The sequence below is a fragment of the Protopterus annectens genome, chromosome 6.part0 (assembly GCF_019279795.1).
Source record: "Protopterus annectens isolate FY-2018-M chromosome 6.part0, PAN1.0, whole genome shotgun sequence".
Classification (NCBI taxonomy): domain Eukaryota; kingdom Metazoa; phylum Chordata; order Ceratodontiformes; family Protopteridae; genus Protopterus; species Protopterus annectens.
Window position 1 is genome coordinate 162,755,558 of NC_056737.1, and position 288,358 is coordinate 163,043,915.

A 288,358-nucleotide genomic window follows, 5' to 3' on the forward strand; every position below is an offset into this window, starting at 1 on the left:
AGTGATCAATTAACAAGTACAACCATAAAAGTTTGAGGAGAACCACTAAGTACTGCTACTGAGACTACATTGTTGGGTGAAAGCATACAATGACAGCACAAAGTGACAGGCTAAGTCTGTTTTTGAGGGGATGGTAACTGATGATGTCAGGATAAGCAACTAAATGAGTACAGTTAAAAGACTACTGTAATAAAAACTCTGTTTAATGATTGTGCCTTTATGGCTTTTCCCGGTTAGGGGTCGCCACAATGGAACTCCGGTCCGCTAATGATTGGCAGTTGATTTTTACGTACCGGCTTGCCAGGCCTGATGCACAACCTTCAACGAAGGTACGCCCATTCACACATGTCTCCACGCAGAAGACGCTCTAGCTGAGAATCGAACCGGACAGCGTCTTACTGTGAGGCAAATAGTGATTTTATTTCAGCAGACTTTTAGTATAATCAAAAGACTGACACTGGCAAGGATTGTAATCAAAGAAATCCTGCAGTAATGGACAGGAAACTATATACTAACATACAAAGCTATACAAAGGTTTTGTCATTTAGAACAGCGAGCAATGGTTTGAATTTAGAAGGGTTTACTGAGAGTATACAATTCAGATTGTCAGTTGAACAGCATGTTGCCAATAATTAGATGATAGCTGTTAGTTAATCACGTTGGAGTATGTTAAGTGCCTTCAAATAAAGTTCCAGCAAGACCCAGCGTACACAGAATTGTAGAGAGCAAGATTATCAATACAAAAATAAGTTGACCAAGCTGGAATAACTGCAATTCAAAAAGTGATCAAAGTGATTTTGAATTTAACCTAAAAGAACTTATTTTATTTATTTTGCTTTTGTTGACTGGATTTAGTCAAAAAACCCTTTTCAGCGGAGTCCTGTGGAGAAAAGGTCCAACATATTATAAACATTTTAAAACAGGCATTCAGTAATATACACAAACAGATATTAAATAATAATCATTAACAATTATACATACACTTGCTAATTATATTACATTCATATGAAATCAGATGCAACTATTACGGTATAAAACATATTTATGCATTAGTAGATGTGGAACATTGAACATCTGAAGAGGTGTATTAGTGGGTTTGCCAGAAGATAACAGATCATGATTAGTGCTTAGAAATTTAAAGAAATGGAAGTAAGACAAGAAACTAAGTAGGGCAGAAAATTTTAATATTGTAGTTAAGAAGTGGGGTGTAAAGTAGGTTCAGAGGCAATTATATATATATGTCTATCATAAGGTTTACATTAGAAGTACAGAGCTGGGGGGTGAGTGGGGTCACAAAACAACATATACAGCTGGGAGATACTAGTAAAACTATTCAGGACCGGTTGTGGGGCATAAGATTCTGAATGAAGAGAAACTGATGATATGGCAAGCTGAAGATAACAGTGACGTTTATCCTGGAGATGTACAGGTGCAGAGACACTACCTGATAAGTGAAGCTTTAGTCCTGTTTTAAATGAGCTTGCATTCTGAACAGATTTCAGTGGCAGTATGATGTGGTTTCATAGACAATCTACACTACTTGAATACAAACAGTCACCTGTAGTGTTTCATGACTAGGTTATAGTGATTTTTCTGTAGAGCATGAATTTCTGTTGGGAGACTAATGCTTTATGTTGTTAAGATCTGAGTAATTTTCTGGCTTACAGAGAAGTCTGTGGATTGCAGTTAGCCGAGAAAGAGCTGTGTGATATAGTAGTTCTAATCAGTTTAATTCCCTGAGGGCCAGGCAGGGGTGTGTTCTATTGTTATAGTTTACTGCAAATTTGGCTATTTTATTAGAACACCGCTCAACTTTGGACAGTTGTGAGACTTGAAGGTTAGTGAAGATAGCAGCAGCATAGAGGACTGATGGTAGTAAGAAAGTAGAAGCTATATGTTTCTGGCTATATCTGTGAGGTAGTTTTTACTCTGGATAATGTATCTAGACTTTGATGAATTAGTTAACTATGGGTGAGATTGAATTTCAACTACTCATCTGTCATGACACCCAGTAATTTTGTGAGGTTTACTTGTTCTATCATGATGCTGTTGGCAGAGACGACAGTCAGTATTGTTATGATAAAGATGTGCTTGGAATGAAGAGCAGTAATTTATTTTTTTAGGGTTTAGAAGTAGTCGTGAATTGTTTAGCCACATTTCAGGTTCACATATGTAAAAAGGACTGTTGTGTAAGGTCTTGGAGTTTAGACAGAGATTTAGCAGAGGAGAATAGGGCTGAGACATCAGAGTATTGAACTAGGGTAGCATTTTTTGTGGCGGTGTAGAGGTCTGATGAATATGTTGAAAAGTATGAGGCCTAGTATAAGTCGTTGTGAGACACCAATACTTACTGGAAAGAATGTGAAGAAAAAAAATTTCCATTTCACTGCTTGTGTTCTAAGAGGTCGCTCTGGAACCACTCCATTGAAGAATTGGTAAGTTCTAAAGATGAGAGTTCATTTTAGAGTTTCTGATGGGAGACCATTGCCTGATTATGACCAAATGGAGTCCTAGACAGGGTAATTGATCAGAGGCCCCTAGACCCCCCCTCCCCGCAGTCATTCCAGTGTCCCATTACTTGGCTATTTCTCTCCAGTTACCATAAACACTGTTCAAACCTGTCAGTGTGCATATTATTTTCTTCACTTCTACAATGATTACAGATAGTAGGATTTAATTTAAAACTTTTATTTCAAATATTATAAATACATTTAGACATTTGCTAAACCAAATAATACAGTCTCACAATAAAAACAGACTTGGCATTAACAGTAAACTTCTCTGCCCTTGATACTCACATTTATTGAAACAGCATTGAAACCCACATTCAAAGAAAATGCATCTGGCCAGTGGTTGATTAAGTTTACCTTTGGGTTGTTTTCAAACCATAGGCCCCTTGCACACTTTTAGGACCATGCACACATGCATGTGTTTTTTGATTAATCTTCCTGATTGTATTAAATAATTAGTTATACAATACTGCACCACTTCTTAGAGTGTATTTTAAATTTGCATTTTTGAACATTTTTTCCAGTAAGTAATGGAACAAAACATATGAACCTATAAAGACAAAACTGCCCATTTTAGAGCATTTCAACCATAAAAGAACCCTCAACCTTTTGCCATTAAAATCCACCAATATCAGTCAATATGATAAATGAAGAAAACACGTGGACCACCACTCCGAAGACCATATAAAACCATTTAATCAGATAAAACAGGAGCAGAACAAAAGAATTAAAAGGATACTTACTCTTATAGATTATGTGAATAAAGAAGACAGAGAAACACTTGAAAATGGATTAGACACAGAAAAAGCCTTTGATTCCCTCAACTGGGAATATCTATTTAAAACTTTAGCATTATCTGAATTTCCTCCTCCCTTCATCTTATTACTAAAAAACATATATATTAATAACTTAGCCTACATTAAATTAGGTCCTTTCACCTCAGAATCTATCCATATAACAAAAGGTACTAAACAAGGATGCCCCCTTTCTCCTATTCTATGTGCTTTGGCTATAGAAATACTTGCAGAAATAATACACAATAATCCAAGAATAAAAGGAATAGAAGTCTATTACCAGTACATATCTAAAATAATGCTTTTTGCTGATGATATTTTATTAACCCTATCAAACTCCAGAGAGTCATTAGGATAGCTCAAAGAAGTAATGGAGAAATTTTATAATATTTCAGGTCTACACTTTAATAGATCAAAATCAAAATTTCTATTTTTAAATAAGAAAAAAGAACTACAAGTTACAAATAAATCCATCATAGGAAAACAAGAACTTACACTAAATTATTTAGGAATAGTGTTATGAAAAAATATAAACGAAACAATATTAATAAATTATTAAAACATTATTGAAACAATAAAAATATATATAGAAAAGTGTAACAAAATTATATTAACTTTTAAAGACAGATTGAATTAATAAACATGGTCTTATTGCCAAAAATACTATATGTAGCATTAGCAATACAGTTAATTCCTGAAAGATGCATTCTTAAAGAAATAAACTCATGTTTAATAAAATTTTTATGGTATTCCAAAAATAATAGAGTTGCTCTAACTCATCACATTAGACCATGGAAACAAGGAGGATTGAACTTCCCAGAAATAGAAACATATATAAAAGTATCTGTGCTTAAAACTACAATAGGCTGGATAAACCCAAATTATTTTGCCAACTGGAAAGAATTAACGGCTATATTAACAAATTAATTTAATCTGTTAAAAAAAAATTTAATCATAGACAAATCAAACAAACCCTGGTACATACTATGCATAAGTATACAATATAATATAACAAAACTTTCTAAAACAACACTGATTAATCATTACATCAATTCCTTTAGGAAACTTATCAATGCAAACATAGATCTAAAACTTTGGTTTGACCTTTTAACCCCATTTACCATCACTAAGGACTTTCCTCACAAAATATATAGGGAAACAATAATCTCCTGGGAATAAAATGGATTCTTATGCTGGTTTCAATGTGTAAATAAATTAAATATTTTAGATATACATATGATAAAAACTGCTTACAATATTCCAACACAGGACTGGTTAACCTTACAAAGCATTCTAATGTACACTCAAGATTTATGCAGATTAATTAATAATTTCTCATTTAAAGATATTCCAAATCTAATAAGTTTTCTGTATGAATTTATATATATATATATATAATAGTTGTGAAAAGAAAAATCCCATTTCAAATATATATAAAGAGTTAATAACATATAAAACAATTCGCAAACCATCAAACTGGCAGTTCTTAACAAAAGGTCAGTCATTGCAGTTAACAGAAGAAATTAAAACTAACATCTTACTATCAGTTAATTACACCTATGACACATAGTACTGGAAAATATTTAACTGGAAATACTTACATAGAGAATTTTTAACACCAGATAGAATTAAAAAGATCAGTACTACTACAAATGTTTTTTGCTGGAGGTGTAAAAAGTCAAATAAAGCAGACTGGATTCATATTTTTTATGAATGTAATAAAATTAAATCATATTGGAATGGAATCAATCATTTTTTACAAGCTTTATTTAATGAATCATTTACCTTAACTAAAGCACTGATAATTCTAAATGTAAATGAAAGTCCCTACCTGAATAAGACAAATATGTATTTGTTATGGACAATACTTGCTATATCTAGGAAATGTGTAACCAGAAGGTGGAATTCAAATACACCCCCGACCTTGGAAGAATTCTACACTTTACTGCAGACAACTGCATTGATGGAAATAAAGATCAAAGAACTATGAATCGATCCCAGGCCATTGGTAAATAATCCTTGGAAGAAAGTTATATCTTTGTTGGACACTCTGCAGTAATCAAAATTGTATCTCTGATAACTGATCTGTTAATTCAGTATTTAATAACATACAGTGTATATAACTGAAAGTCAGGCTATTGTAAATATTGCATATAGTTGTTTAAAATGATATTTAAAAATATTATGTAAATGTTATTTTAACTGAAAATAAAAAAAAAATATTTAAGAAAAAAAAGTCAAAATTCTCTGTATCAAACTGTTCCACTGTATTTCTGGGCGATCTGGATAAGGTATCAGCCAGATAAAGAGGTTTGCCTTTTGTATAGACCATTTTGAAGTTGTACTTTTGCAATTTGAGCAATATTCTTTGTAGACTTGCTGGAGCTGAATGCATAGGCTTCTTTAGAAAAGTAACTAGAGGTTGGTGATCAGTTTCAATCTGAATAACTCTACCATAAATATAATCATGAAACTTGGAACATGCAAATACTATTGCCAAAAGTTCTTTCTCAATCTGAGCATACTGCATCTTAGTTTGGGTAGGTGTTCTAGACACATAAGCTACTGTTCTGCCTTCCTGAAGAATAGCTGCGCCAAGACCAAAATTTGAAGCATCACAGGAAAGAGTGACTGGTTTATTGACATCATAATATCTTAATGTAGGTGGGGTGGCAATTTTCTGCTTAAGGTCTTCTAATGCTTTCTGGTGCTATTCTAACCAAGACAATGTAACATTTTTGCATGTTAGCTCTCTTAAAGGTGCTGTCAACTCACTGAAGTCTGGTATAAACTTGCCTAAATAGTTTACCATGCCAAGGAAACGCTGTAGAGCTTGAATATTATCTGGCACTGACATCTCAAGAATAGGTGCTTGCTTAGATGGGTCTGGTCTTAAGCCAGTGCTGGTAAATAAATGACCTACATATGCAACTTCTGGTAGCCTGAATTTGCACTTTAGAGGATTGAGCTTTAAGTTCACTTCATGTGCTCTATCTAGAACTCTCTTAAGGTTTCTGTCATGCTCTGCTTCATCACTGCCTCCAACCAATAAATCATCTACAATTATGGCAAAGGATAACCTGAAAAAATTTGCTACATTCCACGCTGAAAGACTTCACTTGCAGAATTTATTCCAAATGGCATCATCAGGAATCTATATCTGCCAAACGGGGTACTAAAAGTGGTCAATAATGAGGATTTGCGATCAAGCATCACTTGCCAAAATGAACTTTTTGCATCTAAGACAGAAAAAACAGTGGCATTTGGTATTAGGGCTGCAACCTCTTCAACTGTACGCATTGTACGATGCAGTCTCTTTAATGCTTTGTTCAAATCTTTGGGTCAATACATATTCTGATTTCATCTGAGCCTTTCTTGTGGGCTGCTACCATGGATGACATCCATTCAGATGGTTCTGCGACTGGACAAATTACACCTTGCTGCTTCATTTCATCCAACTGACTTTTGACTTTATCTTGCATAGCTATTGGAGCTTTTCTCACTGGTCTGATTACTGCCTCGCACTTAATCATCTGACCCTTCCTATAGATTCCATTGTTATTACGTTCGAAAATGTTCTTCAAGTTAGGGCCCTTCTTGAAAACACACACAGGTTTTTCTCCTAAGATCTAAAAAAATTCTCTGTGACTACTCAACAAATTCCAATTCTTACACAGAATATCTTTAATAGTGTATGCGTCATTTGAGAAGACAGTTGAAAAACCCGTGTGGTAATTAGTTACTTCAGAACCAGAGGAATGGTGCCCCCTATATATTTCCTGGTTATGGACAATTGTTTGGTTATTCACAACAGTGTCCGTGACTGTTTCAGTTATGTTCAACCCAGTCAAATCGGGATGGTCAGTATTAGGGGTGCCCAAAATTGGTGCAAAATACCCACATTGTCTTTCCTCACTAACCTCCTTCATGATGTTGTCAATTAAATTGAGGGGATAACCTCTTCTCAAGAACATTTCCTTCAAGTTAAGGCATTCTCTAGTGAAACCTATCCAAGTTGTCACCATTCGTGCTGCACGCACAAATTGCCCCTTAATAACTGCACGTTTCTGAGTGAATGGGTGGCAGCTGTCGAAATGCAGAAAACTATTGGAATAGGTTTCTTTTCTGAAAATTTCAGCCACAAATCTCTGTTGTTCCAGATCTTTCTTTAACAGAACATCAAGATGAAATTTCACATGCATTAACACTATATGTGAACCTCAAAAAGGAGGTTGAGTTGTTAATATAGTTAATGAATTCAACAATTTGGTCTCTAGGGCCTTCCCATAAAATAAACATGTCATCCAAATACCTCATGTAAGTATGACAGAATCTGAAATATGTTGATTGTTTCAAACTACGTTTTTCCCATTCCAACATGACGATATTGGCTTACAGCCCCCCACATGCTGAACCCATAGCAACCCCTTGTGTCTGTAAATAATACTGATTGTCGAACAAGATAAAGTTGCTTCTCAGCACCATATCCAAAATCTGTTCGTACATATTGATTTTGCCCTGGGGTATTCCCTTAGAAAACAAATAATCTCAAAACCATTCCTCCCCGATGGAATGTGGGATGACAGAATATAAATCTACTACATCAATTGTAATAAATAAAAAGTCGGACCTAAAACAAGTGTTATTGATTTTCCTTAAGAAGTCCCAGGAATCAATACATAAGTGGGGTTCATCCAAAAGTAACTTCTTCAGTTCGGTATGCAGAAATTTGGCTAAGGGGTGCGTGATTGATCCCCGGGCATCAACAATGAGATGCATGAGTGGTTGTTGAATGTTTTTATGGAGTTTCGGCAAAACAAAAATTGTGGGTGTAATTGGAAATTCCATTGTCAGATAGTGTAGTTCGTGGATTGAAATGAGACCATCAATAAATAAGTCCTGGATGTACCCCCTTATTCTATTGTATGTGCCATTTAACTCATTTAAGGAACTTTCACAGTAAGTATCTGTCTCCAAGATAGATTTCATTTTGTTGATATAGTCATCAGTTCTCATAATGACAACCCCACCCCCTTTATCTGGTTTCATTATTCTGATGCCATATAGTTGTTTTAAACAATTAAGCTCATCTCTCTCTTCTTTAGTTAAATTACTACAGAAACTATTGTTTCTAAACCTGTTACCCAGATTTCTAATATCGAGTTCACAAACTCTCTCAAAGAATGCTAAAATAGGAGGGGCGGGGGGATTGTAAGAACTGGATACCTTGAGTGGTTGACATACCTGTTCTACCCCTTGAAACAAAACCTGTGAATTCAATTTCCTCACATAAAGTTTTAAATCAACCAGTGTATTCACAGTGTTTAAGTATTGACTAGGAACAAACATAAAACCTTTTGCCAAGAGGTCACAAGTAGTTACATTCAAGGAAATGTCAGTATAATCAATTTATTTATTTATTTATTTTTATTTTACATTTGTTGACCGGGATAGTCCAACTGGATGCATGTCCATTTTCAGCGGAGGCCCGGGGAGAAAAGCTCCAAGGGTAAGCAGATACAGCATTATATAATACCAGCATTACATATTACAAACAGACTATTTACAGAGATTACATAAGTAAACAAGTTAAACAAGTTCCACAGGTTAGAGTTAATCCTGAGCGTAAATCAGGATTAAATTAAATTACACAGTAAACTGGTTAACAGATTTTTACACATTCTAGAGAAAAAAGTTGATCCGTTCGGGTCAAATGTTAGAAGCACAGAAACAAAACCCAAACAGGTCCTTCCACACTGTAGCTGAAATCAGCAAAATAAATCCAACCGGTTAAAAACAAAACAGGTTTAATATAACAATAAAGACTAGTTGAGCGCTTTCACTCGCAACAAACAGCGAGCTTCATCAGAACAATTGAATTCAAAGCTTTGCATACATTTATAATTAAAAATGGCGCCAAAAAGCATTGCTTAAAAGAGGTCACTATTAAAGCAGTATTATACATTTTTGTAAAACAGTTTCTAAAGAGAAATAAAACACTGCTATGTGGATACCTACTGTATAATGTAATCAATATGCTCAAATATAACTTAATATACAGTTGTTCATCTTATTGCATATGAATGTTAAACTTTAATAATATTATTAAAAATTCTGTAATATGCTAAAAATCTTGTCAAGTGACATATTTAAAAATGATAAGCATATCATTAGTGTGAGTGATTTAAACTGCATAAAGCACCCTGCTATAGGTCCAAAGTTATTTAGTTATGAATTCATTCATTTAACATCAATAATGGTTTTATGTCATTTAAACCTGGTGGAAAGGTAGCATCAGTAAACACCTGCCAATACAGTTCTCTGTAGGCTAAATAATTGTTTGTGTTGCCACCTCTCGGATTGTTCTTGATTGTTTCAATGATGGAAAATTTGAATGTGTGCTCTCTCCCTTTGTCAATAATGTGCCTAGCTAAGGCATTTTTGTTGTCTCTCCTTTTTATACAGTATGCATGGGAGTAAATTCTTTGTTTGAAAAACCTCTCGGTTTTACCGATATAAAAAGCAGGACAGACCGTGCATAAGGCAATGTATACCAGCATCTTTGATTTGCAATTCCCTTTAGATGTAAAAATTTTCGACCTATTAAGGTTCCTTAGTTGAATATGTCCATTTTCATTAATGAAACTGCACTGGTTACAAGCCCACTTGCTGGTGTGTGTGTTAAGCTCAGTCTGTCCATGTTTAGGTAATTCTAATAAACATTTAAGATTCCTTCCCATTTTGTTTACAAATATTGGTCTGCTACCAACTTTCTCCAAAATTTCATTTTGACATGTTAAGATATGCCAATTCCTAATAATAATGTCTTTGATAATGTTACTAAATGGGCCGAATTCAGTAATACATGCCTTTTTGTATATTTGAGTGACTCCCCTTGTTGTTTCGTTGGGAACTGACTCAGGTCCCAAGGGGGAAACATTTATTCCCAATAGTGAGGTGTATCTACTCTCCCTTAGTTCAATGATATAACTCGAAATGTCATTCATTAAATCTATGGCATAGCCTCTTTCACGAAATAAGGAAGTAATAAATTCAATCTCCTTAAGCATATCAGTGTGTTCTGACGTCATACGCATGGCCCTAATGCATTGACCTTTGTAAATATTACATTTCAACTTTCTAGGATGATAACTGTAAAAATCTATGTAAGAATTGGAAAAAGTGTTTTTCCTGTAAAGGTTTGATTTCAACCTACCATGGTCTACAGAAATCAAAGTGTCCAAATATGGGACCCCTTGATTGTTATGGACTTCAGTAAATTTTCGTATTTCCATATTCGCCAACCTGGTCATGCTAGACTGGGAGGACAATTACATTTTTAACAGCACACACTTCCAGTCCATTTACTACTATTCTAGATTTCTGGATGACATTTATATTATGTGGAATGGTGATGATAGGTCTTTTTGCGAATTTTTTACATACATAAATTCTACTTGTGAGTATTTAAAATTTACTGAAGTCCATAACAATCAAGGGGTCCCATATTTGGACACTTTGATTTCTGTAGACCATGGTAGGTTGAAATCAAACCTTTACAGGAAAAACACTTTTTCCAATTCTTACATAGATTTTTACAGTTATCATCCTAGAAAGTTGAAATGTAATATTTACAAAGGTCAATGCATTAGGGCCATGCGTATGACGTCAGAACACACTGATATGCTTAAGGAGATTGAATTTATTACTTCCTTATTTCGTGAAAGAGGCTATGCCATAGATTTAATGAATGACATTTCGAGTTATATCATTGAACTAAGGGAGAGTAGATACACCTCACTATTGGGAATAAATGTTTCCCCCTTGGGACCTGAGTCAGTTCCCAACGAAACAACAAGGGGAGTCACTCAAATATACAAAAAGGCTTGTATTATTGAATTCGGCCCATTTAGTAACATTATCAAAGACATTATTATTAGGAATTGGCATATCTTAACATGTCAAAATGAAATTTTGGAGAAAGTTGGTAGCAGACCAATATTTGTAAACAAAATGGGAAGGAATCTTAAATGTTTATTAGAATTACCTAAACATGGACAGACTGAGCTTAACACACACACCAGCAAGTGCGGGGCTTGTAACCAGTGCAGTTTCATTAATGAAAATGGACATATTCAACTAAGGAACCTTAATAGGTCGAAAATTTTTACATCTAAAGGGAATTGCAAATCAAAGATGCTGGTATACATTGCCTTATGCACGGTCTGTCCTGCTTTTTATATCGGTAAAACCGAGAGGTTTTTCAAACAAAGAATTTACTCCCATGCATACTGTATAAAAAGGAGAGACAACAAAAATGCCTTAGCTAGGCACATTATTGACAAAGGGACAGAGCACACATTCAAATTTTCCATCATTGAAACAATCAAGAACAATCCGAGAGGTGGCAACACAAACAATTATTTAGCCTACAGAGAACTGTATTGGCAGGTGTTTACTGATGCTACCTTTCCACCAGGTTTAAATGATTATTTGTCCATAAAACCATTATTGATGTTAAATGAATGAATTCATAACTAAATAACTTTGGACCTATAGCAGGGTGCTTTATGCAGTTTAAATCACTCACACTAATGATATGCTTATCATTTTTAAATATGTCACTTGACAAGATTTTTAGCATATTACAGAATTTTTAATAATATTATTAAAGTTTAACATTCATATGCAATAAGATGAACAACTGTATATTAAGTTATATTTGAGCATATTGATTACATTATACAGTAGGTATCCACATAGCAGTGTTTTATTTCTCTTTAGAAACTGTTTTACAAAAATGTATAATACTGCTTTAATAGTGACCTCTTTTAAGCATTGCTTTTTGGCGCCATTTTTAATTATAAATGTATGCAAAGCTTTGAATTCAATTGTTCTGATGAAGCTCGCTGTTTGTTGCGAGTGAAAGCGCTCAACTAGTCTTTATTGTTATATTAAACCTGTTTTGTTTTTAACCGGTTGGATTTATTTTGCTGATTTCAGCTACAGTGTGGAAGGACCTGTTTGGGTTTTGTTTCTGTGCTTCACACATTCTAGAGAGAGTTAGCCAGGCTTGATACATTGACATAGCCAGTTAAGTGACAAATGTTGTTTGAGTCTAGTTTTAAATTGACCTAAGGTGGAAAGTAAGGTAATATCAGCTGGAAGTGAGTTCCAGGATCTACTTACAGAGTTTGCAAATAGAGAGTCACCGGCTGTGTTATTAATTTTGCTAGTCTGAATTAGTAGTTTGTTAGAGGATCGAAGCAGTCTAGGATTGTTATAGGGAGTGATAATATTTTTAAGTGCAGGAGTATTGTCCGGATTATAGAGGATTTTATAGGCCATAATCAGTTGGTTATACTGGATTAGGCTGGGTAGTTCAAGCCACCCAAGCTGATTTAGAGTGATGCAATGATGTGTCCTAAAAGGCAGCCCAGTGGCAAACCTGGCAATGTGGTTGTAACAAATTGAGAGTTTGTTAAGGACAGTCTTGTTTAAATTCGAGAGTAGAGGGGATGCATACAAAAGGGTTGAAAGAAGGTGAGAGCGAGCTATGACAATTTTAGCTGGAGGGGTTAGAAAGGCTTTTATTCTGTAAAGTGACCCTAGTTTTTTATTGATGGTTATGATAGTTTGGTTAACATGTAGGTCGAATTTTAGATTATTATCTATGATGACACCTAATAGTTTTGTAGAGGGGTCAGGGGAGATTATTGTGCCATCATTTGAATTTATGGAAAAGGTGAAAGCGGTAGACCTACGTGTTGGTGAAAATAACAGCATTTTAGTTTTTTGGGGATTTATGATCAGACAACGTTCAGAAAGTCAGTTTTCTATTGTATTAAAGGTGGTCTGGGTAGCTGACCATAACTCTATTGGAGATGTGGCCGAGCAAGTCAGAGTACAGTCATCAGCATATTGGATACAGCTGACTTTTGGGATGACAGTATAAAGGTCGTTAATGAAGATGAAGAACAGCAAGGGCCCTAGTAGAGAGCCTTGTGGTACTCCAAGGGTGTTAGGTAGAAGGTTAGAGAGTTTGTTCTGCCAGAGGACAGCCTGCTGTCGACCATTCAGGTAGGATTAAAACCATTGAAGGGCTCTAGTATCGAGACAGAATGTTTGCAGGGCGTGGATTAAAAGTTGGTGATCAACCATATCGAATGCCTTGGAAAGATCCAAGAAGTGGGCTGAGGATATATAATTATTGTTGCGATTATGGTTTATGGTGTTGGTAAAGGCTAGGAGGGCTGAAGTAGTGCTGTGATGAGGATGGAAGCCATGCTGAGTGTCTGCCATAAGGTGATTCTGGATTAGGTGGTGCATGAGTTGTCTATGAATACATTTTTCCATAATCTTTGCAAGTGGAGAGAGTATAGCTATTGGCCTATAATTGGAGAATTCAGTAGAGCTGCCTCCTTTGTGAAGTGGGATCACATAGGATATTTTCCAGATGGTGGGAATTTTAGCTTCTACTATGGTTCGATTGATTAGTATTGAGACAGGGTAAGCAATAGCATCAGCTGATTTTTGTAGGTATTCGGCAGGGAGATGATCAGCAGAAAGTGTAGTGGGTTTTAATTTTTTGATCAAGGTACGGATAAGTGAAGTGGTGACTGGTTGGAAGCTGAATGCGAGTAGGTTTCTAAGGGTGCTACTTTCAGGACCAGGGGAGCTAGGAGGTAGTTGGCTAGCTAGGGCTTGAATTGTCTCAGTAAAGAAACGGTTAAAACTGTCAGAAACATCTTCCGGGATTTTATCAATAGTAGCAGCAGGGATTGGGGTTGAAGTTTGTCCAGGATGTAGTAGATTATTTAAACCTGCCCAAAACTTCTGAGGGTTATTTTGATTTACTGTCTGTAAATTACAGTAGTATTGTTTTTTGTCTTGTAAAATGGATTTTTTAGTTTCGTTCCTGGATTGCCTGTATTTAATGTGATCTTGGGGGTCTTTAGAAGAACGCCATAAAGCCCATGCTTTGTTTCTAAGGGTAATTTTGAGTTTAGACTCTTTAGAAAGCCATGGCGCAGTTTTTGCCTTTGTTCTCTTTGAACAAACATGTGCATGCAAATCAAGGATCTCAAGGAATTTGTTGTTAAAGTATGCTACTGCTTCCTCTAAGGGGAGGTGTTTTAGAATAGACCAGTTACATGAGTTTACTTCTTGTTGGAATTTTGCAGGGTCAAAGTTTATATTATTTCTAACCTTTCTGAGTAAGGGTTGTTGGGAATGAATGGCTTTGTGCTTAATTACATATGTGAGAAGGTGATCGCTTACGGCATCAGGGAGGGTACCAGAGGTGTACAGTTGGGGGTGACTATTTATGAGTACCCAGTCAAGTATGCTTTCTTTTTATTTGGGTTTACCTATCCTGGTAGGGGTGGATATGATTTGTGTAAATGCATGCAGGTTAATATGGGTGGTTGGGGATTCTGAGGAACAGGTGCCCCAGTCTATGTTAAAGTCTCCAAGTAGTAGGGTTTTTTGGGGGCAGTGACATAATAGCCAGTGCAGGATATCTTCAAGTGTAGATATATTGTTACCTGGGGGAATGTACATACAGATGATATTAATGCATTTATTTGTATTAAGTTGCAATATGGTGGCAAGAATCTCCGAGTTATTAATCTGAGGTGGTTGTATTACATCTATGGTGACATTCAACTCAGATTTATAGAGTACAACTACCTCACCCCCCTTCCTCAAAGCACGATCCAGCCTGTGTATGTTGTACCCAGGTGGTAACACTTCATTGTCTGTAGTGTTAGGTTTTAACCAGGTTTCAGAAAAACAGAGAATCTCAGGGGGAGTGGACATCCAGAAGTGCATGCAATTCATGTACCTTGTTATTAATGCTTCTAATACTGAGATGACAGGCTAGGAGAGAGTTAGTTGGCCTATTAATTGCAGGTTTGTAGCTTAGACTGCAAGTAGAGGGGGTATGTGTATCTGAAGTGGGTGGGCCAGGGTTGGGGTGAATATCACCACCAAGTATTAGGTTAAGTCTACACTTGGTGATGAACATCAGGAATTTGTTTATTAGTTTGTGGTAGTGTTTAGATCTAGTGCTAATGTGCCTGGGGTTGAGATGTTGATAGATTGAACAAGATGTTGGATAGGACCTGGTACTGTAAGTATGGTTGAAGGTGGGAGGATTTACAGCTGGGGTGATAGTATGGCCTTTCGGGACCTAAAATCCCATGAGAAACTGGTTTTCATACAAGGTAAGGAGGTATGGTGCAAACAAGAGGGGTAGTAAAGAGGAGTATATCATTATCTGTGATTCAGCTAGTGAGTTAAGGAACTGTTTCTGTGATGCCACACCAGAAGACAGAGTGGTGAAGTAAAGATACTGGAAGGGGGATGGGAGAATGCCAGATGAAAGCTAACAGGTGCTATTAAAATGTAGGTAGAAGAATGGGGGTGGGAGGAATTATACCAGATGAAAGCAGATAGGATCTAGAAAGTGGGGGAGTGGCTATAGTACTATAAATTTAGAGGTACTGGGGGTGGGAGGGAATTGGGGGCAGGGAGGGGAGCGAAGAGAGCCTGAGCGTAGCAAAGGAGAACATAGCGGGGCTACTGCAGTTTACAAGGTTTCCTAAGGTGTCCTAAAGCTATAAGGTAAGTATTATAGTTCTTAATGTAAGAGTCAGTTTACTTAAGTTACAGGGGAAGGAGGCAAGCACTCAAATAGAAAAAAAGAGCCCTATGGCTGACCAAAATGGTGACCTGCTTAATTGCACAGTAAGTGAAAGCTTAACAAATGCTTTTTGTGTGCTACCTACTCTGCTTAAATGCTGAGAGAAAGTGATTTTGTTATGTTGACCAATTGCAGTCCTGTAGACTCCATTTTGTAGGAAACTGTAGAGTTCAACTAGGAAAAGAGAAAAGCAGAGATTCTAGGGTAAGCATGAAGGCAACAACAGGCAGTTATTTTATAACAATACATTCAGAAAGGTTCAATCACGCACCCCTTTCATTTCGACCAAATGTACTTCGACTAAAAGCAATAGGCCCATATATATATATATGGGATCCGTACTGATCCCCGAATGAAATTTTCACCGAATCACTAATGGCCGGGCATACTTACGCGAAAGTGCTTTTCACCAAAAAAGCACTTTTGCGTAAGTATGCCTGTTGCAGAGGTTGTACTACAGTGCGGATAAGGGAAAATTCCCTTTTCCCCACTGTAGTGTGATCTCGGAGTGAGAATATTAAAGTAGGGGGGGTGGGGGGCACAGCCTCCCCACATAGGGGGTGCAGGGGGGCTTACCCCCCTGTAAAAATATGAATTTAATTTTTTTTGTTTTGTTTAACACACTTTAGCAAAAGCGCTTTTTCGATGAAAGTGCTTTTGTTAAAGTGTGTTCGGTGATAGTGGATTCGGACTGTTGAATTTTCGTTCAACAGTCCTAGATCCATACATATATATATATATATATATATATATATATATATATATATATATATATATTGAACGGCAGCTAAAATTGGTTCTACCAAAGGCCATTTCTGTTTTGAAGGATACACAGCATTTTTTATCCACATTATATGAACATCTAACATTGTATGACCATTGGGGATCCAAGCTGATGGTAACAATGGATGTTCAGAATTTGTTCACTGTGATCCCTAATAGCTATGGAATACAAGCAATTACACACATTTTATTGGAACACAGTGAGTTCAGCAATTAGAAGACTGATTTAAGTTGTACTCTTTTGAGATTAGTGCTGGAGAACAATGTATTCTGCTTTGAAGAACAGATATACTGACAGTGATGGGGAGTAGCTATGGGCACTCCCTGTGCTAACAGCTATGCTAACATTGTATTATCTCAATGGGAGGCCCAAGCTGCCCTCAATAATAATCCTTTCAGTTCCCTAGTGCTTTTTGAGATTTGTCGATATTTATTTTATATGGGGAGGTAGTCTGATTATGTTAAGTACTTGGAAGGTACTACAGATTTTTTCAGGTTCACCACCCATACATCTTTTAATAAAGTAGATTTTTTTGGATGTGACGATTGAAATGAATGAGAATGGAACCAATAATATAATGACACACCAAAAAGAATGCAGGAAGAATAAAATCCTGCATTGGTCAAGTATGCATCCCAAACATATTTATAATAATATAATCAAAGGGCAAATGCTACATAACTCCAGGATGTATACCAGAGAAAGAGATTATTTTGAAACTAATGAAAGGTTAGCCAAACAACTACAAGCCAGAGGTTATAGCAACAAAGAATTTAAGTACAACAGTCTGTAGCACAGCTGAGAACTGCAAGGGGTAGACCCTTTTACTCTGATACAGCTTCATAATAGTTGGTCCAGCATGAAATCAGTAATCATGAGAGTAATGAAAGAGTGTTATTAACTTACTCAAGTAACATCAATTATGTCAATAACATTATTAGAGATAATTGGAAAATTCTGACTAGTGATGAAACCACAAGGAGAATTGTAACTGACAAACCTCGGTTTATTTATAGGAATGGAAAAAAATTGAAACAATTATTATGTGATAAATCCAGTATGGAACTGGAGATGAAGACCAATAAGAAGGGTACATATCCTTATAGACTGTGCACTATGTGCAAATATATTTGCAGGGAACAGTCCTTTAAGCATCCAGTGAACAACGGACGTTACACTCTTCACGGTTATGCTGACTGCAGAACCAAAAATGTGATGTATATAGCATGCTGCAAAGACTGTGACTCATTTTATATAGGGAAGACTAATAGACATTTTAAAAAATGAATTTCTAAGCACATGAGTGATATGAAATCAAAAGATAAGAATAATCCCTTGGTACTACATATAAGTGTTAATGAGAAACATTCATTTCACTTTATGGTTATACAAGTTATGCATATCAACAACAGAGGGGGTGACATTGTTAATTTGACTGAGTTAGCTGAGATGAAATGGACTGGAGAGTTACAGGCAGACAAGCCTCTGGGTCTCAGTTCTTATGTGTCCCTGAGACCGGCCCTGAAGAAATGATGTGTTGTGAATTTTTTGTGTTGTATGTTTGGACTACACTTATACACATCTTATGAATAATTATTTTGTAATGGAGCTTATCATGGTGGATTTGTATATATGAACTGCGTTCCATCTCTTTCCTTCTTGTCCTCCCCCCCTTTATTTTGGAGTTATACACAAACTTTTGATGGCTCATGGGGTTTTGATATTCAGTCCACTTTCCATACATGGTTTCTTATTTCTGCCTTTAACTTTGTTAATTAGAGATAGATTTTGTCTTCCTATGTCTATTTACCACCTATTCTGACAGATTGGTTTGCTGACATTTAGTTTGCCAAAGAGGAGCTTTGTATGTTTATCTTTGATGAATTTTAGTTTTACTTTTTCCATTGGTTTCTTGATGTAGGAACCTGGGTATATGCTTACCCGTAATGTTTTTTTCTCATATAAGCAATGTGATTAGCTTATTGCTTTAATCATTTACAACTGCTGAGTCATAAATTTTAAATGATGCGCTTTCATGCACTGATTTTGGTACATTCTTGAGAGTCTTTTCTCAGGTTGTTAATAAGTTTATTTATTCTTTAATAGAGGTTTATGTAAAATTTTTGATGTTATTTTTTTCTTGCTCACATTTTATAAGGAAGCTGCTTGTTATTGGTCCATTTTTTCTCTATATGTAAGGTGTTTGGTCCAGAGTCATTCATATTTACTTGCTCCTTAGTTTGGTTTTTCAATATGCTAAGCAAATTATACATTCTCCAACAGAGGCTTTTATTGAACTTTTTATGTTGCTTTTGTTGGTTTTATAATAATTGATTTAATAAAGAAATAGCTTGCTATTGGTCTAATCCCCATTCTAGATAAGATGATTGGTCTAGAGCCAATCTTAGTTACCTATTGTCACAGTTCTCCTTTAAGTTGAGCTGGCGTCATTAATTTCAGAATTTTACCATCAGGATTTTTAAGGAGACTTTATATGGTAATATGTTTTTATTTGCTTTTTTTTCTTTATAAGTCCTGTGATTGGTCAAGAGATGACTACTCTGGTTTATTTTGAAAGGCTATCATTAAAGCGAACCATGACAGATAATGAGTTTTAGGTTATTTATTTATACCCTGGTTTTCCGGAAGGCTTGGTTATCGGATAATTTCCTGTTTTGATTTATTAATTGTCCTCGCACTATAGAGACTACTAGTACTATATTTTCACACTGACATTTCTTTTGAATGTTGATAAATTTTAGTAGGTGTTTGTCAGCTTGATAGACAATTTGTTTTTCAAATGAATCTGTAAGCGATCTACGTTTTTATAATATTATGGGCCCGCAATACACTACGGGCTTTTCAGGAAATTTTTTGCTGTTTTTCCACTGGTTATTTGATCTCTAATCACTTAGTGATTGGTTTTTAAGAGTTCCAGCCACACTTCATCAAAGCTTATGTATAAGCATTATATTAATGCTACGGATGTAGTTTTAACTATATATTATGGAGTGTTTTTTTTTTTATTATTTTGGATCTAATGACCTAATGATTTTAATGATGCGGACCCATCAAGAATGTATTCTGACTACCGTAGTTGCTGCAGATTTGTATTATTCAGGATATATGTTTATGGTTGACTCTCTGCTATTGGCTGTTTGTCCAGGCTTAGTTTCGTGATGGTTCTTAATTATTTTAACCATCTATTACTAAGGCACACATATATATATATATATATATATATATATATATATATATATATATATTTGAATATATTTGATATTATTGTCTATACTAACGGTGGTGGTGCTGCGGTAGCCTTGTCACCTCACAGTAAGATGCTATCCGGTTCGATTCTCAGCTAGAGCGTCTTCTGTGTGGAGACATGTGTGAATGGGCGTACCTTCGTTGAAGGTTGTGCGTCAGGGCTGGTAACTCGGCACTTAAAAATCAACTACCAATCATTAGCGGATCGGAGTTCCGCTGTGGTGACCCCTAACCAGGAAAAGCCGAAAGACACAAACAAAGAAACAAATCGTCTATACTAACAAAGCTGTTATAATGTTGATTTCAGAATGTGGAATGGTAAGGGTCTAATGGATCTTACAAATGCTGACATAGCAAGGATGTATTTTACATCATTTAAAACAAATTATTTCAGTGCAGTTACTTTCAGGAAACATAAATATGGACTTTTTTGTTTTAACAATATAATACAACGTTTTATCTTTTTATAGAGTTAAATATTAATTCACACAATGAATCTGCTTATTTTATTGACCCAGATCAGTTATGTTTATTTCTGACCTTTGAGAGAAGCAATTCATGCAATGTCGTTTTAATCTATATGGTTGATTAACCTTTATGTTTCACCAATAGCATAAAAGGAATGTTATGCACAATATGATTGGTTCAAGGTAAGTAAGTTTTGATTGGGGGAGCTTCTAAACTGTATTATGCATTTACTGATTACAGTTACTTATTTAAATCTGTGACAAATGTGTGGCTTTTCATTGGTAGGCTGTATTTTTATCTTTTTTGTGACTGGTTAAGGCACATTTAAAAGTTTTTCAGCTATTGTTGTATAGAGAATCAGAGAAATCCACTGATTAAACTCATGTTATGCTTAGAGCTGTGGTGATCATTCTTGGGAGATATATATATATATATATAAATATATATATATATATATATATAGATATACATATATAAAGGAAAAACTAGTAGTACAGGAACAATATCAGCATAGGAATTACTAAAGTAAACTGTTGTCATAACTTCTAATGTTAAGACTCTTGTCAAAGATCAGTTTGCTTTCTTGTTAAAAATAAAAAAAACATGATTCAAGCTGGTACTGCTTGGTTAAACCACAGTTTATTAAGTAGAAACAAGAGATGAATGCTTTTGCCCTTGTCAGAGCTTCATCAAATATAAGTAACCAGTAATATATTCATTTCTATTTTCCATATAAAAAGTCATGTATATTACACTGAAGCCATTAATCCAAGAGCACTTTAACAGATCACATTCAATGACAGTGATTGCATTTTATGTGATTGCTGCTGTTTACTCCTTAGCTGTGTAAGTAGAAAGTCACTTTTATTTCTCAGCACACCCCAGACATGCTAGCAGTCACAGAATTCTGGGTCAAAAAAGTCCCCCAACTCCCAACGATGTCTAAACCCCTACAAGTATGTCAATGATGTCAGACCAGGAAAATGATCAGGCGTAGGACCTCTAACTTTTTATAGAAATAACGTAAATCCAAAAGTCATAGCTCAATGAAACTCCTCCTCAAATTTTCAACTCACAAAGGCAAACCACTACTCATCACTACAGCTTATCTACTACCCCCTGTTTCCCTAAGTAAATTCAGATCACTTATACTAACATCTGTAATAACTTTCCCAAAAGGAATAACATAATCATTATAGGTGACTTCCATCTTAATTATCTTTGTGCCCTCTTTCATATGACATGGGCACATTCTTAGCAGACCTAGGTCTCCAACTCATAAAAAAAAAAAACTAACCTCAGGTCCTCCACACTAGACCTGATTATTGCAAAGATACCAAACACCATCTCCAGCATAAACATTCTGCCACCATCATGAAGAGACCCTTGCCCAATCACCTTTACAACTGTCAGCCATCCCATAAAACTACCACCAATATTAAAAGCCTTCAGAAACCAGAGCAGCACAAACACAGACAATCTCAAAACCATTCTTATAGCCCGCAAATGGAACCATACAGTCTCCTTACGTGACAGCAGCTGTAAACCTGTCCAACTTTCTACTCCAGATGTACTACATATTCTTCCCACTTATCCACAGGCTTTATAAACCCACCAAACTGAATGGATATCCACTGAACTCAAATATCTTTTAACTATAAGAGATGAAGCATGGCAAAAATAGAAACACCTGATAACAACACCTCCTTTATAGCCTTGCATAACCTAGCCAAGAAGTCCATCAGAAGGCACCACATAACTATCCAAAGAAACAAACCACCCTCTTACATTTCCCAAATACTTTTGGAAAAAGATTAACCTACTACAGGAAGAAAATTCCTCATGATACCCTCTCTGCAAACATGATTCAATGTGGTACAAAAAACTTTCTCCATAAGACTTAACGAATTCCCATCAATAAATTCATGATCATGCATCACTCACCCCACCACCATTCATCCCTGTCTTCCACTTCAAATGCATATGTCTCAAAGAAATCTATGTTCTACTTGAAAATATTTCCACTGACACCTCTCCTGGATCTGACAAAATAAACACCCTGGTTCATATATCACTGCAAAGAGCATCTATGTCTTCCCCTCACCCACATACATAATCTATGTCTCACGCAAAACATCATGCCACAGATTTGGAAAACTGCTCTAATTAAATTCCTCCCAAAGCAAACCAAACCATCCCGAAAGATACCTCTCATTTCTATACAATATTCATCCTCCCAATTCTGGGCAAATTTCTTGAAAAGTTACTCTACATCCAACTCTCCCTCTGTATTCAGCAGCACCACCTGCACACCTACAAACAGCATACATTTGGGCCTAGACAAAGTATTACGACAACACTTTGGTCTTTAACTGATGACATCCTGCTAAACTCTTGATAGCGGCCTCCTTAAGGGTGCCCTATTTAAAGACCTGACACAGGCATTTGACCTCAATGACCACTATCTTCACCAAAACAAACTAATTAAAATTGTTATCGTTCCAGACATAACTCCCTGGTTTAAAAACTTCCTCAGCGACAGACACTTCAGAGTTATAATAGGATCCTCCCAATCAGAATCTGCACTTACTACCAAAGATGTACCACAATAATCCATTCTTACCCACTCCACTCCTCCATATTCATTACTATACTCATTAAGTACTAACGTAGTACTAATGTGGTAGTTTATACTACTGATTAGGCACATCAAAATATGAACTGTTCAAACTGACATTAAATTAATCCTCAGATACTAACTATAAGTAAAAGAGTTACAATGGAAGCAAAAGTAAAAATCTAAAGAATAACCTAAACTACATATGAATGTCAAAATATGTAATTAACATCTAGTACTAAAGTTAAAAAATGAAAATTAAACTCACATACAGACATGAAATACTACAGATATATTTAACAAAAATACTGTTGTGTTTTAGTAAAAAAAAGTTACTATGGTCCAGTTTCATTAACTTGAGAATGCTCTTAAAGGAGCATATCCAATTGAGTACAGGCTTCCATTACATTGTAAGTCAAATCTTCCATTCAAGTCTCTGACCCCTACTTTCATACACACATACATCTTTACACATTTTTTTTCTTTTAGCTTGTCTTACTACTAACCCCAAGGGCAATTTGCTCACTTCTTTTTTCTCAAATACTTCCTACACTCACACACAGTTTCTAAGTCCTCACTGCTCTCTGGCCTTAGCAGCAAAGTTCTTTTTTGGATTCTGATAACCACCATGCTTCCCTTCTCCCATCACAACATTTCACACTGAGTTTAGTCTCACTTCTGTCTATTTTATAACATACTATAGTAATATAACAAAAATGCAGGACTAGATGCTTACATTGTTACTTGACATAAGCACACTGATCAACAGCCAGATACACAGTGACTTTGTACGTATTTAGATATGCAGTAAACAACACCAATCACAATGAAAATACAAACTGTGTATGTGTGCAAGGGATCTATGGTTTGAAAATAGCCCAAAGGTAAACCTAATCTGCCACTAGCCAGATGCATTTTCCTTGAATGTGGGTTTCAAAGCTCAAGGGCAGAAAAGCTTACTGTTCATGCTAATCCTGGCTGTTTTCATTCTGAAACTGTACTGTTTTATTTAGCAAACTGCTATCAGTGTTTGTACTATAAAATTTGAAATAAAACTACTACATTAAATCCAAATATCTATAATCACTACAGAAGTAAAGAAGGAAATATTACGCATTCTGACAGGTCTGAACAGTGTTTATGGCAAATGAGGATCAAACCTCTCAACCTCTTAGTGGAAGAAATCTGGATGAAGCCCAACATAATGGAGGGACAAAGGCCCCAAAATAGAGACAGCTTTTAAATATTGTCTTTAGAAAATTAGGACGTTGCTAGAGTAACAGGGTTTGTTTTAGCATACATTTTCTGAAGGATTTGAAGTCTGAAACTCAAACGTATGTCATTATTTAGTGACTTTAATCCTCAGATCATCCCAGTAATTTGCCAGTAAAATACACATTTTAGAAGGAAATGACCAAAATATGAGCCAAAAATCTGGACAGTTGAGAGGTATGAATAGCCAGGTAATGGAACACTGGAGTGGCTATGGGGGAGGGAGGGCTGTTGTGGGGGAGCCCCAATATATTATCCTGCCTAGGGCCCTATCTGACCATGATCCGGCTCTGTACACACACACACACACACACACACACACACACACACACACACACACACACACACACACACAGACACATACATACATCATATGCATGTAGGTATGTGTATACATGCATATATATTTATATATGGGTTCCATACACTAGATCGAATTTTCACTAATTCGAAATAGTGCATGGAATGCTCACTGCAGCGAAAGTGTACTTACGTGAAGTTCAGTACAGCGAACGGGTGTTGTACTGAACTTCCGTGCAGTACTCACGGACCTTAGGGTTAGGGCACGGGTCATAATAAGGGGATAGCCTGAAGGGCTATCCCCTTACTATGACCCGTGCCTAACCTTAAGGTCCATGACGACTGCAGTGCAGTGAAGGACATAGCAATATATACTGTACTTTTTTAGCTATTATTCTTTCTCAACATTTAATTGTAACTTCATTAGTAACTGCACTAAGTCTAGTCAAATATTTTGGATTTTTTTATACTTTATAAATGTGTGACCACTTAAAGTTTTTTTTTTCTTTACAGTGAATGTATTTGCATTTTAAATATGTACTTCTGTAGATGTGAACTTTATTTGAACTGTTTGGAGCTTTTCTCCTGGGCCTCTACTGAAAATGGACATATATCCAGCTAGACTAGCCCGGTCAACAAATGTAAAATAAAAATAAAAATAAAAATAAATAAATGTCCTCCACTATAGTGCTTTACTAACTATCCCCTTACCCTAACCCGTGCCCTAACCCTAAGGTCCTTGACTATCGCACCATAGTGGAGGACATAGCTTGTTTTTTATGTCCTCCACTGTGCTGCGGTGTTTTCGGTGAAGTGCACTTATGCAAAAGTTCACTTTTTAAAGTGAACTTTCGCAGAAGTGAGGCTTCCTATTACAAGTTCGAAGCAGTGAACTTTCATTCTTGTAATAGGAATCCATACATACATACATATATATATATATATATATATATATATATATATATATATATATATATACACACACACACACACACACACACACACACACACACACACACACACACACACACACACACACACACACACACACACTCATACGGTCACACACACACAAACACATAGCATCTCTCTCTCTTTCTGCTTATCTACCATATATTCACTCACATCTGCCTCCTCATGGAAATGGAAAATAAGCACAGCTGGAATACATAATGAATAGGGTAAAGGCTGCTGCTTTCAACATACATCACTGTACTGGTAAGAACCAAGAAACTGGATGCTAAGAGTACATCACAGAATAAACATCCAGTTTCTGACTATATTTGCACTTCTTCTTTTGGCTTTTCCCAGTTAGGGGTCGCCACAGAGGATCACCTGTCCGCTCGTGATTGGCAATGGAGTTTTACGGTGTCGAGTTGCCAGCCCGGCACCCAACCTTCCACTGAAGGCACACACACTCACACCTAGGGCCAATTTGGAGTGTCCAATCCACCTACAGCATGTCTTTGGGATGTGGGAGGAAACCGGAGCATCCAGAGGAAACCCACGCGACCACAGGGAGGACATGCAAACTCCGCACAGAAGGCACCCCAGCCGAGGATCGAACCGGAGAACCTCTTGCTGTGAGGCGACAATGCTAACCACTGCACCACCGTGGCCGCCCTTCTGACTATATTTGTACTGTGCCACAGGAATTAAACAAGTTATCTTGGAGCGCTTAGGAAATCTAGAATGCATTTCACCAAAGACATAAATCAGTGAAATGTTCTTCTGGCTAGTTGTCTTAACGTACACTAAAAAACTACTAGTAGTAACTTCTGTTCGAGGGGGTTAGTGAATTGAAAAATGTGTGAAATTTGAAAACTGAACAAATTATAATAGGGATTAAACCTGACTAATACATCTATTGTTCCAGCAGCAAGTGCAACACTTAATGGATGGGAGCAGATAGCACAGAATATTCTGCATGCTTCCACTTTTTTCAAAGCAGTACTTAGCCTTTAAAAGGAAGTAATATCTGAGCTTCATGATTGCTAAGATGTGATTAAGTTCTTTAAAGATCCTTTTCTTAAAAAACAGACTTGCCATCTGGTTCTTTGACAGCACAACAGACTACAAAAGGCAATTACGAATGCTGTGACCCATATAATGCTGTCTTACAATTACTAGCTGAGTCATTAAGACCTAAGCAGGCGAACACAGATCCCATTCACTGAAACAGATACCAAGTCACTAGCCAAACAGTTAAATTTTCCATTAGGCTGTTAAGATTTTTTTTTTCAGACTCCGTTTGCATGTAGTAGACACATGATGCTCGATTAATATAAATTAAGCAAACAGAAAAATAATGCAGGATCTTTTTATTGTTCACTTAATAGTCTTGCTGGTTAGGCTTTGTTAAAGTAAAGTGAGCTCCAAGGCCCAAAGAAACAAAGTCCTGGGATCCTGATGACCCAGGACCGTAGCAACCTAAATGCTGGAGGAACTAGTCAGGGAGGGTAGGGTCAATAGATGATGTTGATGCAATCATAACAAGGTAGGGTTGGGGTGGGGGATTGTTGCAAAGACTAATGCACTGCTGAGTCCTAGAAATGGATACAACAACATACAGGGAAGCGTTAAGGTCAGCAGCACAGACAGGTTGTCAAGGAATGTGTACTGCAGTAGCTGGGTTCACATATGTATGGGAGCATATACAGGCAAGGCAGTCCAGCAATGCAGCTCCCGCTTTAGCAGCATGTGTGAAACACTGCTATGCAGTGACCATATGGGAACCTAGACAGAAAAACTCTGACTGCCTGGATAATGGTTCCAGAAGAAACAGGAAGCTGATGATCAGCAGATGCAGTGAAAGAAATGATTAAAAAAGGATTTGTAAAGGGCAATTTTAATCCCAAAATTTAAAGTGAAGGGATATGGTAAATAAGCTGCAGTGTATCAATTTCATTTTACAGTGAAGAAAATAGACTATATTTAACAATACTATGGAAACGACAACCATAGCCAATTAGATACACAGTGTGGAAAGTAAAAAAAAGAAAAGGAATGCTACATTCAAGTTCACTTGCACAGGAGAAAATCACATAAATGTATGAAATACCTAATACAAAAAGGAGAGGTGCACATGTAAAGTATGAAAACTTATCATCTAGAAATACTAGTCTTTGTTGTTAGTTTCTGTACAAACGACACAGCACACTACGCAAGGGCAGTACAACATCGCTGGAGTGAAAGCATACTGTCCAGACCTGACAGAGTGCACTGCAAGTCTATCTGTCACTCACAATGCAGACAAAAACAGACTGCAAATTGATAAAAGTAAAGAGCCATTGTCCAAACACATGACTCTGATCCAAGAGACCCAGGTATAAGTCGGAGGTTCATGCACTGGAAGAGAGGTGGAGATAGCCCTTGCTGTTGTCAAAGAGCTGTAACGCAAGCAAACAAAAGAAAAAGGGAAAGCAAAATACATCATCTTCAGTGGATGTGTGAATGCAAAAGCATATGTAAGACGTGCACAGATATCGCTATATGCCATGAGCAGGAAATGGGGGGTAAAAAGTTGGAAAAATGGGAAAATTCTGCACTACCCATCAGGGTAATGACATACCTGGACAAACCAAATCATCTTCACCTTGCCATATAAAATGAAGAGCGGCACAAAACAAAGCAGATGGTGAACATTAGAAAAGCACCAAAAACAAATGTCAAAAAAATCATATTACTGATCATGACAGTGAGGAAAACTTAAGGAGTCATCACTTAAAACAGATACCAAGGTATGGTCTGTAATGGCATGCAACACCTTATACTGTCATCACCTAAATGCATACTGAAATACATAACATATTATGACATCACCTCAATATATGCTACAGCTCGTGGTATCTTATTGTACCACCACCTAAACACATTTTGTGGTGATATACCATAGTAATTGAAACTGTGCTGTCACTACCTACCTACATTCTGGAGTGGACAACCCTTTACTATAGGTCAGAGGAAGCGCCATCTGCTGTGTCACCACCTACATATATTTTCTGGTGACATCATTATAGTACACCAACTACACACATTTTTGGCAAAATCACTGTAAGAGTAAGTGACATCTTAATGTGTCACCATCTACATGCATTTTATGGTGACATCACCTTACTAAAGCCATCTTGTTATGCCACTACCTACATACTTGTGTTTATAATGCTTTATACTATTGTTGTTAATGCTTATGGTACCATCACGTAACTGCATGCTGTAGAATACCTTACAGTGTCACCACATAAATTCATACCAATACTGGTAAACATCTACATACATGCCAATATTTATAATTACTTGTGGTGTCCTCAGTTAACTATGCACTGGTATATGTTATATCTTACTCAATACATTATTATGGTCAAGTTCCAGGAGAAAAACACTGGTAACTGCAGAGTGACAAGCAGTTTCACTGGTTTAGTAGCTTGTGTACTGATCTTTTTTTTTCTTTGTACTGACCATTCATGTTAAAATGATCAGAGGAATGTGGACTGTATTACTTCACTATGCAATTTGGTTAATATTACAATTTTAGGTCTTGACAAATTAAACCAAGGGCAAGACTCTTCTAGCTAATCCTTCAGTTATCTAGATAAATAACAACAATTTCTTGGCAACTGTTCCATGATCAGTACCAGAATTTCTTCACTCTGTTAGATAGCTTTTTCCACTCACTGTAAATAACAAACAGCTACTGACATTTTGTATTTGATGATGCTGTTGCCTAGGCTTATCAATGTTCTACAAACTACAGCAAGGTGTACCATGCTGGTTTAGAAGACAGGGAAATACTACATTCTCTTCTACATACCTACTGGCTTCTGTTTTTATTTATTTATTTTTTTCTCCTTTTCTGTACTTATATTGTGCAAAGAGTGCACAATAGTTTTATGCCCACCTGATTTTGCACTGGGGACATGCTTCCTAAATCAACAGATGAAGTCTAAGGTCCCAATCCAATTGTCTGAAAATCAACAGCTTAGCTTAGGTAATGATGTTGTTAATTAAAGCTACATTTCCTACATATATATTTCCTATGTATATATTTACATAAACTGTTATACTATTGTGAGACCAGCTATGTTATATGGGTTGGAGATGGTGGCACTGGCGAAAATACAGGAGTCAGAGCTGGAGGTGGCAGAGTTAAAGACGTTAAGATTTGCATTGGGTGTGACAAGGATGGACAGGATTAGAAATGAGTATATTGTACATTAGAGGGTCAGCTCAGGTTGGACAGTTTGGAGACAAAGCCAGGGAGGTGAGATTGTATTGGTTTGGACATGTGCTCAGGAGGGATGCTGGGTATATTGGGAGAAAGATGCTAAGGATTGAGCTGCCAGGTAAGAGGAAAAGAGAAAGGCCTAAGATAAGGTTCATGGATATGGTGACAGAGGACATGCAGGCAGTTAACGTAACACAACAAGATGCAGAGGACAGGAAGAAATGAAAACAGATGAACTACTGTGGCCAGGGTTGCCAGATTTGTAAAGTGACAGGTAGGGACCAAGAAAAAGGACCTTCACACTAAGTGAAGACCAAAAAAAAGAGCTTTTAATGCAGAACATCAGGCAGTTCCGCATTAAACAGAAGTAACTCCATTTTGCGATTTTTGATTGGCCCATATGCTGGTATAAGAGCCAATCAAACAACTTCACAGCAGAGCCTCTTCTATTCAATGTGAAACATCAGGCAGTTCCACATTAAACAGAAGTTGCTCCACTTTGAAATTTTTGATTGGCTTGTACATCAGCATATGGGCCAATAACCCCCTCCCCCCCAAAAAAAAACAAAGCGGAGGCTGTTTCGCCGGGATTTTAACCGATAGTGCGGGAATTGGGATTGGGCTGCTGATCCCGGGACAGTACCACTCAAATAGGGACGACTGGCAACCCTGGCTGTGGTGATCACTAATGGAAGTAGCCAAAAGAAAAAGAAGATGTACTGTTGTGAAAACTGTCCTTATAGATCATCAAGTCCATCTCCTACATTTAAATTTAATAAAGGCAAACAGTATAGCTGATAATGTAAGCCATATAGCAATTTCAGATAACTTCTTCTTCTTCTTCTTTCAGCTTTTCCAGGTTAGGGGTCGCCACAGTGGATCATCTGTTTCTATTTCTTCCTGTCCTCTGCATCTTGCTCTGTCACACCAACCACCTGCATGTCCTCTCTAACCACATCCATAAACCTTATCTTAGGCTTTCCTCTTTTCCTCTTACCTGGCAGCTTCATCTTTAGCATCCTTTTCCCAATATACCCAGCATCCCTCTTCAGCACATGTACAAACCAATGCAATCTCGCCTCTCTGGCTTTGTCTCCAAACTGTCCAACCTGGGCTGATCCTCTAATATACTTATTCCTAATCCTGTCTACCCTCGTCACACCCAGTGCAAATTTTAACATCTTTAACTCTGCCACATCCAGCTCTGACTCCTGCCTTTTTATCAATGCCACTGTCTCCAACCCATATAACATAGCTGGTCTCACTACCCTTTTGTAGACCTTCCCTTTCATTTTTACTAGTACTCGTCTGTCACAAATCACTCCAGACACTCTTCTCCACCCACTCCACCTGGCCTGTACGCTCTTCTTCACAACTCTTCCACACTCGCCATTACTCTGAACTGTTGACCACAAGTACTTAAACTCATCCACCTTCACTAACTCTACTCCCTGCATCCTCACCATTCTTCTATCCTCCCTTTCATTCACACACATATATTCTGTCTTAGTCCGGCTGACCTTCATTCCTCTCCTCTCTAGAGCATATCTCCACCTCTCCAGGGTCTCCTCAACCTGTTCCTTACTCTCACTACATATCACAATGTCATCTGCAGACATCATAGTCCATGGGGACTCCTGTCTGATCTCGTCTGTCAACCTGTCCACCACCAGTGCAAATAAGAAAGGGCTCAGAGCTGATCCTTGATGTAATCCCACCTCCATCTTAAACGCATCTGTCACTCCCACTGCAGATCTCACCACTGTCACACTACCCTTGTACATATCCTGTACCACTCTTACATACTTCTCTGCCACTCCCGACTTTCTCATACAATATCACAACTCCTCTCTAGGCACCCTGTCATATGCTTTCTCTAAGTCCACAAAGACACAATGCAACTCCTTCTGACCTTCTCTGTACTTCAACACTCTCAGAGCAAACATCACATCTGTAGTGCTCTTTCCTGGCATGAAACCATCCTGCTGATCACTAATCATCACCTCCCTTCTTAGCCTAGCTTCCACTACTCTTTCCCATAATTTCAAGCTGTGACTATCAGTTTTGTCCCTCTGTAGTTACTACAGCTCTGCACATCACCCTTATTCTTAAAAATCAGTACCAAAACACTTTTTCTCCACTCCTCAGGCATACTCTCACTTTCCAAGATTTCATTAAACAATCTGGTTAAAAATTCCACTGCCATTTCTCCTAAACACCTTCAAGCTTCCACAGGTATGTCATCTGGACCAACAGCCTTTCCATTCTTCATCCTCTTCATAGTTATCCTTACTTCCGCCTTGCTAATCCATTGCACTTCCTGATTCACTATCCCCACATCATCCAGCCTTCTCTCTCTCTCTCTCATTCCGTTCATTCATCATCCCCTCAAAGTACTCCTTCCAACTCTTCAACACATTCAATTTCAGATAACTTTTAGTTATGTACTCACCATAACTTCAGATGTTTGGGATCCATCTCGCCTACATTCTGACTGATGGGTTCGGAGCCGATCCTCGGCTCCGACTCGGCACGCTTATGCCAAAGAACGAAGTCTCTTATTGGCTGAGCTTACTATATCCCAGGATGCACCACTACCAGTCCCCCAGATCTAGTTTGTCCGCATACATGCACACACGCATGCACTGCTTATATAACATTGGCAGATGATACAAGATAAATAGTAGAACTCAAACCGTTCAATCTCTTCTGATCTCCAAGGCAGGGGGAAGGAGGGTGGGTATTAGGAATGTAGGCGAGATGGATCCCAAACATCTGAAGTTATGGTGAGTACATAACTAAAAGATGTTATGTGATCCTATCTCGCCTACATTCTGACTGATGGGACAGTGTCCCTAGCACCTAAATCCTGGGTGGCTCACTGGAAAACACTCCTGAGTACCGTGGAACCAAATGATGCTCGCCCTTTAGATGCCACATCCAATTTATAGTGGGAAATGAAAGTGTGCGGGTTGGACCAAGTAGCCGCAGCACAAATCTCAGAAATAGCGAGCTTGGAATGGAATGCAATAGAGGTAGCCATAGCTCTAGTAGAGTGAGCTTTGACAGAAGTTGTAAGTTGTTTATTTGAAGAGGAATAAGCCTGAGTTATGCAATCTCTGATCCATTTGGCAATAGTAGCTTTAGTGATGGTTTTACCCAGTTTATTATCTGAAAAGGACACAAACAATTGATCTGTTTTTCAAATTTGTTGAGTCCTATCTAGATAGAAGCGCAATTGCCTGTGAACATCCAATGTATGGAAGGTGTATTCCGCTTTGTTTGAAAATTTTGGAAAGAAAACTGGTAGCTCTAAAGACTGTTGGAGACAGAGATTGGAACAAACTTTTGGGACAAAAGATGGATTAGGCCTAAGTGATACTCTATCCTTGTGAAAAATCAAGTACGGTGGTTTGATAGATAGGGCTTGAAGTTCTGAAACTCTTCTTGCAGAGGTAATTGCAATTAAGAAGGCAGTTTTCCAAGACAGATATTTCAAATCACATGTAGCAGCCGGTTCAAAGGGGGAAGATGTTAAGGCACGAAGTACCAAATCAAGATCCCACAGAGGCGCAGGATGGAAAACTGGGGGTCTTAAAAGCACAGCACCTTTCATGAAAGTTTTACATAATCTGCTGCTCATCAACGGTGGGTCTATGGAATCGTGAAATTTGGAGATAGCTGCTAGTTGGACTTTAATAGTAGAGACTGAAGATCCTTGATTAAACAAGGATGTTAAAAATTTCAAGACCTCTGGTATCAGGGCAGTAATAGGGTCTAAGCCTCTGAGTTGAGCCCAGATAGCAAACCTCTTCCACTTACTGTGATACAATTTCTTAGTGGTGGGTTTGTGGGCTGAAGATAAAATGTGAATAACTTCCGGGTCCAAGGTGTGATTTCTGACTAAAGTCGGAAGAGGAGGAGCCAAGCTGTTAATTTCAAAGTGTGAAGGGACTGGTGCTGTTGTCCCGACTGATGAACCAGAAGGTCCGGAACTAGATCCAAGAACCAAGGACCGTCCAGGGTATATTTCTGTAGGTAGGGGAACCATACCTGACGAGGCCAGTACGGGGCAATTAGAATCATTGTGGACCCCAATTGGGAAGCTTTCTGGATGACTTTGGGGAGGAGTGGAACCGGAGGGAAAGCATAAAGCAGTCCTGTTGGCCAAGGTTGGACTAGAGCATCTGTAGCTGTCTCCCCTTGACGCGGGGTCAAGGAAAAGAACCTTTTGCACATCGTGTTTCGTGGTGTTGCAAACAGGTCGCAGCACGGAGTGCCCCACCTTGTGAAAATCTGAGCTGCTACTGTTTCGTTCAGAGACCACTCGTGAGGAGAGAGAATAGTCCTGCTCAGTCTGTCTGCTAATACATTGGATTTTCCTGGAATGTGGGTCGCTACCAGGAAGCGCTTGGTAGCCACTGCCCATTCCCACACCCTCATGGCCTCTCTGCAAAGGGGGTAAGATCTGGTCCCTCCCTGTTTGTTTAGATACCAGACCACCGACATGTCTGTGTGGATGGCGATAATGCCTTGAGGGAGAAACTTGTGGAGGGCTTGTAGGGACAGAAGTACAGCCCTCATTTCCAACACAATGATATGGAGAAATGTTTCGTTTGGAAGCGAAGAACCTTGAACTGACCTGCCCAGACAATGCCCCCCCCACCCCGTCTGGGAGGCATCCGTTGTCAAGGTGGCCACCGGAGGGGGTATAACAAAGGGTCTTCCCTGATTCAGATTGGATGGCAGAAGCCACCAGCGGAGGTCCCGTTTGCACGTTTCTGTAATCAGTATGTGATGATTGAGGGGGAGATCCTGAAAAGACCATTGTGTCGATAATAGCCACTGGAGAATCCTCATATGCAACCTTGCCAGAAGAACTAGGAGAACCGTGGCAGACATTGAACCTAAAAGTTGCAGGACCATCCTGGCTGGGGCTTTGGATCTTAGAAGCAGGGCTCGGACTTGATCTTGTAATGTTTGTATCCTTTCGGTAGGAAGGAAGATTCGCATTAATTTTGAGTCTATCTCTGCTCCTATGAATCTTATGTGCTGAGAAGGCAGCAAGACAGACTTTGACCAGTTGAATGTAATTCCCAGGGAAGCACCCAGGGAGATGGTGGCTTGTAGGTTCTCTAGTAGTAGATGCCTGGTGGTGGCAGTCAGGAGCCAGTCGTCCAGATAGGGAAACACTTGGAATCCGAGACTCCTCAGGTGAGCAGTCACTACTGCCAAACACTTGGTGAACACCCTGGGGGCTGTGGTGAGACCAAAGGGCAGTGCACAAAATTGGAAATGACTGTCTCCCAGGCTGAAGCGCAGATACCTCCTGGACGCCTGATGTATCGGTATGTGATAATAGGCGTCCTTGAGATCTATGGAGCACATCCAAACATCTTTCTCCAACAATGGGAGAATGGATTGTAAAGTGACCATTCGGAATTTGGACTTCATGACGGACTGGTTTAGTTTGCTGAGATCCAAAATGGGTCTCAGGTCCCCTGTCTTTTTTGGCACTAAAAAGAACCTTGAGTAATTTCCGGATCCGATCTGGTCTGTGGGGACCGGTTGGATGACTCCTTTTTCTAGCAGCTTTGAAGCTTCTACGGCTGCAATTTCCCTTTGACTGGGTGGTGGGTCCGGGATTTTTTTGGACGGTGGGGGTGGGCGTGTGAAGGGAATGGTGTAACCTCCGGCAATAATCCGAAGCACCCAGCTGTCCTGAGTAATAGACTCCCAGGCTTTTAGGTGCTTGGAAAAACTGCACCCAACTGGCTCCGGAGCAGCACAGCTGGGCAATCCCTCATGGAGTGTGGGAGGCTGAAGAGCCACGAAAGGACTCGCGGTCTCCAGTGTTGCGGGGGCCTCTGCCGCCTCTGGGACGGCGTCTCCCAGAAAAATTTCCCCCTCCTCTGCCTCTGGAAGGGGAATCTTCCTGCTGTTGAGGAAAGAATTTCTGTGATTTGCGGAACCACATCTTCCCTCCTCTTTTAGCCTTGGGATAAGGCCGAAAGGGAGTGGAAAATCGTGCTCCTACAGCAGATAAAGTCTTTCCCTCCTGCTCACAGCGGGTAAGAGTGTCTTTTACCTTGGGTCCAAACAAAGAGGACCCATCAAAGGGAGCGTCGGCAAAGGAAGACTTGAAGGCCTCCGCGAAATGACACAACGGAGCCAGGCTTGTCTTCAGAGCCACGCCTGTGCCTGCCGCTCTGCCCGCCCCTTCGGCCGCATATGAAATGAGCCTCATGGACGAGTTAGAAATCGAGGTAAGGGTAGCCAACTGAGAGCTAACCGACTGGGCTAGCTGCTCAGGTAGGTTACCTGAGAGGAGTCTGAGAGCTCCTTGACCAGATCCCTCTGTAGTCTGGTGAAATGTGCCAAATAATTCAGGGACCTCAGAGTAAAGGCCGCTGAACTCAGGGTGCGCTTCCGTGCGGTCCATGCTCCTAGACTCCTTATTAGGAGGATGGACGGACGTTAAAGCCTCTGCCACGTCCTGCTGGGTAGCAGATGCCACCACCACGGCATCTACAGCCACTGCTTTCGTTAAGAACTCCTTCTCGGGTGGGGCAGACAAAAATTTGTTAGGGCGAGAAGGCACTGGTTCCACAGTATCTGGATGTTCCCACGCCCTCCGACAAACCAAATCTAGGAGCTCGTCGAAGGGCGGAGACACCCAGGAGGCGGAGGGCTGAGCCCCGAAGGCCTTGAGGAACACCGACTCATCAGCGGAGGGGGGTTTGGAATTCCAGCCGCCTCGTTGCTTGAGGATCTCTAGAATGTCTGCAAATGAGACATCATCCGAGGACGACTTTGGGGACCCCTCCGCATCATCAAGATCAGTGTCCGATGTAAGAGACTCATCGGGGGAGTCTACATGCTTCCTCTTGCACGATCTCTTCCTTGGGGGCTCTTCCGAAGACAACTCCGAAGGACCCTCAGGAGGAGGGGAACCCCCAGTGGGGGTAACCTCAGGCCCCGGGGCTCCGCTGCCTAGAGCCAGGGGAACTGCCAAAGACCCAGTCTCCATGCCCAGGGAAGGTGCCGGTAAAGCCGTAGAGATGGCCAAAGAAGATTTGGCCAAGGCACTCCTCATAGCTCTGAAGGCCGGACCCCCAGAATCCTGGGAGGGTCCAGTCTCCGGAGCCATGATAGCAGACGGAAGTCCCGCGGCCGAAGCACCGAGAGGGAGGCTTGGAACCGACTGCATTGGTCCCGAAACGTCACCCCCGGGCCCGGACGAAGAAGTCCGTGTGCTAAACTCCGACCCGAAGGCTGGGGTTGGAGTAAGGGTCGGAGCTGACCCTAGGATCTCCACTGGCTCCATCAGCACCTGCTCCGACGGAGCCGAAGCGGTCGGAGGAGGAATGGCAAGGGAATGGGCTATCGGCTCCGAAGCCAATTGGGTCGGAGCCGAAACTAATTTCTGAAAGACTGGGGACTGGAAAAGTCTTTGGAGTACCCTGTCTATGTCCGAATCTGACATCCTTGATGACCTGGAAGAGACCGAACGGGTCCGAGTAGGCCTCTCCAACGGCTCCAAGGGACTAGGGGACCGGCTCCGAATCGACTCGATAATTATCGGCGCCGAAGGAGTGTCCAAACCAATTTCCATCGGTGCGAAGAGGGCTTCGCGCCGAGGAGGAAGTGTCTGGCGGACAACCTTCATCGGCTCCAAGATCAGTGGAGCCGATGAAGGTGACCCGCCTCTCGAGGCCCCAGCCGTCGACTCCGAACCCAGAGGAGTCGAGGCTGGAGGCATCGAGGCAGACCATTCCGCCCGCGGCTCCGAAGTCCGTGGAGCCGAAGGAGAAGCCTGCCTATGTCTTTTGGCGGTTGGTTCCGACGGGCTGGTCGGAGCCGACACCCTTTTCTTCTTTGCAGGAGAAGGAGAGGAAGCTAATGCCTCTTCAAATGAGGGTTTAATAAGGCCTTTTAAAATAAGTTTATTTTTCCTCTCTTGGAGGACCCTCGAGGAAAACGCGTGGCACACGCTACAGGACTCCTGCAAATGTTTGGCGCCCAAACAGTACACACAGAGAGAATGGTCATCTGTTACTGACATTTTGAAACTGCACTTAGTGCACTTCTTAAAACCTGAAGGCCTAGGAGCCTGTGACATTATGGCAACCAATCTAGTGAACAGCAAAAACAAAACACACTATCACAGAAAAAATTCTTTTTTTTTTTTTTTTTTTTAAACCAAAGACTGTCACAATAGAAAAATAACTAAAAGGATCCAAGAACCCTAAAATAAAACGGGACTTGAATGACAACTGACTGACAGGGGAAGGCCCTTCAACTCAAAGGGGACCTCTAGTCAGAAAATACGCAATCACCACACAAAACTTTTACAAAAAAAGTTCACTCATACACAAAAACACAAGATAGCTGTTAAAACAGCTTTTTATTGAAATTTTAGGAAATCCCTGACAGGAAAGTAAGTGAAAAAAACACTACTTAGCTCAGCCAAGCTCGAGACCACGTCTTTGCTTGTTAGCGGCAAACGAGATCTGGGGGACTGGTAGTGGTGCATCCTGGGATATAGTAAGCTCAGCCAATAAGAGACTTCGTTCTTTGGCATAAGCGTGCCGAGTCGGAGCCGAGGATCGGCTCCGAACCCATCAGTCAGAATGTAGGCGAGATAGGATCACATAACATCTACAAGACTGCTTTCTGAGCTGCAGAAAGTTGCATGCTACAAGCTCAAACTTCTGTTCTGTGAGGGAGCAATCAATGCAATGAGCATTAGTTTATATTTGTTTCTGGTGCTGGCCAATACACTGGAAATTCACTGTACCATGCATGCTATATTATGAAGTATCATTTACATTACTTAGTGCTTTTTCTCATGTGCAATTCCAGGCTGTCATAGGTTGCACTTTGCACATGTGCATATAGACTGGCTACTGCTGCAGCTAACTGGAGGCGGCTTTGCTAGCCTTCTGTTTCCCATGCCCAACTGCCCTTAGTGCTCCAAAACATAAGCTTTCTTTAACTAATCCCTACTATGCATAGTATGCCTACTTCTTACAGTTATCAATATTCTAAAACCTGTAAATAAACACCTGCACATCAATAATAATGTCTCGCAATAATTGCATATCTGCTTCTCTCAGATATTATACCATCATTCAAAACCCAGAGCATATGCAAATCTTTATTACATATCCATGTTTCAGAGTGCTGTCACACAGCAGAATATACCTCTTGGCATACAGCCTGCACAGTTAACTACACAATCATTTGTATTTTTGTTACATTTTTGATATATATGGATTCAGATGAGGGAATGTTTTTATTTATTTATTTATTTACATTTGTTGGTGTCTGACTGGATGTAGGTCCATTTTCAGCGGAGGCCCAGGGAGAAAAGCTCCACAGTTAAAATAAACAAACAGACAGTAGTTACATTGCATTACATAGTGATTAACAATTTGATTAACATAGCAATTAATTACAAACATATTTACAGATGAAAAACATAGTACATCAGTAGACAACCAGAATCTTTATCTGCGAAGTACATAACAGACATTAATAAATGTTATAATAAGAAGTTCCTGCTGTATAATAAGTACTAGGCTTATGAGCATCTGAGCTTGCTATAATCAAGATAGTTAGTGGGGAGGAAAGAAAGGTAGTGGTTGGATGGGGTGGGTGATATTAGAGTGGGAGTTGCAAGGGCATAGCCAGCATGTTTTTAGGTGTGCTGTTAGCAAAGTTTTGAAGTGGGTGCATGATGGTAGGGAGGTAATTGTGGGTGGGAGGGAGTTCCATAATTTGGCTATGGCACAAGAGAATAGTGCTTCACCAGCAGAATTATTGGCTTTAGTGATCTGCAAGTGATTTTTGTTGCTGGATCTTAGTGGTCTTGTGGTGCGATAGGGTTGGAGTAGATTCTGAAGGGATGGGACATTTAGTGGATGGTTTACTAGTTTGTGGGCGAGTGAGAGTTAGAAGCTTGAAATTGCACACACACACACACACACACACACACACACACACACACACACACACACACACACACACACACACACACACACACACACACGAGTGAATGTTAGAAGATCGAGCACAGAAACTTGAAAACACAAAAGCTTGAATGGAATGAAACATATGAAGCATACACCGCACCTATTTTTTGCAAGGTGGGCAACTTCCCATACTCCCCTCATACCCCTGCTAATTATATATATCAATTCTGAGACTGCACCACAGTGGGGAAAGGAACAAATCCCCAGTCCTGCACAATGAAGACCGATTCCATTCAAGTTTCTGAGGTTTTTTGAGTTTCCAGGCTTGATCTTTTAATGTTAGTTTATCTAAGCATTTGATGTATTGATAGGAACCCATAACTTTATATAAATATGTAAATATATATATATATATATTTTATATATATATATATATATATATATATATATATATATATATATATATATATACATACACACAGAGAGGGGGAGAAATATATAGATATAAATATATATATATATATATGTGTGTGTGTGTGTGTGTGTGCAATTTCAAGCTGCAGACAATCCAACACCACTACAAAAAAGGTGCCACAAAAACATACTTCTTTATGCAATTCAACTCACTATGTGTCACAGCTTCTCTCACCAACAACCATATTCAACTTAAGTTTACTCTATCAAAATAAACAGGCTACTTTCCTTACACTACTGTCGGTAACTACCACAATATTAAAGTATCTTCACATTGTTGACATGGTTGGCATAGTGGTTAAGGTCTTTGCTTCCCACATATCCAGCAAACAGTTTGATCCTCACCTCAGTCCAACGCCTGTGTAGAGTTCATCTCACCTCCCATTAAAAAAAAAAAACACACACACACCATGAGCGCTTCTGCCTCAAAATCATACAGAACTTACTGGAGTCATAAACAGTAGCACAGACTCAGACTGACCATCAAATGTGATGCACAGTGTTCTCTAGAAAGGAAGACATGGGATGATGTGATCATGTTGACTAATGTTGCCAAAAATGGAAATGGATATTTACCAGTGATAAATGGGTTTAGGACCCAGCCTAGTCCGACCTACACTATGGACCTATGGGATGCTAATGGTGGGAGAAGTATGTGCCTCTACTGGCCAGTGTGTGCTAGTCATTGCCTGGGTTACCTGGAATAGCTCAGGTGAGTGAAAGCTGGGCATAATACCAACCAACAAACCTGCAATACTTGAATGAATGACTATTACACTGAATACAAGTTTATTTCAAGATGCATCTTGGAAGCGGATGACATGATAGTAAGGAGGAAACTGGACATCCTGTGTATCTAGCAGACAGGGTAAAAGGGCAATTCAACAAATTTGCTTGGGATCCAGAGTCTACTAATCAGAGGAAGGATAGACTGTAAATAGTACAGGAATTATGGTGAGGAAGAGTCTTCTAAAGACAGTGAGGGATGTCATTAAAATTAGTGATAGACTCAACGCAATCAGACTCCAGTGTATGGCAAGGTGGTATTCATAACCTCAGTATATGCCCCACAGCAAAGCTGTGATAGCAAGAAAAAGAATGCATTCATGCAGTAGTTGCAGGACCTACTAGATAAAGCAGGACTACATGAGTTAGTCTTAATAACAGGGAACGTGAATACCCTTTCTGGGATAGACAGAGTGGAATATGAGGAAAACCTGGGGACTACATGATGTGCCAATAAAAATAAAGAAGGAGTGGACGTTCTTAACTTCTGTCTCGCAAAACATTTGATGGAGCTCAACCTATGGTTCAACAAGAGAGTCAGTTACAAGATGAAATACAACAGTGCCCAACATGTAACTCAGGTAGACTTCCTCCTGTTAAGGAAAGGGCACTGGGGTAGAATCAAAAATTGCTATGTCATCCCCAGTGAAACAGTTAACTAACAGCATAAACTACTGCTGATCAGAATTAGCTGCAAGCAGTGGTCAGAGAAGGCTCTAAGATCAACAGAGAAAAGTTTGAAGACCAGGAAGTTGACTTGAGTGAGAGCAAAATAGTTTAAGAAAATACCCAAGGCATTAACAGCATAGGAAGAAGAAAAAATAGGTGGCGTTGAAAATGTCAGCATCAGAAAAACAACTTGAGCAAAGACTATAGAACAGATATGCGTTAAAGCCAGGTTTGGAAATAAGGTACATATGGAAACCTGGTCACGGGATGTAAAAGTCCTGGAAGTTATCATAAGAAGTAAGGAGTGCAGGAAAAAAGTGGGAATTAGAAAAGACAGACCAGGCCAAGAAGGAAAACTGATTGACTAACAATGATGCTAAAACAGCAGTCACAATATCAAAGAACAAGGCATCAGAGACATTCTACCAGCTTCTGGAAAGTGACTCAGCAGATGGCACAAAGAAACTACCAGATTGCAAGGTGAAGACAGAAAGAAAATAACATAATCTTCAGACACCATTCATAAGATATGCCAACAACAAGAGTTCTTTTAGCAGCTTCTGAATGATGAAAACATCACAACAGCTGTACTTTCTCATATACAGCCTGCGATGAAAGAGAATGAAGACCCACCTACAAGAAATAAGAACAGCCCTAATGAAAATGGAGTAGACTTCTTTGAAATGGTCACCGAAGCCGTAGATGAGGGTAAGGTGGTTCACACAGCCTATCTAGATCTCGCCAAGGCTTTCAACACCATCACCCACTCTGGACTTATAGATAAACTCACTAAACTAGGTATAAATCCCTATGTCACAAGATGGGTTGCCAACTGGCTCACTGACAGAACCCACACTGTGAAAGTAGCAAACTCCAAATCTGACTTCAGACCAGTGACAAGTGGAGTACCACAGGGTTCAGTCCTGGGTCCTCTACTGTTTGGTATCTACTTCTCAAAAGTACAGGCTAACACAGAAGGTCTTTGGCTAACAAAGTTTGCAGATGACTGCAAAGTAGGAGCCATAATCGAAACTCCTAATGATGTAGACATCCTACAAAAGGGCCTCACTGAGACAGATGCCTGGTGTCAAAGCCATGGCCTCAATCTCAATGCCAAAAAGTGCATTTTCATCCCTTTTGGTAAAAACTCTGTACCCATGAACTACCACATAGGCGGCAATCTACTTAACACCGAAAGTGTGATAAGAGACCTTGGGACACAGGTGGACAGTAGTCTCTCCTTTGATAATCACATCGTCACAGTAGTCAGGAAATCCTTCTACATGACACACCTCATTACAAAAGGTTGCTCATCCAAGAAAAAAGAGGTTATTGTTCCCCTCTACTCATCACTCATTAGACCCATTATAGAGTACAAAGCCCCTTTTGGTATGTACCTCACAAGACATCTACAACAACAACTAGAAAGGCCACAGGAATACCTCACAAAGAGGATTACTGGCCTCAAACAGATGCCCTACATAGACCGTCTAAAAAAACTCCAGCTTTACTCTGTCGCATATCACCTACACAGAGGCAATCTCTGTCTAACATACAAAGCAATGTCAAACCCAGAGCTGTTGGACATGCTCCACTTTAAGAAATCCCAATCCCTCCGAGCTACACGCTCTAGGGACCTAAACCTTGTTGCCACAATAAACAGAACAAACTGGAGGGATAGATTCCCGTCCTAGAGACTTCCCATACTCTGGAACAAACTACCTATCTATATCAAATAAAGCTCCTCATTAGCACTCATCAAGAACAATCTTGATGATTGTATGGGAGATTGGAAATTCACCCCGAGATCACTTCTGTGGCTCTGCTCGACAGGGGCACAGGAAAATAATTTTCTTAGGTGGCGAAAGCCAGGGTACCTTTTTGGCTAGGCTTACATAGGCCCCAGGGCCAATAGCCTAGTACCTACCTATGAACCTATGAAGCTATGAAAAGTAGCAGACTTAGATGAGGTCACAGTAGATATGATAAAGAGGGTCTATATTGAAAGCACGAAAGCTCTGAAGAGCGAATAGATATACATTGACACATAAAGAGCGATGTATTAAAATAGCGAAACACGTATTTAGCGAAAAAGAAACACTGAATATGTTTATTTAGCCAACAGCACGATCCGTGTGTGCTTTAAATAACTAAAGAAAAGTAAAACAACACTGTTTTGATGGGATTCATAGCTGCCCAAACACAGTCTTAGTAACATCTAATGTAGCCATGTGGGGATAAGGAAATATATCCTTTTCCCCACTGTAGTGCAAACTCAGAGTTGGCATATTTAAGTGTGGGGGGGCAGCCCCGCACATGGGCGTGCAGGGAGGCTTGCCCCCCTGAAAAACTGTCTTTAGTTAATTACAGCACACCCGGATCACGCTGTTAGCTAAATATATATGTTCAGTATTTTCATTTTCGGTAAATACGTGTTTCGCTATTTTTATACATCGTTCTTTATGTGTCGATGTATATGTATTCGCTGATGAGAGGTTTCATGTTTATAATACAGACCCGATAAAGATGTTGGGTGAATTAGGGATACATGGCTTTTGAGGATATTCACAAAAATATGGAGAGAAATGCATATCCCAGATGACTGGTGAATTAGCATTCTAATGCGGAAGTATAACATCAAAGGGGGCATTCACAACTGTGGCCAGTATAGAGGTATCAAACTCATGTCATACTGTATAAATACTGAGGGGGAGGAGGATGACTGAAACATACACAGAAAGTAAGATGGAAGACAAGTACTATAGATACAGATCAGGATGCAGCTCAATTGACCTTATGTTTGCAGTGAGACAAACAGTGGAAAAAGAGCTGGAAATGAAGAAAGAGTACAACTGGACATGCCTTCACTCAGAAAAAGCAGATGAAAGGGTTACAAGAAAAATGTTCTGCAATGGTTCGCACTCCCAGTAGCATTGGTAGAACTCGTATGAATTATGCATAAGGATCCAGTGACACAAATATGAACAGTGTTCACATTCAGAGAAGGGCTCCTAGTGGAAGTAGGAGGGGTGGCATCATGGTTCAGCTTTAAGCCCACTGCTGTTCATAGTGGTGAGGGACTGTTATTAGCAAACATGTTGGACGGGACAGATCAATAAATCTGCTGTATGCAGCTGATGTGGCATTACAAGCAGACTCTGAAAGAAACAACAGCAAATGATGGGAGAAGAATGTAAAACTGAAGGCAGACAGGATAAAACTGAGTACAGTCAAGACAACTGTCATGCCAGCAAATGGAAATCATAAGAAGCTAAAAATGTACATAGAAAGGAACGCAGCAGAACAGGTTAACAGAGTCAACTATTTTAGAGGGTTGGCTGAGGAGAAGGGAAGGGAAGTCTACATAAGTAGGTCACAGCTAGAATTAGAGGGAATGCAGCCAGCTGGCACAGAATGTCCGGGGAAGTGCATGAGAGAAGAATATCAAAGAATCTAAAAAGAAAGGTGCACAAAACAGTGGCACAAACCAGTAATTCTGTATGGTATATAAACCTGGTCAGTGAAGGCACAGCAACTAAAAAAGCTAGAGGTGATGAAGACTAAAGTACAGTTGTGTAAGTTGAACTTAGCATAACAGTAGATGTTCAAAAGATTACTGCTGCAGTAGCCTTAGCTATATGGGTTATAACCTGCCAAGGATATAACAGCTGGCCAGTTTAAGGGCACCTTCCATATGCCCAAATTGTAAAGCAGTTGAGTTGACTAAAAGACAAGTTTGGGCCTGAAGTCCTACAGACCTTCCCTGCCAGCACAGGGAGAGAGAGAGAGAGAGAGAGAGAGAGAGAGAGAGAGAGAGAGAGAGAGACAAAGAGAGAGAGACTGAGCCCTGAAAGAACAATGCTACGAAAAAAAAAATTCAATGTCCCCACCCTAGCATAAAACACAACAAAAAAGGGGGGATATGGAGAAGCGAAGCAGCAGCTACTGCTGCAGTGATCATTCAAACATCTACAGTTATGGTAAGTTTAACTTACAAAACTGTACTATGGTCATAATATTGATCACTGCTGCAGTAGCCTTAGCTATATGATTAGATTACTATAGCTAATTACATCTGGACGTGGGAAGGAGAAGAATCCAGGAACCCCTGGAGAATGGTCTTAGCAAATCTTGAGCTGGACTCAGAGAAAGATTCAAGCTTATAGTGATTTGTAAAAGTATGTACAAAGGACCAATTAGCAGCTTCTAGAATACTTCTACAATCTAAACTTTTCCTTTCCAAAAAAATGCAGATGAAGTCATGGCCCTTTTACAGTGGGCCTTGACCCTGCCTGGAATAAATCTGTTAGGGTGAGTATAACAAAAGGAATAGCCTTAGAGAACCATTTAGAAATAGTCTGTTTTGACACACAGGTTGTCCATTTGTCTTAACCTTCACAAGAAATAAACAACTGATCCAAAAATCTGAAAGATTTAGTTCTGTCAAGGCAGTACCCGAGTTGTCTGTGTCCATCCACGATACAGAGTATCCTTTCTCCCTCATTTTAGGTTCAGTAAAGAAAATGGGGAGATGGACAGTTTGGCTTAAAAGTAAACTTGGATATCACTTTAGACATAAAAGTATTAGTTCTCAAAGAAACCCTGTTTCTATGGAAAATGTGATAGGGTTGACTCACCATAAGAGCTTGCAACTTGGATACCCTTCTGGCAGAGACAGAGCAATCAGTAAAAATATTTTGTATGTTAAGAACCTCAAATCAGCCAGATTATTATTTACTGACATTTGTCCACTGGGTAAGGTACCCATTATCAGTGGTGGCCCGGGGAGAAAAGCTCCACACAAATTACATTAAAACATACAAGTTAGTTCAAATGTACTAATTCTATGTAAGAACAATTTTAAGATTTTTAACTACACTGTCTTGTATATTACTGACACTCATTTTCAGTTATTTGAAAGGGGATTCACATTTGCCCCTGCTATGCATTTGAATTTAGTGGTGAGTTTACTGGATCTTAAAATGTTCACTCATAAAATTAATCTGCCTCTGTTGCTAAACATGAAACAAGTGAAGGTATGGGTGGGCTAAAAAGTAAAAGTACATATAACCCCCTTTGAATCCTATTCTCTCATTATTTGATAAACAATGCAAATTATGTCTCAGAGAGGATGATTAAGAGTCATGTTCTAGACACTTTTATAATTTAACCAAAGAACACTCGTTGTTACATGATCTTGCATCTGATAAATCAACCAGGGTCATGAAACCAGACAAAGGGGGTGGAGTGGTTATTATGTTACGAAGAGACTATGTGGCCCACATGTTTGATCTCTTAAACAATCAATCGAATTATGTTAAAATTTCACCAAATTAAATGAATGTTTTTTTAATGCAAGTCTGACTTCTGGCTCGAGGACCTTCTTATGGAAGAAAGAATTAATACGAGTTTATACCAGTTCTTAAAGGTGGAAAAATCCAGATTATCCACCATCTTTGGTATACCCAAGGTGCATAGGAGTATTAAGCATCCCTCTTTGCATCCTGTTGTGGTGGCCCATGGCTGCAAGGCTGAAATGTTAGTTAAGTTTATTGACTGGAGACTAAATGGTGCCTTGGGGAAGTGCAATCACATATTAAGAGACTCCTGGTACTTTTTGGAGATATGAGGGGTAATGATTTTTTTGAAGATGGGATCTTTGTTACTATAGATATACAGGATTTAGTTCCAGTTATTCCACATTCTCCGCGGTGGTGCAGCGGTAGCGTTGTTGCCTCACAGCAAGAGGTTCTCCCGTATGATTCTCGGCTTGGGATGGGAGTGCCTTCTGTGTGGAGTCTGTATGTCCTCCCTGCAGTCGAGTGGACATTCGAAAGACATGCGTTGAATGGGCGTGCCTTCGTTGAAGGTTGGGCATCGGGCTGGCAACTCGACACCATAAGAAAAAAAACAACTGCCAATCATTAGCGGACCGGAGTTCCGCTGTGGCGACCCCTAACTGGGAAAAGCCGAAAGACAAACAAGTTTCAGTTATTCCACACCAAACGGGGTTAGTTTCGTTTGAGGAAATGCTGTATGAAATTGGAATTGGCTCCAACACTGAAACGTGCATGGTTAAAGATGCAATGTAATTGGTCCTAACACAAATTATTTTTTCGGAGAGGGTGAGTTCTATAATCAAGTCACCAGTACTGAATTGGGGGCTGATTGTACCCTCATTTATGCTAATGTTGTCCTGTTATATTGGGAACTTAAAGTTTTGTTTAAATCTAAGTTTGCTGCCTTTTGGGATCTTTATCTCTGATTTCTGGATGACATTTTTATTTACTGATAAGGTCCAATCTCGACCTTCGACAAGGCAGTAAAATTTATAAATGCTAGTACTGAGTTTCTGAAATTCACCTACAAAAAGTCTTGTGCATCAGTTGACTTCTTGGATATTATATTATATATAAAAAATGTTGCTAAAAATAGTTTTTCCTCCAAAATTTATACAAAAAAGTATATAACAAACAGTTATTTACTTTTTCAGAGTAGTCATCCAATAAAGCTAAAGAGAAGCATGGTTAAAAGACAAATGGTCCACGTCTCTAGATTAGGTTCTGAAAGTGAGATCTTCATCGAGGAGATTGGATATTTAAAAGGCTGTTTGTTGAGAGGTGAACCTCCAAAATTTGGACCAAACTGGTATTTAAGTTGGTAAAGGATGGGATGACCAGTTCACCCTAATCCTTAAGTGGAGAACAGACCAACCACATGTAATTTGGGTCCATCTAATTTTGTTATTAAACATTCCAATGGGGTCAGTATGATGGAATGAGTGACTGAAAAATACAGGTAAAGTCTGCCCATTATACACAGCACAAGCAATCTTGAAGGTTAGGTAGCATCACAGTTCCCTAAACAAGCAAAACATTGGACCTTAAGCAGTGTAACTGGCACCACTGCACAAATTTAGGCCATAAGTACTACAAAAGGAATATGAATAGTACCAGTGCAGATACAAATCCATCCCAGGTGTAGATAATGAAAACCAAATCCCAGCAGCCAGCAGAGACAAAAGTTGTGAAAGAACCAAGTTCTCAAAGCTTCGCAAAAGTTAAAAAATACAGTTTATTCCAACATGAATACGTAAGCGCTTTCACAGTTCCAAAAGATCACTTCATCAGACTGTTACAATGTATCAAAGCAAACCTAATTACATTTTTTTAAAATACATGACATAACATGCAGTGCTACTCATACCTTAAACTGACATTTCCCTTTACGGATCACTCATATAAACAAAACAATATAAAGAATCATATAGAAACAGTCATTGATTTACACATGACTACTATAAAATAAAAATAGCAATGTGAACAATAAGAATAAAATAGCATAGAAGCTAAATGACATATGCTAAGCAAGCACATTGGCTACTGATTGCAAAATCTATAATAATATCAACCAGTACGGAATCTATACAAATATAAATATAAATATGAAACACATTAGCTGCTCAATAAACTGCACAGTTGATGAAATATGGATAAAGGTTATTAATAAAACTATATTAAAGACATATGTTAAACAAAGCCCTAGTGCCTTAACCTCCGTGCCTTCAGCACTGATTTGAAGGGTACATTATCATTAAGACCCATGGTCTGATGTGCACCCAACCTCAATAACCATTCCAATTCAGCTTCCTCCGTACGGTTTATTAAATCGCCTCCACGTACATCATCATGTATAACATGTAAAACCTGAAATAAAAAAGTATGGGTTGTGTCTGTCTGTAGAATATGTTTAGCCAAAGCACTATATTCATGGCCTTTGCGACTACAGTACAGGTGATCCCTAATTCTTTCTTTGAGGCTTCTATTGGTTTTTCTCACGTAGAACTTAAAACATCTACAACAATGGGCCAAATAGACAACATTTCTAGTAGAGCAATTCACACTGGCCTTAATGCTCCATAAGTGATGTGTTTCAGGGTGCAGAAAATATCTCGACTCATCAATATATTGGCAATAATTGCAATTATTGCATTTGGATGTACCATCCATCCTTATAAAATATGGAACCCTTGCTCTCTGGGAGCACAGTCTCTGTTTCAAGTTGCTCATATTACTATATACAAATATTGGACCTCTTCCCATTAATTCCGAAAATGTATTATCCGTCTCAAAAATATACCAATTGGCTGTGATAATGTTTCTCACCTCATCTACACCTTTAGCATATGGAAGCACTATGGGTGGACATATATATTGGTCCACGTATCCTTGTCATAGATTTGTTCTCAGCATAGTAGGGTCTACCTCTCCCTTCCCTCTCACTGTGGACCTTACAACAGGCCACTTCTAGTTCTGTTTCATTGCAGCCTCTGGAACTAAATTCAGCTTTAAGTTCTTGCAAGCTCCTATCTAAATGATCGTCCTCACTAGTTAACCTTAAAACTCTAAGTGCCTGTCCAGTGACAATATTGCCAAAAATATGGTCAGGATGCATATTATCCCTGTGTAAATAGGAAGATCTATAACATTTCTTCCTGTGCATACAGGTGCTGATACGACCTGCCACCTTCCTGATGTTTACATCAAGATAATCAATCTCTTGTGGCGAACATGTCATGGAAAATTTTAATAATGTACTACTTTATTTAAATGTTTCACAGTCTCCTCCAGACCTTCCTTGTCACCTTTCCATGCAATAAACAAATCATCGATGAAATGTCAATAGATAATGACATTTTCATTCCATTTACCTAAGACATTCAAGTGCTCCCATTCAGACATGACCAGGTTCGCATAAGAACTGGCACAACTTGTGCCCATCGCAACACCTGATCTCTGCCAATAGCAATCACCTTGAAACAAAAAATATTGTGCTCCAGTACCATTTCAAGTAGCATGCACAGTAAATCACAAATCTCATTAGTAAACAAGCCACTTCTATGCATAGCTGTTTTCGCAGTGGCAATGCCTGCTTCATTGGGAATACAGGTAAATAGTGACATTACATCTAGTGTGACAAGGTAGTCAATGCAGAAGTGTTACTAAAGTGAGATATAAATCCTTCGAAAATTGTTCAGTGTCTTTTAGAGTAACCTCACTTAATGCTAACACTTTTTAAGCTGTTTATCCAAAAATATGGACATGGCCTCCATAAGCCAGCCACCTCCTGCTACTATTGGCCTAAATTCAGGTTCTGAGGGGTTCTTATGTATTTTGGGCAGGCCACTAATATTAGGCACCACCGGGGACTCAATTAAGAAATAGTCCAAAAGGTTCTTGTCTAGTACACCCAGTCTATAACATTCTATGAGACAATTATCAATTTCATGCTTCATAGCATCAACAATACTGATGTCAGTTTAGTATAAACATTAATATCAGATAGCATAGCCATCATTTTACTAACATAGTACTCAGAGTCAAGTATAAAAATGGGGACCCCTTTATCTGCGGGTCGAATGGTTATGGAGTGATTCATGGCCAGTTGATCCAATGCCTTCCATTCCTCCCTGGTTACTTTCATTCATATAGGACTTTTTGATACATTGTTGAAGTTGTTTATCACATACCGCCAAAAACACATTAAATGCTGGTGGAAAAATCGGTTTATAAACACTAGGTTTCAGAAAAACCACGGAGTCATTAGTAGCATTATCAATTGTTGTATCAGAGTTCTTAAACAGGCCTTGTAAGGCTAAATTGCGCAAAAAGAGATGTACGTTTATCATACAACTCACTTGTTCAACCCGCACAGCAGGAATGAAGGACAGACCCTTTGTCAATACTGAACATTCATCCTTTGTCAACCTGTACTAGAAAATTTTTAGTTGATCAGTACCAACAGGATTTTCCGGAGCTCCCACTTCCATTTCGAATGGGGAGGAGGAATTCATTTGGTCAAGACGAACTGAAGGGCCAGAAGCAAAAAGATCCACCAACTGGCCAGCACAACTGTTCCCTGAAGAAGATGTGGGGGCTGGAGTCCATGACTTAGTGTGGAACATCTCCCAGTACAGGTTGACAAAGGATGAATGTTCAGTATTGTCGAAGGATCTGTCTTTTTGCGCAATTTAGCCTTACAAGGCCTGTTTAAGAACTCTGATATGACAATTGATAATGCTACTAATGACTCTATGGTTTTTCGGAAACCTAGTGTTTATTTATACATTGATTGTTCCACCAGCATTTAATGTGTTTTTGGCGGTATGTGATAAACAACTTCAACAATGTATCAAAAAGTCCTATATGAATGAAAGTAACAATCTAACCAGGGAGGAATGGAAGGCATTGGATCAACTGGCCATGAATCCCTCCATAACTATTCGACCTGCACATAAAGGGGGCCCCATTGTTATACTTGATTCTGAGTTCTATGTTAACAAAATGATGGCTATGCTATCTGATATTAATGTTTATACTAAACTGACATCGGTATTGTTGATGCTATGAAGCATGAAATTGATAATTGTCTCATAGAATGTTATAGACTGGGTGTACTAAACAAGAACCTTTTGGACTATTTTATAATTGAGTCCCCAGTGGTGCCTAATATTAGTGGCCTGCCCAAAATACATAACAACCCCTCAGAACCTGAATTTAGGACAATACTAGCAGGAGGAGGTGGCTGATGTGTCCGCGGTGGTACAGCGGTTGCATTGTTGCCTCACAGCAAGAGGTTCTCCTGTTCGATTCTCGGCTGGGGTGCCTTTTGTGTGGAGTCTGCATGTCCTCCCCGCGGTCGAGTGGCCTCCGAAAGACATGCGTGAATGGGCGTGCCTTCGCTGAAGGCTGGGCATCAGGCTGGCAAGTCGGCACCATAAAAATCGACTGCCAATCATTAGCAGACCGGAGTTCTGCTGTGGCGACTCCTAACTGGGAAAAGCTGAAAAGACAAACAGTTGCAGGAGGTGGCTGGCTTACGGAGGCCATGTCCATATTTTTGGATAAACAGCTTAAAAAAGTGTTAGCGTTAAGTGAGGCTACTCTAAAAGACACTGAACATTTTTTGACAGATTTATACCTCAACTTTAATAACACTTCTGCAAATGATATTGACTACCTTGTCACACTAGATGTAATGTCACTCTTTACCTGTATTCCCAATGAAGCAGGCATTGCCATGGTGAAAACAGCTATGCATAGAAGTGACTTGTTTACTAATGAATTTTGTGATTTACTGTGCATGCTACTTGAAATGGTACTGGAGCACAGTATTTTTTTATTTCAAGGTGATTGCTATTGGCAGAGATCAGGTGTTGCGAAGGGCACAAGTTGTGCCAATTCTTATGCGAACCTGGTCATGTCTGAATGGCAGCACTTGAATGTCTTAGGTAAATGGAATGAAAATATCATTATCTATCGATGTTTCGCCGATGATTTGTTTATTGCATGGAAAGGGAACAAGTACAAATATGACTCTGTCATTGTTCATGTTGGTGTGAATGACCTGAAACATACCTGGACCCTGGACTATATGAAAAGAGACATGGAAGAGCTCTCTGATCATGTAGCCCAGGCAGGTATGACCCTAACCCTGAGTAGCATCCTGCCCTCACCAAGAATGATACCGCATTATAAAGAAAAAATGATAAATTTCAACAATTGGCTAAGCTTCTGATGTCATTCAAAGGGGATCCAGTGTCTGTCAGCCTGGGACGACATGCTCGACATGCCTCATTGCTTCGCAAAAGATGGCTTGCACCTGCCACTTCTAGGCTTTCGAATACTAGCCAAGGCTCTTGCTGCCCCCACAGTTCCTTTTTTAGGCAAGGCTCAAAAGTCAAACCCACCTCCGTAAACAGCACAAATAAAAACATGAGGGTTATGCTGCTCAATGCCAGGAGTTTAAATCTCAAAATGCATGTGCTCGAAGCACTCCTCAGTATGGAGAACGTCGACATCTGTGCAGTAAATGAAACCTGATTCAAAGCTCCACAGAGCACCCCAGCACTACTGGGCTACAACTCATACCACACATTTCGGCCACAGAACATGGACCGAAACACAAAAGGAGGGGGTGTATCCATATTCATCAAGGATACCTACACCTCCAGGTTAGTGGCGCAGCATGATACCTCCGAGATCATCCATGTGCAACTAACATCAGGCAAATCTTCAATGCAAATTGTGGCCTGCTACAGATCACCCTCCATGACCCAGGACCATCACTCCGCCTGTCTGGAGACACTGGAAAACATGAAGGTCCTACCGAACACCCTGATATTGGGCAATTTCAATTACCCTACCCTTAACTGGGAAAACTGCTCAAGTACAAACTCCCAGGTCCAGCGTTTCCTGGAATTTATCAATTCAAATGACCTGGATCAGCTGGTAAACTCCCCTACCAGAGGTGAAAACATATTGGACCTAGTCATCACCAACATGGGCGACAGGTGTTCCACACCAGTGGTCAACCCATCACTGGTTAGATCAGACCATAAACCAATCACTCTGGATGTCCACACCCCACCACCACCCCCAACTAAGGAAACCACAGTAAAAAACTATTCTAAAGCAAACTTCACCTAATTTAAGACAGAGGTGGCAAGTTTCACAGCCCCCACGCTAAAGGATAACGCTGGCCAAGATGCAGAAACCTTTACAAATGCACTCTATGAGCACCTACAAGGATGCATGGATCGTGCCATCCCTAGCAAAACCAAGACTCACTCCTCTAAGAGAAGGAAACCAGTCTGGTGGACCCTTGCCATAAACAGGCTACACAACAGAAGGAGGAAACTAGTTCAGAAAAAAAAGCAAATCCCAAGAAGGAAAGACATCCCTGATCAGTATCAGTAAGAAACTAAGGTCTGTCATAAAATCCTCCAAGGCTAACTTCAGAAAGAAAAATAGCCAAGGATTCGAAAGATAACCACAAAGCCTTCTTTAGCTATGTCAAGAATCTAAGTGGCAACTCACAGATATGCTCTGAGCTAATGCAAAATAGCACAAAATATACTGAACCCAATGATATTGCCAACATCATGGCAGATAGATTCAGTGCAAACTTCACCCCCCTCTCACCCCCAAAAGGGCCCACAACAATACCGGAAAAGTGTAGTGTCCCGGAAATCACAGATGCACAGGTGAAAACAGCCCTTTCAAAAGCCAAAAGCACAGCATCAGTGGGGCCAGTTGATGTCCCAGGCTGTGTCTTGCAAGAACTACAGAATGAACTAACCCCCCACCTAAACACACTGTTCAACCTCAGCCTCTCCATAGGCTACGTGCCCATAGAATGACACACAGCAATGGTTATTCCGCTCCACAAAGGAGGGGCCACAACTGACCCTGGTAACTATCGCCCCATAAGCCTGACTAGCCTGGTCTGCAAGGCTATGGAGCGCATCATCATGGAACTCATTAACAAAGACATTGGGAACCTCCAAACACTTGACCCAACCCAGTTCGGCTTTGTTAAGGGCAGATCATGCCTACTAAACCTGGTTGACTTCTTCGAGACAGTCACCAAGGCCATACATGAGGGGAAGGTAGTTCACACAGCCTACCTTGACCTCGCCAAGGCTTTTGACACCATTCCCCACTCAAGAATTATAGAAACACTGTCCAGCCTAAAATAAACCCATACCTCACGAGATGGGTTGCCAACTGGCTTACAGACAGAACTCACACAGTAAGAATAGCGGGCTCCAGGTCTGACTCTAAACCAGTCACAAGTGGTGTCCCACAAAGCTCGGTCCTGGGACCCCTACTGTTCGGCATATACTTCTCAGAAGTACAGGCAAACACAGGAGGACTATGGCTAACCAAGTTCACCGATGACTGCAAACTGGGAGCCATAACTGACTCACTGGCTGACACAGACATTCTCCAAAAGAGCCTTACTGAGACGAACACCTGGTGTCAAAGTCATGGTTTCAAGCTAAATGCCAAAAAATGCATAGTCATCCCGTTTGGGAAAAACAAAACACCCATGAATTACCACATAGGTGACAGCCCCCTTAATACAGAAGAGGTAATAAGAGATCTGGGGACCCAGGTAGATAGTAATCTCTCCTTTGACAATCATATTGCCAAAGTAGTTAGGAAATCCTTCTATGTGGCCCATCTAATTAGTAAAGGGTTCACATCTAGAAATAAAGAGGTTATAGTGCCCCCCTACTTGTCACTCATCAGACCCATCATAGAGTACAATGCCCCATTTGAGATGTACCTCACAAGACACTTCCAACAGCTGCAAAGAGCACAAAAGCACCTCACCAAGAGGATTACTGGTCTCAAATATATGTCCTATGCAGCCCGACTGGAAAAACTCCAGCTGTACTCAGTGGCATGTCGCTTACTCAGAGGTGATCTCTGCCTGACTTACAAAGCCATGTCCAACTCAGAATTGATGGACATGCTCCACCTAAAGAAATCCAAGTAACTGCGAGCCACTTGCTCTAGTGAGCTAAACCTCACCACAACAATAAATAGAACATGCTGGAGGGATAGATTCCTGTCACAGAGACTCTCCATGCTTTGGAACACAATTTATAACTACATTAGGCAGTGCCCCTCACTAACACTCTCCAAGAGAAACCTTGAGGAGTGGATGGGTAACAGAAAATAAAAATAAAAGACTGTTATTTTAAGCAACCAGTCACAAACAGGAAATTTCAGTTCTATTGTAATGCTAATTGTAATACTACGAAATTAGTGTATCTTGCTACTTGTACGCTATGCCAGGCGTTTTACGTTGGAAAGACTACACGAAGGCTCAAAGATCGCATTATAGAGCATAGATCAGAGATAAACAGGCAGATACAAACCAATGCTTTATATAAGCATATACAGGAATTCAACACACATAGTTTTAGATTTAGATGTATTGATACAATACAAGTGGGTACGAGGTGGGGTGATGTAAACAACCTTCTAGAACTAAGGGAGTTAGAATGGATAATTAGGTTGCAAGCTGACACTACCCCTGGATTAAATAATGCTACCAGCATAAAACCTGTATTAGTAAAGCGGCAAATGAATAGTTTATAATAAGCCAGGTTAGTATTATTATAGTTTTATGATGAAAGAATAATAATCAGGTTTTCATGTAAACTATGATGTTTTAAAATTGTTACATTTTTTATAAAGAAGTATATGAGATGCTTTTGAATTTTTAATAGATTTTTTATATATATTTCTCATTGGTTGGTTTGGTCATGTGATTTTAATTGTTTCCTCTATTTAAATGTGAAGAAATGTAGAATTTTATATGCTGATGAAGGGTTGAGAGCCCGAAAGCTTCATTAAAAGTCTAAGCGTTTCTGAGACTACTGTGTGTTTTTGATAACAGAAAATACACCCATGGGATCACTTCATTGGCTCTTCTTGACAGAGGTTCAGTTAATTAATCAATGGGGCGGTGAAAGCTGACACACTCTGGCTAGACTTATAAATGCCCTCGGGCAGATAGCCTAGTACCTACCTATGAACCTATGAACCTATGAACACGGAAGGCCTGGAGGAGACTGAGACATTTAAATAACAGAAGTACATTCTTAAAACTTTCCATGACATGTTCGCCACAAGAGATTGATTATCTTGATGTAAACATCAGGAAGGTGGCAGGTCGTATCAGCACCAGTATGCACAGGAAGAAATATTATAGATCGTCCTATTTACAAAGGGATAGTGTGCATCCCAACCATATTTTTGGCAATATTGTTACTGGACAGGTACTTAGAGTTTTAAGGTTAACTAGTGAGGACGATACCTTAAATAGGAGCTTGCAAGAACGTAAAGCTGAATTTAGTTCCAGGGGCTGCAATGAAACAGAACTAGAAGTGGCCTGTCATAAGGTCCGCAGTGAGAGGGAAGGGAGAGGTACTATGCTGAGAACAAATCTACAACAAGGACACATGTGGACCAATATATATGTCCACCCATAGTGCTTCCATTTGCTAAAGGTGTAGATGAGGTGAGAAAAATTATCACAGCCAATTGGCATATTTTAGAGACGGATAATAGGTTTTCGGAATTATTAGGAAGAGGTCCAAGATTTGTATATAGTAATATGAGGAACTTGAAACACAGACTGTGCTCCCAGAGAGTAAGGGTTCCATATTCTATAAGGATGGATGGTACATCCAAATGCAATAATTGCAATTATTACCAATATATTGATGAGTCGAGATATTTTTGGCACCCTGAAACACATCACTTATGAAGCATTAAGGCCAGTGTGAATTGCTCTACTAGAAATGTTGTCTATTTGGCCCATTGTTGTAGATGTTTTAAGTTCTACTTGGGAAAAACCAATAGAATCCTCAAAGAAAGAATTAGGGATCACCTGTACTGTATTCGCAAAGGCCATGAATATAGTGCTTTGGCTAAACATATTCTACAGACAGACACAACCTATACTTTTTTATTTCAGGTTTTACATGTTATACATGATGATGTACGTGGAGGCGATTTAATAAACCGTATGGAGGTAGCTGAATTGGAATGGTTATTGAGGTTGGGTGCACATCAGACCATGGGTCTTAATGATAATGTACCCCTCAAATCAGTGCTGAAGGCATGGAGATTAAGGCACTAGGGCTTTGTTTAACATATGTCTTTAATATAGATTTATTAATAACCTTTATCCATATTTCATCAACTGTGCGGTTTATTGAGCAGCTAATGCGTTTCATATTTATATTTATATTTATATTTGTATAGATTCCATACTGGTTGATATTATTATATATTTTGCAATCAGTAGCCAATGTGCTTGCTTAGCATATGTCATTTAGCTTCTATGCTATTTTATTCTTATTGTTCACATTGCTATTTTTATTTTATAGTAGTCATGTATGAATCAACGACTGTTTCTATATGATTCTTTATACTGTTTTGTTTATATGTGTGATCCGTAAAGGAATATGTCACTTTAAGGTATGAGTAGCAGTGAATGTCATGTGATGCATTTTAAAAAATTAAATAGGTTTGCTTTGCTACATTGTAACAGTCTGATGAAGCGGTCTTTTGGAACCGTGAAAGCGCTTACGTATTCATGTTGGAATAAATTGTATTTTGTAACTTTTGCGAAGCTTTGAGAACTTGGTTCTTTCACAACATTTGTCTCTGCTGGCTGCTGGGACTTGGTTTTCATTACCAATGCAGATACACTGACCTTAAGCAGGATAAGCAGTTGCACTGCATGAAAAGTACAAGTAGTAACAGTTCTCAAAATATCATTTTATGCTTCCCCCAGGGCTTTGTCCATTGGCTCTACTACTAATATCCTACTGGCCCATTCATTCCAGGGCTGTGGCAGCTGTGCTGGGCAAGAACCCTATGGCCAGTGAAATCCTGTACCATTTATTTGGTAATAACCAAAAAATACACAGACCGGTTTCGGCCGGATCAGTACACAGCCTTCATCAGTGTAAAGTAAAAATAGACTGTAGAACAAACCAAAATATATACAACCATCTGCAGTGTTATTGGTGGATTCAAAATTGCTCATTCAGACCTGGTGGGAACATACCACCCAATTTGACAATCCATTTTTTCTCTTTTGTGTTTAAGATAGAATGCCATCCTGTCTTATTGCTCATATTTCCTCTGATAATATCTATAATCATGAAAGAAAAATTGGCAGAACGATGTATTAGGTGATGTTTGTATAGTGCATTATTAATTCTTTTATGTTTAATGTTACTAATGTGTTCAGATATTCTCATCCTCATGGGCCTGGAAGATTTTTGCTTATTTGCTCACGCATGGACTATATGGATTTATATCTGTATCAGGGCTTGTTTTACAACGGCATGTGGAACGGGACATTTTGAACAAACCAAGTTCATTGGCACAGGTACTGTTCTTTTTTTACATTACGCATCCGACGGAGGCTTTATACAATTGGATCCGGTCTTTTTCTTAATTATACAACAAAGACCACTCGTGTGTGAGACCAACAGACAATACGGCCTAGAACCATCGAGGACAAATTATTTGTTTAATAATTTTATACTATTTTAGTCTGTTCTGCAGTTCTGCAGTTTTTCTTGTACATTTAAGTGCTTTACTTACTCATTTATTAATGACAAGTTTTGGTCACTTATTTGAGTATTTATTACAATTGTTTGGTCATTTGACTCACAAGATCTTGTCTTGACATATAATACTATACAGGGGTATTAATAACCTATATGGTTTTATGGTTCATAAGGGACAGTAACAATAGTTAAATAGTCTATAATCAGTGATCAATCATTTGTTTAACAAAACTTATATTATTGGACTTTTATGTACATCTAAAAGTGTCCGGTTTTGTTTATTTATTTGTTTGATGATTCACTATACATGATTTGTTGGTTTATTGCAATCCTTGTTTTGGAATATAATATTATACAGTGGGATGCAACAACTCTAAAAAATATGTGGTATTGCTTTCAGGGATTTATATCAATGGACATGAATAGATGAGAATTTCTAGCCAATGGCTTTCTTCTCTTGGTCAAGTTTTCAATATTTGGAGATATTTTTTCCTCATGTCTTTTTCTCATTGTACCTGAAGCTATTTTATTTACAATTTTCTACTTTTTTTGTGCTTAAATTATTAAACTAATAATTATTATTTTTCATCATATAACATAATTTTTTTCATTGTCACCATTTATATCTCAAGTGGATATCACATCTTTGAGGTTAGGGTTCATTTTTTGTGTGAGTCATATTATATACATATTTTTTTATCCTTTCATGGAGGCCTACACTTTAGGTTCTAGTTAATTGGCAGGATTATTAGCTCCCCTTTTTTTCATATCATATTTGGCCCATTTCTGATATATTTCCAATTGTCCTTTATGGGGTTGTTGTGATTCAGCAGACATTATTTTTGATCGGCTATCCTGATTGTTTAAAATAACCCCAAGCATTGATAGCTTGTTTATTAGACTTTATTATATAGTCAGGTTCTGGCCCTGCTGTTGTATTGGGTCCCACATTACCATCTTCAGTGTATAAAATAGCGTCATTTTTTTTATTGTTCTGAGGGTTTTTTAATTCCCTTTTTATGAGATTGGGACACAGCTCTTATTTAGGCTGTTTCTGAGGCTGTCATTGTCCCTTTCATTGGTATTCTTTTGGTTCTGACGTAGTTTTTAACTATTATTGTCAGTTCATTAATAATCAACATGGACATTTCAACATTGTTGTCCAAATGGTCTAATGACAGGGAGGACCTTAGGCCTTTCGGCCTTGGTTCGGTTGAAATGGGCAATTCAATTAATTCTGTTGAACTAGATTCTGCAGCACAATGTATCTCTTCTTTTGAACAATTAAATAAACATTTGCGTATACTTAGATCCAACATATGGCACTCAAAATTATTCAAAGCCTATATGGCTAAGGGAATCACCCCTAGAGGCCTTAGGATACGCATTCAACCTCATGTTGGTGTTGCTGATCAGGAGTTGACTGACCAGTGGACCTCAATACAACAGCAGGCCACCATGTCCTTTGTTGAGGCTCTGTCGAATTTTCACGACAGGGTCATTGACTTTGAAATTGTAATTATTACTAAGCTGGCCAATGACATTAAATGTTTTGAAGGTGACACATTATATGCATCTCAATTACAAAAAGTGGCTGCTGACTTGAACAACCTTGAGGAGCAATTACGTACCAGAAAAATCAAAAAATTTCAGAGGGATGAAAGGGATTATTTAAATGCTAACCCTTTTGCCATTAATACCAAACAAGTTAGATTTACATCCACCCCCACTAGGACCAACAAAAGGAAGAGACCACGTTCAATTCTGAAAAAATCAGGTACTTTCTCAGGGTCTTCTACTGATGATGTTTCATCAGGTATGGATAGTGAACCACAGTCAGTCTTAGGATCACCGACCCCTAAAAGAACACCTAATAGTATCCCTTTAGGTCCACATACAAGCGGGGAGGAAGGAAACACAGAAAATATAAACAGCATACAAGGCCTTTTGAAAATGGCCATGAAGAAATAACTGTGAATAATAATGTCCTGAACTTGTCTAATCATGTGTTAACACCTATTCAACTATCTGTCTTAAATAAAGGTCTCTCTTTTGTACCCAGCTTTTTGGTTTCTGAAGAAATTCAAGCTCAAGATGTGATATGTTTTTGTAGAAACTTAAATCTTAAACTGTTTTTTGGTGATTCAGCAAATCAGAACTGTGACAAATTTGTTTATCATAAATCTTCTTTCAATCCACCAATGCACCCATCAGTACATCAGTTTCAAAGTAACATACTCAAAGATCTACACTTCTCCAAGTTTGATACGTTTGAAACGTAATAACATTTCTCATGAGGAGAGGGTTGCCATCTCAGAACTTCAAAACAATAAGGACATTGTTATTATCACTGCAGACAAGGGGGGTGCTGTTGTCATTCTCAATTGGTGTGACTATGATCAAGAAGCTCAACGTCAGCTGTCAGATGACAGACATTATACATTTATGAGAAACAACCCTATTTCTGTTTTCCAGAAAAAAATTGAAGAATTTATTTTTCAGGCTAGGGATGAGTGCATCATCACCAATCATACTGCTCAACAACTTTTGGTACATGACTCTGCCACACAATACATCTATTTTTTGCCCAAGGTTCACAAGGATCTTTCCAAGCCGCCTGGCAGACCCATTGTCTCTGGACGTGGTTATATTTCTGAACCACTTTCCATATTTCTCAATCAACATCTCAAACCCCTTCTAGGTTCTATACGCTCCAGACTACATGATACCACAAATTTTTTGCAAATCATTTCTGATAGTCAGCTTGAAGAGGATTGGCTGATGTGTACCCTTGATGTTTGTGCTTTATATACAAATATCCCTCACCAGGCAGGTTTAGAAGCTTTGGCCTATTGGCTAGATAAGGCTGGTTTATACCAACCACGCTTTAATTCCTTTTTGGTGGAATTAGCTAGACTTGTCCTTACCAGCAATGTCTTCTTTTACCAAAACAAGTGTTATTGGCAAACCAAGGGTACTGCTATGGGGGCTTCATTTGCCCCCATTTATGCTGACCTTTTCATGGCTTACGTTGAAAATAACATCATATATGATTCCAACAACAACATTTATCTTGAATACATGGGCATCTGGAGACGTTACCTAGATGACTGTTGGTTAGTATGGAAAGGTGACATTTGCGGTTTGCACCAGTTTATCAACTACTTAAACAATAATACCTGGGGTTTAGAATTTACTGTTCATTATGACAGACATTCTATCACTTTTCTTGATGTTCTTATTACCAAACTCCCTGATTATACTTTAGGCACTGAAGTATACAGGAAACATCCTGAATATAATACAATACTACATGCTTCAAGTTTCCATCCTCCACATGTTGTCCGGAATATCCCCGAATCTCAATTTATTCGTATTAAACGGATTTGTTCTAATGAATCCACTTTTCAAACACATAGTAATGATCTCACCAATAGATTCAGATCCAGGGGGTATGGCATGGGATATGTCTCCAGTGCCAGGAATTTGGTCAGTTCATCAGATAGACAAGATTTTTTGAGTTATCAATCCCGCCCCAAAAGTAATTCTGCTCCGCTTAGGTTTATTACTATATATGCTCGAAATTCTGATAAACTTATACAAGCAGTAAATAGACACTGGAACATTTTACAATATGATCATGATGTTGTCAACATCATTCCTGACCACTGTCTATTTTCATTTCGCAAAGGGAAAAACTTAGGTTCTTGCTTCAATCATTTCAAACACAATATCACTTCCCAGCATCCTCAATCTTTTCAGACCACCCTGACTGGCGAACCACTTATAGGCTGTTATCCTTGTGGTCACTGTTCTAATTGCATTAGAATGATACAATCCAAACAATTTTCCAGCAGGAATTGCCCAACAGTATACGATCTCAAGTTTTTTGGGAATTGCAGTAGCAAATGGGTGATTTATATGGCTACATGCTCTTGTGGCTCATTCTATGTGGGCCAAACTTCCAGGCCCATGAGGATGAGAATATCTGAACACATTAGTAACATTAAACATAAAAGAATTAATAATGTACAATACAAACATCACCTAATACATCGTTCTGCCAATTTTTCTTTCATGATTATAGATATTATCAGAGGAAATATGAGAAATAAGACAGGATGGCATTCTATCTTAAACACAAAAGAGAAAAAATGGATTATCAAATTGGGTGGTATGTTCCCACCAGGTCTGAATGAGCAATTTTGAATCCGCCAATAACACTGCAGATGGTTGTATATATTTTGGTTTGTTCTACAGTCTATTTTTACTTTACACTGATGAAGGCTGTGTACTGATCCGGCCGAAACCGGTCTGTGTATTTTTTGGTTATTACCAAATAAATGGTATAGGATTTCACTGGTTGTTGTATGCTGGCTTCGTTTTTGTTTGGCTCACATTATCTTTTGAGTCGTGCATTTCCACCATGCAGGAGACCCTGTTTTGCTGTTACAAGAACCCTATGGCCCATTTGTTCTATCCGGCAGTTCAGATCAGCTGTTTGTTCTCCAGTGAGAGTTGGGTGGTATGGAGTGGGATACCTTTTTGGTCCTGCAGAGTGGCCTACCTTCACCCATTGGGAACACTCCCTCTCCTTTGGGAGCTCTACTGATCCCACTCTTGCAGACCCCAAAGGGAAGTGTGCCTCCACACACTGGATTCCTGTAAGTTTATTGGTATTAAGAAAGTACAGTTGTGTACACTTACCATAAATGTAGATGTTCGAGTGTATTCACTGTTGCAGTCCTAACCAATGGGTTATCCGGCTCCCGGTAGCCCTCGATCGGTCAGAATACCAAAGGTAAGTAAATATGACATCGGCTGTCGTCAGTTGTAAAGGACGTCAGGACGTCCGATACAAAAGGAGGCAGCCGACATCACTTCCTCAGTCGTTCTTGCCATAACAGTCAGGAGTCCCCAGAAAACAAGGCTTAAGCCAAAAGAAACTTTGGCAAATAAAACCAAATTCAGCCTGTACCTTAGGAAAGGAGAACAGGAAAGGGCCAAAAAAGGGGGAAGGAGGGAGGGAAACCAGGACTGCAACAGTGAAAACACTCGAACATCTACATTTATGTTAAGTGTACACAACTGTACTATGTTCATCATGTTTCACTGTAGCAGTCCTAACCAATGGGTTGATTACCAAAGCCCAGAGAATAGGCAGGAGGCACCAACATAATCAAGGATTGGAGAGAATGCCCTGCAGAACAGCAGTGGCAAACCCTGCTCTGGCTCTAGAAAACAAAGGCAAATTATAATGCTTTGTGAAAGCGTGAACAGAAGACCATGTGGCAGCCTCTAAAATGTCTTTAGTAGGGACACCACTTAAAAAGGCTGCAGAAGTGGAAGCTGCTCTTGTGGAGTGGGTCCTAACCCCTTAAAGAGGAACCTTGCCATGAAAGGAATAACAGAAAGTAATACAATGTGCATTCCACTTAGAAATGGTTTGCTTAGAGATAGCTTTGTCCTGAGCTCCAGGGGCAAAACTGACCAATAACTGTGCTGATTTCCAAAGGTCTTTAGTCCTGTCCAGGTAAAACCTGAGCTGTCTGTGCACATCAAGAGAATGCAGGATCCTTTCACCTCTATTTCGAGGATTAGGAAAGAAAGTAGGAAGGTGTATGGACTGATTAAGAGTCAGGCTAGAAACCATCTTAAGCATAAAAGAGGGATTGGTTCTGAGAGAGACACGATCTGCATGGAAAATAAGAAAAGGCTCCACAGCCATCAAAGCTTGCAGCTCCACAACCCTCCTTGCTGAAGTTATAGCCAAAAGGAAGGCAGTCTTCCAAGAGAGAAACTTTAAATCTGCAGCGGCAGCTAGCTCAAAAGGAGGAAGAGTGAGTTTCTCTAGAACAAAATTAAGATCCCAGGCTGGAGTAGGTGCTTTTCTGGGAGGTTTTAAGTTGTGAAACATTTTCATCAGGGGATGAGAGAAAATGGGTTGCTCAAAAAAACAATGAGCAGAAATGGCTGAAGCATGGATCTTGATAGATGAAAAAGAAAGACCACCCTGAAGGAAATCAGCCAAGTATTCCAGGATCAGAGGAAGAGTAGGCTGAGAAGAAGATTCCCCTCTAGCCTGCATCCAATGAGAGAATCTTTCCCATTTGCCAGCGTAGGACTTCCTAGTGTTAGGCCTCCTGGCCTCCTGAAGTACATTAACTACCTGCTGGGAAAGGGAAGAAGAAATGGACTGATTCATACAATGAGCCATGCTGCCAAATGGAGGGACTGAAGATGAGGATGTAGAATGTCTCCCCCTTCCTGAACCAAAAGATCTGGTTTCAGCGGAAGACGCCAAGGAGGAAATTGGGAGAGACTATGAAGCAGTGGATACCAATGCTGTCTGGGACAGTCTGGAGCTATGAGAATACTCCTTGGTCTTTCGTCCCTTATCTTCAATAATACTCTGGGAAGAAGAGGAAAAGGAGGGAAGGCATAAACTGACAGAAGCATCCAAGGGAAGGACAGAGAATCCACTCTCCATGCCTTGCTGTGATGCTGTCTTGTGCAAAAAAGTGGTAGAAGGTGGTTGTCTGGGAGAAAAGATCCACCTGAGGAGTGCCCCAATGTTGAAATATGCTGTAAAAGACTGCTCTGTTCAGTTACCACTCGTGAGGATCCAGGGTCTGTCTGCTCAACTGGTCTGCCAAAACACTGAGTCTCCCTGGAAGAAACTGAGCTAGGAGATGCAGGCCCAAGGATGCTGCTATGGACCAGAGAATCATGCTCTGCCTGCACAGAGGGTAAGAATGAGTCCCTCCCTGTTTGTTGATGTACCACATGACTGTGTTGTCTGTCCTGACAAGCAGAGTTCCTGGAGAAAGAAAATGCTTGAAAGCTAGTAAGGCTTGCTGAACTTCCATCAACTCCTTTAGGTTTATATGCAGGTGCATCTGCTGGGCATTCCAACATCCCTGTATGCATCTGCCATCCAGGTGAGCTCCCCAGGCGTAGTCTGATGCATCCGTGGTAAGAATTTGAATGGCAGGAGGTGAGCGAAAAGGCATGCACTTGTTTTGTAGACAGGATGTCGCCCACCATAGAAACTCTGTCTGCAGACATGGAAGCAGAGGAATTAACATATCTAGGTCCTGTGTGTGTTGACACCAAAGGTTCTTGAAGTACCATTGCAATTTCCTCATATGCAGTCTTGCATATGGAATCATGAGATTGCAAGAGGCCATGTATCCCAGAGTTTGCAGGTATTTCCTTGCAGAAAGCTGGGACAGGCTTGCCAAATCCTTGAAGAAAACTGAAAGAGTTGCCTGCTTCTCCTGGGTGAGATATATCATCTGAGCAGCTGTGTTCAGACTCGCTCCCAGGAATGTTATCTCCTTGGATGTCACCATTTTTTATTTTTCCACATTGAGAGTGTAACCCAGAGAAGAGAAAAGAGTCTTTACCACGGACTGCAGGGTTTGCAAAAGTGCCTCACTGGCTACCGCAAGACTGACGACCAACTTAACATGATCTGAAGGCTTGACCTTCTGAAGCCTGTCGCGGTCTTTGTCCTTACGCTTCTTAGGGAGATCCTTTAACAGCTGTTCTTCAGAATTTGCTTGAATTAGACAGTCGTCCAAGCATGGATAAATCTGAATTTTCTTCTGCCTGCAAAAAGCAATGACTGGAGCTAGGCACTTCGTGAAAACTCTGGGAGCAGTAGATAAGCCAAAGGGCAGCACAGAGAATTGATAATGTTACTTGCCCACTCTGAAACAAAGGTATTGCCTGCAACTTTCCCTGATAAGGATGTGCAGATAAGCTTCTTTGAGATCCAAAGTTACTAGCCAGGAGTCCTTGTCTAACATTGGTAGCAATTGATGCAGAGTGAGCATTTTGAACTTTGGAATTACCAAGAAAATGTTCAGAATGGATAGATCTAGGATAGGACGCCAGGTACCTTCTTTTTTTGAAACTACGAAAAGTCTGGAATAGAAGCCCTGGCCTACCTGCTGAGCAGGTACTGATTATATTGCCCCCAGATGTAACAGAGACAAGATTTGCTTTTCTACTTCTGCCCTTTGGTTTGGAGGAGTGTCCGGGAATTCTTTGGGTACTGGAAAGGTGTGGAAAGAAAACCGGTGACCTAGGGATACAGTTCTGAGTACCCATTTGTCGTCCGTGCTGATGGCCCAGACATTTACAAAAAAGGCCAACCTTCCCCCTAAAGGATTCTCTGGGCAAGCAGGAACAGGCAGAAGTTGGACAGAGTCATTGAGAATGTTTGGATTGAGATGTAGGCTTAGAACTGCCCGCCTTGGAAGTGGAAGCATGCCAACACTTACACCTTTGAGGGGTAGCCACCTGCCCCCTAGAAGATTTGTCACCTCTAGTCCTAGAGCGGTTCTGTCTGCTGGTATCAGGAAAGATCCAACTCTTAGAAGGGTAATTCCTGCTGAAACGAGGAGGTTGAACTTGCAGAAAGTCTTTAACTGTTTGCATAGACTTGGCCTTATCCTTCATCTTTTTGAGCACTTCCTTTGCTTTGCTGCCAAAAAGACTGTCCTTATGTAAAAGTACATCTAAAAGCTTATACTTGACAGGCTCTGGAAGCTGGCTGAAGGGGCTGCTCCCTGAGCCAAGCATGCCTTCTGAGAACAGATCCAGTAGATGTAGCCCTGCAGGAGGCTTCTAGAATGTCAAAACCACAATGTAAAGAATGTTTATTGACAAGACTGGCAGAATTCAACAAATCCTGGATATCCTTACTCTCTGCCAAAAGAGGCACGCTTGCAATCTTTGACTTAATAGCCACCAAGGTGTGCTGCTGATACTTAAGCATATGAAAAAGGCAAATAGTAGGCCTAATAGCAAGAGTGGCAGAGGTATAAACTTTTTTAAAAAAACACAAGTAACAAAATCAAACTAACGAAAAACACAAAAAAATAACGACTGGAGCACGAAGAACTAGAACAGGTATGAGATAAACGTTAAGCTCTTTAATTAAATACACTTTTCGTTCAGCTGCTATAGCCAAACTTCATCAGACAAAAAACAAGAGATAAATGATAAGGTATCTCTTTCATGTGTTTTGAAATTGAGGAGTCTGACCCGTTAGACCAATGAATTCACCTTTGTTAGTTTAGTATTTATTGGGTGTCTGTATTTAAGACACACTTTGGTTTTGTTTTTAATCATGTAAGTTTTAACTTCATATTCTATTTATTGTAAACATGTTAGTTTAATTTATTCTTCTAGTACTGCTATATATGGAGTGTTTGATGTTTTAATTAATTTCTACCACGTGGTTAATTTATACTATTTAAGCTGTGTCAGTTCTCTTGTATTTTGTCTGATGAAGTTTGGCTATAGCAGCTGAACGAAAAGCGTATTTAATTAAAGAGCTTAGCGTTTATCTCATACCTGTTATAGTTTTTCGTGCTCCAGTGGTTATTTTTTGTGTATAAACTTTTTTACCCCACCTATTTAGGTTCCTAGATTCCCTGTTGAAAGGAACAGGATTCTTGGTAACAGTGGCCTTAACTCCTTTAGGCCCTTGGGAAATAACCTCTGGGTCAGCTAGCGGATTCCTAAAAAGAAACAAATGAGAATCAGGTACTCTATAGTACCTGTCAGGTTTCCTGGGAGCAGGGGGAACTGAATTTGGAGTCAAGGAATTTTCCAGAAAAATATCATCAACCACTTCCAACACTGGAGGAATAGCCAGAGGCATATGCTGAGACAACTCCAAAAACTCCCTGATCCTCTTCTTAGATTGGGGATAATCCTGACTTTCCCATTTAAAATGCTCCCTGAAAGTATTCAAAGTATCACCAAAAGAGAAATCATCTGGAGGAGAAGCAGAAGGAATGGATTCCTCTGCATCTGAATCCTCAAAAGGAGAAAAAACCTGAGAAACTTCCTCTTCAACAGCAGAAATGCTAGAAGTATCAGAACCTGAATAAGACAAAGCCTCAGGAGAGACATCCCTACCCCATTTTGAAGGAGGAGGCTGTGAACCCCTAATAAGAGTCAAAAGGTCATCAGCCATTTTAATCATTTGAGAATGAGGGGAATGAGAGGAAACTGGAGCCTGTTTCTTCACAGGCTTACGACTGGAAGATTTACCTGCAAGTCTGAAGGACTCAGGAAACCTGGCAACTGCTGAAGTAGTGGCAGAGGTTGTCGGTATGAGCTTGCTGTCCGAACGAAGAACAGAGGCCTCAGACACCGGAGCCAGCTTAGCGGTGCCGGATCCAGCTGAAGAGGCAACAGGTGGAAGGTCAGAATACAAAATGGAAGCTTGAGGCCTGAGGGACTCTGAAATGGTCTCAACCGAGGCCTGCGGTTGAAAAACCATGGACTGCAGGGTTTGCAAAGGTGCCTCACTGGCTACCGCAAGACTGACGACCAACTTAACATGATCTGAAGGCTTGACCTTCTGAAGCCTGTCGCAGTCTTTGTCCTTACTCTTCTTAGGGATATCCGAAGCCTGAAGACCAGCGGGCGCCATACTGACAAACTTAGGCCACACTCCAAAATGCTTAGCTAAAAGCTTAGCCCAACGATGAATAGTACGCGGATTAAAGGAAGCACAAAGGTCACAATTAGGAACATCGTGGTCAAGGCCTAAACAAATAATACAATAGGAATGAAAATCTCTATGGGGATTCTGCTTTCCATAGATAGGGCAATTATTGACTTTTTCTGACATTTGTTAAGGCAAGAAAAGAGGATCCCCAATGGGGTACATATCTGTAGTTGACTTCAACTTTGTAGTCAGAAACCAAAAAGGTAAACTGCCGACTGGCACTCATGCAAAAATGCTTCTGCTTCGGGCTCTGTGGCAAGGAAGACTGAGGAAGTGACGTTGGCTGCCTCCTTTTGTATCGGACGTCCTGATGTCCTTTACAACTGACGACAGCCGATGTCATATTTACTTACCTTTGGTATTCTGGCTGATTGAAGGCTACTGGGAGCTGGATAACCCATTGGTTAGGACTGCAACAGTGAAACACAATGAACATCCATGATTGCACAAGCTTGGCTGGCTCAGTCTCCACTGGATAATGTTACTCATTAGCTTACATGTCTAGAGTTTCAGGTATTTCCAAGTTACAAACGAGATGTTCTTCTGATCACCCTTCAGCTCCAACTCAGGTGTGCTCACCCATCACCCTGCCAAGGAGTAGGGTTTTAATGTTTTTATTAAAACATAAATGCAGAGATAATTTAAACAATTGAGTGGAGACTGAATAGAAAAGCTAAAAAAGTTGGGTCTATATTACATAGAAGAAACTACAAAATGTCGAACGCTCACGAGTGCAAATTCAGGAATTCAAAATCACTATTCACCCCTCGCTAAATATATATTCCAACTCTGAGATCAAACTATAGTGAGGAAAGGGCAAATATCCCAATCTTCACTGTACTGCTATCCAAAAAAATACACATCGAGTTCCTGTCTTTACGCTCATGGGAGCATTCGACATTTTGATTTTTCGTCGATCTATAATAGACCCAAAAATAAGACCAATGAAATGAGGTAGTGCACCACTCAGAAGAAAAATAAAAAATTGAGATTAAAAGGATAATTAATAGAATTTCCCAAATGCCCATGATTGCATACCCAGCTTCTACTTTTCTTAAAATCAAATTGGTTTTAAAGCTTAGAAAAAATTGATCATGAATTGATGTTAATGCAAATAATATATGTTGAAAAAAATGCATATTTATTTAAAGTTTCATTGGTAAATATTAAGCTGTTGAGCCAGAGGACCATTAATAGCCTAGCTATACTATCCCTAATCATAGACATCCACTGACATGACTGATTTGTACTTAGTTTCAACCCCATATCATTGAGGGCTTGAAGGAGCCAGACCTGTAGTGTATTCACGATTACCCATACATTTGTTCCAGGTTACACCTAAAGAGGGTCAGGGAACTATTTTTACTTTATATCCAAATGACATCTAATCCATAAAAGATAGATTCTCTGAGATATATAATCTGTCTCATCAGCAGGTCTTGTTTATGTTTCAGTGGAAAGTAAGGCATCTTGAGCAGGTGTTTAGGGTGTTATTATTTTTGAGGATGGATTCCTTAAACAAAATTTTGTAAATGATAAAAATAATATGAAAAACATGAGGGCACATCCAATATTCCCTAAAACTTCCTCCATATATTGTACACTGTTCCATAGACAGTTTTACTATTTTCATGTCACAAGTCCCAAACATTTTGAAGAAAAGGACATTCCAGAAATAGGTTTGGCAGAGACTGTAATAATATTCATATAAACTAAACCTCCAATAAACAGACTTTCTCATTGTCTGCTTTGTGTTATAGTTTCTTCTCATTCTTATTCTGCCAAACACACACGCATCCACACTAGATCCCATAAGTATGCATGACCAGATTGCTTTAAAAACTGCAAGCATCTCTCCAATTTAGCTGCTTATAGTCTTAATCCTATCCTCCCTGCACTACCGTACAATTAAAGCAGTTAAAAATGAAGGTATTAGTCCAATTCATATGTTCCTGTTACCTTGCTTCAGTTTTGTGGCCTCCTTCCTCTGAAAACACACATTTTTTGCTCCATTGATTTCCATTCTGCTGCTGTAGTGTGTGCCCTTATTTGCATGGTACGGTGGATTCCCAGGAGTGAGTTGTTTGACTCCACAAACTTTGGTCCAGACTAGATCTTTGGAAGAAAATCAATGCTGTTTCTGGCAAAGTAACTCTGTAGGCAGTCAGCAATGTCAAGTCCAAAACTCCAGTACTGCCAGCTACTCAGACCAGTTCTGGCAGGTGTTCTGCAAGCACCATTACAAAACAGATCTATCTCTTTCTACACTTTCCTCACTTGCAACTAGCAAGCTACTGACTGTGCCACAAATGACACTGGAAATGTGTCAGGCAAGCTGCTGCAGCCCTACAACATCAACAAGTATACAAACCAGTGCCAAGTCAGATATTTTGGTGAAGTAAAAAAATATATATAATGCATGGACCACAACAACAGCCCTTGTATTTATTCATTAAATTTCTTGAGCTTTTTGTCATTTTGTGTCTGTTGCTTGTGCCTGAAACTCGTCAAGCCTACTGATCCAAACAGTTGTACCAGAGACAGGTGTTAATGGGTCAGCACTATTGTTGGTTTTCAAAACTACGTATCATCGGAGCAGGCACTCTGAGGAGCACATTCAGTCTACAGACCTTGGGAAGCATGGAGGCACCTATAACAGTACTTGACTCTTTTCATTAATGAAATATTTTGAAGTGTGTGGTTGCCTAGGCAATTTGTGGTGGTACCTGAACTGCAAAGTTGTCTGGGGGGAAAAAAAACAGCTGCTCTGTACTGCTTAATCCTGAGATTATTTATTTACTTCTTCATTCATTCATCTGTTTATTTTCCTCATTTAGCCAAATTGATTTTTTTTTTCATTTTTGTGTAGGAAGATTAATCTTTTTTGTTGTTGTTTTTTAATTTTACTGAGCACACTCTAAAGACAGAAACTGGTAACCTGTAACAAACTCTGCACAGCAACACAAGATTTAAAAGTGAAGAAGTGAACAGAAGTATACTGTATTTAGACTATTGTGATAACATAATCAACAGTATTTATGAACATGAAAGAAGCACTTGGTGGCTTTTTTAGTAAAGCTGCTACTTTCTGGAAAAGAGAACTGAAGAAAAAACAAGTTAGAGCACCACCACCATATCTTGCTACAGCAAATAAAGCAAAATGCTTCTGTAGACCTACTGCTGGCTGCATTCTGCGACAAACAGAGCCCTATCAATGCCAAATGGGGCCCTAGGCAGGGTAATGCATCAGGGCTCCCCATACACCCCCATGCAGCCATTACAGTGATCCGTTACTTGGCTTTTCTTCCCAGTTACCATAAACACTGTTCAAAACTTTCAGTGTGCCTACTGTTTCCTGCTTTATTTATTTTATTTTATTTTTATTTTTATTTTATTTTACATTTGTTGACCGGGCTAGTCTGGCTGGATACATGTCCATTTTCAGCAGAGGCCGAGGAGAAACTCCACTATATACTAGAAGGTAACATAAAAATAGTACACGGGATACAAAATTATAAACATGATAAGAAAATTAGTCTAATGAAGTATAGCAATAAAGCAAATGACAACAGCTATAATTAGCAAACTTAAATGAAACTATAATTAGCAAACTTAATAAAGCTATAGTTATAACAGAGATGATTTATAATTGCAAATTCTTCGCTGTAGTAGGAATAATACAGCCATAAAAGAAAGAAAGTGGTAAATTACATAAGAGTCTTTAGGTATTTGCAGTAATAACAATTGTTATAATGGTTTTGTGCCAGGGCAATATATTAAGAGGCAGATTAGCATAGCTGGGAGCAACCTGTAAATATGAGGGGATAACAGGTTGCAGAGGTAAAGTAGTATCCAAGTGGATATTAGATAGTTGCAGAAGAGTGGAAGCATTAGTGATAGGGACAAGCATAGAAGTAAATAGAGAGAAATGAGAAGTGGGTTGGATGTTCAGGTCAGTCAGGGTTTGAGCAGGGGCAAAGCCAGTGAGACATAAAATAGTTCCTCAGTTGTTTCCTGAAAAGTTGGGAAGAGCCTAGAGAGGTCAGTTCTATGGGAAGTTTATTCCAGTATGAGCCAATGGCGTTTGTAAACAAGGAGTCACCAGCTTTGTTGTGTGATTTGAGAGTGGCAACAAGTAGTTTGTTGGCTGAGCGAAGGAAGTGAGATTCCTGTAAGGGACAATAAGGTTATTTAGTGTGGGTGTATTAGAAGGGTAGTTGAGGATTTTATAGGTGATGACTAATTGATGTAGGAGAATAAGATTTTGGAGTTCGAGCCAATCAAGTTTTGAGGTTAACACAATGATGGAGCCTGTGGCAAACCTGGCAATGCTATGATAGGCTGTGGCAAGTTTCTGAAGGTTAGATTTTGAAAGGTTTATAAAGGAGGCATATAATAGTGTGGAGATGAGATGAGTTTGGGCTAGAGACACCCTTGTAGATGCTGTTAGAAAGGGCTTAAGTCTATAAAGAGCACCAATCTTTTTTAACAGCTTTGATGGTAAGGTCAATGTGGTAATCAAAGTTTAGTTGATTATCTATTGTGACGCCTAGTAGTTTAGTGGAACAGTCAGGTGTAATGATGGTGCCATTGTCAGACATAATTGAAAAGGAGAGGTTAAGGGTAGGAGAAAAGTAAGTTTTTTTTTTTTAGGATTGAGGAGGAGACAGATATCTTGGAACCATTTTCTACTGCTGTAAAGACTTGTTGGGTAGAAGAGTGAAGTTCGGCTGGGAAGCAGCTGAACAGATAAATTGAATACATGTGGAGGTGGAAAGAGGTAGACAGGTTATTAATAAATATGGAGAAGGGGTCCTAAGATGATCCCTTGAGGACACCCGATAGTGACTGGGAGCAGAGAGGAAAGATGGCTGTCCCGGAGGACTGCTTGTTGTCTATCTTTCAAGTAGGAGTCAAACCAGTGCAATGCCAAAGGTTCGAGAAGGAGACATTTCAAAGTGTCTAGCAGGAGGTGATGGTCCACCATATCAAAGGCTTTAGAGAGGTCAAGAAATAAAGCAGAGGAGAAGAATTTTTGTTGATAGTGTCTGAAAAGGAGAGAAGAGCAGTGGAGGTGCTATGGAAAGGTCTAAAACCATGTTGGGAGTCAGAAAGGTTATTATGTAAAGATGATGTAGAAATTGTTGGTGAATACAATTCGTTCCATAAGTTTAGATAGAGGTGATAATAAGGCTATAGGACGGAAGTTGGAAAGTTCATTAGTGTTTCCTCCTTTATGCAGAGGAATGATATGGGAGATTTTCCATAGGGAAGGAATAGTGGCTTCAGTTATTGTTCTATTAATTAAGATGGAGACTGGTATGCTACTTCAGCTGCTGCAAGCTGCAGATATTCAGCTGGTAGTAGGTCGCTGAAGGAGTGCAAGGTTTTAGTTTTGAGAGTAATTTGTGTATATAGGTTGTGGAGACTGTATTAAATGTTAGAGTGGGGTTTTGTTTTGAGGAGAGGTCATTTTGAGGGAAGTGTGGGGAATCATGGACTTTGCTAGAGGTGACCGTTTCAGAGAAGAAGGTGTCGAATGTACAGGCTATTAAGTTGGGTGGGTTTGCACTAAGCTAGCTGGAGTAGGTGTTTTGGTATTGCCTGGATGGAGGAGTTTATTGATTCCTGACCAGAATTTTGGGATTATGATTTTGATTTTGTTGGTGTTGAAGATAATAATTTTTTTGTCAAGATAGGTAAGTTTTTGTAGTGTTTCTAAGGTATTTGAAGTTTTGGTGGTCAGTTGGGTTTTAGTAGTTCTCCATTTTGTCCATTGTTTGTTTCTTAAATGCATCATTTGCTTGGTATCTTTAGAGAGCCATGGGGCAGCTTTGGATCCTGTTCTAATAATGATGCTCAAGAATTTGGAGGAATGTGTTGTTAAAATGGGCAACTGCTTCCTCAATTGGGTTTTTAAGAGTTGACCAGTTATACAGTTTGAGTTCATTGAGGAAGCTAGGAAGGTTAAAGTTTTTTTTCACGAATAATACGATAGTTGGGCTGATTTAAATTGTTGTTTTTTTTGGTGATGTAGGTGAGAAGATGGTCACTGATATTGTCGGAAGTATACCAGTTTTATAAGAAAGAGGATTATTATTGACTAATATCCAGTCCAAGATGGCTTGTTTATTGGTAGATTTGTGAATTCTAGTGGGGAGTTTATAGTTTGTTGAAAGGTAAAGAGGTTGAGGTGATGGGTGGGTTTGGGAGATATACAAGAGTTCCAGTCAATGTTAAAGTCTCCTAGGATTATGGTTTCCTGAGGAAAGGTACAGGAGAGCCAGCTAAGGATGTTTTCTAGTGTATTTAAGTTGTTGCCAGGAGGGATATAGGAGCAAATTATATATATGGCTTTGTTTTTATTTAAGTGGAATTTGCTGCAGAGTATTTCAGCATTGGCAGGGGAGGGCGGGTGGGAGTCAATAGAGGACACTTGTAGTTGAGATTTATAGAGTAAAGCAACACCACCACCCTTTTTGCTTAGACGATCCTGCCTTAAAATGCTATAACCAGGAGGAGTAATGTCATTGTCTTTGGTGCCTGGTTTAAGCCAGGTTTCAGTAAGACAGAGAATGTCAAATGAGTAGAGGTCAATGATTACAGCTACTTGGATTGAATTTAAAACTTTTAATTCAAATGTTATAGCACACACACACACACTGATAGGCATTTGCTAAACAAAGCAATACAGTTTCACAATGAAAAAAGACTTAGCATTAAAACTTCTTTGCCTTTGAAACTCACATTTACTGAAACAGCACTGAAACCCACATTCAACGAAAATGCATCTGGCCACTGGTGGATTAAGTTTACCTTTGGGCTGTTGCACGCATTTTTAGGACCATGGAAACATGCAACAGTTCTTTGATTCACCTTCCTGATTGCATAATACAGCACCACTTGTTAGAGCGTGTTTTAAATTTATAGTTTTGAACATTTTTCCAGTAAACAATGATACAAAACATGAGCCAATAATGACAAACTGCCCAATTTAAAACATTTCAACCATAAAAGTCCACTCAAACTTCTGTCATTACAATTCACCAATATCAGTCAATATGCACAGTCTCTGCAGAAGTAAAAGTCATCTGAATAATTCCACATTAGAGAGATCTGTAACCAATGAAGAAGTTGCTGCTTGCAAACAACCTTATATATTAGTGTTTCATCTACAAATTCAGCACCTGCTGCCTTTGAAGAATAAACTGCTTGTTACATTTAAAAAAAATGGTAAGTTAGTAATATTGTAAAAGGCAATGGATGTAAAATTGAAAACAGGTTCACAGTTACTAGGCATTTAATCCAAAGGAGGATATACTCAGGACTGCAGCACCCCACTCCCCTTAAAATACAACACAGTATCAGTGATTCATATATATGTTATGGGAGTAGAACCCACAGCCTTCTGCATCACAAAAGCAAGAATGCTACCTGTTGCACTACTAACACTGCTTTAAACTTCTATATCACAACCGATACCATTTGCTAAAGAAAACAGTTGCACATTGTAAACATCAGCATCAGCAGCAGTGAACTTCTCTTCCCTTGAAGCTCACAATTCCTTGAAAATACACTTGAAACTCAATTCTTTAAAAAATGTACTGAAACTCAGTTCCTTAAAAAATGCATCTTGGTAGCTGGTGTAGAGGATTCAGGCTCTTGTTTCTTGTAGCTAAGGTACAGAGTTTGAGCCTAAGCAAATTATTAACCATCTGCTAACCCTAACTATGGCATTTCACTCACATACACACCTCAACCTCTTAGTCTAAAAAATCTGGACAAAGCCTAAGAAAGTAACCTTGAGAAAAGCTTTGCATAGTTTAAGAGACATTATGTTGGAACCTGAGTTTCCCAAGTAAAAATTCAAGATCGCTGCTAGATGAACTCTAATAGTAGCTGCAGCTGCACCATCACTTAAAAGTTTTGCTAGGAAATCCAGAATGAAAGGGATTGACATGATTATGGGTAGCCCATGAGGAGAATCTTTTCCATTTGCTTTTATATATCTTCCTCATTGAAGCCATACAAGAAGAGATTATAATGTGTTCAACTGAACAGGAGAGGTTTGGAAACCTGGCTATAGTTGGAACTGGGGCAGCCAAGCTGTCAGTTTGAGGGTCTGGAGGGATGGATGGAGTGTTCCTGATGCATGAGTCAAAAGGTCTGGAACTAGGTCCAGAATCCATGGCTCCTCCCAAAGATGAGACCACAGGAAGGGGAACCAGATTTGGCGAGGCCATTATGGAGTGATGAGTATCAAGTCCCTTCCCAAAGAATTGGCTTTCTGAGTGAATTTGGGAATTAGAGGAAAGGGAGGAAAAGAGTAGAGGCAGCCTGAGGGCCAATCGTGAATGAGTGCATCCCTTGGTGACTCCCAGGAGGGGGGAAGAGGACAAAGTAGCTGCTGCATTTGGCATTCACAGATGTTGCAAAGAAGTCACAGCAAGGCTGACCCTATTTTTGGAAAATTTTTTCCACTATCTCCTGCTTCAGCGCCCGCTCATGAGACATAAAAATTGCTCTGCTTAGCTTGTCTGCTATCACGCTGGATTTCTCCAGGATGTGAGTTGCTGTCAGAAAACATTGGGAGGAGGTTGCCCATTGCCATAAGATCTGGTTCCTCCTTGTTTGTTTATATACCATACAACTGACATGTTGTCTGCCTGGACTGCAATAGTTCCAAGTGTAAGAGAGTCCTGAAATGCTTGCAATGCTAAAAGCACCACTCTCATCTCTTGGACATTGATGTGAAAGTGGGCCTCATGATCCTGCCAGGTGCTTTGGACTGTCTTTCCCAGATAATGCCCCCCCCCCCCCAATCTGAGAGGCATCCTTGGTCACTGTGGCCACTGGTTGTGGTAGAATGAACAGTCAACCTAGAGTCACTTGAGTAGAGTGAAGCCACCATTGGAGATCCTTCTTGCAGGTTTCTGTTATGATTATTTTGTGAGACATTGGCAGTTCTTGCATCGACCACTGAGTGGATAGCAAGCACTGAAGGATTCTCATATGCAGACGTGCTAGAGGAATTAAAACTATCTCTGCTGACATGATCCCCAGAGATTTTAGGACCATCTTTGCTGAGGCCTTTTTCCTTCTTAAAAGGTGTGTCACCTGATGTCTTAGGACATGGATTCTTTCTGGTGGAAGTCTTGCTGTCATTTGTGTTGAATCTAATTCTGCCCCTATGAATACCACATGCTGAGAAGACACTATGGCAGATTTTTCATAATTTATTGTAATCCCTAGGTGGGAGAAGAGTTCCAAGGATGTATCCCTGGCTTTTATTAGCAGATGACTGGTCATGGCGGACAAGAGCCAGTCGTCTAAGTATGGAAACACCCAGAATCCTAGACGTCTTGAGTGAGCTGCTACTACTGCCATACATTTGGTGAACACTCTGGGGGCTGTAGTGACGCCAAAGGGCAGAGTTCGAAATTGGTAGTGACTGGCTCCTAGCCAAAAGTGTAGATGTCTCCTGGATTGCTTGTCCATTTTTATGTGGTAGTACACATCCTGTAGATCTATAGAGCACATCCAATTGTCTTTTCCCAAGAATGGGAGTATCGACTGCAGTATCACCATCCAGAACTTGGACTTTTTTACTGATTTGTTTAGAATACTGAGATTCAGAATTGGTCTCCAGTCCCATTTTCTTTGGAACTAAAAAGAATCTTGAGTAAGTTCCGGATCCTACTTGGTCTGTGGGAACTTCTTGGATGACTCTTTTGTCTAGCAACTTTTGAATTTCTAGAGTTGCCTGTTCCTTTTGACTGGGTGGAACATCTGGAACTTTTTTATCTTTGAGACAGGAAGGGAAAAAGGGATTGTGTAACCTCTGGATATGATGCTTTGTACCCATTTGTCTTTTCTCACTTGTTGCCAGGCTTCTGGGTACAAAGATAAGCGACCCCCGACTGCCTCAAGAGCTGAACAGTCGGGCCTCTGTTCAGGAGTGCTGAAAGGGCCTACCAAAGAAAGATTCTCTGTCTCCCCTCTGCCACGAGGTCAGCATCTTCTATTATTACTTCCCCCCCTGCCTCTGGAAGAAGTTTTACCACATGTGTCCTGAAAAGATCTCTGTGATTTCCAGAACCACATTTTACCATTACCTCTCTGACCTTTGGGATAAGGTCTAGTAGGCATGGAAAAATGGCCTCCTATGGCAGAAAAGAGACTTTCCCTCTTGTTCACACCTGGTGAGTGTATCTTTAACCTTAGGCCCGAACAAGACCGAGCCGTCAAAAGGGGCGTTTGCAAAAGAAGACTTAAAAGGTTCCGTGACGTCACATAACTGCATCCAAGAATGCCTCCTTAGGGAAATTCCAGAACCCACTGCTTTATTCGCTCCATCAGCTGCATATGATATGACCTCATGGATGCGTTAACTATTGAATTTAAGGCAGTGAACTGACAGGATACCTTGTCTGTAACCCCTTCAGCTACTGAACCTTGGAGGGTATCTCTTAGCTCTTTCAGGAGATCCCTTTGCAGTTTCGTAAAATGAGTGAGACAGTTCGGCAATCTAAGAGAAAAAGTCGCTGAAAAAAATGCATTTTCCATAACTGTCCATAATCCAAGACTTCTTGTTCGGGGGATGGACAGAAGAAGATGTCACTGAGAGTTCCTTCTTAGTGGCCACCGCCACAACCATAGCATCTACTGGGACTCTCTTTTTAGAAAAGCCTTGTCAGAGGGGATGTAATAATTTTGTTTGTCCTCCTAGGAACAGGTTCCACGGAATATGGGGATTCCTACGCCTTTCAAGAAACTAGGTCCATGAGCTCATTGAAAAGCAGAGACACCCAAGAGGTGGAAGGGTGAGATCTGAAAGCCTTCAGTTGTACGGACTCCTCCGCCAAAGGGTTGGAGGACTTCCAGTCACCTCTCTGCTTTAGCATTTCCAGGATGTCTCCAAAGGAAACATCATCAGAAGGTGACCATGGGGATCCTTCAGCCTCATCGAAGTCCATATCGGAAGTGATGGACTCCACTGGGGAGTCTAAGTGCTTGCTCCTGCATAGTCTCTTCCGAGGGACCTCCTCAGAAGGGTACTCTGGGGAGGTTTCAGAAGAGTGGGGGGGGGTGTCCTGTGAGGCATCCTGAGGCTTATGGTCTTTGCATCCCTGTGGATGCAGGGGTATAGAGGCAGCCACCAAAGCTTTAGGGGGAGGAATATCCAGAGAGGACTGTGGACCTGTCTGTGAAGACAGCATCCTCCTCATTACCTCAAAAGCCCCCTGTCCTGATCCAAAGCTATCCCTGGATTTGAAGAAGCTGAAGGACCCCCCCCCCGAACCAAATACAATGTACCCGAGATTGAGGTAGGAGCCAAACTCAGACAAGCTGAGGCTGTGAAAGGCAAAGTCGGATCTAACAGCTGTCTTATCCGACTCGTCCCCCCCAGACCCGACTGGAGAGTGTTGGCTCCTAGACTCCTCCAGCTTGATGGAGCTGAGGACATCCGAGCCATGGTCAGATCTGTAGAACCTGTAGTGGGTCTTGGATCTGACAGTTCCACTAAGACCAGCTCTGGACCTTTCGACTCTGAAGCCAGGGGCTGGATCAGAGGAAGAATCGGAGCAGAGGAGCTGGATGTTGTAGGATCCAAAGCCCTAGGGGTCAGATCCAACAGTAATTTGGCCAGTGCCGGTGTCTGTAAAACCCACTATATCACCCGATCCATGTTGTCATTTGAAAGACTCCTAGAAAACTGAGTCAAGGAGGTGGGAGATTTTGTTCTTTGTAGAATAGGACATCTCCATGTAGGGGAGATCAGTTCCAAGGTTAGAGACCGGATCCTAAGTTCAAATTCAACTGGCACCACAAAGCAGGAAGGTGTCGGACCAATGAAGTTTTGTCGGATCTAGTAGCCTTTAGATCCGAGGAGGATAGTCTGGGAATTTTTTATGTTAGTTCCAATGAAGTAGAAAAGGAAGACCTCTTTGCAGATCTGTCTGATTTATCAGATTTAGAAGAGGGAGATTTGTCAGGTTTGGATGAACCCAGACCTTCTTCCAGTGCCTCTGAGAAGGAGGTTTTTAGAAGACCTTTCAAGATCAGTTTGTTTTTCCTCTCAAGGAGTGCTCTATGATTGAAGGCATGACAAACGGAGCATGACTCCAGAAGATGGACAGCCCCAAGACAATAAACACAAAGTGTTTGTTTATCACTAAGGGACATTTTTTACCACATTTATCACACTTCTTGAAGCCCATTGGTTTTGATTACTTGCCAGACATTTTAGACCACCAAATAAACAAAAAAACAGGACAGAAACTTTTTTTTTTTTTTATAAACAGGCTGCACCCTCTAACTTAAACGAGTCAAGTTATGAGGAAAAAATGGAACACAACAAGGAAAAAACAGAGACAAAGGCCTCTAACTCTCTGTGCTTAGTCAGGGCCCATTTAAGTTAGAGAACTTTGTCTCTGTTTTTCCCTTGTTGTGTTCCATTTTTTCCTCATAACTTGACCCGTTTAAGTTAGAGGGTGCAGCCTGTTTATAAAAAATGGGCCCTGACTAAGAACAAACAGAGATGGTAAAGGCAAAGCCCTCTAACTTAAACAGGCTATATTACAATTCTCTAAATCAAATGAATTGTAATATTAATACAGAAAGAGACCTTAACAACAAACAAAAAAGATAAAAGAGCAAAAAACAATAGGGTTAAAAGCCCTCTAACTCAGGCTATTTAACTGTTTTTATTACAAATTAACAACAGCTGGGAGGGGATACAAGGCCTAACAAAAGACAATGACCAATCTAAAACAACAGCTCAACTCAAAAAGCAGAAATATCCAGCTACTAATAGATGCAGTCAAACATAAAATTTTGAAAAAAATATATATACGACTCAATTTTGAAGTTAAGTGTATGAAAAAAATAATACTTAGTCAGAGCTAGCAGATGAACACTCAATCTTGTTTAGCAGCAAACGAGATCTGGGGATGGTTCTAGTGCATGATGGCATAGTGATATAGCCAAGAGCTGGCAGAAGGCCTAAAGCTTGAAAAAAGGCCGAGTCGGATCCGAGGATCAGATCCGAACCCAACCTAGTAAGATTGAAGGCGAGATAGGACAACAACACATCTGCTATTTCTAAATTGTCTGATACTGATTGCTTAAATTATAATACTGTAAAAAATTGTCTGTTAGAATGTTTTAAGTTAACACCTGAGGCTTGCAGGAAAAAGTTTCATGTGCATAGACACAAGGCAGATGAAAGTGTGTGAATATATTTCTGAACTAAGCACTTATTTTGGCTTTGTATTAGAACACTACCCCACCAGATGCGCAGTAGCAAGAACCACCCAAACCCTGCCCAACACCCTCAACATGATGTCCATTGTTGCAGTACATGTGAATAAACATGACAAGATCTGCATCCGCCATATAAATATTCAAAACATTGAGTTGTTCATCTTTCAAAATAGTTTAATGTGCGCGCTGCTGTAACTGCACAGTAACTGACTTGAATGCAAAATATATAACATTGCATGAATATATAATGAAATGTATTCAAAATCATACAGTTTACAATTGCAATATTGTAAAAGTTATGCACTGTAGAAGCTACTGTTAGACACCTGAATGCAACACATAACGAACCGACATAAGCAAATGTAGTTGTTGGAAGAAAACTTCAGTTTTTACTTCTGTAGCACGGCATGCACTGCTACTGCACAGTACTTGCCATCAGAGTTGACGCCCTGCATATCTCAGTTAGTACATCCATACAAAGTAGAAAGCACAAATTTAACTGTAGTAAAAAACGTACATGTACAAGAGCATCCTGATGAAAAGGAAGCATGGTTTACCACGTTCCTCAAAACATTGCGATCTTGGAGTTAGTATATTGCCCCCTCCCCCCTGCAAAAGCGTTTAATATACTCTGCTAAACTACAGAAAGTGATTTTGGTGAAATAAATTTTGTTTTATTTTTATTTGTAACTTTTCTATATTTATATTACTACGTTTATTTGGAAAGCAAAAATGTGTGGGTGCTCATCCTATGATGGCTTGATGCCCTGCTCAGGATAAGTTAGTAGTTAGTAGTAGAGAACGGCACAGTACGATCACACAATGAATATTCACAATGAATATTTAAGATTACACTGGCAAATCAGCATGTCTTGTCAATCATGTATGATTAACATGCAATGTCAGATGTTCTTGCCATGTCAATCACTTTTGCCACGCCCATCTCTGCACAGAAATGCCGGTGAGGTAGTGTTCTAATGCAAAGCCCTTATTTTCATAGGTGGGCAAGTGGATATCAGGTCACCACTTTTGAAGGGCAGGCAGACTTTCTGGTGAGGGAACAAGCCCTTAGCACTTTGCCTGAGGGCATGAGAGCCTGGTTAGCGGATAGAGAATGTAAAACAGCTGACAAACTGGGGAAAAAGGGAGATATATACCTAGCAAGCAGGGCATCATTGCACAGGAAAGGGATACCCAGTGCTGCTCATGGGTCTAAGGAAACCTATGGTGGGCAGCCCATACCACCCCAACAGAGTCCGCCAGTAGCAGGGGTAGCCATTAGCCCAGGTTCACATCCAGGACCAAGGCTTAGATGTTTTAAATGCAACCAGTGGGGATATGTGGCATATAGATGTCCACAGAGGCAAGGTGGGAAACAAAACGTGGGACACCCAGTAAGTGGGAATGACAGAATGACAGTAGGAAGCTGTCTAGAGGCAACAAGGGTATCAATCTACTACAAGAAGCTATATCCTATCTTAATAAATGGGAAATACGTCATTGCTAAGAGAGACACAGCCTCTGACCTAACCATTGTGAACCCTGCAATGGTTAAAAAGGAGCACTACTTGCTTGGGCAGTCTACTCCAGTCAGAGCTTTAGGAGGGACCCCATTCCAAATACCTTTGGATAGTGTTCACCTTGAGTGGGAGGGTGGAAAAGGAAGCCAGCAAGTAGGTGTGTTTGAGGATATCCCTGCAGATGTCCTGATAGGGAATGATTTTGGTAATGCAGTACCTTGTGTGCATGCAGTTACATGCAGTCAGGCTTGGAGACAAGCATGTGGGTCTGGTAGCATGGAGGAGACCCAGACAGACTGCACATTTGCAGCCAGGACTGGTGAGGTTGTTACCTCAGGGAGGGAACTACCCTGTAGCAGTGAGATTGAAGGTGAGCCACAGCTGCTTGTGGGTACTGATCATGCCTCTCAACCTCTGACCACAAAAAAATCTGGACAAAGCCTCACAAAATGGTGGGGACAATGGCCCAAAAATAGGGACAGATTTTAAATTTTGCTCTAAAAAACCTAGAAAGCTGCTAGAATAACAGAATTTGTCTTAGCATGCATGTTTCTGAAGGATATGAAATCTAAAACACAAATATATCTCATTATTAACTGACTTCAATCCTCAGATCACCCCAGTGATGTGCCAGAAAATCACAACTTTTATGAGGAACAGACCAAAATATGAGGCAAAAATCTAGACATTGTGCAAAAATCTGTACAATTGAGAGGTATGGTACTGATGTTCCCTTGGACAGAGTGATTGCAAGGGCAGAGGTGAGTAGTAGTACCCTGGCTGACAGTGAGGCACTACTGTCAGAGAATACCAGACATCCTGTGGAAGGGGAGCTGGGAAAGGGTATCAGGACAGGGTTGAGACAGGCTTGCTCTCAGACCCTACATTAGATGGCCTGAGCTATTGAGGCACCTGATTTTGAAGGGAAGGGGGAATCTGTATACTGGGACAACAGGTTACTGTATAGAGAGTGGACCCCTGAGGGACGGCTAGAGAGTGAGAAAATACAGCAGTTGGTAGAGCCCAAAGCCTACTGTCTGGCACTTCTAGCCATAGCCCATGATATTCCCTTTGCAGGTCATTTGGCATGAAATGTACAAAGAAACGTATTATGCCAAACTTTTATTGGCCTGGGATTTCCAGAGATGTAACAAGGTACTGCAAGACCTATGAGCAGTGCCAAACGGTAGGCAAGACAGGAGACAAGGTGAAAGCTCTTTTGATGCCTTTGCCTGTGATTGAAGAGCCATTTCAGAGGGTAGCTATAGATATTGCGAGGCCTCTGAGCACCCCAAGTTCTATAGGGAAAAAGTATATCCTAGTGGTAGTAGATTATGCTACCAGATACCCTGAGGCAGTGGCTCTCTCCTCCACTGAGGCAGAAAAGGTGCCAAATTCTTTGTTAGAGATTTTCAGCAGGGCAGGTTTCCCAAAAGAAATACTGACTGACAGAGGTGCCAATTTCACATCAGACCTGCTGGCTTGTGTGTGGAAGTACTGTGGGGTGACGCACCTAAAGACCAACCCCTACCATCCCTAGATTAATGGTCTCATGGAGAGGTTAAACTTTACACTAAAGACCATGCTACAGGCATGTGCACACCAATTCAAGACAGAGTTGAACAAATATTTGCCCATCTAATGTTTGCTTACAGAGAGGTGCCCCAGGAATCCACAGTTTTTTTGCCCTTCGAGTTGCTGTATGGGCATAGGGTGAGACAGCCTCTAGATTTGATTAGAGATGAGTGGGAGGGTGAGTGTGAATCCCACAAGGAGCCTGTTGTGGCATATGTCCTAAACCTCAGGACAAGGCTCAGGGAGCTCATGGACTTGGCCCAGGAGGACCTGCCAGAAGCCCAACAGCAGAAAAACGTCTTGGATGAGAGGAATACTCGAACTAGACAGTATGCTATGGGGCAGCAGGTAATGGGTCTCATTCCTATCATACACAACAAGCTGCAGGCAGCTTGGGTGGGACCCGTCAAGGTGGTAAGGAAGGTCAGTGATGTTAACTACATGGCAGAAGTGCTAGGCAGGAGGCAGGGGCATAAATTGTACCATGTTAACATGATGAAACCTTACCATGCTAGGGAGGCCCTTGTGCTGAGTATTTGCAGTGGATGGCAGGAGGAGTCTAAGGGGGATCTGGTGACTGATCTCTTCAGTGAGGCTTGGACTGACACCTCAGTGGAAGGGATAGCAATGTCTCAGCAGCTATCCCCTACCCATGTTCGAGAAATCTGAGTAGTGTTACAGGAGTTTGGGGACATGTTCACTGGGAAACCAGGGTGCACCCACCTGGTGCTGTACCATGTGGATACAGGACCCCAAAAGCCTATTACGCAGGCCCCTTATAGGGTACCTGAGAGAGTCAAACAGACTCTAAGGGAAGAGATAAAGGAAATGTTGGAACTAGGGGTAATCCAGGAGTCCAGCAGTCTCTGGGCCTCCCCAGTGGTGCTGGTACCAAAGATGGATGGCAGGACCAGGAAATTAAATAGTCACACAGAGTCAGATGCTTACCCCAGGCCTAGGACAGATGAAGCCCTAAAAGAGCTGGGTGGGGTTAAGTATCTTACCACCATTGATCTTACGAAGGGTTACTGGCAGGTGCCCTTGACTCCCAGCACTAGAGAGAGGTCAGCCTTTGTGACTCCTTTTGGCTTGTATGAGTTCACGAAGATGCCCTTTGGACTGAAAAATGCCCCAGTGACTTTCCAGAGGCTGGTAGATCATATCCTAGCAGGAGCAAGAGATGTTGCCTTGCTTGCCTAGATGATACTGCCATCTACAGCTATTCCTGGCAAGAACACCTTCAGCATGTCAGGGAGGTGCTGGGCAGACTACAGAGGGCAGGGTTGACCATTAAGCCCGGCAAATGTCAAGTGGGTATGGCATAGGTCTCCTACCTGGGACATAGAGTGGAGAGTGGTAAGATCAGGCCAGAACCTGCCAAAGTGGAAGCCATTCAAGCATGGCCCTGTTACCAAAAAGCAGGCGTGGGCATTCATAGGGACAAGAGGGTACTACAGAAAGTGTGTCCCCAATTATAGCACCATAGCTGCTCCTCTCACAGACCTGATGAAGAAAAACAGGCCAGATAAGCTACTGTGGACCCCCAGCATCTGAGCAGGCATTCCAGAAGCTTAAAGGAGCTTTGTGAGGACTCTCAGTGTTAGCCAGTCCAGATTACAGCAAGGAATTTGTTGTGCAGGTGGATGCTTTAAACCATGGGGTGGGAGCTGTACTCAGACAGGTCTCCTCAGAGGAAGAAGAGCACCCAGTTGTATACCTCAGTCATAGGTTTCAACCCAGGGAGGAATGCTATGCAGCTGTAGAAAAGGAATGTCTAGCCATAGTGTGGGCACCACAGAAACTTCAGCCTTATCTGTATGGAAGGAAATTCATTGTAGTTACAGACCACAATCCCTTAACATGGCTACATCGAGCCAGTCAGCAAAATGCCAAGTTACTAAGCTGGAGCCTAGGGTTGCAGGCATATGATATGACAGTGCAGCACCGCAGTAGGGTTAGTAATGCCAACGCAGATGGGCTCTCAAAACAGGGAATGGGGTAAGGTGTTCCGAGATAGGCTGAACCCACTCAAGCAAAGTTTCTCAAGGGTCACTTGAAAAACTAGCTTGAGTTTTCGGAGGGGGGGGTGTACATTGCCAGCCCAGCTATCTGGAATTTTGTAAATACTTATATGTAATTTTTGAATATCAGCAGGAAGCAATTGCTTGTGTTACCACTATATTAGAACTGTATGTCATATTGCACAGAAGTGTGCTGAAAAGATATTTTATACACTATTGTAATTATTTAGATGTATGTATTTTAACAGGAGATTAGCTTGCAAAACTTAAGAATAGTTGAGGTTAAGTTACTTTACAGCTGGGCCATAAACAAAAGATGTTATCTCTCAGTTTCAGTGCAGTAGCAGACACAATGTCTAGAACTAGAAGTTTTTTGTATTGTCTTTACATGTGGAGGAATGTAAATTATTTTATGACTTCCACCATTTGACAAAAGATCTAAGAAGGTCCTTGTTTATGTGTTTCCATAGAAAGATGTTAAATGGTACTAGTTTCTAACAATGGGGGTTTAGCCTGAGAACTGACATCAGGTGACAGAAAGTGATGTCATGCTGCAAGTATCCCAGCAGTAATATCTGATATTAATTTAAGAAGTCTCTGAGAGAGTGACAGAGCATTTTGTATGTTGTCTTTGACCTAACAAGAAAATCCACTCACCACCTCTGCACTTGCCTTGTTGTAAGTAAGTCTATGGTACAGTAATTTCTCTTAGATACACTTAGGAATATAGTGAAGTATAACTTAGATGTTTTCTTTACTTGTTTGAAACTGTCCTGCAATGTTGTTTTAAATATTTCCTGTGATTCTGAACTCTGAAGTAACTGTGTTTGTTTACTTATTGTCTTGTTCTTTTATTATTTATTATTAAATATATTTAAACTTTTCAATTGTGACTGGTCTGTTCACAGATATTTAAGCTCTTAAGAGTACTTGCATATCTATTTGTAAAATCCAAAACCACCACTCAAAGTAGCCAGAGACCAGACTCAATGGTATCAAAATAACAAGAATTTAATTCCACACACAAATAAAATTGGTAGGTAACAGTCAAGCGCTTTCGTCATCTAAGACTTCTTCAGAACTGTGTAAAACTTCAATACAACTGCTTATATAAGTAGTCCCTCCCCCATTTAACTCACTAATTAAATTTTAAAACCATACATCCTTTTAAAAAATAAATGTCCATATCTAACTAGGTTTAAAATACATGAGTACATGAGTAAAACTTGTAACTACTACAAAAACGGTGTGTTAATTCTCCAATACTATAACTTAGTAGCCCTATATTTCAACTCAGGTTTAATACAAATATGGTTGTTAATACTAGGGGCTACAGTGGCATTCAAACAAATTTGCCATCGCATTTCAGCCCTGTCCCATTTGTTAGTCAAATCACCCCGTACCTACCACCTCCAAGATACCAAACTGAAAGAAATGGTCAGGATTGGTGTTACTATGCCTGAATAGTGCATTATTTTAATCCCTTTTCTTGATACTAGATAGGTGCTCATAAATTATCTTCCGAAACCTCCTTTCCATTTTACCTACATAGAAATCATGACAAGCCTGACATACAGCAATGTAAACTACTCTGTTGGTGTTACAAGATCCTGTGGCTAACTTTACTTCAAAGTCATTAGAACCTATACATACAGTAGGGGTTGAAATAATGTGTTTACAATAGTCACATGCCCCACATTTTGTAGTTCCCTTCATTTTCTTGTTCTTACTCTCAATTGGGTGTTCTAACAAACTTTTCAAATTCCTATAGGAAAAAGTTGGAACATCACCTACAACAGCCATCAGTTCTTGGTTAACTTTAAATAATACCCAATTTTTCTTTATTATTTCTCTAACAGAGTTGGAAGTACCCCCATAAGTCAGAACCATAGAGTAGGAAAAATCATTGTTTTGTTGGTGGGTAACTTCAACCTCCTTATTCTGGCTGACCCCAAGTAAAGGTTTATACCAGTGGGAATTCTTACTGGGGATCTGGAGAAAGAGGGAGAAACCAACCCCAGACTGACTGTGATCTCTGTGTGTGCTCTCAAGGGAAATTGCACTTTACTGTGTGTGTACTTGTCATCCTCCCAGGGTATACATTCCCCACTATTGCCAGTGGTGAGGACTGAGGCTCCTCGATTACTGGGCCAGTGCTGTGGTGTCACAGGGACATACTAAAAATATTGCTCTCATGAACTTAGAAAATTGCTGTAATAACAGTATTTGTGTTGGTATGCATTTTTCTACAGAATATGAAGTCTAAACCTCAAACGTGTGTCATTATTTAGCAAGTTCAGTCCTTTTTATGAGGAACATATGTAAATATGGGACAAAAATCTGGACAGTTGAGGGGCATGCTACCTACCTCTTACAGACACACCTACCTACCTCTTACAAACACACACAGACACGCACCTAGTTCTCTCTTACACCCCCCACATATACACACACACAATACCTCTCCATCTCTTAGCTCAAGAAATCTGGACATAACCTGTCATAATGGGGGTACAAAGGCCCAAAAATATGGACATATTTTAATTATTGCTCTTATAAACTTAGAAAGTTGCTAGAGTAGCAGGATTAGTCTTAACACATTTTTTTTCTGAAGGATCTGAAGTCTACAACTTACATGAGTATTGTTATTAACTCTCTTGCAGCCCTTCACTCAATCTGTATTGACCAGTCACACGCACGACAACAAACCAGCTAATTGTGTCTATATTACAACATTGAAACGTAATATCGAACACCTATCGAACACCTAAACATCGACCTGTATTCATCTAAACGCATTTACGCAAATCGATGAATACTTACAGTGCAAAGAAACACTTACCCCGTAATCCCACATAACTAACCTAACCTAAAACAACCTCACACACCCCAACGTGGGGGGCTGTGCCCCCCACAACCCCCCTAACTAAATATACCAACTCTGAGATCGCACTACAGTGGAGAAAATGGCAACACCATGTAGCTGGCCAACTATATATTTGCCCTGCAAGTATTAATCGATTTGCGTAAATGTGTTTCGATGAATACAGTTTATTTAGGCATTCGACATTACGATGTTTCAGCGTCGTAATACAGAACCAGCTAATTCACTACTCAACCTCTTAGTGCAAGAAATCTGGACAATGTCTAAAATAATAGCAGGGCAAAGGCCCAAAAATGGAGACAGACTTTAAATATTGCTCTTATTATAAGATGTACTATAATGGTCACTACCATTCTTTTGTAATATTTTTGTCTACAGACATTATAAGATATTGTTATATTCATGTAACCCTATTTGAATTATTGTGATAGATTCTTGTATATGTCTACCTCTAAATATTTGTATTTTTTGTACTTATTCACATTGTATTGCTTTTGTTTTGTTTTCTTCTTGTCAAACATGGATCTTTTCTCCCCGGGCATCCACTGAAAATGGACCTGTTCCAGTTGGATTTTTCCCTGTTAACAAATGTAAAATAAAAAATAATAAAAATAAAAAATAAAAATTAAAGTAAAAAAATTGCTAGAATAACAGGATTAGTGTTAGCACATTTTTTTCTGAAGGATCTAAAGTCTAAAACTCAACTGTATAGTATTAACTCTCTTGCAGCTTTTCACTCATTCTGTATTGACCATTCACACGCACACACACACACACACACACACACACACACACACACACACACACACACACACACACACGCACACACACGCACACAAGACGATGACAAACTGTCCATTTCACTACTCAACCTCTTAGTGCAAGAAATTTGGACAATGTCTAAAATAATGGGACAACAGTCCAAAAATGGATACAGACTTTAAATATCACTCTTATTAAAGTAGAAAATTGCTAGAATAACAGGATTCAATCATGGACTTGCTCATTCAGATTTATTGTTTTACTAGGGACATAACTTTCATTTCTTTTCCTAATGGAATACATAGTGAAGAGATGTCCTGTTCTCATTAATTCTAAACACCACTTTGAAATTAACCACACTGGTATGCAACCTGCATTCTAATACTGTACTACTGAACTATTGCTCATCAATTAGTATCCTCCGTGACGAATATCAGAGAAAGACTGGACATTAAGGTAAATCTGCATGGATAGTTTAAGGTTTTGAAACAGCAATGTTAAAAGCCTCCCAGGAAACAAATTTGTTGATTGTTTGTGCTAATGCAACAGCACAAGAAGGTCAGTAGTACAATAACAAATTGAAAAACCTAGCATTTCATTTCATGATTGACCACACACACACACACACACACACACACACACACACACACACACACACACACACACACACGATGACAAACAGAACAATTCACTACTCTCTCCACTATTTAAATTTTCTGGGGAGTGACTGAGTGTCACTCTGACTGTAATGAGTTACTTACCTTATGTCCTTGATCAGTCCGTAACTTCCGTTCAGTTCATCTGGTTTGGCAAATTCACTAAGTAGGGTAGGCAGTTCAATTGATGGATGCTGGCACTGAACTTGTTTTCTTTCTTTTTTTTAACACTTCAGGAGGGGTCGCTAGTCAGGACTCACATCAGGATCAGCACAGCCAATTAGAAGTAAAATAAATAAAGTGTGGTTTAATGGACAATGTTAAATCCAGGACTGCACCTGTGACCTGTGAGTTGCCACAGAACTGACTGAACTATTAAATTGGCCAGGCTGGGAGGAAGGCAGACCAATGCACCCACTTAGTGGTGCTTAGTCTGATGCCTGAGGGAGGGGAAAAAACATCAGTGGTAGAAACGTGCCCCCACACACTCCTAAGATAGTGGAAGAAGTCAAGCCAACCACCATACCCATGAGAAAAGTACAGTTTTGTACCTACCATAAATGTAGATGTTCGAAGATCCACATTGCTGCAGTCCTTACACTTGGGTAGTCCGCTGTCCTCGGTCGGCCTGAATATCAAAGTATAAGGCTGACGTCGGTCAAGGCGCATTTGACTGACATCAGGACGTCAGGGTACAAATGCGCATGACCGACGTCATATCCTCAGTCTTTTCTTGCCCCAGATGTCAGAAGACCCTAAAAATAAAGGTCAAAACCAAAAGACAGCAAACAACCAACCAACCACCCTAGCACTAAAAATATGTACAATATATACAATATACACCCTATTGACAACCCAACCCACACAACCACCTCTAACTACAGAGGGGAAGGAGGGAGGGTAAATTGGACTGCAGCAATGTGGATCTTCGAACATCTACATTTATGGTAGGTACAAAACTGTACTATGTTCTTCATCTCACATTGCTGCAGTCCTTACACTTGGGTAGAATCCCAAAGCAGAGGTAAGGGAGGATGGCCAAACTACAAGGAAGCAGGAGCTGCCAAAATGCCCTGCAAAACAGCAGTGGCAAAACCAGCCCTGGATTTAGAGTAAAGTGGCAGGTGATAATGCCTAGAGAAAGTATGCACGGAACTCCAAGTAGCTGCCTCCAAAATATCCTTGGTTGCCACTGCCTCAAAAAGCTGTCAAGTGGCAGTAGCCCTAGTGGAATGAGGCCTAATCCCAGCTGGAATCTCCTTGCCATGATGGGAATAACAGAAAGCAATGCAAAACCCAATCCACTTAGAAATAGTTTGTTTTGACACAGGCTTGCCCTGAGAACTCAAAGCAAAAGAAACAAACAACTGCTGAGACTGCCTGAACCCTTTAGTTCTGTCCAAATAATAACGCAACTGCCTGTGTACATCTAAAGTGTGCAAAATCTTTTCCCCTTTATTTTGGGGATTTGCATAAAAAGTAGGCAAATGAATAGTTTGGTTTAAAGCCACACTAGAAACCACCTTAGGCATAAAGGAAGGATTAGTACGTAAAGATACCCTATCCTTATGGAAAATCAAGAAAGGCTCAACCGCCATAAGGGCCTGTAATTCAGACACCCTTCTTGCAGAGGTAATGGCTAACAAAAAAGCAGTCTTCCATGATAAATATTTCAACTCAGAAGTAGCTGCAGGCTCAAAAGGTTGTAGAGTGAGTTTCTCCAACACAAAATTGAGATCCCAAGCAGGAGTAGGAGCTCTACGTGGGGGTCTTATATTCTTTGCCCCTCTAAGAAATTGCTTGAACAAAGGATGAGAAAACAATGGAGGGTCACATTCATAGTGAGCTGAAATTGCTGCAGCATGAACCTTAATAGAAGAGAAGGACAAACCTTTGTCCAGTAACTCAGTAAGATATTGAAGAGCCACACTTAAATTAGGCTCAGAAACATCAAAATCCTTTGCTGCACTCCAAAATAAAAATCTCTTCCATTTATCTGCGTACACTTTCCTTGTACTAGGCCTTCTAGCTTCCAAAATCACATTCAAAACTTGTTGTGGAAGTTGAGACCCTCTATGGTTCAAAACAGAATATGCCAGGCTGTGAGGTGAAGAGAGTGAAGTTTGACATTGAGCAAATGGCTGTCCTCCTGTGACAACAGGTGTGGAATCGAAGGCAAAGGCCATGGAGGCTTCCGTACCAGACTTCTCAGTAATGGGTACCAGTGCTGTCGAGGCCAATCTGGAGCTATTAAAATCACCCTTGGCTTGTCCTGTCTGACCTTTAGAAGTACCTTTGGGAGGAGAGGCAGAGGTGGAAAGGCATACACATGAAGATTGCTCCAATTGAAAGAAAGAGCATCCACTTTCCAAGCTGTGGGATGAAACCTTTTGTGCAAAACTTTGGCAGCTGATGGTTTAGTGGAGAAGCGAACAGATCTATGTCTGGAGTTCCCCATGACACTGTCAATTTCTGAAATACATGAGGATCCAATTTCCACTCGTGGGGATCCATAATTCGTCTGCTCAACACATCTGCTAAGGAGTTCTGTGCTCCTGGCAGAAACCTTGCCTGAAGATTGAGCTGTAAACTGAGAGCAGTCTCCCACAAAATCATTGCTTGCCTGCATAGAGGATAAGAATGCGTTCCCCTTGCTTGTTGATGTACCACATGACAGTTGTGTTGTCTGTTAGAATCAACACCTGCCCTGGAAGAAGTAAATCCTTGAAAGCTATTAATGCAAACTGGACTGCTAACATCTCCTTCAGGTTGATATGTAGATGTTGTAGTCTGGCAGGCCACTTGTCTTGTATCCACTTTCCATTTAGATGAGCTCCCCAAGCTTTGTCTGAGGCATCTGTCGTTAAAATCTGACTCGCCTCTGGCCGGGTCACAGAGAGTCCCTTGTTTAGGTGACATTCCTGAGCCCACCACAAAAATTCCTTTTGAATGCAAGGTATTATTTGAATGACAGTGTCCAGATCCTGGCAGTGCTGTGTCCATACATTTTTGAGATACCATTGCAGCTTCCTCATATGCAGTTTGGCATTGGGAAGCACCAGAATACAAGATGCCATGAACCCTAAGGCTTGAAGGACTGTCCTTGCAGTCAGCCCGGACTGATGAGATAGTTGATGGAAGTAAAGGGAAAGACTCTTTTGTTTGTCCGGGGTTAAAAAGGCCATCTGGGATGCTGTATTCAGTCTTACACCCAGAAAGCACATGTCCTGAGAGGGTACTAGACTGGACTTTATTTCGTTCACAGAATACCCCAGGCATCTTAGCACTGCTATCACATATTCCAAATGATGAAGAAGCTCTTCCCTTCCTTGAGCTAGAATCAGGCAGTCGTCCAAATAAGGATAGATCTGTATTCCTTTTAGCCTGAAGAAAGCTATCACTGGAGCCAGAACTTTCGTGAACACTCTGGGCGCAGTAGATAAGCCAAAGGGCAATGCAGAGAACTGATAGTGAGAAGTCCCAGCTCGAAAACGCAGATACTTCCTGCAACTTAGTCTGATAGGAACATGAAGGTAAGCCTCCTTGAGATCCAAAGTTACCATCCAATGATCTTTGCCCAATAGAGGTAAAAGCTGTTGCAATGTCAACATTTTGAACTTGGGAATGTCTAGATAAGTGTTGAGGATAGATAAATCCAAAATTGGTCTCCACGTGTTCCCCTTCTTTGGTACTAGGAACAGGCGAGAATAAAATCCTAGGCCCACTTCTGGCATAGGGACCGGCTGTATGGCCCCTAGTTGAAGTAACAGAGAAATTTGCTTGTGAGCCTCTATTCTTTGTTGAGGAGGTACGTCTGGCATGCCTCTGAAAGGAGGCAAGGTATGGAAATAAAACCTCTAACCTTGGTGTATGATATCCAATACCCATCTGTCTTGGGTAATTAAACTCCAATTTTCTTTGAAAAGTGCCAACCTTCCTCCCAAAGGTGCTGCCAGACGAGAAGGCTCTGGCAGCTGAAAAGGTAGGTCATTGGGTCTGTTTACGAAAGGACTGACCCCTGCCCTCACCTGAAGACTGTGCAGGAGAACTCCCTGTTCTAGGCCTGAAAGAGCCTTGAGCTCTGCCCCTACCACGTCTAGATCTACCCCTAGACTGGGAATCATAAGAAGGATACGTCCACCCTTTAGCAGGCCAATTTCTACTAAACTTTGGAGGCTGAACCTGCAAAAAATCTTTAACAGTCTGCATAGACTTAGCCTTGTCTTCCATTTTCTTTAAAACTGCCTCAACAGGAGAACCAAACAACACATCAGATTGTAAAGGAGCATCTAAAATCCTAGTTTTAACATGGTCAGATAAATTGTGATCCCTCAGCCAGGCGTGCCTGCGAAGAACTGACCCAGTGGCAGCCACCCTAGATGAGGCCTGTACAGCATCAAAACCACATTGCAAAGAATGCTTACCCACCTGTTCAGAAACATGTACTAAATCTTGTAACTCTTTACAATCAATGCCTTCCGCCAGAGCATCAACCTTAGACTTCAACTGTGAAAGGAGATAGTTTTGGTATTTTAACATGTGAAACTGGCAATTTAAAGCCCTCATAGCTAGAGTGGAAGAAGTATAAACTTTCTTTCCCCATCTATCCAAGGCCCTGGCTTCTTTATCTGCAGGAACCGGATTCTTGACAACAGAAGCCTTAACACCTTTAGGCCCCTGGCTAACAGTTTCTGGGTCTGCCCTAGGACTCTTAAAAAGATACTTATGAACTTCAGGCACCCTGTAATATCTATCCGGTTTAACAGGAGCAGGAGGCAAAGAATCAGGATTAAGGGAAGCCTCTGTAAAAACATCTTCCACTACATCCAAAACAGGAGGAATAGCCAAAGGCCTATGCTGGGGTAAAAATAAAAATTCCCTAAGCCTTTTCCTGGAATCTGAGAAGTCCTGACCTTCCCACTTAAAATGCTCCCTCATGGAATGAAGAGTTTCTGAAAAAGAAAAATCCTCAGGAGGAGAAGCAGAAGGAGTAGAATCATCCACATCAGAATCAGAATAAGGAGAGTACTCCTGCAAGTCTTCAGCCGAAGACTCTGAAACATCCAAGCCTGCTCAAAACTCCCTAGCTCAGGCTCCACTCTAGGTCTCTTATCAGGAGGGGGCAAAGAACCCCTAATCAGAGTAATCAAATCTTCTGCCATTTTAAGCATATGCTTCTTGGGCACAGTTCCAGAAGAACTAGGGGTGACACCAACTGAAGCTAAACCTGGCCTGCCTCTAGGAGAAGCCTTGGAAACAGAAGGAGAGGGCCTAACCATCCTAGGCAGGGAGGGGAGTATAGTAACCTGAGAAGCCCCATCACCCTGGCCTGCCTCCTGAGAGGCCACATCCTGCAATAACAAGGTCTCTCCCTGGGATCCCAAAGAAACCTCCGGTGGAACCACCGGCTCCACCGACACCTCTAAAGAACCGGCGTCCGGTACTGACGGTTCTTCTAGCCTAGGCTTCACTGCTTTGTCCTTGCGCTTCTTCGAAGAAGCGGGCATCGGAGCATCCGACGGCATTTTATAATTGCACCGCTTCCCAAAGACTAACCTGGCACAATCTAATCTCCTCTTTATAGTGCGCTTATTAAATCTAGCACAAGAGCGACACCCAACAACGTCGTGCTCAGGCCCTAAACAAGGAATACACAAAGTATGATAGTCTCTATGCGGTATCTGTTTCCCACAAGAAATACAATTATTCACTTTTTCTGACATCCGGTAAACCACTGAGGCAAGAAAAAACTAAAATATTCCCCAACGGGGTACTTAGCCAACTTTGACTCGGTCTGAAACTCCGAAATTTCAGAACGCCAACCGGCACTTGCAATACTGCTTCTGCATCGGACCATGCGGCAAAAAAGACTAAGGATATGACGTCGGTCATGCGCATTTGTACCCTGATGTCCTGATGTCAGTCAAATGCGCCTTGACCGACGTCAGCCTTATAATTTGATATTCGGGCCGACCGAGGACAGCGGACTACCCAAGTGTAAGGACTGCAGCAATGTGAGATGAAGAACATCATATTGCCGTGAGCCTGTGCACATTGAACCATGCACATTGCATGCAACAGTTCAGACTCATCGGATCGAAATCTGAATTCCAAGGTAAAAAATAAAATGGTGCATTATTATATATATATATATATATATATATATATATATATATATATATATAAAATTATCATAACCTTAGATGTCCTTCTCTTCCATGTTGCAGTATTCATTACAGTAGGGAGGTAGGGAGGTTGCTGCCTGCAGCGCCGCCATCTGGCCAATATACCAAGTTTTTTGCTCCTGGAGGGGACATGTGACGTCCCTTGTCAGGGCCATAGACCAACGTAGGGTATAAAAGTGATGTCTGTACGTACCCTCTTCAGAATGAACTGCCGCATATAGTAGTACTCCTGTGGGTTGAGAGGGTCATAATAGGGAGACCCTTAGACTTACATGTAGACTAGACCTAGGGTAGTAGGTAGGTTGTGTTTAGTGGGGAGACTGGAGGAGAGAATGACTATGTCCCCACAGGTAGGCCATGGTATGTTAGTTAGGTAAAGTAGAGGGGCAGGTGGGTGGGAATGAATACTGCAACATGGAAGAGAAGGACATCTAAGGTTATGGCAAGTTCTTAGACAACTATTCTATGTCCTTCTATTCTTATGTTGCAGTATTCATTACAGTAGGGAGAGTACCAGAGCATTAGGTATTAGCCTGGGTGGAGGATTGGGTTCCCTGGTTAATGAGGCCTTGAAGAACTGGCATGGCAAACCCCGCTCTTGCTCTGGAAGCTAGGTCCAATTTGTAATGTTTGGTAAAGGTGTGAACCGAAGTCCTAGTGGCAGCTTCTAAAATGGAAGCATAGTCAATTCCTTTGAAAAAGGCAGCAGAGGAGGCAGCTGCCCTGGAAGAGTGAGATTTGACATGACCATGCAATTTTTTTCCATGATTGGAATAGCACATGCCAGTGAATTTTGAGATCCATGAAGAAATGGTCTGCTTGGAGACTGCCTTCCCTATAGCTCTCAGATGGAAGGAAATAAACAGTTGGTCAGACTTTCTGATAGGTCTGGTTTTGTCTAAGTAATACCTCAGTTGCTTGTGGATATCCAAAGAATGGCGAGTCCAATCTCAGGAATTTTGTGGATGAGGGTAGAGAACCGGTAGGTTAATAGTCTGGTTTAATGAGAGTTCATTAACCACCTTAGGCATGAAGGAGGGGTTAGTCCTGATGGCAACTCTGTCCATTTGGAAAATAAGATAAGGAGAGGTAGCCATACGGGCTTGTATCTCTGATAGCCTCCTGGCGGAGGTGAGGGCCACTAGCAGAACTGTTTTCAAGGTGCATAGTTTCAGGGATACTGAATGAGCCGGTTCAAAAGGTGGCAATGTAAGTTCTTCTAGTACAAAAGTCAGGTCCCAAGGAGGGGATATAGGTTTTCTGGGGGGGTCTGATGTGAAGTACCCCTTTCAGAAAAAGCTTGAATTTTAATCTGGAAGCCAGAGGAGGTGATATGGGGAGAAAAGCAGATATGGCAGATAAATGGACTTTGACTGAAGAGTAAGTTAGACCTGAGTGAAGTAGCTCACACACACAGGAATAGGTATAGAACTCATAGGTATAGAAGTAGTCAGAGGGTCCTGGTTTTTCAGTTGACACCACTTGGAGAATCTGTTCCATTTAGATACATAATTTCTCCTGGTACTAGGTTTTCTGGCCTCCTGCAGAACATTGAGTACATCCTCTGAGTATAGGTGTCTGTAGGGGATTAGAACCCTACCACCCATAAGGTCAGTTTCAGATTGTTCACCTGGGGGTGTAGTAGGGATCACCTGTCCTTTGTGAGCAGGTCTATTCGGTGGGGTAACCTGTGATGATTGACCTTGGCTAGTAGGTGGAGAAGGGGAAACTAATGCCGTCTTGACCAAAAGGGGGTCACCAACAGGATTTTGGGTTTGTCCCTCTGTATTTTCAGGAGGGCTTTCTGAATCAGTGTGAAGGGAGGGAAGGCATAAAGGTACATTCCCTCCCAAATAAAGGAGAAGGCATCCACTTTCCAAGCTTGTGGCTGTGGGTCCCTTGTGCGGAATCTGGGCATCTGTCTGTTCTGGGGGGAGGCAAAGAGATCTGCTTGTGGAATACCCCACCTGTGGATAAGGTCCAGGAATACTTCTCTGTGAAGCATCCATTCGTGAGAGGGAGCTGAAGTTTTGCTGAGTGTGTCTGCCATAACATTCTCTGTTGAGGGAATATACACTGCTACCAGGTGAATCTGGAGTGATGATGCTAGGTTCCACATCTGGCTGGCCAAGCTGCACAGAGGGTACAACTTTGTCCCACCCCCCCTGCTTATTTATGTATGTACCACGGGACAGTCATACTGTCTGTGATCACTTTCAGGGTTCCTGGCTGAAGAGCTGATTTGAATGTTAGTAGGGCTAGCAGTAGTGCCCTAATTTCCTTGATGTTGATATGGTTCTTTCATCTGCCTTGTACAGAGAATTGATTCTGTTTTATTAGTAGCACTGCACTCCACCCCAAGTCTGATGCATCTGTGGAGACCTGTTGTAGGAGGGCTGGAACCTGTAGGGGGGTTCTTTGGTTGTGGTGAAGTGCTGATACCCACTAATGGAGTTCCCTCTTCAGACACTGAAGTAAGGGAAGGGGTGAGTCCAGGGGCTGGGAGTGTTGGCCCCATAAGTTTTTTTAGGGTCCACTGGATTTTTTGCATGTGAAGTCTTGACAGAGGCAACATGGGTACAAGGGATGCCATGTGGCCTAGCATTCTTTGGAATTCCCAAGTTGGCAGGTAGGCGTGAGTGAGGAGTTTTTTGAAGTACAGACAAAGGTCTAAGATTCTTCGACCTGGAATGAAGGCTTTCATTCTGTCTGTTCTGATCCTGCATCCCAAGAAAAACAGGTCTTGAGAGGGGGTCAGGTGAAACTTTCGTGGTTTATGGTAAACTCTAACTGAGTTAGGGGGGAAATTACCTGTTGTAGGTGGAGTAGAAGGACTTGGTGGTCTTGATGAAGAATAAGCAGGTCGTCTAGATATGGGTATATCGGTATACCCTGTGCCCTGCAGTGAGCAATGAAGGGTGCTAGACACTTTGTGAACACTCGAGGAGCAGTGGAGAGTCCAAAGGGCAAGGCAGAGAACTGAGAATGGCAAGAACCTATTGCAAAGCAGAGGAATTTCCTGCAACCTGGAAGTATAGGAATGTGCAGGTAGGCATCCTTCAAATCCAGGGCTACCATGAAAGCCTGTGCTGGTATGAGTGGCAAAAGCAGGGGTAAGGTAATCATTTTGAAGCTGGGTACCTTGAGAAAGAAGTTTAGGAAAGATAAGTCTAGAATTGGCCTCTATGGGCCAGCTTTCCTTGGAGAAACATTCTGGAGTAGAAGCCTATGTTTCTTTGTGGGTAGGGTACCTGTTATATGGTGCCCTGAGCTAGTAGACGTTGAATGATGGGTGGGAAAATGTGGGCTTGGTTTGTAGGTGGTTGAGGAATACCCTGGAAGGTGGGTAACATCCACCAAGTCATGAAATATCCCCCCTGAATGATGGAGAGGATCCACTGTTCTGATGTAATTATCTGCCAGGAGGGTAGGAAGAGGGTGAGACGAAGAGACAGGGGGTTGTTTGGGTCTAAGGGTGGTAAGTCACAGTGGAGGTGGTCTGGTTTGGTCAGACAGACTCTGAAAGGGTGTGGTGGAAGAGTTGGTGGGAAACCTGGGAGTGCAGCTTTTCCTTGGTTGTCTATGCCCCTTTGACTGAGAAGCTGGGTGCGAGGACTGTCTTCTAACAAAAGAAGGTATTTGTGGGTAGTTCCTGTGGTATCTGGGTACAGGGGATACTAGTAAATGTTTTAGGTTTTGTAGTTCGTTTCCCTTTTCTTGAAGAGATCTGAGAAGCTCTGCTGAGGCTTGGCCAAACAGGGCTTTATTGTCCAGGGGTGCATCAAGCAATTTTGTTTGTACATCCATAGGGAGAGGTTGTAGTCTCACCCAGGAATATTGCCTCAAAATTGATCCTGATGCAGCAGATGTGAGGCTTCCACAGCATCATAACTGCACTTGATGGACTGCCTAGTCACTTGGGATGCTGTGGAAAGTAGGGTGTTGATTTGGACTTTAATGGGAGAGGCAGGAGCCTCAGAGAGGAGGGTAGAAGCTTTGGTGATGGTAGCCAGGACATAGCTAGCCATATGTGTTTGGTAGATGAGAGCTCTTATAGCCAGAGTAGAGGAGGTATACACTTTCTTCCCTAGACTGTCCATAAATGTGCTGTCTTTATCTGTGGGGTAGAGTGCAGCAGAAGGCAACTGTCTTGATGTTTTGTCAGCAGAGACTGCAATAACTGCTGGGTCTGCTGGAGGATTTTTAAAAAGGAACTGGGTTTCCTGAGGGACCTTACAGAAATGGTCCAGACATTTTGAGTCTGGTGGTTGTGAGTCTGGGGACTGAGAAGCAGTCAAGAATGTATCCTGGAAAGCAGGTAGGGGGGCACAGCAGAAGGAGATGGTTGCTCCATTTGTAGTAGGTCAAAGTACCTTTTCTTAATGTTAGATACTTCTGATGCCTGCCACTTAAAATGTTCCCTCATGAGAGACATTGTGTCTCCAAAGGTGAATTCTTCCCCTGGGAACTCAGGAGTAATGGAGTCCTCCTCCTCTGAGGTAATGAAATCCTTGTGGGAGTCTATTTGTGATTCATAAGTAATAGATTCTTCTGAAGAGGAGTAGTCTTCCTCTGATACCTCTACAGGGGGTCAAGGAGAGGGGCCAGGTGGTAATTGCTGTGTCTTCAAGGCCTTAAAGAAACTTACTTTGTGAAAATACTTCTCTTCCAGGAACCGGTTGAGGCTCAGGATGCTTTACTTTTTGTTTTCTCTTCAAAGAGGTAGCTGGTGGAGAAAGAATTGGAGTTAACGTCTGTTTGGGTGGAAGTGTAGGAGCAACGCCCTCCAACTGAATGAGCCATGGTTACCCTCCGCCATCAGGATCTGATGGCTGGTTAGCCTCAGCGGACATACTTAAAGTTTCCGCCATCCCAGCTTCCATTGAGGTTCCTGGGCCTGGTTTGGAAATGGAGGTCTGAAAAGATCCCGAACTTTCATCAGCCTCAAGAATCTGCTCGGACGCCTGAGGTGCAGTGTGGGATTCTGGCCTGATTTTCTTGGCCTTCTTCCTTGACGGCTTGGCAAATGGGCCTACTCCACCTTCCATACCGAGTGCAAGACATTGTTATCTCTGATTTTCCAAATACAGTTTTAACCACAAACAAAAGTCCCAAGTGGATGCAGTAGTATAATAAAACCACAAAACAAAAACCACCAAGGAGGCAGAATAACGTCACCAGGAAGTGAATACCACTTTCTCCATATCAAAGTTGTAACTTTCACTAAATTCTTTAAACTTGTTGGGAAAATTCAGAGTCCCTAATAAAATATTCAATTTTCTGGACTAAGGGATTTAAAACAAAACCAATAACTAAAGAAATGCCTTTAGTTACAGAATGGGGGGATGAAACGATTGGTCTAAAGGGTGGGTGGATAGAATCTTTGTGAATTTTGGGGATCCCAAATAAGGTCCCCAACATGGGTTCTTCGGCAACCATGAACTCATAAATTTCTGGGCTAATATAATCATCCATAAAAAGTTTGTATAGCTGTGCCCAGATATTATGAAAACTAGTATGAACAAAAGAACCATTAACAGGCAAATATTCTAAATCATTACTCAGCATCTGCTCAATGGCAGCCACATATTTTGCTTGTTCTAAAATAACTAACCCACCCCCTTTGTCAGCCTTCATAAACCTCAAATGTTTAAAATTAAGTAATTCATTTAAAGCTCTTCTTTGTGCGTCAGTAAGATTATAGTAAAAAGCTTTAGTCTAGTATTAATCAATTTTCTAATTTCTTCTTCACAAGAATTCTCAAATGCATGAATGGTATTAATTAAGTTAGGAGTAATAATACTGGGTTTGCAAAAAGCTTTCCTTTTTACATCAAATGACTTAAATTCAGTTTCCTGCAAAAGAGACAAAGATTAGATTAAGACTAGGCTAACTGTCCTTTTGAACCATTGCAAGCCAAGCCAATTACCCCATATAAGACTCAAACGCTGCACTTTGTGTCTGTGAGGTAAGCACCTTAACCATTATACCAACCACCCATTTTTAAGTCCAATAATGTCCCACTTAAATTCAACCTTCTGGAAGGTATAAAATTCAGTGGAGTTGCTAGAACTAAATATTTTGTTAATTTCGGGAGTGGAGCTACTAGAACTGAATCAACTGAGACTGTGAAATTTCTTTGTTTCTTCCTGAAGTTCCAAGTACATCTTTGGAAAACAACCATTCCACTGTTTTTAAAAACATCGCTTTAGAAGTGGAAATGACTGGCGATTTTCAAGAAGGAGGGGAGAATTCTCAATGCAAACCATTATTGAGAACAAGGAAGAAAGCGAATTGTCCACAGTGAAAGATGTAAGTGGCAGTAAAATATATAACCTGTCTGACTATACTTAGTCCTGAGCATTTGTTTGTGCTTGGGCTGGGACTGAATTGTCAAAGAACCCATGTTGGGGACCCTATTTGGGATCCACAAAATTCATAAAGATTCTATCCAACCACCCTTTAGACCAATTGTTTTGTCCCCCCATTCTGTAACAGAAGGCATTTCTTTAGTTACTGATTTTGTTTTAAATCCCTTAGTCCAGAAAATGGAATATTTTATTAGGGACTCTTGGGATTTTCTCAACAAGTTTAAAGAATTTAGAGAAAGTTACAACTTTGACATGGTGAAAGTGGTAGTTGCTTCCTGGTGACCAAATACAGTTTTAGCGCGGTCAGATGGCTGCAAAGTGTTTTTGGGACGAAAGATTTACAAATGGGGCAGCACATATGGTCATGGGCCTCGCCTAAGCAAAATACGTGCTTTTTGTGCATGTCCTTGTGAGTAATTTGCCTCCAACAAGCACACTTCCCCTTTCTAGTTGACATGCACATCTTAATCAAAAGGCAAAGAAAAACCCAACAGGGCACTTATCTGTATCAGCTCACTGAAGCAGTTGTCTGGTCTTTAGCGGTAACTTTAACCGGTCGTCTGAAAGACACGATCTGCTTTCAGAACTGGCAAACAGGAGTCCAACATTTACTATGGCACAAAAATTCTGAAGAGGGTACGTACAGATGTCACTTTTGTACCCTACATCAGTTTATGGCCCTGACAAGGGGCATCACATGTACCCTGCAGGAGCAAAGACTTTAGTATACTGGATGGATGGCGGGGCTGCAGGCAGCAACCTCCCTACTGCAATGAATACTGCAATATGAGAATAGAAGGAGATATATATATATATATATATATATATATATATATATATATACACACACACACACTTTATTTATTTACTTATTTATTTTAATTTTTGCCATTTTTGGGCCCCTAGCCTTCATGGGATCCTAGGATCCAGCTCTGTGACAAACTCAAATGCGGTTGCAAAGTATGCTTCCAGTGGGGTAACCCTCACCAAGAAGTGCAAAGGGGAAAAAGATCTGAAAAGTCAAAAAAAGACTGAGAGGCATTAATGAGACCTGTATGCCAGAAATAGGAATCCTTGATAACAAAATCCGGCTATGTGCCCCACTGACTGAGTCTTTGAAAACAACTACTTATTCGTATGTTTCTAAGGATTGTGTTACTAATCTGGCATAGCAAATATACTCAGCTTCAACAACTGCAGCAAAATTCAATTGTAAGAAAACAAAGTCAGAGTACAGTATGATTGTAAAGATAACATAGTCAGGATAATCTCTTTCTGTGGGAACTAGGACCTTCACACTTTTCTACTGCATCTGTCTCTTCCAATAAAGGTAACAAAAATGCTCCTAGCGGTACTTCAGTACCTCCACTGCAGCCAAGGTATCCAATACAAGCTATTTGCACAGTTATGAGGACTACAGTGAGTCCATATTTACAAAAATCAATACAGAAAGGACTACAGTTACAACAGGTGTCCAATTATGGTACAGACAATGCTTCCACCAGTTACAGAAAACATCATTCTGTTATTAAACATCTTCAAACTGCGGCACCAAATACAACCTCAGCTAACTGCCTGTGTCATAGGTTCATAGGTGTGTACTAGGCTAATGGACCTGGAGCCTTTATAAGCATAGCCCATAGAAGTGCCCTGGCATTGTGCCGCCCAACATTAGTTCCCAGTGCCTCTATCAACTAGAACCACTGGAGTGATCCCCGGGGTGAATTTTCTATTTCCCATCCACTCATCAAGATTTCTCTTGAAGAGGGCAAGTGAGGTGCTCTGCTTGACATGTATGGGAAGTCTATTCCAGAGAATGGACAGTCTCTGGGTTATGCACCTGTCCCTCCAGCATGTTCTTTTGATTGTGGTAATGAGGTTGAGGTCTCTGGAGCATGTGGTGCGGAGGGACTGGGATTTCTTTAGATGTAGCATTTCTAACAGTGCTGTGTCGGATATGGCTTTGTAAGTCAAGCAGAGATCTCCTCTTAGTAGACGATGTAAGACAGAGAACAGCTGGAGTTTTTTGGGTCTGTCCGTGTAGGACATGTTTAAGGCCTAGGATCCTCTTTGTGAGGTACTTTTGTGGCCTTTCCAGCTGTTGCATGTGTCTAGTGAGGTACATGCCAAATGGTGCATTATACTCGATGATTGGCCTAATGAGGGAAGAGTAGAGAGAGATGATGACCTCTTTGTTCCTGGATGCAAAACCCTTGGTAAAGAGATGTGCCATGTAGAAGGACTTTCTGACCACAGTAGCAATGTGGTGGTCGAAGGAAAGGTTGCTGTCAACCTGTGCCCCCAGATCTCTTACAACGCCTTCAGTGGTCAGTGTGCTCCCATCGATGTGGTAATTAGTGGGAATTGAGTTTTTCCCAAAGGGAATGATGATGCATTTTTTGGCATTAAGCTTAAGGCCATGGTTTCAACACCAGTCATTGGTCTCAGTGAGGCTGCAAGGCTAAAATCCCATTAAAATCTTTGAATGAGTTGATGCCAAAATACTGGTCTTGAAAGAACATCTGAATTTGTGACTTTTGCTAAAAACACGGTACAACAGAAAGACGTCTGTTTTCTTGAAGCATGATTAGAAAGAAATTCTGCATTAATTTGTAAGAAGGTGGTCATCCCTGATGCTAGAATGCTGGCCAATAATTAAAAACTATTGTATTAGTCAAAGGCCTGAAGAATTAAAAGTTATGTACTCACCATAACTAGGTATCTATGTTATCCATTTTCCTTCCTCCTCAACCCATGGGTTTGGATCCGATCTTCGATTCAACTCGGCTACATACTCCAGACTTTGGATCCAGTTCTCGAGCTCCTCCCTCTACCCATAATGCCCTGTTCCACCTCCATTACCTCAGATCGAGTTGTTGTTATAGGCAACTATAGATAAACAGAGACAGGAATAGTTGACAAAGAAAGAAGGGCTCAAACCCGTAATTGTAGGTTCCAAAAGAAAGTCCTATAAGTCTCTCCAGAAATAGAAGGATGCGGGATGGATGGGAGGGAAGTTGAGGAACAATGAAAATGGACAACACAGATGCATAGTTATGGTGAATACATAACTTTTAATCCTCAATCCATGGGACAGAGTCCCCAGCTATGTTGATCATGGATAGCCATCACGGAAGGATATTCCGGAGTACCCCCGAACCAAAGGCAGTTCTGTTTCTAGATATAACATCCAATTTGCAATGAGTAACAAAAGTATGAGCATTGGACCATGCAGCTGCTGCATAAATCACATCAATAGATGGTCTAGACCAAAAAGTTGAATAAGCTTTAGGAGGTTTGGGTAAGGCCGTGCCTTGTTGAAAATAAATTCAATAAATACAGTCTGTAATCCACTTTGCTAACATGATCTTAGATACTATTAATCCTAGTCTTTTTGGTGAAAAGGAGATGAATAGTTTATCTGATTTTCTGGAGTGCTTTGTCCTGTGAAGGTAAAATCTTAACTGTCTGTGTATGTCAAAGAGATGAAGCATGTACTCTCCTTTATTTGAAAAACTTGGAAATAAGACTGGTAAATGAATAGATTGACTGATATTATTTTCAGATACCACTTTGGGAAGAAAATAAGGGTTTTTGAGGACAGAGCCTGGAGTTCAGATATCCTGTTAGCAGAAGTAATGGCTAAGAGGACTGTTTTCCATGAAAGGAGTTTTAAATCAGTGTTAGCTGATGGTTCAAAAGGTTTCTGAGTTAGACCCTGTAGCACAGGTGTAACATCCCAGGGAGGTGAAGGATCCTTTATAGGTGGTCTGAGAAAAAAAAAAATCCTTTAGGAAAGCTTTGCATCATTTGGATGAGGCCGAGAAATAATTTCTGTCTCCTGTGTGGAAATTAGAAATAGCTGTTAATTGTAGCTTAACGATAGAGCAACTAGCCTCTTCTTTAAAAGGTGTAGCTAAAAATTCCAGTACTGCAGAAACTAGAGCACATAAAGGATCAAGCTCGTTGTTTAACTCCGAAAGCGAGAATCTTTTCCACTTGCTTTATCAACTTTCTTAGTAGACTCTCGTTGTGAAGCCAAGATAATGGTATGTATGGGGGAAGAAAGCCTGAGATGTCTAACCATTATTGGAAGTGCAGAAACCATGTGGTTAATGTGAAGGCCTGGATGTTGGATGTTGGATCCCTGAGAGGTGAGAGAGGAGATCCGGAGATGATTCCAGTATCCAAGGAGGATAATGAAGTTGAGACCGTAGGAAGGGGACCCATACCTGTTGAGGCCAGAAGGGGGCAATGAGGATGACTGAGCTTTTCAGCCGACTTGCTTTCTGCAGAAATTTGGGTAAAAAGGGAAAAGGGGGATAAGCATAAAGGAGAATGGGGGGGGGGGGGAGGGTCACTCATGGACTAGAGCATCTGTAACTGACTCCCCCTGAGGGGGGATAAGTGCAAAGTACCTGATGCACTTGTTGTTGTGGGGGGACACAAAGAGGTTGCAGCAAGGTCAGCCCCAATGGCAGAAGATCCCTTCTGCCACACACTGATTGAGAGACCACTAGTGAGGCATCAGGATGGATCTCCTTAGTTTGCCTGCTAACACACTGATCTTCCCCGGAATGTGCATTACAAGTACAAAGTGGCCTCTCTGCAGAGGGGATAAGACTGGGTTCCTCCTTGTTTGGTGATGTACCAGACCACTGACATATTGTTGACCTGAAATGCAATAGTCCCTAGAAGAAGAGCATCTTGAAATGCCTGTAGCGTGAGTAGGACTGTTCTCATCTCTAGTACACTGATATGTAGATTGGTCGCTTGGGGGGACCACATGCCCTGGAACGTTCTTCCCAGGAAATGCCCCCACCCCCCACCTCAGTTGGGAAGTGTGCCTAGTCGCTGTGACCACTGCAGACAGAAAAACAACAGGTCAACCTAGGTGAATGTCATCCAACTGAATCAACCAGTGGATATGCCGTTTGCAAATTGGAGTTAACGTGGCTGGAAAGTACAGTGACTGATGTAGAAAGGACCTCCGAACACCTAGTGTCCCCTGAAGGACATGCATAAAGAAATGTGCCAAGGGAAGTAATACAATGGCTGCTGCCACAAATCCTAGTGCTTGAAGAACTGATCTTGCTAGAGGAGCTGTACGGGAAAGTAGATTAACCTGATTTTTAACATTGGATATGCCATGAAGTGGTAGTGAAGCTATTTGTGTTTTTTATCCAGAACTGTACCAATGAACTCCAGGCTCTGGACTGGTGTCTGGGATATAGTCAGAGTCCAAGAAAATATTTTTTTTGTATGCAACACTGGACCCCTCGGGGATTTCGGATCCTGGGACTCCAAAACTATTGGATGCACAGGAGAAGGAGATACAATAGTTTTGGATGTCATAGGAAGACTAATTGATCCGATAGGGAATGGAGTTGGTAAGACCCCCATCTGGAGCTGAGCTCTAAGAAATTTTCACATCATCCTAGCCACATCTGCTTCCAATAAACTTCTGGAGTACCTAAAGGAAGTTGTAGATGGTGGCCTGGAATGTTTCTTTGGTGTCTGAAGCAATGGAGAGTGCAGGGTGGGTGATATGGACTTCATGACATATTCTGGAGTAAGGCTCCTGTGAGAAATGCCAGACTTCAGATTTGAGGACCTAGGATCTGAGGGTGGTGCTGTAGGGCTTAGTGAAATAACAATAGGAGCCAAAATCTTTGGATCCAAGGGTTTCGGATCTGAGGATCGGGCAAGTTTTTCTGCACTTTGACAGCTGCTCAGACAAAGACCTTGGGGACTTCAGTGGGAAGCATTCTCTATGCTCCAGAGGAGCAGAACTGCTAGTTTGGAGGGGGTTTGAGCCCCAGAAGAAGATGGAGCAGGCAGAGAAGACCCTTCAAAATCAACTTGTTTCGTCTATCTGCCAAGGCTCTTGGATGGAAGGTGGAACATATGGTACATGCAGTGTCCAAGTGCTTGGCTCCAAGACCATACACGCACTCCTTGTGGGCATCTGAATTAGGGATTTTATGCTCATAAGAAGTGCATTTCTTAAATCATATCAGTTTATCCAACATGGTAAGCAACTGAGCAGAGGAAAACCAATATAAGTAAAAATATATTTTTTTAAATAGAAAGAGAATGTAACAAAAGGATTTTAATTACCATCGATGATAATCTAAAGAGATACCTTATCAGTAAAAGGGTAAGCAAAGATTTACTATTTGTCAGAATAGTAGAAAGAAGAAATTAGCAAAAAGGTCCTAATGTCCTGTGAAATAACTAAGAGAGTGTATAGCTAAAGTTAAAGATAAAGATACAATTTTTTAAAGATAAAATTTTTAAACAAGATCAAACAAGCTGACTTAACTTAATATAACTGCTAAAGCTCGAGAGAGGAACCTGCGTCTGTTCATGATGGTAGCAAATGAGATCTGAGGTAATGGGGATGGAATATGGCATTAAGGGAGGAGCTCGAGAGCTGGATCCAGAGTCTGGAGTATGCAGCTGAGTTGGATCTGACGATCAGATCCAAAACCATGGGCTGAGAAAGAATGGAAAGGACAACATCAGATACAACCCTTTAATTTGTAAATTTTAAATTCTGATGAGGATGGTTTCTCAAATAATTGCATCTCTGAGGCAGTGCGATATAACAACTTCTTACATCTTTCCAGCCTTCCACAAATCAACTTCTTACATCTTTTCAGCCTTCCACAAACTGATAACAAAACTAGAAATCAATACTATCATTGCTCCTAAGGTGTACGCAGTGATCAGACATGAACTCCATGAAAAGTCAGATGACCTCTACTTTGGAACCAAAGTGGCATCTGTCACCCTCACAGGTGAGCAATCAATTTTACTGCTGTAATACTGTATTTTACAGCACAGCACTCCCCTACCTACAAAACTAATCTGACTTCAGCCACAGCAATGTAAAATGTATGCAAGTATTCAACAATCAGAAGCTGGTAACCTGCTACAAACTCTGTACAGCAACAGGGGGCCTTAAAATTGAAAGATGTGGACATGGGTGCACTGTATTGGAACTACTCTGCATTTCCTGCAATGGAGGGTTGGGGGTTGGCATAATGTTTAAGGTGTGAAAGTTGGCAGGGAGGGTTACAGGTTGGCATAATGGCTACTGTGATTACCTCACAGAGACAAGGTACATGGTTTGATTTTCACCCTGGAAAGGGAAAATGGCTTGTCTTAAAATGGCCCACAATGGCAGCTGGCCTAGTACTTACCTATGAACATAAAAGAAGCACCTGCTGGGTGACTTTTAAAGTAAAGCTGCAGACTGCAATACACTGTAATACATAGCTTTTGCATATCAAAAAATAAAGACCAGACTTCTAGGAGGAGTGAATCTCAAAAATTGTTCTTCTTTTTTAAACTTCTTTTTGGCAGAGGGAAAGCCTCCTTATACCACCCAAACTATATTATATATACCAACTCCAAGACCATTATACTTCTAAAAAAAGGGGATATTCCAGGAAATATCAATTTTTCATCCAGTCATTCTCCATGTTTTGGGACTCGCTGTAGTGGGTCCTGATATTTCAAGTGGTTAATTTTGTTTTAATTTATCATTTACAACAAACACCATTCATCTTCCCCTACAAGTTATCATGTCATTACTCAGTTTTCAGACTTTGAAATTCCTGCATTTGAACTACATTACTACACGTGATGACTATACATATGGTTTACAAAGGGGATGGGACAGCTGTAAAAATAGCAAGGTTTACTATACATGAGTGGAGTTTGTGTCAGGAAAAGTATCCAGTGAGTTCCATCCATTAACTTTTCTAAAAGTAAATCAGTGATATAGTCTTTCTGTTTTTTCACTGTGGTACTGGATATGTTAGGTGACATTTTCTGAGATTTGTTTTCACTGAAATCCTTAGCAGTCCCAGTTCTAGGAACAGATCTTTGTGTCTGTATACTCTATTTACTATAATCACAGCATCCCCCAATGTTAAATGAAATGTCATAAATTTTTACTAATCATATGAAGCAGTCATCAAAAAATTACAAACATATTTCTGTAGAAGGGCAAGTCCACCATCCTGGACCCCTGTCTCCTCAGACTTAAATAATTATGTGATCATTCAACAGTGGAGACAACAGAAAACTCCCTAACACACAGCACAGCATATTGGTCTCACTCAAACAGCAAGACCGCTGACGTACGCAAGCAGCCCTTCTCTCCCTCACTGGTGCAACACTCACTAGAGAAGTCCAAAGTATGATTAACTAGCTAACTGGTGAACTATTTACTGGTCTTACAAAAAAACTAAAACCTATGAACTATAATCTGCTGCTATATTCACTATATACTACAAGCTTTAGTGCCTCCACTAATGTCTTGTTCCAAATTAATACATTCAGTTATTTATTTAGGATGAGTTTGAGTAATGATTTTTCCTCCACAGCAACATATCTTCCAGACTTCTTAAAGGTTCTGTCCTTGGCCCTCTACTATTCACAATTTACTATTTTCTCACTGTCCTTCATACATCTAACCACATCCTTTTGGCAATTTTTTTTACTTTTTAGATCCTCCCCCTTAGAAATCCATTCTGAATGATTTCTAAACTAATTTTAATAACTTGGACAGTTTACCACGCAGAAAAAGCTGTTCATAAATAATAATAAGGCAAAAATAATATTTTTGGAACACTAGCTAGATAGGAGGCCCTAAGCCTGCCAGTATATCTTTTAAGAATCAATACACTGAGTACATGCCATCATTTATTTAAGTAGCCTGGCCTTACTCTTGACCCTTACTCTCCATCATGTATCATACAGATCTTCTGAAAGCTGTGATTTACTGAATGCTATATGGATGTCTTAAGATTTCAGGATTGCTTAACCCAAAGGGTCAGGCTACTACAGGAAAATGTACATGTACACCATACCCAACTAAACTATGGAACTCTACTGTTAGACTAGAGCTTCAAAACAAACCTTTTTGACTTGCATCCAATTCAGACAGAGAGAAAGAGAGAAAAGAGTGAGAATCATCAGATTCTTCTTTCTCTCCCACCCTTGGAGTACCACTGTTATCTCACTTGCACATGCTAGCTGGCAATCTAAAGACTATAGCAATCTTCCCCTTCTAACTTTCATCTACCCACCTCTAGATGACCCTACATTCTTTCTACTTTTCTATAAACTCTTAGTCAGATGTAAACGTTTTACAGCCTTCATTCCATGACTAATAATATTCATATCCTTCACAGAATGAATAGTAGTCTTGCACTGTATTAACATGTATCTCTTTCCTAGGACCCAAGTTCTGGGACACACCTTCAACAAATATTAGGTGCAATCCAACTATCGAGGAATTCAGAGCTAAACGTATCATTTCCTAAGGAACGAATCACTTGTACTTGCTTTCAGCACTCACTCTCCCAGCACTACCCCATCACATAAAAATAACCCTCCATGTCTTTATTGCAGTTACCAAAATCAGGTAAACATCATATCTGTAGAGATCTGAACCAGTGATCTTCATACTGTAAATACTGCAGTTTGACTTTTGTCAGATAACATATTTGTGCTATTTAGACATATTACGTTATTTATCATTAGTTGTGGGATTTAGCCTTAGTCTGTCTCATCTTTTCAATATTTTAATATCAGATTTGATGTTATGTATTAAAATGTCATTTACAAACTTCATCTCAGTTAATTTAAGTCAATGAGCTATATAGGGAGAATTGTCAGCAGGGATATGATGCAGTGCTCCAATTTAAGACTATTAATGCTGATCACATGTATGACTATATTAATGATTAAAAAGAATTGCACTGCCAATGGGTTGATGCCAGTTTTGAGCCTTCATATTGTTGTAATCACACAGAAATACTGCCAGACTTCCTACTAGTGAAAGTTACAGGCCATGATCTCAGTAAAGAAGTAGGTCTGTTAATTAAACAAAGAAGTCTCTTTTCACCTCCAAAGGAAAATATTTGAGCTTTTTACAAAGGCAGCATTCTGGTGGTACATACTCCCTATACTGGTGAATGATGGGTAGGTTCTCAACAGAGCTATATTTCACTAGCACAGTGCAACCCTTCAGGTATGTGGTAAGAGCTTACTGCTACCTACACCTCCTACATCTCGGGCATGAAGTAAACTTGCATAAGTCCTACTTACATGTTACTGTAAATGTTCATAGAAAACACTGCCTTAATGACACATAACTGCAGTGGTGGTGCTGCGGTACCGTTGTCGCCTCACAGTAAGACGTTGTCCTGTTCGATTCTCAGCTACAGCGTCTTCTGTGTGGAGACATGCGTACTTTTGTTGAAGGTTGTGCATCAGAGCCGGCAACTCGGTACATAAAAATCTACTGCCAATCATTAGCGGACTGGAGTTCCGCTGTGGCGACCCCTAACCGGGAAAAGCCGAAAGACACAACAACAACAAAGGTAGCAGTGCTCTGCTACCTTCCCTCTGGCAAACTACTTAAGATTACAGTCCCACCCACTACCTGTCTGTGGGTGTGGGAGACAAATCACCTGGCAATATGGGGACTGTCTTACAGACTCACAAACAGGAATCTTTCAATTTTCTATGGTCTATCAGGAAAAGAAGATGGAAACAAGCTTTACAAACATCTACTGTTCCAACACCAACAAAAACAAACCACACACACACACACACACACACACACACACACACACACACACACACACACACACACACACACACACACACACACACACACACACACACACACACACACACAAAACAACAACAACAATACAGGCCATGGAGCAGCATTCAGTGGCAACCCAAACACCAAACTATGTACATTCAAAGAGGGGTATGGTGGTGCCAGTACAGTGCTAAGTTCTATGTACCTCTACTTTTACTGGCAAGTAGGACTTATGCAACTATATTATGTTCAACACACAGCCCCTGGAGAATGGTGCTAGTGAAGCCTGCTCTATATCTAGAAAGGGCAACTGTTAATGCATATGTCCTCCAAGCATGGCTGCAAGGATGCCTGGTACAAAATTTCTAAAGCTGTGTGTTTTGAAGAGGTGAACAGATCTATATCTCCCACATCTGGACTAGATCTTGAAACACCACTCCCTTAAGCTGTCGTTCGTGCGGGTCTATCTAAGATCTGCTTAGTCTATCAGCCACAGTTTTGCTCTGATGTGAAGTATGATGCCTGAAGAACTGGAAGAGGTGCAAAGAAGGGATGAGCAGGGTTGATACTCAGCTGAGCTCTCCACTACTGTAACTCTCATCTGAAGAAGTGCAGCACCAACAACTAGGATTCTAGGGCAAGTAGGTTCTGAGTTCAACAATTTTATACATGCCATTGAATCTTCCTCATGTGGAGATGGGCCATTGATATCATAAGAGTCATGGACACCATCAGTCATATAATTTTTAGGAAATCTGTTGCCAAGGAGATGTTCCTCAGGGAGAATTTCTGAAACATCTTCTGGTAGGGCAGGACCTTGTCTTCAGGAAGAAAGGCCATTTTTGGTCACTGTTGATTAAGCACCCTCGGATGATGAGTTTTTGTAAGGGTATCAGGCATGACTTTCGAAGGTTCAACTTGAACCCTAGCTGGGAGTGGAAGGTCAAGACCTTCTCTGGCAATTCCAGACACCTGGATGTAGATTATGCAGAGATCAGCAAGTCATCCAGGTATGGCAAATATGAAAGCCAAGAGTTTGACAGTAAGCCATTACCAGTGTAAGTATTTGTTAAACATTCGAGATTCAGTGGAAAGACCAAAGGGCAATGTAGACGACCGATAATGTGACTCAGACACAACAAATCTCAGGTATCTCCTGAACTGATGAGCAATGGGGATATGATGATAGGCATCCTTCATGTTCAGGATCACCATGAAGCAGTTGTCCAGCAGTAGAGGAAGCAATGTCTGCAGAATGAGCATCTTGAGCTTGGGGACCTTGTCAGGTTCAACATCTTCAAGACCGCTCTTTTTTGGGGAATGATGGCAGCCAATCCATGGCAGAGTCAGTGGTTGGAAAGGGGGTCATCTTTTTTGAGAAAATAACTCCCATTTCCTTTTGATGTCTTGTTTTTTTGTTCGGCTTGGACTTCTGTTAGCATAAGTTTACCCTTGCCATCCCACTGTTTTAGGCTCTCTTTAGTCACTGAACTAAACAAACAATCATAATCAAGCAGAGCATTCATCTCATTTTTAACTCATCAGAAAAGGCTGATGGAACCATTCATGGCGCTGCATTTCCAGACACAGTATTAACCCCCTCCAAGGCACCTTTTAAAGTATGTCTGAACACTTGAGAAACATTGGAAATGATCTCTCTCTCTCTCTCCCACAGTCTTTTTCTTGGCAGGTAATGATGCAGCAAACTCTTCTAAACTATACATACACCTTAACACAAACTACCAAATAAAACACTGGTAGTTAAAAACTTTGAAAGCTACCATGCTTTACTGCACCAGCTTCTCTAAGATTCTAGCCACTTGCTCAGTTTATCTTGAGCCAGTGGGTTTAATGATGGCATAGTTTTTTTGTTTTTTTTTTTATATGGTCACTGGGGACACAGAAGCAGGGTCCACAGACAAAGGAGCTTGAAGGCGAGGCATGGCCGAACATGCCGTGAATTTCTTAAACACTTCTTCAAGCACAGGTTCAATCAGCAGAGGAAAATTGCAGGCTTTTTTAAAAACATCCTCCAATGCTGGAATCAATGGAGAGAAGGTCGCCATGTCCAGGGCTCATCCTCCCACAGATCATATAACCTGCTGCTCCTGGGAGCAGCCAATGATTGCTCCCAAATGAAGACATCCCTAAATCAAGCCACCATTTGGGAAAAAAGAACACATCTGTTTGGGTTTCTGAACCTGTTTGGCATCAGAGGAAACTGACTCTGACCTTCTCAAACCTCAAATCCCAGATCCCCTTAAAAACAAGGATCCTAGGGTTGTTGAATAGGAGTAGGAGTGGCAGCATTACTCATAATTCGGGCTTTCACCCTGTGATCAATGGCCTGAAAAGTGGATCTTGCCATAGCCACCAGCAGAGGTGAAAATATAGTCAGAGACTGTTTCCCCTGTAATGTGGTTGGTCGTCTGTACCTTGTTTTTGCATGCACTTCCTTAATATGGGGGAGTGTGTCAACACTGTCAACAGATTGTGTACCCCTGACCTCCCTTGCACCTAAAGAATTTGGTTCTCCCACACCTGAACCAGGCAATGGTACAGCTCTGAAAGATGTGTATGATCCTCATGTATTGCATAGTTGTGGTTCTACCACCATACCAGGAGACCTGGAGGCAAAAGAAGGCAACCGGACTGACAGTCTGCCCAAGGAGGGCCGTACCTGAATTCATAGGATCATATGATCATAGGAAGTTACTAGGCTAATGGCCCTAGGGCCCTTAAAAGCCTAGCCAAAATCTATCTTTATTTCCATGATTAGCACCTACTGCCCCTGTCCAAGAGGGACACAGGTGAAACCCCAGGGGTGAATTTATGGTTACCGATCCAATCATCCAGAGTACCCATGAAGTGCTCTGTTTGACATGAAGTGGGAGTCTGTTCCAAAAGTGTGGTAACCTCTGGGAGACAAATCTGCCCCGCAAGCAAGTTCTATTACCACATACCAGGTTAAGGTCTTTAGAGTGAGTAACCTGTGTACCATTTAACATACGAAAATTCAGCATTTCCAATAAAACAGGGTCAGAGATTGCCTTGTACGCAAGGCCCAGAAATCATCTCTGAGTAGTCTGTACGAAACAGAATAAAGTAACAGTGATTTCAGACAATCCACATAGGACAGATGCTGAAGATCTTGAATTGTCCTTTGTCGTTTCTCCAATTTCTGCAGGTATTTGGAAAGGTACATGCCAAAAGGGGCACTGTACTCAATTATTGGCCTGATGAGGGAAGAGTACAGGGAGGTTCTAACTTCTTTTTTTCAGGAGGCAATACTCTCACTTATGAGATGAACACTACAGAATTCCCTTCTTACCACTGTGGAGGCATGGTGGTCAAAGGTAAGGCTGCTGTCAACCTATGTGCGTACTTAAGGTGTTGCTCTTGATGTGGTAGTTAGCAGGAACCTCGCTCTTACCAAAAGGGATAACAATATTTTTTTTGCATTGAGTTTAAGGCCATGACTTTGGCAGCAATCATTTGTTTGTGTAAGACCCTCTTGTAGGATGTTGACATCATATGGAGATTCTATGACCACTTCCAGTTTGCAGTCATCAGCAAACTTTGTCAGCCACAGACCTTTAGTTTTTTCTTGTACTTCGAAGAACTAGATTCCAAACAGTAGAAGTCCCAGGACTGATCCCTGTGGAACACCACTGGTTACAGGTCTGCTTTTGGGGGTAGATTCCCCTATTTTTGACTATATGGATTCTATTAGTGAGCCAGTTAGTGACCCATCTAACAATACAAGGGTTGATATCTAGCTGGGTGAGTTTATCAATGTTGCCTGAGTAGGGGATAGTGTCAAATGCTTTGGCTAAGTCTAGGTAGGCTGTATGCACAGATTTTCCCTTGTCCAGGGTCTTGGTAACTGTCTCGATGAAGTCCTCCAGGTTTAACAGGCATGATCTCCCTATGATAAATCCAAATTGAGTAGGGTCAAGTGTTTGGAGATTACCTATATTTTTGCTGATAAGGTCCATGATGTTTCGTTTGTGCAGATAAGGCTAGTCAAGTTAATAGGTCTACAGTTCCCGAGGAAGCACCATCTCTGTGCAAGGAAATAATGGTGGCAGTTTTCCAGTCAGCTGGGATCAAGACGGTGCTTAGACTATGATTGAAAAGAGCACCCGATGGTGTTGCTAATTCTTGTTAGAGCCCATGCAGGACGCAGCTTGGGATGTTATCAGGTCTCATAAATGCTGTGTTTTTGGTCTTAGATAAGGCATTTACGATCTGTTCTTTAGAGATACAAGGTGGGGGACAGGAGGTAGGGGTGTTATGAGCCACGTGTGGTGGGGACAGGGGAGTGAAGTTTTTACAGAACTTGTCAGCCAATAGGTTAGCTATGTCCACAGGCTCAGTATATGTGGATCATTAACTACCAGTTCGGCACAAATCTGGGCATTTCCTTTTAGGTTAAGGATGTAATTAAAGAATGCCTTATGTTTGTCCTTGGTTGAGGAATTTGTAGTTTGCTGTGGAGGACTTCACAAGAAGTTTTATTCTCCTGTTTAAGCTAAGGAGGGCATGCTTCTAGTTTAGGGCTCTCTCCCTCTTACTCAATGACAGCAATTTCTTTCTCTTATTGTAAAGCCTGTTAATGGCAGTTGTCTGCTAGGCAGGTTTGCTCTTCCTTGAGGAGCTTGTTTTGGTCCTGTCAGTTATGGTCGAGTCAATACAGTTATACAGGTATTTGTAGAACTCGGCATAGTTGCTAGTTCCATCTGGAAGGGGGGGTGCAGTGAAGTTATTTATACCATCCTGTAAGAGGTTATAATCTGCTTTTGAGAAGTTTTTTAGTTTAGCTGCTGCTGGGGGAGGGGGGTCAGGAGTGACAGTTACTTTAACTGAGACTGATCTGTGATCAAATCTAACCAGGGAAGACCTCACAGTGGGGGTGCTACACTGGTCCCCCACATTGGTAAGCACCAGATCCAGGATGTTGGCACCCCCTGTGGGGGTGTCAACCAGAAGTTCCAGGGCATTGGAGTTAAGAAAGTTGAGGAACCTCTGGGTAAGTGAGTTTAAGGATGAGTAATTTAGCCAGTCAATGGATGGGTAGTTAAAGTTGCCCAAAACCATGGTGTTCAGATGCATCTTGATTGACTCAAGCAGATTCAAATAGGCAGAGTAGGTGTCCTGATTCATGGAGGGGGTCCTGTATCTGTCAATGACTTGAATAACTGTCCTACCAACAGTTAATTGTAACTGAATTGTCTCCAAGGAATCATACTGTTTTAACCAATCTGGAGGTGTATTTATCTTTAAGGAATACTGATACACCGCCTCCTTTAGTTTTCATGCCTTCAGTTTGTGGTCTGAACGTGTATAAAGAGATGTATCCCAGTATGGTTGAGGTGCTCTCCACAGCTTTGAACCAGGTCTCTGTGACTGCACAAATTTCTACATCTTCCAAGGTGAGGACTGCTTCCAGTGAGTGCAGTTTCGTGTTAAGACTCCTAGCATTTAGCAGCATAACCTTGAAGTTGTTTTTAGACGGAGTTTTTACGACAGGAATTTTGTCCTTGAGACACTGCCTAAAAAAAGCACTATGGGGTGGCATAGCATCAAGGTCTGTTCATCATGTCATCCCAGGCTGACAGATACTGGATTCTCTTAGAATGACATCAGAAACTAATCCAATTACAAAAGTCAATCGCTTTCTGTTTGTATTGAGGTATCATCCTAGGTGAAAGGTAAAATGCTGCTTAAGGTTAGGGGAAATACCTGCCTGAGACACATAGCCTGAGAGCTCAGTCATGTCTCTCTTCATATAGTCCACACAGGTATGCCTCAAGTCATTCACACCAACATGGACTATGACGGAGTCATAATAGCAGTTGTTGTTGAGAGACTTGAGTGCATGTGTGCTACATCAACCTGACAGACAGCTGGCCATGACATTTTCCTTATCCACCCTAGTGACAGGGACATCTGTGTGTCTCACGATGGAATCACCTCTGACTAATATGTTTGTTTTTGTGTTTTGCCTTAAGGACTTGACAGGTGAAACACTGGTGCATGAGCAATTTTGTGTACTGCAGAGGAAGTATTATGTGTAGCGTGCTTGTGTTTGTGAGGTCTATGGTGTTTAGCTATGTTTCTGGTGAGGACCTCTGCATATGTAGGTATGTGTGATGTGGGTTTGGGTGGAGTAGGAGGTGAGGTGTGCATGCTGACAACCCATTCATTGTCATATGTGTACTGACTGGTGTGTGAGAGAAAATGGATTCAAGGTTCTTAATATAGCTGCATCTCTCACATATTGAGTTTGAGTGGACTAGGAATAGAGGGTTGTCAGTGAACATGAGGCAGTTGTTACACTGCCTCAGGTTGCCCATGTCGACCACTGGAGAAACTGTGGTAAATTGTCTGTCCATAGTGTTAGGTATATTTATATGGTCAGGAAAAGAGCTAACACTTAGGAATGGCTAGTGGGTGAGAGGTGTGTTGGTACCTCTGAGGCTAGGCTTAATGTTCCACCTGGCAGTCGAGCAGGGCCACGAAAAACCTCTAGAGGACCACAAGCAAAGTGCTAAGGGAAAATTTAACAAGCAGAACATTTGTGTCTATAAACACCAATGGTAACTAACCACTGCTATGTGGCAGTGCATGATGGTGCATGCAAACAAGTGCAAACGCGGACCTTAAATTAAACAAGAAATAACCCATTTAACTCAAACTAGCCAATAAGGATGTTCGCTCTGAGCTCTAGTCCAATCAGCCTTGATTAGATGGGACCCATATAGCACTCTCCTCCCACAAGGGTGCAGAAGGGCCTTCACCAGTAAAGATGGCTTGAATTTGATGATCAGAAGTTACAAAACAGACCTAGAAATGGAAAACCTGGAACTGGACTATGCTACAGTTGAATTAGTACACCATACAGTAAAGTGTGGCAAAAAACACTTCAGACAATTCAAACAGACAACAGAATGCAAAGTAGAATGCAAATACAAATTAAAAGTGCAATACAAGAGCAAAAAACAGGCACTTATAGTTTGCTGGAAGCAACAGATGCCTTAGATCTTTCGATATCTCAGTGAAGAGCTTGTTTTAGTAGTTTTATTGCTCAAGTGATACCAAACAGTCTAGATGCAGGCAATTACGCCCTGAGGGAGATAATCGTGAAGGGCTTGAAGGGACAGAAGTACTGCCCTCATTTCTAGTATGTTGATATGAAGTAGGGTCTCTTCCGGGTGCCATTTGCCTTGGACTGACCTGCCCAGGGAATGCCCCCCCCCACCCCATCTGGGAGGCGTCCGTGGTCAAAGTGGCCGCAGGAGGAGGTGGAACAAAGGGTCGTCCCTGATCCAAATTGGAGGGCACTAGCCACCAGCGAAGGTCCCGTTTGCATGTTTCCGTGATCCATATGAGGTGACTGAGAGGGAGTTCCTGAAAGGACCACTTTGCTGACAGAAGCCACTGGAGAATTCTCATGTGCAACCTTGCCAAGGGGACTAGAAGAACCATGGCGGACATGGATCCCAATAGCTGCAGGACCATCCTGGCTGGGGCTTTGGACCTGGGACGTAAGGCTCGAACTTGAGTCTGTATGGTTTGTATCCTGTCTGTAGGTAGATAGACCCGCATTTGGTTTGAGTCTATCTCTACCCCTATGAATCTTATTCGTTGAGATGGCAGCAACACAGACTTTGGCCAATTGAAGGTGATTCCAAGGGAACTGCCCAGTAATATAGTGTCTTGAAGGCTCCGCAGTAGTAGATGCTTGGAGGTGGCAGTTAGGAGCCAGTCGTCTAGATACGGAAACACCTGGAATCCTAGACTTCTCAGGTGAGCAGTCACGACTGCCAAGCACTTGGTGAACACCCTGGGGGCTGTGGTGAGACCAAAGGGCAGCGCGCGGAACTGAAAATGACTGCCTCCTAGGCTGAAGCGCAGATGTCTCCTGAACGCTTGATGTACCATGATATGGTAATAAGCGTCGTTGAGATCTATGGAGCACATCCAAACACCTTTCTCCAGCAATGGGAGAATGGTTTGTAGGGTGACCGTTCGGAACTTGGACTTTCTGACTGAACGGTTTAGAATGCTGAGGTCCAAAATGGGCCTCAAGTCCCCGGTCTTTTTTGGCACCAAAAAGAATCTTGAGTAAGTCCCTAATCTGATCTGGTCTGCGGGGACCGGTTGGATGACTCCTTTTTGCAGCAGCTTTGAAACTTCCGAGGCTGCAGTATCCCGTTGACTGGGTGGCGGGTCCGGGATTTTTTTGGACTGAGGTGGGGGATGAGAGAATGGGATGGTGTAACCTCCGGCGATAATTCGAAGCACCCATCGGTCCTGAATGATATCCTCCCAGGCTTTTAGGTGCTTCGAGAAACGACCCCCGACTGGCTCCGGAGCTGCACAGTCGGGCAATCCCTCAGGGACTGTGAAAGGCTGGAGAGCCACGAAAGGACTCACGGTCTCCAGTGTTGCGAGGGCCTCTGCCGCCTCTGGGACGGCGCCTTCCGGAAGAATTTCCCCCTCCCCTGCCTCTGGAAGGGAAATCCTCCTGCTGAGAGGGGTAAGGCTTCTGAGATCTATGGAACCACATTTTCCCTCCTCTTTTAGCCTTGGGATAAGGCCGAAAGGGAGTGGAAAATCGTGCCCCTACGGCAGTCAGAGTCTTACCCTCCTGTTCGCAGCGGGTTAGTGTGTCCTTTACCTTGGGTCCAAACAGGGAGGACCCATCAAAGGGGGCGTCGGCAAAGGAAGACTTAAAGGCCTCCGCGAAATGACACAGGCGGAGCCAGGCTTGTCTCCGTAGAGCAATGCCTGTACCCGCCGCTCTACTCACCCCTTCGGCCGCATAAGAAATGAGCCTCATGGACGAGTTTGAAATGGACGAGAATGTAGCCAGCTGAGAGCCAACCGTCTGGGCCAGCTCCTCAGGCAGGTTACCCAAGAGGGTATCGGATAGTTCTTTAATCAGATCCCTCTGAAATCTAGTAAAGTGCGTAAGGTAGTTCAAGGACCTTAATGTAAAGGCCGCTGAACTCAGGGTGCACTTTCCGTACCGATCCATGCTCCTAGACTCCTTATTAGGAGGATGGACGGACGTCGAAGCCTCTGCTACATCTTGCTGGGTAGCAGATGCCACCACCAAAGCATCTACAGCCACACCTTTAGTTAGAAACTCTTTTTCAGGGGGTGCCGAGAGGAACTTATTCGGACGAGCAGGCACCGGTTCCACAGAGTCTGGGTGTTCCCACGCCCTTCGACAGATCAAATCCAAGAGCTCATCGAAGGGCGGAGACACCCAGGAGGCGGAGGGCTGAGCCCCGAAGGCCTTCAGGAACACCGACTCATCAGCAGAAGGAGGTTTGGACTGCCAGCCGCCTCGTTGTTTTAGGGTTTCCAGGATGTCTGCAAAGGAGACATCATCCGAGGATGACTTAGGGGACCCCTCTGCATCATCGAGATCAGTGTCTGATGTAAGAGACTCATCAGGGGAGTCAACGTGCTTCTTCTTGCACGATCACTTCCTGGGGGGTTCTTCCGAAGAGGCTTCAGAAGGACCTCCAGGAGGGGGAGAAACCCCAGTGGGGGTAACCTCAGGCCCCGGGGCTCCGCTGTCTAAGGACAGGGGGACTGCCAAAGACCCAGTCTCGGTATGCAGGGAAGGAGCTGGGGAGACCGTGGAGGTAGCCAAGGAAGATTTGGCTAACGCACTCCTCATAGCCCTGAAGGCGGGACCACCAGAATCCTGGGAGGGTCCCACCTCCGTGGCCACAACAGTGGACGGCACTCCCGCCGCCGACGCACCAAGAGGGAGACTTGGGACCGAAAACATCAATCCCGAAGCATCCCCCCCAGGGCCGACGGAAGAAGTCCGTGTACTGAACTCCGACCCAAGAGCCGGAGTTGGAGTAAGGGTCGGGCCCGACCCTAAAACCTCCATCGGTTCCACCAGCACCGGCTCCAATGGTGCCGAGGCTGTTGGAGGAGGAACCATAGTAGGGAAGTGGACCATCGGCTCCGAAGCCGAATGGGCCGGAGCCGAAACTAGCTTTTGGAACACCGGAGACTGGAAGAGTCTTAGGAGCACCCTGTCGATGTCCGAATCAGACATCTTGGATGATCTGGAGGATACCGATCGGGTCCGAACTGATTTCTCCATCGGCTCCAAAGGACTCGGGGACCGGCTCCGAATGGATTCTACCACTATCGGCTCCGAGGGAGATCTCAAGGCAATTTCCCTCGGTGCCGATATGGACTTCGGCTCCGAAGGGGAAGAGTCTGAGCCGGTAACCCTTATCGGCTCCAATATCAGTGGAGCCGATGAAGGTGACCCGCCTCTCGATGCCCCAGTCCTCGGCTCCGAAACCAGAGGGGTCGAGGCTGGAGGCATCGAGGAAGACCGTTCCGCCCTCGGCTCCGAAGTCTGTGGAGCCGATGGAGAAGTCTGCCTAGGTTTTTTGGCAGTCGGTTCCGACTGACTGGTCGGAGCCGACGCTTTCTTCTTTTTTGAAGGAGAGGGTGACGAAGATAAAGCTTCCTCGAAGGATGGCTTGATTAACCCCTTAAGGATTAATTTGTTTTCCTCTCCTGGAGGACCCTAGATGAAAAGGCGTGACACACGCTACATGATTCTTGTAGGTGCTTGGCGCCTAAGCAGTAAACGCACGAGGAGTGGTCGTCCGTTATGGACATCTTAAAACCACACCTCGTGCATTTTTTAAACCCGGAGGGTTTATGTTCTTTGGACATTTTTTTGTCTAGAGAAACACAGTTATCTAAGATAACAAGAAAAACTAGCTAGAAGTTCAAAATATAAAGTTTTTTTTTTTTTTTTTTTTTTTTTTTACACAAAAACAAGCGCACCAGAAAAATAACACAGAAAGAGAGGGTCAAGACCCTCTAACTAAAACGGGTACTTGACCCACTAATAAACACTAGCCACAAAAAACGCTAGAATAGCAAAAGGGGAAGGCCCCTCTAACTAAAACGGAAACCTTCCCTTCACAAAAAAATAACAACTTTCTCAACAGAAACAGCAAATACACACACGTATCACAAGAATAGCCATTAAAACAGCTTTTGGGTTGAAAACTAGGAAATTCCTGACAGGAAAAGTCTAATTAAATAGTACTTAGCCCAGCCAAGTTGAGACCACGTCTTAGCTTGTAAGCGGCAAACGAGATCTGGGGGATTAGTGGTGGTGCATCCTGGGATAAGAAATAGCTCAGCCAATAAGAGGCCTCGCTCTATAGCATAGCGTGCCGAGTCGGAGCCGAGGGATCGGCTCCGAGCCCATCAGTACAGAATGTAGGCGAGATAGGATCACATAACATCACACTATTCAAGCATTGAGAGAAAAGAACAGGGAGGAAATAAACACCCAGAGGACTTCTTATCTGAGCTCAACAACTGAGGAGATCCAGACTAAGGTGAAGTTTTCTAAGAGAGCCTTCTCTTAATAAGGCTCTAGAAAAGGTCCTGTCTCTGAGACTTTAAGGCAGCCCCAGTAGTACCAAGGTGATTTCTCCATCTTACCCACAGACAGGCATTGTAAGGTACTCTGAACTTTAGTAGTCTATCAGGGGGAGGGTAGTGGAGCACTACTACCCATATACCAGTAAGGCAGAGTGCTGGTTGAACATAAAGTTGGTCCCTTCAACAAGTGTTAAGCTGAGATGACAGCTAATGACTTACTTTAACATATCTTAGAAAGACATGGCCATATTCAGCTATGTCCCCTAGTACAGAAAATATTTCACAGTTTCATTGCTACCCCTGTTGGTCAGTAAAACCTCCCATTTCCAAACCTGAATACAGCTATCAAGAGCAAGAAGGTGTTACCTAATCATTTGTCTATTTCTCCCTCCATCTGTACTCTAAAAGTGCAGACACACGAGTGAGCAAAGGCACAACATATATGTGTGCACTTCTGTTTCCAACCTAATAAAATTCTGCCCTACTCTCTTTCCTTACACATACACACAAATATGTACCCCCACATGATTATGGCATTCACTGTGCCAGGTAGGAAACACCCACTAAACTGTGCTTCTAACTTTATATGGGATAGCAGTCTGCCCTTCCTGATTAGTCACATACCATAATTTTATTTTACTTTCACTGTATGTAATTATGGATCTTTACTAGAGCAGGGGTTAAACAATGATACCTCAGTTCTCTACGTCCCAAGTCAAGAGAGCACTACTCTAAATTTAAATCATATTTTCCATCCTGCACCAGACCTAATGCAGTAAAGAAAAAGCATCAGTTTAAAAAGGCTGAAAACATTATGACATTGTGTTTACTTATCGCTCTCTCTCTCTCCCCCCTCTGTACCCCTGTAACAATACCACCGCCGCCACACATGTATTATTATAATATTATGTACTTTCTCCATTCCTTTATCTGACTGAAAATATTACAGATATAAGGTAATTTCTCAAGTATCTTTAGCAAAATAGTCAAGCAAAATATTCCAGCTTGACCAATTTAATGTAAACAAAGAAAATGGCATCCAGTGGGACAGACCAATAAGCTCCTGTAGAGAGAATTTTAGTCTGACAGAATGCAGGATGCCTGCAAAGTGACACTGTGCTGTGAAGTTACAGCCCAAGCTTGCATTGCTACTCTACAAAGGGGGTATAACCTGTCTGCTATAGTTTAAAAAGAAGAAAAAAATTTAACAAAAACATGAGCACCGTAGCACTTCGTGCAGACAAGGTATAAACTGTACAGATTGCTACAGTTTAAAAAGAAAAAAAATATTTATTTTTTTATTTTTATTTTTTTAACAAAAACATGAGAGCTGTAGCACTCTGTGGAGGTAGGGTATAAAGTGTAGCAACTGCTTACTACAGTTATAGCAAGTCTGCTAGAGTTTAAAAGCTGGTATTGCATTAAAGACAGGTTGGGATTCGCTGATCGCACCCCCTTCACATTGTGTCTGGGGCAATTGCCCCTCTCACCACACCCTAGCTGTGCTACTGTGAAACATAAAAATCCTAGCTTTAAAATAACTTTCCTGAAGAGGAAGGTGATAAACCAGCAAACAAATAAGAAAATGGAAGTTTTTTCCTGCAAGGGGAACTTATCTGTCCAGCAAAGGAACAGCAGAAGCTGACCATCAAGCCTCAATAGCCTCACAGGAGGGTGCACTTTGATAGCAATAAAGCTCTGAAAGCCTTCATGCTCAAACGTGTCCTTGAGCTGCCTAACAGTTTGGGTGCATGCAAATTGCCCTGTAGCTTTGGAATCTGGCTGGCTGTTATATGCTTGGCAGGATATAACCCATGTAGCTAAGGCTACTGCAGCAGTGATCAATATGATAAACATCATAGTGCTTACTTCCCAAAATCAAGCCGGGCCGTACATAACCCTGGTATAAATTTGTGTTCACCCATCCAGTCATCAGGAGTAGTCTTAAAGTTAGCCAAAGTAGTACTTTATTTAACCTGTACCTGACTAGGAATAGACTGAGCTAGGAACGTATCCCTCCAGTAACTCGTTTATTTGTTTTTGCAGATTTAGGTAAACAGTGTGGGTGTTTGCAAAGAAACAAGAAGTCATAAACATGACTGGGTATCTAACAAACTAAAACACCTCCTCAAATTATAAGATGAAGCATGGCACAAATGGAAATGCAACCCCTCCACAGAGTCCCGAGCCAAATATACCTCACTATGCAACCTGGCCAAGCAATCCATCTGCAGATACAAAAACAACCACTACCAAAACAAACAAGTCTCACTTTTATCCAAACTCAAAAGATCCTAGAGAGAAATCAACCTGCTGACTGGTCAAAAAATGCAACCCAACTCCACTCCCCTGACCCCCTAGAACACCACATACACACACACTCATGCACTGATTTCCTCACTGAATTCAGCCAACTGCCACACTTCAGCAACACAAACTAACCACCTCTACAACCATCCTCTCCTCTCCTCTCCTTTCCATTCCACTATTCCACTTCAGAAAAATTAGAACCAAAGAGATAAACACAAATGGACCTCATACAAAAAGATACTTCCTCAGGCTGATATAACTTTGCCCCTTGGTTCATTCACCTTTTTAAGGACTTCAGCTCCCAGCCTTTCACTCACATATACAACCTATGCTTAACTAAAAAGCCTCAGATATGGAAAACAGCAACAGATTCCAAAACTACCCAAGCCATCTACTGCTTCAAAATTGCATCCTATTTCAATACTTCCCACTTTAGGTAAAATACTAGAACAAATTATCTACAACCAAATTACTGTTTATTTACAGCAATACCATCTTCTATCCAGGAAGCAACATGGATTCTGGTCTGGATGCAGCACCATAACAACTCTCTACTCCCTCACAAATTATCCAATATGTACAAAGGCAACCTGACAGCAGCTGTCTTTACTGACCTCACAAAAACCTTTCATTTAATTGATCAAAACGTACTATTTGGCAAATTAACTGCAATACGCATTAGTAGCGAGAAAAGTCTTGATTTGTAGACTTCCTCATCAATAGATCCTTCAAGGCAAAAGTAGACAGACCACCTCTGAAACAGCTCCTCTTATGAAAGGAGTCCCCAAGGTTTCACTTTAGCCCTTCTGCCCTTTTCTCAATCAACAAACTCCCATCTGATCATCCTCAGCGAACTCTAATTCTTTATGCACATGACATGGGAATCTACAGGTTAAAGAAATACCACTCTGTTATACAATCTCAGCTCCAAGATGACCTAAACCCCCCAAGCAGTGGCTAATAAGCCAGAAACTTATACTCAATTCCTCAAAAGCAAAAGCAATGCTACTTGGAACTAACCAAAATAAAGTCAAAGCACCCAGCTTCCTTAATATTAAAGATGTCAACAATACTACAATACAAACTACCACATCCTTCAAATACCTTGACATCTGGGTAGACCAATCTCTTAACTTTCAACTACTCATTCAAAACACAAGCAAAAAGTTCAGCACACTACTGTTCTGCGTGAACAAACTATCGCCTTTTCTGTCCAAGCCAGCCAAAGCTGCCACTGGCAAAAGCATACGCTTTATCTCAACTCGAACATGGATCACCCATTATAGCTGCATCCTCAAAAGAAAACTGCCACTACCTTATAAACCATCTCCAATAAAATCTGCTGGCTCATTAACTCCCCCAATATTGAACACTGGGCTGTGATGCGGCGGATAGTGTTGTCTCCTCAAAGCAAGAGGTTCTCTAATTCGATTCTTGCCTGGGATGCCTTCTGTGTCTGCATGTCCTCCCTACATTTGTGTGGGTTTCCTCACACATTCCAAAGACATGTGTCTGGTGCTTTTCTCCCCAGCCTCCCCTGAAAATGGGATCTGTCCCAGTTGGACTTTCCCAGTAAACAAATGTTAAATAAATACATAAATAAACACCACTGTCTAACTTACTCTTGCCAAAGCTAAATGTCTCCCAGTACATTTCAGAGGCAACCTCCTACAAGGATCACTAATTCACAAAGCCCTTTCTTGTGAGACCTTTTCCCCACTCAATAAAGTTTTCACCAAACCCCTCACATATAACCTCAGGGGTATCTCTCAATCTCAATCTAACCTACTAACTATAAAAAGTAAAATCTACTGTACTTACTATGCAGTCTCCATTCATTTCTCAATCTGAAATGTCCAAAAGTACTCTGACTTCAGACAACAGCTCAAGGAACATCTCTTCGCCCAAAGTGTAGCTTATTCGAGTTAGGTTAAATGAACCCTGCAGCTCTCACATATCCCTTTATCCTTATTTCATCCTTCCTTATCTCATCTTATCATCCCTTTACTTACTGCCTATCATTCAACCTACCTCCCTCTTTTCTTCGCATCTCTCTCACACTTCTTTCTACACCTCTTCCCTCTGCATGCATTGCACACCTTTTTTCTGTCTTCTCCTCATGGTATTCTTTCTTGCAACTATTCTCACGTGCCTCTTCTAATGTCTTCATACCTCTCTATATAATGATATGCTGCTATTCCTGAAGCATGAGCCATTTCAATCATTACGGCTGGCTACATTTTATGCATAAAGCTCTGCTACGCATATTTCCATTTTTTCCATCCATGTTTTGCCAGTGTTAACTGCTTTTTGAACTAAATGTTATAGCATATTCTTGCATCTATAAATGTGTGTGTGTGTGTGTGTGTGTGTGTGTGTGTGTGTGTGTGTGTGTGTGTGTGTATATATATATATATATATATATATATATATATATATATATATATTTTTTTTTTTTTTTTTTAGTATACACTTGTTATCTGTAAATATAGTCTGTTCATTTCTTATGTGAGTCTATTCACATGGGTTCTGCCTGCAAATGGTCTATTGAAATCAGTGCACTGCCCCGGTAAATAAATATATATAAATAACTAATTAAATAAATACACAAGACTGGATCTTTCATGGCTTGGAAAGAATGACAGAGGTCACCTCTCATCAGTCTGTAGGCTACAGAGTATAAGGAGAGTTATGCTAATATACTGGGGTAGTTGATGGATTTAAGACCTTTCATTTTCTTGGTCAGAAATCACTTGAGAAGTTTCCGGTTGACTGATATGCTTGGATTTGTACACAGCAAAGGAAGCATTGTATTCAGCGATGGGTTTGATAAGGGAAGAGTACAGTGGTAGCTGACTTATTTGGATCTTGAAGAGATTCCCCTTGGAAATTAACTGGGCCAGACAGAAGGATTTCCTGACTATGGTGAAAACATGATGATCAAATGAGAGAGAGAGAGAGAGAGAGAGAGAAACATCCACATAAGTACCCAGTTCTCTTATAACTGCATCTGTCTGAAGAGAAGTGTCATTTATAAAATATGCAGTAGGAGCAACTTTTAATGCCAGACACTAGCACATTCCACTTATTTTCATTTATTCTGAGACCATTTTTGATAACCCTGTATGTGCAGATTCCAGCCCTTCCTAGAGCGTTTTTTTACCAGTGGATAAGACGATAATGGTGCCCAGTTTGCAGCCAACAGCAAACTTGGTCAACCACACTTCTGGTCATTCACTGACAAGAAACAAGATGACCAGGCACACACTATAATTATAAAGCAAACATAAACACGATGAAGCAACCAACTACCATGCAGATGTCTTTCAGTGCAGCTACTACACCCACTGATGCAGGATCCTGTATTTTACCTTCTCTTTGGAAAGCAGCACACTTTTGAGCGACATACAACCCTCCCATTATATAATATGCCATCAGGTCCAGGTCTGATATATAGTGACATGGTAGGTCTCTGAAATAGATTTGGTAAATGAAACTTTTGTTTACTATTTCATTCCCCAACAGTCAACCAAACAGAAAATGACAAATTTCTTTTGAACATATACCTCACTCCCCGAATGTTCTGCTGTACTCACATCCCACTCTTCTATTGCCCTGCTGAACTCTCTCCCCCAACCTCCTCCTGAACTCATATTTCACTGCCCCACTTTTCTGCCGAATGCATATCCTAATCCTCTAATGTTCTGCTGAATTCATATCTCATGCCCTTATTCTTCTACTGAACTTGTATCCTCATAATCCTAAGGTTCTGCTGAACTCATATCCTTACCTCTCAACCTGGAATCATCAAAAATCTGGACAAGGCCCATGAAAAATAGATACAAATTTGTATACTGATTAACATGAAATTTGCATACATAATTATGTAACCCCGCCCACTCCAATGGAATTGTGGGGTAACGACTTTCAAACGCAAACTGAAGAACAGACAATCAAAATAGGACACCAGAGTCCTCCTGCAGTCATTCCAATGTCCCATTACCTGGCTATTTCGTCCCATTTACCATAAACACTACTGTGTGCATACTGTTTTACTTCTACAATAATTTGCATTTTAATTTTACAGCACAATGCACAAACAGTAATAGAAATCTGCTAATTAAACAAAGCAATACTGTCTCACAATGAAAATAGACCTGGCATTAAAACTTCTCTGCTCTTGAAACTCACATTCATTGAAACACCACATCCAAAGAAAATGCATCTGGCCAGTGGTGCATAAAGATTACCTTTGGGCTGTTTTCAAATCATTGGCCCCTTGCACACAAAACAAGAAACATACACATGTTCTTTGATACACCTTCATGACTTTAATACATTATATTCCTTGTACCATACAGCACACTTGTTACAGCGCATTTTAAATTTATTGTTTGAACATTTTTCCAGTAAGCAATGAAACAAAATGCATGAACCAATATTAAAACACTGCCCAATTCACAACATTTCCATCATAAAAGTCTACTTCCACACCCCCACAATATAATGACAGTAGTCAAAGCCATAAGCATCTTGCAGAGCTTCTTGCACTTATTTTCAATTTCAGGTTTTTTTTTTTTTTTGGGGGGGGGGGGTGGCGACAAAAGGCCAAAAACTACGTACACATTTTAAACATTGCTTGTACAATTTTGGAAAGTTGCTAGAATAAAATGCTGTGTTACCACCATGCAATTCACTGCGAAGCCTTGAACCCAGGACCCTGAGTACTATAGTCAGAGTAACATACCACTATCCCAAATCAGCAGCTTCCTGTAAGACAGGAAGACTGAAACTTAAATGGCTATCATTTAGTGAATTCAGTCCTCACTTCTCACCATAGCTCTCAAACTCTTAGCACAAAAAACCTGGACAAAGCCAATAATGGGGTAATACAGATTTCAGTTCTCACTTCTCACCATAGCTCTCAACGTTATAGCACAAAAAACATGGACAAAGCCAATAATGGGGGAATACAGCCCCAAAATAGGGACAAATTTCAAATACTTATCAACTTAAAAAAATTGCTAGAAAGGTTTTGTGTTACCATTTATTTTCTGAAGACTATGAAGTCTGAAATTCAAATAGGTTCATAGGTTCATACTAGGCTATCTGCCCTAGGGCATTTATAAGCCTAGCCAGAGTGTGTTTGGCTTTCGCCACCCATTTTAAATGAATTTTGCTATGCCCTTTTTCGAGGTTAGTATACTGTGCCTCTGTCTAACAGTGACACAGAAGTGATACCCGGGGTAAACCTACGATCTCCCATCCACTCATCAAGATTCCTCTTGTAGAGAGTCAATGAGGGACTCTGCCTAAACTGGACTGGGATTTTATTCCAGAGTGAAGGGAGCCTCTGGGTTAAGAATCTGTCCCTCCAGCATGTCCTATTTATTTCAGTGCTGAGGTTCAAGTCTCTCGGCGTGGCTCGATGGGATTTGGATTTTCTGAGGTGCAGCATGTCCATTAATTCCGGGTTGGACATGGCTTTATACATCAGGCACAGATCGCCTCTGAGCAGGTGGTATGCCACTGAGTACAGCTGGAGTTTCTTTAACCGGGCAGCATATGGCATCTGTTTGAGCCCTTTGATCCTCTTGGTGAGGTACTTTTGGGGTCTTTCCAGTTGCTGCAGGTGTCTGGTAAGGTACATTCCAAAAGGGGCATTGTACTCAATTATGGGCCTGATGAGGGATGAGTAAAGAGGCACAATGACCTCCCCTGATCTATATGTGAATCCCTTCATGATTAGGTGGGCTATATAAAATGTTTTTCTAACCACTTTGGCCACGTGGTTTTCAAATGAGAGATTGCTATCAACTTGGGTCCCGAGGTCCCTAATTACTTCTTCCGTACTTAATGGATTACCACCTATGTGGTAATTTGTGGGCACTTTGTTTTTGCCAAAGGGGATGACTATACACTTTTTGGCGTTTAGCTTGAGGCCATGGCTCTGGCACCAGTTGTCTGTTTCTATGAGGCCCTTTTGGAGGATGCTTGTATCAGCTGGAGAGTCAATTATGGCGCCTAGTTTGCAGTCATCTGCGAACTTAGTCAGCCACAGTCCTTCCGTGTTGGCCTGTACCTCCGAGAAATATATACCGAACAAGAGATCCCAGGACTGAGCCTTGTGGGACGCCACTTGTAACTGGTTTGGAGTCTGACATGGCTCCAGCAATTCTAACCATGTGGGTTCTGTCCTTGAGCCAGTTTGCAACCCATCTAGTGACACAGGGGTTTATATTTAAGCTGGTGAGCTTATCTATAATGCCCGAGTGGGGTATTGTATCGAAGGCTTTTGCGAGGTCCAGGTAGGCTGTGTGGACCACCTTCCCCTCGTCAATGGCCTTGGTGACTGTTTCAAAGAAATTGACCAGGTTTAAGAGGCAGGATCTGCCCTTAACAAAGCCGAACAGGGTAGGATCCAGTGTCTGTAGGTCCCCAATATCTTTATTTATGAGGTCCATGATGATCCTTTCCATAGCTTTGCAGACCAAGCTAGTCAGGCTTATGGGGCGATAGTTTCCAGGATCCATTGAGGCACCACCTTTGTAGAGAGGGACCACTGTTGCTGTACGCCACTCTTTGGGTACATGTAGTAAGGCTGAGATTGAACAGTAGTTTTATGTTTGGGTTTAGCTCTTCTTGGAGTTCATGTAAGACGCAGCCCGGGACACCGTCTGGTCCCATTGATGCTGTGTTTTTTGCTTTGGAGAGGGCGGCTCTTACCTGAGCATCTAAGATGTCAGGGGCGCAGCACTCTGCTGGGATAGATATTTGCCCTTTTGGTGGGGAGGGGGGAGAGTTTGTGCTGAACCTGTCAGCTAGGATGTTGGCAATGTTTGTGGGTTCGGTGTATTTTTTGTCATTTTGGACTAATTCTGAGCATATCTGGGAATTCCCACCCAGGTTCCTAACATAACTAAAGAAAGCCTTGTGATTATCCTTAGTGTCCTGTGCAATTTTTCTCTCGAAGCTGGCCTTAGACGATTTTATGAGTGCCTGTAGTTTTTTGCTAATACTGATCAGAGATGCCTTCCCTTTTTGGGATTTTGCTCTATCATGTAGTAGCTTCCTCCTTCTATTGTATAGTTTGTTTATGGCTGGGGTCCACCAGACAGGATGCCTGCCTTTGGAGGATTGGGTCTTGGTTTTATTTGGGATTGCATGATCCATGCATTCCTGAAGGTGTTCATAGAATGCGTTTATAGAGGATTCTGTGGTCTGGACCGTATTTTCCACAGGCCCGGGGGCTTTGTAGGATTCCACCTCGGTTTTGAGGAGTGTGAAATTTGCTTTAGAGAAGTTTTTCACTGTAGTTTTCTGGGCAGGGGGTGGGGTCGGGATGTGACTATCCAGTGAGATTAGTTTATGGTCTGGTCTTACCAGTGAGGGATACACTTCTGGTCTTGAGCATAGAGCCCCCATGTTGGTGATGATCAGGTTCAATATGTTTTCCCCTCTTGTGGGAGTGGTAACAAGTTGTTCCATAGCATTTGAGTTTATATATTCTAGGAACCTTTGGGCTAGGGTGTTGGAGCTAGAGGAATGCTCCCAGTCTATGTTTGGGTAGTTGAAGTCGCCCAATATAATGGTGTCTGGAGAGACCTTCATATTTTCCAGTGTTCTCAGGAAGGCCAAGTGGGGTTCCTGGGTTTGGGAGGGTGGTCTGTAGCAGGCTATAAACTGGAAGGCAGTTTTACCCACTGTTAGTTGCACATGGATAGTCTCTGATGCTTCGTGCTGTGCCATCAACCTGGAGGTGTGGGTATCTTTGATGGATATTGATACTCCCCCTCCTTTTGTGGTTCAGTCCAAGTTTTGGGGCCGAAAAGCATGGTATGAGGTATAACCTGGTAGTGCTGGGGTGCTCTCGAGAGCCTTGAACCAGGTTTCTGTTACTGCACAGATATCGATGTTCTCCATGCTAAGGAGAGTTTCGAGTGCGTGCATCTTGAGGTTTAGACTTCTGGCGTTGAGTAGCATTACTCTTAGTTTCTTATCCCTTGTGATATCTATGGAGGTGGGTTTGTCTTTTGAGCCTTGCCTAAAAAAGGCACTATGGGGGTGGCAAGAGCCTTTGCCAATATCCAAAAGCCCAGGGGTGACAGGTGCAAGCCGTCCCTAGCAAAGCATGGTGGTTTGTCGAGCATGTCATCCCAGGCTGACAGGCATTGTATCCCCTTTGAATGACACCAATACTTAAGCCAATTGTTGAAATTGATCATCTTGTCTTCATATTGTGGCATCATTCTTGGTGAGGGTAAGATGCTACTCAAGGTCAGGGTCATACTGGCCTGGGCTACATGCTCAGAGAGCTCCTCTATGTCTCTTTTCATGTAGTCCAGGGAGGTACATCTCAGGTCATTCACACCAGCATGGACAATGACTGAGTCATATTTGTACATGCCTTGGAGTGACCTGAGTGCTTGTGTTATGTGGCGCATCCTAGCGCCTGACAGGCAGCTCACCATGACCTTCTCTTTGTTCAGCCTGGTGAGCAGGACGTCAGTGTGCCTGACGATAGAGTCACCTATTACAAGTGTATCAGGTGTGTTGTTTAGCCTTAAGGGCTGTGACTGTCATTATTTAGTGAATTCAACCCTTTAGTGATTTATTTGCCACAAAAATCCTGAAAACCACAGATTTTATGAGGAACTGATATATAAGGCATACATTCACAAACTGGGGCATTTTCACACACACACACGCACACACACACACACACACACACACACACACACACACACACACACAAAGAATCCTACCCTTCCTCCGAATGTCGCAGCAGTGAGCCGACTCAGCCGAGTCCTTTCTGTTCAATAACGGCCAGGAATCAATGCAGCAGTGAGCCAAGTCCTTTCTGTTCAATAACAGTGTTCCTCCCAGCCACAAAATGCAGCAGTTTAATGGCTCCCTTCAATAACGGCAAAATGCAAGCTTCGTATATCGCAAGTAGCATGAGGATAATGTTCCAAAAAACAGAACTGAAAGAGGCAGCCAAAACACGACAATAAGAAACCGACTATTTTTTAGAAATAAAATGAAAAAACAATCCAAACAAGGCCAAAGACTTGAAATTCAGTATACTGAATTTCAAGTCTTTGGCCTTGTTTGGATTGTTTCTTCATTTTATTTCTAATAAATAGTCGGCTTCTTATTGTCGTGTTTTGGCTGCCTCTTTCAGTTCTGTTTTTTGGGATTTTATGGACATTTGCTGCAGCTGAGGAGCCTCTTCCTTGTCTTGGAAATTCTTTTTCAATAAGGATAATGTTCCTGCCAGCCAGAATGCAAGCTCCGTATTTCACACAAGGCTCCCTTCAATAACGGTGGAATGCAAGCTCCTTATATCGCAAGTAGCATAAGGATAATGTTCCTGCCAGCCAGAATGCAAGCTCACACAAAATAAAGAGAGGCAACCAAAGATAAAATCTAATGCAGCAGTTTAACGGCAATGCTCCGTATTTCGCAAGCAGCATTCTGTTAACTTCAGTGCAAGCCAAACCAAAAGATAAATATTTCCCCGCACTCCTTTTGAACAGCCGGAATGCAAGCTCAAATCCGACAGGCTGGTAGCCCTGACGGAGCTGATGTCATCACGCATGTGATGACGTCAGCTGAAAAAGTGGTAAAAATAAAAATAAAGAAAAAACTCAGAGATGAAGGGGTGCCACTCGGGAATCGTGGCACCCCATTTTTGGACCCAAAAAAATGAGTAATTCAGGACGGTTGGGAGGTATGCTCATATCACAGTCCCATAAAGTTCTGCTAAATTTGTATCCCACTCAGCTATTGTTCTGCTGAACTCTTATTTTAATTCTATTTTTTTCATTTCTTCATTCTTTGTTAACCAGCTATGCCCCACTAGGCTAATGGCCTCTTTTCAGGGGAAACCCAAGGTGGTATTTATACTGTTGGGGTAATCTGGCCAGGGCATTGGGGAACTCCCCATACTCTTGTGTAGGGGGAAAGCATTTTCTGTGATGCTATCATCTCTTGGATTCCGTTCCAGACACTAAAGTGGCCCGGAGAAACTGGAGGAGCAATGCTGGAAGAAATCTTATCAAAGGAGCTGTTAAGAAGTTCAAAAATGGTAAAATCACTACCAAATGTGGAGGCGGATGCAAAAATTGTTGAAGTGCCTGCATCATTAGAGAAGAAGAATGTAGAACTGAGTGATGTGGTGGATAAACAGCTGGTAGATATCGAAGAGGTTTTTCAGCAGAAGCCGTTTGAAAGTGAGTCGGACAGTCAAACAGGATGCATTATTACAACCCCCTAGTCTGGGTGGTTGCGGGATGATTATTTGGAGCAGTTAATAGATCAGAATGAGCCAGAGAATTGGGCGGCAGCATCGTGGAGTGAGATAATGGAAAAGATAGAAGAAGAAGGAGGAAGAAAAAGTGAATTGGAAGAGAAGACCTATGTGCAAACTGTTAAAGAAGAAGGAAAAGGAGACGAAAAGAAAGAAGTTAAGAATGAGTATACCATTCAAATAAGTAGCAAAAATGACAAAGGACTTGACAGGTATGAAGTCTGGGACTCACTGATTGTGCCATGGGGTGTCTCTGCAAAATAAGTAAGAGCATTTATTTTGATTAATAAACAGACTTTTTGTGACTTATTATTTGAAAATGGACAATATATGGAGAATTTCTTAGGGAATTATGAGTTAAAAAAGAATGTTTATCATTGGTCAGAATATGTTATTCAGGCATTGTTTAGACAAACTAAGAAAAGGATAATGGTACAGTTTAGAACAGAAGTAGAGGCTGCTGAATTAAAAATACATTCAATGACTGTTTGCAAAGATGTCATGGACACTACAAAGATTTATGATGAAAGAGGACTGTGGACTGGAGGTTGGAATGTGGGGTTATATTAAAAATGGAAAATAGTGTGAAGCATATACCAAGTGTTATAAATGCGTACGGTAATAGAGGTTTTGTTAAATATAGGGGTCAGCCTAAAACCTGCTTTTTTTTTTTTTTTTTTTTTTGGGGGGGGGGGGATGATCACTTGATTAGTGAATGTAACAAAAGAAAGTGTTTTATATGTAGACAGAAAGGGCATGAAGCAAAAAATTGTGAAATGAAATGTAAAAAGTGTGGTAATACAGGACATGTTTGGTTAGATTGTGAAAATGAGGAATAACAAATTGTAGAAGAGGTTTTACAAGATGTGGAACAAGAAAAAGACACAATACAATAAAACGTAAATCAGAATGAGGTAGACAAGATTACAGATACAAATGTTAAAAAAGGCAAAACTAAAGGAGAGGAAGAAAAAATGATACAAGTGAAGATAAATATGTGGATTTGCAAATAGTGAGAAGAAGAAATAATTCTATAGGAAAAAGAGTTAAAGAAAGGAAAAGAGAACACAAAGGTATGTTAGTTAAAGAGAATAAAAAAGGTAACGGATGAGTTCCTCCTTTTATTTTCTCTCCTCTTCTTTGTTAGAAACTAAAAATATTAGATATTAATATAAACAGAATGAAAAATGTTAGGAGAATTGGCATACTAGAATGGTGTGTATTATAAGATACTAATGTGATTATATTGGAATATATTAGATTATTAACACTGGAAGAAAGAGTACAAGTAGAAAAATTATGGAATGGAACTCTTGTTTGGAATATGGGAAAGGAAATGTGTTCAGGCATATGTATATTACAGTGGATATAAAACGTGTACACACTCCTGTTAAAATGCCATGTTTCTGTGATATAAAAAAATGAGATCATAATAAATAATTTCAAAACTTCTCCCACCTTTAATGTGACCTATAACCTGTATAATTCAATTGAAAAAAAATCTGTTAGTGAAAAATATAAAAAATGTACAATAAGCTAGTTGCATAAGTGTGCACACTCTTAAACTAATACTTTGTTGAAGCACCTTTTGATTTAATTACAAAATCATGGCAACTCGGCACGTAAAAATCTACTGCCAATCATTAGCAGACCGGAGTTCCGCTGTGGCGACCCCTAACCGGGAAAAGCCGAAAGACACAAACAAACAAACAAAATCATGCTATGGAAATTAAAAACAGATAAAGTTGAGAAGGATAGAAAAGAATTGTACCAGAATGTTATGAAAGCTTTTATTATATTCATCCATGGAAAGATTTAGAAATAGAGAAAAAAAAGGCAATAAAATGCGATTTGTATGGTATAAAAATAGTTAAAATGCAATGAGTTCTTATGAAGATTGTCCATAAGAAAATATGCCATATAAAAGGATACAAGATAGAATATGGCATGGATATGGGGAATATGAAGCTACTAAATGTGTTTTTGAATTGTATAAGGGCAAAAGATTTATGGAATGAAATATGTAAATATAATATGTTAAAGGAATATAAAAAAGTGGAACAAATAAACATGAATATGATTGAATTTGGTGTATATGGTGCTAAAAAACAAGAAGCTAAAGAAATGGACAGAATTATATTTTATGTTATATGGACAATAAGGAGTGAAAGAGTTAATGAAATCAATTATAATGGAAAAATGGGTGTTGGAAAAGATTTTGGAGAAAATAAGACTCTGGTTGTGGACTAAAAGGTGTGGGGGGAGCATAGTTAAAACAATGTATAATATATAAAAGTTTCTAAATATATGTAAATAATGTCGATATGTAAATAGTAATCATTGTATAGAAGCTATGTATATAAATAAAAAAACATACTCTGCTGTTGTGAGTAGGAGTTATCACAGTTGTGGACTTTCTGCTTCCGTTCCAAGTGCAGTGGTGTCTCAGACTAGCAAGGAGGGAAAGGAATGGAGTTTTGTTGTGGCATTTCAGCTTTGGAGAAGGCAGTTGAGCCTTTGGAAATTGTTTTGTGAAAGATGATAAGAGAGAGAAGGCAGGCAAGCCTTGGGATTTGGAGACAGGATGCAGTGAGTCAGGAGAGAAGGTATGTAAGATTTCTGAGTGCAATGTGGTAATGGAAGGAAAAGAAAAGATGATGGATGAGTCTTCTTTTTGTGTAAATGAAACTATGGAAAGGAGTGGAAAGACAGAAAAATCATTCATGCCTTTTACTGATTCTGAGGATATATTTCAACACTGTTTGTTCAGGGAAGAAGAGGAGCCAACTAATATTATTGCAACCCTCCAACTGGGCCGGGGAGGTGAAGGATGATTTACTAATGGACATGTTTAATACCAGTGAGCCAGGGAGTGGGAGAGAAACTTCCTGGGGTAACATTATGGATAAGATTCAAATGGAAGACACACAGAACATTTTGAAGAAGAAATCATATGCAAAAATGGTAAGGGGAACCAAAGGAAAGAGGGTCTATATTAAATCATCGAATGCTTAGAAAAGTGAACGATGATTTATTGATCCCATGTAAGAGAAAGCTTACAAACTCAAACACGTAGAGCAGCGATTTTTTTTCCCCAAGGGAAAAAATCGCTGTTCAAAAAAAAAAAAAAACACTTAAAACATAAAGTGAGGGGCTTCGTCCCCCACACCACCCCCTACTTAAATATACCAACTCCGAGATCACACTACAGTGATGAAAATGGCAAATTAACGGACGTGACCAAGCAATTTCTTTCCCAGGGAAAGAATTCACTTATATGTCGTTTCGTCATTTTGCCTTTTCGTTTTTTCAAGTTTGACCAATAGTAGCACAAGAAAGAAGACTGCAGGGACAAAGATGAAGACAAGTTTTACTGCAAGAATTTCCAGTAAAGAAGATGAAGGAATGGATATATATATAAAGTTAGGGATAATCTAATCATTCTTTAGGTACAAAGGCATCTGAGATAAGAGATTTTGTTCACATTAATAAGGAATCTTCTGCAACATTATATCTGAGACAGGTTATATAATGGAGATATTTTAGGTGAATATTAAAAATGAAAGCCTGCTATCCAAGGAAAAGATAGTCTTTAAAGCATTTGGCAAAGAAACAAGAAGAAAAATAAATATTCAGTTCAGAACAGAAGTAGAAAAAAAGACTTTAAAAGAACATTTACAGAAAATAAGTAATGACATTATAGGCATTTCGAAAGTTTATAATAGTTGCTTATGGACATGGAGATGGGACTGTAATGTAATATTAAAACTGGATGATGAAAATATTATACATATTACACAGTCCTAGTATTATAAATGTTGAAGATGACAAAAGGTGTTGTGAAATACTGGGGTCAACCAAAACATGTTTCTTTTGTGGGAAATCAAGATAATTTAATCAGTAACAGTGGGAAAAGATTTTGATATCTATGGGGAAATGGGATATGGCCCAAATGTTTTGAAACGTTATAAATGTAAAAAAAATGGTCATATATGGATGGACTGTTATGCAAATGCAGATATTGTAGAAAGGGAGCCAGACATTTAACAGAAAGAAAAAAGCAAGAACAAACAAGTACAGAACAAAAAATGGGGGAGATGATAAAGAAAAAAATAGAGTAGATTGAGTAAAAATTAATGAAGAGAAAGAAATAGAATAGGGTTCAGAAATAAGTGATAATGAAGATGTTCAATGCAATGTTGTCAAAGAAAAGAAACATTCAATTAGTAAAAAGGTAAAAGAACAAAAAGAAAATTTATAGGGACCAATATAAAAGAAAAAGAAAGGGAAAAGATGAATAGAGTAAAAATGATTTAGCAATAATACTTAAAACAGAGAAAGGGATAACTGTAGATTAGTGGCTATAAATTTAAACAGTATGAAAAGCTTAATTAGAAGATTAGGTATTTTGGAATGGTGCAAAAGACTTGACATAGATATAATTATCTTGGAAGATATGAGATTTTTAAATAAGGATGAAAGAGTAAAAACAGAAAGATTATGGGAAAGTAATGTGGTATGGAATTTAGGAAAAGAGACTTGTACAGGTATATGTATTTTATGTAAAGATTCAATCAAAATATTAGATGTAACATTAGTCATAATGGGCAGATTAACAATTGTACATATAAGATGGAAAGAACAAGTGTATGGAATCACTGCACTTTACGCATATGTTACACATAAGGAAAAAGAAAATATGTTTCTAAAAAAATTGGATTATATAACGGCAAACATGACTATTATAACTATAGTGGATTTTAACTGTGATTTCAGACGAGAAAAGAAAAAAAATTGTGGTGATGTGAATAAAATGTTAGAAGTAATCAGATATGGAAAATTTAATTTATGGGAATCCACTCCATGGATGTACAGCAGAGGGGAGCATAGAACAGAAATAGATTACTTAGAGGCAACAGAGGAAGGCATGACAGAAACATAATTTTCAGATCATGTTGCCATTTGGCTAGAGATTAGAAACAAAAAACAATATATAAAAACAGGAAAATGAATAAAGCAAATGGGAAAAAAGGAAAAATGACATTTATGGAGCAATGGAATGATCATATAGGTATAAGAGATTTGTATAAAAATTGGTCTGAACAGTAGACAGCATTTAAAGAAAAATATAAGAAATGGCATATAGAGTAGCAATTACAAAACAGGTCAGAAATACAAAAAGACTACAGTGAGTTAAGTCACAAGGCATTTAATAACAATGAAAGAAATGATGAAGGAAATTTCAGTAAAGAAAAATAATTGCACAAAATGAATCAGGAGACAATTAAATACCTACTATACAAACAAAGGTACTTTTTGCAAGGAAAAAAAAAGAAAAAGAGTCTCCTTATTTGAGTAAAATAGTTAAAGAAGATAATAGTCTAATGACAGAAATAAAAGGTGCAACAGATACAGTTTAAAACAGACAAGAAAAAATAATGGAAGTGGTGGTAGACTATGTAAAAGAAATGTTTAGAGAAAAAAAGATAGGGAGAAAGACCAGTGGAAAGTGAAAATATTCTCAGAACAAGATAATAAGGAATTAGAGAAAGAAATACTTCTAGAGGAAATGGACAGAATATTAGTAACAGTCATCACAGAGTCAGCAGAAGGACCTGATGGGATAGAATATCAAATGTATAGAAATATGCTAACATGGAAAAAAAGTTTTTTTTGAAAGTGCTGAATTAATGGTTAAGAGAAGGATTTAATTATAATGAATTATGCACTGGTAATCTAATGTTTATGTGAAAGAAAAGGGATAGAGAACAAAAGTAGAACTGGAGACCAGACTATAAGATTTTTATGAAAAGCAAAAATAATAGAATGGAAATAAATATTCAAAACTTATAAAAGAGAATGTGATATATAGTGTTAAAGGGAAAGGGAGTCAGGAGCTATTAATGCTAGTTAGTGAACTAGTAGATGACTTTATATATAGGAATGAACAAATGAAAATAAAGATTGGAGATTTAAGTAAGGCTTTTGATTCTATACAACATGAAATATTGTAGGAGATGTTTCAGTCATATAATATTACTACAAAGATAAGAAATGTATGCATTAGTGCTTGAATATAATAGAATAACGATTTTGGTAAATGGATGATTAAGCTGATATATAAGTTCTAAGAAAGGTATAAGACAAGGGTGTCCATTAAGTAGCTTGATTTTTGGGTTAGTGAGTAATGTGCTATTGGCTTGTATAAACCAAGATATGCAGAAAAAAAGGACATGTTATTAAGGACAATATTAGTATACCTATTTTGTCAACTTAAGCAGATGACATACTTGTTACATAAAATGTGAAAAGAATGATAACAATATTGCACTATTTAAATAAATGTTTAAATGACATAGGCCTATAACGAAATAGAGAAAAGAGTAAAGGTTTGGGGTATATTGGGAAGATAGGAAGAACTGAATTTAATATGGAAAAAATAGTAGTTTTAGGAATGCACTTTGGAAAGCAAGAAGTAAGAGATTTACAATAGAATAGAGATAATAAGTAAAACATGAATGTTTTGGAAAACATATAGGTTATCATTATCATTTAAGAAAAAAACTCATTCAATAAATTCAATACTAATGGAAAAATGGCATACTTAGCTAGTGTTTTTAATTTACCATTGGAATATGAAAAAGAGATTTCTAACAATGTGTTTTCATTTACATGGGGTTATAGGTTAATTAAACCCTGTTAAAAGAGGAGGGAGGTTTAGGATTAATCAATCCAGTGGTATACGCAGCTTCATTAAATCTGTATAAAGTCCTTAAGAAGCTAAAAAATAATAATGATGAATTACTAACAGAAATATTAAAATGAAAATATGAAAAAGAATGGAAGTTCTTTCTAAATTTTAAAGCAACAAGATATAGTCTAAACACTGCAACTTCATCAATAAAATATATCATTATGGAAAATAAAAATACATGAAAATGAAAAAGAAAGAGAAATGTGGTATAAAATGTTATGTGTAAGTAATATTATTTGTATTCATGAAAAGAGTTACATGATAAGAAAATTAAAGCCATGAAAGCAAGAAAAGAAAGATGTAAAAATATGCAGTTATAGAGGTTTACTACAAGTAAATTGAAAGTAAAGGCCAATACCCTGTATAAAAAATGAGGAGAAGAACATATAATTATTGTAAAGAACTTGAAATAGCAGTACGTGGGTTTCTGAAATGTAAAATAATACTGAAACTTAGGAAAATAATTGAGTGATATGAAATATTTTGATGATATAAAGCGTGTGGATGATGTTAACATGGATATGACTGAATTTGTTTTTTATAGAAAAAGAAGCAAAGAATATGCATATAAGGTGGATAACAAAATGCTTATTGTAATATGGACTACTTGGAATCACAGAGTGATGGAAATAATGTTTAATGGGAAATGCTGGAAAAAAAAAGATTTTAGAAAATGAAGTGGAGGACAAAAACTTAAGAGTACCGGAATTCTGTATAAATGAAAGCTAGAAATAGGTGTACTGAGTAACATGATTTATATAATACTGTAAATTTGTTTAAAATAAAGGACCCTATACTCTTTTATCATAGGTGCCATGGGATCTACTACTTCCAATTGGGCTACCACCAACTCAAGCAGATGGGGTCTCGGTTTTAATGTCTCATCAGAAGGACAGCACAGTCCCCTTATACTGTACTGCAGTGTCAGCAATCAATCTACTTGCTGTGAGAATAAAACCCACAGACTTCTGCACCACAGATGAGTGTAGTACATGTTGCAACACTGACACTGACTTACCTCTAATCACTCTCATTGCTCAAGTTTTCTACTGACTACATATCTCATTTCCTGAAATATCTGCTGAACCCATACCTCACTTTTTTAATATTCTGCCAGATTTGTATCTCATGCCATTATTATTCCACTGAATTCATATTCCTTGCCCCTAAGGTTTTGCTAAACTCAAAACCCACTCTGCCAACGTTCTAGGTTCTTTAACAGTTGTAATAAGTTACATGTCCTTTTAAGAAAAAAATTTAAGTTTATGGTTAAATCACCCCACCTCAAACATAATCGTACCACTCTCACTGAAGTCTGAATGGAGAGATGATAAGTCAGCAAGTAAAGTATTAGTGCTGAAATTGAAATCATGCTCATGTCTTGCTGAGTACCTTCGTGAGGTGGACCCTGTTTTTTCACAAAATCTCACCAAGACGACACTGATATATAGAATGTACCTATGGAACATATATCATGGACAGAAGTAGGTTAAAATTTTAAAAAGAGAGCTGGGTGCACAAGACCTAGGATAAAAAAATATCCAATCCTGGTAGGCACACTGGTGCCAGGACTGGAAAAGATCGCAGTGTAGAATCCTCAAAATACAGAAACATTCCTATAATGGGGCAAGGCCCAGGAAGAGGGTGGCCTCCCTGTTGTAGAAGTAGCAGTAATCCTCAAAAAAATCACAAAAGCTGACAGGCCGAAGAAGAGGCATAAAGACGATAAAGAGACCTATTGAGGATGAGAAAGAAATTATGTATTGTTGCTATTACGCAAAAAGCCCAGAATTTACAGACACAAGCTATACAAAACAATTAAGGGAGAAATTAGAAGAAGCTTCAAATGAAAATCTGTGTTCATTAATACAACAGATTTGTGAAAACAGTATATAGCTCAAGAAACGTTGATCTGTTTGGAAAAAGAAGCATCTGAGGAAGTACAAAAATATAAACAACAAAACCTAGAGATATTTGAAAAGTATAAAAAATATATGGACATGGGAAAGAAAGAGAGATTTAATATGGTGTAAATATGAAAAGGAGAAAGCAAAACTAACTAATGCAAAAAGAGCAACACGAAAGATATTTGAAGAGAAATACAGGCAAAATAATATGGACATGGAAATCTTTGTAATACAAAAAAATAAGAAGACAAAGAGGAAAGGTAAAAAAACAGATTAGTAATGGAGAAGTTAAAGGAATATAAACTGAGGTTATGGAGTACCTGCTAAGTGAAGGATTCAGCGTAGAAAATCTAATTCATAAAGCACCATAACAGGCTAGAGCAATGGATATCCAAATTAAGGGGAAACAAGTGGAACAGAAAGCAATTGGTCAGGTGCCATTTGAATATATTTTGGAGCCTTCCACAGGGAACCAGTAAAAAATGTTCACTTGAAGCTAGACAGCAAGGGAGGGAACAGGAAACTGTGGGAACTCTGATGCAGTCAATGTTGAGGAGTGATAGGCCAGTGAGCAATGGATGGCACAAGATGAAACTGAAGAGAATGTGTCACATAAAGATACTATAGGATTTTCTATAAAATGCCAGCAAGATAAAAAGGAAAACAATGCATGTGCCCTCCGTTTGGAAGAAAATGAGCTAGGAGAAGAGTTTCTTGATTTAATAGACATAAATAAATATATTAGATCAGTGAAACAAATAGACTGCAGAAGGCCAATAAAACCCAAAAAGTGAGAAGTCTGATAAAACAAATGAACACAATAATTAGGACTGTCCATGGAGATCCATGCAATAAAACAGAAATAAACAGGATATATTACTGTGCAACTAAATTAATAAATGATAAAGTTCTACCACAAGAACACAGGGTAGTGAGGGAAAAAAGGGGAGAACTCAAACTCCATCATGGAAGTAGATAATAGAAAACATTATAAAGCACTTAAGACAAGAAGTGTCACTGTTGGAAGACTACAAAAGAGGGAATAGATCAACAAAAATACTAAGAAAGACAGATGTGATAAAAGCAATGTGCAGTATTAGAACAGAACAGGATCTATCACACACTATCACAAATAAACTAAAAATTTAAGCACAGGCCGAAAAACGTAGAAGATATGTAGACAAATATCAAGGAAAAGTACAAAATAAGCAATTTATTGATGACCCCAAAAGGTTTTATAGAGAACTGGGAAACAAGGTCAAAGGAATTGAAAGACCACAAAAAAGAAGAAACAGACACATTTTGGGGAAGTATCTATGACGATCCTGTGGAACATAACAAAAATGCTAAATGGACAGAAGAAGTACAAGAAAGAAAAAGAAGTTTAAATGTACAGGATATGAAATGGGATGAAGTTAACAGCCAGATAGATTGAAACAAAATAAAGAAAAACCTCTAATTAGAAACCCCCAGGCCCAGATGTAGTACCTAATTTTTGGTTAAAAGTATTAAAATCTTTGCATGAAGATTTAGCCATGAGTAAGAACTATTTATATGTGCACCCCGAACAGACACCAAACTGGTTAACAACAGGGAAAACAATGCTCCTACTTAAGAGTGAACCTGCAAGCTACCCTAAAAATTATAGACCGATACCTTGCCTTCCGACGACATATAAACTATACATGAAAAAGTGACAGAGTTTATAGTCATTTAGAAGAAAACTCAATTATGTCAGCAGAACAAAAGGGCAACAAAAGAAAGTCACACGGAACAAAGGATCATTTGCTGTTAAATAAAGTCATAGTGGAGAACTGTAAAAAGGGGAAGAATCTAAGTATGACATGGATTGACTACAAAAATGCATTTGATAGTATCCCACATTCATGGATAAAAGAGTGCTTAAAAATGTTTAAGATACACCCTACTGTGATCAAATATATTACAGTGGCCATGAAAGAGTGGCAGACCACTTTGCAATTAAGCCATGCTAAAGGACAAATTATTATCCCAGGGATAAAAATTCAAAAGGGGATACTCCATGGTAACTCTTTGTCACCTCTGCTATTCTGCCTTGCCCTTAACCCCCAAGCTGTCTACTTAACAGCATAGGCCATGGTTATAATTTGGCTCCTAGAAAACAACAAAGTATAAAGACTTCTCATCTTCTCTTTGTTGATGATTTAAAACTGTATAGCTCATTAGATGAGGAACTGAACGAATAGGAAGTTGCTAAAACTTTTTTAGATGATATAAGAATGTCATTTTGTCTTGATAAATGTGCAAAAGCAACCTTTAAAGCAGGAAAACTGCAGCACCAAGAAAACAGCAGTTTGGCACAAGAATGTGATATAAAAGAATATGAGCAAGAGGGAGTGTATACATATTTGGGAACTGATGAAAGATCAACACTAAAATATGAACAAATGTGAATAAAGCTTAATAAGGAATACTTTAGAAGACTAAAATCAATCCTGAAAACAGCATTGACATCTAGGAACAAATTCCAAGCTATAAACCAATTTGCTCTTTCTGTACTAACTTATAGTTTTGGAGTGATTTACTGGCCCCAAAACATGTTGAATAGATTAGATAGAAAAACAAGAAGAATGTTTAGTGCTCACCAAATGATTTCTAAAAATCAGTGCTTACCAAGATTACATATTCCCCGTTCTGAAAGAGGGATGGATCTCCTTGAAACTGATTACATGTATAGATTCGCAATCGTGGGACTGCACACATATCTGCTGACTTCCCAAGATCCAAATGTAGTGAAAGTTTTAAAACATGAGGAGAATACATCTAAGATGACTTCTCTGCTTAATGTAGCAGAAGCATATCTGAGTCAAGCAGGAATGGAAATCAAACCAGAAATTGATAAAAATCAGGCAGCAACTGAATGTGCCAAAAATAAAAGAAAGAATATAAGGTGAAGGACCAGACCAAAAGTTAAGAAATGTGGAAAATGCATAAATATAGTTGCAAGTATAGAAAACTTCTGGAAGAACCTCATGTTGATCAGGAACGAATGAGGGAATGGTTAAGGAGAAGCAAATTCAAACCAAGAGATGAAAGGTTAATATTGGCAGCCCAAGATAGTGGGCTACGTACATGCTGGTTTACAAAGTCCATAGAACATGTGGGCGAAACAGACAAATGTAGGTTTTGTAAAACCGAACTGGAAGCAGTTGCACACCTCGTTGCCGGTTGTGACAAACTAATGGCAAAAAGACTGTATACTGAAAGGCATAATAATGTGGCAAGACTGTTGCACTGGGGATTGTGCAAACATTATGGTACTGAAGTGGCTGAAAAACACTGGAAACATGAGCCAGAAAGTATCACAGAAAATCATGAAGTCTACACCACATGGGATCACCCATTATCAACGGTTCAAAAGACATATACTAGAAAACCAGATACAGTGGTCCATGAAAAGAAGACAAAAGTAGCATTGATAATTGAAACTGCCACACCCAGTGACTAAAGTGTGTTGCATACAGACACACAAAGTCATAAAATATCAGGATGTGCAGGCAGAACTGAGAGCAATGTGGAAGAAAGATACCCAGACAGTTTCAGTAGCTGTAGGAGCAATAGGGCTTATAAAAAAGAATCTACATTTGTATTTAGATATGTTATCAATCCAAGTAACCCCATACGAATTGCAGAAGGAGTCATTACTGGGCACATTGCGGGTGCTGTGAAGAGCACTTTTGGCTGACATCAAAGATTGAAACAATACTAATTTCATCAACTTTAATCGTACTTTGACTTCGGAATGGGGGTCCATTTCCATCTTGGTATTAGAAACCCAAAAGATTTGGAGAAATTAAAAAAGCAAATGTAATAAAAAATAATAATAAGTAAACAATAAGTAATAATAAAAATAAATAATAAGTAATAATAATAAATAAATAAGAAGTAAATTAATAAATGCAAATAAAATTTAGTAAGAAATATCTTAGAAGACTTAAATTAATTGTGAAAATAGTACTGAAATCTAGGAACAACATTCATGCCATTGATATTTGACTGACATCAAAGATAGAAACAATTCTAATTTCATTAATTTTAATCGTACTTTGACTTGGGAATGGGGTCCATTCCTGTCATGGTATTATAAACCCAAAAGATTTGGATAAATTTTAAAAAAAGTAAATGTTCACAGGTGGTTACTAGGCATGTAGTCCCAGAAACCATAAAGCAGCCCAACCCAAATTTGCAATTGCCCCAAAGCACTGTTTAGTTAAGTGACCTGCTGCACAAAGAGCTAGCATAGCTGGCATATCTACACTCCATTGAGGGGCTATTCTATGATTTTATTTTGTCATGGTCTGTCAAAATCACACTAACTTGTACAGAGCGAGCCAGTTGTGCACCCATTATAGTGTACCACAGAATTTATATATATATATATATATATATATATATATATATATATATATATATATATACATACATATATATATATATATATATATATATATATATATATATATATATATATATATGTATATACACACACACACACACACACACACACACACACACACATATATAAGATGGGGAAGAGTCCCCCCCACAAGGTGGCATGCCCCTGCAAAAAAATAGTTTCTTGTGTGTTTTTATGCTTTTTTCAAGTTACACTTCTCAATACTAAAAAAAATCGATGGAGCATGACATGCTGTTGGAAGAATCAAACATAAGGAAAATGCTAAACCATTTCATTCTTTGTCTAGAAAGTCTAGTACCATGAGCATCACACTCGCATCTCCTTTCTCAAAAGTATAACTATTACATGAAAACTCCAATCATCAGATACTTACCAAAATGTTCTCCTTTTAGAAACTAAATGATAAGGAACTGACTCAGACTAAATACCAGGTTCCTGCCAATAGCTCACCAGTTTAATACAAATATTGTCAGTCACCACCTCACAGGTTGTTGTTGTGTCTTTCGGCTTTTCCAGGTTAGGGGTCGCCACAGCGGAACTCCGGTCCGCTAATGACTGGCAGTAGATTTTTTATGTGCCGAGTTGCCAGCCCTGATGCACAACCTTCAACGAAGGCACGCCCATTCATGCATGTCTCCACGCAGAAGACGCTCTAGCTGAGAATCGAACCGGACAGCGTCTTACTGTGAGGCAACAACGCTACCACAGCACCTCCACCACAGTAATCACCACCTCACAGGTGCTGTAGATAAATGTCTGAAAAAATACATTGTCTCTATTCAATTAAATGTAAAATACAGCTTTGTCCTCTGTGGAATCCTTATCACTGTGCATTCCAATACCGTTATATAGTTGCGTGTACCAGAGGAACATTGTATCAGTACAGGTCTGTGCTGTTCAGCTATGCACTTATCTTTTTACAAACTACTTTTTTGTAAATGTTATTTACATTGTTGATTTAATGTTTTATGTAACTCAGATGTAGCTGAAAAAAAGTTTCTGTGTATTTAGTCCACCTACCTTATATAAAATAAATATTACACACATCAAAATGTTGTTCACCAAAAACCCATAATGCATACCAAATACTAAATGGAAATTAAATTCCAAGACATTAATAACTTTGTAGTATACTTAGTCTAAGTGCAAATGTGGGATCATTGTTAATAAATAACTTACTTATAAGCTGTGTTGCATTATAAAGCACTAAAGTAAGTGTCAATGTTTTACTAAAAGTAGAAAAGATATTCCTGAATTAAGAACTGCAATGCAGAACTGCAAATCATCGGAAAAAGTGATTCTGTTCCACACTACAATGGAGAACCATGGCTTCAAGACTGGAATCAAAACAGGCATGAGGTTTATCCTGTATCTCTCTTACTTAGATACTGCAGTTCAAGTTTGGCCTGCATCCCAGAATGCATTTTGAACAGGAGCACAGGCGTTTAAAGTCTTGACAATGTTCTACTTACAGGTAAATTTCATAGTACCCTGGTTAGAACCATAAGCATGGAATGTTTATTACTTTATATGTGTGCATCATACGTTTAGAAATCTATTTTTATGAACAGCTAAAGCAAAAAAAAATCACACCTGTGTTCACAAAGGGTAGAGCATAACGGTTAAGGTGTTAACCTCATAGACACAAGGTACAGGATTTGATTCTCACCTTTGGTTACTGGCTAGGCATGCAACAGTCTGCAGGTGGATTGCCTAGTATTTACCTATGAACATGAAGGGATAAGGTAAATTATACTTATTAAAAAAGCACAATGCCAGAAGAGTAACAGAAATCTGTGCTTAAGGTGTAAAGTAAAATACACTTACAAATCGATGCCTTTGAATGTAATGGGTGAAGAGATACAGAATCTCAAGTCTGTTATGATTAAAACTGACTTAATGGAAATTGCACACTATAATGAACCAACAAATATATTTTTGAGATCTGAAAAGAGATAAGCAACAGCTTTTAACAGCTGTTCTGTTCCACGGTTGTCTATTTCCCCTGGTACTCACTGTGAGAACATCTCTCCTACTGTGATTTTTTTTTTCATTGGAAAGGGATGCTGTGTGGCATTCCGAAGTGACAGCTGTTTGTCATCTGGGACACTCTGTGTACATGTATATAAAATAATCAGTCAACTGTTTCATCACAGGCTGGCAAACATTCAAATCTCTCTCTCTCTCTCTCTCTGTGGAGAGTTTGCAATAATTAATTTACAGAAGTGTGAACTATTTCTTTCTACCAGCTATTTAATCAGTATCATAATACTCTGGTTAACCTTAAAGACTGACTGAACAGAACATTTATTACAACAGCCTTAGCACACAGCTACATAGACAATGATACCTCAAACCAGCCACTACTAAAATAGACATAAGGTATCTCACAATTTATATAAAATAAAGAAAATTACGCTGACACATGGATTCATTCACTCATCTTCTCATACCTGCTTTATTCTATTCAGGCTTACAAGACAGGCAGAGTCCCAAAACATAATACAGGTAAGGCACGCATTTATCAAATAAGTTGCTGGGATACTGATAATAATTTTAAAAGTGTTGCCAGACAATGATATTCCTCACTATTACATGCAGTAATACAGTGAAGACACAAAAGACAAAGTCGTTTCCACCCTGTATAGGTTAGTTGTTTTTTTTTTTTTTTTTTTTTTAAAGGTCTTGTTTTATGTATTTATTTTGTTACATAATACATCCCTGGTGTCTAGTAGTGATGCAAAGGGCTAATACTTTCTATTGGAGATATGTGAGTAAAGGGTTGGAGTCTCCTTTTACTGCCTTTAAAGCATGTATTTATAAGTATCCCTGGTATCTACTGTTTCCCCGATCCATGCCTTCTGAGATCTCCCTGGAAACTAGTGGTTCCTCTCAATCCCTATTATGTTTATGTGTCGTTAAGGCACAAGATATAAGAGTTTTCCCCTAGTGCCTAGTGGATCCCCCAGTACCTGTTATGTTTAAGTGCCATTAAGGTAGGATTATAATGGTTATCCTTGGTGGCTGGTGGTATCCTGAGTCCCACATCTTTAGAGTTGTCCCTAGTGTGTAGTGGCACCTGCCTCACCTAATACTGCAGGCTTTGTTAGTGTACGGGTGTGTGGAAGCAGGACAGCCACCCCAAACCTACCACACACACATACATACATACACACACACACACACACACACACACACACACACACACACACACACATTCATTCCATACACATACATACACATGTTCAACACAGCCCCCCCAAAATCATCTTTTAAATCAAGTGTTACCAGGCAACTTAAATAATAATGAACAGGTAACAGGTTATAAGTGATTGTACTGAACTTGGGCACTATCACAAATTTGTTGAGGAAAGAAAGATCCAGAACTGGTTTCCAAGCACTTTCTTTCTTTTTTGGGCACCAAAAACATCCCAGAATAAAAGCCTTTCCCAAACTTGGAAGGAGAAACTGACTCCATTACTCCCTATGGAAACATATGCTGAAGAAAAGGAGGAAATAGAGGAGTCTGGCCAGGCAGAGGCACACTCATACATGCACACACACTCAAATACCTCCTAACACTACCTGATCACTAAACTCCCCAGTACTTACTTTTACCCTTTGCCATTGTTCATTATCACGAGTGGCCAGGAACAACTATGCTAAATTACACAAGTGAATGATTCTCTGAATTGCTCGGCTGCATAAATGCCTTCCCACTGACAGTTCCGAGGGACAGCATATGGCTAATTAGCATATTCTTCTCGCCTGGAATGCCTCATTAGCATTCACCATGGCTACCGAGGCAGCCTACCACAGTGCTGCATGTCTTCCTGTTGCAGCACTATGGGAGGGCTGCCTCTGAATCAGAAATGGCAACAATGAGATGTACACCTCATGTACACATTACAGTATCCTATCTGAATAAGGTCAGAGGTGTTTTTTGGAGAGGCAAAAAGACCACCCATACTGGAGTGCCACAGAACCAAAAGAAATATTTTTGTCTCTGAGGGTTGCAACAACCATTTGTGATGCATCAGGAGACCACAGTTGAGTGTGTCCATCACAGGATTCCTAGGAATTTCAAGTGAAATGAGCCACATGACCATTTACACCTTGCAAGTACCTAGCCTTAGACCACACCCCCTTTCCTCTAGAAAAGAGAGGTAATCCCTTAAGCTCAAGTCATGCCAGGTATCCCACCAATAACCCAGAGGGTGACAGGACTAACAAGAAACAGAGTACAAAGGATTAGTACAGATAAAAATCACTTTAGCTAGCAGATCTAGGAGAATATCTCTCAGATGCCCTACCTGTGGGAGGAATAAAGGTGACTTATTGAAGTTTCAAGTAGTTTATTCAGTTAAGTAGGTAGATGGATAAGTGTTCAAGCCCTAGAACAGTGACCTTTCAAACATCTGCTGTTATAGCAAGTTTACTTACAGTACTGTAGTATGTTCTTCATAAGGATCGCTGGTGCAGTAGTCTAAGCTATATGGGTAGATTATCATATCTTAATATGTCTGGTAGAAGGAAGGACAAGGGTCCACAAGCTCCTGGAGAGTGCTTCTAGCAAAGCTTGATCTACACCTACAGAAGGACTATGTACAGAGAAGCAAATTGCTGCTTCTAGAATACTTGTAGAATCCAACCCTTTCCAAAAAGCTAAAGTTGAAGGCAAGACCCTGTCTGAGTGAGCCTTTAGCATGCTTGCAATAGTTTTGTTGTGGTGAGAATAACAAACAATAACAGCCTGAAACAAGCATTTGGAATCAGGCTGTTTAGACACAGTTTGGTCCTTCTTACCTTCATGAGAAATGAACAACTGCTCCCAAGATCTAAAAGATCCCTGGATTTCGGGATATTTGCTGTCTCATTCAAGTGATTTCTTCTCTGGCAAGTCCCAGAACTTGGATTTGAAAAGAAAATGGGTATTGGTGCTGGGACCAAACAGACTTCAAATCTCATTACATCTTTATTATATGGAGTCCTGCCACAGGTATGCTGAGAAAGTACAGTTGTGTACACTTACCATAAATGTAGACGTTCGAGTGTATTCACTGTTGCAGTCATCACATTTGGGTTATCCCTGCCAGGGTAGCCCTCGGCCGGCCCAAATACCAGAGACTTAGTATTTCCATGTCAGTTGCTGTCGCTTGAGGACTGACGTCAGGTCATCAGAAGTATAAAGTAAGGCCACCTATGCCATTACATTCGTTTTTCTTGCCCTAACCTGTCAGAAGCCCCCAAAGTAGGAGGCCAGGTTCTGGAGGAAGAACCCCACCAGTGAAAAATAAAAACCAATATGTCCCTTGTAAGGAAAGGAGAACAACAAGGAAGAATGGTAATAAAAGGAGAAAGAGAATACAGGGGGATGGAGGGAGGGAAACCAGGACTGCAACAATGAATACACTCGAACATCTACATTTATGGTAAGTGTACAGAACTGTACTATGTTCTTCATGTTTCACTGTTGCAGTCATCACATTTGGGTAAATTCCCAAAGCTGAGGAAATGGGGGGAGGAAGTCAAGGAAACTAGGGGCTGGCTAGGATGCCCTGCAAGACTGCAGAGATAAACCGTGCCCTGGATTTGGAGAAGAGAGGCAGGTGGTAATGCTTGGTAAAAGTGTGAACAGATGTCCAGGTGGCAGACTTCAGGATGTCCCTGGTGGGGACTCCTCTGAGAAAAGCTGCAGAGGTGGAGGCTGGTCTGGTGGAGTGTAGCAGAAATGGATGCAGTGTGTTATCCATTTGGAAATGGTTTGCTTGGAGATGGCTTTGCCTTCTGGCCCTGTAGCAAAGCTAACCAGCAATTGATCAGACTTTCTGAAGGATTTAGTCCTGTCCAGATAGAATCTGAGCTGTCTGTGCACATCTAGAGAGTGAAGAATCCTTTCCCCCTTGTTCTGGGGATTAGGAAAGAAGGTGGGCAAATGAATGGATTGGTTGAGAGCCACACTGGATACCACCTTGGGCATGAAGGATGGGTTAGTTCTGAGGGATACACTGTCTGCATGGAAGATGATGAAGAGTTTGACAGCCATGAGTGCTTGCAGCTCAGAGACTCTTCTGGCTGAAGTGATGGCCAGAAGGAATGCTGCCTTCCAGGAGAGAAATTTTAGCTCTGCAGAAGAAGCTGGTTCAAAAGTGGGCAGGGTGAGCTTTTCCAAGACAAAGGTAAGGTTCCAAGTTGGAGTTGGTGCCCTTTTGGGGGGGTCTCAAGTTGCTAGCCCCTCTGAGGAACTGTTTGATCAAAGGGTGTGAGAAAAGGGGCTGCTCAGTGGGAAAATGAGCAGAAATAGCAGAGGCATGAATTTTTATAGAGGAGAAAGAGAGACCCCTGTGTAGTAGATCAGCTAAGTAATCCAGGATGAGAGGAATGGAGGGCTGTGCCATACTGGCTCCCTTAGCCTGGATCCAGGTGCAGAACCTTTTCCATTTATCTGCATAAGACTTTCTGGTGCTAGGACATCTGGCCTCAAGGATAACATCCAGAACCTGTTTACTAAGGATGGAAGATTGGTTTGGGGTTTGGGAATAAGCCAAACTGCCAAATTGAGTGTCTACAATTGGGGATGCATGAATTCCCTTTCCCTCTAGGTCAGGAGGCTTGGAATCTGAGGAAGATCCATCAAGGCAACAGGGACAGGCTGCGCAGCAAGGAGTGCCATTGTTGTGGGGGCCAGTCTGGAACTATAAGAATGGTCCTTGGTTTTTCCTCCCTTATTTTGAGCAGTACCCAGGGGATGAGAGGTAATGGAGGAAAGGCATAGACTGATAGCTTGACCCAGGGGAAGGATAGGGCATCCAATTTCCAAGCCATGTAGTGATACTCACTGATGCAGAATTTGCTGAGGTGATGGTTGGTGTGGGAGGCAAAGAGGTCGACCTTCAGGGGTTCCCCATTTCTGAGTTATTAGGGTGAAGATACTCCTGTTGAGTTGCCACTCGTGTGGGTCCAGAAGGTTTCTGCTTAATTGGTCTGCCAGAGAGTTGAGAGAGCCTGGTAGGAATTGTGCTAACAGGTGTAGTTGCATGGAAGAGGGTGTGAGCCAAAGGGTCATGGCCAGCATGCATAGAGGGTAGGAGTGAGTCCCTCCCTACCTGTTGATGTACCACATCACAGTGGTGTTTTCTGTTTTGATCAGGAGAACCCCTGGAGAGAGTAGGGGTTTGAAAGCTATCAAGGCGTTCTGCACAGCCATCATCTCTTTTTGATTGATGTGCAGAGGGATTCTACTGTGAGCTCTATTGGCCCTGTATGCACCTGCCATCCAGGAGTGCACCCCAAGCATAGTTTGATGCGTCTGTAGTGAGAGTCTGGGTTGCGGGGCATGGGGAGAAGGGCAGTCCATTGTTATGGGAGCATGCTGCTGCCCACCAAAGAAATTCCTTTCTGAGGCAAGGAATTATCGGTAGAAGAGTTTCCAGGTCTTGAGAGTGTTGACACCAAAGGCTCTTTGGGTACCACTGAAGTTTCCTAATATGCAGTCTGGCATATGGAATGAGTAGTATGCAAGATGCCATGAAACCCATGAGCTTACAGGATCTTTCTTGCAGATAGTTGGGGCCTAGTGGCTAGTTGAGAGAAGTAGGCTGTCAGGAAAATCTGTTTCTCTGGTGTAAGGTATACCATCTGGGATGCTGTGTCCAGACTTGCTCCCAGGAAGATTATCCTTTGGGTGGGGACCTGTTTGGATTTCTTTTCATTGATTGTGTACCCTAGGGAGGTTAGTAGGGTCTTTACAAAGGTCAGGTGCTTGAGCAGCTTCTCCTGGCTGTCTGCCTGAATAAGGCAGTCGTCTAAGTACGGGTAAATCTGAATATTTCTTTGTCTGCAAAAGGCAATGGCTGAAGCCAGACATTTTGTGAAAACTCTGGAAGCAGTAGATAAGCCAAAGGGAAGCACAGAGAACTGAAAGTTTTGAGATCCTGCCTTGAAGCAGAGATATTTCCTGCATGATTCCCTGATAGGAATGTGGAGGTAGGCCTCTTTTAGATCTAGGGTGGCTAGCCAATCGTCCTTGGAGAGCATAGGTAGCAGCTGCTGGAGGGTGAGCATTTTGAATTTTGGGATCACCATGAAGGTGTTTGGAATTAATAGATTGAGGATGAGGTGCCAGGTGCCCTCTTTCCTGGGCACCAGAAAAAGTCTGGAGTAGAAGCTTTGGCCTATCTGTTCTGCAGGAACATGCTCTACTGCCCTCACAGAGAGCAGGGAAAGGATTTGCTTTTGAACCTCTGCCCACTGATTTGGTGGTAGATCTGGGAACCCTTTTGGGGTTGGAAGGGTGTGGAAGGAAAATTTGTATCCTTGAGACGCAATGTTCAAAACCCATTGGTCCTTGGTAATGGTTGCCCAGGTGCTTGAGTGAAAGGAGAGTTTTCCTCCTAGGGGTAAGTGAAGGTGGACGGGGGGGAGGTGAGTCATTGTGAGTACTTACCATAAGGGGGTGGCTTAGAACTCCCTGGTTTTGAAGTGGAGGTAGTCCACTGCTTAGATCTCTGCATTCCCTGGGGCTGCTGTCTGGAGGTCTGTTTCCACTGGACCTAGGCTGGGCCGGTTTACTCAGAGCAGGAAAGGACCAGTGTTTGGAGGGACAATGCCTGCTGAACCTAAGGGGCTGGACCTGTAAGAAATCCTTAATTGTTTGCATAGATTTTGCTTTTTCTTCCATCTTTTTTAAGACCTCTTCTGTCTTAGTGCTAAATAAGTTATCTTTGTGCAAGGGGGCATCCAACAATTTAGATTTGACGTGGTCTGGCAGGGGATGTTCCTTAAGCCATGCATGTCTTCTAATGACAGATCCAGTGACAACTGCCCTGCAAGAAGCTTCTAGGGCGTCAAAACCACAGTGCAAAGTGTGTTTCGTTACTTGACTTGCAGAATGCATTAAGTCTTGTAAATCTTTAGATTCTGCCCAAGCAGGAAAAGAAGATATTTTTTGTTTAAGGAGTTCCAAGGTATGTTGCTGAAATTTCAGCATATGGAACTGACAATTTAGTGCCCTGATAGCAAGAGTAGCTGAGGTGTATACTTTTTTACCCCATCTGTCCAATGCTCTGGAATCCCTGTCTGAGGGGGTGGGATTATTAGCAGAGGTTGCTTTAATCCCTTTTGGCCCTTGAGAAATTACCTCAGGGTCAGCTGTTGGATTTTTAAAAAGATATCTGTGTGAGTCAGGGACTCTATAGTACCTGTTTGGTTTTCTGGGAGCAGGAGGTAGTGCATCAGGAGTCAAGCTGGATTCAAGGAAAACATCATCCACAACATCCAGGACTGGGGGGATGGCCAAGGGTCTGTGTTGTGGAAGATCTAGGAATTCCCTGAGTATCTTTTTAGACTGAGAATAGTCCTGACTCTCCCATTGGAAATGCTCCCTTAAAGAATGCAGGGTTTCCCCAAAGGAAAAATCTTCTGGGGGAGAGGCTGAAAGAATGGAGTCCTCTGCATCAGAATCCTCAGAAGTGGAGAGGAGTTGCATGTCTTCATAGTCAGATGCATCAGATTCATCTGACTCTTGTTCATACAAAACTACAGGGGACAGATCTCTTTTCCTTTTTGAGGGAGTAGCTTGGCTTCCCCTGATAAGCATGATAAGGTCTTCCACCATTTTAAGCATTTGAGACTGAGGCAAGGTAGCAGGCGCCTGTGAGTGGGTCATCGGTTTCTTGGGTGTGGTTCGAAACCTGGGCCTAAGAAACTCGCTCGTTTTTGAAAGAACGGTAGTCACGAAAGAAGACGTCAGTTTGTGTCAAGATCCGGTAGTGAGAAAGACTTCCTTGGAAGCCGGTGCCTACTCACTGGCTCCGGAGCCATCTAAGGTAGAGACGACCGCAGGTTCCATAGTCGAAGAAGAGTTTTGTAGCATACCAGACTCCAAAAGGGTCTCAGTAGTGGCCTGCAAATCAACTAAAGCTGGTATCAGGGGCTGCAAAATCGCCTCACTGAGTACCAGAAGACTGACAACTAGCTTAACAGAAGCGTCGTCAATAGGTTTGGTCCTGTGTGGTCTCTCTCTGTCTTTATCTTTACGTTTTTTGGAAGATCTGCTGTCGGATGGCTTTCATAGGACTGTAAATGAAAATATCTGGCTACAATAAGGGCCCGACGATGGACAGTTCTGACTTTGAACAAAGCACAGAAGCAACAACGGGGGACATTGTGGTCTGGGCCTAAATAAGTGACGCAGTAAGAGTGGAAGTCTCAATGTGGTATTTGCTTTCCATAGGTGAGACAATTATTAACTTTTTCTGACATCGGTTAGTGCAAGAAAAAAGGATCCCCAATGGGGTACATAGAAGACTTCAACTTCCTGTTGAAGAAAAGCACTTTGAACTGAGATGTCTAGGAAACACCCAGAAACACAATTCTGTGTGATGGAGCCAAAAAAACTTGAATGTTTGCTTGGAATTTCAGCTTATTTACGAGATCTCTCTCCCAAGTGAAAGATTTTTAACACTTTGAAAAATAATCTGCAAAGTTAAGCAAGTTGTCTAAATATGGAAACATACAGATGTCCTGTAGCCTGCAATGAGCTATAACTGAAGCTAGACATTTTGTGAACACTCTTGGTGTAGTAGATAGTCCAAAGGGTAAGGTACAGAGCTGATAATATGATCCCAACATACATAACCTTAAGAAACACCTAACAGCTGGATGAATAGGGATGTGATGATAATCATCTTTTAAATCAAGTGTTACCAAGCAACTTAAATAATAATGGACAGGTAACAGGTTATAAGTGAGCGCACTGAACTTGGGCACTATCACAAATTTGTTGAGGAAAGAAAAATCCAGAACTGTTTTTCAAGTTCTTTCTTTTTTGGGCACCAAAAACATCCTAGAATAAAAGCTTTTCCCAAACTGGGAAGGAAAAAGAGACTCTATTACTCCCTGAGGAAACATATGCTGAAGAAAAGGAGGAAATAGAGGAGTCTGGCCTGATGGCTGAAGAATTACTCTTGGAAAGGAGGAATTCCCTCTGTAACTTTGATGAATGACCTTCAGAACCCATTTGTCTGAAGCCATCTGTTGCCAAAGAGAGAAGTGGAGATTCGGACTCCCTGGAAGAGAAAAGGGACTGTCAGAGTGGGACAGAGAGAGGCATGATCCCTTAAACAGTCATTCTGATTTATTGGGCTGTCCTTTCTTTTGGGGAGGTCCCTACTTCTTTTTAGAATTCACTTGCTATTGCTTCTTAAAAAAGAAGTTATGTGCTCACCATAACGTTCCATGTTTGTAGTCCACCTCGCTCTTCATTCTTACATATGGGATCTCGTCTCCGACTTGGCCTATTTACAAGCTGGAAGTCTTCTAGTTGGCTCGTGGCTAGGTAGGTATCCCATGGTGCACCAGTGCAATCCCCAGATTTTGCTTGCTGCTAACTAGGAGAGACAATAACAAATATACAAAAGAAGCCAATACTAAAAGGTCTCCATAAAAAAGATAATAATATTTTTCTGTCTCCAGGTACTTCCAGGATGGGGGTAGGAGGGTGAGTTCATAAGAATGAAGAGCGAGATGGACTACAAACATGGAATGTTATGGTGAGGACATAACTTCTTTATGTTCTGTAGTCCTATCTCGCCTTCATTCTTACATATGGGACAGCATCCCTAGCGCCTTATTCTTGGGTGGCTTAAGGAAAAATACTCTTAAGTACCGTGGAACCAAAAGATGCTCTACCCCTCGAGGTTATATCCAATTTGTAATGAGTAATGAAAGTGTGAGGGGTAGCCCATGTTGCTGCTGCACAAATATTATCAAGTGGGACCCTGGCTTGAAAGGCTGCAGAGGTAGACTGAGAGCTGGTAGAATGAGCCTTGATTTTAAAGGGTAAAGGTCTACCCTCAGAGTTGTAAACGTAAGCTATACAGCTAGAAATCCAATTAGAGAGTGTTACTTTGGAAACTGGTAAGCCTGACCTGGATTCGGAAAAGGAAATAAATAATTGATCCGATTTCCTGATTTCCTTAGTTCGGTGTAAATAAAAACGTAATTGTCTATGGACATCCAGCTGATGAAACCTGTATTCGGTTGTGTTGGAATGAGTTGGAAAGAACACCGGAAGTTCTATGGATTGATTCAAGGTGGCATGGGAACAGACCTTGGGGACAAAGGAAGGATTAGTATGAAGGGACACCCTGTCCTTATGAAAAATCAGGTAAGGGGGTTTCACAGACAATGCTTGCAACTCTGACACCTGTCTGGCCGATGTGATAGCCACCAGAAATAAAGTCTTCCAAGACAGGAATTTCAAAGGGGATGAATGAGAAGGCTCAAAGGGCGGAGAAGTTAATTTGGATAACACAAAATTTAAATCCCATGAGGCAGCAGGTTCTTGAAAGGGGGTCTTAACAAGGTGGCACCTTTAAGGAAAGTTCTGCACAGCATATTTGACATCAGATTAGAATCTTGAAAGCCTAGATGAAAATTTGAAATCACCGCCAATTGAACTCTGATAGTGGCAGCCGCAGATCCCTGTTGAAAAAGCTCAGAAAGGAATTCCAAAATCACTGGAGCGGAGGCAGTGTAAGGGTCAACATTAATTTTCTCCGCCCAGATAGGGAATCTTCTCCATTTACTGGAATATAGTCTCCTGGTAGAAGGTTTATGAGAAGACGTTAGGATATGAGTCACAGAGGGTGAGAAGTCGTGAAGCTTGAGTAGGGATGGAACTGGAGCAGCCATGCTGTCAAATTGAGGGTGTGTAAGGAGGGGTGAAGTGAACCTGACATGAGAGTCAACAGGTCTGGAACTGGGTCCAGAATCCAAGGATCATCTAGGAGAAGAGGCTCAAGGAAGGGGAACCAAACCTGACGAGGCCAGTAAGGAGCAATGATGATCAGTTTGCTTCCCAGCCATTTCGCTTTGTGAATAACCTTGGGAATGAGAGGAAAGGGAGGAAAAGCATAAAGGAGACCCAGGGGCCAATTGTGAAAAAGTGTGTCTCTCGGTGACTCCCCCAGAGGGGGGATGAGGGAGAAGTAGCTGCTGCATTTGGCATTGATTGGGCTGGCAGAGAGATCGCAGCAAGGCTGTCCCCATCTGCAGAAAATCTGTTCTGCTGTTTCCTGTTTGAGACCAATCGTGAGGCAACAGGATTGCCCGTCTGAGCTTGTCGGCTATCACGGTGGTTGTCCCCAGAATGTGCATTACCACCAGAAAATGCTGGAAAGATATCACCCATTTCCAAACTCAAATGGCCCCTCAAAAGAGTGGGTAAGATCTGGTTCTGCCCTGTTTGTTGATATACCATACTACCGACATGTTTTCTGATTGTATTGCAATAGTCCCCAGAGGCAGAAGGTCATGAAGTGCTTGCAATGCCAGGAGCACTGCCGTCATCTCTAGAATGTTGATATGCAGGTGTGCCTCATGATCTTGCCATGTGCCTTGGACAGTCCTGCTTAGATACCCTATCCGTGAGGCATCCGTGGTCACAGTGGCAATGGGTTGGGGAGGAACTAATGAAGTGCCCGTGGTTAACTGATTGGGTAGAGTCCACCAAAGGAGGTCTTTCTTGCAAGAGTCTGTCAGTAGAATGTGATGAGATAATGGCAAGTGCTGAAAAGACAATTGGGATGACAGGAGCCACTGAAAAATCCTCATGTGTAGTCTGGCTAGTGGCACTAGTAATATGGTGGAAGCCATGATCCCTAGAAGCTGCAGAATAGTCTTGGCTTTGACCTTTCATAAGGGGAGAAGATGTTGAATTTGAAGAACCAGATTCTGCGCCCTTTCTATAGGAAGACGAGCCAACATGTCTACTGTGTCTATCTCTGCACCTATAAAAATCACAGATTGAGAGGGCAATAAGGCAGATTTTTCCCAATTTATTGAAATTCCCAGCTAGGCACAAAGCTGAATGGCAGCGTACCTGGTCTGAAAAAGTAGATGCCTGGTGGGGGTGGTCAAGAGCCAGTTGTCCAGATACGGAAACACCTGGAATCCTCGACGTCTCAGGTGAGCTGTCACTACCACCATACACTTGGTGAACACCCTGGGGGCTGTGGTGTGACCAAAGGACAGAGCGCAAAACTGGTAATAACTGGCTCCCAGCCAGAAGCGTAGATGACTCCTCGATGCCCTGTCCATTTTTATGTGGTAGTAGGCGTTTTGGAGATCTATTGAGCACATCCAATTGTCTTTCCCTAATAAAGGGAGTATAGACTGCAGTGTCACCATCGGGAACTTGTCCTTCTTTACTGATTCGTTTAATCTGCTGAGGTCCAAGATAGGCCTCCAGTCCCCTGTACGTTTTGGCACTAAAAAGAATCTGGAGTAAGTTCTGGATCCTATTTGGTCTGCTGGGACGGTTTGGATGACTCTCTCTGACAGCAACTTGTTGACCTCCACAGTTGCCTAATCCTTGTGATTGGGTGGAACATCCGGGATCCTTTTGGGAACAAAGGGTGGAAGAGAAAAGGGTATGACATAATCTCTGGTAATAATTCTTTGTACCCACTTGTCTTGAGTGATAGCCAGGCTTCTGGATACAAAGAAATGCGACCCCTAGCTGGCCCCAGAGAAGCACAGTCGGGCCCCACATCAGGAGCGCTGGTAAGGCTGGCCCCGAAAGGAATCGCAACCTCCCTGGTTTTGCAGACCACCGCTACCTCTAGGACAACGTCTGCCATTTCCTCCTCCTCCTCTGCCTCAGAAGGAGGAGTCACCCTGTGCATCCTGTAAAAACCTCTGGGACTTCTTGAACCACATTTTACCGCCCCTCAAACCCTTAGGATATGGTCTATAGGGAACAGTAAAATGTACTCCCATGGCAGAGAGTGGTTTTCCTTCTTGCTCGCACCGGGTGAGAGTGTCCTTTACCTTGGTGAGGAACCATCAAAGGGGTAGTTAGTAAAGGTAGACTTGAACAGTTCCGCAAAGTTACACAAACGCATCCAGGAATGATGCCTTAGGGAAATTCCTGAACCCCCTGCTCTACTTGCTCTAGTGGCTGCATACAAAATAAGCCACATAGATGAGTTAAAGATAGAGTTTAAGGTGGACAACTGGGAGGACACCTTGACAGGGACTCCCTCAGTACATGTACCTTGTAGAGAATCTCCTAATTCTTTAAGGAGATCTCTCTGAAGCCTCTTGAAGTGTGTCAGATAGTTCATCGATCTAAGGGTAAATGCCGCTGAAGAGAAGATACGCTTCCCATATCTGTCCATCGTTCGAGACTCCTTATTCGGTGGATGGACAGAAGAAGTCTCAGCTAGCTCCTTCTTAGCAGCCACCGCCAACACCATGGCATCTATGGGAACACTTTTAGACAAAAAATCCTTTTCTGGGGGTGCAGAAAGAAACTTATTCAGTCTCCTGGGGACTGGATCCATGGCATTAGGAGTATTCCACACCTTTCGACTAAATAGCTCCATCAGTTCGTCAAAGGGTGGAGACACCCAAGAGGCTGAAGGTTGAGACCCGAAAGCCTTCAGGTACACTGACTCATCAGAAGGGGTGACAGTGGGCCAGCCGCACCTCTGTTTAAGGATTTCCAGGATGTCTACAAAGGAGACATCATCAGAGAATGACTTGGGGAACTTTTCTGACTCCTCCAGGTCAGTGTCAGAGGTCAGAGACTCATCATGGGAGTCTACATGCTTCCTCTTATATGTCCTCCTCCATGGGGGCTGCTTGGAAGGATATTCCGGTAAGTCTCGGAAGAGTGGGGGCCACCAGCCGGTGGCTCCAGAGGCTGAGAGTCTCTGCTGTCCATGGAGAGAGTAGGAGCTGAGACAGAAGTAGGTGCCTTAGAGGGAAGAGTGTCGGTACCCCTGGTAGGAGCTGAAGATCAGGACAGCACACTCCTCATCATCTCGAATGCTGACCTCTCCGGCTTCAAAGATCTCCCTGGCTCCGAGGGGACCGAGGATGCCATCAGCGCCAGAGCCATCATCTCCGAGACAGATGTAGGATCCGAACTCACCCTTGCTGACATGCTGACAGGAAGACTCTGAACCGAAGAGGTTCAGTTCCAGGCATCCCTGTTGGGGCCGACCGGGGAGCTTCAGCTCCTAGACACCACGGACGGCACCTAGGGTGTCGGAGTGGAACTCAGCTCCGAAACATCCACAGGGAGAGCTGAAGCCAAGGGTTCCACCAGTGGTACCAAACACTCTGGTTCCGAAAGACCAGCATGGCTCGGAGGAGGAATGACCAAAGGGGGCTTAACGGATTCAAGTGGCTCTGAAACCAACTGGGTCGGAGGCAACAATAATTTAGGTAAAGCAGATGACTTCAAAAGTCTCAGCATTACCCTCTCCAAATCTTCTGCCAATAAACTCCTGAAAGACCTGGAGGACAGAGTAGGAGAGCGAGATCTCTGCAGTATCAGAGACTTCAAGATAGGTGAAATCGGTAGAGGATCCATAGACCAGTTCCGAGAGATACTCTCAGCAGTCGGCTCCGAGCTGCTTGGGGCCGACCCTGTAATCACAGTACTGCTCTCAATTGGCACTGAGCTCTGAGGAGCCGATGAGACAGTGGACTTGTCCAATTTACTGATTTTAAGAGGTGGTTCCGAGACACCAGCCGGTGCCAGGGAGTGCCTCTTAGAGGACTTAGACTTTTCCTTTTTAGAAGAGAAGGAAGACCTAGCCAGATCTTCCTCAAAGGAAGGTTTAAGAAGACCTTTTAGGATGAGCTTATTTTTTTCTTTCTTGCAACACTCTAGCACTGAAAAAGTGGCAAAATAAGCAAGTTTCCTGTAAATGGATGGCCCCCAAATAGTAAACGCAGTTACTGTGGCTATCCATTATGGACATCTTCTGTGAGCATTTAATACATTTCTTAAAGCCAGATGGCTTATGGTCCTTACTTTCTTTAGACATTCTCACAGAGATAAGCACACACACACACACACACACACACACACACACACACACACACACACACACACACACACACACAAGGGGAGAGGACTAGGTCCTCTAATTTAAATGGGCCTAGCCCTGCAGGAAAGAGAAAGACACCACGAGGACTAGGTCCTCTAACTTAAATGGGCCAAGCCTAGGCAGGAAAGGAAACGGAAAAACTAGGTCTTCTAACTAAAACAGACCTAGTGAAAGTTAAAGTTACAATAAGCAGAGAAGTAACACACTCAAACAGGAAAAAAGTGTAAACTATCAAATACTCAACAAGGAAACAGAACCTCATTCTGTTAACAACACTAACCAATGTAGCAAGTGGGAATCCGCAAAAAACTCTGACTTATGACTAAGAAAATAAAACAGAACCTCGTTCTGTTAACAACGGTAACAATTTAGCAAGCGAGAATCAGCAAAAAACTTTGACTTATGCCTAATAACAACACACAGTCTGAGCGCAAAGGTGCCTACAAATACCAACTCTATTAATAAACACGAAAAAGAGCACACAGGATACCAATACTATGAGGCCAAAAGGCCAATGTACCAAGAGATTGCATACAAATGGCGCAATTATAAAGACTAACTATTCTAAATTGCAACTAAGCTAACCATGACTAAACAATGATATAATATCAGTTTTGACTAAAACAGTCCAAAAAATTTCGAATAAATTTTGAATAAATGCAAAACTCAGCCAGAGCCAAACAGAAGTACAATCGAACTCGTCAATGCGGCAAATGAGATCTGGGGATTGTACTGGTGCACCATGGGATGCCTACCTAGCCACGAGCCAACTAGAAGGCTTCCAGGTTGTAAACAGGCCGAGTCAGAGCCGAGGATCGTCTCTGATCCGATATGTAAGAATGAAGGCGAGATAGGACTACAGAACATTGTTTACCAGCATTTTGCTGAGACTGTTTATTTTGGTTTCTTGCCAATACTGGACAAGGGGTTAAAGAATCCTCTGGTGAATTTGGAAATGGAGGACTGAAAATCTAAGAGATTCTATCAGTTTACCTCTCTCATCATACTTTTTGATAAACTCTGCAGCACAGGGACCAAAAACTCAATCTCTTTCCAAAGGAGAATTTAAAATCTCATCTCATTTTTCACACCATCTGTGCTGTTAAGGGAACACAGCCAGGCAAACCTCCTCAAAACAGTCCCAGTGACAATAGCTCTGGAAAAATAATCAACAGACTCACACACACAATTTAAACAATGAGTTCTGACGTGTGAGATGGCAAAAACTAAACCATTTAAAGCAGATTTTTCCTGACAAGAAGGCAGATTTTTCCTGACAAGAAGAAACTGCAGACAAAAATTCCTTATACTTTTACGACAACTCAGAATAAACTTTAAAATATGAGCCTGACAATTCAAAAGTCTGAAAATCAAAGTTGGAGAAGCATGCATTTTTTTCACATCCTTATCAATTATTTTCCCATCCTTGTCAGAAAGTGTAGGATTGCAATAAACTAAATGATTAACAACAGTAGGATTAACTAAAGCTATAGCTGCTGGGTCAGGTTTGGGATAAGTGTATACAAACTTAAAAAGACAGAGGAACTTTATACAGTCTGACCTTTTGGGGGGGGCAGCAGGCTATCAGGAAAAATTGCAGGCAGTGACACATAAACCCTCCAAATCTGACAGAACTGGAGAATGGATAAAAATTCTGGAGATTCCATTTGGAACAGGTTATAGTATTTTCCAAGTTTCTAAAAAACTTCAGTATTCTCCTACCAGAAACACTGACAAAATCTGAAACAATCTCAGAGAAACAGAAACCCCCACAAGGAGAATCAGATACTGTGCTCTCTTCTAAATTTGAACCAGAAATCTGATGAGAAAACCCTTATCTATCCTTTCATCTTCCTGTCCAGATTCAGAATTTTGAATCTCTTCAGGAATGGAGGCATCCATTTTTCTTTTACCAAAAACACCTTATAAAGAGGATCAATAGCCCAAATTAGATTATGTACCAGATCTAGTAAACTACTTCTCTCCAGCAAAATTTGAAAAGGAGCAGATACACGTTTAGTTTTCTATTTCTTTTTCACAAGGAAAAATTGGGCTAACAGGGTAATAAATGACAAAGCAACTTCCCCATGGATGGGCACAACATTTTTACTAAACAGGGAAGAAAGAATTCCCTGCTCCCTCTCCGAGGACCAACAATAGTCTCTCTCCCTTGCCCACTGAGGAAAACCCAAAAGCTATAAAGAACATGGCTAAACCCTGGTCCACAGTGGCTGGAGGTGCTACAAGAGGGATCCAGGGTAAAAGATGAGTGGGCTGAAGAACCAGCTTTAGCCACAGCAGAGTCGCACATCTATGGCTGAGGCAAACTGCTACCTTGCTGTTGTGCCACACACTGTTTACTTATTTTTTTTCTTTTTATGGCTGGAAGGACTAACAGTGGGACTGGTAGTTTGTTCCATGGTCAAGAGGAAAATGATGCTTCTTTCCTGGGAAAAACAATCAACACAAGACGGAAAAAATGTAAAGTTGTAAAATGTCAGTTTTTCCCAATAAAACACAGTAAAAAGCACTTTAAAGCATTCTGGCAACCCCAGAAAGTAAAATAAATGCAGTTTCTCCACAGAAAAAAATGGTTTTCAACTACTTTTAACAACTTTAAAACAGATAGGAAAAAACTGCACTCCCATTTAAAAGTACAGTTGTCTAATGACAATCCGTTAAAACACGAACTGTTAGATACAAAAAACAACTTTCCTAACTGTGAAAATACATTTAAATAATACATTTAAAATGTGAACGTTTTTTCCTCCAAAGAGAACTTATCTGCCCAGTAATAGAACAACATAAGCCTACCACAGATCCTTAAAAGCCCACAGAGGGGTGCTATCTTCAGCAGCAGGAAAGCTCTTAAGGGCTTGCACTCAAACCTGTGTTTTTTTAGGCACCTCACCTCAAGCTGCCTAATGGTTTGAGTGCATGGAAGGTATCCTGAAGGTTTGGAAGCCGGCCAACTGTTATATCCTTGGCAGGATATAACCCATATAGTTAAGGCTACTGCACCAGGTGATCAATATGATGCACATCTACAGTTCTCATTTCGGCAAACCAACTACTCAAAAATATGAACTTGCATACTGACTCAATGTTGACTTGCTGTCTGAAGCTGAAGTCTCACTTGCACAGCAACTATATAAAAACCTCTACCATTTAATTCTGCAGTGATAGTGCTGCAGTAAATAAACCACTGCTTAAGAATTTTTTGTTTGAAATTGTTTGGAAATTATTTTAACTACTGAAAAAAATGACATAAAACTTAAGTTTCTCTGGCTGACATTATGAATCCCATATCAGTAATGGATGAAATCCATACAAAAATTTGTTTTATTACCTCAATATACCTCAGTAAACAGGACATTTTACACCAACAATACGATACCAAATACATGTCTAACATAGGATCATTCCATGACCACTGAAGTTAAGACACTCAGCTTTTAGGCTTGTCTTAGAAAGTCCCCAGAGTGTAGTCCAATCAAACCAAAATGTATTAATGTGCTCGAGCCTCTGTACACTGTGATATGAATCTAATAAATGACAAAACAATAAACATTAAAAAATTAAGATTTACACATAAGTCGATCAAATTATTAAAATATATCCCCCAAAAAGGTCTGGTGGAATAGAGTAACATCTGTATTATACCATGACCCCCCAAAATGTGCACGCTGATTGGCCAGCGTGCCCGTTGTAAATCGAGTTATACTAATGGAAAAAGGTCCGGTCGCCCGGACTTTTTTCCATTAGTATAACTCTTTTTTTTAAAACACTGTCTCGCTATGTTAAATGGGTTTAACATAGTGAGACAGCTTTAAAATAAGCAACGGAGATCTCCGTTGCTTATTTTAAAGCTGTCTCGCCATGTTAAACCCATTTAACATAGCGAGACAGTGTTAAAAGCAACGGAGAAAGCAAGATCTCCGTTGCTTTTTAGTGTCTCGCTATGTTAAATGAGTTTAACATGGCGAGACAGTTTAAAATAAGCAACGGAGATGTCCGTTGCTTATTTTAAAACTGTTTCGCCCTGTCAGACTCATTTAACATAGCGTGACACCAAAAAAAAGCAACAGAGAAGTTGCTTTCTCTGTTGCTTTTGCTCAACTCTGATGTACTGCAGGCGCGCAGTACATCAGAACTGCTGCGGATGCCAGGCATCTGCGGAAGGGCAGTAAACAGGTATTATACTATGCCATTATTTAAGAAAAGTAATAGTTTCTTTTCTTAAATAATGTCATGGTATAATAGCAATAACCCACTTCTGGGTGTGGGTAATGCTAAATTTACCACGGTTGGCTTTGTTTGGTCCCTCGGGTTTCGCCCTCGGGACCAAACCACGCCAACCGTGGGTAAATTTAGCATTACCCACACCCAGGCGTGGGTTATTGCTATAATATGGACAACCCCATTTTTTTGCCTTACTGTTTATTTAATGCTCACTAGAGATGTTTTGAGATTTGCAAGTGTACTTATCATTAAGGGAAAAACGCATCATCTCAGAAAGGACAAAAATGTATTCAGGACAGAATACCTTTGCAGAGATAATTCTTATCCACATAGTTTTTAAAACATATTTATTAAATTACAAAACAATTAATGACTTGAGTATACATAAATTAATATAAAAGAAAGGAAACAATAGTAGCATTTATATGCAATAGTCACATTTACGGGCTCCAACATTACATAAATTGTTCAATTACATCCTTCCCTTAAACCTCATGCCTCCTCCTGAGCACTATTCAACATGTACTGTTTCCAAAGGTTCCATTTCCTTTTATATAATTTGCTCATTTCTTTTTCTAAGGATCCCAGCTTCCATTTACTGCTATGTAAAATGTTCTTTCCTTTTCTAAGGATTCCACCTCCCACTCTTTTATCTCCACTACAATATGCAGTACTTCAATTACAGTTGTTGTAAATTTTTATTTCCGTTTTCTAGCAACTGCTTTTTTTGGCAGTCAGTAGCATTAAACTAAGAAAGGCCTTAATATGTCTAGGTAACTGAAAGCCTATAACCCATCTTGAAAGAATAATTTCTTTACTTAACGATTTGCTCCCCCAACGTTTCTGACAAGATACTCTGTAGGGAATTTTTTAAATCTACCAGTTCCTTACATTCCCAGAACACGTCTTCCCAATTATCTCTCCTTATCATTGCATCTCCAACATTTGTTATCTATCAAAGGAAAACATTTCTGAAGTTTGATTGAGTACAAAAATACCTATGAAAACACTTCCAAGCCAAAATCTTAAAACTTTTAGACTGCTATATACTTGAGAGCCATACAAATGCCTTGACACTGTTCCTTGGTAAATTGCTTTTCCAGTCTCTTCCCAATCTGTTCTAACCTCCTCTTATAGATTCTTAGAGTTATCATGTAATATTATATATGCCCTACTAAAAGCTGCTTCTGTTCTACACCTTGATGCCTTACCAAACATCATAACTGATCACTGTCCAGTCATATCAACCTGGGCTTTCAGAATGGTAAAAACACCAACACAAATTATGATTGGGAGATCATTCCACAACAGAAACAGGCACAAATCCATAAAGGTGGCACCTCCACAGATCTATCCAACTAAAGACCCATTGCCATTCTCTCCCCTACAAAAAAAGTTCTGGAAAAAGGCATCCACACCAAACTAGTTAACCATCTCCTGAAAAACAACCTAATATCCCCTACTCAACATGGTTTCCGAAATAAACACAGTACAACTACTGCTCTCATTAGTTTCATTAATACCATCAATCAACACAGGAGCAATGGCTTACTCACCTCCTCCATATTCCTCAATCTGTCCAAGGCATTTGATATGGTCTCCCATCATAGGTTCATAGGTAGGTACTAGGTTATCGGCCCAAGGGCCTACATAAGCCGAGCCAGCAAGTTTCCATAGCTTACGCCACCCAAGAAAGTTATTTTCCTGTGCCACTGTCCAGCATAGACACAGAAAAGATCCCCGGGGTGTATTTCCTATTTCCATCCACTCATCAAGATTTTTCTTGAAGAGTGCTAATGAAGAACTTTGCTTGACATAGATGGGTAGCTTGTTCCAAAGTATAGGAAGTCTCTGGGACAGGAATCTATCCCTCCAGCGTGTCCTGTTTATTGTGGTGACAAGGTTTAGGTCCCTAGAGCATGTAGCTCAGAGGGATTGGGATTTCTTTAGGTGTAGCATGTACAACAGCTCTGGGTTTGACATAGCTTTATATGTTAGGCAGAGATCACCTCAAAGTGAGCGATATGCTATGGAGTAAAGCTGGAGTTTTTTGAGGCGGTCAGTGTAGGGCATTTGTTTGAGGCCAGTAATCCTCTTTGTGAGGTACTTCTGTGGCCTTTCCAGCTGCTGCAGATGTCTTGTGAGGTACATTCCAAAAGGGGCGTTGTACTCTATAATGGGTCTAATGAGTGACAAGTAGAGGGAAACAATTACCTCTTTTTTCCTGGATGAGAACCCTTTTATGATGAGGTGTGCCACATAGAAGGACTTCCTAACTACTGTGGAGATGTGACTATCAAAGGAGAGACTACTGTCCACCTGGGTCCCAAGGTCTCTTATCACGCATTTGGTGTTAAGTAGATTGCTGCCTATGTGGTAGTTCATGGGTACAGAGGTTTTACCAAAGGGGATGACACTGCACTTTTTGGCATTGAGCTTGAGGCCATGGCTCTGACACCAGGCATCTGTCTCAGTGAGGCCCTTCTGTAGGATGTCCACATCATTTGGGGACTTGACTATGGCTCCTAGTTTGCAGTCATCTGTGAAATTCATTAGGCAGAGGCCTTCTGTGTTAGCCTGTACTTCAGAGAAGTAGATACCAAACAGGAGAGGTCCCAGGACGGAACCCTGTGGTACTCCACTTGTCACTGCTTTGAGGTCAGATTTGGAGTCTGCAACTTTTACAGTGTGGATTCTGTCAGTGAGCCAGTTGGCAACCCATCTTGTGACATAGGGATTTATACCTAGTTTAGTGAGTTTAGCTATAATGCCAGAATGGGGGATTATGTCAAAAGACTTGGCGAGGTCAAGATAGGCTCTATGAACTACCTTACCCTCATCCACGGCTTTGATGACTGCCTCAAAGAAGTCAATCAGGTTCAGGAGGCATGATCTGCCTTTCACAAACCCGAAATGGGTGGGATCCAGAGTTTGGAGGTTACCAATGTCTTTGTTTATGAGTTCCATGATGATACGTTCCATGGCCTTGCAGACCAAGCTCGTCAGGCTAATAGGTCGATAGTTCCCGGGATCAGTGGTGGCTCCCCCTTTGTGGAGTGGGATAACTGTTGCTGTGCGCCATTCAGTGGGCACAAAGCCTGATGTGAGGCTATTATTGAACATGGTGCTTAAAAAAACTCATTAATGAACTAGCCACCCTTAACTTCTCCCATTCCACCCTTATCTGATTTATTACTTACCTAACCAACTGCCAGCAGTCAGTTAAATGGCAAAAGAATCTCTCGCCTCCTTTACCTGTCTCTACCGGTGTACCCCAAGGGTCTATTCTTGGTCTTCTACTTTTCACCATTTTCACAAATCATCTCTGCACTGCTACCCAACATGCTTCAATAGTTCAGTATGCTGATGACTCTACTCTCATATGCTCTGCTCTTTCCCTGTACTTTTCTTAACAAAACCCAACATCCTTTCTGGATATAGAGAATTTTCTTTCTGATGCCAAGCTGATTCTCAACCCTTCTAAAAAAAATAATCCTTGTTTTCCCGCCTCTCCTCGACTAGTTTACACCAGTTTACAGGCTTTGCTGTATTCTGGGCTGTGGTGTAGTCCCTGTGTTGTCCATTACCTTACTTGGATAGAAGGAAGTTTCTTTGCTCACCAGTGGGAGTGGGGAGCCTTGAGCAGCCTACCTGTCCCTGTAGGAAGTGACCTCAGCACAAGAGCTGTAGTAATTGGTTGTTTTGGACCATTTCTAGCTCTTTTGAAGTTCCCTGTTTAAAATCCGCCTCTGGGTGTTTTTTCTGGCTATACTACTCAGACAAGCTCCTTGTGGTCCTGCAGAGTGGTCCTAGCTACAGAGAACTCAGAAAAGTGACTACTTTCTGGATTTAAGTATCTTTGCTGCTTTTTTACTTGAAATACCTTCTCTAACTTACCCTAAACAAGCTTAAACTGTTTTTTAGCTGTTTGCTGCATTATTTAATATCTGCACTTAAAGTTACATTTTAGTCGAATTTGATCGAAAGTTTGTTTGTTTGTTTGTTTAATTTAACTGTTGAGGCTGCCCACTAAAGTGCGCTAGCCTGTGTAACTGATGTATTACTGTTTCTGCATTTTCTGTGTGTTTCTATCTAAAAACAAAAAAAACAAAAAAATAATCCTTGTTTTCCCACCTCTCCTCGACTAGTTTAGACCAGTTTACAGGCTTTGTTGTATTCTGGGCTGTGGTGTAGTTCCTGTGTTGTCCATTACCTTACTTGGATAGAATGAAGTTTATTTGCTCACCAGTGGGAGTGGGGAGCCTTGAGCAGCCTACCTGTCCCTGTAGGAAGTGACCTCAGCACAAGAGCTGTAGTAATTGGTTGTTTTGGACCATTTCTAGCTCTTTTGAAGTTCCCTGTTTAAAATCCGCCTCTGGGCATTTTTTTTCTGGCTATACTACTCAGACAAGCTCCTCGTGGTCCTGCAGAGTGGTCCTAGCTACAGAGAACTCAGAAAAGCGACTACTTTCTGGATTTAAGTATCTTTGCTGTTTTTTTACTTGAAATACCTTCTCTAGCTTACCCTAAACAAGCTTAAACTGTTTTTTAGCTGTTTGCTGCATTATTTAATATCTGCACTTAAAGTTACATTTTAGTCGAATTTGATTGAAAGTTTGTTTGTTTGTTTGTTTAATTTAACTGTTGAGGCTGCCCACTAAAGTGTGCTAGCCTGTGTAACTGATTTATTACTGTTTCTGCATTTTCTGTGTGTTTCTATCTAAAATCAAAAAAACAAAAAAATAATCCTTGTTTTCCCACCTCTCCTCGACTAGTTTAGACCAGTTTACAGGCTTTGCTGTATTCTGGGCTGTGGTGTAGTTCCTGTGTTGTCCATTACCTTACTTGGATAGAAGGAAGTTTCTTTGCTCACCAGTGGGAGTGGGGAGCCTTGAGCAGCCTACCTGTCCCTGTAGGAAGTGACCTCAGCACAAGAGCTGTAGTAATTGGTTGTTTTGGACCATTTCTAGCTCTTTTGAAGTTCCCTGTTTAAAATCCGTGTTTGCACGGCTTTGTGTGATTGTGCATAGCACAGCGCCGGTTAAACTTTTTCTGGCTCCGCCAAGTCTGCTCTTCAAATTTTCCCTTAAGGAAGCTCTACTCTTAGTATAATCAGACTACTCGCTATATTATAAGCCTAGCACTTGTTCTCAAAACTTCTCTACTAAGTAAGCACTCTCGTACTAAGTAAGCACTACATCCACCTACCACCCCTGTGAATATCCACTTCCCTTAAAGGCACAGCACTCCCTTATACTGTTCTAGCATGTCGAGTGGTAGATTACTGGCGTCCTCTCCAGTTCAGCTGGTTAATTTGGGTAACTAGAGACAATGCTACAATTGTCTCATGTACACAGACAACCCTCTCCTCCTCCCAACAAACACAAATACATGTGAGACATGCAACTATATAAACAAACTGGAGGCTGAACTATCTCAACTCAGGGCTGGCATGACCAGACAGGAGGAGATGGTAACCACACACACAACAAACCCAGTCCCACATAGACCTACCACAACTGCAAACCAAACACATAAAAACACAAAGACATACTCGGAGGCTCTAATAAAAAACTTACCAAAACAACAGAGGCTCCCAAAGCAGACATCCAAAAATCCACCACCTCAAAACAAAACACATGCAACACATACTTCAATAAATCAGTGTGTCAATCAATCACAGCCCTTAAGGCCAAACACCATGCCTGATACACTAGTAATAGGTGACTCTATAGTCAGACACACTGATGTCCCGCTTACCAGGCTGAACAAGAAGAGGGTGACTATGAGCTGCCTATCGGGAGCTAGGATCTGCCACATAACACACGCACTCAGGTCACTCCAAAGCAAGTACAAATATGACTCCATCATTGTCCATGCTGGCGTGAATGACCTGAGACGTACCTCCCTGGACTACATGAAAAGAGACATAAAGGAGCTCTTAGATTATGTGGCCCAGGCTGGTATGACCCTGACCCTGAGCAGCATCTTGCCCTCACCAAGAATGATGCCACAATACAAAGACAAGATGATCAGCTTTAATAATTGGTTCAAGTACTGGTGTCATTCTAAGGGGATCCAATGTCTGTCTGCCTGGGATGACATGTTGGACAAGCCACGCTGCTTCGCAAGGGATGGTTTGCACCTGTTACCACTGGGCTTCCGGATATTGGCTAAGGCTCTTGCCACCCCCATAGTGCCTTTTTTAGGCAAGGCTCAAATGACAAACCCACCTCCTTAGAAAACCAAAATGGAAAAAAAACTAAGGGTAATGCTGCTCAACGCCAGAAGTCTAAATCTCAAGATGCAGGCACTCGATGCACTCCTCAGTATGGACAACATCAACGTCTGTGCAGTAACTGAAACCTGGTTCAAGGCTCCTGAGAGCACCCCAGTGCTACCAGGCTATACCTCGTATCATGCTTTGCGGCCCCAAAACCCGGGCCGAACCACAAAGGGAGGGGGAGTGTCAATATTCATCAAGGACACCCACACCTCCAGGTTAGTAGCAACACATGAAGCATCGGAGACCATACAGGTGCAACTAATCATAGGCAAAACTGCTATACAACTGGTAGCATGTTACAAACCACCCTCCCAATCTCAGGAACCCCACTCAGCCTTCCTGAAGACATTGAAGGATATGAATGTATCACAAAATACCATCATACTAGGAGACTTCAACTACCCTAACATAGATTGGGTACATTATTCTAGCCCTAACACCCTAGCCCAAAGGTTCCTGGAATTCATAAATTCAAATGCACTGGAACAACTAGTCACCTCTCCCACTAGGGGAGATAATATACTAGACCTGATCATCATAAACATGGGAACAAAATGCTCCACACTGGAGGTATACCCCTCACTAGTGAGATCTGACCACAAACTAATCACCCTGGATATACATATCCCACCTCCACCCCCAGCACAAAAGACCACAGTGAAAAACTTCTCAAAAGCAGACTTCACTCTTTTTAAGACTGAGATGGTATCCTTTAAGCCCACTGGGCCAGTGGATACCACATCCCACAATGCTGAATCCTTCACATATGCTTTCTATGGACATCTCCAAGAATGCATGGATCATGCAATCCCAAATAAATCCAAGTCCCTCTCAACCAAAGGCAAGTGTCCTGTCTGGTGGACCTCAGCCATTAACAAATTGTATAACAAAAGACGGAAGCTACTGCACGACAGAGCAAAATCCCATAAAGGGAAGACATCTCTGATCAACACTAGCAGAAAACTACATTCTCTCATAAAAACATCCAAGGCCAACTTTGAGAGAAAAATCGCTAAGGACACTAAAGATAACCACAAAGCCTTCTTCAGCTATGTTAGAAACCTGGGCGGAAACCCTCAGATATGCTCAGAGTTAGTTCACAACAACAAAAATACACTGAACCCACAGATATTGCCAACATTCTGGCTGACAGGTTCAGTGCAAATTTCTCCCATCTCCCTCTCCCCCAAAAGAAGAAATACTTATCCCAGCTGAATGTAATCTCCCTGTCATCTCAGATGTCCAAGTGAGAGCCGCCCTCAGCAAAGCTAAAAACACAGCATCAATGGGACCTGACGGTATCCCGGGTTGCGTGCTACGTGAACTCCAAGAGGAGCTAAACCTGCACATAAAAATGCTATTTAACCTTAGCCTTACTACAGGATATGTACCTGAACACTGGCGTACAGCAACAGTGGTTCCACTCCACAAAGGGGAACCCTGGGAACTACCGCCCCATAAGCTTAACCAGCCTGGTCTGCAAAGCTATGGAAAGAATCATTATGGAACTCATAAATAGAGACATTGGGGACCTACAGGCACTTGACCCCACCCAGTTCAGCTTTGTAAAGGGCAGATCCTGCCTTTTGAACCTGGTTGACTTTTTTGAAACAGTCACTAGAGCCATTGATGAGGGCAAAGCAGTCCATACAGCCTACCTAGACTTGGCTAAGGCCTTCGACACAATACCCCACTCAGGCATCATAGATAAGCTCAACAGCTTAAACGTAAACCCTTATGTCACTAGATGGGTTGCAAACTGGCTAAAGGACAGAACCCATAAAGTTAAAATCGCTGGAGCAATGTCAGACTCAAAGCCAGTCACAAGTGGTGTCCCACAGGGATCTGTCCTGGGACCCCTCCTGTTCGGCATTTATTTCTCAGATGTTAAAGCAAACATGGGAGGGTTGTGGCTGACAAAGTTCACAGATGACTGCAAACTAGGTGCCATAGTCGATACACCAGCGGACACATATATCCTACAAAAAGACCTCACAGAAACGGACAACTGGTGCCGGAGTCATGGCCTTAAACGAAATGCCAAAAAATGTATAGTCATCCCCTTTGGGAAAAACAAAGTACCCACAAATTATCACATAGACAGCAACCCACTGAGTATGGAAAAAGTAATCAGAGACCTAGGGACTCAAGTCGACAGCGACCTCTCATTTGACACCTACGTTGCCAAAGTGGTTAGAAAAACATTCTATCTTGCACACCTTATCATGAAGGGATACACATCCAGATCCAAGGATGTCATTGTACCCCTATACTCCTCCCTCATCAGACCCATGATTGAGTACAATGCCCCATTTGGTATGTACCTCACCTGGCATTTGCAACAGCTAGAGAGACCACAAAAGTACCTCACCAAGAGGATCAAGGGTCTCCAACATATGTCTTATTCTGCCAGACTAAAGAAACTCCAGCTCTATTCAGTAGCATACCGCCTGCTCAGAGGTGATCTCTGCCTGATGTACAAGGCCATGTCCAATCAGGAACTGATGGACATGCTCCACCTCAAAAAATCCAAATCCATCAGAACCACAAGAGCTAAAGACTTAAACCTCGGCACAAGTATGAATAGGACATGCTGGAGGGATAGATTCATACCCCAGAGGCTCCCCATGCTCTGGAACAAGATCCAAGTTCATGTTAGGCAGAGCCCCTCACTGACTGTCTTCAAGAGAAATCTTGATGAGTGGATGGGAGATCGTAAGTTTACCCAGGGGTCACATCTGTGTAACTACTAGACAGGGGCACAGTAAACTAATTATATTATATAAGGAGACCTTCACTGTGTCACTACTAGACAGAGGTACAGTATTCTAAATCTATTCTGTGCATTTTTGTACCATTTCATGGGGTGGCGAAAGCCACATCACTATGGCTAGGCTTACAAATGCCCCAGGGCAGATAGCCTCGTACTAAACTATGAAACTATGAAACTAAAACAAAATGTATGTTCTTCTCCAGTAGCAAAAAAGTTATTGACCCTACTACCTTCTCCATCTATTCTTCAGACAAGACCATCATTGAACCTGTAGACCATACAAAACTACTAGGGGTCACCATAGACAAGGATCTCAAATTTGTTAAACACCTAGCCTAGAATTATCAAGAAAGTCCATTTCAAGCTAGGTTCCTTATATAGAATAAAACCATTTTTAACTGATTCTACCAGACATGCCATCTGTGGAACTCACCTTCTATCCACTCTCTTATATGCCTCCCCTATTTTCACAAACCTAAGAAAATGTGACCTAAACAAACTAGAATCTTGCTATTATAAAATAGCCAAACTCGCTACCAACTGACCCACTAGAACATATCACTGTAAAGCACTACACCAACATAACTGGCTGGAACTTCACAGCCTTTTAACCTTCCATCAACTATGTCTTATCCACTGTATTCTCTATCACCCAAATAATTGTCCATCCATTAGCAACCTAGCAATACCCTACTCCAGCAGCAGAACATTAAGGTCATCTAATAAATTACTTCTGAAAGTCAGTAAGCCAAACAACTGCCACAGAGATTTCCTACACTTATACAAGATAGCCAAAGCCTGGAATGACATACCTCAAAGTATACTAAATACCAGCAACACTAACAATTTCAAACAACTATTGAGGGAACACCTTAATAACTCATGGCTTTGTTCCTGCACTAATCTTGCCTAGCTGGCATATGGACATACTTCTCTTCCCTTCTCTCATCTAAATCACTCTTCACTTAACCTACTCTTTCACTAAGTCTCCTTCCTCCTTCACTCTGTTATCTGGTCTCTACTCTACCTCCTTGGCAACACTTAGATTCCTTATTGTTACTCATTTTTTGTTTAATATTGTAAATCCTAGTCAAATATTATCTGTATTCCTTATCCCTATTTCCTACAATATGTACCCCTTATTAATCTCACAACTGACATTATAATAATAGAACTCCAATCATTGTGTATCTTATATGTATTTTTGAACTGTTATATTATTGTACTTTCTTTATGAAGCCATATGTTTAGCTATATCTATTTTTGAACTGTCATATTGTTTCTAATTTATGGAGCTTTTCTTCCCGGACCTCCACTGAAAAAGGGCTATTTTTGTGCCCAGTCAGACTTTGCCTGTTAACAAATGGAAATAAATAAATAATAAAATAAATTAATTAATAGATTATTAGACACAACTGACTGGAGTATTGTATACAACCAGACTGACCCATCTAAAGCAGTTGGGAAATATTCACAAAACAAATGTCAAAAACTAACAACACTCTCTATCCTGCTACCAAAAAGGAAATGAAGTATTAATGGTGCCCTTGGCTAACACGTGTGATTAAAAACAGTTAAAATAAAGAAACAGGGCCTGGTATTGCCAGAAGAAAGACACTCAAAATGACTAACTACATAACTTTGTTGCCTTGAGGAAATCAGCCAAAACAGCAACCAACACTGCTAACGGCCTACTTCTAAAACAGAAACATCATTCCACATACACATATACACACAAAATTTGTCCAGGATGGATGCACTCCCCTGCATCCCCTACGGTATCCTCAATCAATATTATGCACTGCCTCCAAGATCATACCAGCTTCACTGTACAATTAGAGACTCAAGAGGTCGCACATATGAGTACAGAAACAAATATCTGGATGTGAGTATGTAATATGCAAGCAGCTGGAATGGGAGGACATACAATGCAACCATTAAACTTAATGTTAATATACATTGCCCCTTACAGGTAGCACAAGAAATATAGTTGCCATATGAAATTTTTTTTAGTTGTGTCATCCACTGAAAGTGAAAAAATAAGTGTTGATTTCTATATTATAGCTGCAGCACAGGAATAAAATAAATAAATAAAAAGGTCTCTGTCAATAGCTTTATTTATTTATTTAACATTTCATAACCAGGTTAGTCTAGCTGAGCCAAAGATCCATTTTCAGTGGAAACCCGAGGAAAAAAAGCTCTAATTAGTTCACAATCTTATAAAATTAGAAGCATGACAATAATGAACAGTTGTACAGGAGATATAACATGAGGAACATTAACAACAATTAACATATTTTCATACTGTAAAAGAGAACAATACATAAAAGAAAAAATGAGATTACAGAATTGATATAAGATATGAGATACACTTAAAGTATCTGACAGAGACATGGTGCTGATACAATTATTATTATGTTTTAAATCCAGGAATATATATTGAAATTAAAAGCCAGAATAAAAATGTTATAGAATTGCAAGGCAGAGAGAAGAGGAGAAAGAATGGTGGTGATAAAGATGAGTAAAATGACAAAGTTGTCATGTGGGAGTTAGACATGGGCAGGACCAAGTTTTTGTAGATAGTGTTTAAGTTCAAGTTTAAACAGGTATTTTTGGGAGATCTGTCTCATATTAAGGGGAAGTGTGTTCCAGGCATGGGCTACAGAGTACTTACAGAGGGACTTTCCAATATTCTTGTTAGGTTTATAGATATCAAGGAGGAGTTTGCCGGTTGTGCAAAGGTGATGACAGGGGTTGTAATAAGAGGGTCTATATTATAACATCGAAGTTTCAGAACTTCGAATATTCTAATATCGAACCCAATTCAGCAAACGCTGACAACATTGAACATTCAGAACAGCAAATTTTTACCTAGGGAAAAAAATTTGCTGTTCCGAAACACATACACACAACACAAGCACACCAAACAAACAGCAATCCACACACATACACCTAAAATCTTACATCTAAGCCTACACTAAACTATATATACACCACTAACTATCCACTTGCCTTAATCCTAACCCTAAGGTCCGTCACTATCGCACACTCACCTCACCCGCGCCCTAACTCTAACTCACCTACCCCGCCCTAACCCTCACATCCACACAATCGCACACTTACCTGACCCGCGCCTTAACCCTAACTCACCTAACCCACCCTAACCCTCACGTCCACACTATCGCACAATTAGCTGAACCCGACCCATAATGTTCCACCACAGCGCTGAAAATAGCGAAGCGACAGAAACGGACAACCAAATTCTTTCCCTGGGAAAATATTTGGTTTTCTGTAGCTTTGCTATTTTCAGTGTTCGCTGAATAGGGTTCAATATTAGAACATTCGATGTTCTGAAACATTGATGTACTAATATAGACCCTAATAAGATACAAGGTTAGAGATGGAGGAGCAGGAAGAGGAGTCATTCAGAATGGAGTGAGTAATGTACAGTTGCTGAAGTAATAGTTGGTTAGAGAATTCGGTGGGAATAATGATAGTAACCTGCATACAGGGTACTACATCACATGAGTCACAACGGCTACATGACTAGTATGTTACATGATGTAAGGTGAACTGTACAAGATGTGCACTTCTTCCCAATCCAATACAGTACCCAGTGCAGGCTCTACAAACCATACTTCATTATAGATGTTGAGGAGTACACAAGTAAAATACTCACTACTTAACATACAAAATGAAATACAGTGCTTCATGTACTGTTTTTGACAGCAGTGCTTCCATATAAAGAAGTGGAGAGTACTTCTAAATAGATGCCTCAGGTTATGGCACCATAATGTTTTAAAAAGTGTTCTGGCCCTCATTAGTGGCACTGCCATTCATCAAGTGACAGGACACTACATGCAGCTGTTAGTGAGTATCACAGTTATCACAGGGACATGCAGACATTGTCACTGTCTCTCTCAGCCAACCACACGCCAAAGCTATTTATGATGCAAAACTAGCCTCCCCAGCTAAGGATAATCACAAAGCATTCTTTAACTACATCCACAATCTAAAAGGAAATACCCAACTATGCTCTGAACTGGTTGTGGATGGCACCACCCATACTCAACCAGAGGTAACAGACAATCTGTTAGCTGACAGATTTGGAATAAACTTCTCTCCCTTGTCCCCACCAGTCATCCCCCAAACTATACCTTCCACCATTCCTCAGCTTATTATCTCAAGAGAGCAGCTCATCTTGGCACACTCCAAGGCCAAAAACATAGCATCAATGGGACCAGACAACATCCCAGGTTGCCTTAATGACCTGGCAGACCCACCTGGATCCATGTTTAACCACAGCTTGTGAACTTGGCTGTGTTCAGGCAGAAAGGAGGATAGCACCAATAATCCCTCTGCACAAAGGAGGACCCTCAACCAGCCCTGGGAATTATAGGCCCATATGCTTGACTAGCCTCATCTGCAAGGCCATGGAAAGAATCATTTTGGACCTTATGGACGCTGGTTTACAAAGTCCGTTGAATATGTGGAAGAAACATAAATGTAGGTTTTGTAAAACTGAATTGGAAACAGTCACACACCTTGTTGCGACACACTAATGGCAGAAGGACTGTATACTGAAAGGCATAATAATGTGGCGAGACTGTTACACTGGTGATTGTGCAAACATTATGGTATTGAAGTGGCTGAAAAACACTGGAAACATGAGCCACAAAGCATCATAGAAAATTATTAAGTTTATATCACATAGGGTCACCCATTACCAATAGTTCAAAAGACAGATACTAGAAAAATGGACATAGTGGTCCAAGAAAAGAAGGCAAAAGTAGCATTGTTCATTGAAATCGCCATACTCAGTGACTACAGTGTCTTGCGTACAGACACAAAGTCATAAAATACCAGGATCTGCAGGCAGAAATGAGAGCAATATGGAAGAAAGATACCCAGACAGTTCCAATAGTAGTAGGAGCAACAGGTCTATAACAAAGAATCTGCAATCGTATTTAGATATGTTACCAATCAATGTAACCCAGTATGAATTGTAGAAAGAGTCATTACTGGGCACACTGTGGGTGCTGTGAAGAGCACTTTTGGCTAACATAAAGGATTGGAACAATACTAATTTTATGAACTTTAATTGTACTTTGACTTGGGAATGTGGTCCATTCCCGTCATGGTATTAGAAACCCAAAAATATAGAGAAATTAAAAAAGGGAGATTATTATTAATTAATCATTATTAACAAGGACATAGGTAATTTCCAAACTCTGGACCCAATCCAGTTCAGTTTCGTTAAAGGTAGATCATGCCTGTTAAACATGGTTGACTTCTTTGAGAAAGTCACCAAGGCCCTGGAGGAGGGACAGACAGTGCATACAGTCTATCTTGACATAGCCAAGACATCTGACACAATCCCCCACTCAGGTTTATAAAGAAACTCTCCCAGATGGGAATTAACCCCTAGATAACCAGATGGGTAGCCAACTGGCTCACCAACAGGAAACATACTGTCAAAGTGGGTAACTTCCCCTCTAGCAAAAGACCAGTCACCAGTGGCGTACCACAGGGTTCTGTGTTAGGCCCCTTACTGTTTGACATTTACTTCTCAAAAGTCCAGGCAAACTTGAATGCCCTGTAACTAACCATGTTCACTGACAATTGCAAATTGAGAGCAAACACTGAGTCCCCCAATCATGTTAATATACTGCAGACAGCGTTAATGCAGACAAGTGATTTGTGCCAAAGCCACGGATTAAAGCTAAATGCAAAAGAAATAGCATTATTATTCCTTTTGGGAAAGCTGACGTCCCTGCTATTTACATTAGAGACAGCACCCCCCCCCCCCAAGTGCAGACCCAGTGGTATGTGATCTGGGTACTCACACTGATAGCAATCTGAACTTTGACCATCACATATCCACAGCAGTAAGGAAATCCTTCTATCTGGCACATCTTATAAGTAAAGGCATCACATCTAGATCTAAGGATGTTATAATTCCATTATACTTGACCCTCATCAGACCAGTAATTGAGTACAATGCTCACTTTTGCATGTATCTCACCAGACAACTGCAACAAGTAGAGAGACCACAGAGGTTTCTCACCAGGAAATTACAGGGTACACTAAACAAGTCTTATGTGGAAAGACCAAAAGCCCTGTCACTGTATTCTCTCCCTTACAGGTTCCCAAGGGGTGACATGTGCCTGGCTGATAGGGCAGTCTCTGACCTGGCCGCGATGGAAATGCTACACATTTGTAAATCAAACTACAGGAGGGTCACTCGCTCTAGTGATCTTAATCTAGCCTCTAACATGAACAGGTCATGCTGGAGAGATGCCACTTCTCTGGAACAAGCTTCCAATTCATGTGAAACAGAACCCCTCCCTGACCCTCTTCAAACTCAACTTAGATCAATGGATGGGTGACCGCAAATTCCTGGGGTGGTGCCCATGTCCCTCCTGGACAGAGGAAGTTGGTATTAACTATCACAGACCCCTACCTCTACGAACTTCACTTACCTAACCACCAACAACTGAGGCAACTCGGGATAAATATGTCTAGGCTTGTAAGAGCTCTAGGGCCGTTAGTCTAGTAACCTCCTATGAACAGGCAGATGCACAGCTGTCACACAGATACCATGCTCCTCATTAATGATGCAGATAAGAATAATGTCATCTTGTTATATGCTACTATTAAAGCTAGACTTCTAACTGTGTGATACCTTAAACCACTTGCCTCAGAGACCTCACAGGATATAAACAAATCACCCTTTTATGCGCATGATTTTTTTCTTTTACTTTCATTTTTAAGTCTATTTATGGACAGTTTCAGGCCATTAAAGGCAAACCCCTCTAGCTGTGGACAAGCATATTTCTGCCTTCTTATAACATCATCAATACAGCATAAAAGGAATGCTTGACCTTTGGAAGGACAGGGTTGTCATACCTAGCTGATATCCATGAACATTAGGGTGTCTACAAAATATCCCAACTAACAAACTAAAACAAAGAGTAAAAAGGTCACACAGATAACCAACTGGTTAAAAAGCACAAAAAGAAAAATCGGGTCTATATTAGAACATCAAAGTTTCAAAACTTCGAATGTTCTAATATCGAACCCTATTCAGCGAAAGCTGAAAACATCGAATATAAAGAACAGCGAATTTTCCAAAACACATACACACAACACAAGCAAACCAAACAAAAAGCAATCCACACACATACATCTAAACTCTTACACCTAATCCTACACTAAACTATACACACACCACTAACTATCCACTTACCTTTACCCACACCCTAACCCTAAGGTCTGTCACTATCGCACACTCACCTCACCCACGCCCTAGCCCTAACTCACCTACCCTGCCCTAACCCTCACGTCCACACAATCGCACACTTACCTGACCCGTGCCCTAACCCTCATGTCCACACAATCGCACACATAACTAACCCGCACCCTAACCCTAACTAACCTAACCCGCACTCAATCGCACACTTACCTAAACCCGACCCATAACTTTCCACCACAGCGCTGAAAATACCGAAGCAACAGAAATGGACAACCAAATTCTTTCCCTAGGAAAAAATTTGGTTTTCTGCTGCTTCAATATTTTCAGTTTTCGCTGAATAGGGTACGATATTAAAACATTCAAAGTTTTGAAACTTTGATGTTCTAATATAGACCCAAAAAATCTAGCAAAGCTAGACTTCTAACTGAGAGGCCTCATGGGATATATGCAAATCACCCTTTAAGGATATCAGGTGTTTCAGCTAAATGGCAATTCTGAATGTCCATGACTTTTTCTTTTACTTTCAATTTTAAATCTATTTATGGACAATTTCAGGCCATTAAAGCCATACCCCTCTAGCTATGGACATGCATGTTTCTGCCTTCTTACTACTGGCACTTGTGACAATGGTACTGAACATTTACATGAGTCCATCAGAGAATAACAGCTGTCAAAGAGATGGTATGTCCCTAACAAATGGAACTGTTGTAAATCAGACTGATTACAGTGCATTACAAGTTACTATCATGGAGTGCCACACCTGTCAGGCAAATAGTATATCCTTCACCATGGCAATACTGTAAAACATTCTGACGACATTGTACTTCATGTCCCTTTCTGGGAATAACAGCTGTCAGAAGGATGACACACCCTTAACTATGGCAACACTGCAGGTTAGACTGATGACAGTGCACTATATGTTACTATTATCAAAGAGTTGTAATTGTCCGGTAAATGGTATGCCTTTATCTAATGGCACCATTGTAGGTCAGACTGCTGATGACTGTGCACTACATGTGACTATCAGGCAGTAACAGCTGTCAGACAGGATGATATGCTCTTAACTTATGGCCTCTTTGTAGTTCTGACTGATGACAGCACACTGTGTTTTGCTGTCAAGGAGAAACAGCTGCCAGACAAGAAGGTATGCCCTTAATCAGCAGCAGTGTTGTAGGTCAGGCGATGAGAGCACACTACATTACTACCAGGGAATATCATTGCTACTGGTCAGAGCAGAGAAAAAGCTAGTCTGTCTTCCTGACCTCCTGTACACACTTCAGGAAAAATCCTGAGCTGATGATATGCGTCAAGGGTATGTAGCATCTTGCCAGCAGAAGTGTACCGAATACTGAGCAGCGATAACTGATTGCTGGACCTTCACTTACAGCTACATGTTTAATTCATCACAAAACTCTTCACACTGCTTCGACTTACTTTATCTTTATACCCAAACTGTGGAAGACAGTATAGTGATAGGATTCAGGTGTGGAAATGGGAAAAATGGGAATTCCTAGCTCACAATGCCTCAAAATGGTAGCTGGTCAATTACTTGTGGTCAAATTACCTGTACCCAAAACACCTAACTGCATAACAGTTGCATTTTATTTCCTTGCACCTCCTATTTGGGTGGCAAAGTGCAGTCCCCACATGCACCAAACTTAAATATACTAACTCAGCAGTTGCTCACCTAAGAAGAAATCTAAAACAATCTGCAAAGGTGAACAAGTAGCCTGGTAAACTATGATGTCATTGTTTCAGTAACAAAAGCATGGCTAGGCTTAAAGAGGCCACTTGGGTCAATTACCTAGTATTCTACCATGATATCATGAAAAGTGATCACAGACAAGTAACACAAGTACCTAATCAAATGCCTGTTGATCCTTTTCAGGAAAGCTAATTCTGCAAGCAAGACTAAATCCCAGCAACCAAACTAAACTGGTGGCAATCTGATGCAGTGCATTATAATTATCAGCAGTTAACCAGCTTTGTCCTTTAGTACTGGTTTGTCTTCATTCTTCTGTGTGTCTCTGAGCAACTCACTTAACCAATCAAACTCCTACAATATCCCTCTACAGAAGCACATGTGACAACTGGGTTTACCTGGCTACCTGACTTGCAAAATAAAAAAAAAAGGTCTGCATACTGCAAGAAAGTTGTTGCATTGACAAACCACTGCTGGAAAGAAGTGATTGAGAGCTTACAGATGCCTTTTTTTTATCCTCAGGCAGCAACACATTTTGCAGCAGTTATCACTACTGCCATGCAGTGCTTGGTTCTCTTTTTGCTCAGTTCTGTGTTGAGAATGCATGTACTCCTTCTGTCCATGTTGGTTTTTACTAGGTTCATTGGCTTTCACCATTACCCAAAATAGCTGTAAAAAGGTGAAATCGTGAACCTCTAAACTGCCCTAGGTGTGTGTGTGTGTGTGTGTGTGTGTGTGTGTGTGTGTGTGTGTGTGTGTGTGTGTGTGTGTGTGTGTGTGTGTGTGTGTATACGCGATGGAATTCTGCAAAGGGCTGCTGTCCTGTCCAGTGCTGATTCTCTGCCTTGCATATGTTGCTTGCTGGGATATGCTCTGACTCCCTATTATCCTGAATTAAAAAAGCAGGTATCAGAAAAAGAATGAACAGTTTTCTGAGACACTTGTTTTCAATAAATGGTAGCAAGGGGGACACACACTTATGGACAGTCAACCTCACTTTAAATATAAATTTCGCTGTCAATAAGTTGGCAGGATGTCTTTCCTAAATTAATCTCATAAACTCTATGCTATCCGTGGACATATTTATTCCTACTCCCTAACACACACACATGCATTCACACACTTGCAATATGGCATGCTTCAGGACCTAGTTGCATGATATTCTGCTAAGTGGTGTTATTAGTATTCCTCATTTCCTGAGCCGAGCTGCCACACAACAGTTATGCAGTTTTGTCAGCCTCATTTAGAGTACCCTCATTATACTCAACGTGTAAGGCTGTTTATGTAACATTTGCATTACACATTCCTGCTCACCCACTCAGGTATCATGCAGAATTTGCAGGCCATGCTAAGATAGCAATAGAGAAGCTAGAAGATCTTCGTACCCCTTACTAAACCCATAATAAATACAAATGCAGAGAAACAAATCACACTGTCAGTGACTTCCTTTGAATAACACTGAACTGTGAGTTCATCACTGGGGAAGACTTGACAAGCAAGCTGAAATCTCATACAATTTATAATCTCTAGTTATCTAAAGGAAGAACAGATGGTTTGTGTTATCACAAATCATCTGATTGCACAAGCTAGTTGTTTTTCCTCTACAGGATCATGGTACAGTGGAGACTGGGATAGTTGCCCTTTCCCTGCTGTAGTGTGATTCGGAGTTGGAGTTGGTATATCTAATTAACAGGGGGTGTAGGTGGCACAGCCCCCCCCACCCATCAAGGGTGCAAATGTTTATTTTGTTTTGCTTCTTGTTTGATAAGCTGCTGATTAAGTATTTGTGCCTGACCAGTTTATATATTATATATATATATATATATATATATATATATATATATATATATACATATACATACACATACACACAAATATATAGAAATATACACATATAGATATAGACGTATATCTATAAATATATACATTGCATACAGATACATAACTATATATCTCTACTGATAATCGATGGAGAACTTGACTGAATGGCTAAATGTTGAGCCAAAATGGCTGAAGTGCACAACGTCGAAAACCAAATCCGAAAGAAAGGGGGCACCCCCCCCCGTACAACCCCCACTCCTACTAATTATATATACAAACTCCAAGATCATACTACAGTGGGAAATGGCAAATTCCCCAAATCCCACTGTACCACAAACTAAAGCAACACAGTTTGACTTCACTTAGCTGCATTCAATAAGTGCACTTCTATTCTATTTCACTGAAAACACAAAATGTTGATATACAAAATACAAAAATGGTGAAAACCTATTCAACACAAGGGTCAAGTTCCCTATGCACACCAGCGCTCCCTGCTAATTATATATACCAGTGTTCCCTATGCACACCAGCGCTCCCTGCTAATTATATATACCAGTACTGGAATAACACAGCAGTGGAGAAACTGCAAGTTCCATTTTCAATATTTTATGTTTTCAGTCAAATGGCACAATATCGGGGAAAGGGCGTATTCCTGAACCCTGAGAATCATTCAGTCTATCACACCTGTCACCCATCTGTTTAGCTGACCAAATTTTGTCAACTAAACATATGTCAACCAAACCATCATTTGGCATAATGACTCCCATATGTGTCTTATATGGATCTACCTGACATGGTCGACAATTCGTATAGTCGACAGTTTATTTGGTCGACAGTTCATTTGATCGACAAGCATTTGCCCCCTTCCCCAATGTTGTGCAACCCTGGAGTTGATATATATAGTTAGGGGGGGTGTGGGGGGCACCTAAAATGCTTGTCGATCAAATGAACTGTCGACCAAATAAACTGTCGACTATATGAATTGTCGACCATGTCAGGTAGATCCAAATATATATATATATATATATATATATATATATATATATATATATATGGGTCTACTTTGACCCATCAAAATAATACTTCAGCGAAACTCTTTTGCTAGTCCGGTTTCACAAAAGTGCATTTCTCTGGAAATGTACTTTCGCGAAACTGCAGATCACCAAAGCATTAAAAAAACAAATCAAAACAAACAAACAAAAAAAAAACAAATACACTACAGTAAATTATGCAGGGGGGCAAATCCCCCTGCACATCCCATACCACTGCTACTAATATATACCAACTCCGATATCGAACTACAATGGGGAAAAGGGAAAATTCCCTTAGCCTCACTGTACTGCGATCTCCAGCAACAATCTCAGTGAACTGTAGTTCTCTGGAAATGCACTTTAGCAAAACTACAGTTCACTGAGACTGTTGCTTGGTATAGTGGGGCTAAGGGAATTTTCCCTTTCCCCCATTGTAGTTTCCACAGAAATGCACTTTCGTGAAACCGGAGTAGCGAAACTGAGTTTCACTGGTGTTATTTCGATGGGTCAAAGTAGACCCATATATACCACAAATGCACGAACACTCGGATCACCGACTAGAAACTTTGGGTAAGTAACTATGTGTCCAGCACCACAAAAACATCAGACCAAAGCAAATTAAACCCATCCATGTGGGAGGCTTCAACCCCCACCCCCCCCACAACCTCCATAACTATATATACCTACACTTATATCGCACTACAGTGTGGAAAAGGGAAAATTTCCTTAGCCTCACTGTACCGTAATCTCCAGCAACAATCGCGGTGAACTGTAGTTTTGCAAAAGTGCATTTCTGGAGAAATGCACTTTCGTGAAACTGGACTAGTGAAACCAAGTTTACCTGAAGTGTTATTTCGAAACATGGGTCAAAGTAGACCCAAATATACCACAAATACACAAATACCCAGATCACAAACAAGAAACTTTGGTAAGTAGCTACATGTCCAAAATCACAAAAATATCAAACAGAAGCAAATTAAACCCATCCATGTGGGAGGCTTCACCCCTCCCAGCCCCCACAACCTCCATAACTATATATACCAACTCCGAGATCGCACTATAGTGGGGAAAAAAGGTGAAATTCAGCATGGTGGCCAAGCGTTTCGACATTTAGTGATTCGGGTAAGTAGGATTTCTTTCGTCTGAAGTAGACCCATATATATATATATATATATATATATATATATATATATATATATATATACATGTATATGTATGTATATATATAATTATCTACGTCACATTACTGAAATACCACTTGATCCACTTTCATAATACTGAGATCACAAACTGAAAGTTTACAACATCGATACCCATATTATTGAAGTTACAGCAGTTAATGGTAAGTTCCTATGGGTACATGTTGTGATATTTTGTTAAATACCGCGCTGTCCCTTTAAGATTTTGTGTTATGTACATAAGTGAAATATGGTGGATGTAATGTTGGAAGCTGCTGGTTTTGCTGAGGAGTTTTGTGGAAATGCAAAGGTTAAAAGAGAAAAAGAAGTGGTAAACATTAACAGGTATGTGCTGAATTCAAAACATTTTTAATGTTAAGTTGTTGCTGTAAGTACGTACATAGCGGTAGATGCAGAGTGTGTCTGTATTTTATCATTTTCCTCACTGTAGTGCACTCTCGGAGCTAGTATATTTGACTTGTTTGGGGTGTGGGTGGCGTAGCCCCCCTGCAAAAGTGTAGAATTTGAAAAATAGTTGAAGTTTTGAGTTGGTGAAGCGTGCAGAATTTCCATTGTTTTTTTTTTTTGCTGTTTGATGTTATGGGTGTCGATATTATGGGTGTCAATACTGTGATCTTTCAGTAATGTGTGTTTTCGAGTTTGTGGAAGCAATATTATGGAAGCCGATCAAGTGGTTATTTCAAAAATGTGAATACATACACACACACACACACACACACACACACACACGCCCACAAACACACACACAGACACATACACACACAGATAGACATGTATATAAAGAGAGACACACACCAATGCCTAGACTACATTTTATTAGAATGCTTTTTATTGAAATTGGCTTTGTGGATTTGTCCCTCTGTGGTTCTTCTATGCTTTCACGAGCTAGAGGAAAATGTTTTCCAATAATGATGGAGGGACAATATTTTGGTCTTTAAGTAAAAGAACGAGACAACACACATACAAGCACACACACACACACACACACACACACACACACACACACACACACACACACACACACACACACATACTCTGTCGGATCTCTGTACATCATTTCCTACACACACACACACACACACACACACACACACACACACACACACACACAGAAACACACACACACACAAACAACAAACATGCACAATTTACCCATTTCCCCACAGGTAAAAACACCATAAGGGTTGAATGTGAATAAAATATCACCTGAATCCACTTCAGCTCATAAAGGAAGTTTTGCCAAAAGTGAAAACAAGATTACACTGAATCCAGATCATAACGGAGGTTTTCCCACGAGTAAACACCATGAAGCCAGCTTTTAATGAAGGTTTCCCAGCAAGTATAAAAACACCATTGGAGTTGTGCTTTGTGCTTTTGAATGTGAAATACCATGTGCATGAATGAATCAGGAAGTGCATACTTTGACTGCAAAGCTCCAGGAAATCTCTCTCATTGATTCAAATGTACGGCCAATGGGAAACACTTCCCAGAGCTTTTCACATGACAAACCCAAAGCTTTTGATAATGGAGATGGTTAATACCAGCTTTTAAAATATTTTAGGCTGATACAGGAAAAGAAAATTTTAAGAACAAAGTCTGCAAATTGGAAGAGATGCTTGGTGAAAAGGGATGTTAGGCACAGTGCGTGGATTATATTATTCATGTAGCAAAGGAGGAAATAATCACTTGTTACAAACCTGAGGTAGAGGGTAGTGTTGTAACACAGCAAGCTGAAGATACTGATGGGCAGACGTTGGACAAGTTTCCAGGTAGGCAATCTGATGTACTGTAGATGACTATGCTGATAAGAGGACTGTCAAAGAGAACTGGAAAATTCTGATGAGCAATTTAACACTAGGGAGTGTGTTTCATGAGGGACCACTTTTCATAAAATTACAGGAGGCAGTCTAAAAAGTCTCCTAGAAAATGACACTAAATGAAAAAGTATGACAAGGGTAACAAGCTGCAAGTATGTGGCCAACAGCCCTTATTTTTGTGATGAAAAGACAGGTAAAAACAGATGGGACCATTAAACACTTTACATGTAACATAAAGAATGCAATATGTACAGCTGCTTGTAATACTTACACAACTTTTATATAGAGAAAAAAACAGAAAACTCCCAGAAAGGGTACAAGATCATGTTTGCACTATTTTGTGAAAAGAGAATTATAATACCATTAATAAAAATTCCGGACAGTGTTCAAAATTTAGAAATTTTCTTTTTTATGTATTACAGGAAGTGAGTTTATGAGGTGAGGGGGTGCACTCTTAAATGAGAAGCCAGAGATATTATGGCAGATGGAAATAGCATGCACTATTGCACTGGGGTGAACTAATTAATTTCTACTAAGTCTGAATTTGAAAAAACAGGAGGTTCAAATGAAGATATTCTGTGTTCTGTATTATGACAATTGATTCACGTTTTACACTGCTTCATTTTGTTTTTAATGTTCATGTTTGGCATTGTACCACGGTTTTAAACAAAAGGAGTTGGTCATGTACTATAATGTGTTTTTGTGACGGCTAGGTTTATTTGACCACTGATGATTCACAAATGTATCGGGTACAGAGAGAAAACATGTCAATACAGTTTCTTAAATTGTCAGCTAAGGTTGACCTGTTTCACAAATTTTATGAAAAGCTAAAAATTAAAAAATAAAAATATATAACAAAAATTAATAAAGAATGTTTTTTATTTAACTTCTCTAAAAAGTACCAGAAAAAAAAAAACAAGGAAGAAGAGTGAAAAATTTGCAAAAGAAACACAGACAATCTGATTTCAGAAAAGCATTTGAGGCTGATTTTGTGATTCCTGTTACTTCTTCTGGTACCTCATTACTAGAATCAGCAAAACCAACCTTGAATGCTTTTCTGAAATCAGGTTGTCTGTGTTTCTTTTACAAAGTTTTCACTGTTTTTTTTACTTTTTAGAGCAAATGAATAAAAGCATTCTTTATTAAAAAATCTTTTTTATATATTTTTATCATGAAGAATGAAAGAACTTGTAACACAGTCCACTGAAAGGTGAGGGCACACTACAGTTCCGATCTTATACAAAACAGAAATGCGTCTTCAAAGCCTTCTGTGAAGGAAGCAGTCATTATGTCTAATATCCTCTAGGAATGTGGTTTTCTGAGAGAAACACAATAATGTTTTAGTGAAGACTAGTCAAGTTGTATAACATGTCAAGCAAAACGGGTTATTATGTTGAAGATACATGGAAAAACTACCAAGTCATGAGCGAATTTTTTTTTAAGTATCTCTTCAAATATGGCATGCAATTCTAGAAAGCAAATTACTTTTCACATTTCTGTATCTCTTCTTTAGGTCATCATATATTTTAGACTTTGCACCTTCAGTCAAATGCTAGTAATTTTCTTATGCCTGTGGCATACAAATACAGTAAACAAATGCCAACAACAACTGTTAAGTTTGAGTTTGTTGCTAACAAAGGCAAATCACCTCCATGCAATCATTTCATCTATACGAAACTGTGGTGCTTTTATCTGTCCATAACACTTCTGTTAATTACATTGCTGTGGCAGGGATGCATCGATTCAAAACTCACTTGATGTCCTTACATTCACTGCTACAGTATTCTTAACAGATGGGATTCCCTGCAGTGGAACCCCAAACATCTGGCCAGTCTACCAAAGACTACTTGTTGCTTTTACAAGGTACACCGAATGTCATCCAAACACTCCTTGCGTAGCGTATGGCATAAGGTGACGTTCAGGCCTACCATAATGAGAAGTTCTTTCCCACCAGTCTGAACATATCTTTTTTCACATTGGTCTGTTTACCCGCATCTGTCTTCTGCCAGCTGAATGTATTTTTGTTCTCCAGTGACTATCTACACTTATTTTCTCACTTCTATTGCACTTGCTGATAGGTGCCCCATTGGGGATTTTATTTTTTCTTACTTTTTTGTGTTCCTTGGGGTTAATGACATCCAGGAAGGGTAAATGCAAGTGCAAGAAACAGATTCCCCATAAAGACCACCATGATAACTGTCTTTTTTGTCTAGAAGCTTCTCATGACCATATGCCTTGCTCTATTTGTCAGGCGTTCATTCTGAAAACTCTTCACAGTAGACTTTCTTCCTTTTCCTTGTATCTTGAGAACCAGCGTCTTAAGCTTCTCAGTAAATATACAATGGAAGGAATCCCCTGCCCCAAGGGTCAGCCATTAGGATAAAAGAAGGTGAAAAACGTATGACTGGAATGTTCCACTGTCCAGCCTCTGCCAGGTGTTTCTCCCGAGGTTGTTACAAAACCAGAGGCATGTCCGGCTATGTTGTCAGGTTTGTCTGCCACAACTGTGTCGGAGGCCTGTGAGAGTCCAGCTGGCACCATGTCCAAACAGGCTTTGCAGGAGTTCACCTTGGATGTTCAGGGGTAACCATGGCTGATTTTTTTCCTAGGGGCCAAGGGGAGTTCCTCAGTTTTTGGTTGGGGAAGAAGTTCCTTTTATGTTCTCAGCTGCTGCCCTGGGTCTGAACCTTCTTGGAATTCTGGAGGGGACATTCCCTTAGAGAAGAAATAAAAAAATTAAACAAGTTTCTTCTGCTCCTAGGGATGCACAAAGTGAGTGGCAGGCCATCACTCAAGGGCTGTTTGCTGATTTAATGTCCTTAAAGCCTCCTCAAGGGGCTTCAGTTCCTGCTCCTCTGTGATTCTTTACTCCCCTTAAAAGGCCTAGAGAATAGAATTCTCCTGAGGATGAGTCAGATTCCGATAATGAGTCCCTGAAATTCCTTGTCCTTTAGACTATGGGTTAGAGAAGACAGAATCTATTAGTCCAGATGTTCATTTGAGGAAACTTCCTTTGGGGACAAACTCCTTAGGATGCTGGATTTTTTAAGTGGGACTGTGCTCAGGTCTCTGATATCCATAAAAGGTACTATGAGTTACTGCAGTTGGACTCCCCTAATCCTGTGACTATTCCTCCTGTTTTGGCTGCTTTGCTGGATGCTTTTCCAATGCTTCTCATATGCCTGATTCTCTGACTCCTGCTTGCAAGCAGCCTGACAGGTTTTACTGGGTGCCTGAGGATGGTTCTTTCCTATATAAATGTCTTGCTGCTGACCCCTCTGCCATGTCTGTACCCTCTGATAAGCCAACCTCAACTGCTTCCTTCACCCAAGTTACTGCCTTCTGACAAGAATAGCAAAACTATGGAAAGGTTGGGTAAAAAGGCTTACACTTCTGCTACCATAGCTTTTAGGGCTATTAATTATCAGACCCATATGTCTCCATATGTGTTGGCTCTTCTTTCTCAGGCCTGTCAACTTATTTCTGATTTTCCAGACTCCGAGGGTAAAACCTGTGTTCTTTCCCAGCCAGGGACTTCCTCTCAAGTCATTCATCATTTTATTAAATGTAGTTATGATGCAGCAGATGCCTCTTTTAGGGCTGCTGCTTTAGGTTCAGTGATCAGGAGGCATTCTTGACTTAGGCTTCAACCTCTACCAGATGATATTAAAGCTAAGCTGATGGATGATCCACTTTGTTTGGGGAAGCTGCTGCTAGTTTTGTTAAGTCCCTTCAGGATAAGGGCAGGAGCTTAAACATGTGTTTGTTTCTTCTGTGCCTAAATTTCAGAGAAACTATCTTGCTAAGCCTGCCTTTGTTCATAGACAATCCTACCCTTCTACTAAAGGTAGGAAGCGTGGCAAACGGCTCCTCCTGCTAAGGCTTCTCAATTTTCAGGGACTCCAAAGCTTTCCTTTCCGGACAAATCAGGTGCTGTATGACTCTCCCATCTCTTCCAAGCCACATTCCTTTTCTCTTTGCCTTCCTTTTTCTCTTCCTGTTTGATTTCAGATCACTCAGGATTCGTGCTTTCTGTCAATTATTCGTCTGTCGATTATTCGGCAGGGGTACTTCATGGTGTGGAAATCCCATCTTCCTTTTATGGGCATTCATCTGCCTCTTCAGGAACAACTTCTGTTTTTCCCAGAGGTTTTTCACAATGTCTTGACTCAGGCTACTATTCAAATGGTGCCTGTGTCCCAGTGGGGAAAAGGGTTCTACTCAGGACTGTTTCTAGTGCCCAGAAAAGAGGGTACTTAGAGACCTATTCTAGACCACTCTCATCTAAACACTTTTCTAAAAGTGTCTCTGAATCTCAAGGATGCTTATCTCTATATTCAGATCCATCCTCTTTTCATGAAGTTTTTTTCATTTCTCTGTTGTTCCTGCCATCTTCAGTTCTCTGCTTTGCCCTCTGGCCTTCCGTGGGTGTTCACCAAATGCTTTGCTCCTGTGATTGCTTTTTGCAGGCTTCGAGGGATCCACATTTTCTGTACTTAGATGACCTACTGATTCAGGCATCCTCTCCAGAGGCCCTTTTGCAAAATCTTCATTTTGCCCTTTCCCTTCTTCAGAGCCTAGGGTTCACTATAAATTTCAAAAAGTTTTCTCTGACTCCTTCTAAGGATTGTGTTTTTCTGGGTTGCAGGATTCAGATGGTGCCAATGTTTGCATCCCTGCCCCTCCAAAGGCCTTAACTCTCATTTCTTTCTTTCAAACTCTTCTTCCTCTGGCTTCCATTACTTCAGGAAGTTTCTGAGAGCTCTCAATTTCATGGTATCCACCATTCCAAAGCTCCCCCTCGCCAAACTTCATATGAGAACATTTCAGTGGTTTCTGAAGTCAGTGTGGCAGCAACATGCACACCCTCTAGACTTTGAAGTTCCTCTTCTTCCTTGTCTCAGTCATTAACTTCACTGGTGGATTCAGCAGCTGTCTCTGAATCCAGGGATTCCTTTTCATCCCCCTCTTCCATCTCAGGAATTGTTCACAGATGCTTCAGACATGGGATGGGGAGACGAAATTTGGCTCCCTAAAAGTACAGGTGGTGTGGTTGTCTTGTCAGCAGAAGGAACACATCAATGTCAAAGAGAGGAGAGCTCTTCAGGGTCTCTCAAGGTGTTCACAGGCAATACCACAGTGATGTGGTACAGCAACAAACAGGGAAGAATGAGATTTTATCTTCTTTGCCAACTGACACTTCTGATATGTGATTTTGCTGTTAAGTATCGAGTGACTCTTCAGGAAGTTTATATCCCTTCTGGTCAGATCACTGTGGCAGACACTCTCAGCAGGTCCTTAACTCAGTCCCACAAATGAATGTTTCACAGGGTTGTGTTTCTGGACATTATCTTATCTACCACTGGGGTACTCCTCAAGTGGATCTTTTTGCCTCCCCTCAGAACAGACAACTTCCTCTATTTTGTGCCAGAATCCCAGGTTCTCTGGTGTGGAAGGTGGATGCCCATTCATTTGCTTGAAAGATTTCTTTATGTATTTCCTCCCCTTCCTCTCATTCCGAAAGTCCTATTCAAAATTCAACACGATCCTCCCAAAACCTTGTTGGTGACTCCCTTTTGGCAGCGACAGCACTAGTTCCCTCTACTTCTGCATCCAGCCAGAGCATCCATCTCAAGTTACCTCACAGGGTGGATCTAATTGCATAAGACAAGGGATCTCTCATCCATCTCCACCTGTCCACGCTTCATCTGACTCTGTGGGCGATAGCATTTTGATTCCTCACAGACACCTTTTTTCTGAGGATGTGGTGCAAGTCCTGAAGGAGGCCAGGAAACTTACCACTAGGAAATCCTACTTAACCAAATGGAAGAGGTTTTCTATTTTGTGCCTCTCTCATAACCTGGATCCACACTTACTGTGGATGTTCCTTTGGTTCTCTCTTATTTGTGTGAGTTGTTCAATGCTGGTTTGGCCTATTGATCTATTAAGGCCCACTTATCAGCTATCTTTGCTTGTCTGCCTTTTTCTCCTCCTTTAGCTTCTAGATTTGAGGTTAAACAATTTCTTAAAGGCATCCTTAATATTAGACCTCCCAGGAAGCCTATTACTCCTCCCTGGGATCTTAATTTTGTTTTGGTGAAGTTGGCTCAGGCTCCTTATGAGCCTGCTGCTTCAGTTTCCTTGCTACACTGTTCCTGGAAGTCTGTTTTTTTGCTAGCTCTTACTTCTGCCAGACAGGTGTCTGAGTTGCAAGCCCTTATGGCTTGTCCTCCTTTTTTGGTATTTCATGAGGACAGGGTGTCTTTGCACACTAACCCTTCTTTTATGCCTAAGGTGGTTAATGAGCTATCACTGAATCAGTCTAATAATCTGCCTATTTTTTCCCCTATTTGCAATCTGACAGTGTGAGGGTACTGCAAACTTTGGACGTGCATAGGCAATCCAGGGTTCATTTGGATAAGACTAGGGCTATTAGAACATCTGATCAGGTATTTGTTTCTTTTCATCCTAGAATATTTGGACTTGCTGTAGCCAAGCAAACTATTTCTTCTTGGATTTCTAAGGCCATTTTCTTTTGTTACATTTTTCATGGAAAGAGCCTTCCTTCTTCAGTCAAGGCTCCTTCTACTAGAGCTATGGCTTCTTCAGGTGCTTTTTTCAAGGGCTTAGATACTAATTCTATTCTTGAGGCAGCTACCTGGACTTCTGTGCATACCTTTACCAAGCACCACAGGTCGTACGGTACTTCTAGAGCTAGGGCTGGTTTTGCTAGTGCCATTCTTCATGGCTTTTTAGGTGGTTCTTTAGCACCTTCCCCATATCAAGTTTCCTCTTGAGCCTTAGTTCTCTCCTATCAGTTGAGAATACTGCAGTAGTGAAGGTAAGGACATAGTACAGTTGTGTAAAATCTTACCATAATGGCAGATGTCCTTGCCTTCACTGCTGCAGTATTCGCTCCCTCCCTCCATCTCTTTTACCTTCTTGGATATACAGGTTACCTCTTTTGGGTTTCTTGGACTGTGTTCCTACTGGGGCATTCAGTTCTGATTATTGCAGGCCTGAACGTCACCTTTATACCCTACATTACACAAAGAGCATTTGGGTGACGTTTGGCATACCTTTTAAAAGCAACAAGTAGTCTTTGGTAGACTGGCTGGACGTTTGGGCTTCCATGGCAGAGAATCCCATCTGTTAAGAATACTGCAGCAGAGAAGACAAGGATATCTACCATTATGGTAAGACTTTACACAACTGTACTTTCTTTGTATCTTCTTATTCAATCATTTCTAAACTAAAAAAAAAAATACTGTTGAATGAATCTGTCAAAGAGCTCAGTTAAAATCTGCATTGCTTTTGTACATAAGACTTAGGCACTATCTGTTTAACTCACATTAAACACATTTTACGATGCAAATAAAAACAAATCCTTAATAAGCAGATAAGCCCACATGCTATCATAATTGTTAAACAGCAGGTTATCAAAACCATAAAAAACATTCAAGTAAATGGTCACAAAATATGACTATTTTATTCAACAGAAGAACAAGTATGAAGCACCATAAATTCAGTGCCTAGTGACTGCTTCCAGTTTAGCTGTAAGGGAGGACTATTCAGTGCTTAGTCCCAGCTCTGCATCTATGTGTGACTCATGACAAGATACAGACGTACAAGATACGAGCTGCAGTAATGTCTGTATGACTTGCAGCTGCAAAGGGCTGCCTTTCATACAGCAACACTGTAATTAAACTGAACAGCATGAATTGTATAATGCTCAGTGGATTCTTCTGGCTGACACTGTGAAGTATCAAGCAGTATTTGCACAAAATCCATATAAAGACAAAATAGGTCAAATGGAAGTGTGTGTTGTGTAATTATCCACCCTCAATTTCTACCACAATCAGCCTCAATGCCAAAGAAAAAACAAAAACAGCAAATTTCAGAGGAGCTTGAGCTGCTTCTGACAAGTGAGCTGGAAACACCCTTTAACACACACTCATGGAATTAACACTGCCATAAGCAAGCAGTATCTCACTTTCAATGTCATAATTTTGTCTGAGACTTCTATCCTATTTGCTAAATTATTTCAGATATGTATCTACATTTTGGGGACTTTTTCTGAATGGAATTCATTCACTCATCTGTGCAACCCCATCACCACTACTATATATCAATCCCTAGATCAGGTACAAAGCAACAAGCACTGAAGTGAACAGTGGTTCTGAAGCATGCTCTGAAGTGGCACTGCTTGGCTTTTTCTTAATGAATGAATGAATGCAACACAGAGTATCTGACTCTCACCAATACAATTTCTTCAGTTATGGTAACAGGATAAAGCCTGGCTATTTAAGCGAAACACAATGCTGGGTTTGTGGGTTGTGCAGTATTTAAGTTGGACCATGAAAGTGAAATCTGACTGTATAACAGAAGCCGCACCATACAGCTCACAGCCCCAACATAAAATAACATTTTTATATGACACCTTAGCCTAATATTTTTTAAACAGTTTTATTCATTTACACACATTTCGGTTATATGCTCTGCAGAAGAAACTTTATTACAAAAATGGTCTATTTCTACTTGTGTGCTCTCCCCAGCATGTGCATCCTTGAGCAATTGAGCATGCACACACACACACACACACACACACACACACACACACACACACACGGACCCACACATATACACGGACCCACACACACAAGCACCACACTTGCAACTGTAGTACCATAGTTTTGGAATATATTTTTTATTGAACTGATTAGATGATTCTTACTTGTGTTTCAAAGTTTCAGTATTTAAGGAGTGCTGACACCTTCAATACTTTCCATAATCATATTACTTTCCTATGTGTGGTATGATTATTTCAGAGATTTTATTTCTTGATGCCACACATGATGAAATAAGAGGCACTTGCACACTGTGTGGCTGCATACAACATTCTTCAGGAAAAGGAAATATTCACACTGTGGAAGTGCATGGGGGCATACTTCTTAGCAGTCCCTGAATTTGCAGAACTTCCCTGACTTTGGTTCATATTTTTGCCCTGATTCTCACCTTATAAAAAACTGACTTTTTTGGTAAATCATAAAGGACTATAGTCATTCATTAATGCCAGATGTTACCAAATTTCATTTTTTTTTGTTCAGAAAATGTCAGCTAATGCAAAACCTGATTTTCTATTAACTTTTTTAAGTGAATTAGAGTTGTTGTTGTGTCTTTCGGCTTTTCCCGGTTAGGGGTCGCCACAGCAGAACTCTGGTCCGCTAATGATTGGCAGTAGATTTTTACATGCCGAGTTGCCAGCCCTGACGCACAACCTTCATCGAAGGTACTCCCATTCACGCATGTCTCCACACAGAACATGCTGTAGCTGAGAATCGAACAAGACAAACATCTTACTGTGAGGCAACAACGCTACCGCAGCACAACCACCACACTTTTAAGTGAGAGTACCATTACAAAAAAAATGTCCCTGATATGGACTTTTGTTCCCCCATTACTGCTGTCTTTGTTCCTGATTTTTTGAGAAAAGAAGCAGAAAACTGTGCTACCCTGTCTGGGAAACTGTGATCACTTCAGTAGTGCTCCAAAAAAATCAGATTTTAAACAAACTGTTGATTTGGGGGAGGAGGTGCTGTATGGCATTCTGCATTATAAAGTAATCCACAGTTACTATACTGTTTCACTCAAAAGGCACTAGTCCTTCAAGTTCAGTTTAATTTTTCCGCAGTTCAAAGCTGAACTGAGTGGAATAAGAATACAGCTGTGGCTTTTTTACCTCTGTCATGTTTGATATCTTGCGCTTGAAGGAGGTAACTTTTACTGGGCCTCTATTAGATGAACAAATGCTTAAAATGTCGAGGACGACATGCTCGACAGCTTTTAAGTGAACGTTCATCTAAGCGAAACCTCAGAATGTCGAAAACAAGGAGTTTTGAAAATTTATAGTTGGCTAGCTGTCAGGAAGCCAACAGCTGACGTCAGAAAATTCACCCTATCTAGCCGTTCTTACAGTCCTCCACTACGGTGTGGTCTTGACGTTCACCCTGTGTAATGTTATGACAGTCCTCCACTGTGGTGCGATCTCAGAGTTGGTATATTTATGTAGGGTGGGGTGTGAGGGGTACAGCCCTCCATGTTGCGGGGTGTGGGGGAAGAAGCCCCCCACTTTATTTTGTTTGTTGATTTGTTTTTTGTTTTTGTTTTTTTTGGGGGGAGTTGTAATGGTGTACAGTACATTTTAGCCGTCAGCCATTGGCTTCCTGATGATTGGCCAACTATAAATTTTCAAAACTCCTTGTTTCGTCATTCTGAGGTTTCTCTTAGATGAACGTTCGCTTAAAAGCTGTCGAGCATGGTGTACTTGACATTTTAAGCATTCGTTCATCTAATATAGACCCAATTTTACAACTGCTTATTGTATAAAGTTCACTCTCACAAGTTCAAAACTGCTATGTAATGACACTTCAAGAGTGAATTTACTGTAAAGAGTTGCAGCTCATTCCTGTCAATTACTGGATCTCATTCCAGAAGGGCTATAAAACTGTTATCATTGCTGACACTTAGACACTTCAGAGGAATGATTTGATCCATAATACAATAATATTTAGTTACTATATGCTACTAAGAGAGAGGTAATGGCTTCTATCTAAAATCTAATTATTTTTTTCTAAGCATTAGTACCAAGTGTAATTAACTGAACTTGACCATATACAAACTCTGTTTGGCTGATAATGGCATTATCAGTATTAGATTTAATACAAAACTACCAAAGATGGCAGCAAGAAGACACAAAAGCATCATTTAGACAGGCTAAATCTGATATTTAATGTATCAAATGACTGAACATGGTGAATATTTGGCAAGTTTTTAGGCTGCATAACTGGCATTTCAGCTGCGTAGAGTAATGATCAAATAAACCTACCCCATACATCCCCTAATGGCCCCTAAAGTATTCTGATGACATCTGATTTTGCTTATCAGGAATGCTACCCTAAGTAGTATACAGACTCCTAACTGCTGACATGCTTTGTCATGATTGTCTTACATATTTTGCTGTCAACAATGCACAATTGTTATCTAAACTGTATTAACCTTAATATGTACCTTAATATGGTTTAAACTCTAAAAGGATAACTGACTTAGAAGAACTACCCAGTAAACAAAAATAGAGTCAGAAAGGTAGATAGTAAAATATGCAGATAAGCAAACAGACAGACTGATAGGACAGGGATGTACTCAAATTTACTGAAATCAAAGAAAACTATCAGTTCCAGGGTGCCAGTCAGAAAGTACAGCTGTGTTAAGTTACACTTGCCTTAACAGTGGAAGTTAGAATTCCTTACTGCTGCAGTACCAATCTGAATATATGGATCGTATCCTGCCTAGGATACAGCAACTGGCCAACTAAATAAAGCTCTGGCACCTTTTCCTCACACCTTCACCTTGACTGCTAATTGGCCAGCCCAGAAGAGGGAAATCAGCAGCCTTCTTGACCATACAGGGAGAGCAGTGTACTCAACCTGAACCTCTAAAGATATAAACAGTAATCAAAAACTCTACACTCCAACAACTAACTACACACAAAAGAAGGGGGCGGTAGGTGAGTAATGCTACTGCTGCAGTGGGAATTCTAACATCTGCTGTTATGATATGAGCAACTTATACAACTGTACTATGTTCATCATTCTCTCTGCTGCAGTAGCCATTTGGCTATATGGGTTGATTACCAAAACTTATCCAGCCTTGGACAAGGAAGGATAAGGATCCAGGTGCCCCTGGAGAATGACACTAGCAAAGCCAGTGCTGTACCTGGAAAAAGAATCTGGTTAGTAATGTTTGTAAAAGTATGCACAGGAGACCAAACTGCTGCCTCTAGAATGCTTACAGTGCCCACCCCCCTCCAATACACCATCACAGATGTCAAGGCTTTAGTGGAATGTGCCTTGATACTGCTTGGAACTGACTTACCATCGTGGATATAACAAAAGGCAACAGACAAGGATAGCCACCTAGAAAACAGTGTTTTGACAAGGGTTCTCCCTTCTTTGACCCATCATTAGAAATTAATAACTGACCGGATTTTCTAAAGGAATTATCTCTTGCAAGACAGTACCTGAGTTGCCTATGTATGTCCAGAGTATGAACGCTGAAATGGCTGCCTGATGTACCCTGATAAATGAGCAAGACAGGCCAGAGGAAAACAATTTACAAAAATATTTCAGAACCGGTGGCAGATGGGACCCTGGCTAATGGTTATGCACTAATTAGAAAATATTTTCCGCTTGCCAATATAAGATCTCCTAGCAGCAGATTTTCTTTCCTCCTTTAGTACCTGCTGCATGTCCTCATGAAAGATGTGCTTAAAAGTAATCAGAACTGAATCATCCAGGCAGTTAGTTGAAGATGTTTGAGAATGGAGTGTAACAAACTCTCCTTGGCTTGTGTGAGTAGGTCCAGTTTGTAAGGAAGCTTGTGATAATTGCCTTTGGATAATTCCATAAGAAGGGGGAACTAATGTTGCCTGGGTGAAATCACAGCAGCCACAATGATCTTTTCAGAAGTTCTTTTAAATGTTTAGAATTACACTGGACATCAATGGAAATGTTGGAAAGATATAAAGGAGCATTCCCATCCACTGGAATGAAAATGCATCTGTTTTCTAGGCTTTCTGGAGCAGAATTTGTTCAATTGTCTGTTAAGAAAGGAAGCAAACAGATCTATTTGCAGCATTCTCACAGCTGGACCAGTTCTTGGAAGACCATTTCATTCACTTTCCACATGTGAGGGTCTGTCCTAGTTCTGTTGCGCTTGTCTCTTGCTTTATTTTGGAATGTAAGATGAATGGAGTATTATGGACTACTGAAGAGCTACCACCCAGGACATCACAGCCTGCACAGAGGGTACCACCTGGTACCCCTCTGCTTTTTTATATGCCACATCACTGTGGTGTTGCCTATAATCACCTGATGCCGTGGAGACCACAGATGATGAAAATATTTTAAGGCATAGATCACGGCCAGCATCTCTTTGACATTCATGTGATCGAGTCTATCTGAGGAATTCTACAGGCCTTGCACCTTTAGCCCATAGAAACTGACCCCCAAGCAAAATCTGTGGTTACAGACAGACATAGGACTTGAAAAGAAAAGAGGGCACATGGATTTGTTTTATCTTTAGTCTCTACCATTGCAGTTTCTTTTAAACAAAGGGATGAAAATGTTGGGTCCATGTGTATTTTTAGTAACTAATGAATCTCCCTTATGTATAACCTGATGTGAAGTATGAGAATCATAGAAGCCATAAACTCTAACATACTCAGATGCTCACTGGCTGAAGTCCAAGACTGATTGGAGAAGCTCAGGAAGTTTCCAGATAAAAATCCATCTGTTCAGCTGTTAAAATAAAGCTTTTTGTTGAGAAGAGTCTTTAAGACACCCCAGAAAGACAATCATATGTGGTGAAGTATACGTGGATTTCTGAACATTTATCTGGAATCCCAGATGGGTGGGAAGGGAAGAAACCAATGCTAATGACTCTTGACATCTGGAAAAACATTGCATAGATGAGTAAGTAATCTAAATAAGGAAATATGTGAATGCCATTCAGTCTGCAATGACCTATGAGTAGAGCTAGACACTTTAAACACTCTTGGAGCTGTAGATACGTCAAGAGAACTGATAATATGATCCTGACACAAAAACTCTGAGAAAATTATTGAAGCCTGTGGTTTAGGAATGTAATGATATATATCTTTAGATCTAATGCTACCCTAAAACTTCTTTGAGGAATGAGAGGTAACAGATTCTGAAGGGGCAACAGCTCGAATGTTGGCCCTTTCACATAAATATTTAGAAAGTAAGGTTTAGAACTAGTCTCCAAGAAGACTCTTCCTTTGGTACCAGAAACACTGTAGAATAGAAGCCTTTTCTACTTTTTTTATTTAATGTCAATAGTTCTATGGCTCCAAGGGTAAGTAACTGCTGAAGAACCCAAAAGACCTCTGGTTTATAGGCTAGGGGGGACACCCCTGAAAAGAGGTATTTGCAGAGTCTGAAATAATCTGTTGCCAAAGGGGCATGCATACAGCCAATTTCTGGGGCAGATTTAGAGATACAAGGGCAGGAGATGAGGGCGAAAGAATTATCAATACAGTCATTCTGAAGTATTAGACTGGCATTTTTGTGGGAAAGATCCTTGCTTTTTTCTTATTCCACTGCTGCTATCTCTTTCTGGTTCCCTGCTTGGCTTGAGAAGGCAGGGATTGTTTGTTCTGTTTTCCAAAAGTCAGAAGGGACCTAAAAAATCTTAGTGAAGCACTGTATTAATTTCCCTCCCTCATCAAATTATTAGAGGACCTCAAGAGTAGATGGGCCAAACAAAACCTCCTTATCTAAAGTTGAATTAAACAAATTCAGACTACCTTGTCAGAAAACAACTGATTACATACTCAGGCATATATCCTCAACACTGTAGCAGTAGCAATGTCCTTACACAGACTATCTGTACAATCACACACATTCCTTAAAGGCATGTTTTGCTAGTTTAGAAAGATTAGAAACAATGGAATTCAGACAGCAACTACCTTCAGGAAGAAGTGTAGCAGATCATTTTCTGAAACTGTCTACACAAAAAAGAATAAACTTCCACGTTTCTGATAGTTAATAATTCTGTATGCCAAAGTGGAAGACGAAAATAGTTTCTTAACAAATTTGCCCATTACCTTTCCTTCTTAGTCCAGAAGTGAAGGACTGGAGGAAACCTAATTCCAGCTAATGAAGATGTAGATATAGCCACAGGATCAGACCTGAGATGGGAAAACGAATGTTTATTAGCATGAGAAACTTTGTAAAGTCTATCTGTTTTTTGGGAACTGAAGATTGAAAGTCACAATTATTACAGGCAGCATTAAATACATCCTCCAAGGTCATCAGAATAGGAGGTATTGGAGTGAAATGAGGCATATCTACTTGTAACATATCATAATATCTCCTCAATTCAAGGGGAACATCTACATGTTCCCATAAAAACATTTTACCTATTGTCTGAGAAAGGAAAATTCCTCCAAGTGGGGGGTTTGTGAGGACCAAGTTTACTCTCAATCAGAAATCTGGGCTTGGAAATGTGCAGGAGAAGAAGCCCTGTATTTCTCTATGTCAGAATCCTCTTAAATGTTTTCCTCAGGAATTTCACTGTACACATTATTCTCATTTAAGGATTTCCGAGCACCAAGATTAACAATCTGTAATAACTGTCTGGCTAAAGTAAGAAAATATTTTTTTCTAACAGACACCATGTCCTCAGGAACACAGAGATTAACTTCTTGTTTTTTTTTTCTTTACAGGGAAAGGTTTGAATGAAGACTGATTTGGAGAAGGCACTTCTGCCCCATCTACAGCTTTTTTTTCCCAGGCTAGTCCAAACAACATCTCCCAGAGTGTCTCCCTGACCCAGACAAGACGGTTCTCCCGTGCCCAGATTGGACACTGGAACAATCGAACAGGATGTGGCTGACCGCAAATCATGGTGACTTAAAGGATTACACGAGAAGAAACCAAAGAGGTATGTGAGTGGTCAAAGGAATGATAACTGGCCACTAAAGCTTCACCAGTTATTGGCTGAAGCATTGACTGTGCCCTAGATGCTGTCAAGGGCTCTTCAGTAAGTTTTTTTTTCCTTTATAGGTACAGAAGGAGAAAACAGCAGCAGTGGGTAAAAATTCATGCTATAACTGAAGAAGATGCCTCAAGGTGGTCTGCACTGCTGGAATGAGTTAGTTGGAAAGTAAGCTGTCACAGTCCCCTATCACAATAATACTTAAACAGCACACTAATATCCTCTCAGAAGCCCTTTTACCAAGAAATGTAGGCTGACTCAAAAAATGGCCAATACACTGTTAAAAAGTGTACACAAGCACTGGTACACACCACAATAATCTTTGCACATATAAAACACTTTCTGACTTTAAACTTTTAATAAAAATTAATCAGAGTTTACACAAGCAGTATATTTTCTCACAAAAGCAGCCCATAAATACTTTACTGTTAAAAATGACAGTCCCTATCAGGAAACGTCTGATATTCAAATGAACAATGGGTATCTTAAAAGGAAAATACCACTTAAAACCCTAACTTAAAAAAACATTTTTTTTTTTAAAAAGCCAATAAATCTTACATGGAAGGGTTCACCAGTGGGGACGCAGGAGCCATATATGAAGCTGAAAGCCAGCAGTGAAGACTGTAAGCTGCTTCTTCACGAGGTGGCAAGAAAGTACTGAGGAAAGTTTCACTCTGACTGCTGATTTTCACTCCACAGGGCTGTCAAATCAGCAGTCAGTGTGAAGATGTGTGATGGAGCCAGCACTTCTGGAATCTGAGTGGTTGTATCCTGGGCAGAGAGGAATGAGAGGCAAGAAAGTTCTTAGAGACAACATTTCGAACTCTGTTAGAATTCCAAACAGGTGGAAAAACAACAGATACAGAAATGGTCTCAAGAAGCATCCTTCTTTGGAAGCAGAAAAAAATCTTGACTAAAACCCTTTTCCCCTACAGATCTGGGAGGCCTGGTTCTATAAGCCCAGAGACCACTTGGTTGATGACTGGGAGAAACAGGCAAGTTTGATTTGGAGGATGAGGAGGAATCCCCAGAAAAGGAGAAAGGCTTTCAAACTGGCATGTGTAAACCTCCTCCTCCAGAACATTATTCTACATGTATTCTTCCCACTGTTTCCATGTATTTCTGTGTAATTTGCTCCTTCTCTTTTCTAAGGATTCCACTTATATACATACATATATATATATATATATATATATATATATATATATAAGCCTTAATATTTGTAGCTCAAAAATATCCCTATAAATCAGGTAATCCTAAACCAATTTGTTGTGTTGGAAGGATCAGCTTACCTCACTTAACTTTTGCCATCTTCTCCTATCAAATACATTTGTTTAACTCCTTCATAGTTATTGACTACAATTTCTCCCCTGGTTAATAAAATATGCCTAACCCATATATAAAACTAAAGGAACTAAAAACATTTTCACTTCTTGTATCTTACTATTCATATGCATAAAAAAGAGTTTCCAGGTTCTCAATTTTTGTATTATTTTTTTGTTTAGTCTGTTCCTACATATTCTTAGCTGCCATAACAGAAGCCTTTTTAAAACCATAATCCTATACTTTAACTTATTGTGTCCTCATAAATATGGGTATTGCTGAACCACTTTGTGTGTGGGTACATAATTTATGGCTATAGCCTTTGTCTTATCTTCACTGATTTTATATTCCGAATAGACTTGCAACTGTCTCAAAATGTTCCACAAAATGGAGATATCCTTTTCTGGCTTTATCAGGTAGAAAATAATATCACCTTCAGTTAAAGCCAACTTTCTTCATTACGTTACCAATTATATCCTTGCATTTCTGAGTCCTTTATTTTCTTTGCCAATGTTTCTAAATATAAAGCATATAACAAATGGGAAAGATGACACCACTGATGGGTTCCTCTGTTCAAAACACAAGTTACCAGAGAGGAACCCTCCCACTTTAATTCTTGCATCCAGTGCTTCACACCTCCTCCTAATAAAACTTTATTTTTGTATCCAGGAATGCACTGTCCTACTCATAAAATCCCAGCCTACTCTGTTGAATGCTTTCTATGCATTAAGACCCACTGACAACAGCAGTATTTTCAGATATTCTGCTTCCCTCTGTATCATCATTGTTCTATTACTGTTGTCAAATATTTGCCAACCCTCCATAAAACCACACTGATCCATATCTATCAATTTTGGTAACACCCTTGGAATTCTTTTGCTAATACAGACATAAGCATTTTACAATCATGGTTTAAAATTGAAGACGTCTATATGAAACTAGGACTGATAAGTTGTTACCATCTTCAGGTAATACAGGCACCACAGCTTTCTTCCAACATGTTGGTGCTTCCCATCCTTTTAAAATACTGTTAAACCAAATCTTTGTCACTTTCTTCCCTCTTAACTTTCAGACTTCTACAGGAATACCATATGTTTATGGAAACTTTCCTGAAGACTGATTATACACCTCTGTTTTTATCTCATTTCATCCTATCTTAACTATTAGTCATTAAGCCTCATCCAACCTTGGCATAATTAAGTCTTCCATAAATATTTCTATTTGTGCTTTTTCTTTATTTGCACATTTCTCTACTTTATACCAATTTTCATAAAAGTTCCGAAATACCTCTAATATCTCTGCAGGATCTCTGGTTATTTTTCTTGTTATAGACTCCTTAAGACAGTCGGCAACCCCTTCTACTTTCTGTTGCCTAAGTCAGGCTAAACGTTTTTGTACTCTGGATTTATTAACAAAAAATAGTTGTTTACCAGCAATCTTTCTAAATTCATGCATAATATCCATATACTTCCTTATTTTCTCTTAAGCACTTCCCATTTGTGTCACTTCTTCTGTGAGATTCCCTTTATTCTGCAATATTTTAACCTTTGTCAGCCCCTCCATGTGATTCATATTACTTCTTAACCTTATTCTTTCTCTTTTATTTCTACAGTATTTTTAAACTCCATTTTAACTTTATTCCACTCACTAGCTATAAGTTCTGAAGATATTTCTTCCATAATAACTCTTTAAAAATTACCACTACCTATGCATTAAATTCCTGTCTTTCTATTAGGGAGTTGGAGAGTGCCAGTGTCTCATTTTTACTTCATTACTGTGCATTTTTATTTTAGTTTTTATTCATGCATGACCTGAAATAGTTACTGGATGTGTGTTGATCTTTCAATTAAATGTGCATGTTCCTGTGAAATATAATTGATATTACCAGTCTAGTCATGTTATTGTACCTTGAGGAATAATAGATAAATTCTGTCCAAGTCCCTACTACTGAATTTACATCTTCCATGCCAAATATTTTCATAAATTTCTTTAGAAAGCTATCCTCTTTTGTTATATTTCCCTTCTAGGTGCCCATGATACATCCCCACTATTGCAAATCAAGTGCCAGTCCCTGCCTATAAGCAATATTCCCTACTGAAAGCTAATTATTTCTCCCCAAGTTTTCTTAAGCTCCATATCAAGTAGTTTTTGGTGGAATATAAATACGTGCCAGCATAATCCTTCTCCCTTGACAACAGCCATATAATACCAGAAATCTACCATTAATATCTTTTTCCCTCTTCTATCACAAATAGTGTCTCTCTAACAATTTGTGTAATTACTCCCCTTTTCCTTTGTCTCTGATATTCTGCTGAACATCCATCCTGTACTCCTTTCTTTGTCAAATTCACATGCTCATTTCTCTCCAAATGTGTCTCCTGCATGACTGTTATTTGCACTCTACATTTCTCAATATAATTCAATATTATTTCCTTTTTGTTCATATCTGTATGGCCATTTACAGTCTAAAATGATATGGATAGTGTAGCCATTATGATAGCTATTTTTCCCGACTATTAGACATGACAGTTTTCTGAATGTATATTCCCAACTTTCAGGTTACATGCACACACTAATGACTGGCATGATGATCTTTTATGCAGTTGTTTCTTCTCATCTCTGTCAGAACCCATGTCACATTTTTTCAAGACATTTTGCTTTAATGAAAACCCTCAAACAAAAAACTAAATACATTTTCAAAACTCTCCTATTCCCTATTAACTTAGAACAAACACACAAAACTATGTATATCTTCAAAAAATGAAGTTTAACCCTCTAAATAGGAACAAGTGCCCCAAACTGACATATGCACCTACAGGCATTACCTAACCTAAAATTAAGATTACCCATGCTAAAATGCATTCTACAGTCCGTGTTTCCACTCACACTGATTGCTATCTTTACTTTTTTATCTCTATTCCTTCCCCTACCAGATGTACAAAACAGTGTGTATACGTTCCTAAAACATCAACTTTTTGCTCTAAGAAAAAGTGCACTGGCTATGTTTAAATTAAACCAAATTGTGCACTGTTCTATTAAATGCATTAAAGTATTCAGGCTGCTACACAGGCTGCTATCTCTTACTCACTTCCCATAACTTCAAACTTTATTTTTCACTGAATTACATGCCATCATACCTTTACATTTTGAACTTCCCTCAGCAAAGAATTCGCAGAATTTTCAAGATTAATTGCTAGCACATGCAGACAGCTTGTCTCCATGTAAAGGTAGACAGAAATGAATCTTTGTAAATTTCACTCAACAAAATGTACTACTTCCTTCATCTGCAAAATCCCACTGAACATTTGCTAATGAAAAAAAAAGGAAGCAAATATCTTTGCAGATGTAAGAAACGTGCCATTTTTTTGTCATGGCTTTCATCATTCCGTTGTTTTCAGGCCTACTTGCTTACACAAATGCTTACTTATAAATTAAGCCAATGGCATTAATCCAGATATTCTCACTTTATAAAAATAAAAGAAAATATCTTAATTCTACATATAATACATAATATAATATGTGTACATTTACACCCCACCCCACCCCAGCAGCCCAAGATCACAGCATATTAACAGTAAATTTGCATTTGTCCAGTCTTCCTTCTCTTGCTACACTGTAGAGCATGCATTTTTTTTACAACTAAAAAGTACTGGACACTTTAATGTCTTTTACACATGCACCAGTCAATGAAAATACTCCCCCCACATTTAAAATTCACCTGACCACATACTAGACAAAATTGCTTTACTATATATAACATACAGTTTATATGATAAAATATTTTGCTTACACACTAATAAGAATAAAAACTGTTTTAAGTACGCAGTTGCTTTTTCTCTTTTAGTGTCCTTCTAAACATTAATGACAGAAAGTGGGGTATATCATTTTCAGACCACTCACAAGCTTAAAGTCAACAAAGGTAGAGTCTTTTCCAGCCACTTTTTCTTGCAAAGCTATATTTCACAAATGTGACTGATGCTTTATAGTCTCTCATTTAATCACTAATTTCAGTGTTGCTAGTCTTCTTCCTGTTAATCTCTATCTGCCAACACCAGACTATGGTTTAAGTCCAATGTACTACTGATTCTTCTGGTCAACTCCTTTGCCTTTTCTGTCACTCAAGCATTTTCCTTTAGAATATTAGAAAAGGTTTCACTAGCAAAGTCTGTCTATGAGCATTACTATCAAAAGAACGAGAAGCAGAATATACCCTTCGGTTTGATGGCGCCCTTTCTGTTGCATAAACTTTTCTTATTTCCTACTTGGCTTGTTCTGTAACAAAAATGCCTTTGACCTTCAAGGAAAAAATATTCCAAAGATAGCTGGATACAACAGCTTCAGTCTCATACTTGCTTCTTCACATTCACTGATTTCTGGGATAAATTTACTTCTCTTCTACTGGTGTACAGTGAATAATCATTTTCCACAAACACTCTGCTGTCTCCAAGTTATAATACTTTTCCCTTCTGACACATTTTTGTCAGGATCAATTATTTCTACTGGTATAACTACATCATTACTAATATAGGTCTTGGCTGCTTTCTTATTGCCATGTTTGGAGTATACACATGATGTGTCCTTTCAATTAATAAATCCTGCTGTGGAGTACCACTCCAGTTGCTTATTTGTGCTTTCATAAAATTAGTACTGTTTGTTCCTTCCAGTTTCTTTCATATATTCAGAGAAATGGCATTTCAGACTTGGTATATGCGAGTCTGTGTTTTCAGCCATTCAGTCCCCATTTTTCAGGACTTGCTGAAATGGTTCCTGACATATCAAATGGTTAATGAAAACAGGCGATAGCTGTTATGATAAGAAAACATGATTATACAAGAGTCAGTCACAGTGGTTAACAGCTTCTGTACTGTTCACACAAGACCTCCTTCTGCAATGCAGATTAGTATCCCAAAGTATACTGACTGGAACCTGTCTAGTGATGGACGATTGGTCTAGGGTTTAGAGTAAGCACCCTCATTGGTTCTTTTGGGTTTTTAAAAGTTTTTTTAGGCTTTTAGCTTCTGGTATTTAAGCCCTGCATTTGAGTGGGTTTTTGCTTGTTTACGTGTTGCACTGCCATGCAACTGTGCGCCATAGCCAGACAGATAATTTCAACAAATTTTCCCTTAGCTACAGCTGTAGTACATTAGTATAGTCCTCATCTTTAGCACATCTTTGGTCTAAGAAGTATTATTAGTGAGCTGTGACCTATTAAACCATCAGCCAAAAATGCTGTCAGAAATGCCCATCTATAGAGCACTTCCTAGGTCAGACCTGAAACCACCTACCTTGTGATAACAGTTCTTCAAACCTAGCATTATGGACAGTTGGACTACCCTTGTTTCTTCTGCCAGCCTTGTTGACTTGGTTCTCCTGAGGCAGTATAGCAACTGCCTCATTACACTGACAACCCTTAACTAATAACTCACTCTAGTACAGAGTGCGAGAGATGGATCTACACCAAGAATCTTGAATCCCTACTCTCTCGCACTCAAAACAGTAACACTAAAAAGGTTGTCATCTCACCCACCACTACTCATGCATACAGTACCACTACTCAACACACATAGTATGCATCTAACACATAAATCAACATACATGCAGTTCCTCTCAAAAACCTTTCTGAAACACCAGAGACCTCCAAAAAAAGAAGTTATGTACTCACCATAACTTTCCATGTGTGTTGTCCATCTCGCCTTCATTCTTCACTGGTTGGGTTGAGAACCGATCCTCGGTTCTGACAGCCATATACAAAAGCTCGAGGTCTTCCACTAGCTCGTGGCTGAATCCCCTATCCCATCATGCTCTAGTAAATCTCCTCAGATCTTGTTTTCTAATACAGCAAAAGATATCAAATAAACCTATAGAATACCTAATAGAGTACTGAAGAAAGTCAGAGTGCAATAATTACCAATTGTAACTTCTGGGTCCTCCAAGAGCCCAAGGCTGGGGGCAGGAGGGTGGGATGTAAGAATGAAGGGGAGAGGGACAACACACATGGAACGTTATGGTGAGTACATAACTTCTTTATGTGTTGTTGTCCTATCTCACCTTCATTTTTCACTGGTTGGGACAGCGTCCCTAGCACCATGTTTCTTGTGTGGCTTACAGGAGAATATTCTTCAGAACAGTGGACCCAAAAGAGGCCCTGTTCCTGGAGGCCAAATCCACTCTGTAATGAGTGATAAAGGTATCACACGTTGCCCATGTAGCTGCAGCACAAATAGCATCAATTGGTAGTCTAGCTCAGAAAGCTGAAGAGGTTGCTATGCCTCTTGTAGAATGACCTTTGACTTTAAAATCCAAGTCTTTGTTATGAGATTTGATTGTAAAAATAATACAATCTGATAGCCATTTTGAAAGTGCTATTTTAGATACAGGACTACCTTTTTTAGAGTCTGAGAATGAAACAAATAATTGGTCGAATTTTCTGAAATCCTCTGTCATATGTAAGCAGAATCGTAATTGTCTATGCACATCCAGCCGGTGCAGCATGTATTCTGCTTTGTTGCCATAGGTGGGGAAAAAGATTGGTAGTTCTATGGATTGATTCAAATTAGACTCCGAGCATACCTTTGGTAGAAATGATGGGTTTGTTCGAAGGGATACTCTATCTTTCTGGAAAATCATGTAGGGGGGCTTTATCAATAAAGCTTGCAGTTCTGAAACTCTTCTAGCAGAAGTGATGGCAATCAAGAAAATTGTTTTCCAAGTCTAATACTTTAGATCACAGGATGATGCAGGTTCAAATGGGAGAGGATCAAACATGATAAAACAAAGATTAGGTCCCATGGCGCTGGCGGGTCTTTGATGGGTGGTCTCAATAACATAGTACCCCCTCAGAAAAGCTTTGCAGAGTCTGTAGGACATTACATTCGGCCCCCCTTCACCTACTTAGAAGTTTGATATAGCTCGAATAGTAGCTGTAGCTGCATCCTCATTAAAAAACTTCATCAAGAATTCTAATATTGAGAATATAGGGGCAGGGAAAGGGTAGATGTGATTATCCAATGCCCAAAGGGAAAATCTCTTTCATTTGCTCTTGTATAATTTCCTGGTTGAGGCCTTATGAGATGAGATCAAGCTATGTTTCACTGAAGAGGAAATGTCAGGGAACCTGGCTATGTTTGGAATTGGAGCAGCCAAGTTGTCAACTTGAGGGTTTGAAGAGATGGGTGAAGTGTCCGTAACGTATGAATCAGGAGGTCTGGAACTGGCTCCAGAATCCATGGCTCCTCCTGGAAATGAGGCCAAAGAAATGGGAACCATATATGATGAGGCCAGTATGGGACAACTAGTATTAAGCTCCTTCCCAATGAGCTGGCTTTCTGAAGGACTTTGGGTATCAACGGAAAGGGTGGAAAGGTATAGAGGAGGCCCAGGGGTCAATCATGCACAAGTGCATCCCTTGGTGACTCCCCCAGAGGGGGAAGCAGGGCAAAGTAGCTGCTGCATTTGCATTTATGGATGTAGCAAAAAGGTTGCAGCAAGGCTGGCCCCACTTGTGAAAAATCTGATCCGCCACTTCCTGTTTTAGGGACTACTCATGAGGCATCAGAATCACTCTGCTGAGTTTGTCTGCTATCACTTTGGATTTCCCCAGGATGTGCATTGCTATCAGAAAACGTGGGGAAGAGGCTGCCCACTGCCATACTCTCAGGGTCTCCTGACAGAAGGGGTAAGACTTGGTTCCTCCTTGTTTGTTTATGTACCACACAACTGACATGATGTCTGTTTGAACTGCAATAGTTCCTAGTGGAAGAGAGTCTTGGAATGCTTGCAATGCCAGAAGCACCGCCCTCATCTCTAGGATGTTGATGTGCAAATGGGCCACCTGATTCTGCCAAGTACCTTGAACTGTTCTTCCCAGATAATGGCCCCCCAACCATATCGGCGAAGCATCCGTGGTCACTGTGGCTAGCGGTTGTGGAAGAAAAAAAGGTCGACCTAGAGTCACATGAGTGGAATGAAGCCACCAACAAAGCTCTTTCTTGCAAGATTCTGTTATTATAATTTGGTGAGTCATGGGTAGGTCCTGCATGGACCACTGAGTGAACAGCAGACACTACAAAATTTTCATATGCAGGCACGCCAATGGTATCAAGGTTATTGCTGCTGCCATGGTACCCAAGACATTTAGGACGGTTTTCCCTTGTACTTTTTTCTTGAAAAGTAGATTTCTGACTTGTTGTTGAAGGACTTTAACACTTTGGGGGGGAAGCTTTGCCATCATTTGTTTTATATCTAGATCTGCTCCTATAAAACTGATACAGTGAGATGGCAACACGGCAGATTTTTCATAATTTATTGTGATCCCAAGGTGAGAACAAAGCTGTATAGTGGTGTATCTCGCTTGTGTTGCTAGATGCTCAGTGGTGGCAGTTAGGAATCAGTTGTCTAGATACGGAAACACTCAGAATCCTAGGCGTCTCAAGAGAGCCATGACTACTGCCATACACTTGGTGAACACTCTGGGGGCTGCAGTGAGACCAAAGGGCAGAGCCCAAAACTGGCAGTGACTGGCTCCCAGCTGAAAGCGCAGATAACTCCTGGATGGCCTGCCCATTTTTATGTGGGTGTACGGGTCCTGCAGGTCTATACAGCACATCCAATCGACTTTTCCCAGAAATAGAAATAATGACTGCTGTGTCACCATCCAGAAATTTGTTTTCCTCACAGATCTGTTTAATCTGCTGAGGTGCAGTATGGGTCTCCAGTCCCCTGTTCTCTTTGGCACTAAAAAGAATCTTGAGTAAGTTCCAGATCCTATTTGGTCTGTGGGGACTGTTTGGATGACTCTTTTGTCTAGCAACTTTTGACTTTCTAGAGTTGCCTATTCCCTTTGACTGGGTGGAACGTCCAGGATGTTTTTTATGTTTGGGACAGGGAAGGAAAAGGGTATGGAGTAGCCTCTGGATATGACACTTTGTACCCATTTGTCTTTTGTTATCTTTAGCCAGGTGTCTGGGTACAAAGACAAGCGACCCCCAACTACCCCCAGAGAAGGACAGATGGGCCTCCTTTCAGGAGCACTGAAAGTGCTTACCATGGAATGACTCCCTGTTGCCCTGATTCTGCAGACCCCCTATGCTGCATGGATGACGTCTTCCATTACTGCTTCCTCCTCTGCCCCTGGGGCAAAAGTCACCATATGTGTCTTGTAAAGCTCTCTGGGAATTTCTGAACCACATTTTTCTCCCTTTTGACCTTTTGGGTAAGGTCTAGAAGGTAGAGAAAAATGGACCCCTACAGCAGAGAGAGTTTTTCCTTCTTGCTCACACCTGGTAAGTGTGTCCTTGACTTTTGGCCTGAACAAGGATGAACCATCAAAGGGGGCATTAACAAAGGAAGATTTAAAGGGTTCCGCAAAGTCACACATGTGCAACCAGGAATGTCTCCTTAGGGAAATTCCTGAACCCACTACTCTACTCGCTTCATATACTGCATAAGAAATGATCCTCGTGGAGGAGTTAACTATGGAGTTTAAGGTGGAGAGCTGAGAGGAAACCTTATTTGATACCCCTGCAGCTACTGAACCTTGGAGAGTATCTCCTAGCTCTTTATGGAGATCTGTTTGTAGCCTAGTAAAGTGCGCCAAATAATTCAGCGATCTGAGTGCAAAAGTCACTGAAGAGAATGTGCGTTTTCCATATCTGTCCATCGTATGAGACTCCTTGTTCGGTGGATGGACAGATGATGATGTCTCCGAAAGTTCCTTTTTGGTGGCTGCTGCCACCACCACAGCATCTACTGGAACACCCTTGGTATGGAAATCCTTGTCTGATGGTGCAGTAATAAACTTGTTTCGCCTCCAAGGAACAGGTTCCACTGCATCTGGAGACTCCCACACCTTTCAACTAACTCCATAAGTTTGTCAAAAAGTGGAGACACCCAAGTGGTGGAAGGGTGAGACCCAATGGCTTTCAGGTACACAGATTCCTCCTCAGAAGTGCTGATCCGCTTCCAGCCACCACTCTGCCCAAGAATTTCTAGGATGTCTGCAAAGGAGACATCCTCAGAGGTCAACCGTGGGGACCCTTCTGACTCATCAAGGTCTGTATCAGAAATGGCTGACTCCTCTGGGGAGTCTAAATGCTTCTTCTTGCAAAGTCTCTTATGAGGGACCTCCTCAGAAGGGTATTCTGGAGAGGTTTCAGAAGAGAAGGGTTCACCCAATGGGGTATCCTGAGGCCTATGATCTCCACTTCTCTGTGGACGGTGTGGTGCTGAGACAGACGCAGGTGCTTTAAAGAGGAAGAATGATGGGACCCAAGAGTGGAGCTGTCTGATGAGACAGCATTCTCCTCATCACCTCGAAAGCCCCCCCGCCCCTGATCCGAGAAACCCCCGGCTCCGAAGAACCAGAAGACATCCCCAGAACCAGGAGGGTTGGCTCTGAGGCCAATGTAAGAGCCAAGCTCACCCATGCCGAAGCCCCAAGAGGCAAATTTGGATCCAACAGCCATCCGATCAGACTCTCCTCCCTGGACCTGACTGGAGAGTGTCGGCTCCTAGACTCCTCGAGTTCAGATGGAACTGAGGATGTCGGAGCAGACGTCGAGTCCGAAGATCCCAGGATAGGTCTTGGCACTGACAGTTACACTACAATCAGTTCCAGGTATACCAGCTCTGAGGTCCCGGGTCAGTTTGGAGGAGGAATCGATGTTGAAGGGGACGTCTTGGCCGGCTTCGAATCCCTCTGGGTTTTACATATTTTTATATGATTTAGGGCCACTTATTAGTTAAAGTATTACTATTTAAGTTGTATGGTATGTTTTATGTAGGCATACTGTTAGATGGTTTTGCATGTTACTATGTCTTTAAAAAAGGGAAAAAATGTTGGTAGTTAATTAATGCTTGTCACACTATAAATTGCTTGTCAGTGAATGCTTTTTAGTTCTGAAGAATTCTCTATTGTATAACTGAGACATAGTGCTTAATTTTTATTTATTTTTTTTTTTTGAAATAAAATGACTCTTGGTTCTACAATTCACTGGTACAGCTCTTGGAGAGGTATGGAGCTTATGGTGTGATCCACTCAGCGGTCTCCATGATTTTTTATGGAGCCGAAAGGAGTTTGGCCAGCACTGGTGTCCTTAAAAGTCTACACACCACTTGGTCCACATCATCATCTGAAAGACTCTGGAGGACCGAGAGGAGGGAGCAGGAGATCTAGCTGTCTTCAGTACAGGGGACCTTAGAACAGGAGTAACTGGCTCCAGTTCTGGGGACTGGCTCCGTAGTTCAAACTCCATCGGCACTGACACAGCAGGAGTGGATGAAGGAGATTTTGTTGGCTCAGCAATCTTCGGATCCGGGGATACCAATTTTGCTCAATTTTTTTGCTGGCTCCAATTGTCCTGAAGAGGGAGATGATCTTTTTTCCAGATTTATTGGATTTTGAGGATGAATATTTTGCTGAATTTGAAGTGCCCAGACCTTGTTCCAGTGCTTCAGTGAAGGGGGACTTCAGTAAACCTCTTACTATCAATTTATTTTTTTCTCTCAAGTAGTACTCTTGAGCTGAAAAAATGGCAGATAGATGCACTGTCCCCAGACAGTAGACACAAACAGTGTGAGCATCTGTTAAAGACATCTTTTGGCTACATTTTCCACATTGTCTGAATTCAGAAGGCTTGATTTCCTCATGTTCCTTAGACATATTCAAGAAAACACAGTCAACCACAGAAAGGACCAGAATACCAACAAAAACAAACCTGACAGTCTAGCTAGTCAAAAAATACAGATATCACTACAATAATATAATATAAGATAAGATAATATATATATATATATATATATATATATATATATATATATATACACATATACATATATATATATATATATGTGTGTGTGTGTGTGTATATAGGGTCTATATTAAATCAGCGAATGCTTAGAAAAGCGAACGCTGATTTACTGACCCCATGTAAGTAAAAGCTTACAATCCCGAACACTCGGAACAGCAATTTTTTTCCCAGGGAAAAAAATCGCTATTCCATAAAAAAAAAATAAATAAATAAAAATGTCAAAACATTATATAAAGTGGAGGGCTTTGGCCCCCAAACCCCATGATGTGGGGGGCTGTGCCACCCACAACCCCCCCCCACTTAAATATACCAACTCTGAGATCGCACTATAGTGAAGAAAACAGAAAAGTAACAGAGGCGGCCAAGTGATTTCTTTCCCAGGGAAAGAAATCGCTTATATGCCATTTCGCTATTTTGCTGTTTCGTGCTTTCATGTTCAATCAAGATGCATTCGAAGGATTGCGTCTTCGATTATATAATAGGAACTATATATATATATATATATATATATATATATATATATATATATGTGTATATATATATATATATATATATATATATATATATATATATATATATTTTTTTTTTTTTTTTTAACAACTGGAAAAATAACTTTAACAATCAAGGCAGAAAGGGGGGAAGGGTAGCAGTTCTCTAAGTTAAACGAGGCTGCCTAGTGATAAGGGGAAGGGAAGAAAAGTACAGTTTTGTACCTACCATAAATTTAGATGTCTGATAGACATGCAACTGCAGTCATAACATATGGGTTGTCCTGACTCAGGCAGCCCTCGGTCGGCCAGATTCCAAAGTCTGGGTCCAACGTCGGCTGATGTCGCATTTCTCTCCGACGTCAGAGCGGCTGGAGTACATAAGCATCAGCCGACGCCATTTTCTTCAGTGTTTCTTGCCCCAGATGCCAGGTGCCCTCCAAGGAAGGCTGTAATCAAATTTGTAAGACAAAAACAGGATTCCAGACAAATAAATGAGCAATAAAACAAATACACCATAACAGATATCCCCAGCTAAGAGAAACAGGGATAGGAGTGGACCCTAGGCATAGAGGGGTATGGAGGGAGGGAAAATCCGACTGCAGTTGCATGTCTATCGGACATCTACATTTATGGTAGGTACAAAACTGTACTATGCCCTTCAGGAATGCAACTGCAGTCATAACATATGGGTAGAATACCATAGCTTAGCTGGGGGAGGAGGAATGCTCTAGGAAAAAGATGGTGTGGCAATCAAACCCTGCAGGACTGCCGAAGCAAAGCCTGCTCTGGATCTGGAGTATAGAGGGAGATTGTAGTGTTTGGAGAATGTATGCACGGAGCTCCATGTAGCAGCTTCTAGAATGTCCTTAGTTGGCACCCCTCTTAAGAATGCTGTAGAGGTGGCTGTAGCTCTGGTGGAATGTGGTCTGACATTGGCTGGAACAGTCTTTCCATGAAAGGAATAACAGAATCTGATGCAATGTCCAATCCATTTTGAAATAGTCTGTTTTGAAATTGCTTTTCCTTGGACTGCAGGGGCGTAAGCTACAAAAAGTTGTTCAGACTTCCTACTGGCCTTGGTTCTGTCCAGGTAGTATCGAAGTTGTCTGTGAATGTCCAAGGTATGTAACAGTCTTACCCCATTATTCTCAGGATTGGGGAAGAAAGCAGGCAGATGAATAGCTTGATTTAAAGAAACCCTAGATACCACCTTTGGCATAAAAGTAGGGTTGGTCCTTAATGAAACCCTGTCTCTGTGAAAAATTATGAACGGTGGTATTGCCATTAGGGCCTGTAGTTCCGAAACCCTTCTTGCTGAGGTAATTGCCAACAGGAAAGCTGTCTTCCATGAGAGAAACTGCAAGTCAACTGTAGCTGCTGGCTCAAATGGAGGTAGAGTCAGTTTTTCTAGGACAAAATTGAGGTCCCAGGCTGGCACTGGGGCCTTTCTTGGTGGCTTAATGTTCTTGATTCCCCTGAGGAATTGCCTTAGTAAAGGGTGTGAAAAGACAGGAGGATCAGTGTTATATCTAGCTGAAATAGCTGATGCATGTATCTTTATGGAAGAATATGAGAGACCGTTCTTTAGGATATCTGCCAAATATTCCAAGATGAGTGGGGTGTTCAACAATGATGCATCATGTCCCTTGCTGGTATTCCAATTGCTGAATCTCTTCCATTTTGCTAAGTAAACCTTTCTGGTGGATGGTCTTCGAGCCTCTGTTAGTATCCGCTGAACTTCCTTGGAGAGAGATAGGTTGAGGTTATTTATGGGATCTCCCAGGCTCTTAGCTACAGTGTCTGAAGGTTTGGATGCACTGTTTTGAAATTGTGTTGAGTCAAAAGTAGAGGCCAATGGGGAAGGGCCCACCTCCTGGTGTGACATATGCTCCGTAGTAGTGGGTACCAGTGTTGTCTTGGCCAGTCCGGAGCTATTATGATTCCCTTGGGTCTCTCTACTTTGATCTTTAGTAATACTGAGGTCATCATTGGCAGAGGTGGGAATGCATAGATTGTTAGGAAGTTCCAGTTGAATGAGAGAGCATCTATTTTCCAAGCTTTTGGATGGTATGTCCTTGTGCAGAATTTTTGTAGATGATGGTTGAGGTAAGAGGCAAACAAGTCTACTTCTGGCCTGCCCCATGTCGAAGTGAGTTGTGTGAAGATCTTCGGATGTAACCTCCACTCGTGTGGATCTGTGAAATTCCTGCTTAGGCTGTCCACCAACACATTGTCTTTGCCTGGAACAAACTGGGATTGTAACTGGATGTTTAGGCTCAGTGATTTTTCCCAAAGATGCATTGTCAGTTTGCAAAGGGGGTAAGAGTGGGTGCCCCCTTGCTTGTTTATATACCACATCACAGTGGTGTTGTCTGTCCGTATCAGTAAATGGCCTTGCTGAAGTTGGTGTTGAAAGGCCTCGATGGCATGCATTACTGCCAGCATTTCCTTTTGGTTTATATGCAGATGTGTTTCCTTTGGAGACCATTGTCCTTGTATACACCTGCCTTCCATGTGCGCCCCCCCATCCAAGGTCTGAGGCGCCTGTGGTCATGGTCTGTGTTATCTGTGGTTTTTTTGAATGACATACCTGTGTTTGCCTGGCTCACCGAGGCCCACCATAGGAATTCCTTTTGTAGGCATGGAATGAGCGGTATGGTTGTCTCCAAGTTGTTGCTGTGCTGAGACCAAATGCTTTTTAGGTACCATTGAAGCTTTCTCATGTGTAGTCTTGCTAATGGAACCAGGAGAATGCAGGATGCCATGTAACCCAGGGCCTGTAGGAATCTCCTTGCAGTCATCTGGGTGAGTTTTGCTAAACCTTTGAAGTAATGAGTTAACTTCTCTTGCTTGTCTTCTGTCAGGTAAGCCATTTGAGAGGCTGTGTCTAATTTGGCTCCTAAGAAGATTATTTGCTGGGATGGCTGCAGTCTTGACTTTTGGAAGTTGACTGTGTATCCCAGAGCTAGAAGTAATCTTATGACATAGTCCAAGTTTTTTGTCAACATCAATTTGTCGTCCGCTTGTATGAGGCAGTCGTCCAGGTACGGGTAAATTTGTATCCCCTGGAGCCTGCAATGAGCAATTACTGAAGCCAGGCATTTTGTGAATACTCTGGGTGCAGTAGATAAGCCAAATGGCAATGCTGAGAATTGATAATGCTCTGGCCCTGCAAGAAATCTGAGGTATCTTCTGCAGCTGTGTCTGATAGGGACATGCAGGTATGCCCCCTTGAGGTCCAGAGTAATCAGCCAAGACCCCTTGCCCAGCATGGGAAGGAGTTGCTGTAGAGTCAGCATTTTGAACTTTGGTACTATGAGAAAGGTGTTTAATGCGGACAAATCCAGTATTGGTCTCCATTGAGATTCTTTTCTTGGAACAAGGAACAGTCTTGAGTAAAACCCCTGGCCTTGTTCTTGTTGTGGAACTCTTTCTATTGCTTTCATCCGAGTCAGCAGAGATTTGCTTGATAGCCTCTGCCCTCTGGTTTGGTGGTAGGTTTGGCATGCCTTGTTTTCTTGGCAAGGTATGAAAATGGAACCTGTAGCCTCGGTCTATAATGTCCAAAATCCATTTGTCCTTTGTCAGTCTGTGCCAATTTTCTGCAAACAGAGATAATTTCCTGCCCAAGGGAGCTTCTATTTGTTCCCTGGTAGGCGGAAGTAGAGGAAAGTCATTGAGATTGTGGCTGTGGGGCAGGTGAAACCCCTGCGTCGCTTCTTTGGTTTCCTGGCTGCCATTGTCGTCCCCTGTAAGGACCTCTGTATTGGCCTCTTCCTCGGCCACGTCTGTTTTTACCCCTTTGAAACTTTTCTGGATTAGGAAAGGACCAGTTTTTTGAAGGCCAATTCCTACTGAATCTGGGGGGTTGAACCTGGAGGAAATCTTTCACCGTCTGAACTGATTTTGCTTTTTCCTCGATGGTCTTTAACACATCCTTAGCATTAGCACCAAAAAGCTTGTTCTTTTCCAAAGGTGCATCCAGAAGTTTTGCCTTCACATGATCTGGTAGAGGTTGATCTTTTAACCATGCATGTCTACGAATGACTGCCCCTGTCATAGCTGCCCTACATGAAGCTTCCAGTGCATCATATCCACACTGTAGGAAGTGATTGCTTATTTGCTGAGTATTATGTACAGCTTCCTGCAAAGCCTTCCTGTCTAAAGGATCAGGAGTGGCCAATGTTTTTTGTAAATCTTCTAACAGGAAATCCTGATATTGTAACATATGAAAAGGCAATTCAAAGCTCTCATAGATAAGGTAGTGGAAGTGTAAACCTTTTTGCACCATCTCTCTAATGACCTAGCTTCCCTGTTGGAGGGCAATGGATTTTTAGAGGTGGAAGCTGAAACTCCTTTAGGCCCCTGTGAAATAGTTTCCAAATCAGCAGTATGGGCCCTGAATAAATGGGAATGTGTTTCTGGAACCCTGTAATACCTGTCTGGCTTGGCTGGAGCAGGAGGAAGAGAGTCAGGGGTAACACTAGAGTCAGAATATAAATCATCCAAAACATCAAGTACAGGAGGAATAGCTAAGGGCCTGTGCTGAGGCTTCTTAAGGAAAGTCCGAAGGCGTTTTCTGGAATCAGAATATTCCTGGCCTTGCCACTTGAAATGTTCCCTCATGGTATGCAGAACTTCCCCAAAAGAAATATCCTCAGGAGGGGAGGCCGAGGGGATGGAATCCTCTGCATCCGAGTCCTCATAGGTCTGGAAGAGCTCTTCCTGGCTATCAGAGTGGACAGAGCCCTCAGAATCTTCATCTGACGGAATAGGGTCAGGGGGTTCAACCCAGGGCCTTTTATCAGAAGGAGGCTGGGATCCTCTCTCAGGATGGGCCTGTGAACCTCTAATCATAGAAATTAAATCAGCAGCCATAGACATAATTTGTGTCTCTGGAGTAGGCTGAGGTAAGGTTTTAGTAGTAAGATGTTTTGTTTTGCTGGCTGCCTTAGCCCTAGTGTAGGCCTTAATAAACATGGCCATAGGAGGCCTGGCAGCTCCACGTGCAGGAGTGACCTTGTCTACAGCAATGGTCTCGGGCATTTCCTCGGTTTCGGTATCCGGAGGAAAATCAATAACTGGCGTCGGAGTGATATCCGGAATAGGAGTCGTCGGTAATGCGGTGTCTTCAGTTCGGAGCGGTGGAGAAACCGTCTCAGAGGGAACCGGAGCACTCGCGATAGGTTTTGGCGTGGAGTCAGTGGTAGACGCGGGCCAAGGATGTCGGTCCCGGTCTTTTCGTTTCTTGGGAGTTTGCGATGTCGGAAGTTCCGACGGCATTGTGTAAGCAAATTTTTCGCCGAAAAAATCTTCAGCGAACTCCGCCCGGCGCCTGAGAGTGCGCTTGTTGAAGCGAGCACAGGCTACACAGGCCGAGACGTCGTGGTCTGGGCCAAGACAAGGAAGACAGTAATTGTGGAAATCCTTATGAGGTATTTGTTTACCACAAGAAAGACAATTGTTAACTTTTTCAGTAATTTCTGACATTGGCTGAGGCAAGAAAAGGTCCCCAACGGGGTACTTAGCTTTTTTGATGACTTCGGAATCGAAGAATACAGGAGCTGACCGACCGGCACTTGCAAACTGCTTCTGCTTCGGGCACCGCGTGGCAAGAAAGACTGAAGAAAATGGCGTCGGCTGATGCTTATGTACTCCAGCCGCTCTGACGTCGGAGAGAAATGCGACATCAGCCGACGTCAGACCCAGACTTTGGAATCCAGCCGACCGAGGGCTGCATGAGGCAGGACAACCCATATGTTATGACTGCAGTTGCATTCTTGAAGGACATCAAGGTAGCCCTCTAATTTGAATGGGCAGCGGTAGTCCTCTAACTTAAATGAACCGACACTTGTACAATGGAACAGGAAGACAATTATTAACTAACAAACTTGCATATCAACAAGAAAGGCTTAAAGGATAGAATTTAAGCTGGGATAGGAAAGGATACAAAGGCCTAGTGGTAAAACAACAGCCAGAACCAAAAAACACAATAACAAACTCTCTAAAACTAACTGAAATGGTAATAAGCACTAATCGCTATGTTTACAATAAGAAAGAAAGAAGAAGAAAAATTTTTAATAATGAATAAAAAGTTTTCCCAGTTAGCCAGGGCCAGTATGGAAGCACCCAATCTGTTTAGTGGCAAACGAGATCTGACGAAACTTACTAGAGTATGACGGGATAAGGGATTCAGCCACAAGTAAGTGGAAGACCTCGAGCTTTGTATACAGCCGAATCGAAACCGAGGATCGGTTCCAAACTCAACCAGTGAAGAATGAAGGCGAGCTAGGACAACAACACATCAAAAGACTGCTACAACTAACACATTTCCCACAACACCCAAGACACACAGCAACACCAGTGTCTCACCTACCAAGCCCTTAAAGAGGTATAACACTCAGAAAACAAATGTTCTTGTTATTGGAGACTCCATAGTGAGACACACAGATATCCCACTTACCAGGTTAGATAAGGACAAAGTCACAGTCACCTGCCTATCCAATGCCAGGATTCATCAGATCATGCATGCACTCAGGTCTCTCGGCAACAAGTACCATTATAACTCTATCATAACTCATGTTGGAGTGAATGACCTGAGATGTACCTCACTGGACTATATGAAGAGAGATATGATTGAGCTCTCCAAGTATATGTCCCAAACAGGTATGTCCCTAGCCTTGAGCAGCATATTACCCTCACCTAGAATGATGCCACAGTATAAACAAAAAATCATTGATTTCACTAACTGGCTTAGTTTTTGGTGTCATTCAAAGGGGATCCAGTTTCTGCCTGCCTGGGAAGACATGGTCGACAAACCTTGCTGCTTTGCCAGAGACAGTTTGCACCTGGCACCACTAGGCTTTCAGCTGCTGGTAAAGGCTCCTGCCTCCCCCACAGTGCCTTTTTTAGGCAGATCTCAAAAACAAAATTGCCAACATGAAAATGGCCAACCATAACAAAATAACGGTTATGCTGCTAAACACTAGGAGCTTAAACTAAAAACTGCGCACCCTGGAAGCACTTCTATCACTGGAGAATGTAGGTGCCTGTCACAGAAACCTGGTTCAAGGCCTCAGAGAGGACCTCGGCCTTGCAAGGCTACAATGCCTTCCACATCTTCAGACCACAAAATGAATGTGTGAGAACGAAAGGAGGCGGTATTTCTACCTATATTAGAGATACATTCACCTCCCCACTTGTTAGACTGGGCAACTCCATGGAGTTACTCCATGTTCAGATTACTGTGAGTAAGACCTCAGTTCAAGTCATAGCTAGTTATAGATCCCCCTCCATGGATCAAGATGAGCACAAGGCCTACTTGACTAAACAGGAGTCAATTCTAATATTGCCAAACATTCTGATCATGGGGGATTTCAATTTTTCCCACCATCAACTGGGAAACCTTCTCTAGCCCTAATTCACTAGCACAAAAATTCCTTGACTTTGTTAACTCAAATGCCCTGGAACAAATTGTTCAGAACCCAACAAGAGGAACAAACATCCTCACTACCATGACAAACAGATGCACCACTGCAACTGTCGGACCCCATTTAATTAATTCTGAGCAGAAATCAGTCGCCTTTGAAGTGGCACTAATACCAGAACTCACAAAGGTCAATGTCAGACTAAAAAACTTCACCAAAGCAAACTATACCCTCAAAGGGGAAGGAATAAATGCATTCCAAGCCCCACCCCCAGCTGGAAGTGGTAATTACACTAAAGCTTACACTAAAGCCTGTACAATCACTTGTATAAGTATAAAGACTCAACTGTTCCAAAGAGAAGCAAAGCCAGAGCCCCAAGGAAAAAAAAAGCCATCTTGGTGGACATCAAGCATCAACAAACGTTACAACAAATGCAAAAAGTTGCTGTCTAAGAAAATTAAGGCAAGGCCCCAATAACGGAAAAGCACTCTTGTCAGCCTCAACAGGCAAATAAGATAACATGTCAAACCCTGTAAGGGTAACTCTGAGAAAGACTTAGCAATCACAGACAAGGATAATCATAAGGCCTTTTACAACTACATACGTAGCTTAAAAGGTAGGACCCAAGCATGTGCCAAACTAGTGGCTAATGGTATCACACACACTGATCTGGCAGAGATAGCAAACCTGCTAGCGGACAGATCTCCTCCAAACTTATCACAAACCTTGCTGCCAACCCCCACCCTACATAAGTGAAGAACAGGTCATTAAAGCCTTGTCTACAGCAAAAAAAAAACAAAAAAAAACCAGCCTCTATGGGACCAGACAGCATCCCAGATTGTCTTCTAAACAAACTAACACATCATCACCATTAAGTACCCTATTAAATCACAGCCTAACCACTGGCTTTGTTCCTGTGGAATGGAGAACAGCAACAGTTATTCCCCTCCACAAAAATGGCTTAGTAACAGACTCAGGGAATTACAGACCCATAAGTCTGACCAGCCCCATCTGTAAAGCCATGGAATGTATCATCATGGACCTTATAAATAAAGACATAGGCGACATCCAAACCTTGGATCTGACCCAATTCGCATTCGTCAAGAGTAGATCCTGCCTGTTAAACCAGGCAGATTTCTTTGAAAATGTGACCAGAGCCATTGATGAGGTCAAATCTGTACACACAGTATACCTCAATTTGGCAAATGCCTTTGACACAATCCCACATTCAGACATTACCAATAAACTTAGCAAACTGAATGCAAACTCCTTTGTTATAATGATGGGTTGCCAACTGACTCACAAACCAGTCACACACTATCAAAGTGGGTGACTCCTCATCAACCAATAGACCTTTCACCAATGGGGTGCCACAAGGGTCAGTGCTGGGCCCCCTACTGTTTGGTATATACTTCTCAGAAGTTCAGGCCAAATCTAAGGGGCTGTGGCTGACCAAGTTTGTGGCTGACTGCAAACTGGGTGCAATTACTGAATCCCCAAATGATGTCAGTATACTTTAAAGGGTCTTTTGCAGACCAATGACTGGTGTCTTAGTCACAGTCTCAAACTGAATGCAAAAGAATGCATCATCATTCCCTTTGGTAGAAACTATGTCCCTTCACACTATCAAATTAACAACACCATATGCACCTAAAAAGTGGTAAAAGATCTGGGATCACAAGTAAATTGTGACCTTAACATTGACCACCATGTGTCTACTGTAGTAAGGAAGACTTTCTATGTAGCACACCTGATTAGCAAAGGCACCACCTCTAGAGGAAAGGAGGTTATACCCCCTCTAAACTCGTCACTAATCAGGCCCATAATTGAGTATAACGTCCCTTTCAGTATGTACTGTACAAAGCACCTATAGCAACTGGAGAGACCTCAGAGGTTTTAACTAAGAAGATCAAGGGACTTCAGCAAGTGTCTTACACAGACAGAATAAAATTCCTGTCACTATACTCAGTATTGTACAGAGTTCTTAGGGGAGACTTATCCCTGGCTTACAGAGCTATCTCCAACCCAAACCTAATGAATCTGCTGCACATCCGTAAATCAACCAGGACTACAGCTACCAGTTCCAGGGACCTAAATATGGCCTGCAACTTGAACAGAACAGAACATGCTGGAGGGACAGATTTGTCTCCCATTGACTGCTGTATCTTTGGAATAATCTGCCAATTCATGTGAAACAGAGCACCTCTATGACACTGCTCAAAAGGAACCTGGATGAGTGGATGGGGCACCATAAATTCTTACTGGGTACAGCACCCATAACCCTTCTGGACATGGACAGTCATTAATAAATACAATCCTGGGTATTGACTAGAGTATCTATGGTATTACATTGGAATGAAACGGCTAAGCTTGAAATGACCTCCTGGTCGATAGCCCAGTAACGTCCTATGATCCTATGAAATACTAACTTAAGAAAGAAACCGCTCTTTATTAAGGAAGTAAGCAGCACCTGGCTTACTTTGTGGCAACAGAAAGTTACTACTGTTCAGATCCACTCCAGGGGAACTGGAGATATGTTTCCACAAACGTATATATCAAATTACACACTATCAACAACATACTGCCTCAAGCTCAACAGACTGTAATTATGTCCTTACGATACCCTCACAATGACACACTAATGCTAATTAAACTCTAAGCACTGTTAAGCCTACTGCTACATTACCCGCAAATTAAGATGAGAAGCAAAATATGGAAATTATGGGAACAATACAAAAATAATAATGTTTTGGAGGAGGAGTGAGATTTAAGGGAAGGGAGGAACTGATCAAGTTATGCAATGCTGGATTGATGATAGTTATACAAAAAAAGTAGTTGAACTTACCATAACAGCAGATGTTCAAATCATCATTGCTGCAGTAGGTGCAGCTATATGGGTTGTATCCTGCCAAATATATAACAGCTAGCCAGCTTCCAAAGCTTTAGGGCACCTTCCATGTGCCCAAACTGTCACACAGCTCAAGATAACCTGTCTAAAACACAAGTTTGGGCAGGAAGCCCTTCGGAGTTTTTTTGCTAGCAGAGAGAGGGAGGTTGATCTTTGAAAGGACGATGCTAGAAACAACAAAAAATATAGGTCCACACTCTGGCATAAAAAAAATGCACAAAAAAACAAGGGGGGTGGAAGGAGGGAGCAGCTACTGAAGCAGTGATCATTCAAACATCTACTGTTATGGTAAGTGTCACTTTCACAACTGTGGTATGTTCATACTGATCACTGCTGCAGTAGCCTTAACTATATGGGTAGATTAACTGGTTTACCTTTACAAAGCCAAATCACAGTGGTGCAATTGTTCATATGAGTGAATCGTAACCACGAAAGTGAAAACAGCGACAGTTTTAAATGTTCGAAAATCAGCAAATCGAAAAGTAGATTAGCAGATTTTCGAACATTAATGTTGAAAAAAAAAATCTAATGAAGTGTAAAGTAGGGGAGCAAGCCCCCCTGCACCCATGTGGGGGGCTGCACCCCCACACCCCCCCTAATTTAATATTTTAACTCCGAGATCGCACTACAGTGGGGAAAGGGACCATTTTCCGATCCCCACTATAGTGCAATCTGCCCCAAAATGTTGAATGTGCAATGAGCGAATGTCACTGTGCATTCACACATTGCACATTCGAACCTTTTTCCATTCGGCATTTGAAGGCCTTTCGGACAATTGCTGTTCGTCCCTGTGCAATACGCACACATGAAGGTAAACCAATTAATTACATTTGAGAGGTGGAAGTAGAAGAGTCCAGCAGCCCCTTAACAAAGTTTGATCTGGACCTTGAGCAGGAATCAAGCTTATAGTGCTTTGTAAAAGTAAGTACAGAGGACTAAGGAGCAACTTCTAGAATACTTCTAGAATCCAGCCCTTTCCAAAAAGGCAAAGAGGAAGCCATGGCCCTGGTAGAGTGTGGCTTTGACCCTGCCTGGAATAGATTTGTTATGATGAGTATAACAAAAGGTAAAAGCCTTACACAACCATTTGGAAATAACAGCAGAAAAAAGAACAACTATACAAACTGCAGTCAAAGTCCGATCCCGAATCAAAAACCAAAACAGAAGCACATAAAATGATACAGTCAACACAGCCAAGGCTAGTTTAAAACCACTTTTAATAAAGTATCATAACCATTTGGAAATAGTCTGTTTTGATTCCTTGATTTTGTTTTGATTTCCTTCTTCATACCTTCACAAGAAATGAACAATTGTTGAGAAGATCTGAATGATCTTTAGTTCTGTCAAGATAACACCAGAGTTGTCTGTGGACATCCAAGGTAAGCAGTATCCCTCCACCCTCATTTTTCAGTTCAGGAAAGAAAAACGGATCTCGATAATTTGACTTAATGTAAACTCAGATATCACTTTAGGCTTAAACAAATTAGTTTTCAAAAAAACCTATAACTATGGAAAATGAGATAGGGTTGACTCACCTTAAGACCTTGCAACTCAGTTGCCCTTCTTGCAGAAGTCAGATCAATCAGTAAAACCTTCTTCTGTGTTAAGAACCTCAAGTCAAGTTTGAAATTTAGCAAGTGTTAGCTTCTATAACACAAAATTAAGATCCTAAGGAGAGGACACCAGTTTTCTTTCAGGCCTCTTATGCAAAATTCCTTCAATAACATCTGTCTTCTAGGCTTTCTTACAAGGAGTCCTGGAACAGAATCTTGCCTGTTGATTGTTTGGAGCAGAGGCAAAGAGGTCTACTTGAGGAACTACCAACAGACGGATCAAATCATGGAAGACCCCCGATTTGATTTCCATTCATGAGGATCTGCCCTGGTCCTGCTCAGCTTGTCTGCCAAACAATTTTGCTCTGACGGAATGTAGGATGCTTGTAGAGTAAGACTGTGCTGTGAAGCTCCATACTAAGCTAACACAGCTAGCTCACAAAGAGGTATGACCTGGTTCACCCTTGTTTGCTAATGTACCACATGACTGGTGCTGTCTGTAACCACCTGAAGAGGTCCCAGGGACCAAAGAAGGTACAGTGAGTTGAGTGCCTTAATCAGGGTAAGCATCTCTTTGATATTTATGTGCTTACATCTGTCCATGGTGTCCCACACCCCCTGCATTTTTATCCGTCCTGAAACTACTCACCAAGCAAAGTCTAATGTGTCTGTAGTAACTGACTGCTTTGCAGAAGGGAAGGATAAAGGGAGACCTGGATTTAAGGACAGCTGTTGTCTCCACCAATGCATTTCTTTTCTGACAAACCTCAGCACAGCACCAAGTTTTGAAAAGATAAAGGATACTGATGCTGGGACAAAAGAGATTTCAGATACCTCTATATCTTTCTTATGTGGAGTCTTGTCTGGGTTATCATGAGAATCACAGATGCCATGAGATCCAAAATCCCGAGGTATTCCATTGCAGTGACAAAAGTCTGAGTAGAAAACTTTAGAAATAGATCTAAATAAAGATCTATTTTTTCCTCTGGAAGAAAAGCTCTTTGAACTGAGATAACCAGTTAGTATCCCAGAAACACAATTCAGTGCGAGTCAAGAGAGACTTCTGAATGTTCTCTTTTAATCCCAGCTTGTGTAAGATGACTCACTCAACAGAGACAATCTTGACAATTTGAAAATACTCTGCAAAGATTAGCAAGTTGTCTAAATATGGAAAAATATGGACACCCTTTAGCCTGTAATGAGCTATAATGGAGTTGGACAGTTTGTGAACAATCTTGGTGCAGTGGAGAGTCCAAAGGCTAAGGCAGATGATAACTGATAATCTGATCCAGACACATAAAACCTTAAGAAAGGTCTGAAGTCTGGATAAACAGGGATATGATAAGCATCTTTTAAGTCTAGTATTACAAGGAAACTTGAAAGAGGAAGAAGAGGTTAGAGGTTGTGAAGCAACATCATTTTTGAATTTGGGCAAGGAAAGAAAGAAAGAAAGATCTAGATCTGGTCTCCACACATTGTCTTTCTCTGGCACTAGGAACAACCTTGAATAAAAATTCTTTCCCACCTGGGAAGGAGAAAATGTGATGAAGAACAAGTGGGAAAAAAAAAAAAAGAGTCTGATCTGGAGGATGAGGAATGATCCCCCCCCCCCCCACCGTAAAGGACAAATTTCCTCCTACTACATCTGTAACTCTAATGAATGATTTTCAGAACCCATTTGTCTGAAACAATCTGTTGCAAAAGAGAAAAATGGTGATCCACACTTTCTGGAAGAAAAAAAAAGGAGCCAAGGTGGGTGGAGAGGTCACAAGATTTCTTTTTGCAACTGTTGTTCGGCGTTTTATGTTGGTAAAACGGACCGCAGATTGCGGGACCGTGTTTACCAACATAATTACGCTATAAAAAATAAAAAAACTGACAATGCGCTTTCTAAGCATGTTTTAGAACATGTTGGGCATAGCTTTTGTTTTATGGGGATTGACTCCGTTAATGTTGGTATTAGGGGGGGTCCCCAATCCCTTTTGCTTGAAATTAAGGAGTTGGAGTGGCAATTATTATTAAATGCCTTTTCCCCCCCAGGGCTGAATGAAGCCTGTAATATCTCCGTTATTTTAAAATACAAAAGTTATTTAAGGAAGTAGATGATTTATTATTCATCTTTAGCAGTATGTCCAGTAGTTATTAGCATCTTAAGGTAGTTGTTGTTATTCAACTATGTTAAATACCATATATGTTATTTAAGCTGGAATGTACTATTTTGGTTTAATGTATCTGGTGCATTATGGTTATTTTATAACACACCGTTAATCCGGTGTTTTACTGACTCCTTAGGTATTTTACCTGGTGGTTATATGTTTTGATTTAAGGTCCGCAATTTTTGCACTTGTGATTAAGTATTTTTAGAGTAACTTTATGTAAGGAATTACAGTATTTTTTAAAAAATGTTTCAAAAGGGTTGTTGAACATTTTGGTGGGGAGGGGGGGGTTTTATTTGTTGATTACTGTATGGTTGTTTTTAAAAATATGCATCCGTGAATATACTTGTTGCTAAGGATGTGACATCATGTAATCAAAACCCCTTGCATTTTAAAAAGCGGTTTTGGCGCCTTTTTTATTGTGTCTGAAGAAGCTTCTATTTTTCGTGAAGCGAAAAGGTTCTTATTAAAATACGTTAACACCACTTCTTAGTGCCTGAGAGTCTTGGATTTGTTTCGCGTTGGTGTTTTGTGGTTTGGTTATCTGTTGCCTGCTTCAGTTAATATGTTTACTTTTACAATTCTTTTGGGTCTACAAGCAAGCGATACAGATACTGTCAGCTCTCTGTGGCAAATTCCCTAAGCTTGTTTATGCACACTCATATTAATACAAAAGTCTGATATTTTTTTCTCAGTCTGATGTATAAAACTCTTCCTTTGTATAACAGTTTTTCTTTGTTATCTTAATTTATGATTGTCCTTGGTTTTCTGTAGTCCGGTGGTCCTGGGAAACTCAGTCTTGCATTTTCCGAAAATTGGTGTTCCAGCGTTATCAGTGTTCCAGCTTTATCTTGCTTGATGTTACATTTCTTTATTTTATTGATGTCTTTCCAACTACCATTTGTGGGGCTATTTTTACAAACTCTGTTTCTCAATAACATACTCCTTTATTTTTATTTATTTATTTATCTGACGTTTGTTGACCGGGTTGGTCCATCCGGGCTGAGGCCCTTTTTCAGTGGAGACCCACGGAGAAAAGCTCCAGAGTTACAAAATATATGCAAGTTACAGTAATAAAAACATTTGCTAATACACAAAAAAAAATACCTAACAATGTAAAACAAGTATACAATGATAATACTGATTACCGATTATATACATTGTTGGCTCGCTATGAATATAAGGCAGGTAGTCAAGGAGACATTGAATTTAAAGTAGAGAGAGAGGAAGCTAATAAGGAGTGATTTGGCAGCAGTGAAGGAGACATAAGAGTGTAACAGTAGTTGCTGACCATTCTACTGGTGAGGAGATAGATATAGTAAAGGACAGTTAGGAGTAGGGAAAGGGTTTAGTGGGAAAGAAGGGAGGGTGAGTTTGGAAGGAGGCAGTGTTCAGTACTAGTAGGAGAAAGGGAAGTGACAGATTGGGCTGGAGAGGTGGGTTAGTCGGGAGGCTGAGAAACAGAGGCAGAGTTTATTTAAGCTAAGGAGATTTACACGGATGCCAATATCTAATTAAGCTAATATGTTTGCCAGCACACTTACTACTTTTTAATTTTCAGCATTGTATACTATTCCTAAATTAACCCTTTATATTTCATATTATTATTGCAGCTTCTTATTCAAGCTAATAATCATGCTAGCAACAGTTGTGAAAAGACAGTGAATATACTAAATGAAAACAGAATACTATTATTCTTACAGTGGCAAAGGCTGTTTGCTTAACTTCTTTTTTTCTGGCTAGAAAAAGGACCAACCTTGGAACCAATAGTCTGTTCCCTGCTCAAGCCAAAAATTCTGCCTCTTTCCCAGGGAAGACAAGAAGCAACTACTAGTAAACACAACCAGTCCACAAAAGTTATTTGTTGACAGAAAAAAACACAGTAAAAAGAACATCAAAACATTATGCCAGCCGCACAGAAGTAAAATAAACACAATTTCTCCAGAGGAAAAAGTGTTTTCAGTTACTTTATACTCTTTTAAACTGATAGAAAAAATGAGTTCTACATTTAAAAGTACTTTACAATCTTGAGACAGTCCCTTAAAACATAGCACTCCACTCTAAGCTTTAAAACAACTTACTTAAAGAGGAAAGTAATAAAACTGCAACAAAATTAAGAAAAATGCAAGTTTGTTTTCCTCTGGAGGAACTTAGCTGTACAGCAAAAGAATGTACAATCTGACCATCAATCCTCAAAAGCCTTAGAGGAGTGTACTCTTTGGCGGCAGTAAAGCTTTGAAGGGCTTCATGCCCAAACTTGTCTTTTAGTCATGACAGTTTGGGCACCTAGAAGGTGCTCTGAAGCTGTGGAAGCTGGCCGTTCATTATAGCTTTGGCACGATATAGCCAAGGCTACTGCAACAGTAATCAATATGATGAACATTGCATGTGATGCATAATTAGGAGCAAGTTAATACAATTTGTTTTCTTTTATATAAATGTATGCTTGTCCGTGTCTTAAGTGATAATTTTTTTAAAAAATCTATATTGAATTAAGATGAGAAGCTACATTTAAAAAGAAAAGAAGACAGCATTCCCTGTGATAGCTACTAGTAAAGCAACAGAATAAACTAAAGTGCTGGTAAGGTGCCTAGCAGAACTTTGCAGTCAGGGCATTAATAGTTAATACACAGGGGACCCACACCTATACAAATGTCATTAAATACCTATGTGAAGTCCATGGAGGTATTCTGGACATAGTTCATATACTGTATTGTGACAGCTCTTCCAGGCAGTCAGATTACATTAAAACCAATGGTGAAACAGCAGTAAGAAAAAAACTTATGTAAAAAAATAAGAGGGTAAATGAAACTATGCTGAAACAAATAGAAATGTTGACTAAATGGGAAATACTCTCAAACAATTTGGAACAGCAAATAACCAGATAAAACAGGGTCTATATCACATAGTCGAACTGTCATAAGTTCGACTATGTAAATATCGAACCCATAAGTTCGAAAACTGAAAATTCCGAACACTCAGAACAGCGATTACAAAACGCGGAAACACACGAACACTACATACTGTTGCTAATGTGGGGGGCTTTGCCCGCCATACCCCCCCTACTTAAATACACCAATTCCGAGATCGCACCACAGTGGAAGAACTAGCAAAGCCGCAGAAATGGCCCATTGAATTCTTTCCCTTAGAAAGAAGTCAATGTTTCGCAGCTTTGCTATTTTTAGACTTCGAACTTCCCAGTTCGAAGTTTCAGCGTTCGGACATTTGTGAGTTTGGACTTATGATATACACCTGATAAAACATTATAACCTGGGACGAAAATACTTAATGCAATGGTTAAACTTACACATATTAAATCTTTGATAATGGTGTTGCAACACTTTTCTTCTAATATTTTAAAAAGTACAAAAACTGAGTCATCTGCAATGGAGCTCAAAACTTACATCTTAAAGTACAGTTTTGTACCTACCATAAATGTAGATGTCCGAACTGGATAGCATCTGCAGTCATAACAACTGGGTTGTCCTGTCGTCAGGCAGCCCTTCGGTCGGCCGGATTCCAAAGTCCGGGTCCGGCTTCGGCTGATGTCGCACTTCACCCGACGTCATCTCTGTTGGTCTTCGGGTATAAAGGCATCAGCCGACGCCATTTTCCTCAGTGTTTCTTGCCCCAGATGCCAGTTGCCCTCTTGGAAGGCTAAATTTTGGATAAATGCCAATGTTTCCAAAAAGATAGAAGGCAAAGACAAAAAATAAGCATGTATGTACATATATACAAACAAATACACCATAAGAGACTCCCCCCCGCCAGCTAGCTATTAGGAGGGTAAATACCCTAGGAGTACCACAGAGGGGAAGGAGGGAGGGTAATCCTGACTGCAGATGCTATCCAGTTCGGACATCTACATTTATGGTAGGTACAAAACTGTACTATGTCCTTCATGGATGCATCTGCAGTCATAACAACTGGGTAGAATACCATAGCCAACTAGGGGAGGAGGAAGAATAGATTATGGTGTGGATAAGATCCCTTGCAGTACAGCAGTGGCAAACCCTGCTCGGGATCTGGAATACAGAGGTAAATTATAATGCTTGGCAAATGTATGCACGGAGGTCCAAGTAGCCGCCTCAATAATGTCCTTGGTTGCCACTCCTCGTAAGAAGGCTGTGGTAGTGGCTGTTGCCCTTGTAGAATGAGGCCTTATGTTCTGTGGAATTGGTTTTCCATGAAAGGAGTAACAGAATCGTATGCAATTTCCTATCCATTTGGAGATTGTCTGTTTGGAAATTGCTTTTCCTTCCCTTCCTGTTGCATAGGCTACAAACAGCTGGTCAGTTTTCTGTTACTTTTGTTCTGTCCAGGTAGTAGCGTAGCTGTCTATGTACATCCAAGGTATGCAGCATTCTTTCCCCTCTGTTTTGTGGGTTTGGGAAGAAGGTAGGTAGGTGGATTGCCTGGTTTAAAGACACTCTGGATACCACCTTAGGCATAAATGTAGGATTAGTCCTCATGGACACTCTATCTTGGTGGAAGATTAGGAAGGGTTGTACTGCCATTAGGGCCTGAAGTTCAGAAACCCTTCTTGCTGAGGTTATTGCCAGTAGGAAAGCAGTTTTCCACGATAGATGCTGCAGGTCTGCTGTTGCTGCTGGTTCAAAAGGCGCGAGTGTCAACTTTTCCAGCACAAAGTTCAAGTCCCAAGCTGGCAATGGTGGTTTCCTAGGAGGTTTTACATTCTTGATCCCTCTGAGGAACTGCCTGAGTAAAGGATGTGAAAAGACAGGTGGATCAAAGCTGTATTCTGCTGAAATAGCTGATGCATGTATCTTGATGGAGGAATAGGACAGGCCTGTATGTAGAAGCTCTGCCAAATACTCCAGAATGTTAGCAATGTCTATATTGGACACATCTTTTCCTCTTTCAGCACTCCAAATGACAAACCTTTTCCATTTTCCTGCATAGTTCCTTCTTGTTGAAGGTCTGCGGGCTTCAAGGATAATGTATTTAACCCTTTGGGAAAGCTCTGGATTAGTTGCTGCTATGTGATGTTCCATGCAGTCAGTTGCAAAGTTTTTAGGTTTGGATGCATGGTGCTGTAGTTGTTCTGGGTTAACATCAAAGGCATCAGGGGTATTGGCCATATTTTGTCCCGAGACATGCTCCTCAGCAATGGGTACCAGTGTTGTCTTGGCCAGTTTGGAGCTATCAGGGTTATCCTTGGACGTTCCTCCTTGATTTTTAGTAATACCTTGTGTATCAAGGGAAGAGGTGGGAATGCATATGCTGTCAGACCTTTCCAGCTGAAGGAGAGCGAGTCCACTTTCCATGCAAGTGGGTGGAACGTCCTTGTGCAGAATTTTTTGAGCTGGTGATTGAGAGGGGAAGCGAATAGGTCTATCTGTGGCATTCCCCATTTCTTTGAGATGGCCTTGAAGATGTCCGGGTGTAGCATCCATTCGTGAGCATCCGAGGTGGTTCTGCTTAACATGTCTGCTAGAGTATTCTCCTTTCCTGGTACGAACATTGCCTGTAACTGGATATTGTAGCTGAGCGCCAGGTTCCAAAGGTCCAAAGTCATTCTGCATAGGGGGTATGAATGAGTGCCTCCCTGTTTGTTGATGTACCACATGACTGTGGTGTTGTCTGTCCTTATCATCAACTGTCCTGCTTTGAGGAATGGTCTGAATTTTTGGATTGCCAGCTTTACTGCCAGCATTTCTTTTAGGTTGATGTGCAAATGGAGCTGGTCCTGTGTCCACAATCCTTGTACGCATTTGTCTAGCATGTGAGCCCCCCATCCTAGGTCTGAGGCGTCTGTTGTGATGGTTTGGCTTGCTTGACAGTTGTGGAAAGGTAGGCCTGGATTTGACTGGCATGCTTGAGCCCACCATAGGAACTCCTGTTTTAGGCATGGGATTAGAGGAATTTCTGCTTCTAGGCTGTGCCTGTGTTGGGACCATAAATTCTTTAGGTACCACTGTAGTTTTCTCATATGTAGTCTGGCATGTGGAACCAAGATTATGCAGGATGCCATGTAGCCCAAGGCCTGCAGAACTTTTCTTGCTGTTAGCTTGTTCTGTTTTGTTAGTGCCAAGAAGTAAAGAGGGAGTTCTTTTTGTTTTTCTGCAGTTAGGAATGCCATTTGTTTTACTGTGTCCAATTCCGCGCCCAAGAATGTCCTTGTTTGGGATGGTATCAGCCTTGACTTTTGTAAATTGACTGTGTATCCCAGTGCTTGTAGCAAGTAAATGACCCTTTGTAAATCTGTTGTCAGCTTGCTTTTGTTGTCCCCCTGTAGCAGAGAGTCGTCCAGGTATGGATAAATTTGGATTCCCTGTAGTCTGCAGTGAGCGATTACTGATGCCAGGCATTTTGTGAATACTCTGGGCGCAGTAGATAAGCCAAAGGGCAATGCTGAGAATTGATAGTGCTCTGATCCTGCAAGAAATCTGAGGTATCTTCTGCAAATTGGTCGTATGGGGACGTGCAGGTATGCCTCCTTGAGATCTAGAGTTACTTTGAATTTTGGGACAATAATGTATGTGTTTAAGGTGGACAGGTCGAGAATAGGTCTCCAGCTTTTTTCCTTTCTTGGAACTAGGAATAGTCTGGAGTAGAATCCTTTGCCTTGTTCTGTTATTGGCACTTTTTCCACAGCTCTCATCTTTGTTAGTTGCATTATCTGCTGTAGAGCTTCTGTTTTTTGATTTGGAGGCAGGTTTGGCATTCCTCTTTTGACTGGTAAGGTGTGGAAGTGGAACCGGTATCCTTGGTCTATGGTTTGCAGAATCCACTTGTCTTTTGTGATATAGTGCCAGTTTTTCGAAAATAAGGTTAATTTTCCGCCTAATGGTGCTGCTATTTGTTCCCTGGTAGGCGGAGTTAGAATCAAGTCACTGTGCTGTTGTAGTGGCAGTGGCTGTGTCTGTGCCTCTGTTATTACCTTGCCACTGTCGTCCTCTGTAGGCACCCTCTCTGGATTGATTTCTGCCTCTGGGACGTCTATTCCTGCCCCTTTGGGATCTTGTGGAGTCAGGAAAGGACCAATTTTGGCAGGCCAGTTCCTGCTAAACCTTGGGGGTTGAACCTGCAAGAAATCTTTAACTGTTTGTACAGATTTTGCCTTTTCTTCCATTTTCTTCATTACCTGCTGAGCAGGTGTACCAAACAAACTGGCCTTATCCATAGGTGCATCTAATAACTTAGCTTTAACATGATCCGGTAAGACCTGTTCCTTCAGCCATGCATGTCTTCTTATCACTGTGCCAGTCATGGCTGATCTAAATGAAGCCTCCAGTGCATCATAGCCACATTTTAAGGAATGGTTACTAACCTGTTGTATGTTATTTACCATTTCTAATATATATTTCTTATCTATAGAGTCATCAGAGGATAGCTTTTTAGTTAACTGATCAAGCATAAACTCTTGGTATTGTATCATGTGAAACTGACAATTTAAAGCTCTAGCTGAGAGAGTAGCAGAGGTGTAAACCTTTTTGCCCCATCTGTCTAAAGACCTGGCTTCCCTTTGAGAAGGAATAGGGTGTTTTGCTGTGATCGTGGCTGCTGCCTTAGGCCCCTGGGATATGGTTTCGGGATCTGCAAGTGGGGCCTTGTATAAGTGGTGATGAGTGTCTGGAACCCTGTAAAATCTATCTGGTTTGACAGGGGCTGGAGGTAAGGAATCTGGTGCAGTGCAGACATCATTAAATGCATCGTCCACAACAGAGAGGACAGGAGGTATAGCTAAAGGCCTGTGTTGTGGTAGGTGCAGAAAAGTCCTAAGTCTTTTTCTGGAATCTGAGAAATCCTGTTCCTGCCATTGGAATTGTTCTCGCATGGCATGTAAGGTTTCCCCAAAGGAGAATTCTTCTGGTGGAGAAGCAGCTGGAATGGATTCTTCAGCATCTGAGTCTTCATAATTGGAGAACTGAGCCTCTGGCTGGTCTGTAATATCAGAGTCCTCCGCGGAATCATCAGAGGACACAGGCTCGGGGGGCTCTGCTCTAGGTCTCTTTTCTGGGGGCTGAGAGGCCCTGTCTGGGTGAGATTGAGATCCCCTAATTAAGGATATTAAATCCTCTGCCAGAGTAAGCATTTGTGAACTAGAAGTGGGCCTAGTAGGGGGGGGCTTAACAGGCACTGTTTTAGTAGATTTGGCTGCTTTAGCCCTGGCAAAGGCCTTAATAGACATGGCTGCAGGAGGCCTAGCAGCACCACGTGCTGGGGTAGAGACATCCAAAGGGATGGTGTCTGATAAGTCACTAGTAACCACTGTAGGTAAGATTTCTGAGGCCGATTCAAGTAAGGTAGCAGGAGCCTCAGTAGTAGTCATTGATTCAGCTGGGCTTTGATCAGTTTTCTCGGTTTCGGCCGAAACCGAGACACTCGCGGTTTGCTTAACCATGGTTTCGGCCGAAACCGCGGACCGCGAGTGTCGGTCTTTTTCTTTGCATTTTTAACAATTTGGGTAGTCGGAGGATCCGACGGCATAATGTACGCAAAATCTGAGCCGAAAAACTGTTCAGCAAACTCCGACCGACGCCTAAGCGTCGTCGGTTGAATGAGGCACAGCCTGAACAGGCTGCTACGCCGTGGTCTGGGCCTAAACAAGGCAAACAGTAAGAGTGGAAATCTTTATGAGGTATTTGTTTCCCACAAGTTAAACAGTTATTGACTTTTTCTGACATCGGCTGAGGCAAGAAAGAGTCCCCAACGGGTTCTTAGCTTTAGAAGTCTTCGAAGTAGTATTCGGAAGTAGTAATCTCTGGATCTGACCGACCGGCACTTGCGAACAGCTTCTGCTTCGGGCGCCACGCGGCAAGAAAGACTGGGGAAAATGGCGTCGGCTGGTGCCTTTATACCCGAAGACCAACAGAGATGACGTCGGGTGAAGTGCGACATCAGCCGAAGCCGGACCCGGACTTTGGAATCCGGCCGACCGAAGGGCTGCCTGACGACAGGACAACCCAGTTGTTATGACTGCAGATGCATCCATGAAGGACATCTTACTGTGAACTCTGAGGTAGATTAGCTGTTTCTGTGGAGAGCAGTGATGGCAGGTCACTCCAAACATGCATTCATTTTCACAGCATACCATCAAAAATCATTCAAATGCACCATCTGTTTACCAGATTCCAAATGGGAGTAAAATGCTTCTTCAAGGTCCTCTGTTATCAAGTTAGCTACTGAAACACATGAATGTATGCCTGACAATCAATTTCTGATTAATCATCTCATACACTACTTACAAACAAATTACTGCTACATAAAAATGTTATGTACTTACCATAGCAATAGCTAAATAAGATGAAGTTCCATCTTCAGGATCCAGTACTTGAGCTTATAAACATTAGGAACACTTGTCTGACAAAACTTTACAAGGCTACCAATCATAACCCCATGCTCATAAGGCACCATGGCTCTCTCTCTCTCTTTGTAGGTCTGCAGTCAATACAAAAGCTGAGCAGAAGGGCAGAAACAAATTAGGAGAAAAGGGAGAGGAGTATATCTAAAAGATGTGGAGGAGGTTAAGGTGGGGCAGTGACCAAAAATCAGCATTCTTTTCACAGACTTACTGTTGTGGTAAGTACACAACTTTCATATTTAATAAGAAAAGTTCCACCTGTAGTAAACACTACAGCAAATTCCATAGTTAACAAACCCAACAGGTGGCCCCTGTCATAAGAAACTAGTTATCCTGGATGGCTGTACCCCCCCCCCCCATAAAGACGTGGAGCTTGATATTATACCCATCTTGTACTATCTCACAGATTTGTTCAGGGAAGACCAAGATGTCATAGCACTAACATCCTCTAACACGCCATTATGGAATAAAGGCAGTGAAGTAGCCACTGTTCTAACACAATGAGCTTTTGAAGAGATATCCAAGTCTCTGCCAGGTCTGACATATTAAAATACAATGAAAATGGCAAATCATTTGAAAGGGATGGGTTTGGTAAGCTTCTTACTTAATTTAGAATTTGTGGAAGAGACAGAATTGATGATCCTTTCTTCTTTAATGATCTTGTTCTGACTACATAAAAACAGACCCATCAGTCCAACAAAGGAGATATTCCACTTAAACAGCATACTCTGGAAAAAAATGGAAGATTCAGATGCAACTTTCGCACAAACGATGAATTAGTCAAACACAAAGCCCCTTCCTTGCTGAAAATCAAATAAGAAGACTACTTTAGAGTGACTATAATTCTGATAATCTCCCTGGCTGAAGTAAAAAAAAGAGACTCTTCCAAGAGCAGAATGTTAAATCAGATGACTCTGGGGAGTATAAATTTGTTGAGCATAAAATATATACTTCAAAGATGATGAAATCTCTTCTAAGAGGAAGAAAGTAGAAAATTCCTGGCATGCTTTGACAGGAGGCAGAAAGTTGAAAATGGCCAAAAAGTGAACCTTGATCTAAATCAAAAAGTTTTACTAAGTAAACAAGAACTTACTGGTTATGTACTGTGAAAGGGTCTAAATTTTGCATGCTACCAAGAACAGAAACAGATCTATTTGATCAGGTATCTGCGTGTGTGTTTCATATATGTTGTGTGTTTCATATATGTCTGTGTGTGTGTATATATATATATATATATATATATATATATATATATATAAATATACAGACACACACACACACACATATATATATATATATATATATACACACACACACACACACACACACACACACACACACACACACACACACACACACACACACACACACACACACACACACACACACACACACACACACACACACACACACACACACACACACACACACATATATATACACACACACACACATATAAGCTCTTTGACCTAATATAATTATACAAGAAACTCTGGAAACTCTGTCAGGCAGTCAACAGAACAGCAGTGCCTTGCATATTAAGAGCTTTGTATAAACGAGCTAAAGAAAAAATAAACAAATAAAAGAAAGAACTGATGAAGGAAAAGGAAAAAAAATCTGATGGAAGCCAAAAGGGGGCATAATTTCTGCTATGCACAGTCTGGCTTTCATTTTGAATCTCAGCACCACAAGAAATAAGACAAAAGCATAGAGGAGGCCACCAGCAAGGGGTACAATATGGCATCCTTTGCTTGACCCCTTGGATGTAGTATCAATGAAAAACAGCAACTGCTTCTGCTCATAGGTTCATAGGTAGGTACTAGGCTATTGGCCCTAGGGCCTATATAAGCCTAGCCAAATGATACCCTGGCTTTTGCCACCCAAGAAAATTATTTTCCTGTACCTCTGTCAAGCAGAGCCACAGAAGTCATCCCCAGGGTTATTTCCTATCTCCAATCCAATCATCAGGATTTTTCTTGAAGAGTGCTAATGAGGAGGTTTGTTTGATATAGATAGGTAGTTTGTTCCAGAGTATTGGAAGTCTCTGAGACAGGAATCTATCCGTCCAGCATGTTCTGTTTATTGTGGTGACAAGGTTTAGGTCCCTAGAGCATGTAGCTCAAAGGGATTGGGATTTCTTTACATGGAGCATGTCCAACAGCTCTGGGTTTGACATAGCTTTGTATGTTAGGCAGAGATCGCCTCTGAGTAGGCGATATGCGACAGAGTAAAGCTGGAGTTTTCTGAGACGGTATGCGTAGGGCATCTGTTTGAGGATGGTAATCCTCTTTGTGAGGTACTTCTGTGGCCTTTCCAGTTGTTGTAGATGACATGTGAGGTACATACCAAAAGGGGCGTTGTACTCTATAATGGTTCTAATGAGTGACGAGTAGAGGGGAACAATGACCTCTTTTTTCCTGGATGAGAAACCTTTTGTGAAGAGGTGTGCCACGTAGAAGGATTTCCTGACTACTGTGGCAATGTGATTATTAAAGGAGAGACTAATGTCCACCTGTGTCCCAAGGTCTCGTATCACACTTTCGGTGTTAAGTAGACTACCGCCTACGTGGTAGTTCATGGGTACAGAGTTTTTACCAAAAGGGATGACAATGCACTTTTTGGCACTGAGCTTAAGGCCATGGCTTTGACACCAGGCATCTGTCTCAGTGAAGCCCTTTTGTTGGATATCCACATCATTAGGAGATTTGATTATGGCTCCTAGTTTGCAGTCATCTGCGAACTTTGTTAGCCAAAGACCTTCTGTGTTAGCCTGTACTTCAGAGAAGTAGATACCAAACAGGAGAGGACCTAGGACTGAACCCTGTGGTACTCCACTTGTCACTGGTCTGAAGTTGGATTTAGAGTCTGCTACTTTCACAGTGGGAATTCGATCAGTGAGCCAGTTGGCAATCCATCTTGTGACATAGGGACTTATACCTAGTTTAGTGAGTCTGTCTATAATTCCAGAGTGGGGGATGGTGTTGAAAGCCTTGGCGAGATCTAGATAGGCTGAATGTATCACCTTACCCTCATCTACAGCTTTGGTGACCGCTTCAAAGAAGTCTGTCTGGTTTAGTAGACATGATCTGCCTTTTACAAACCCGAACTGGGTAGGGTCCAGAGTTTGGAGATTACAAATGTCATTGTTTATAAGTTCCATGATGATACGCTCCATAGCCTTGCAGACCAGGCTCATCAGGCTAATGGGGCGGTAGTTCCCGGGGTCCATGGTGCTCCCCCTTTGTGGAGTGGGATAACAGTTGCTGTGCGCCATTCAGTGGGCACAAAGCCTGAGGTGAGGCTATGATTGAACATGGTACTTAGGTGGGGTGCCAGTTCATTCTGTAGTTCATGTAGAATGCAGCCTGGGATGTTGTCACATCCCATGGATGCTGTGTTCTTGGCTTTGGAGAGTGTGTTTTTTACCTGTGCAGCTGTGCTGTTTTAATTATATATATAATTTAGGAGGTGGGGCAGAACCCCCTACATGGGGGAGGTACAGCAGGTTTCAAAGCCCCCCCCCCCCTTGGCCAAAGAGAACATTTTTCATGGTTTTCCACTCAACATTCTCAGAATTTATCTATTGGAAGACAATGAGTTGAATAGTGTGCTTTAGCGATTTGTAAGTAAACCCGTTTGATACAGGTTGGAAAAGCAACAAGGTCACAGACTAGATTTTTCCAGAGAAAAATACCCAGCTAGCAACTAGCTAACTGAGTGACCATTCCTATGACATAAAATATATCAATCAGCTCAACCTCTCTGTTAAAGAATTTGTTTACCCTAAAATGTGGGCTGCTATAACAAAAAGTTGTGAATGAATGGCTTACTGCTATACTTTTATGACAGGGACGAGATCTGGTCTTTCCCTATTTACTATTGTACCGCAGTACTGTCATGTTGTCTAACTGAACCCCTGAGGCACACAGTCATGAAATACAAGAAGTGGTAGGAGGGCATCTTTACTTTGTAAAATACTGATATATATAGCCAGACTTCTTCAACCATCACCCAATAAGGTGCCCTCCACTCCATCCCTAGGCAGATGTGATCATAATTATTGTCACTTGTTGAATTTGCCAAACTAAATGAGTTGCCTTTCAAGAGATTTGCCTGATCAAGCACCAGACTAAGTAAAGGTGGCATGCTTTGGAAATGTGTACTGATAGAAGAAGAGAATGTAAACTCTAAGGCTATTGGACTGTTATAATCCACTATACCACCTCATATGCTGTACTGCATAAGGAACTACAAAATGATGCTTCCCTCTCATGTCTAGTGCTCTCAAAAAAGTTTCAGCAGGGACAGATAAGTATTGAGAATGAAGAGCATCGTCTTGAAGGGAGATGATCCTATCTTAAGAAAAGAAAGTCCAGCATACTGTGGTGTCTCCACTGAATACCATATGACAATGAAAATCTGGAAGAGAAACAGATGGGATTTGCTAAGGTTCACAACTCCTCCCAAGGAAGTGAAGAGTTTCCGTAGATACTCCCTCTGCTGAACTAAAAACATACTGGATGGGCAGCCAGTCTCCTGGTATGGTAACACCCAAGAACTCTGCAACCTGCGATGAGCTGTTACCACAAACATTAGTGAACACCCTGGAGACTATGGGAGGACAAAAGGGAAGTCTGAATGAAAATGGCTGTCTACAACCTGAAACCTCCACAATTCCTGCATGGTTTATTACAAATGTAGGCATTCTGGAGGGGCCAAAAACACATACAACTTCCTTTTGACAGATGAGAAAGAAAGATTGCTCTGTGAACATATCAAAAGTTTCTGGAAGAATAAAGGCATTTGGGCTACTGAAACCTAGGATGGGCCCGACGTTCCTTTCTCTGACACCAAAAGGGAACTGAAACAGGATCTTAAACTTTTCTGGTCTAATGGAACCAATCATGTCAGAAGGCTTAATAAATAAATCACAAAGAGAGGAGATGTAGTCTAAACTCCATGAGATCCACACTCCAAATTGTTTCTCAAGAAGCAAATGTATACTACATGTGACAGTGTGAAATGGAATTGTATAGCCTCTGGATATTTACTGCCCTTCTCCATTTGTCTTTCATGATGCCCAGCCATTGTGAAAAGTGAAAGAAAAAAAATTACTATTGACTGCCTCCAAAATGAGATGACTGGACAAAGTCTCAAGGATTAAACTATTGCCCCATAAAAGGGGGCTTTCGGTACCTTGGTTGTTACAAACTGTGGCTACCCTTGGGTTGGCAACTGATTCTTAAATTACAGCTTTGGTGCAGGCAAAGTGAAAATGGCAACTGACATGGTCTAGGATGCAATCTAGAGAACATGTGCTGGGAAGTTTGAAAGTGATGGGTCCAAAGATGAACAACCTTGCAAAGACAGAGATACTGGAGGATGAGTTTGCTTCAGAAATATGGAGGACAGGCAAACAGCCAGGCAGACAAACATCTCTAGCTGAGGCTGGAATTCCTGCAAGAAAATGCTCTAGACGTGGCAAATACAGGACAGTCCACATCAGCAACACTGACACAAACCTCCGTACCATGTTTGGGACAAACATTTATCTGCTTGTGGCTACAACCATCGGGGGCCAATGTTGAGACAACAGCACTGAAAATGAACCTGAACCCAGAGGACTAACCCTTGACAAAAACATCAAAACACATACTTGTCCTGGGCCTGAGGAAAAGAGTGTCAACCCCAAAGGCTGCAGTACAGACCTCTGTAATATCAGCAGCAGCCCCTCAGAAAGTGGTCCTACAATCGATGCTGGGGGGGGGGGGTGCACCTCAAAGTCTCAGAGCTGAAGGCACTCCCAACAACAGTAAAGTTGGTGTCAAAGGTGCTGATGCAGGCAGCAAGGTCAACATCAGAGGCACTAACCTTGAAGACTGCAGTGCTGACAACAACACTTTGCTGATGACAATGACAACTGTAGATTAAGCTATGGCCTCTCTAGAACTGTCACCAAAATCCAGAAAGTACAGCTGTGTAGGTCAATACCATAACAATACTATGTTCATCATCAGATCACTGTTACAGTAGCCTAAGCTATATAGATTAATTACTGAAACTTAAAAAGAAAGGGAAGAGAAAGAAAAGTCAGAATCCAGGAGCCCCTGGGGAATAGTTATAACAAAACCTAAAGACGGAATCTACTATTTAATGCTTTGTAAACATATACACAAATGACCATGTTGCTACGTGTAGTATACTTCTCGCATCCATCACTTTCAAAAAAGCAACAAAAGAAACTAAATCCGTAGTAGAGATGGCTCTGATCTTGTCAAGATTAACAAAAAACAATGGCAAGAGCCAACCATTTCAAAACTGTCTATTTTGATACTGATTATCCCTTTTTCTTATCTTTATAAGAAATCAAGAGTTGATCAGAATTCCTTAGGGATTTAGTCTTGTCAATGTAGTACCTGAATTGTCTCTGGACATCCAGAGCGTGTAAAGACTTCTTTCTCTCTTATTTTATGGTTCTGGAAAGAAAAGAGGGAAATAAATAACCTTGCTCCAAATAAACAGTGAAACCAGTTTAGGCATAAATGAAGGATTTCTTCTCAAAGTTAACATATCCTTGTGAAAAATGCAACCATAAGAGCTAGTAACTCAGTTACTTTTCTTGAGGAAATCAAAGCAAAGACTAACATTATTTTCCAAGTTAAGAATTTCATATCAGCTGTCATGAGCCAGTTCAAACAGAAAAAAGTGACTTCCAGGTGGATAGATACGCAAAACCCCTTTCAAAAACTTTTTGACTTATGGCTAGGTAGAAGGGGGATTTATGGACAGATAAGCAGAGATGGCCAAAAGGTGAATTTTTATAGAAGAGTAAGAAAAGCCAGGGGATCACAACTCACACAAATATTGTAGAAACATATGTGTCTAAGCGTGAACATGATCCTGGTTCTTAGTAGGCACAAAGTAGAAAATCTTTTCTACTTACCCATAATTGATTTTCTAGTAGCATGTTTCCTAGCCTCCTTTAATACCTGTTACACGTCCTTAGAAAACAGGTGCCTAAAAGGTATTAAGATGCTGTCATCCAGATAGTCAACTGAAGAAGTCAAAGGTTGGGGTGCATCAAGCAACCCCTGTCTTGTGTGAGTAAATCCATTCTATGAGGAAGCTTGCTGTAATTGCCCTTGGCCATTTTTAAAACAAGGAGGAACCACTGTTGTCTGGGCTAAAAGATGGTCACCAAAATTATCTTGGAGGAGTCCTTAAGAATTTTTAGAAGAACCCTAGTTATCACAGCAAAAAGTGGAAAGGCATATGAAAACATTCCCATCCATGGTTTTCCAGGCCTATATTTAAGGAATCCTGGAGCAGAATTTATTTTAACTGTCTGTTGTGAATGGAATTGAGGCAAACAGATCTATATGAAGAGTTCCCCACTACTGGATCTATTCCTGGAAGACCCCTGGATTCATCTTCCATTGCTAGGGGTCTGTTCTGGTCCTGTTCAGCTTGTCTGCAAAAATATTCTACCATCCTGTAGGGATAGACTGTTTTGAGTTGCTAGTTACTATGCTATCAAAAACAGCCTGCAAAGGGGGTACAACATGATTTCTTCCTGTCTGTTTATATACTACACCAATGAGGTGTTGTCTGATTATCACGAGACAGCCTGGAATGCAAATATGATCAAGAGATTTGTGAACATTTATTAGAACCATCATTTCTTTGGCGTTTATGTGTTTTAGTCTGTCCTGCTTCTTCTACAGACCTTAAACTTTTACCCCCTTGGGAACAGCTCCACATATAAAAGTCAGAGGCATAAGTTCTTACAGACTGAATAGGGTCTAGAAGGCAAAAGAGGGAGAACTGTCTTATGAGATAAATGGTCCATCCATCAGAGTAACTTCCTTTTCACAAACTCCAGTACTGGAATCTGAAATGATAGGGGATGCTGGTGCTGGATCCAAAGAGATTTCAAGAAACCACTGAATTTTCTTTATGTGAAGTCTGGCCAAAGGAATCATGAGAATTATAAAGGCCACGAAACACAGAATCCTAAGATATCCCTAGAAGATGTCAGAGACTGGTTGGACAATATTAGAAACTGTTTCTTGTAAAATGTTACTTTGTTCTGAGGAAGACAAGCCATCTTAAGGGGTGTATTCTGTAGACATCCCAGAAACACTATCCTGAGAGATGGAATAGCAGATTTCTCTATGTTCACCTGAAACCTCAGACTGAGGAAAATGCTTCTTGCACAATCCAGAAAGTCTAGAGATGTTGTAAAAGAATCAATACGGAAGTCATTGAAGTGTGAGAAAATGTGAAAGTCCAGCAACCTACAATGGGCTATTACTGTTGCCAGGCACTTTGTAAACACCCATAAGGCTGTAAACAAACCAAAGGGTATAACAAAGAATTGAAGATGTAAACCAGATACAGAAAGTCTTTAAAAAGGTCAGAAATTTAAGAATTGGAATGTGATAACTCTGGATTTAGAAAATGATTCCCCCCCAAAAAAATGATGAGTAACAAAGACTGTAGAGAGAGCATTTTGAATTGTGGGACCTTGATGTGAAGAGTTAGAAAAAAAGTCTTACAACAGGTCTCTAGATTCCTTTTTTCATTGGCACCAGAAATATTCTTTGATAAAATCACTTGCCTGTTTGAGTAGCTGAATCATGTTCTATGACCCCACTGAAACATTTACTCTAATATAAGAGGGAACAGGGAGGTCTGACTGTATGGATGTGGCAGAATTCCATGAAAAGGAGGAATGGACTTCAACTGCTTGCTGTAGCCTTTCAGAATGATTCTCAGAACCCAAGTGACAAGTTTCAAATTATCTGGTGCTACAGAAGAAAATGAAGACCTGCAATGTGAGGCAGTTTTACAGTAAAGCCAGGGTGGGCAAAACCACAAACAGGCATATAGTCAGTTTACTTTTTTAAGTTGTCCTTGGTTTTGCAAGGAACCTCCCTTCAGTTTTGAAATTCTCTGACATTGCTTTCTGAAAATTTGTTTGCCTGTGCCTTGCTGAAACTGTTTATTCTGTTTCCTATTAAAATAACCTGAACTGGAAGGAAAGTTCCTATTGTATTTTGGCATGGAGGGCTAAAAAGTCTGAGTGACCCCCTGAATTAATTTTTCTTTTTCATCATATCATTTTAAAGAACAAATAATACCTCTTTATCTAGGGGATCGTTCAGGATGACAGAATTGACATCCTCTGGTAAATTCTGGGAATACAGCCAGGCAAACTATCTCACCACCGACCCAATACCAGCTGCTCTAAATACAGCATCAGCAGTGTCATAAGAACATTGAGTGTTTGGTTACCTGAGACAAGGAGGATATTAAAGAATTCAGAAATGTCTTAAACCCAACCACTGGGGAATGTGAAGCCAGTCTACTCCTTCATGCTGTCCCAAGCCCAGATAAATGGGGAGGGTTACATCAGGAAGGGCATCCAGTGTACAATTTTTACCAGATCAACTAAGAGGACAACAACACAGATTTACACACCAGATCAGTCGAGGGCTGGGTTAACAATGACTGCCTCCAGTACTGTTAGCCAACAGGGTGCTGGTGGAAAATGGGCTACTGTTGGCTGAAGGAGAAGAAGAGGGAGAAGGCATGCCCGGAGAGAGGATGAGAGGAGGAAAGTTAGGAGTGTGGAAGTGAGGGTAGGAACTTTGAATTTTGGCAGTATGCTGGTAAAGGTACAGAGCTATCTGACATGATGGCAAGAAGGAAGGTTTACATATTGTGCGTGCAGGAGACCAGATGGAAGGGGAAGTAAGGCCAGGTGTATTGGAGGTGGGTTCAAATTATTCTAACATGGTCTGGATGGGAGAACAAATGGGGTAGGGGTTATCTTGAAGGAACAGTATGTCAAGAGTGTTTTAGAAGGTGAAAAGAGTGTTGGACAGTGATGTTTATGAAGCTGGAAATTGACGATGAGATGATGAATGCTGTTAGTGCATATGCTCTGCAAGTTTGGTGTGCCATGGATGACAAAGAATAATTTTGGAGCGAGTTGGATGAACTGGTGGAGAGTGTACCCAAGGGTGAAAGAGTGGTGATTGGAGCGGATTTCAATGGGCATGTTGATAAAGGGAACAGAGAGGATAAGGAGGTGACGGGTAGGTATGGTGTTAAGGAGAGGAATGCAGAAGGTCAGGTGGTAGTTGACTTCGTGAAAAGGGTGGGCATGGCTGTGGTGAATACATATTTTAAGAAGAGGGAGTAACACAGGGAGATATACAAGAGTGGAGGAAGATGCACACAGGTGGATTATATCCTATGCAGGACAGCCAGTCTGAAGGAGATTGGAGACAGCAAAGCAGTCACAGGGGAAACTGTAGTTAGGCAGCATAGGATGGTGATCTGTAGGATGATGTTGGCAATCAAGAAGAAGAGGAGAGTGAGGGCAGTGCAAAGGATCAAATGGTGGAAGTTGAAAAAGGATAACTATAAGGTGGAGTTCAGAAAAGAGTTAAGACAAGCACTGAGTGGCAGTAAAGAGTTACCAGATAGCTGGGCAACCACAGCAGAGGTGGTAAGGGAGACGGCTAGAAAGGTGCTTGGAGTGACATTTTGACAGAGGAAGGAGGACAAGGAGACCTGGGGGTGGAATGAGGAAATTCAGGACAGTATACAGAAGAAGAGGTTGGCAAAGAAGAAGTGGGATTGTCAGAGAGATGAAGAAAGTAGACAGGAGTACAAGGAGATGAGGAGTGTGGTGAAGAGAGAGGTGGTCAAGGTTAAGGATAAGGCATATGGCAAGTTGTATGAAATGTCGGACATTAGGGAGGGAGAAAAGGACCTGTACCAATTGGCTAGACAGAGGGACCAAGCTAGGAAAATGTGCAGCAGCTTAGGGTGATAAAGAATAAAGAGAGAAATGTACTTACAGGCGAGGAAAGTGTGTTGAGCAGATGGAAAGAGTACTTTGTGGGGCTAATGAATGAAGAGAATGAGAGAGAGAAAAGGCTGGATAATGTGGGGATAGTAACTCAGGAAGTGCAACGGATTAGCAATGAGGAAATAAGGGCAGCTATGAAGAGAATGAAGAATGGAAAGGCTGTTGGTACAGATGACATACCTATGGAAGCAAGGAGATGTTTAGAAGAGATGGCAGTAGGGTTTTAACCAGACTGTTTAACTCATTACAGCACTCATTACAGCCAAGTGATGTCTCCATGCATTTCTGCAGTTACCTCCTACTGCGCGTCTAGGCGTCAAATATTGCCTGTTCATATTTGCATTAATATTTCCAAAGCCATGCTATACACAAGGTATCAGAATATTTTATATTGAAGCATGCATGATGGCAAACACAATTGTACTGATATATGACCTCTGTCAGTTAGTATTTGGTAGAACTGTAAGGTGCTAACTTCATTTTTTCAAGGCTGAAGCCACACCCACTGGGAGTTACAGGTGCACACTTAAAAGAACTCTACTGGAGGGAATGAGTTAACAAAACTTTGGAAAGTGAGAGGACACCTGAGGAGTGAAGAAGAAGTGTATTAGTGCCAATTTTTAAGAATAATGGTGATGTGCAGAGCTACAGTATGTACGGAGGGATAAAAATGATCAGCCACATTATGAGGTTATAGGAAAAAGTAGTGGAAGCTGGGTTAAGAAGGGAGGTGATGATTAGTGAGCAGCAGTATGGTTTCATTCCAGGAAACAGCACTACAGATGTGATGTTTGCTCTGAGGGTGTTGATGGAGAAGTACAGAGAAGATCAGAAAAAGTTGCATTGTGTCTTTGTGGACTTAGAGAAAGCATATGACAGGGTGCCTAGAGAGGAGTTGTGGTATGTATAAGGAAGTCAGGAGTGGCAGAAAAGTATGTAAGTGTGGTACAGGATATGTACAAGGGCAGTGTGACAGTGATGAGGTCTGCGACAGGAGTGACAGACACGTTCAAGGTGGAAGTGGGTTTACATCAAGGATCAGCTCTTATCCCTTTCTTATTTGCAATGGTGATGGACAGGTTGACAGATGAGATCAGACAGGAGTCCCATGAACTATGATGTTTGCGGATGACATTGTGATTTGTAGTGAGGATAGGGAACAGGTTGAGGAGACCCTGGAGAGGTGCAGGTATGCTCTAGAGAGGACAGGAATTAAAGCCAGTAGAACTAAGACAGAACATATGCGTGTGAATGAGAGTGAAGATAGTGGAATGGTGAGGATGTAGGGAGTAGAGTTGATGAAGGTGGATGGGTTTAAATACTTGGGTTCAACAGTTCAGAGTAATGGTGAGTGTGGAATAGAGGTGAAAAAGAGAGTACAAGCAGGGTGGAGTGGGTGGAAAAGAGTGTCAGGAGTGATTTGTGACAGACGGGTACCAGTAAGAGTGAAAAGGAAGGTCAACAAGATGATAGTGAGACCAGCTATGTTATACGGATTGGAGAGGGTGGCATTGATGAAAAGACAGGAGTCAGAGCTGGAGGTGGCAGAGTTAAAGATGTTAAAATTTGCATTGTGTGTGACAAGGATGGACAGGATTAGAAATGAGTATATTAGAGGGCCAGTTCAGGTTGGACAGTTTGGAGAAAACCACACTGGCAATATTGCATTGGGTTGGACATATGCTGAGGAGGGATGCTGGATATATTGTGAGAAGGATGATAAGGAAGGCGCTGCCAGGTAAGAGGAAAAGAGGAAGGCCTAAGATAAGGTTTATGGTTGCAGTGAGAGAGGACATGCAGGTGGCTGGTGTGACAGAGGAATATGCAGAGGACAGGAAGAAATGGAAACAGATGATCTGCTGTGGCGACCCCTAATAGGTGCAGCTGAAAGAAAAAGAAGAAGAGATGTCTTAGTCTCTGAGGAAAATGCTGACATCAGCAATCAACTTTTTCACTGTATCAAAAGAAGACAACAGAAACTTGGACATGTGAGCTTAGCAATTCACTATTCTGAAGGCTAAGGCAGAAGAAGAAAAAGTTTTCTTCCCAGATCTATCAAATGTTTTCCCATCTTTGTCCAAAAAACAGGGTTAGCTGCCAAAAGATGTTTGTCAGAATATGGTTTTGATAAAGAAATCACTGCAACGTCTGATATGAGGTTTGAAAAGAAAAATATGTTGCTTTAAGAAACCTTATATTAGGCATTCTGGGGTCAGGAAGCTGACTGTTAGACAAACTGTTGTCTGCCATGAAAGCATCCTCTAATGCCGATAAGAAAACAGCTGCAGACTGAGAAAATTCCATTTATAATAAGTCAAAATATCTTTGCTGCATTTCTGGAATTTCTTTTTGCTCTCACTGAAACAACTCTTCCTTTATCACTACAATCTCAGAAAAAGATAACTCTTCAGGGTGGAATCTCAAGAAAAGCTTTCTTCAGAATCTGATTCCCCCTCTTGTGGCGTAAGTAAGAAACACAATTCAAATCTAATTCCTGTCCTGAGAATCAAATCCGAAAAAGAGGAAAATCTTTATTTATTTATTTATTTATTTATTTATTTATTTAATTCTAGAAAGCATCAGAATTTAAAGAATGAAATTTAAATTCTTATAAGAAACAGAGAAGGAAATGCCCATCTTTCTGTTTTCTTTTTATAGAAGGCCACCCGCCAGAAAAAGACCAACTTGAGGATGTCTCCCTTGCCCAGGGATCAAGTCTGTTAGAGTGGATTCGTGGTAGAGCAACATTCACTCCATCCCCCAACACTAATGAGTGCTGGAGGAGGGTGCGACACTGACAAGTGTGGATCTCCCTTGCCCGAAGAGAACAGGCAAACAGCTGTAGAGGGCATGTCTGTCTCATGGTCCATAGTAGCTTCTCAAGACATAACACCAAAGAGACCAAAAGAAAGCAATGCACAATCTAAGGTACCTGAAATGATCACAGCAGAGTCACTCACTGGTGACTGAAATGAATAGAAAGCTGTCCTGAAGAAGACTCCCACATAACTTTCATCTTCTTGCAGATGGGGAAGGGAAGAACCAAAGAACCCAAAGACTGGTTTATTCTCCAACAAAAGAAGTGTCCAACAAGTAGGCAGTAAAGCCTTGAACAGTCGGTGGCATAACCTGACTGCAAATTAAATGTTTTGAAGTAAACTTTTTAATGGTAACCCCAAGCACCTGTAGCCCCAGGTTATTGCTTCTGTCAGAAAAATACATTTCTTGTTAAATAAAAAGTAGTAATTTAAAAGGAATTTCCCTACAGGGAATTCTGTCTAAAAATATAACTTTAAAGGTAAAATTGTTTAGTGGCAAAAGCATCTCTGAGCTATACACATTGTTTTGTGGCACTGCTCAACCCCATCTCTATACCTCCAACATAAACTTTATGATACCGTACTTATAATTTTCTCTGAACCTACTTTATATTCCACTTTTTAATTACAGTATTAATATCATATGCCCTACACTGTTCCTTCCCTCAACTCCATTTCTTTGAATTGCTAAGTACTAATCAAATGATCTATTATCTGACAAACTAGCTCTTCAAATGTTCAATGTTCAACATCTACTGCATAAGCATCTTTCATGTAATATTTGCCTCTACTTTTATAAGAATGTAAACTAATTAGCAATTGTATTGTAATTGTTAATGTGTATTACTTAATGTCTGCTCATGTATATTTATTTACAATATGTTAGAGCTCATCTCCCTGGGCCTCTGTTAAAAGGGAATTTTTGATCAAATCCAGTCATACAAACACGGTAAACAGAAGCAAAATAAATAATTATACAATGATCCCCCATTAATATTCCAAAACGTGCACGCTGATTGGCCAGCGTGCCCATTGTAAATCAGACTTATACTAATGGAAAAAGGTCCAGTCACCCGGACTTTTTCCATTAGTATATGTCTTTTTTTTTTTTTGTTACAGCAATGGAGAATGGAAGAGCTCCATTGCTGTAATCTCGCTATGTTAAAAGGGTTTAACATAGCGAGACAGCTTTAAAAAAAGCAACGGGGAAAGGAAGATCTCCGTTGCTTTTTTTTAAGCTATCTCACTATGTTAAACTCCTTTAACATAGCGAGACACCTTTTAAAAAGCAATGGAGATCTTGCTTTCTCCATTGCTTACACACACAGCTCTGATGTACTGCATAAGCATACACATGCGTAGTACATCAGAACTGCCGCAGAATACCAGACAGCTACAGAAGGGCAGCATGAAGGCATTATACAATGCCATTATTCAAGAAAAGTAAGTATTTTTTTTCTTAAATAATGTCATTGTATAATAGCAATAACCAACTTCTGGGTGTGGGCAATGCTGGATTTATCCACGGTTGTCTTTGCTTGGCCACTCGGACTTCGCCCTCGTGACCAAACCACACCAACCGTGGGTAAATCCAGCACTGCCCACACCCAGGCATGGGTTATTGCTTAAATAAATAAGAAAACATCAGTTCTAGTTTCTCTCAACAATTTCTGAAATAGTAACTTTTTTCACAAAAACTGATGAAGTGGTGGGTTTTCCCTTATGAGGGCATTTATCTGCTCAGTCCGGGTGAAAAGCTAGCCAACTGCAGATCACTTAAATCCTGCAGTAAAGACAGCAATTCGACAGCAAGAAAGTTCTGAAGGTTTGGCATCCGAACTGACTTTATATCCTCAAGCTGTGACAGTGGTTAGGGCACATGGAAGGTGCCCTTAAGCAATGGAAGATGGCCACTTGTCATATCTTTGGCAGGATTAACCCATATAAGTTAAGCTACTGCAACAGAAACCTAATGATTAACATTAAAGGAATGCCTCTGTCTGCCATGGTACCAGAGGGTGAAGAGGCCAAATACATTTTTGTTGGGTTTTGATGCATGCAATCATCTCATAGTTAAGCTCTACAGAAAGCATGGTTAACCCACATAACAGGCTATTGAACAGTAACCTAATGATGAACATAAAAGGAATGCCTCTGCCTGCCATGGTACCAGAGGGTGAAGAGGCTGAAGACATTTTTGTTGGGGTTTTGATGCATGCAATCATCTCATAGTTAAGCTCTACAGAAGGCATGGTTAACCCACATAACTTAGGCTACTGAACAGTAACCTAATGATGAACATTAAAGGAATGCCTCTGTCTGCCATAGTACCAAAGAGTGAAAAGGCTAAAGGCATTTTCGCTGGGTTTTGATGCATGCAGTCATCTCATAGTTAAGCTCTACAGAAGGCATGGTTAACCCACATAAATAAGGCTATTGCAACAGCAACCTAATGATGAGCATTAAAGGAATGCCTGTCTGCCATAGCACCAGACGGTGACAAAGCTAAAGGAATTTTGGGGGAAGAGGTAATGCAGGCAATCATCTTTTAGTTGAACTCTGCAGAAATTACACAGTAATTGTATTAAGACTTGAAGAATCTAGCAAAAGCCTTGAAAAAACAAAAAATCTTTCTGATTTCAGTGTCTGACATGGCAGGAACTTTACTTGCCTTTACCAGATTCACAAGAGAATGCTGAGATGCAACTTTAATTGGAATTTTAGAAATCCAGAATCGACTTGAAGAGAATAAGCTTTCTTTTCCCTATGTGTTTTAGAAATAGGACATGAAAAGAAATCTTTAAACTTATCATGTTTGTCTCTATCACATCTATCCATCTTGTTTTCTTCTCTTCTTTTTGTCTTTGTATCTTTAACTTGAGGATGTGGAAGAAGAAATTTTGCCTCACAGAAAGAACAATTCTTAACAAACTCTTGACAGGGATCACCCTTCTAATCACTGCTGAATGCATGGGAAAAGAAATCTGGAAAGGCAGCCTGTTGGCAGAGTGTTACAAGTAATGGGCTGGCTAGTAGCCTGGGCAAGCTTCATATGCCTAGCTAACTCATGGTCTGTGTCTTCAGTCATAGTGGCTGACAAAAATGGTCATCCTCATGTCAAACCCCAGGCTCTACTAGCAGTTCTTCTCTCTGGTAAATATGCTCTACTCAGCATATCTGCTTTGCTATGCATCTCACCATCAGATCATACTTCTTAAAATTAAATACAATTCTATGCTGTTTTAGAGATACCTTATAGGTTCACATATTGGTACTAGGTTAACTGCCCTTTTGGGCCATTTTAAGCCTAGCCAATTACCCCATGTGAGAATCAAATGCTGCACCTTGTGTCTGCAAGGTAAAGACCTTAACCATTATGCCATCCTTCCACCCAAAACCCTTGATATAGACTTTCTGAATATGTAAGGATCTGTGTCTGTTTCTACTTTGCACAAATATGTACTCAATGTAGAAGTTAATTTCTCACATCTGCATACTAACAGTTCTTATCTCTGTCTGAGCATGTATCTTCTGTGCACCTGCAAATGTATTTCACCTATTGGCAATTGGTCTGTCCTCCTGTACGATTATGCCTCTTATATCATTTTACATGACATCTACTTGCAATGCTTATTCACATCATTGTATTTAATGCTGGAATATCTATAACTAGTTTCCTGAGTAGTTTAAATATTTTCTTATGTTCACAGCCCCATTCCCAGGCTAAATTTTGTTTAACAGTTTTCTTGGCAATCCTGTTATCCCAGCCATATCAGGTACAAACTTTGCATGATAGTGCACCGTTCTCAGGAAGTTCTGTAATGCTTGCTTGTCTTCTGATCTTGGCATTTTTACAACTGCTCAAATGTTTTAGAGATCACTTTTCAGACCCTCTGACATTAAAATATGACTAGGGTATTTCTGATATGTCACTCTGCTTGTATATTTGTTCTTATTTAGCTTGACCGCTTTAATCTGTTTACCAGTTGTATTGATTTCTTTTCAGGATTTTCTAATGTCTGGCTCATGTTTCCAACATCATTCAACTCTTCAATTAGTTGGCAAAAGTCCTTTGGAGCAATTGTCTGGTGCTAAAGAAACACATACAACACCCTGTTACTAAAGAAATACCAAATGGAAGTCTTATGAAATCCGTACATTCCAAATTGCATACTAACTATGCACAGTTTGCAGCTTTGTTCATCTAGCATTATCCACCAGAAACTCTAGCTTGTATCTAGTACTGAGGAAAACTTAGCATTTGGCATTCTTGATACCAATTCAACAGTAAACAATAGGGAATGTTTTCTTTTAATCACAGAACTGTGTGAAATACAAGACAACTGAGCCTAGTGCCCATTTATACATTGCCAGTACCCACCTTTAAACCTTATCTCCTTTTTCAAGGAGGGCTACGCCAATCAAGTGAGAGGGTAATTTGCAGATATACATCCAGTAATCTAATTGCCATCTCAAGGAATATAATGTGCTACATCGCTTAATTTGCAGTGGAAGCCTATTCCAGAGGTGATGAAGGTTTTCTGTAATGAATCTCTCTCTCTGCCATATTTTATTTACTGCTGATGTAGGGTTAGATCTCTGCTCCTAGTATTAATGGGACTGTTCTATTTCATCATCAGCCTCCTTTCTTCCCACTGTCTACATGGGGTAGGGGTAACGTGTTAACTGCCACCATCTCTCTTGATTCAGTTCCACACTGTGACACTCATGCCTGACTGTCGCAGATCTTTCACACAATTCATCCACCTCTTTGCTGGATGTCCTCGTTTCCTCTTAACTTCTTCCTGTCTGTCCCAAATCTTTTTTCACCAGATTGTTTTCTGCTATTCTGCATGTGTCCGAACCACCGTAATCTGTTCTTTTTGATATTTTCTGCAACTGGAGCTACTTTGGCTTCTACTCTTATGTCCTCATTTTTTCATCTGTTCCACAGTATGCATCCTACAACCCTTCTCTGGCACTTCATTTCCATCACCTCTAGCTTCCTCCATCTGCTCTGTCTTTACTGCCCAGGTTTCTGTACCATAAAGTAGTACTGGTCGCAACACTGTCTTGTACACCTTCCTTTTCAGCTTCTTTGGCATTCTTCTGTCATATACTACACGTGAGACTCTATGGTAGTTGGCTGCAGCCCCTGTGATTTTAGCCTTGACCTCTTCATTCAGACTTCCCTTCTCCTCAACAACTCCCCCAAGACACTTGAAACTATTTACCTATTCCACTACCTACCCTTCTATCTCAATTCTCAGCTTCTACTGATTTCTGCAATTTGCTGCGATTACCACTGTCTTAGCTGTGTTTCATCCCATGTGCATTCAGTTTTGCATTCCATTCTCCTATCCTTTGCTGAAGTTGTCTGCCGGTAATGCCACATCATCTGCATACAGCAACTTTGTTGATTTGTCCCCTTCAACCTGTTTGCTAATGTAGTCCATCACCAGTATTAACAGCACTGAGCTCAGAGTTGAACCCTGGTGTGCACCCACTCCCACTGGGAACCCCTCTTTGAGGCTGAACACTGTTCGTACTTCAGTTAAAGGCTCCCTGTACATAGCCTGCACTAACTTTACCAATGATTCTGGGACACTGAACACTGCAGTACTGCCCAGATCAGCCTCCTTGGGACCTTGTCATATGCTTTCTCCAAGTCTAGGAATGCCCAGTTGGACTCTTTCCTTATCTCTAGCTTCTTCTCAACTATCTGCCTCACTGCAAACATCGGGTCAGTTGTGCTGCATCCTGATTTGAATCCGAACTGCTCATCCCCCATCTTACATTTTACTACAATGAGCATCTGTTTATCAGTCAACTTCTCCAGAACTTTCATGCAATGTGATAGGAGTTTGACGCCTCTATACTGCCCACAGTTGTGGATGCCCCCTTTTTTCTTGTACACTGGCATGTGTATGTTTATTCTCCAGTCATCTGGGGTACTCCTTTCTCTCCACACTGCTATGAGTACCCTCAGGGGCCATTTCTCTCCTATGTCACTGTGACGGATCCACATAGTCTACCAGTTTTTGCTATGCCTCGAGCCACATATCACTGTGTATGTTTAATTATTGCTAGATTGATTATTGCTAGTTCTTGATATGCCACTACATCACTATATGCTGCTAATATTGTAACAATACAATATGCTTAAGAGCAGGCCTTGCTCACTGATTACTGGTATTACTGAACTTTTGTTAACCAGAATGTGGGGATTTCAAAGAGGAACTATATCACAAGGTTGTGAGCTAACTGTTCTCTGAAAAGGGAAGTAGGGCACAAGACCAGACATTACGAGACTTGTTTACAACTTAGGAAATGATCTGTAATTTTCTAAAATATTCCATCAACTCATGATGAGCCTGTAATGTCAGATCTTTCTACAATATTCTGTCAACTCAAAAAAGACTATAAAAGCTCAAAGGCTAAGATGAAAATCATCATCAGCATCCGGATTTGATCACAGCACCAGCCCGAACTGAGCTTAGAGACATTTCGCCAGTGTCGGCCTTGCCTTGACTGAACAGATAGCTGCACTGGATAGGATTTGAAGTATCCCTATCAGTGGCAAAGATGATTTTGTTTATGCATATGCTTGTAAGTACATGATTTATTAGTCTTTCTGTTTATTTAGTATTAGCTTTACTGTACATTTAGAAAAGTTTTGCTTAATAAATTAATAAGTTTGAGCCTTGGTGTTTTGTGTCATTTCTGTTCCTGTATTAACCTCAGATTTTGAAGTAACGGACTAGTACACTTGGCGTAGTCGGCAGGATCTGGGGTTTGCAGTGGAAATGTCACAACAACAACCAATGTTTTTTCCTTTAAAACACCTAGGCATAGGTAAGAAGGATGCCGCATTAGGCACCCCAAATAAGTTGGGCGTTGATGCTACCTTGACAGCATTGTTTGGAAAGTGGGATCCTCTTGCTAAGGTATTGAGTCAAGTTTCACCTCCTCCTTCTCCAAAACCCTTGCAGGAAAGACCTAAGGCAGACCCTGATAGTCTAGCTAGAGCTTTAGAGGGGTTAAAATTGGATGATAAGGGAAAAAAGGTGAAGGAAGGGGTGGGGGCAGCCGGATGGCTGTTCTTTGAAGCAATTCAGGAATTAGACAGAGATGTAGATTCACTAAAAGAAAAAGTTTTAGAATTAGAAGAGCAATGTAAAGAGCTCACACACACACATAGATTGGATAGAGATGCCTTGGAGAAGGCAAACATGGCACTTGTTAAAGTAGGGGAGGAAGCTGAACACTGGAAATCTAATTCAGTGACTCTAGCTACTCGGATAATTCAACAGCGTAGACAACAAAACGGGAGAAAACTACGCCATACGCCCTCAAGGCCTCGGGTTTGTGCTTTGCTGTTTAAGGCAGAGTTTGATCTTGAGGAGTGAATCTGAAGACATCAGAGATGGACTGAATCCGAGTGGGAAGGTGATCTCCCCTCTACGGATGAGGGTGATAGTGATTTTGAAATAGTAAATTCTCCGTCAGTGGAGGCGCGCCCAGTTATTGAGAAAAAGAGACAGTGGACTGGGGGGCAGAGCCACAACAATGGGTTGAGGTGCGGAGTTATACTCAAGCTGAATTATTGAATATAATCAAATCTATAAGCAAAGGCCAGGGGAAACTGTTTTAGCATGGTTCCTTCGGGTTTGGGACACAGGGGGAGAAGCGGTGTCTCTAAATGCTGAAGAGATGCACCAATGTGCATGTCTGGTGTTTCACCCGCGTTTAAAGCAAATAGTAAACAATGTAGATCATGGTGATTCCCAGGTGAATACACTGGTGGTGTGGTTAGCCTCGGCTTTCCGCGCTACTTGGCCCGATGCTACAGCAGTAGCTGATGAACATAAGCCTTGGAAAACAATAGCAGAGGCAATACAGCAGTTAAGAGAAATGGCTATGTTGGCTACCATTTACTCGATGGAATTGAGGGATGGGGTATTGGTGCTTCCGAGAGGACCAGATACACAAATTATGACTAGCAATATGAGGAGCAAATTAATCAAAAATGCACCACAGTGGTGGAAAGGGCAGCTGATGGCTGCCCTGGCAGGCTGTGTAGGTCAGCAGATATGGGACGTAATAGCCACTCTAAATCAAATGGCAGAATTAGTGGAAGAAAAAGAACAGAGAAGAGCTAGAAAGGCAAATGCGGAGATCAAAAGATAAGTCTGGAGCGAAAGTTACAAGAAAGCAAATGTTTCTGGATCTGTTAAGGTGGGGGGTTGAAGCTGCGGAAATAGATGGGATAGCTACTGAAGAATTATATAAAAAGTGGAAGCAAAAGTAAAAAGAAAAAGGTTCAGGTTCTGAAAGTAAAAAGCAAACCCTTACAAAAAGTCCAACCAGGAGTACCACTGAAGGGAAGGTAGGATGGAATCAATTATATCCTGACATCCCTACTGATGAGGAGCTAGCACAGTGGCAAAAGGGGGAATTTAATGACGAGAGAGACTGGGGAGGAAAGGAATGGAAAACCCCGGTCAAAAAAACAGAGACAAATTGACTAGTAGGCGGGTCCCCAGTAGCTAGCGGTACAGTAAGAGCAATTACACCTGGGGACCGACGCCCTTACGTACCCCTTACCATTTTTTGGAAGGAAGGGCCACAACATGTGATGGCTCTGGTAAACACAGGATCAGAAGTAACCATTTTTGCAGGCAATCCCTGTAGATTTCGTGGACAGTATGTAGAAATTGATGGTTATGGAGGGGCGAAGACACTAGGTACCCAAATCAAGATTAAGATAGCTTTTGGGGATGGTATTCCTATTTACATTGAAGCAGTAATAGCTCCAGTACCTGAACACATTTTAGGAATAGATGTGTTAAAGGGTAGAACTTTGGAAACCACTGTAGGGCCATTTAGATTTGGAGTGCGGCATTGTTCAGTCAACGCAGTTAAGGCTGTAGTTCGAGGCAAAGCTAAGTGGGAACCACTTTATATTCCCACGCCTAAAACAATAGTGAACATCAAACAATATCATATCCCAGGTGGGCACGCTGAGATCACTGAAACGATCCAAGAACTGCTTCGGGTTGGCATACTTGAGCCAACAGTGAGTCCATTCAACAGCCCGGTGTGGCCAGTAAGGAAACCTGATGGATCATGGCGAATGACCGTAGATTATCGAGGTCTGAACAAGGTGGCCCCACCCTTAGCGGCAGCTGTTCCAGACATTGTTACGATCGTGGAAAGATTGTCTTCATCTGCTGGACCATATCATGCAGTTTTGGACTTAGCAAATGCCTTCTTCTCCATTCCAATAGCAGAAGAAAGCAGAGCCCAATTTGCTTTTACCTGGGAGGGGAGGCAGTATACTTTCCAAGTGTTACCTCAAGGATATCTGCACAGCCCTACCCTGTGTCATGGACTAGTGGCCAGAGACCTAGCCAAGTTACAGCTGGACAAAGTGACTATTTTTCATTACATTGATGACATAATGATTACTGGAGAAAAATCTGATGTGGATATCGCACTAAAAACTGTAATTCAGCACCTTCAGAACAGAGAGTGGGCTATAAATGAGAATAAAACACAACAAGGGACATCAGTAAAATTCCTTGGTATGATTTGGAATGGAGCGAAAAGAGAAATTCCTGCAGCAGCACTGGAGAGTATCCAGAAAATTGCAGTCCCGAAAACGAAACAGCAGGCACAGGCCTTTTTGGGAGCAATGGGCTTTTGGAGAGCATTTGTACCTCACCTTGGACTGATTTTGTGACCCATTCACTATGTAACTAGGAAAAAATGGGACTTTCAGTGGGGTCCCAAGCAACAAACGGCTTTTGAAGAAGCAAAAAAGGCTCTACAGCAGAGCGTGGGGCTGGGCCCAGTTGATCCACAACAACCTTTTGTCCTTGAAGTAACAGTTGCCAATAATGTTATGTCTTGGGGGCTGTGGCAGAAGGATGACACTGGGAAAAAGAGACCCTTGGGATTTTGGTCCAAATCCCTGACTGGAGCGCAGGTGAGATATAGCCCCCTTGAGCAGCATGTACTAGCGGTGTACACAGCACTGATTCATGTGGAAGGAATAACTAAGCAACAAACAGTGACAGTCAAGGTAGACTACCCAATCCAGGGGTGGTTACGAGACAATACTTTGATGAAAACCCTGATAGCACAATCTTCGACCGTACAAAAGTGGAAGTGGTATTTACAGGAAAGGGCCAACATCGTGCCTGGAGTGTCTCAGGTACAACAACAGTTGGCTGGACTGGTAATTCTGGATGATGCTGATGCGATAGAACAACAGCGACATGAGCTTCCACAGTCTCCAATAACTGAAGCATTACCATTTGATAATTTAGATGCAGAAAAACAGGAATTTGCGTGGTTTACTGATGGTCCTGCCAAAATTGGATCGAATGGTAGGACCTGGACTGCAGTGGCTTATTGCCCACGAACAGAAACTGTGTTATTTGACAAAGGTACTGCCGGTTCAAATAATCAGGCAGAATTACGAGCTGTTGCCCTTGTCATCGATAGTTTATCACCTGAGGATGAAGCATACATCTATACTGACAGCTGGGCAGTTTATAAGGGATTGACAACCTGGTTACCTGCCTGGCAGCAACAGGATTGGAAGATCCATGGCAGACCTCTATGGGGAGGTTCAGAAGATTGGCAACGGATTTGGGAAAAAGCTCAACAATGCAAAATCAGTGTTGGACATGTAGATGCCCATGCATCACTTGTAACAAATGAAAGGAGGCATAACCAGCAGGTAGATAAGATGGCAGCGGTACGTGTTACTGAAGAGAAAGTCAAAAGTGCTAGTATGGCAAGATGGGCCCATGATCGGAGTGGGCATTTGGGAAGAGATGCGACAATAGAATGGGCACGGAGGCATGGTATGCAGTTGAATAAGGAAATAACTATGGACGTTATAAAGCAATGTGAAATCTGTCAAAGAAATAAACAGAAGCAACTGCAAGCAGAAGTATGCGGACACATTCACAGAGGCAGCCGCCCAGCACAAATCTGGCAAATAGACTTTATTGGTCCTTTACCACTGGATCAAAATCAGCAATACTGCCTGACGATGGTGGACACTTATTCAGGATTACTAATGGTGTCCCCATGCAAGAAGGCAAACCAGCAAGCAGTGTTAAAAGGATTGAATAAATTATGTGTGACATATGGGATTCCCACTGAAATCCAAAGTGACCAAGGCAGCCACTTTACTGGAGCAGAGGTTCAAGAATGGGCAAAGGAAAATGGAGTTCGATGGGTGCTGCATATCCCATATCATCCCCAAGCTGCTGGTTTAATTGAAAGGTATAATGGGCTCTTTAAAGAACAAATTCGAAAGAACACGAATGATGGAACGTTGCGAGGCTGGGCAAAGGTATTAGAATTAGCTGTGAGTCAGCTGAATAACAGACCTCGGAAGCATCAAGGAACTCCCTTGCAAATGCATATGAATGACATTCGATCCAACTGCTGTGTTTTGAAAATAGAAAAGCTGAATCCGAATGCCATATACCCTCTTTTGACAAATACTGATCAAACTCGATTCTGGCTATGTGCATTGACTGAACAAAGGGTGCAAGCACAAAATATGACATTAGCTGAGACAGGCTGGAAACTCTTTCTCCCAGAGAATTGGCACTGGGGGCAAAAAGGGCTATTAGGAGAATGTTGGGAGGTTTTTACATTATGGGAGCCAGAACAAGAAGTGATAGTGAAGGCTATCAATTTAGATAACAAGACACGAATGATTCAGAAAGGACAACCTTTAGTAGAAATTTGCATGCATCAAGATGCTGTCATTTTACTACAAGACTGTGATACTAAACCAAGCAAATGGCTGGGAATGAAAGTTATAGTGACCACACCCAATCAGCCAAATGAACATGGGACAGTAATTTGTGATGGACCTGGTAATATTGTTTTAGTATTACTTGATTCTGCTAAACAACCATTGTACTTTCCTCTCCATAGATTATTGCCACTGTTTGGGAAGGAGCCAACCTTTTCCGACGACAACACTTAGATGGGCCATATGACTGTCTTGATCCTATCCCTCTATTCGAAGGGGAAGATGTTGCAAATTTAACAGCTGACTGTGACTTTTATTGGAAATTGGGAGACCATCTATATGCGGTGACACCCATGCCTGCCTTAACTTGGAACATCACTCAGACGGAAAACATTACAACTGTATGTAGACTGAACTGTGATAGACATCCTGAAAAATGTGTTTCCAACCCTTTTGGAGGTTTGTACCAAAGGCTAAACGAGTCAGGATTTCCTTTAGCCAAGTCTCCATTAGATTCCTCCTGCATAGCTGAATTTCAAAGGGAAAATGACACAGCGGAAACCCTATCTCCGGATTTGGAGATATATGCCATGGACAATAGTTAGACTGTATTTAATGGTTTGGGACATGTGGTAAGATATACCAGAGGATGTAAAACTGTAAGTAGTGCTAGAGTTATACAACGTATTAAAATGATAGTTAACATGTCAGCAGTTGATATCACCACCAGGTATCCACATTGTAAAATTGTACAATTATGGCCAGTTGATTCTTTGCATATCAAATACAAACATTACAAATATAGAAGAAATAAACGTGGTGTTACAGGTGTTCTTGGTACTGCACTAGGTGCAGTCGGAACAGGGACCGGATTCCTGAACATTGTAGATATAGATACCCTAAGTAGCAAATTGAGCCGTTTGGGCACTGACCTAAATATGGCCTTTAAGCTACTAGCAGACCATGATCCCGAGCTGGGACAAAGAACTGTAGACGGTATTTTAACTCAAACTGTCTTGTGGTGGTGGATTGAGCATACAAATACATATACAGAACAAATTTTAAATAACCTCACAGCAGAAGTAAATCAGACTTTTTGTATCTTATCTCAGTTGGCTGCCAACCAGCAATATTTGCAATTCACTCAAACTTGGGGGGCTAAAAAGGCCTTGCATTGGCAAAAGGAACTGCAACTGTATCATTGGTTAAAGTCAATAGATTTTGCATGTGAAAATAAGTCTTGTATACTGATTTTTGACTATCTTGCTAGTAAGAAAGGAACAAAGCAAGTCTGTCCACTTGTTGCATTGCCCTTGCAATTTGGAGATAATTGGTGGGTACCTCAAATTGAATCTACTTTGATTGATTATAATGATGTACCCGTTGATGTGGCAGGTTGTGAAACCTGTCCCCAGGGGTGGGTATGCATGATGGTGAAAAGGAAGCCTCACCCATGCTTACATAATGGAACCGGGGAATGCACCTGGTACAGGTATGTAGTGAATGGTACAGACATCTACCAGCTAAATGATACCACTGTTTGTGTGATATCCTCCTGTAAATTAGCCTGGAGTGATGGAATGATCACGACTGGTAGAGCATACTGTAAAAGCAATATCCATGCAATTATTGATTTTTGTACTGGAGAATTGATTACACTGACTAAATGGATGGACGTCACATTTAATGCTAGCATAGAACCATTACACACTTTTAAGTGGCCATCTCTAGTCCGCCCGGACTTTCAACCAATTAAGCAGGAAAGACAAACAGTGTTACAACTTCTAAATAAAACACTAAATGATGCGCATCAAACCGTGATTAAAATGATTAAAGATAAAGGTACCATTGTAAAAATTGCAAATGAAATACAGGATATAACTGTTTCGCATTGGTATGATGTTTTTATGTGGTCATCTAAGGCTTCAGTGTGGTTTAATTTGTTATTGCATCCTTTACTTTTGACCACAATAATTTCTGTGTTATTTTGTATAATATCATGCTGCATTTATTGTAAAGTGATGAGAAGGTACAAACTGATGTTGTCAGTTTTAACCATTATAAGGGATACACAGCGTACGTTGCTCGATGCAAGGGGTGGCCTGTGACGGATCCACATAGTCTACCAGTTTTTGCTATGCCTTGAGCCACATATCACTGTGTATGTTTAATTATTGCTAGATTGATTATTGCTAGTTCTTGATATGCCACTACATCACTATATGCTGCTAATATTGTAACAATACAATATGCTTAAGAGCAGGCCTTGCACACTGATTACTGGTATTACTGAACTTTTGTTAACCTATAAGTTGTTTATCAGCTTAAAAGATGTTTACCAGAATGTGGGGATTTCAAAGAGGAACTATATCACAAGGTTGTGAGCTAACTGTTCTCTGAAAAAGGGAAGTAGGGCACAAGACCAGACATTACGAGACTTGTTTACAACTTAGGAAATGATCTGTAATTTTCTAAAATATTCCATCAACTCATGATGAGCCTGTAATGTCAGATCTTTCTACAATATTCTGTCAACTCAAAAAAGACCTATAAAAGCTCAAAGGCTAAGATGAAAATCATCGTCAGCATCCGGATTTGATCACAGCACCAGCCCGAACTCAGCTTAGAGACATTTCGCCAGTGTCGGCCTTGCCTTGACTGAACAGATAGCTGCACTGGATAGGATTTGAAGTTTCCCTATCAGTGGCAAAGATGATTTTGTTTATGCATATGCTTGTAAGTATATGATTTATTAGTCTTTCTGTTTATTTAGTATTAGCTTTACTGTACATTTAGAAAAGTTTTGCTTAATAAATTAATAAGTTTAAGCCTTGGTGTTTTGTGTCATTTCTATTCCTGTATTAACCTCAGATTTTGAAGTAACGGACTAGTACAGTCACCCAGCATCTTTATCATATCTGCTGTGACCTCATCTGAGCCTGCTGCTTTCCCTGACTTCATTTTCCTTAGTGCTATTCTTACCTCTTCTAGGGAGGGCTCCTCTTCTTCTCTCATTGTAGGCTGTTTCTGGGGCAGTACAGCTTCTGTGGAGTTTTCTTCATTCAGAAGCTGCTGGAAATACTGCTTCCATCTGCCTTTGATGTTCTGTGGACTGGTGAGCAGGTTGTTGCTGGCATCCCTTTTGAAGGGTGTCTGACTATCTTTCTGTCTTTGCCTTGCAACCTGATACAGTTTCTTTGTGCCACCTACCGAGTCCCTTTCCAGAAGCTGGTAGAGTGCCTCAAATGACCTCTTCTTTGCTACTGCATCTCCTTTCTTAACTTCTTTGTTAACCAACCAGTATTGCTTCCTAGCCTGGTCTGTCTTTTCTATCTCCCACTTTTTCCTAAACTTGTTTTTTTCTTTAGATGACTTCCTGGACTTCTGCATTCTACCACCATCTTTCCTTGTGTACTTTATTTTCATACCTGGCTTGGCTGCATATCTATCCTGTAGTCCTCACATATGCTGTTTTGAGGTGCTGCCATTCTTCTTCAACTCCACCTATTTCCTCCTCTTCTTGGGATGCTAGAGCCCTGAGTAATTCTTTGAACTGTTGTACTTTCTCTCCAGTCAACTTCCAGGTCTTCAGCCAGGACTGTTGACCTTAGAGATTTCTGTGACCACTACTTGCAGATGATTGTGGCAACCAGTGGTTTATGCTGTGGGCTGATTGATTCAGTGGGGATGACTTTCCAATCATTGAGTCTACTCCAGTGCCTTTTCCCTACTATGAGGAACTCTACCTGAGTTGCATGTTGGCCACTCTTGTACAATATCCTGTGACTGTCCCATTTTCTGAATCATGTGTTGGCTACTATCAAGCCATTTACCAGACAGAAGTCTAGAATGGCCTCTTCATCTTTATTCCTGTTGCCCCACCCATGTGGACCTAGGCAGTCCTCATATCCTTTTCTGTTTGTCCTGATATGTGCATTCAAGTCACCCATTATCAACAACAATTCATGTTGCCCTGCTTTATCTAGTAGGCTCTGCAATGGCTGTATTAATGCAACTCTTCCTCACTATCACAAGCCTGCTGTGGGGCATAGGCTGAGATTATGAATACTGCCCTATCATTCCAGTGGAGGCTGATTGCTATGAATCTGTCGCTAGTTCTGATGATATCCCTCACTGCCTTCTGAAGCCTCTCTCTCACCACAATTCCCACCCCATTTCTAGCCTGTCCCCCTCATGAGTAGTAGACTCTGGATCCCAAGCCAAGTGGCTTTGCTGCACTGCCCTTCCATCTTGTGTCTTGGATTAATTGGATGTCCATCCTCCTCCGTACCATCATGTCATCCACATCCAAACTGCATCCTGTCAGTGAATCTACATTAAGTGTAGCAATACTCAGTTCATGTTTGGCAGGTTGACTGGTCTTATGTCCAGCTTTTGCTCAACAGAGCTATCTCAGGTAACCCAGGCTGGGCAACTAGACACCTGCTAGCCAGTAGCTTATTGACCCAGGGCTCCTGGGCTTTATGGTGACACACACTGGCCAACAGGGGCACACACACCCTTTCCACCACTGGCATGGGTCCCTGGCATAGGTCGGAGTAGGCCGGTTCCTCAATCTACTTATCACCAGTAACTACCCATGCCTTTTTTGGCAACATTAGTTGACATGACTAACTCATCTAGAACCATGTTTTACACTGTGGAGTGGCTAGCCCTGCCATGGTGTGCAGTCTGTGATCTGTGTTCTCCTATCTTGAGGATACTGAGCACCACAGTAGGTGCCCAAAGCAGCTGGTCTGTACAAATCATCCCCCTACAGGGCACCATGTACAGTCTGTGCTGCTGCCCACAGCTCCATTCATTGGTGAGTTTGAGATGGAAACAGCATGTTTTTTCGGAGGTGGGAGGAACTCCACAGAGAACCAGGGAGAACATGCAAACTCCAAACAAACTGTTTTATTTACGAAGATAAAAACAAATCCTGGCCTACTCTGTCCCTAATTGCATGGAAGGAAAGCCACATATCATCTCCCAGCAATTTACAGGACACTAAATCAAGGGAGGGTATTTTCACTCCTTTCTACTAGCTTAGGGTTCTTAAGCCAGTAACCTGTTTACTTAGAAACCTCTGGGATCTTCCCAGTTGTCTGAAATGTCTAGTGAAGTACATCACAAAGGCTGCACTGCATTGTAAGACTGGTCTAATTAAGCAGAATATAAGGGAGAAATAACTTCTTTAAATCTGGACAGAATTATTTTTGCAATCAGCTTCCCTAAATACAAGGACTTCCTGACCATGAACTGGCAGTTTTTCTGCTCTTCAGTTATTCCCACCCACCCTCCTTGGTTTTGTTTTGGTGTTAATCTTAGTGGCCTTGAAACTGCCCGCCCCTCAGCCTGCCTCTGGGCTCATCTCATTTGCTCACTCAACTGAGTGCAGTGAGATCATATTCTGATTTCAGGCACTCCTACTGTGTACAAAGAGAGCATCTGGGAAACAGACAAAAAAAAATTAAGCTCATTTCCTGCCTTTCCTGTTAAGTGGTATAGACTATTTGTAGGCTTCTGAGCCCCCAAGAACTTCTGTGTTTGAGGGAAGCCTTCTAGCTTTTTTTTTTTTTCCTTATAACTAGCCAGTTTTCTAGTTTCAGCTCTCAAATCTGTTTCTTTGATCTCAGCACTTGTTCAGATAAAAAAAAAAAAAAAAATTTTCATCTGCTTTTACTGTACTTGTGTTTCTACCTACTTCATTTTACTTTTGCATCATCTTAAAAATACTCAATTGTATTTATTACTGCTTGGTGTAACTCATTCTAAGCCTTCTGGTTTAAATACTTGGGCTTCGGACCAGTTGTTTTGCACTGACAGGGTTTGTGGTCTGCACTGTTGTGGCAGAACAGGTAGCTTACATCCTTCTAGGTTGGGAACTGCTGATTGAGGGCTCAGTGTCTGTTATTCTAAAAGTGTATTAATTCTGGTTTAAGCACTTGGGCTTTCAGGCCAGTTATTTTACATTAAGAGGGTTCGTGGTCTGCACTCTTGTGGGAGGAGAGGCTGGACTCTGCCCTTCTGAGCTGGGAATTTCTGGTTAAAGGCTTATAGTGCATGCATATCTGAACTGCTTCTTACTGAAGTTGGTGCGCCTTGTTTGCTGTGGCATAGACTGGATTCGGGCCTGCTGGATCTAGCGTTGTTTGTGTAACTTGAGCACGAATCCAGACATTCTCTAAAGTATTCAATTGTATTTATTACTGCTTGGTTGTAACTTGATTAAAGTGTAGCTATCATTCTAAGTCTTTTGGATTAAGCACTTGGGCTTCAGACCAGTTGTTTTACATTAGGAAGGTTTGTGGCAAGCACTGTGGTGGCAGGACAGGTAGCTTTCATCCTTCTAAGTTGGGAACTGCTAATTGAGAGCCCAGTGTCCAAGTGTATTAGTTCTGGTTTAGGCACTTGGGCTTCAGGCCAGTTATTTTACATTAAGAAGGTTCGTGGTCTGCATTCTTGTGGGAGAAGAGGCTGGACTCTGCCCTTCTGAGCTGGGAATTTCTGGTTAAAGGTTTATAGTGCCTGAATATTTGAACTGTATCTTACTGAAATTGGTACACCTTGTTTGCTCTAGCATAGACTAGATCCAGGCCTGCTGAATCTAGCTTTGTTTATATGCTTATTGTTTGTTTGCTTGTTATTTCCCTGGAAGCTAATTCCACCTAATACGCGGCTTCTCAGTGCTTCTGTGGATCACTAGTGATATCTGCATTGCTTACTGTACTTATTTCCTTGTTTCACTTGAAAGAAAGTTACTGTTTGTCGTTTTTGCATTTAGTTACTTGTAACACATTGCACTCAAGTTACCTGGCACTTGCTCACTAAATCAATTATACAAGTCAGCACTAAAAATTAAAAGCACTACACCCTCACTCCCCACTGGCCCTTGTTTTCAGTTATTAAGGAATTCCCAATATTATTCTAGCATGTCCAAGGGTCAGTTGTCAATCTCCTCTCCGGTCCTGCTGGTGAATCTGGGAATCTTGAAGCAATGTTATAACTGCCTCATGTACACAGACAACCCTCTCCTCCTCCCACATAACACAAATACTTGCGAGAGATGCAGCTATTTAGCCAAACTGGAGGCTGAGCTCTCTCAACTCAGGACTGGCAAGACCAGACAGGAGGAGAAGGCAACTACACACACCACAAAACCAGCCTCACATAATGCTACCACACCACTGAATTAAACACATAAACACACAAAGACATACTCGGAGGCTCTGAGTAAAAATTTACCTAAACAGCAGAGGCCTCCAAAGCAGACACCCAAACAACTGCTACCTCAAGACACCCCACAAGCAACACATGAACCACAAAAGCAGTGTGCAAAGCAGTCACAGCCCTTAAGGCCAAATACAACACTAAACATACTTGTCATAGGTGACTCCATAGTCAGACACACTGACGTCCCACTCACCAGGCTGAACAAGGAGAGAGTCACAGTAAGCTGCCTATCGGGCGCTAGAATCCGCCACATAACACAAGCACTTGGGTCACTCCACGGCAAGTACAAATATGACACAGTCATTGTCCATGCTGGTGTGAACGACCTGAGACGTACCTCCCTGGACTGCATGAAAAGAGACATAGAGGAGCTCTCTGATTATGTAGCCCAGGCAGGTATGACCCTAACCCTGAGCAGTATCCTTCCTTCACCAAGAATGATGCCACAATATAGAAACAAGATGATCAGCTTTAACAATTGGCTTAATGTCTGGTGTCATTCAAAGGGGATCCAGTGTCTGTCTGCCTGGGATGACATGCTTGACAAGCCACGCTGCTTCGCAAGGGACGGCTTACACCTGTCACCCCTGGGATTCGGATATTGGCTAAGGCTCTTGCCACCCCCATAGTGCCTTTTTTAGGCAAGGCTCAAATTCTAAACATACCACCCTAGAAAACAAAAATGGAAAGAAACTGAGGGTAATGCTGCTCAATGCCAGAAGTCTAAATCTCAAAATGCACGCACTCGAGGCCCTTCTCAGTATGGAGAACATTGATGTCTGTGCTGTAACTGAAACCTGGTTCAAGGCTCCTGACAGCACCCCGGCACTATTAGGTTTTACCTCATATCATGCGTTCCGCCCCCAAAACCCGGACCACACCACAAAAGGAGGGGGTGTATCCATATTCATAAAGGATACTCACACCTCCAGGTTGGTGGCAATGCACGAAGCTTCAGAAACCATCCAGGTGCAACTAACCATAGGCAAAACTGCTCTACAAATTGTAGCATGCTACAGGCCACCCTCTCAAACTCAGGAACCTCACACAGCCTTCCTGAAGACACTGGAGGGTATAAATGTATCTCCAAATACCATCATATTGGGTGACTTCAACTACCCGAATATAGACTGGGAACATTACTCGAGCCCTAACTTTCTAGCCCAACGGTTCCTGGAGTTCATAAATTCAAATGCCATGGAACAGCTAGTCACTGTTCCCACGAGAGGAGGAAATATACTAGATCTCATTATCACAAACATGGGGACAAAATGCTCCACACCGGAAGTATATCCCTCATTGGTGAGATCTGATCATAAACTAATCTCACTGGAAATCCACATCCCGCCCCCACCCCAAACAAAAGACCACAGTGAAGAACTTCTCTAAAGCAAACTTCACACTACTCAAGACTGGTGTGGTATCCTTCAAGGCTCCTGAGACAGTGGAAACCACAACCCAAGCTGTGGAAGCCCTTACAAATGCCTTCTATGAACACCTCCAGGACTGCATGGATCAGGCAATCCCAAATAAAACCAAGACTCTTTCCACAAAGGGCAAATGTCCAGTCTGGTGGACCCCAGCCATTAACAAACTTTACAATAAGAGGAGAAAGCTATTACATGATAGAATAAAATCCATAAAAGGGAAGTCACCCCTGATCATTATTAGTAAAAAAATACGAGCACTCATAAAATCAACTAAGGCCAATTTTGAGAGAAAAATTGCCATGGATTCAAAGGACAATCATAAGGCCTTTTTCAGCTATGTTAGGAACCTGGGTGGAAACTCCCAGATATGCTCAGAATTAGTCCAAAATGATACAAAAATCACTGAACCCACAGACATTGCCAACATACTGGCAGACAGGTTCAGTGCAAACTTCACCCCTCTCCCCCCCTAAAGGAGAGAGAACTATCCCAGCGAAGTGTAGCCTCCCAGACATCTCAAATGCACAGGTGAAAGCTGCTCTCTCTAAAGCTAAAAACACAGCATCAATGGGACCGGATGGTGTCCCCGGCTGTGTGCTACACGAGCTAAATGAGGAATTAAACCCGCACATAAGGCAGCTGTTTAATCTCAGCCTTACCACAGGATACGTGCCCAAGGAGTGGCGACGGCAACTGTGGTCCCACTCCACAAAGGCGGTGCCTCTACGGACCCTGGTAATTACCGCCCCATAAGCTTAACAAGTCTAGTCTGCAAAGCTATGGAGAGGATCATAATGGAGCTCATAAACAAAGATATAGGGACTTGCAGACATTGGACCCGACCCAGTTTGGCTTCGTCAAGGGAAGATCATGCCTTTTGAACTTGGTCGACTTCTTGAAACAGTCACCAAGGCCATTGATGAGGAAAGGCAGTCCATACAGCCTACCTTGACCTTGCAAAGGCTTTCGACACAATACCCCACTCGGGTATTGTAGAAAAACTTACCAGCTTAAATGTAAACCCATATGTCACAAGATGGGTTGCAAACTGGCTTAAGGACAGAACCCACAGGGTTAGAGTTGCTGGCGCTATATCAGACTCCAAGCCGGTCACAAGTGGTGTCCCACAGGGCTCGGTCCTTGGCCCCCTATTGTTCGGCATCTACTTCTCAGAAGTACAGGCCAACATGGGAGGACTTTGGCTGACAAAGTTTGCAGACGACTGCAAACTGGGAGCCATAGTGGAAAGTGCATTGGACACGGATATCCTTCAGAAGGGACTCACGGAAACAGATAGCTGGTGCCAGAGCCATGGCCTGAAGTTAAACGCCAAAAAATGTATAGTCATACCCTTCGGGAAAAACAAGATAACCCCAAGCTACCATATAGGTGGCAATCCACTAAGCACAGAAGAGGTTATCAGGGACCTGGGGACCCAGGTTGACAGTGGCCTTTCTTTTGACACTCACGTTGCTAAAGTGGTTAGAAAGACCTTCTACATTGCCCACCTGATCATGAAGGGATTCACATCCAGATCTAGTGAGGTCATTGTTCCCCTGTACTCTTCACTTATCAGACCAATGATCGAGTACAATGCCCCATTCGGGATGTATCTCGCCCGACAGCTGCAGCAATTGGAGAGACCCCAAAAGTTTCTCACCAAAAGGATAAAGGGACTCCAAAATCTGTCATATGCTGCCAGATTGAAGAAACTCCAGCTCTATTCAGTCGCATACCGTCTGCTCAGAGGTGACATGTGCCTGACATACAAGGCCATGTCCAACCCAGAATTAATGGACATGCTCCACCTCAAAAAATCCAAATCCACCAAAACCACTAGAGCAAGTGACTTAAACCTTAGCACGGATATAAATAGGACGTGCTGGAGGGATAGATTTATCACTCAGAGACTCCTTATGCTGTGGAATAGAGTCCCGGTCCATGTGAGGCAGAGCACCTCGCTGGCTCTGTTCAAGAGAAATCTTGACCTGTGGATGGGAGATCGTAGGTTTACCCCGGGAATCATCTCTGTGTCACTGCTGGACAGAGGCACAACAAACTAATGGGTACAGTATTTTTTCATATAAGGGGTGGCGTAAGCCACAAAAATTCGGGCTAGGCTTATAAATGCCTTGGGGCAGATAGCCTAGTATAAACCTATGAACCTATGAACCTATTATAGCAATATGATCAAGGTGGGGGTGGGGTTATCAACACATGTTCCAAGGTCTCCCACTACACTCACATTTTGAAGTGGGGTGCTGTCTATACTATACGCTGGGGGAATGGCTGAGTAATGAACATGATAATACTGCAATTTGTTTCATTTAATTGAGTCTGTTATTTGTACACCAGGTATAAGCTGATGCTGGAGGCTATCAGAGAGAGACTTGAGAATTACACACGATTTACAGTCATTTGCAAACTTGGTTACCCAGTAATCCTGAGTCATTTGCAAACTTGGTTACCCAGAAATCTTGGTATGTGATCTGCAGATATGAAAATAAGATGCGAAACAACACAGGCCTCACTAATCAGGCCTGTAGAACACCACTGGTCACCTTCATACTCTCCGAGGAAGCATCTGCTGCCCTCACTGTATAGGTTCTATCTTTCAGCCAATTTACTATCCATCTTACTACATAGCGATCTCTGAAAAGTGTTCAGCTGCTAGTTATGCTAGCATCAGGGATGCTATCAAATGCTTTGGCCAGGTCGTGGTACACTGTGTTTACACCATGACCACTGGCATCAGGATGTGAAGTTAACCAGATTCATTAGTCATGACTTACCCTTGACAAAGCCAAACTGCTGCAGGTCTAGTCTAATAAGAATTTTAATATAACAGCTAAATAGGTCACTTATAATATGTTTCAAAGCATTACAGATAAGACTTGCCAAACTGATGGGTTTGTAACTTCCTTGACAGTAGAGTGGCCACCCCTGTTAAATAGCATCACAACTACTGTGTGCCAGACCTCAGGGATTAAACGAGTGACTAGGCTCAGGTTCAATAGTTTAAGGAGTGACTCTGCAATGCCTGTTTAGTATTATTTATTAAGCAGCCAGGCATATTATCAGGTTCCATGCAGGATGTATTTCAGTCTTAGAAAGCACCTTCAGTATACATTCTTTTACTGATTACAGGAAGGTCTCAAACCTTCAAGGATAAACGGGCTTTGGATGGTTGC